Raw genomic sequence first — 288,358 nt, 5'->3', positions numbered from 1 at the left:
TTAAGATATATGTAATTAGGTTTAGTAAAATTAGGTCAAGAAATCTCTGCTTTCTGTGTCAGCCAATTCTATGCTAGAGTCAAACACTAACCCTGCCTCAGGTGAACTCAGAGATGAAGTAATTTTCCTAACTTGGTGACAGTGAAGATGGGGTGAAGGTGGCAACGCATGGAGAAGGATGTTGTGCATGGATGCCAGGGACCATCTTAGCTCAGGATGCTGGGAGAAGACAGTGGTAGAGCAAAATGAAAAGTGCAATAGAGGGGGGAAGGAATCAGGACAGCTGGAGAATGTTTAACCTCATGCAATCTGAAATTTTCTCTTGTACATGTGTTAATACGTTTGATATGGTCATTCAGCAGCTGGCAGGAAGTTAAAGGTCTCAGGTTGTCAGTGGATACTTCATCACTTAGCAGCGATAAAGGGAATTTATGTAAGTGATTGCTTTGTGAACACAGCAGTGGTCCACAATAATAGTCTGCTTCTTAACCCCACAGCTCAGTAAAGATGTTAAATGTGGATAATGAATTTATGATAGAAATCTTGGAACAGAGTGGGAACGGCAAGCCCTTCTTAATGCCCAGACCTGCTAGGGCCTCCTTCTCAGCCCTTGAAAGTGAAGAAATAGTGTTTCCTGGGCTGGTCTTCTGAACCTGATCTCTGGGTTTTGACTTTTGAAAATGAAACCCCCTTTTCCCAACTCCCAGTCATTCCCCACCCCCTTCTTACTTTCTACGCCCGCACAACATGTCTCCGTCGCACGCTTGCTCTTTCCCTGCCCCACGCTTCTTGCTGAGGGTTTGACTCAACTTGATTATCATAGCAAACCGCCTCAGCCCAGGCTTGGTCCGCTGACCTGCGTCATCTGGGTCAGTCTTGAAAACACTCACAATACCACTTGCTTTCAGAAAGGAGCTGCTGATGACGGTCGTTCGTGGTGACTACATGCCCCAGCGTGTGTATTCAGCACCACAGAAAGGCACGAAGAGGGTGTCTACCCCACACACTGGAGATTCGCGTCTCTGGTCACAGAGGACCTCTAGGCTGATAAAATCACTTTCTGTCAAGTTCAAGTAGCACTTGGAACAAGCAAACTGCATCCAAGGAATATGAATTTGTAGCGAGATTGTCAGTTGCCATCTCACTGTGAGAAACACGACTGACAAGAAGACTGAAGGCTCATGTCAACTGGTTGGCAAGCTGCATTTCCCACTAGAAAAATGATCAGAAAACATGACCAATGATTTGTTTGGTATATAGAGCCCAAATTTAAGAGAACTGGATGGCTTGTAAGGGATATTCTGTGAGTGTAAGACAAAACCTAGTGACTTTCCTTTGCTTCTAGAACTCATCTTTCTAGTAATCTGGATGAATCCAAATGCCCAAACTAGCAGTTCTTATCTCCAAAGACAATGAAGACCAGATCCTAAAATGGCTGCTTTCCAAGCCTAGTGACTTTCTCTTTGAGCCTGGTGATCTTTGGTATTGAAATTATGTTTCTCTGAGCATTTGTCTACTGGCATATCTACAATAAAGTAATTGGGGATTTAGACATATCGATTTTGCTTTGGAAATCAGACAATCTATACAAGGTAGATAATCCTGCAATGCCTGAAAGGTACACAGTGCTCAGTAAATATGAAAAATCCGATGATAAATAAATGAGTACAAATAATTCAAAATTAAAAACCTTTGAAGAACTTTATGAAAAATGGACTTAAAAGTGGCTATTCTGTTTCCAATTCTTTTGAAAAGAGTGTAGTTTTATAGAACTAGTAATGAATAACAGTGTATAAATCATTTATTGAAATGCTTCACATGCAAGGGACCAATCATCAAGGTAGGAGAATATTGCATTGTTCACTTGGAATCTAATTTGCAAGACTTTCTATTCAGTAGTAACATGGTAGGAATAAAAATCTGCCAAATCAAATTGAGCACTTACTCAAAGCTTCTCTTTTTTCTAGGTATAAAGGGAAAACGAGCCCTTGGAAAGAAGAAAAATAAGGAAGAGTATGTGGGATGTTTTGCTGTGTGTGCTTTACATGTTCAAATATAAGTCTATCTTTTCGGTAAGGACCAAATGTCTTTTTCAGACATAACCCTTGGCCAGTTTTGTTAATGTACACTCTACATGAAGCCATGATCACAGACCCTTTTAGAATGAAACGATCTTTTATACATAAGTTACCATGCTTTGTACCACATGATGGTGTTACCATGAGCAAAGCTGTCCTTTGGCCAAGGACAGGGCTTTGAGGCAAAGGCAGTCACTTATAGTCTGGCCAGCAGCTTTAGGAGTTGGCTGGAGCCATAACAATGCATAATAAGGATGTTCCCTGGGCACCCAGTGCATACTGCAGTCAGATGCTCTCTCTCAGGGAGTTCAACTCCAAGATAGGCAAAGCTCGTGGCAAAGAAGAGGACCTGAAGCGCAGAAATAAGGCAGGAAATAAAAGCCGGAGACCACAAGGGTACAGAGGCAGTTTTCAGTGGTAGCAGCAGGTGAGAGTAGTAGGGGCCAAGTGCTGAGTCACCAAAATGGTGGAACACTAGAGTAGAGGACCAATGGTGTGTCCTGTTGATGGAATGTGAAAATAAAAGCCAATCAAATAACAGCAAGCGAAGGCTCTTTATTCTGAGCTTGCTATAGCAAGGGAGTCTGCCACTGTTACTTGTATTTTGACAGAGACTCAAAGGCAAGCAGAGGAGTGGGGAAACTTTAGAGTAGAAGAAAGAGAAGGCTTCTGCTGTGCCCTGAGACCGTTGACAGGGGAAGCTACTGGTGGGCTAACTGGAAGGAAGATATCCTGTGTGATTGGTTAGGGATGCCTATTTGGCTTTCTCCGGCCCTAAGTTGGAAGCAGGGATAAAAATTAGGGCAGCCATCGGTTATTAATCAAGCCCTGGACATTTTGGGCTGATTATTGCAGAAGTTATTATTTAGCTTCCTGGGTTGCCATCAGAAATAGCAATCCGGCTTCCTGCAAGTGAGACGTGGCAGGTTGTTCGTTGCAGACAAGGGGTTGGCTTCCGGGGCAGGTTGCTGCAGGTTGCCGGTCAAAGGTCTATTTTTACATATGGTCTAGCCATTATCCATTTGTATGTTCAGTCCCTAAGGAGTCTAGCTGTTGTGTCTGAGCTGGTAGTCCAGTTCGCCATAGGGCCTGCCTCTGCGGTTGGTGAAATTGTTTCCTATATTTTCTGCTTTAAAACTATTTCTGGGAGCACCTGGGTGGCTCAGTTGGTTAAGCACCCCACTCTTGATTTTGGCTTGGGTCACGATCTTGGGGTCGTGAGATCGAGCCCCCAGTTGGGCTCCACGCTCCGTGCGGAGTCTGCTTGAGATGCTTTCCCTCCCTTTCTCCCTCTGCTCCTCCCCACTGCTCGAGCACTCTTTTACTCTCAAATAAATAGATACAATCTTTAAAAGACAAAAAAACCCTGGGATTTCTGTTTTTAAAACTAGGATTGTCTGAGGTTTAACACAAAACTCCCATATCCTGGGAAAGCCTTCAGGCAAACGAGGATGGTAGGTGGCCCTACCAATTAATATCCTTATAATAGTCCTAATTAACTGAGTTAACAAGCAAAGCATTGACGGTTTCTAACATCTCATCCTCTTCAGTGCTCTCTATCCCTTGAAATATAAAACAGCCTAACTAACGCAAGGCAGAATGACATCCTCATTTTTAACCAGCAGAGTAGTGAAAACTACATTTCTCTCAGATCATTTGCACATGAGTGCAATACAATGCTGCCCTGGGAATTAGGAGGCCTGCCTTTACTGCCAGCCAGCTCTGGGACCTAGCATAAATCTCAGAAGAACATCCTGCTCACTTTCTGGAAACAGTGAGCAGACTTGGTTTCAACAACTCGTTCTCTATAGTGTTGGGAAAGTTACTTTATTTTGGAGCCCAAATTTTCTCATTTGTAAAATAAAGATAATTTTGCTTTAAGGATCATTGTAAAGAGCAAATGAAATAACATATGTAAAACAGTTATCTCATTGCCTGGTCTGTAATATGCTTCAATAAATCTATACACTTGGCAAATATATTTTTCTTGCTAATACCTCCTCTCATGGCCTGAGCTGTGCCCCCCTCAACCAATTCAGTGTTGAAGTCCTGACCACCCCACCCCCATACCTCAGAATAAGATTGTATTTGAAGATAGGGCCTTTGAAGAGGTGGTTCAAGTTAAAATGAGGGAATAAGGGTGGGGCCTCATGCAGTTAGACTGGTGTCCTTGTAAGAAGTGGAGATTAGGACACATGCAAGTACAGAGGCAAGATGAAGCGAAAGCACAGGAGGAAGGCAGCCATCTACAAACCAAGGAAGGTGGCCTCAGAAGAAGCGAACCCTGCCGACACCTTGATCCCGGACTTCTAGCCTACAGAATCACGGTCAAACATCTGTTGTTTAAGCCCCCTGGTCTGTGGTACTTTGTTATGGCAGTCCTAGCCAGCTACTCTATCTCTAAAGAGGACATCCTAGTTTATTTTATTTTATTTTATTTTAAAGATTTCATTTATTTATTTGACAGAGAGAGACACAGCGAGAGAGGGAACCCAAGCAGGGGGAGTGGGAGAGGGAGAAGCAGGCTTCCCGCCGAGCAGGGAGCCCGATGCGGGGCTCGATCCCAGGACCCTGGGACCATGACCTGAGCCAAAGAAGGCAGACGCTTAACGACCGAGCCACCCAGGCGCCCCCATCCTAGTTTAAATAAACAACTTGAGATAGAATAGCAACATACTACAGTCTGCTAGCTGGTTGATTATTGCTTGATTTCCTCTATACCTGAGTCTCAGACATAGCCAGAAAATATGCAAAATGTTTCCATCCAAGAGGTCTCCACAGCAAACAAATATTTGAATGTCTCAGAATGAGTGGGTTTCTAAAGAGGTTGACTGAAATCACAGTACCTCTGAGTTATATAAAACTTAAAATTACCTGTTGAAAAGTAGATTTCTATTTTTCCTAAATACCTGATTCTTAATCTCAACAAATAAGACAACAAGGGTTTCGGAGAGCTGTGTACATACTCCACAACAAAACGGACTGCTCTCAGAGCCAGATGAGCAGGAAGAGGACTCTGAGAAGAAATGGCTGTTGTCAGGAAGGGTTCCCTTTTTCACCCTCAGTTCCGGGATTACATCCTGGCCTCTGGGTACTATTGTGAATCTTCGGGTGCTTCAGAGCTCTAGCGAATTAACGGCCACACGGTGGGGACCTCCCCCCGGGAAACGGCTGCAGAGTGCCAGGGGAGGCCCTTGTCTTCACTCTGCCATGACTGTGATAGCTTAGCTTTGGATGAAAATACCCAGTAAGGGAGGGCAGGAGATTTCAGTGATTGTGGTGAAAAGGTCAAGGCTGCCACTTCAAGGCATTAGACTGTGAGGTCCTTTTTTCTCTTAATTGTTTGATAACCGGCACAGGTTACCTGCAGATGCCTGATTGGCTCCGAGAGAGACTAAAGTTGCCCCATTTCCTACATTCCCAGGGGAGAGTGGGAGCCACGCTCACTGAAGAACCAACTATCAGCGTGATTTGGGTATAAATTTTCTCCAAAAAGACAGGAACAGTGCAAGGGAAAAAAAATAAATAATAACATGGGCAATCTTGGCATGCTGAGTGGCAACCACAACTAACACAAAGTAATGCTACAGCAAATACGCTGTAAAAGAGTAAGCATATTCCCTCCAGAAAGCAACATGATCATTTCCGATGCTCTCATGTGAAGCACACAAAAGAGCGTTGGGGAAAACAACAACCACAACAACAAAAACCACACACCCGCACAGCCTGAGATATCCAAGCTAACAGAGGTTTAAAGGGAGTATCTAACAAGGAAGAAAATATCTAGGGTACTCAGAGTGCGAAGAACCTCATCAATGTCATCATTTTAAGCCCCAATTCAGTCAGTCATCTGCAAGCGTACCACACGCTTGGACTGAATACAGTTTGGATATTTGGGTTTCCTGTAACATCAACCTCCGCGTGACGTCTGAGCTCAGTTGTCTTCTGCCCCCCTGAAGGCAGCCGGGGTGGGGGGGTTGGAGGGGGAAGGACAGAGTGGAGGTTGTAGGGGCATGAATTGCTTCTTAGGCTGTCAGAGAAGCAGCTGTTCCCTCCTAACAGGGACTGAATTTCCATCTGAAGATTTTTGTCACAGTGCTTTTTACCACTTTCCAACTTTCCAAATTTGAATTCTATAAACATCTGTATGCATTTTGCATCACTCTAGAAAATAGCTACAACTCTGATTTAATTTTTAAGTCTCTTTTCAAATATTTTGAGATCATTTAGACGGTGCTATGATCTGAGAATCCTTAGTTTAGAGGAACCAAATGGCAGTTTCCAGACAAAAATTTTAAAGTTGTGTGAAGTTTACCAGTGACTCTGAACTCCCACCTTTCCTTTCTATCAAATGAAAAGGATGGTCAGGAGAAAAGAGACATTATCTCTTCCGTCTTTGCAAAGTTTGATCCGTCTACAAAATCCCATTTCCAAGGACTGTGACTGTGAGCTGCTTAATGACCAGAAGTCAAACAGGTTTCATAACTTTTCTGCAAAGGTATGATTTCTTTCTTTCTTTTTTTTTTTTTTAAGATTTTATTTATTTATTTGACAGAGAGAGAGAGACACAGCGAGAAAGGGAACACAAGCAGGGGGAGTGGGAGAGGGAGAAGCAGGTTTCCCACAGAGCAGGGAGCCCGATGCGGGGCTCGATCCCAGGACCCCGGGACAATGACCTGAGCCGAAGGCAGATGCTTAATGACTGAGCCACCAAGGCGCCCCTGATTTCAATTCAACTTCAAGCTTTTACCTTCCTAAATGATGACTTCTTTCATGCCTGCTTAATTTTTTTCTTGCCTTGTGCCACTGTAATTAATATAAATCAAATGCAAAAGGATAGGATTTTCAACCACATCCTTCTACTTGATAAAGTCCTGCTCTCCACCAAGGTCCAACTCAGATCCTTCTGACAACCTTGAAGAATCTTCTCCAGATAAATGGATCCCATCCTGCCCTTCCTAAGTATCCTAGAGCGTCATGTATGCCCGTCTAGAATAGCACTCACTGCATCAGAAATGTCTCTCAACACTGGATTATACACTCTTCGAGGAGAGAAGCAATACATGATTCTTCTCAGTATTCTCAGGGCCTGTGTTCTCCCTCATATAATCCCTGGAATACAGTCAGTGCTCCATTAATCCTTGTTGAATCCACGTAAGGCTCTACTGAAATCAAAGACATCATCGGCTACCTCTGTTTTATGAAAACTCACCCATGATCAGGGTGCTAAAAAATAAAGACCACCCCACAACAATGTTTATACATGATGTTCCATCTTTGGGATGGTTTTCTATATAGTTACCAAAACAGTCTCAGGTCTGTAACATGATGTTTATTAGGGCCATTGACCTTGGAATTCATTAAAAAAACTATTGCAGAAGGAACGGATGTCAAGATCCCTGCAACTCTGAGAGCTGCAACGGTTATAAAGATGGCTCGAGCATGTGAAGGACCTTCTGAGTTCTATCTTTTTCTCTATTTCATCAAGAAGTTTAAGAATCGAAAAAAGCAAATCAGTCTTTGCTTGGTACACTTATCTCTGCGACCATGAAATTTTCTCGAGGGTGTTTGCCTAGTCACCATATATGAGGGGCTCCTGAAAGGGGCTTAGCATTTTAAGATGTGACCATGCTTTATCTTAATGTTTTAGGGCCTCATTTAACAAATACATATAATTTACTATTTGCCAGGCACAGTGTTAGACGCTGGGATTGTAGCCATCACTACTGGTTCCTACTCCAAATCCAGGTCCTGCCCCGCCTCCACTTCCTTATTAATTTCGGTCATGGTAACAATGTGCCTGGCTAACAATCTCCAGCTTCCTGGACTGTCAGAACTGGGTGTGGCAAAGCCACACATTGCAGACAGTGAGATCTAAACTGATGGTTTCCAGGAAATCAACCTTATAAATTTAAGTTATTTTGGGGGACGGTTCTCTGTTACTTGCCGCTGAATAAATTTCTGACACTACAGCAAGGCAAACCCAAGTACTGTTGAAGTGTGACACTTCTCTGCTACAGGAATGATAGGGCTTAAAGGTTGACATTTCACATCCTGAGCCTTTTACTTCTAGACTAATCTGAAATCTCAGTGGGTGGATGAAGGAGAAGAACTGAGGAAATACACCTTCCCCTGTTTTAGGGAAGGAAGTGGATTTGGGGCCCATAGTATTACCATTAGGCCTGAGATACAGTGTGGCTGTGGCTGTCAGGCAGCATCATGCTAAGGAAACCAGTTGGGGTTTGTGTTCTATGGACAGGTAAAGAAGTAAAGTCATCAGTGAAGGATCAGTTCCCACAGCGATATGAAACTCTCCTGGGCAACAATCTAGCCCTTCCAGGGGAGGGAACATGATCATTGTAGGAGGACTCCGAGGCATTTTCTAGTCTTCTAAATCCAGATTTCCTTACCGACACTGCCACTTTACGCCCTTGAAGAGAAAGCAGTCCAGGACAAGAATTTCCTTATTAGCAAACAAATTATGTCTAGAAGCCTAAACAACCAGCCGAGGACTAAGTATCTGGTTTGGGGAGAGGGGGCGATGCTAAATGAATTGAAATAGAGCTATATTATTGCATTTCCTGCCTCTCTTTTGAGGTCACCTTGGTCCTTAGGTCATCTTTTGTAATAATCATTCACTCACCTCCGACTGGAAAAGCAAAGTCACTCCCACTGGCCGCGGATAAATATAGTAAGATCCTTGCAATGCAATGCCTCCGAGGAGCCTGCATCCTCTATCGGGAGCGACCTCATCTCAATAACAAAGAGATAGTGAGGGACCTCCGGCGGGCCTGCTGGGTGTTCTGGGACTCAGACAGCTGCTTCCGGATGTGTCATTCCCACCTTTCACAGCCTTTCGGCGGAAATATTTACTGGCTCACTCACAGAATAGAAAAATCTTTCCAATTAAGGCCCAAGATGGGAGCTGGCAGAGTTCCTGGAGAAACCCACCTCGAATGGCAGCCTGAGTCCAAGCGGAGGGCCGGAGGGGTCCAGGCGTGTCAGACGCCTTTGGTCACAGACATGGGGCCGGTTGCCTAGGATGGGGTCCTTCTCATTTTTTCTTTATTATCTCATTGCTGCTGTTGACGTTTTTAATTTTTCCAAGTTGTCATCACACATACATCCCCCCTCCCGCAGCTGTGTGTGTGTGTGTGTGTGCGCGCGCGAGTGTGCGTGTAACACCCATATGTTCGTAGAGAAGGGCAAGTGGATGAGAAGAAAAAGCCTCCTGCTCCCTGAGGACCGATGTATGTGCACTTACTAAGACATTTGTAAATAACTATACTGACAGTACTCTCGGAGGAGCTGAAATATACCAAACATAGAAAAGAAGTGAATGGACTAAAATAAAAAGTGAGTCTTAGTCAAGGGCCTTGCTGCTTGGTTTAAAGAGCAGTTTTTTCCTCCCTCTATCACCTGCCTACCAGGTCCTGGCCAGCTTGTCTTGCCAAGGCCAGTGACTCAGCAGAGTGTGGCTCTAGCAGCTACTGAATGACACCCTGGGAGCAGTTACTGTGGGTCTCTCTACTCAGGAGCAGCATAGCGACCAATGAGGCATTGTATCTTTGTTCCTGCAGTTTTCACCTCCAAACGAATGCCTACCACTGTGAGCATTTTCTGCCCGTCTCTACATTGCCTCAGTGCTATGAAGTAATGCAGTGAGGGGGCCACGAGGGAGGCTTCCCGCAGTCTTCAGCCTCAAGCCTGCGATTTTCTTACCTGACTTGGCATTTAGAACAGCCGGATGGCTCTAACCCTTGCTGAATGTTGCTTGGAGCTGTGCAGCGGGGGCATCTTGCTTTGTGACATGATTAAGTGGAAAGCATACGCTTTCTCTTTCGTTGACTTTCTCTGTGCCCAGACCTGAAATCAATCCGATCAGTAAATTCCTGATGCAGCAAATGATAAACCTCAAGGCTTACTACTGTTACTGGGAAAAGGCCAAACTCAGCAACCTGTGCTACAGCCGGGGGAGTTTTGCCTTTACCTGGAGACCATGCCTTTCCCTCCCTGTTGAAAAGCATGAAATTGCCATTAGATGGAGCTCAATGAAAGAAAAAAATAGAGGATGGGCTTTTTGTGGGTTAGAAAGAGGTTTTGTTTTCCCCGGGAAATCTACTGGAACTGTTAAAGGAGCAAGTTTCATTCTGGTATGTGATTTTACAGAGTAAAACTCCAGATAAACTCAGCAGACATCTCTCTGACGTTAATGGTCCCAGTGAAAATCCATCTGCCTGAAGGTCAGAGAGGAAACTGACAAGTGGGAAACAACGTGGACCCAGGAAATGACATCGAAATCACCACCAACAATCTAGTTTATATCATGTGGGAGGTTAGAGTACCAGCAAACTCACATCTCCTGACAATTTGTAAAATGAGCTCTAATCTATTTGTTCCCATCTCTCCGCTCCTCAGTCATCCGGGCCACCAGGAGACTTTTGGGCTTCATACATGGAGCAAACTAAAGTCAAAGAGATGTACGGTCTGGGAAGAGAAAGACAACTTAGTGTGTAGAGTCAGAAGGAAGTTTCCAGTCTGGCTTCTTGTGGTGGTGTGCATGATGATGGAGCCAAATTCCACAGCCCGGCAAGATTGTTCTCCCTTGCTTTATGGGTGGGGTCAACTCAGAATGTGCATGATCTTGTGTAATAGGGAAAACCTATGTCACGGGAAAACATAACCCTTCTGAGTCTCACAGAAGAAAAAGAAAAAGACCTGTAGCTTTTTATTAACAGCCAGTTAGTAATATTACTTAACTGAATCATAATCATGGATATTCCACTGAGCGACGTCGGAAATTTGTGAAGGATGTTTTATTTCAGAACTTCTGCATGCTGAGGTCCCGTGCCATCATAGAACTCAAAACAGCAAGAGTAAGAAAATAAAAATAAATCATTTCACCGAGTTTCTTTATACCCACATGAAACCGTAGTGTGAGATTTGTATGCTATAAGCGGTGAAGAAAATATGGATTTAAAAAGGGAATTTGGTTCTATGAACTGATCTGTACCAGTCAATTCTGGAAAGAAGTCATTTTCCTTCTGTTTTCTGATTGTACCCCTACAATTCTTCCATCAATGCAGAGACTGTCCATTTGTCCTTTCCTTTCCACCCCATATACATCACTTGACATGTCAGAAGAGGTGTACTTCTAAAACATTTGTTTGTAAATCAAAATGTTTTAATTTTTTTTAAACTGGTGATTGCCAGGGGGCAGGTAGGTGGGGACATGGGTAAAATAGATAAAGGGGATTAAGAAGTACAAACTCCCAGTTATAGGATAAATAAGTCACAGAGATGAAAAGTGTAGCATAGGCAATATAGTCAATAACATTGTAATAATGTTGTGTGGTGACAGGGGGTGACTACATTTATCATGGTGAGCAGGGAGTAATGTATAGAATGGTTGAATCACTATGCTGTACACCTGAAGCTAATATACTATTGTATGTTAATTACACTTCAATTAAAAATATGTTTTAATCACACTGGGAGAGGCTTTATTACACTATTAGGAATAATTTCACAGATAAAACATCTTTTAGAGAGTGAAAAATTAAACTGTAGTAGATCTTTTACATAAATAGGAGTTCATATATTAAGTGTGCATAGTACAAAATACTCCACACAAAGTAGTAGATTGTGGTACCCTTTCACATATATGGTAGGAGCTATCAGTTTGGTCAGTTAAGCGCATACCTGCCAAAAAGGTGTCCCGGAGATCCTCAAAGATTCCAAAGCTCTGAGCTCCTTCACTAGACCTCAAATGATGTTCTCCCACGCTTTCACTTACGTCCTGATTTTTACCCTGAACACAACTATCCACCTGGTCTTAAGTCTACTCACACCCAAAAACAAAGGTAGCAATAAGGAACAATAGCCCTGTCACTGAGTCTTCAGGAAGATATTTTCTCCCAAAGAATAAGGGAAGAAATGTCAAGGATAGGAAGAGAAGGCCGAAGAAGAGGAAGAGGGCAACAGAGCTTAACTCAATAGTGCTGAACCACAAGTCTGCGGTTAGGTGTTAATTTCATCAGTGAATACTGGGGTGGAATATTAATTTGGATTTCTATTCTTGCATTTACCCCCTTTAACAAAGAAACAAAAAAAAAGTAGATTCCCCAGGACTCACAGACTGACTGGGGAGTGAGAAAAGAAAAGGGTCTAGGAGGATGTGGGGTTCCTGACTTGGACCACCAGGAGATATTGGTAGTTTTCACCGAGGTTAGGGTGGATCCCTCTGCAACACGTCCATCTGTATTTGGTAAAAGACAGTGTTGTAAAGAATTGTGGTACTATCGTTTTATAGAACGTTACAGTTCTCAAAGGTTTTTCGAAAACACTATCTCTTTTGCTATAACAGCCCAATAAAATATGTAGGTGAGTTATCAATAGCCTTGTTTTAGAGATAAATCTGAGGCCCCAAATGCTTAAATGATTGTCCAAAGATCACAGGGAAAAGAAATGACAAGGTGGGGCTTGAACTTTGGTCTTCTGTTTCTGAATCTTTAGAGCGCTGAGTTTAGTATTTATTGATGCTTTGTACCTTTATGAATGTTAGTTAAGTTCCTGTTTCGAAATTGGTGTATAGAGTCTCCAAAAAATTGAATAATGGTATATGTTTAGTCCCTGATTTTCTCGATCTTAGCACTATTGACCTTTTGAACCAGGGGTTGTCCTGTGCATTGAAGGGTTTCTATAGCAATCCTGCCCTCTACCCATTAAATGCCAATAACACATTCCAAGTTGGGACAAGTAAATATGCTTTCAGTCATTGCCAAATATTCCCTGAAGGGCAAATCGCTCTTGATTGAAAATCACTGATTTAGCATGTTGCAATCCTGGACACATAAGAGAAGCCCAGTAAATCCCTGGTGATCGAAAGCTAATATGCGTTCTAGCATGTTTTTAATAGAAACTGGTCAGACAATGAAGTTAAATTGGAGTATAAAGTCAAGGACTTGGCCTTTTTAACATTTTGGAATGGTGCCTACCAAACCGGGGAGGGTTGTGACAGTGACTGTCCTTGTGCCGGTTAGCAGAATCAGCACAATTCTATAGGGATCAATTTAGGAAGAGAAAAGGGACATGGTTTCTTTCAAAAGCGGGCATGTGCACAGTGTCGGTCTCCCTCCGCACTGCAGCAGCGGGTCTGGAGTAGAGAGCACGCTCATATGTATTTCCCTTGCTTAGAAATCCCAGCCGCCGGGGCTAGAGCTCACAGAAGGGCGGTGAGTGGAAGGAGCCCGCGACTTGAGCACCTGGGGAGTGGAGTCTATTTCTATCTCTGCTACTAACCGAGTAGTAAGACCTTTGGCAGGTCACTGCACTTCTCTGGACTCGGCGTCCTCATTCATAAAATGAGGAGGTTGGAATATATTATCTCCTAGGTACCTTCCAACTTGAACATTTATTTATGATTCCGTGATCCGGGTTCCCAGTGCCCTGGGTGAAAACCTGGAGATTGCATGTGTTACTGAATTCAAACTTTTCACATTCTTTCAAAGAGAATAAAGTGCCTACACTCTTTTTTAAAACAACGTTTCCAGTGCGGGCTGAGGCAACACCCCCTGATCAAATACATTAATATTTCTGTAGTAAAATGTATGGCTGTTCGCACTCAGTGACATACATAAAGGTGATGAACAGCAAAGCATCAGTTCTGGTTCGATTTTTTTTGTCACAATAGCAAACAAACAGAAACCCTTCTTGGTTCTCAGACCACTTTAGACTTCAGAATTGTGGATATGCAATCCTCAGTGTGTACTTAATTTTGATTATTGATAATTCATTAATAGATCTTGTTATAAGGAAGTAAAGTCTCCTAAATAAGCCTAGGGTATACTCTTTAAAAACATTTTGGGATATAAGGCTTTTTTTTTTTTTAAAGATTTTATTTATTTTGAGAGAGAGCGAATGAGAGAGAGAAAGCACGAGAGGGAAGAGGGTCAGAGGGAGAGGGAAGAGGGTCAGAGGGAGAAGCAGACTCCCTGCTGAGCAGGGAGCCCGATGTGGGACCCGATCCCGGGACTCCAGGATCATGACCCGAGCCGAAGGCAGTCGCTTAACCAACTGAGCCACCCAGGTGCCCGGGATATAAGGCTTTTATTTATAAAAAGTAAGAGACCTTTTCTCAATATTTATTCTCTTGGTTTCCAATTTCAAAGCTAATGCAATAGGCAATGCCTCAGGCCTTGATTTTTATTCTACTGTTTTGTTATCATGCCAAAAAATGATTATCCCAGGTAATACATGTGATGGGAAAAATATGAACGAAAATGAAAATTAAATGAAGTCCTTCTGTATCTTAGTGTAAAAGCATATAATTTCATGACAATGATAATAACCAAATGAAAACTTACCAAAGTATGTGTAAAAAAACACCAAAAATTTAACAAATACAATACTACTATTTATTTTCTGTTACATTAATTAGGGCCCTGTTAACAGGCAGTATGATAAAAATGAAAAAGGAAGACATTTCAGTAAATGCTGTTTCTGGGGCGAGGCTCCCGGAAAGCTCTGCTACCTCCTAGCTGGCACAAACTTTAAGTTCTATGGTTGGACGTGAGGCTGACTCTCCTGCAGGTGTCCGTTTTCCAAATTGCTATTAATAGTGCTGCCACGCATGGCACTTTCCTTCACTCACTCAACACTTTCTGCCACACATTAGTATTACTCCTCAACAGAAAAACACCACTGAGCTAAAAATGTTCAAAAGTCTTTCCCCAAACAGAAAACGCATGTTCCCTCTACTGCTAGACAAACTCAGGCAGGTAGAGAGCCTCCAGTTCAGGTCATGCAATCTTTCAGTCAGAAGCTAAAAGCAGAATATAATTGCTTTGCCCTTTCCAGGAGCAGCAAAGTAGAAAGCTGAGACTTTTTACCTATTGCAAGCCAGAAAGACATGGAGAGAGCGGGTGGAGGGTTGGGGGAAGGACAGAGGGAGGAGGGAAAAGAAGGAGCGAAGAGTGTGTGAAATGGCGTCGATTATGGAAATTTGCCCTGAAATAGCCAGCTGTTCACTTGTCTATTTTGTCTCATTCACTATTCTAACGAAGAGGATGATGACAAATGTCAGTCACAGCGCTAGGTGTTGGGAGTACAAGGGCGAGCGAGACATTCGAAACTTAGGGCATAGTGATACGAACAGACAATAAACAAGCAGGAAAATAAATTATTTTCCGATAATGATAAATGCTACAAAGGAAAGCAACCACCTGCTCAAAGGGATTGTGGGGAAAAGCCTTTCTGGGATGTGGGAGTTAGACTCAAAACCCGAAGGAGGACAGTACGTCAAACACGGGACACACTGCCGCTGCCAGAGCCCGCGATAGGAAGGGGCTGGGGTATTGCAGAAGAGAAAGGAGGCAGGCCATGACCAGGGCTGCGGAGCCTGAGCAGTCACCGTGAGGAGGCTGTACTTCTGTGCAAGGACAATGAGAGGACCCTGAAGGGCATAGCAAAGGAGAGATGATGGGTTTTATATTTGAAAATGAGCATGCCTGCTGCCTTGTGGAGAATGGATTGGGAAGGGCGTGAGAGAGGGTGAGAGCGCTCCTTAGACGGCTGATTTGGATGAGGGGACTGCAAGAACTTACGAATGCTCAGACACACCAACCCTGGGGCTCGTTAAGGGGAGGAGGGGCTATTACCTTTACCGCCAGCTTCCCGGAAGCCTGTGCTGTTTATAAGCTTTACATGCAACTTCTGTACGATTAAAAAAATATGTTTAATTCCTGGTGTGGATAATTTTTTTTATATTCCAAATATAGACAAGACTGCCACAAAAGCCATATTGCTAAAAACCTAAGCATTCACCCTGACATCAGATGAACAATCCCTCTTTAGCTTTTCCATGTCCTGTAGGATATTGAAGACTGAGATTATATTTCCTCTCAACCTTTATCTTCCTAGGCTGAAAAACATCTGTCTCAAGGAAGCTGCCCCTTTGTTAGTATATCTATTTTACATCCTCCTACCACTCTTTTTTCTACATTGACCAGTGGATTTTCTTGGGATGTAGAACTAGCACTCTACCCAAAAAGCCAAACATGGATACTATGTTTTATTTAGTTTCCTTTAGAGCAAAATTTTACCTTGTTCCTTTTTTCTTAAGATTTTATTTATTCATTTCAGAGAGAGAGTTTGAGCGACCATGAGCTGGGGGTGGGGGAGGGGGCGGCACACAGCAGGAGAAGCAGACTCCCTGCTGAGCCCAAGGCAGGCCTCATGTGGGTGTCCACATGGGCCTTGATCCCAGGACTCTGGGATCATGACCTGAGCTGAAGTCAGATGCATAACTGACTGAACCACCTAGGTCCTCCTTACCTTTTTTTTCCCTTCTCATCTGTATTATGCTTAAATGGGTCAGCGGTTTGTTTCAGCTAGGAACCATGGGAAATGAGGGAGACACTTGTTGTTTTGTGTGTGTGTGCGCACACGCATATGCACATGCTGGCCTTAATTACCATATTTTCACACTTTTAGTCAGGTTTTCATATGTATTTTCAACTTTTGTCATCCTGTTAAGACTTGGCTTTCCTGGTTGGCTGAGTGGTCTCACTGGTGAAATAAGGAATTTAAATAGTTACATATTGCTGTGTTACAAATTTTCAAACCTAGAAACTTATAATAAGAAATGTGTATTATCTCACAGCTTCTATAGAGTAGGAATTCAGGGGAAGCTTGACTGGTTCTTCCTCAAGGTCTCTTATGAAGTTGCAACCAAGATGTTTGCCAGATCTTCAGTCATCTGAACGCTTGAATGGAGAAAAGATCTTCCAAAATGGCTCACTCTCATGTTGAAAACTGAAGCTGGCTCTTGGCAGGAGGCCTCAGCTCCTTCCTAGGGATGCTTGAGTGTCCTCATTACATGGCAGCTGGCTTCTCTCAGAGCTAAGAACCCAAGAGACAATGAAGCAGAAACCATGTATCTTTTATGACCTGTCCTCCGAAGTCATGATCCATCCTTTCTGCAACATCCTATTGGTTACACAGCTCAGCTCTACTCAGTGTATACACAGACATGAATGCCGGGACGTGAGAATCATTGGGGGCCATCTTGGAAGCTGCCTACTGCAGGATGTAAACTAGAGTAGGGAGGGACAGATTGGGAAGAAGTAGACACACACTATTGCAGGATCAACTGTTTTCCCTTGAGGAAGTCCCACTGGCCAGATGCAGTATCTGGAAGTCATAGCAACAAACACCGCCGTTGGAATGTAGGGGGCCAAGCAAAGTGTTACAAGGGTGTGGATCAGGCACCAGACCATGATATTGATTCCTGTCAGGGCAAGAGGTATTCTGATTCAGGTAGGCACTTGGCTAGCAACTGGACAAACATTTATTATTCACAGTAATTCATTAATTATTATATTATAATAAGAAATAATATTACTGTTATTCATTATTCAACAACTGTGCACTGTGCACAAGAATACAGTGGGAAGATGGACTCCCTGTCATCATGAAGCTTAGAATCTAGAAGGGACTATGTGTAAATAAAAAGGTAATGTCACTATCATGTGATGAGCTCTGTGATGGGAGAGGTACAGGATGGTGGAGATTTCACAGGAGGAGCAGGCGGATCAAGAACTGAGATAAAGGAGGGAGTGACATTGGAACCAAAGCTTAAAAAGGAGTTAGCAGCTGAAAGACAGGAAGACAGAGAGCATTCTAGACCAAGAGAATAGCTCATGGAACAAGAATAACCCTGTAGCAAGAAAGAATAATTCCCTCTGTAGCAACTAAAAGTGTTTGTGGATCTAAACATGCAACCCTGAAGATAGCAGGAAGTGGGAATGAAGTGGTAACCCAGTGGCAGGATTTCAGCTGGGGTGAAGGGGTAGGACTACAACCCTGGAACGGAGCGGGGGCTCAAAGGGAGGCAAGCAAACCCCAGTCCTGGCAACACAGGGATTCTGGGGAGTTCCCCAGATAGGAAATTCGACGCTGGGACAGACATCTGGTGGGAGGATTTGCCAATTCAGGTGATATCTAAAGTGGGAGGTCTCTTGTGATGATTCATATCAAAAGCAGTCACCTTCACGCAAGTGCTGGGACAGGGAGGTGTGGGGGTGTACCAGGGAGGAGAGCTGAGATGCAACACAGCACATGAACTCAAGGGGGGGCCAGCAGATGCACAGAGGAGTCCTCAGATAAGAATGTCAAAAGAATACTGTGGACGTGGGGGTAGGGGGTGAATAAGGTTTAGGAACTAAACCCACAAACTCTGGACACAAGTCCCTTCATGCAAAGCCCTGAGCTTCTAGCCAGGAGCAGAGTCGTTCCTTAGAAAGCCACCCCAGACCAGACCCCATGTATAAAGGGAACACATCTGCTAGAAATTAATGTTTCAAGAACAAAGCAGAAAAGTAGATAGCCCTGGAGTCTAAAGACAGAGCTGTCCTGGGTAGTCAGACTGGATGCTGTTGCCTCAATTAAATCTGAAATCTTCAGGTTTGGATTTGGAGAGTACATGGGCTGAGCTTTCAAAAAGGACTCATCGGTGGGCCTGATAATGGGAGAAAATAGGCAACAGTAGAAGCAATGACATGGCTTTGACCCCTGAGTTGCTACAGGGAAGACAAGCATGATGGCAACCTCTGTAATCATGGGCCATTTCCTCTGGAGGACTATAAGGCAGGTCATACTGTTCCCTATTTTTATGAATGAGGAAGCTGGAACCCCAAAAGTTTACATGGCTAAAAAGAAAATCAGGACTCAAACCCAGGTCTTCAAATGTAGTCTAGTTTTTTGTTTTTGTTTTTGTTTTTGTTTTAGCTTTGTTTTGTTTTAACCTACTATACTGTCTTCTTACCCAATAAAAGGAGAGGCTATTAAAAATGACATTCTAGGTGGACATTGGAGTAGGCCTCAGAGAAAGAGACAGAGAGAAGGAAAGCAACACATTAATTTTATGCACATAAGGAATGCTAGTGACATCCAAGTTTAAATGTTTGGGTATCCACTTTGGGGGATATTTGTGTGACACAATTGAGACATATACATAAAAAACCTACACATATAAAATGATTTGGAGCCATACAGGTATATAGAAGTAAACCTCATGACAGTTGTTGAAGTTAACGAAGTAATGTGATATAAATGGGGTATTCTGATGGCTGTAAGGAGACACTGATGAAGGATATTTTCATATCTACTTTTGAGAACATGGAGGATACATACTCAGTGCTATTTACTGAGCACCTACTCTGTACTAGGATTTTTAAAGAGCTTATCTCATATAGCTCTAAAAGCAACCCTGAGAAGTATGCATTGACTTGAGCATTAACAGAAGAGAAACTGAGAATCAGTGTAGTTTGTCCAGTGGCACAGGGCTTGAAAGTGATGGGGAGAGTCGCTATTTGAACCCGGGTCTAACTCCAGCCCATATAGTCTTGCTCCTACACCAGCTGCTACAAGTCAATGGAACCAAAAGAATTCTCGGTTCTTTCTCTCCTAATCCCTTAATGCCGAGTTTCCTAAAATCTATTCTTGTTAGCTGACGTTTCTCCCAAATCTGCCTCTCCTCATATGTTTTCTCTCTGTGACTCCCTTGGCAATCATCCCAATCAGCTGGGCTTGACGCCTTTTTTCCATTCATCCTACCCATCCAATCTGTTAGCAAGTCCTGGCAATTCTAATTCTATCTTCATTTTCACACCATTCCCCTATCTCGGCCTAACAGGAACCACCTACTGCAATGCCTCATGACTTGTAGCTTACTAGGTTGAAATAACCTCTAAAATGGCCCCCAATGAATCCCACCCACTGATATTTACACCCTTGAGTAATCCCCTCCCCTTGCATGTCAACTGGGTTTGACAACTTGCTTTGAATGAACAGAATAAGGCACGATGAATAGAATACGGCACATGTGATGGGATACCACTCCTGAGGTTAGGTTACAAAGAGACTCTGGTTTCCATCTTGCTTGCCCTTTCTTTTTCTCCCTTCCCTTCCCTCCCTTCCCTTCCCTCTCTGCTTTCTGGTTTAGAACAAAGAAATGTATTGCCTCACCGTTCCAGAGGTCAGAAGTCCAAAATCAAGGTATCATCAGGGCCATGGTCTCTCTGAGGCACTAGGGAAGTCTCTGTTGTACATTCTTCTCTTACAGCTTGTAGATGCATTACTACGATCCTGAGTTCATCTTCACATAGCCATCTTCGCATCTTCTATGCATATCTCTGCTTTCTCTTTCTTGCTCTCTCACTTGCTGACTCTGATGGAAGCTGGCTGCCATGTAATGAACTACCCAATGGAAAGGCTCCCTTGGCAAAGAATTGAGGGAGGTCTCTGGCCAATGACCTTGGAGGAACTGGGGTTCCCAGTCTAGTAGCCAGTGAAGAGCTGAATCCTGCAATGACTATGCCCAGATTTCTGATCCACAGAAACTAAGATAATGAATGCTTGTTGTTTTAAGTGGTAAACTTGGGGATAATTTATTTTGCAGCGATAGGTAACCAATATACTTTTAAAGGGTATTCCCAAATCTAGGAATAACATTGTTAATTTTGGGGCTGCCAAATTAAACTTCTAGTAATATAATTCTGATTATGTCATTCCCCTGTTAAAAACCTTCAATGACTCCTCCTCTGCCTTTAGAAAATATCTAAGCTTTTCAGCTTAGCAATGAGATGTGTTATCACCAAGTTCCAGCATAACAGTTAATAATTAACTAAGGATTATTTCATAGTTGAAGGCAATAATGTATAATTCATATACCAACTGAATCCCCTCTGTCCTTTAAAGCCTAAATAAGAGGCTCCAACCACCACTACACATTCTGCGGAAAACCCAACACCCTTCCCAAAATTTCTATCAATTCTTTGTGAGTTTATGTTCTCACAAACACCTTTGGCTTCAATTTTCTCCTGCTGAATTAATCAGTGTATGGCTTCTCTCTGCATCCTACACATTACTTACTGTTCCACATCATGTCAACCCAGATATGGAACTCAGTCGTGTTCCTTGACACACACACAACCACACACATAAACAAGATTGTTGTGGGGCACCTAGGTGGCTCCTTTGGTTAAGCGTCTGACTCTTGATTTCAGCTCTAGCTATGCTCTCATCAGTCAGGAGATTGAGCCCCCTTCAGGTTCCACACTCAGCGGGGAGTCTGCTTGATGATTCTCTCCCTCTGCACCTCCCCATACTCATGCTCGCTCACTCTCTCTAAAATAAATAAATTAAAAAAAAAAAGACGTGTGAAGCAGATTTTGCTAAATTTCGAAGATTTGCCTCACATCTCAAATAACTTGAAGTGAATATTAGACATTGCTATTAAAGTATTTTTAGAAGTTAGAAAATTAAAACATAAATTAATGTTAGTTTGTATTTGCATAAACACTGGAAAGATACCCTAGAAACTAAAAAAGAAACTACCTGGGACTGGGAGAGGGTGGAATGGGGTAGATGGGGACAAAAGTCAGACTAGGACATTTCACTGAATATATTTTGTTTTATAAAACATATAAATGTTTTTTCCAGAAGACCAAAAATTTTTTAAAGATTTTATTTATTTATTTGAGAGAGAGAGAGAGAGCATGAGCAGGGGGAGTGGTAGAGGGAGAAGCAGACTCCCTGATGAGCAGGGAGCCCGATGCGGGGCTCCATCCCGGGACTCTGGGATCATGACCTGAGCCGAAGGCAGATGCTTAACTGACTGAGCCACCCAGATGCCCCCAGAAGGCTAAAATTTTAAAAATTTAATTTAACTTACGAAATCATTTAAACCCCCTCCATTGGGAATTTCTCAGTGACCACATCATCCTACTGGATTCTGAATCCCCCTCTCATTTCTCCTCTTTAAACATTCCTCCGAGGGCTGAATTCTTTCCTGCTCCAGTTTGGATTTTTCTCACTCCCAATTCATTTTGTCCCCACTCTCAAACTCAGCTCTTTTCAGGGCTACTTTTGTACATTAAAAACTCACAAAAGTGTTGATATACACAAAGTACAAAGGGAGACCTAAGAGGGGTTCTTTCCAATGTACCTTCCCATCCAGGATGCAGAACAAAATGGGGGTAATGGGGAGGACTTGTCAGTGGGGCTGTGTTATCACAAAGAAGTTGGAAGGGTGAAAACCAAATAGGTGAGGTGAAAGGATAGAAAAGGCAAATTGTGTTTATTAAACAACTTCGCTTGGGACCAAGTGGACCACACTCTTTAGCTTCTCTAGTCATCTTCGTTGGGTGTGTGTGTCCCAGATAAGCTAATAAAACAAAATGCCTCTAATGACATACATTGTTGAGGTGACTTCCAATTCTGTAGTGTAACTTTAAAGCATCATATTTTTAAAATTGTTTTTAAAGATTTTATTTATTTATTTGAGAGAGAGAGAGAGAGAGAGAGTGAGACAGAGCATGAGAGAAGAGAGGGTCAGAGGGAGAAGCAGACTCCCCGCTGAGCAGGGAGCCTGATGCGGGACACGATCCTGGGGCTCCAGGATCATGACCTGAGCTGAAGGCAGTCACTTAACCAACTGAGCCACCCAGACACCCTAAGGCATCATTTTTTTTTTTAATTGAGCAAAAATTTGAACTGGCATTTCACACAAGAGGATATACAAATGGCTAATAAACATATGAAAAGGTGCTCAATTTCGTGAGTCATTGGGGAGCGGCAAACCAAATACATACACTCTTATCAGAAAGGCTAAAATGTAACAGACAATCCAAAGTGTTGGCAAGATTATAGAGAACTGCTGATGGGAGTGTAAATTGGTACAACCACCTTGGAAAACTGGCAAGATCTACTAAAGGTCAACTTCTGCACCATATGAATATCCTCTGACTCAGCCATTTCACTCTTAGGTATATTCCAAACAGATATGTGTACATACATCATGGTGATGATATTTTAAAATTTTATCTTATGTTAAATTTAACTATATTTTTCAATACAGTCTGAGACATTTAAAACTCACAATTCTGCTACTTATTTTATTCTGCTCCTTAGCTATTTATGTGACATTGGGCAGGTCACTTCACCTCTATTGGCCTCATTCTCCTCAGATATTGAATGAGGAAGTTGTTAATGAACAATCCCAGATTGAAGGTCCTTGTAATGTTGATATTCTATGTATCCATGATTTGGCTTCTATACCCTCCTGACTGCATCTCCTGCACATCCCCCACCCTCCTTCACACATCCCATCTGTTAATCAAAAACGACAGTTAGCAGTTCCCAGAACAACTCTGCCCATTCTCCCCCACCTGCCTGCCTTTGCCTTTATCTCAGCAGGTCCATACCTACTTGGAATACCTCATCCTTCAGCAAACTCTTCTTGATTTCACTCTATCAAATATCATCTGCCTTTCCCCTGAAATATGATACTACTTAATTTATGCATCTCTTGTGTCAACGTCATTCTCTACCTTGAATTTTAGTTACTTGTTTATATTTTATCTCTTATTTCAGACTCTGAGATCCTTTGAAAGAAAGATACTTGCACTGTTTTGCCCATCATAGATGTTTATCAAGAATGTGGTCACCAAGATGGTGACATAGGTTGTTCCTGCCTTTGTTCTCCAACACAAGAAGAACAACTAACAACTATTCAAGAATAAGACACTACTGAGAGAAAGCCTAGAAACCTAGGCTGAAGCATTCCCTGCACCACAGAGACCAAGACAGACTGTATTAGAAAGGTAAGAGATGTGTCTACACATTGACTGCATTGCCTCTACCCTAGGCCAGTGCAGCACCACACAGAGTGATCCCCCTGAATTTCTGGTTCCTCCAGTGGGAAAAGAGAACCCAGTGGGGACAACCAGCCCCACTCCAGCATTGTGGGTCACTTTGCAGGAGCCCTATTCTGATCTCACACCACAGGGATTACAGGAGAATCTGCAGGGCTCAACAACTGAGAATCTGACTGTGGTGAAGAAGGGGAAAAGGACTTGCAACAACCATCATATGGGTCTTGGCAGACTGAGTTCATACCTGCAGTGCCCGAGTAGTAATCCCAATCAGTGTTTTTGTCCATCTACAGAACCAAATCTGGGGGTCACTCCCACCTGGAACTTGATAGGGTACAGATCTGCCTGATTGGGATCCTCAAATGAGGAGTTTTGCCAGCCCTAGAGCCTGGTGTCCCCACGCACTGACAAGGAGCTGAATCACAGTCCCACCCACTGTGGAGAGTGTCTTCCAGCCCCATATGACCAGAAAGACTGTTGAAAACTCCTGGCAGCTGTGTGGCACAGTCCTGCTCCAGCTGAGAGGTGGTGGGCAAAGTTGAGAGCAAAGTCAGTACCAGGGGTGGAGTGTTCTATGGTATGCACAGGCAGGGGGATTAATTCATATCCAAAGGTGAAGGTAGTTCCTGGCCCCTCCCAACTGGAGAACCTGCTTGAGAAATTGAGAATACCCAGAGTGTGCTCTCCTCCCTCGGGCAAAGGAGATGAGACATAGCTCCAACCTCTGTGGAGAGTGTCTTCCGCCCCCTTCCCCCACCCCCCAATCAGAAGGGTTGGAGACAACTCCTGGAAGCAGTGCAGCCCAGCAGCACTGGAACTAAGAGGTGGGTAAGCAAAGCTGATACATTGCAGAGCAAAGTCAGGACCCTCTTCAGTCAGCACTTGGAATGTGGGTTGGCTTGAATTAAGACAACAACAATGAACATTACCAGCTTTACTTCTCCTGCTGCACCTGGACAGAAAATCTAATTCATATCCCCATTCATCACTGAATACAGCCTTCAGCCTATCCAATCAAGGAATCTAACCATAGCACACAGGAAGCTGTATAGCCCATTCAACAGCCCTGTGTACAGTGGTGATTGAACAGAGAGCACAGCCCATGGCTTCCCCATCTGTAGAGCAAAGCTAGTGATCTCAACTGACAAGGGAATTCAGGACACACTCTGGCCTGATTTAGGCCCCCAAACAATGAGCTGTACAGTTCCTGAACTCTGTCTAGCTGCCCTCCCAAGACAAGAAAGCTAATTTATAGCCCATCTATAACTGAATATAGTGCCCAACCATCTAAGTCTGACCAGAGAATCCAGGCAACTGCTGAGTCCATCCTACAGACTCACATGGGCAGGTAATCAAGCCAGCAGTCCTATCCAGCTCTTCTCAGCCAGTGGCACATCCCCCATCCCCATCCTCAGAGCTCAAATTGTTGTCTTACCCCAAAATAGGCCATAATAGCAGCTCCCACAAACCCAAGGACATTACCAGCAGATACACGCAGAAACCCAAACTGTGCTGACTGAGGAAGAACTTTCTCTGCCAAAGTAAAGTCTGGAAGAGAGGCCCAGTTACCCCAAAACACTGATACCAATATAAAGAATCAAGGATCACAAAAAATCAGGTAAATATGACACCACCAAGGGAGACTTATAAAGCTCCAATAACTCACCCTAAAAAATGAAGATCTATAAACTGTCAGATACAGAACTCAGAATAACCCTCTTAAGGAATTTTTGTGAACTACAAGAAAACACAGACAACTAAACAAAATTAGGAAAACAATGCATGAACAAAATGAGAAGTTTGACAAGGAAATAGCAACCATCAAAAACAAACAAACAAAACCACAGAAATCCTGGGGTTGAATAATTCAACAACTGAACTAAAGAATTCAATAGAGAATTTCAAAAGTAGAATCAGTGACCTGGAGTATAGGACATTGGAAATTATCCAGAGGAGCAAAAAGAAAAAGAAATTTTTAAAGAGTAAAGAAAGCCTATGGGAATTTTAGGACAAAATTAAAAGAAACAATATTTGCACTATGGGAATTTCAGAAGGAGAAGAGAAATAAAAAGGAACAGAAAATATATTTAAAGCAGTAATGGCTGAAACCTTCCTCAGCTTGGCGGGGGGGAGAAATGAACACCCAGATTCATTATACACATTATAATTAAATTGTCAAGAGTCGAAGACAAAGAGTTTCAAGAGCAGCAAGAGAATAGAGAGAAGTTACATGCAAGGGAATCCCCATAGCTACAATTTTTTCAACAGACATTTTCCAGGGCAGGAGAGAAAGGGATGACATATTTAAAATATTGAAAGAAAATAACTGTCAACCAAGAAGTCTATACTTGGCAAAGTTGAGGGATAAAAATTTTCCCAAACGAACATAAGCTGAGGGAGTTCATTACTGCCAAAGCTGCCTTGCAAGAAGTCCTAAAGGAAGTTCTCTGAATGGAAGTAATAGAATGCTAATTAACACCATAAAAACATAAAGAGGTAGTGTAAATATTATTGGTAATGGTAAATATACAGTCATGTTAGCTTCAGCAACATAGCATAGTGGTGCATAATTCACTTACAACTCTAGTTTAAAAGTTAAAAAAAATGAATGTAGTATCAATCCATAACTACAACAATCTCTTATTAGTAACAATATAAAAAACATGTGAATTATGACAGCAATCATCTAAAATGTGAGGGGAAGAAGTAATAATGTAGTTTACTAATTCTATTGAAGTTAATTGCAATCAGGTTAAAATAAGGTGTTATAAGTTTAAGGTATTTTATTTAAGACTCATGGTGACCACAGAGGAAAATTCTGTAGTAATTACACAAAAGAACACGATAAAGAAGTCAAAGCACACTTCTACCAGAAGACATCAAAACACACAAGAAAAGACAGCAGGATAAGAAACGGAACAATGGATCTACAAAACAACCAGAAAACAATTAAAATGGCAATAGTAAGTCCTTGCCTATGATAATTACTTTAAACATAAAAGGATTATATTCTCCAATTAAAAGACATAGAATGGCTGAGTGGATTTAAAAAAACAAGATGCAATATGCTTCTTATAAGATACTCACTTTAGCCTTAATAACACATATAGACTGAGAGTGAAGGGATGGAAAAAGGCACTTCAAGCAAATGGCAACCCCCAAAAAGCTATACTTATTTCAGACAAAGTAGACTTTAAACTGAAAATGGTAAAAGGAAACAAAGAAAATCATTATGTAATGATAAAGGGATCAAGAGGATATAATTATAAATATTTATGCACCCACCCATTGGAACACCTACATACATAAAACAATAACTAACAGAACTAAAAGGAGAAATAAATAGCAATACAATAATAGCTGAGGATTTTTCTACTTAACTTTCAACGATGGGTAGATTATCCAGAGAGAGAATCAATAAGGAAATGGCAAATTTAAACAGCACTATAGACCAAATGGATCTAACAGACCTATATAGAATAGTCTATCCAACAACTGCAGAATACACATTCTTCCCTAATGCACATGAAACATTTTCTAGGATAGACCATATGTTAGGCTACAAAAACAAGTCAGCAAATTCAAGAAGATGGAAATCATACCAAGTATCTTCTCTGACCACAATGGCGTAAAATTAGAAATCAATAACAAGAGGAAAACTGGAAAATTCATGAACACGTGGAAATTAAACAACAGTCTTCTGAACAACCAATGGAGCAAAGAAGAAGAATTCAAGGGGAAATAAAAACGTTTCTTGAGATAAGTGAAAATGGAAACAAAACATATCAGAATTTGTGGTATGCAACAAAAGCAGGTTTAAGTGGGAAGTTCATAGCAATAAACACCTACATTAAGAAGCAAGAAGGATCCCAAATAAAGATCATAACTCTATACCTTAAGAAACTAGAAAAACAAAACAAACTAAGCCCGAAGTTAGAAGAAATAATAAAAATTAAAGCAGAAGTAAATGAAATACAGAACAGAAAAACAAAACAAAACAAAAAAACAGAAAAGATTAACCAAATGATGAGCTGTTTCTTTGAAAATATAAAGAAAAAAATTGACAACCTTTAGTTAGACTAACCAAGGGAAAAAGAGAAAGAACCCAAATAAACAAAACAAATGAAAAAAGAAACATTACATCTGATGACACAGAAATTCAAAGGACCATAAGAGGCTGTAGTGAACAACTATTTGTGAGCAAACTAAACAACTTAGAAGAAGTTGAAAAATTCTTAGAAACACACAACTTACCAAAACCGAATCAGGAAAAAGTAGAAAATTTGAGTAGCCCATTTACCAGTTGGGAGATCGAATCAGTAATCAAAAAGTCTCCCAATGAAGAAAAGCTCAGGACCAGACAGCTTCTTGGGGAATTTTAGCAAATACTTAAAGAAGAATTAACACCAATTCTCAAATGCTTACAATAAATCAAAGAGGAGGAAGCACTCCCAAATTCATTTAACAAAACCAGTATTATTCTGATATCAAAATCAGAAAAGGACATTACTAGAAAATAAAACTATAGGACAATATCCCTGATGAATATAGTTGCAAAAATTCTCAATACAATACCAGCAAACTGAATTCAATAGCACATTTAAAGGATTATATACCATGATCAAGTGAGATTTATCCCTGGGATGCAAGAATGGTTCAACATATGCAAATCAATTATGGTAATACATCACATTAATAAATTGAAAGAAAAGAATCATATAATCATATCAATAAATGCAGAAAAAGCATTTGACAAAATTCAACATCCATTCATGATAAAAATTCTTAACAAATTAGGTATGGAAAAATGTATCTCCACATAATAAAGGCCATATTTGATAAGCCCATGGTTAACATCATACTCAATGGTGAAGCATTGAAAGCTTTTCCTCTAAGATCAGGGCCCAGACAAGGGTGCTGACTCTCACCACTCCTATTCAACAGAGTACTAGAAGTTCTAGCTAGAGCAATCAGGTAAGATAGAGAAATAAAAGAAATCGGAATTGGAAAGGAAGAAGTAAAATTGTCTCTATTTGCAGATGACATGATTTTATAGAGAGAAAATCTTAGAGACTCCACCAGAAAACTGTTAGATCTAATCAATAAATTCAGTGAGGTTGCAGGATACAAAATTAACATACAAAAATCAGCAGTGTTTCTATACACTAACAACAAATTTTCTGAAAAAGAAATAAAGAAGTTAATCCCATTTACAGTATCATTAAAAACAATAAAATACTTAGGAATAAATTTAACTAAGGACGTGAAAGTTCTCTACTCTGAAAACTACAAGACATTGATGAAATAAATTGAAGAAGACACAAATAAAGGGAGAAGTATCCTGTGTTCATGGATTGAAAGGCTCAATATTGTTAAAACATCAACACTACCAAAGCTCTCTGTAGATTCAGGGTAATTTCTAGTAAGATTTCAATGGCATTTTTTACAGAAGTAGACAAACAATTCTAAAATGTATATAGAACCACAAAAGACCCTGAATAGACAAAGCAATCCTGAGAAGGAAGACCAAAGCAGGGGCGCCTGGGTGGCTCAGTCGGTTAAGTGTCTGCCTTCAGCTCAGGATATTATCTCAGGGTCCTGGGATCAAGCCACACGTCAGGCTCCCCGTTCAGGGGGGAGTCTGCTTCTCCCTCTGCCCCTCCCCACTGCTTGTGCTCTCTCTCTCTCAAATAAATAAATAAAATTTAAAAAAAGAGGAAGACCAAAGGAGGAGGCTTCACACTTCTGATGTCAAACTATAATATAAAGCCACAGTCATCAAAACAGTATGGTACTGGCATAAAAACAGACAAGTAACCCACTGGAACAGAACTGAGAGCCAGAAAGAAACCCAAACATATATGGTCAACTAATATTTGACAAGGGAGCCAAGAATACTTGATGGAGAAAAGACAGTCTTTTCAATAAATGGTGCAGAGATAATTGCATGTCCCCACGTAAATGAATGAAACTGGACCCATATCTTACACCACTCCCAAGAACTAAATGAAACTGGATTAAAGATTTAAATGTAAGACCCCAAACCATGAAACTCCTAGAAGAAAACATAGGAATAAAACTCCTTGACATGGGTCTTGGTAATGATTTTTTGGCTATGACACCTAAAACACAAGCAATTAAAATTAAAAATAAACACGTGGGACTATAGCAAGTTAAAAAGCTTCTACATAGCAAATGAAGCCATTAACAAAATGAAAAGACAACCTACAGAGTGGGGAAAAAATATTTGCAAGCTATATATCTGGTAAGGGGTTAATATCCCAAATGTATAAAGAACTCATACAATTCAAGAGCAAAAAAAAAAAAAAAAAAAAGTAACCCAATTTAAAAATGGGCTGGGGTGCCTGGGTGACTCAGTCAGTTAAGCATCTGACTCTTGATTTCAGCAGAGGTCATGATCTCAGGGTCATGAGATCAAGCCCTACATCGGGCTTCATGCTGGGCATGGAGCCTACTTAATATTCTCTCTCTCTCCCTCTGCCCTTCCCCCCACCTCTCAAAAAATAAATAAATAAATTAATTAATTAAAATGGGCAAAGGCCCTGAATAGACATTTCTCTAAAGAAGATAGGCCAACAAGTATATGAAAAGATGCTCAACATCAGTAGTCATTAGGGAAATACAAATTAAAACCATAAAGAGGTATCACCTCATACCTATTAGAATAGCTATCATGAAAGAGATAAGAAAGAACAAATGCTGGCGTGGATGTGGAGTAAAGGGAACCCTTGTGCACTGATGGTAGGACTGTAAATTGGTGCAGCCAGTATCGAAACAGCATGAAGTTTCCTAAAAAAATTAAAAACGGAACTACCATATGATCCAGCAATTCCACTTCTGGGAATATATCCAAAGAAAATGAGAAAACTAACTTGAAAAGCTATCTGCACCCCCCGTGTTCATAGCAGCACTATTTACAAGAGCCAAGACGTGGAAAGAAACTAATTGTCCATCAGTGGATTAATGGATGAAGAAGTTGCGGTTTATTTATGCAGTGGAATATTACTCAGCCATAAAAAAACAAGGAAATCCTACCACTTGCAACAACCTTGAAGGCAACATGCTTAAGGGAAATAAATCAGACAGAGAAAAAACAAATACTGTATGATCTCACTTACATATGGAATAAAAAAAAAAACTTGTAGAAAAAGAGATTAGACTTGTGGTTGATCACGGGAGGTGGGGAGTGGGGAGTGGAGAAGGTAGTCAAAAGGTACAAACTTCCAGTGGTAAGATGAGTAAGTGCTAGGGATGCAATGTACCATGTGATGACTGTAGCTAACTCTGCTGCAGGATACATAGGAAGGTTGTTGAGAGAGTAAATCCTATGAGTTCTCATCACAAAGAGAATTGTGTTTCCTTTTTTCTTTCTTTTCTTTTTATTGTATCTATATGAAAGATGGGTGTTAGCTGAATCTACAGTGGTAATCATTTCACAGTATCTGTAAATCAAACTATTGGGGCGCTTGGGTGGCTCAGTCGTTGGGCGTCTGCCTTCAGCTCGGGTCATGGTCCCAGGGTCCTGGGATCAAGCCCCACATCGGGCTCCTTGCTCCGTGGGAGGCCTACTTCTCCCTCTCCCACTCCCCTGCTTGTGTTCCCTCTCTTGCTGTGTCTCTCTCTGTCAAATAAATAAAATTAAAAAAAAAAATCAAACTATCATGCTGTACGCCTTAAACTTATAGTGAAGTGTGTCAATTATTTCTCAAAAAAACTGGAAAGAAAAAGAACTTGTTGAAGTGATTCATTCATTCAAGAATGTTAATACTATCAAGCCACTCCTTCTGCAAAAGAAATCGAATATAGAAATTTCTTTAAAACATCTGAATTAAATGACCAAGATACCATCGTCATTTTATAGCTCAGAATCTTTCCACATTAGGGTTTGTCCTAAGACAACCAAAGCAATTGAATCTGGTAATTACTGTACCATGGGGCTCTAATCTAGAGAGAATGACCATGAACAGCTGAGAAAATGTGTGTTAGTTTCTGAGACTGAACTGAACTCCTTTCCTAAGTAGGGCAGCAGGAATAAGGCAGAAGAGCTGACTCTATTTGTCTCATGTTGGTCTTCTTTCCCTCTCCGGCCTCCTGGGTGTAACAGATGGAGAAGAAAGGCTTTGCACAGTTATATCTAAGCCAGGAGAACCATCCCCAGGGAGGGCTCGGTTAACCTTCATTAGTTGCTAACTATCTTTTGCAGGTTGTTTCTAAATTAAGTTCTGTAGATTAGTGGCTTTCAGTCTTTGCATGCACGAAGCAGACTGTTCTTGCTCCTGTGAGTAATCCCTAAGGAAGTCATAGCCATGATGATCCATGCGGGGGTGAAAACTAAACTCAAGACCGGAGGAGTTTTTAGGGTAATAGGGTTTTTGTTTTTTTTTAATGTCATTTTCAGATAGGAAGGTAACATAATGATGTAGAATGCTAGCTAATTAAAATGCAGTTATCTTTCAAACAAGAGCCTTTACAAAATGATTTACAAAGAAAAGACAGGTGTGTCTGTTGCGTCTGACATTTGGCTATCAGCCACAAAGACCATGGGGGTAAACGGAGAACCTCCTCCCCTGCTTCTCTCAGATTTCACTCTATCTGGAAGTGTAAATATCAGACCTGTTGTTCCAGGTGGAGTTTCTTTACCTCACAGCAGAATTTTATCTTGCTGTGAATTGTAGCTACATTGTCAGGATGAAGAAGGATATGTAGTTGGACATGTTCTTGCTGAATTTGTTAAAAGACACCTTAATTTCGAGTTCAACCTTATTGGAAATCTCTCTGGAAATATGTATTCAAAGTTTTAAAATTTGCCTGTCCTTTAACCAAGAAAGTGCGCTTCTGGAAATTTAATCTAAAGAAACATTAAAGGATTTGTTCCAGATATGTACCTCTAAGAATATTTATATGAGAACTATTTATGTGTAATGAGAAATCAGAAATAACCTAAATGCCCAACAATAGAGGGCTTGGTTAAATCAACTTTGGCCCAGTCATATCTTTTTTTTTTAGATTTTATTTATTTATTTGAGAGAGAGAGAGAGAGTGCGCTTATGCACTGGGGGTGGGGGGAGGAGCAGATGGAGAAGCAGAATCCCCGTTGAGCAAGGACCCTGAGATCAAGACCTGAGCAGAAGGCAGATGCTTAACCGATGGAGCCACCCAGGCGCCCGTGGCCCAGTCATATCTTTGAGTACTAGTCAACTCTTTAGAGTGATGTTATAGAAAAATTATGTGTTGATATAAAAAAGATATTCAGTATATATTCTTACTTTTAAAAATATATCTTATGCCTATTTAAAAAAAACAACTAAACAGCTAAAATCTGTGGAATATTTACTATGCACTGACATTCATATACATCTTCATATTTAATCCTAAAGCAGTTCTATGAAGTAGATATTACTATTACTATTACCTTCACTTTACAAATGATGAATATTCTCAAGGTCAGAGGAGTAGTAAATGGCAGAACCATGAGAAAGAGGGAGATGTAGAGAGAAAGAGATCAGAGAGATTGGGAGGTATTAGTTAGTCAACTACATCATAAAGGATCTGCTGCAAGATGTTAAAAGCCGTTATCTATGATTTTATGGGATTGTGAGTATCGTTTCCTTCTTTTTGTGCACAGGTTGTTTTTTTCTATAATGAGACTGAGTTGGTTTCATCATTAGAATTGCTTACTCTCTCAAACATCTTTTTTTCTCCTTGATCCTTTTCAAAATGGCCTCATATACGTGGGAGAGAGCCCTGGCTCATGTGACCTCTTGCTTACGGGGCTGGTGGGGAAGGCATGGGTTCATGCAGAGTCCTTTAGATCTTGACAAGCTCTGTTGCAGAGCGGCTGATCTCAGCTGCTCCTTGTACTGATGAATACAGATAAACACCTCCACCAGTAATGACCACATGGTCTTTGGTTATTGGGCTCCCCACTCTCAGAGGCCTCCTTTTCCCAACACCAGGCTCGACAGACCAGTGATGCTCTAAGAAACACTGTGCTCCTCTCAGTCAGCACCTGGGCACATTTGTACCCCATGGATACTCTGTGTATACTGAGGCATTACCTCTTTTTCTTATTGTGTTAAGAATGATAACATGAGATTTATCCTCTTAGCAAATTTTTAAAGGTACAATACAGTGTTGTTAACTATAAACACCTCTATACAGCAGATCTCTAGAACTTACTCACCTTGCATAATTGTAACTTTATACCCCTCGAACAACAACTCCCCATTCCCCCTCTCCCTAAGCCCTGACAACAGTCACTTTACTTTGTGCTTCTATGAGTTTGACCATTTTAGATAAAAGGTACAATCTTTTTTTTAAATAATTTTTGTTGTTATGTTAATCACCATACATTACATCATTAGTTTTTGATGTAGTGTTCCATGATTCATTGTTTGTGCATAACACCCAGTGCTCCATGCAGAATGTGCCCTCTTTAATACCCATCACCAGACTAACCCATCCCCCCACCCCCCTCCCCTCTAGAACCCTCAGTTTGTTTTTCAGAGTCCATCGTCTCTAATGGTCCGTCTAAAAGGTACAATCTCTTAAGCTCACTCTTGCTAGTACCTGTCTACCATCTCTTTGAATCTTACTGGAAGTGGTCACAAGTCTGGCTTCTCTTAGCACCTTCTACCCTTTCTCCAGCATGCTCAGGCAAGTAGGGTTCCTCTGGGTGGTTCCTCGCCTGTCACCATCTGCATCTCCCTGCTTCTCTCATAGCCCATCCCCAGTAGAAGAAGGAAATCTTTCCTCTCCTCTTATTTCTGCCAGAGCAGGACCTTCCTTAAATAGATTTTATGAATAGGTTCACCAGGCCTGATATTTGATATGCTAAAGGTGAGGACAGAGGAATTTTATAATTTTCTCTCTCCAAAATGACTACCTTTCAGAATTGTTATTGAAAATTATGTTTTAGATGCCAAAAGAGGAATATTAACTCTTTATTTCTCTTGATATTCCTGCAGCAACAATTTGAAAACTTCCCTAACAAGTCAGTTAGAGGTATCAAATGAACTTCTTCAGAAGATATAGGGGAAGTCAGTTCAAGAAAATTCAAAGACATGGGGTGCCTGGATGGCTCAGTAGGTTAAGGGTTCAACTCTTGGTTGCCTCAGGTCCTGATCTCAGGGTCATGGGGTGGAGACACACGTTAGACTCTGTGCTCCGTGCAGAGTCTGCTGGAGATTCTCTCCCTCTGCCCCTCCTCTTGCACTCACACTCTCTCTCTCTCTCTAAAATGTCTGCAATAGCCAAACTGCGGAAAGAGCAGAAATGCCCTTCAACAGACAAATGGATAAAGATGTGGTCCATATAAACAATGGAATATTACTCAGCCATCAGAAAGGATGAATACCCAACTTTTGCACTGGCATGGATGGGACTGGAGGAGATGATGCTAAGTGAAAGAAGTCAAGCAGAAAAAGTCAATTATCATATGGTTTCACTGATTTGTGGAACGTAAGGAATAGCACGGAGGACATCAGGAGAAGGAAGGGAAGAATGAAGGGGGGGGAATCAGAGGGAGAGATGAACCATGAAGGACTGTGGACTCTGAGAAACAAACTGAGGGTTTTAGAGGGGAGGGGGGTGGGGGGATGGGTTAGCCCGGTGATGGGTATGAAGGAGGGCACGTACTGCATGGAGCACTGGGTGTTATACACAAACAATGAATCATGGATCACTACATCAAAAACTAATGATGTACTGTATGGTGACTAACATAACATAATAAAATAAAATAAAATTTAAAAAAGTTCAAAGACATAATAATATTTATATTTCCCTAGTACATTGTTATAGAAAAGATTGAAATTTGGCATAGCCATTATACAATTAGAGAACAGGACAAATTATCTGGGCTTTCAGAAATATGAAAAACATCTCAATTAGTGAAGGTTTGAGAAAAATGATCAGATGCTTTGTTTTTCTATGAAGCTCTGGAAAATATATTCTGAGAACATTTTCTGAGAATGCTAAGTAGTGGTGTGCTGTGAATGAGAGTTGGAATTGAAAAGCAAATTTGGAAATAGCCATACAAAAGTACTAAGTGAAATATGTAGGATACTTTGAAAGAAAAGTCAAGAAAGCCAGCTCAGGAGTAAGAGGAACTAAAAGAGATGACAGTGGAGAACAAACCACACGCAACCACTTGCAGCAAAAGGTGTCAAGCAGATGGAGCTTGATCTTTGAGGTCAAACAGAATGCAAATGAAATGGAACTTTGCTAGTTACTGACTATATGACAACCAGAAGTGACCAAACCTTTCTCTCACCAACCATTTATTCATTTAAAAGATGGAGATGATAAAACGTAGCACAGTGACTTATACAGACAATAAAAATCAGATAATGAGTAAATGAGAGTAAATGATGTATGTAAATTCCTCAAAGTACTTGTGGGGCATATAATAGATGTTCAGTAAACAGTGGCTAAACACATGTCATCATCACTGTGCTCATCATCATCATCATCATCATCACTACCACTATCTTTAGAAAAAGCACAGTACATATGAAACTCCAAGTGAAGGCAAAGGAAAAATGGGGATATATATATAAGAGTTCTTTATGGATATGGAACCAGATGTGGTAGTAAATTCAGACTCTCTCCAACGGAGCTTAGAAAGGTCATCTTGCTTCCTCTGCTGAGACACACAACTCTGAAACAAGAGGGGAAGAAGAGGAAGAAGCGGAGAAAAACAACATGCACTATATTTAGATTTTACACTGATCACGATAAGAGCCATGAAATCCTCTACACATCCCCCACACGTGGAGCTTCCATATCCAGAGCATGAAGTCCTCTCTGAGCACAGGATATGTTGCAACCTGGATGTTCTCCTGGAGTTTCTGCACCAGGGCCTCTTTCTCCCTTCCTGGCCTTCATTTTCCTGTCTTCCTATGCAAAAGAGCTCTAACTATTGAAAAACCTCTACTAATTGCTATGCCTGGTGCTGTGCTAGGGACATAGCTCTTGACATTTATGGGAGCGAGATGGCTTAATGCTTGGGATCAGTATTTCAAGAAAAGGGAAAGAAGCCACAGTGAGGCTTTATCTGTGAGAGCCCCCATCAGGCACAGTATCTAGAAGACGTGTTCAATATTTGCCCCCTGGTTAAGCCTGCTAGTTTTTGTTGTTTCACTACAGTTCTTCAAATCTGTGGAGCTGTCATTTGCTTCTAGCCACAGGGTGAGAGGCCGTAGCCCTCAAAATGAACATGCTGATGAATTACTGCCTTCTTCCTTGGGCTCTCTTCTCTAGGAGCCCCGCATAACTATGTGACCAATTAGATGTGTCTGCTGGTTTGTTGCCTACTTCTCCACCAGACAGGGGGGCTTTATTTGGGAGCATTCTATCCTGGCATGAATAAGTTTGCTTACCTCTGCCAACAGCCCAATATATATGTCTGTTCCCACACTGCATATAGTTCCACAGCTGAGTTGCTATAATTATGATTGAGAGTTATTTTTGATCTAAACTAATATTACTATTTGCCTACAATATTCTCGGTATGTTTTTTTAAGGAGAGGGCGACTGAAATACCTCATCTTCATCAAGGCAAACCTGTATGTAAAGAGGAGATTCAGGAAGAAGCAATTTGCGCATTCGGAGACCTTGGAAATGAAGGTTTGCATTATTTATACTATAAAAATGCTTTTCTCCCACCACAGAACTCCAGAAGTCCTTTACTCAAATCATTTAGTGGGATATAAGTATTGTGGCTGAAAGTATTGGCCTTTGGTGTATTCTAGCTTCCAATTCTCAAAGCTACCAGTTCATTTAATTAATGCTTCATGCCTCAAATCACATTTATTAGCATATGAAAACACTAGTCAGGCTCAAATCCCCAAAGTCAGTTTAATTTATTAGTGATCAGTATTTGCTAAGAACTTGCTAGTTTTGTTCCATTCCATTCAGATGAACAAACGGAATGTGTCATCCGGGCAGAGAGGAGACAAAGATGCCCTCAAAGACCTGAAGGTCTCCTGGGGAAGACTGGAGCGCGAACAGATCATTTCAACCCAGTGCCTAAATGCTCTCGCTGGCCTTTGCAAAGGTTGCTTTGGGAACACAGAGAGGGAACCTTTTACAGGTTGGCAGTTTGGAGAATCTGGAAGAAATGTCTACCAGAACTAGGATGTGAGAGTTGTGTATGAATTGGTCAGGCCCGTGAGGAAGATGGGCATGTGCTTTCCAGCAAAGGAATTTACCCTTACGTGTGAAGTGTGAGTGAGGAAATGACAGTAGGTCGGAGTTTTAGGAGAATCGTAACACATTACTATCGTCAACCATTTTGTGCCACAAAATGGTGGTTTCATGTGGTTCCACCTAATCAGTGGAGGTCAGTTACAGACAACGTTGGATTAATTCCAGATTGAACAACATGTGCTTTCTCTTACATAGGGTAGAAACTAATGAAGAATTTTAACTAGGTGAGTTTCTAACTCAGATCTGTACTTTAGACAGACCGTTGTCACAGGTGAAGAGGGTGGCCAAAACCAGTTGGCTCCCCATCTCGTTTCTCCCTCTCATTTTCTCTCATTGGATGATAGCCCAGATGAGAGCTAGTGGAGGTCTGAACTAAGACCCAGGTACTAAAGCGGTTGGAACAGATAATCACAAGATAAAATCTGTCAGACAGGTTACTGATTTTTCAGTGGAGAAGAAGAGAGAGACGAAAGTGTCAGGTTTCTGGTTTGTGTCACCAGAGGGAATTTGGAGCCATTAATTAAAATGAAAAAAGAGAAAAGGAGCTGGTTTGGGGTGAAAACAGTGAGTTATATCTTGAATGTGTTGATTATGAGGTGCCTGTGGAACATTCCGACAGAGATAATTATCCAGAAGGAAAGTGAATATAGGAGTCTAATCCAGGGAGGACTCTGAACTGGAACGGGAAATCTGGGGACCATCAGATCGTCAGGGGGCGGGGGGTGGGGTGGGGTGGGCAGGCGGTCCAAAACATGAGCGTGGTTGACACTATTGGGAAGCACAATTTTCAAGGGAACTTCACAGAGCTGATGTTTTCTTTACATGCTTTTCAACTGAAGATGCTTTAAAAAATAATCTTATTTGTAAATATGAAAAAGAGTTGCTCTGGTTGAAATGGACATGAGAGCCACAGAACCCACTTGCTCAGGCTCCTTAATCCTTCTTCTTCCCTTAAGGCAGCCCCCAAAATCCCCGAGGAACACTTGGGAAGTAAGTGATCTGGAAAAACTAAGACCCAGGGGCCACATCTGGCCCACTGCCTGTTTTTGTAAATAAAGTTATATTGGCACATAGCTATACACATTCTTTTTCTTATTGTCTTTCCGCGTTCATGCTATAGGAGCAGAGTTGAGCTGTGGGCTGTGTGGACCACAGAGCCTAAAATATTTGCTATCTGGCCCTTTATAGAAAAAAAGTTTGCTCACCCCTGGTCTAGACTAAACCCTTGATTTCACGAATGAGAAAGCTGAGGTCCAGAGAATTTAAAAAACATCTGAAAAGCTGCTCAGGCTAGAACCCTTCTTGAGATCCAGTTCCCACTGTCCTTCTGGAAAAAAAAAAAAAAGCATAATTGGCGATACTTTGGCTAAGAATGAACTGGATGCATTGCCCACCCACAATAATTCTCATAAGAACAGCAAACTAAAAATTTTCACTGACCTGCCTTTCACTTTGGAGCAAAATACAGTTTTTAGTATTTTGTTGTTGCTGTTATCTTAGAAATAAACTCCCTTTATCTATATTACTAATTATCCTATGACTAATGATTCTTGCCTAATTCAATGAACTCAATTCTTCCCTAATTTAACATTTTATGTGAAAATGTGAAGTCTCTTTCCTTTTTTTTTTTTTTTAAGGTTTTATTTATGTATTTGTCAGAGAGAGCGCGAGGGAGCACACACACACACACAAGCAGGGGGAGCTGCAGAGGCAGAGGGAGAAGCAGGCTCCCCGCTGAGCAAGAAGCGTCATGCGGGGCTCGATCCCAGGATGCTGGGATCATGACCTGAGCGGAAGGCAGATTCTTCACCGACTGAGCCACCAGGCATCCCAGTATCCGCTTTCCTTCGCTAACTAACCCGGACTGAAGCATTAGTTCTCCAAGGTGGAGTCAGTATGGGGTGGTTCGCAGAGGTGTAACAGGGGCCGCTCCAAGTCACGTGGCACACAACCTCATTACACACCACCGGCTCCCGTGTGTGGCTCCTCCCTCTTCCCTAACTCGCTCCTTTCACCCATCGCTCCTGTCTGCACACACCGCATTGGAACGAGGGCCAGAAACAGGCTAGGGCTGAAGCGGGCCACAGCTGCACAGGTGGAGAGGTGGACGTGATGAGCGAGGGGCCCGGGGAAAGCACAGGGACCAGCCGTTCAGGCAGGTGCAGGCGCGGTAGTCCTGCCTCTGGGTCCTCCCGGTCGCTGCAGTCCACCTCCCCCATTTGGGCCTAGAGAAGAAACACAAGAACGGAGGCACACATTGCAGAGTTCTAAATGTAGTTCAAACAGCACCAACTGGGAAGAGAAAAATTTCCCACGGCTCACCAGCAGGATTTTAATGTAGTCAGAGGTCTGGCGATGAAGAGACGTGAATTTGGTCTCGGTTCATCTGCGGATGACAAGGCAATATTGCACAGACTCCATTTTCTTCAATCTGTATCCTGTTTTCTAGAGGAATAAAATGAATATAGAGACATGAATAACAAACTCTTATTTGTCCTGTTTCTTTTAAGAATGGCAAGGGAGAAGTGATCAGCCACTACTGAAAAGGAAGAGGTTATTTTTATAGATAAATAGGAGCTTCAGTGTTTAAAAATATCAGAATAAAATTCCCATTGTGTTTAGATAAGATTTCTGGATGAGAAGTATGAAGGAGGAGCATAGAATAAAGAAGGTCTTCATAAGAGAATGAGACAGTTAACTCTTTTTCTTATAAGCTTACCAACCCCCTTAACATACTTCTCTCTGGTTTTGTAAATCATCAGTTCCATTTCATACGGTTAACCATGTTATTTCAAGTATAATGAAGAAAAACATATAAAGGGCTAAATTCGTATCTCAAGAGTGAATATTTTCCTATTATGCATTTGTTTATCAAATATTTATATAGCTGCTTACTTTTGCCAAGAGCTATTGTAAGAGCTTCATCAATATTAACTCTTTCTTGAATAATTACAGAATACATCAGGGAAAGAATTGAACACAGAAAAAAAAAGGAAAATAATATTAGAGGCAAGATTCGGAAGAAAAATGCAAACAATATGTTGACAACTGGTATTTCATTTTACTCTATCTTGCTTCTGCAGGACAGCTCCTGTACTGAACATTTTGTTGCTTCACTTAGAGTATTTCTGTGAGAAAAAGAATCCCATGCCTAACGGCTCAACTGACAAGGGTGTCTCATCTCCCCCAAGGGACACTCACATCGATGATCAATTTTCCTCATTGCTGTGATTTAAAAGAAGAAAACTGCTTACATTTATATAATGCTTTTGAGGTTATTCTAGGTACACCATTTTACATATTTGTATTTAAATATGAAGATTGTAATACCAAAAAATTTATTTAACTACAATATCTGTACACTTCCAGTTACCAAGGACTTTCCATGAATAGCTGACAGCCATTTTCTATAACTGCAGTATCCTCCAGTTTTCACTATTTTCCTTTCAACTTTTAGAATCTTCTCTTTGAAGAATGTGTCCTATCCTTCCCATTGCCTCTTCTGGATCTTTACGTGTCTCTGGCTCACCCATTTCCGCTGGATCAATAACCTCATCGACACAAATGTGATTTTGGGTATTTCCTTTCCTCCTACAGTTCGCCAACTTTTATTCAAAGAATTCAGAGATCCCGTAGAATTGTCTTTCCTCTGGCCTCCGGCATCGTTGGTCAGAAGTTTGCTCTCGGCCCTGAGTGCGTCACAGCCTATGGCCAGCAGGGGGCTATGTGAGTTTGCCTCGTGTTACGGCTGTCTGAGCCCATCTATTCTCTGAGCTCATGCTGCATCCTCAAGTCCCCTACTTTCTAAAGATCTTCTTTATTCCTTTATATTATATAAAACAGGTGTGTCGATTTCCTTTCATCCATTCATCTGACAAATACTGTGTGTGTTGAACTTCTAGTATGCGCCAGGCACAGGTGTGTTACCTCCACACGTCCACTGATGAACAAAACAGACATCATCCCAGTTCTTATGGAGCAAAAGGGAAGTAAACAAATATTATTTCGATTGTGCTAAATGCCAAGAAGCAAATAAACAAGGATCACTGAGGAGAACAACAGAGCTAGGACCTGTTTAGAGTGGTCAAGAAAGGCTTCATTAGTGAAAGGTCATTATAGCTGTGATCCTAAAGACTTTTTTATGATACATTTCCCCGGTTTTCTCTTTTGAAACGTTTACCCTTGTCTTCCAGCTATCTCCTAGCATCCTTTTTCAGAGGTTCTTTTCTCTGTTAGCAAAACTAGACTAACACACACTTCCTGCACCTTTTTTGAGAACTGGGAAAACTTGCTTTCCTTGTTGTCATCTCTTGCCTAATAATAAATACAAGAGCTCTATACCCTGGTGGCTTATATGTGAGAACATATACTTTAATATTCCTTACTACAAGGTCAGAATGAGATCCCTTCCATAGACTGCTATCCTGGTGGCCCAGCCAAACTGGGCCATTGGGAGAGAGACTTGGCATCAGGGACCACAGGACTAATTTTACTGTTTTTTGAGGACTTTCTGATCCAGGCTTTTCCCTCCCCAAGATATTTTTTTTTCACATTTTAATTTTTATTTCTGTATTTCTTCCGTTGCCTTCATCCCCTGTGAATGACAAATCAAGATTCTCTAAACCATCCTCCACTCTTACATCTTTAGCAGATTGAAGCATCTTTATTTCCAGAACTCCTAGCTTTGGGTAGTCAGTAGAGCACAACAGGTAAACACATAGCAATGCAGGAGACACACTGCACTTGAATACCCACCTTACCGCTTTCCAGTAGTGAGACCTTGAGCAAGTGATGGAACTTCGAGATTTCACTTTCCTCACGTGCAGTGTAAGGACAATATATCTATATTAACTTTCTATTTCCAGTAACAAATTACTACAAACTTAATGGCTTAAAACAACACACACTATTGTCCATAGTTTCTATGGGTCAGGAGTCTAGGCACAGCTTAGCCAGGTCCTTTGCTCAGGGTCTCACCAGGCTGCAGTCAAGGTATCAGTTACACTGTGTTTTCATCTGGAGGCTTGCCTGGAGAAGAATCTGCTTCCAAGCTCCCTTAGTTTGTTGGAAGAATTAATTTTCTTGCAGCAGCAGGACTGAGGACCCCAGCTTCTTTCTGGCTGTTGACTGGGGGCTGCCCTCAGGTGCAAGAGGTCATCTGAAGTTCCTTGACACATGGCTTCTCCAATGTGGCCACTTATTTCTTTAAGCCAGAAAGGAGACTTTCTAGCTCCAGTCTGCCAAATGGGAATCTTAAATAATGTAACATAGTCACATGGCTTTTGTCACATACTGTAACCTAGTCAGGGGATTGATGAGTGTCATACCATCACTTGTGCCGTATTCTATGGTTAGAACTCTGTCTACCACAATTTCCTCCAAAGGGCTACTTAAGTAGGTATATTATATTAAATGGCAGTTGTAAAGCCCTTAACACAGTACCTGGCAGGTCCTAAACACTCATCAATTAGCTATTGTTCCTCTGCTTCTTTGTTGTTCTTTTTAAAATCTACTGCCAGAAGGATATCAGCTTTTTAAGTTATAACTGAGCACTGGCGACATCTTCGCATCACCATTTTACCGTCACAAGCTTTTCTTTTAAATATCTTTTCCGAGGCCCTGATCTCTCCTCTCTTTGCTGGTCACTGGATTAGCTTCACCACCAGCTGAGCATGAGGATAAATGAAGGTCATATTATCAGCATCTTCTCCAGCAAATCATGCCATGATGATCTTAAGGAGAGAATTACATTTGTCTGATCAACTTTTTTTCTGTAGTTCTGAATCCAATAAATATTTTCCCACACCCCTCCTTTGGCACATTTATTATTTCTCTGCTGCTTTCTCGTACCTCTACGCCATCAGTGACATGCCCTGTGCTGTCTTGGCAGCTTTGCAGCATGTTTACTTCCAAACCTCTCAGAACAGTGTTTAAAATATTAATAGCTTCCAACGTCTAATTTCCTTTTGCTTAAGTAAAATTGACTGCCCTGTCCTTGTATCACTGAGCATGTCCGTACCCAAGGTTCTTGGCATCCCACGGTATCCTATGCCCTGTGTAAAAGGGACCTAAAAAGCTCATTGCCCAAAAGACAAATAAAATCTAGGGCTGAAAGAGATGTTGTAGTTACCGTTTGGATCTGTCAGAAGCTGGTATTAAAAATGGTACAGTACCAAAAAGGAAGGTCCGGACTCAAGGAGAGATAAAAAGAGAGAGAGAGAGAGAGAGAGAGACCCTAAGGAGGGACCATATTGTCTACATAGTAGCCAGACTGAGATCAGAGATGGAAACCTACAGTCTGGTGCTCATGCTAAAGTCAAGTGGACAGAGACCCAAAAGGGAATTGAAGCAAAACAAGGAAGCACTCCACTGTGCTTAAACATTGGTGCACATCGACCCAGGGGTAGAAGAGGTGGCTGGTTAGGCAGATGGGCCAGAAGGACAGTGAACTGGAAGGAGGAAGTGTCATACCTTATGAGATGATTTTTAGCCTCAGCTGTATCCAGTCACTTTTAAATTTATTAGCAATTGATTCTGGCAAGTGTGGTTCTGAAGTCTAGGGTTACCCCAGTGGGCCCTGTTTCCTGGCCTGTGGGTACCATTTACAGTGTTTTCCTATGTGGACCATGACTGAGTCAGGCCATCTTCGGGTGTCAACTATTAGGACACTGGAGGCTTCATTTTTGACTGGTAATTCAACTCCAACCTACATCATTTCCCTTCTCTCTTTACTTTTCCTGCTTCCAAAGTAGTCCCTTAAAGAACTCCACTCTCAAAAATCCAGCTGTGCAAAACACTATGTACACACATAAACATGAATGAACTCATGTTAATACATACTGGCGGTTATCCCTGGAGAGTACGTGTAGTGGTTTTCCATGGTTGTTGTAAGAAATTACCACCCACACAGTGACTTAAAGCAACACCAACCTGGCATGTCACCGTTCTGTAACTCAGAAGTCCAAAATGAGTCTCATGGGGCTAAAATCAAGATGTCAGAAGGGCTGTGTTCCTTTCTGGAGGCTTCAGAGGAGGATCCATTTCCTTGCCCTTCCCAGCTTCTAGAGACTGCCTGTGGCCCTTGGCTTCCAGCACCTTCCTCCATCTTCATGTGAGGCCAGGTTCTGGTCCTCCTGCTGCCATCTCTGGTTTTGTCTTTGGACTTCCTCTTCTACTTTTAAGGAACTTTGTGATTACCTGGGGCCTACCAGAATAGAAGACAAGAATTTTCCTACCTCAAGGCCAGTTGATTAACAAACACAATTCCATCTGCACCTTCAATTTTTCTTTGCCATGTAACCTAACATTGTGCCAGGTTCTGGGACTGGGATGCAGACAGCTGTGGGGGCCATTATTCTGCCTACCACAGTGGGATTATGGGTGATTTTGTTGTTGTTATCATTTATTTCACCTTATGTGTATTTTAAAATTTCTATATAATAAACATGGATTACTTATATACATTTTTAAAAATCAATTCACAAAACGATATAACTTTCTTATCCAAAATTTTCCCATCACTGTCCCTCCCCTAACATTACCATCACCACTACCACTATCTATTTTAAAGGGCAAAATACGTCACTGAAATTTTCCATAGGAGACTACTCTTTCTTAGTTGCTTCTTTTAACAGCTCTATTATGTTTCCATCTTTGGATGTTTTGACTTACTATTTAAATTTTACTTTTTTTTTTTTTTTTACTTCTGCAGTTGGAAATGGGGAAAATATTTGTCTTTAGAACTTTCTCCATCAGAGTCACCATCGACTCTTTCACTTGAGAGAATTTTGACATATTTATAACATATACTCCCAGTCTCTGTCTGATATTTAGAAAAAAAAAATCCATTGATCTTGCCTCTTATAATAAAAGCTTACATTTATGTAGTACTTATAATGTTCCAGGCACTGTTCTGAGCACTTTACATATATTAAGCTAACTCATTTACTCTACATAGCCGTTTAATGAGATAGCTGGTATCCTTTTAACCATTTTAAAGACAGGAATAAGGCACAGAGGAAGGAAGAAACTGAGACTCGGTAGAGTTAGTTAACTTGCCTGAGGCCACACAGCTAATAAGAGATGGAGCTGAAATTCAAACTCCAGAATCCAGAATCCATCCTCTGGTATATTGTTATATTGCCACTCATGTTTTTCTATCTTCTTGTTCCAACATTTTTTCTTAGTTTGCCATAATTTTTTTCATCTCTTATTCCTTTTGCCCAAATTACCATTTTTTTTTTTTTTGAGAATCTAATTTCTTCTATTAACATAGCAGGATCAGAAAAGGAAGTACAGCATCTCTCATGATCTCTATCCTTCTAGGCACATAAGTGCCAGGAATTCTATGGGTGATTACTCTTTTTTGGAATATTCCTGACTATTCACTGCTGTATTCTTCAATCCTCTATTCATACAAGTTGATTCTAAGTATTTGGTTTCCTTTTACTTTTTTTATTATTTCTGATCATGTTTGAATGCTTTCTGCAACATAGTTAGATCCTGTTCTATCATAATCAAAACAAATATTATACTCCAAAATCAAATTCTCTGTTACATTTGTTTTAGAAAAGAAGAGAAACTGATGTATATCGATTGACTCTTAAGCCAGGAAAGAGGAGATGCTTTTTCAAAGTTTATTTAACCTTCACAATAGAGCTGTGAGGCATGTGGTACCACCCCTATTTTACAACTAAGAAATGAAATCTCAGAGAATAATTGTATCTACAATTTACTGATGGCTTGCTTTGATCCACCATCTGTTTTCATGCAGGATCTTATTCAATCTTCAGAACCATACGAGGTGGTATTTCTTATCCCCAGGAAACTGAGGCTTGAAGGGGTTAAATAAATTCCCCCCAAATCATCTAGTAAACATGGTTTATCTGACTTTAAGGACTATTGTCTTTTCTCATTACCACATGCGGATCTTGGCTCCAGCTTCTGTTGGAGAATCTGTTATTCTTATGTTTTTCAATCTTACTCTTTAGGAATTTCTATAAATTGAGGTAAATTCACATGCCTACAGAACCCAAACAGGTGATAAGAGGGAGCAAGACAAACCGTGTATCAGGGACGCAATGACGTGAGCTAAGTGGAAGTGGCAACTGATCCTAGAACCTAATACCTCCAGGGCAAGCACATGGATAGAACTGATTGTGAGGCTGCATCCATGCACAAAATAAAGGCTGGGAAGGCCCACAACCAATAGTGACTGAGACCAGCTGGGTGAGGGCTCAGGGGCTTAGAGCCCTAGGGTAACATTTTCATTTGGGAATGTCATCCCATGTTCCAAACCTTCAGATTTTTCAAGACAAGACAGAAAGTTATACTTTTAAATTGTAGTTCCTAATTTTTCAATGATGGCAATTAATCTGGCTCTTTGTTCTTGGGCCTTCAGTTCTTGGGCCTCTGTTCTGAGTACTCACTTGTGTCCTCTCGTTCACTTCACTTTCCTCCCTTTTTCATAAAGTCATGGAATTTCTTTTCCTTATGGCCTATGTCACTTTTTAAAGAAGTATTTCATTTCTAACTTTTTTTTATTGAAACGTGGTTGACATACAATCTTATATTAGTTTCAGGCGTACACCATAGTGGTCTGACATTTATACATACATTATGTAATGATCACCATAAGTCTAGTTACCATCTGTCACTGTACTAACTTATTACAATATTATTGACTATATTCCTTATGCTATGCTGTATCCCCATGACTTCTTTATTTCATCACTGGAAGTTTGTACCTCTTAATTCCCTTTACCTATTTGACCCAACCCTCTACCCCCTGTCCTCCGGTGTTCATGGGTCAGTTTCTGTTTTGTTTTGTTTGTTTATTTGGGTTTTTTTATTTTTTAAATTCCACACATAAGTGAAATCATACTGTATTTGTCTCTTTCTTTCTTATTTATTTCACTTAATGATAGCCTTTAGGTCTATCCATGTTGTTGCAAATGGCAAGATTTTTTTTTTGTTTTTGGTTGAGTACTTCTCCACTGTGTGTATACATTTATACATAATATCCTCTTTATTCATTCATCTATCAATGGAAACTTAGGTTGTTTCCATATCTTGGCTATTGTAAATACTGCAAATAGTAAATAAATAGTGTAAATAGTGTATATAGTAAATATGATAAATAGGGGTGCATTTATCTTCATGAATGAATGTTTTTATTTTCTTCAGATAAATACTCATAATTGGAATTGTGGATCATATGGTGTTTCTATTTTTAATTTTTTTGAGGAAACCACACTGTTCTTCACGGTGGCTGCACCAACTTACATTCCCACCAACAGTGCACAAGAGTTTCCTTTTTTCCACATCCTCACCAACACTTTTTATTTCTTATCTTTTTGATACTAGCCATTCTGACTGGGGTGTACAGTCAGAGCTCGTTGTGGGTTTGATTCTCATTCCCTTGATGATTACTGATGTTGATCATCTTTCCATGTGTCTGTCAGCCATCCATGTGTCTTCTTCGGAAAAATGTCTGTTCGGGTCCTCTCCCCATTTTGTAGTGGGATGTTTGCTTTTTGGTGTTGAGTTGCATGCATTCTTTATATATTTTGGATATTAATCCCTTATCAGATATATCCCTCGAAAATGTCTTCCATTCAGTAGGTTGCCTTCTAGTTTTATTGATGGTTTCCTGTGCTGTGCAAAAGCTTTTTAGCTTGATGTAGTCCCAGTTGTTTATTTTTACTTTTGTTGCCCTTGCCTGAGGAGACAGATCCAAAAACATTACTAAGATGTCCAAGAGTTCATTGCCTATGTCCTTGTAGGAGTTTAATAGTTTTGGGTCTTACATATCAGTCTTTAATCCATTTTGAGTTGGTTTTTGGATACAGTATAAGAAATGGTTTAGTTTCATTCTTTTGCATGTAGCTCTTCAGGTTTCCCAGCACCATTATTGACGAGACTGTCTTTTCCCCATTGTATATTCTTGCCCTTTCTGTTGTAGGTTAATTGACCATATAAGCATGAGTTTATTTCTAGGCTCTCTATCCCATTCCATTGATCTATGTGTCTGTTTTTGTGCCAGTACATGGTGTCTTATACTATATCTTGAAATCTGTGAGTATGATACCTCCAGTTTTGTTCTTCTTTTTCAGGATGGTTTTGGCTGTTCAAGGTCTTTTGTGGTTCTATAAAAAATTTAAGATTATTTGTTCTAGTTTTATTTTTTTAAATGCCATCGGGTTACACTGAACCTGTAGATTGCTTTTGGTATTGTGGACATTTTAACAATATTAATTCTCCTAATCCATCACCATGGCATATCGTGCCATTTATGTGTGTCTTCTTCAATTTCTTTCATCAGTGTCTCATAATTTTCAGAGTACGGGTCTTTCATCTCATTGGTTAGATTGATTCGTAGGTATTGTATTCTTTTTGATGCAATTGCAAATGAAATTATTTTTTCTTAATTTCTTTTTCTGATAGTTTGTTATTAGTGTAAAAAACCCAACAGATTTTTGTATACTAATTTTGTATCCTATAACTTTACTGAATTTATTAGTTCTAATAATTTTTTGGGAGATTTTTTGGGATTTTCTCTATATAGTTCATGTCATCTGCAAATAGTGACAGTTTTAATTCTTTCTTACCGATTCGGATGCCTTTTATTTCTTTTTCTGGTCTCATTGGTGTGGCTAGAACTTCCAGTACTATGGCAAATAAAAGTGGTGAAAGTGGACATACTTGTCTTGTTCCTGATCTTAGAGGGAAAGCTTTCTGCTTTTCACCATTGAGTATAATGTTAGCTGTGAGTCTGTCATATATGGCCTTTATCATATTGAAGTGTGTTTCCTCTATACTCACTTTGTTAAGAGTTTTTTATCATAAATGGATGCTGAATTTTGTCAGGTGCTCTTTCTGCACCTCTTGAGATGATCACAAAATCATTTCTATTTTTTTAATACTACCTTTATTAACAGGTAATATGACCTTTATTATACAAGGTAGAAGACAGTCATCTACAAGCCAAGAGAGGCTTCAAACAAATTCTTTCCTCATGGCCCTCAGAAGAAACCGAACCTGCTGTCATTTTAATTTCAGACTTCTAGCTTCCAGAACTGTGAGAAAATCAGTTTCTGCTGTGTAGGCCCCTCAGGGTGTGGTACTTTGTTATGGCAGCTCAAGCAGACTATTCTATCCGCCTTCATTCTATGTTCAACACAGCAGCCAGAGTGACCCTGTTAAAACCTAAGTCAAATCACACCTCTTCTCTGTGAAAAAAACCCAAAGACAAAGTCCTTCCACCACCCTGCAATGATCTTTTCTCCCCTGCTCCCTTCCCAACACTCTCTCCCACAAAACTCCCCTCACTCCTGCTCTGGCCACTGCAGCCTGTTTGCTGGTCCTCAACCGCCAGGCACTGTCTCTGCCTCAGGGTCTTCTGACAAATGTTCTTCCTAGGATTCTTCCCAGCACTGGCTCTCTCTCTCCTCACTTCCTTCCAGGCTTTCCCTCAAGTAGAATCTCTTCAGTGAGACGTTTCCTGGCCGTTTAATCTGAAATTGCAGCCCACCTCCCCCCGCACCCCCCCCCCCCCGCCTACACAAACACTCCACTATCCCCTCGTTTGAAATCTTATTCTCCTTAGTCCCTATTACTATCTAACATAGGGTATATTTTATTTATCTTTAATATTGTCTACCACCCTACTTAAATGCAAATTCCATGGAGAGAAAGGATTTTTGACTGTTTTATTTACTCCTTTATCTACTGTGCCTGACACATACTTGATGGTCAATAAGTAGTTCTTGAATGAATAAAGGAATTAGTGAATGAAGAAATTCTTTATACCAGTTAGAAGTCTTCCTTCTTCCTAAATGAAAAGCCTTGGTGATATTATGAACTTCATGCTTCCCTTTTACAACACACTGTAATGCAAAACTTTGATGGCTTTACTGGTGCTATTAACTTACCACACTACATTTAGCCATGGCATAATATCATTTAAAATCCCTAATCAGTTTTGAAAGAGAATGAGAAGTCTTTTTTCATAACTGCCAATGACTCTTTTCATCATCCTTTTTCCCTGATAAAGTAAATCTAATAAATCTAAAATAAATCTAATTTCTTTGCTGTTCCAAAGTTCCTCTCACACCCACTCACAAGATTTCTTCTCTATTATTCCATACATCTATTCCTACTTCATAGAATTTGAAATGCTACAATCATATCCCTTCATTTTCTATCTATGGAATTAATAATCAGAATTCTCAGTGCCTTTTTGCAGCAAATGTACAATGTCTGCTTTTCTAATAAAGCTATGGATTCCTGCTTTCCACATGAAAAAGAGATTCTGAGCAATATTAAAACCATTACAGCCTTCATAAGATGCTAAAGATAAACAGTAATAGATTTCTTAATTTTCAGAGATTGAACTGTATTCTAAACCTGACAAAAGAGAGAGTTATAAACCCTGTATTTTTCAAAATATGGCCTGGAAAAGTCTTGGAGTGATTTTAAGCATCCAATGGGGCAAACTGTAGCTTCTAACCTCTTCTGTCCCCAGGAAGCCCCTGAGCTAATCCTGTCCTTCTTTTGAACAGGACTGCTGCTTTCCTGCCCACCTTGTGAGTCACAAGATCAGAGACCATGCCTTCCTTAAAGTCCCTTCCATCAAGATTCTATGAATGTTGCTCATGCTGGGTCAGGAACTGACCACAAAACACTTAAGCCGTCATTGGTGCAAGATTCCTTGTTGGAATATTTTTGGAGTTCAAGGAGATGTATTTTCAAGCAGCAATTCAGTCTGCTTTTTAGTTTCTAAAGGATTTCTAGGAATCCAGGTTTTCAAGAGACTGCCCTAACAGTTGAAGCTTCCATTACATTTTGTTCTTCAACTTGATTTCAATGGCTTCCAAAAAGTATTTGCCAAGTGAGGCCGTGGTGGGAGGCAAAAGAGATGCATAATGTCAGCCCTAAAAATGCTTGCCTTCTGGTAGAGAAGATCAAATTAACATCTTTAAAACAGAGAGAAGTCAAAAAATGCAAATTGGGTGGTACTGATCAGAAGTGCAGGAGTGGTTCAGAGAAAGGAGAGCAGAGTGGTCTGCAGGAATCAGGAAAAGCCTCAGGAAAGAGGCAGTGTATCAGACTGAAATTTAGGGGAGAATAGGATTAGGGTTGAGGGAGGAGGAAGGGGGGCAGTGTAGTCAAAAGAAATATCATAAGCTGAAGCATGGACATCTTTCCTGAGGAATTCTAGGTGGAGGATAAAAATCTTCAGCCTCCAGCCTCTTCCTCCCTTCCTCCAAAATGCATGATTGCCTGGCCCTCATGGGGTTTTAAAAGCACCCCAAAACCAAAGCCCATGTGCATCAGGTGAGAAAGCGTGTAGAAGTCTGTTCCTAGAATAAGAAGTGAGTATAGTCTCTTGGTTTCTCCACTACATTTTGAAGAATATAAATGAGCAAATGTCAGATTCAAATAGATCCCTCAAGAAGGATAATTTTAGTTGACTGTTTGGGACTGGAAGCCTGTCTGGGCACGTACAAGCACACAGATATCAGTTACCTTTGGTTACTGAGGAGGAGCAGGTGTCTAAACAAAGCTGCTGCTAGCCAAACTGATTTAAAATGATACTGTGCTCCTCCACAGCCCCGGGGATTAGTGAGCATGCAGCAGGCCCAAGATCACCTTCTTTTACGGATGGCTTTTGAGGACACCTGTACTTAATTAACTGTCACAGTCAATGCCTACATCTGAAGCTGTCATTTTGTCCTGAAAGGATCACAAAGTTATAATAGCATAACACTGTTGAGCTTAGAACATGGAGAGAGTGACTTCAGGTTGTTGGCCCCAGGCTCAGTGACTTCTGGAATGTTCCTGAGTCTCTCTGAGATCCAGTTTAACTCTAAGTAAGTTAGGCAAAGATGCAACTTATTATTATTCTTTCTTATTTCTGCGCTATTACTTTTTCTATTTGCCAGAACACGTTTCCTGAACACTGACTCCATGCAAGGCTCTCTGCCAAATGTTTGAGCAAAGAAGGAAAACACAGAGATGAATGAGGCAATTTATGTCCTCAAACAGTGTGAAATCTCCTTTGGTAGCTCAGTGCGGTAGAGTAAGGCTGAAATCATAAGAAGGGTACAGACTATGCCAAGGGGAGGCAGGGCAGGGAGCGATTAATTTGGAGGGAAAGTTTATGCCATGACTCCTCAGAGGTATTTTTTGACTTGTGTTTTGCAGAATAGACAATACATACCCTAATTGGGAAAAGAAACATTGCATGATAACGGGAGTGTAAACAAAGACACAAAATATGAAAATGCATGATGTAGTTGGAAAATGATCAGGAGCCCAGTGTGGATGGAGGGGATATAATGAAAAATATGTTTTGTTTTATTTTATTTTTATTTTTGTTTTATTTTATTTTATTAATTTATTTATTGGGAGGGAGACAGAGAGAGCATAAGGAGGCATTGGGCAGAGGCAGAGGGAAAGAGAGAGAATCTTAAGCGGGTTCCATGCCCAGCGTGGAGCCTGATGCAGGGCTTGATCTCATGACCCTGAAATCATGACCTGAGACAAAATCAGGAGTCAGACTCTCAATTGACTGAGGCACCAGACACCCTGAAAAATATGTTTTAAAAGGTAGGTTGAAGCCAGATTATGGAGAAGTTGAGTGCCAGGCTAAGAAGATAAAATTTTTTTTCTATATACAATAATACAGAGTTACTGAAAGTTTTGAGCAGAAGGATATAGCATGACCATATATAAGTATTAGTATGTGAAGGGTGGCAGACTATGCCCCTCCAAAATATACTATTTTGGCATAAGGACTATTTTGAGTGGAAAGCAATTGAGAAGAAGCAGATATAAGAATAGCTCCTTACGTCCCCCTGTTTGCCTAAAAGCTGGACATAAATTTGCAAAGGTGTCCCCCTTCCTTCTCTACCAGAAAGGACAGAACTTAAACACTGGAGACAACTCTAGTCTTTACCTGCCCAAAGAAATCTACAAAGAGGAATCTACATAACAAAACTTGCTGAAACTAGCCCTTAGGTACTATTACTTTCCCCATATATTTACCTTCCCACAATTTGCCACTCCTAGAGCCTCAAAGTCCTTTTCCTCTGTCCTGTCTTCTCTAAAAAATTGTTTTTTGTTAAGCTTTATAAGCCCAAGTTCTAACCACCCTTTTGAGTTACTCACCACTGGATGCTCCCATGTGTGTGCACAATGCATTTGTTATTAAAATTCTGTTTGTTTTTCTCTTATTGATCTGTCTTTGTCAGTCCAATTTACGGGGCCCCAGCCAACAAAGTTAAGATGGGTAGAAAGAAAATAATTTTTCCCTTCCCTACCTGTGCTACGAGGGACACGATAGATGGATGCAAGATAAAAAAGGCCAGTGAGGACCAGCAATCACCATATTTCTAGAATGAGATGACAGAGGCCCGAGAGAGAGAGAAAGTGTGTGAGAATGGCCACAAGGGGCAGATTCAGGATGCAGGCCAAGGTACAGGGAAGAATAGAGGTTGGCTCCAAATTTAGCTTCAGTTGGTATTTGCATGTCATCTTCTACCACACTTTCTATGAACATCCATCTCATGGGCTAGGACTTGGACCTATTTCTATCACAAAGAAACTTCAATTTACAGACCTTCTAGATCTTCCCAGACCACAATTAGCTACGAATGGACTAAGACTGGCAAAGGATCTGATTTCAAATCCGGTAGCTGGACGGTAGAGATACTTTCAAATGAGAAAGAGGAAACAGCAAGAACCAATTTGTGAAGAAAGAGATGATGTTCAGCTGCCTGGTGTAGAGATGGCCCTGCAGTAATTAAGAATGTTCATAGCATTTGACAGAGATGACGACTGCTGTTTCAGATATTTGTGAACATTTAGGGTAATCTTTTCTTTGTTTTTCTTCATTTGTTTCTTTGGAAATTAACCTTTGAGGAAACATAAGTTTCAGTTCTAATGAATCTCCCACATTGAAGACAAGATAGAAAATACTCTCAGAGACTGAATCTCTTCTAGAAAACTTCATCAGCGTCAAGATAAACATTATGGGAAATCTTGAAACAGAGCTATGAAGGTCACAACCTTGTCTTTTAAGGGGGAGACCAGGCCTTTGACATGATAGCGCAGGATGAAGATCATTTATTTTACTTTCACCTATTAAAGCCCTTATTTACATAAGCTATTGCTTTTGGCCTATTACAACAGCTTACGCTTTCCTGAATCCAACCCCAGAACATCCTCTTTTCCAAAGATTCTGAGGAGAGGGAACTTCACTTGAGATCTTGGATGCTCCAAAGAGGCAGCTCCCCAAGAGCACACCTCTGCCCTGGGCAGCCTGCATGCCTTGCCTCAGGAACAGAAGGGACAGCCAGCATTTTCTCCAAAAAGCTTATTCAGGAGCCTGGAAGTGAAACAGTTCAATGGAAAATGTGTTGCAGAGCTTCCAATTCCTCTGAAAGGAAACCTAATGCCCTCATGTACCTCCAGAGTAACTATTAAAGTCTTTATTTGTTGAAAACTTTAAAGAGATTCTGAAAATTAAGAATTAATACATTTAAGTGCTCTTGATCTCTTCTTGAACATCTCGATCATCTTGAACAATTTAGGTTATAACACTTGCTTTTACTGCCTCTAAAACACTTGTGAAACATAATTTTTCTTAAAGATTTTATCTACTTATTTCAGAGAGAGAGAGGGCACAAGTGGGAGGGGCAGAGAGAGAAGGAGAGAAAGTCCCAAGCAGATTCTGCACTGAGCATGAATCCTGACGCAGGGCTCAACGCAGGGCACAATCTCAGGACCCTGATGTCATGACCTGAGCCTAAACCAAGAGTTGTATGCTTAATTGACTGTGCCACCCAGGTGCCCTTGAAACATAATTTTGAATTCATTCTTGAATGACAAAAATAATAATATAAAGCAAATTTGGTTCTGCAGATGTGGGAATTTTGATGGGTTCATTCATAGTTATACTTGAACAGTGTGTTGACCCAAATTAACATTTTATGATACTTGTTACCGGCCAAAAAGTATTCACAGCCTAGGATTCTTGAGCAATCGTGAGTGAATTCTTGAACAAATTGGTTCTTGCTGTTTCCTCTTTCTCATTTGAAAGTATCTCTACCGTCCAGCTACTGGATTTGAAATCAGATCCTTTGCCAGTCTTAGTCCATTCATAGCTAATTGTGGTCTGGGAAGATCTAGAAGGTCTGTAAATTGAAGTTTCTTTGTGAATAGAAATAGGTCCAAGTCCTAGTCCATGAGATGGATGTGTGTATTTGAGGTTTGCCTCTACTTACAGAAGAAAACTTGCATAAATTTGCCATTAGGGAGACAATTCTATTTCTTACCCAAAAATAGAACTTGAGTCCTGTGCTATACCATCATCTTACAGTTTGTGGAAGAAGAAAACATCATCTGGAGGGGGAAATATGCATAAGAAATTCACTATGACTCTCTTCAATTTGGAGGCGGTTTCCACAAAGCTGATATGTTTGTGTGCATGTGTGCGCCTGTTTCTCTCACAAAATAAATGAACAAATATATAACAAAGAAGATAGAAGATGTTCTAACAAGACTGAGTTTTATCCCTGTGTTTGGTCCTCAAACCAAATATTTTCCAGATAAAAACTTTCCTAGCTAGGGGAAACAAACAATCGCATTCTCTGTAAAAATGCCTTCCGGCCACTAACGAGAATGATGTTAGGTAATTATAGCTGGCTGTGATGCAAATTCTCATGATGCAGGCTCAATATGGCACTAGGAATGGAAAGTCCAGACTCTTTCTCAGAACCATCGACTCCATCTCCAGTTAAATCCTCTCTGCCGCAGGCCTCCTTCTGGCTCATTCTCTACCCATGGCCTCTCATGCTAAACCTTTGTCTACATCTGACAGCTCCACCAGGCCCTACGCTCAGTGGAAAAATACCATCTGCACATGTTATTTCCCATCCTCCGCAGCTGGAAGACACTGATGACGTATAGTCCTCCAGTCCTCCAGGCCTCCAGAGTTGTTTTCAGGAATGAACGATTTTTCACGGCAGGTGTCCACGAATCACTCCATCCTGTAGATGGTCGGCTGAGTCTCCAGGATTGAATGACTCGCTCTCTGAAAATCCCTATAGAGCAACGATGGAGCCAGGTTCATAAGGTAGGGAGGGCCTCCACTCCACATGCAAACTCAGGAAATGAAAACGTGGCCTCAGGCTCAATTGCCGGGGAGAACTCTTAGGAGGACTAAGTATAGTCACCCCAACTGGAAGACAGCCAGTGCTCAGGGTGCCAGCTCCAGGGGTTGGCACAAGACCACTCTGGGAGCCTTAATTGCCATAGGTGGATGGCATAGTTCTTTTAAATCTCTCCTAAAAATAAATCTTTCATGAATCTAACTCCAAGTGTTGACTGTATTATCATTTTTATTTTTATTTAAGATTTTATTTATTTATTTGAGAGAGAGAAAGCTAGAGATCGAGCAGGAGTGGAGGGGGAGGGGCAGAGGGAGAAGCAGGCTCCCCACTGAGCAGGGAGCCCCGACATGGGGCTCGATCCCAGGACTCTGGGGTCATGACCTGAGCCGAAGGCAGACGCTTAACAGACTGAGTCACCCAAGCGCCCCTATCATTTTTAAATCAAGGATCAAAAGAGGTAGTGGTAAGGAGAAAGAAGAGGTGTTCATTCTTGAGAAATCAGAGGTACCCTCCATGAGTTGCTCAGGAGTGATTTTTGAAAGTTGATTTTTCTTTCTTCTTTAAAAAAAAAATTTCTCACAGACGCCTATTTAATTTCTCCTTTACAGTATTCTTTTTGTTTTGTGAAAGCCTAAGAAGTGTATCTGTCAAAGTGTGACTCCTCGCTGCCCAGGTGCGGGGATAAGGCTCCTGTTCTGTCCGCCTCACCTTCAGAGTTGTCGGAACGCCGCCCTGAGGTGCTAGGCCCACGGTGGGTGAGGTGAACCCAACACATGGGCCAGCAAGGTCCCTTCTTCACCCTCCCGGGAACCCCAACATCCCTGGGGGCAGGGGGGTGGTAGAACAGACTGGGTATAAGCGAGGGTTCTGGAGTCAGATAGAACCTAGGAGTTGAGCCAAGGTTTCACTTCTTACTGCCATGTCCATGCGCAGACCCCAGGTATTATTATTTCTACCTCAGAAATAATAATATCACGCCCTCAAACAGAGGCTATGAGGAAAGATGATGGGATGGCACAGAGTAGTCCTCAAAGGACCCGTACCCGTGACATCATCAGTGCACCTTTAGGGGATCTTGCTTAGCATGGAAATAATAATCTTGAACAATTTAGGGAATCATAGTTGCTTTTACTACATCTAAAACACTTCTGTAGGGGCGCCTGGCTGACTCGATTGGTAGAGCATGTGACTCTTGATCTCGGGGCTGTAAGTTTGAGTCCCACATCGGGTGTAGAGATTACTTAAAAATAAAACCTTCAAAAAAATGAATAAATAAAACACTTTTGTAAAACATGTTTTGGTTTTGGGTATAGAGTACGGGGGACAGGATTAGTTAGCAAGTGACAGCAGTTCCATGGGATAACTCACGGAGAAAAGCTTATTGTATCACTGCCAGAAATACAGAGGGAAAACTCTTCTTAAATGGCATTTCAAATGTCTCCTGCTTTTTTTTCCTTGACTCTCAATTTAAAGTCGTATGAATTTGCTTCCTTGCTAGAAGTTAAGGTGGCATTCCACTAATGGGAGCCCAGCTATGCCAACATGGCTGCTTGTTTATGCATTTGCCATTAGGGGGTCTTCCATATTTTCCCATGCGTTTTTCCCCTTCCTCAAAAGCAGGGGCCACATGGGCACCCCTCTCATTGCTTGCTCCCGCAGTCCTGTAACTAGCTAGTGTTCAGTGAACTCTTGGTCAATCAACTGTCGGATGCATGTGGAGCCATTTACTGCCGGGAGGTTTCTCCAAAGACACAACCTACAAGCTGAGTTCCCCAGCTCATCAAAGCCACACTCTCCATCCAAATTTCTGTATTTAACTATAATCCTCAATAAAAAAGCAGGTGTTTAGGTTGTTTTGAGTTTGTGTGGGGTTTTTTTGTTTTTGTTTTTTAGGTTTTGTTTTGTTTTGTTTTGTTTTTCGCCACTATTTAGCTTCTTTTCTGTTGAACTGCTTTGTTTCGATCCAAATCTACTCCTTTGTGTTTTTTTCCTACAAACTTTTTTTTTTTTTTCCAAAAAAAGGTTTTTCTCTGAGACTTTTAGCTTCTCTGAGGCTGGGCGGGTGGACTTATGTGGCTTGAATTTTGTTTATGTGCTTTGAAAATTCTAATTATAACTCTTTGGGTAGTTGCTGTGCAAAGTGCTGTATAAAAGCAGAGCTGGATGGTGGACTGACAGGCTGGCAGGGATTAAACGTGCGTGTCACTCTGGGGCTGGGTGCAGCTGCTGCCGCTAATGCCACAACACATAAGCCCGGGACAAAGGTTTGCTGCAACGCATTGTTGTATTTTCCTGGGCTTTTAGAAGGGGGCCTGGTTAAAGGAGGGGAATGTAGCACTGTTAAATATGGTGACGCTGACTGCCTCCCTAAGCTGACTTAGGGGCACCAAGGGGTCCTCCCAAAACGGTGCAGGCCTTTCGTTCTCTAGCTGAAAGGTCAAGTGTGGAATCTAAAAATCCCTGCTAAAGTCATAGCATGCCACTTCCTAAGAGAGGGTCACTGGCTGGTCAGCGAGGGGCAATGAGGAGACAACATGGGGTCAATCCCCTTAGAAGGAGAGGCTTTGGAGTTGGGAGCTTGTTTATGTTTTGTTCCCGGGCTTGTGCAATGAGGATAAGATAAATTTGCTTGTTAAGGACATCCACTGAGGAGTCTCAGGATAGCTGCTCCATCCTCCTCGCTTTACCGTACAGCTTACAGTCCAGCGCGAACACCAAGGCTTGTGCACTAAGAACTGTCTCCCCACCCCCGAGTGTCTAATTTCTGTCATTATTTGCAAATGCTAGGCCCAGGGGAAGGTCAGTGGAAACATCAGGTTGCTGACACCTTAGCTTCTCAAAGTGCAGCCCATGGGCCTGCAGCAGCAACATCACCTACTAACATCTTACTTGTTGTACATGAAGACTCCAGCCCCCACCCCAGACCTCCCGGATCAGAATCGGTGTTTTAACAAGGTCCCCAGATGATGTATGTGCACATTCAAGTTTAAGAAGCACTGGCTCAGATCTTCATGTAGGTTTATTCAATTTTGGTTTGCACATTAGAAAGACAATGGGTCATTTCTGGATGTTGAAAGAGGGTATGAGGTCACAAGAAGCAGCACCCCATGCTGTTCCCTGAAGGATTCACTTGCGTGTCTCGTGTCTCGGGGGCCCTCCTCCTGTCAGGACTCAGCACGGGTACTTTACTAGTTTGTCCCTGTGCTTCCTGGATCTATATGCTCCACCTGCCCGTGACTAGGTCTCCACCATCCCCCTTCTGGAGCCCGTCTAGGGGATGCCGGAAGGGGGATGGAGCCGCGCTGCTTCCCCTCTGCCCAGCTGCCGCAGACAGTCTCCAACCACCCACAGAAAAAGAGGGTATATTCCAGACCTCCGAGGCCCAGAGCAGCCCCACTCTGGTCTACTGTTTGTTAGCTGGAGCTCTGGGCTATCTGCTTCCTGGGCTCTGATAGTCACCTCTCTTTCAAGTAAGAACATTTCCTTTCAAGTGGCCACCTCTTTTCTGCAGAGGGGGCCAGGAAGTGACAAGGTTGGGAGAAGAAAGGGGCCCCATGCAAGATGGCGGGAAGTGGTGGCCAGAGGGCAAAGTTGGTCCCCAGAGGATGCTCTGTGGAGATGGGTATGAAGAAATTCAGCAGAGTCTGCTATTCCATGTGAAGTTTATTTCTGTGCTAATAATAAGAGCCTCCCTCCATTTCTCAGGCAAGGCTTTTAGCAAAGTCTGCTGTCTCCCTCTCCTTGGCAGGAGAGCTGAGGTTCGGGGACCATGTCTGGCCTGCGGTCAGGTGGTGTGGTGAGAGGAGATATTCCCTCACCCCAGAAGGCACACCAGCTGCCTAAGTGACCTAGATTTCAGGGAAAGCAAGAAGTTGAGACCTGTAACTATGAAAGTGTAAGCCACCCAGATTCATAGAAATCTTGGGGGGAAACACTGTATTTGCCACAGAATATGGAATGGGGGAGGCTGGACCAATTACTTTTTTTTAATTAAATGAATGAGTGCCCCTAAAAGGGACTTGGATCACCTAGGAAATAGTTACACTACTGAACAGTTACACTTCCTGCCAGGACACAAAGGTTCTGGAGCGGAAGAGAGATTAGATTGAATTGAGATCAGGAAAAGCCACCGCGGCCTGCCTGCATCTAGCCCTGGGGACCATCACTGTCACTCTCTGAAATCCCGCTTCTACCCTTTTCTCTCTGCCCCTTATCTGTCAGACACGTGTCTGTCTGAACCCGAAGTTCTAGTTCCCTCCCTGGGACCCCAGGATCCCAGAATCATCAGTGATATTGAGTAACCCATAACCCCTAAGTAGATTTTGTCTGCAGAACACACTTGGAGGATCTCCACAGGAACCACCACGTCCTGACACCTGCCTCGCTGAGTCTCAGCTAAGCTGTAGAGACACAGGGACAAGAGAGCTTGAGTTTACTTAGCTGCCACCTTGCAAGCATGGAAAGATCCCTGCCTTTCCTGTTTCTGGAAGATCTCCTCGCTCTACCTACCCAGCCCATTGCCTGCCAGCACACAGCAGATGCTTCAAAGGAATGACTGAGCCTTCTTTGGTGCGGGAGTGTTGACTGGTGCAAACAGATACAGCTGGTTAGGTCATGAGATGCTTGGTTTTCTTCGTTCGGGCTTACTGCACTCATTTACCTAGAAGCCTGAAAAATCTATCACCATACCACTCATGGTCTGCAGGCTCTTCCACCATCTCCAGTGGTCCTCAACCTTTGGAGACCATGAGAATCAACTGGGGTGACTGTCAAAGATGCAAATTCCTGTGCCCTGAGCCCAGTTGGGATGTGGAGGTTGGTGGTCCGTGGAACCACTGGGAGAAGCCCTGCTCCTGTGCTTGGCCTTTGGTTTTCCAGGGTGCTAACTCCAAGCTCCCCCTTCCAGAGTCATTAATTTCTGCTCCTTCATGGACTTCGGATGCTTAAACTCCCCTCAGGGCTGGGCTCATCCTTTTTGCTTCTGGAATATTCCTGCTTTAAGAGCTACCTATTTCCCCAGCGTAGTCGGGTTCCTCTTTTTCAGTTTCTCTGACCCCTTCTCAATGTTTCCCCCTAAAACCCCTCTCCTAGTTCCTTATAATTCTGTCCTTCCTTCTGCTTCCTCTCTCCACTTAACCTTCTGGAAATAATTCACCTTGGTAATAGTCCCTTTTATACAGACCACAGAACAGAACTAAACACATTTACATTTTAAATAAAACTTCTCTTTACTCTCATTAACATATTTGGAATGCCAAAGACTCCATCTTTATATGATTCCAGACCTATGGGTGTGGAAGGAATAGTGACAAACTTAACCCACCTCAAAAGTGTTGCTGTGGCCAAATGACATTCCCTGTAAACAGGGGGCCCGCTCTCCGGCCGCTTTCACCGTGAGACCGTGAGACCAAGCACCCAAAGAGGGAGGTCGCACTTCCCAGTCACCATTACAATGAAAGGATGCTACTTTAGCAGTTTAATAGTACCTAGGTTCCTTATTTTAAATGAAAAATAAAATGCTTTGAAGATTTAGATTTACTAAATGAATGGAAAAAGTGCTTAAAATATGTTATAATTGCAGGAACAAAGAAATCATTTTTTAGGTTTAAAATTGAAGTTTTAGATTCAAATCACTTTTTATTCATTCAGATCCTTTTGGTAAGGTCTCAAAGCTTTAAAGGAGAGGACAGCTAGCCGAATTAAGAATTGAACTGTTTAAAACTTGATGCGACAGATAAGGAATTACATCTAAATCATTTAAAAGTTTGGTTTTTAATGTATCTTCTATAAATGTGGTGTTGAGTAATACTCCGCTTTTTTAATCAAGAGCTAAACTTCTGTAGATAGGAGGAAAAAAAAGCAATGGAGCTAATCTCCACTCCAGATAAAACAGTCAGAGCGCCCAAACCAGTGCGGTATGACTGCCACCTAGTGGCAGAATATCCTCATCACAGAAGCCCTGCCTCGTGGAAGCAGAGGAGAGGGCTACCTCAGGTGCCCGGACTGCAAGGCTAATTTACAAATGAAAACCACCAGGTGACTACAGTAAAGTTTTATTTTCCATCATGTCAACACTTAGAGCTTTTAGGGCTACTTTAAGAAATATACATGTGTTGATACAGTTTCAAAGAAAGTTACATAGGGACATGTAAATCATGGTCTTGGCTCTCAGAAGTTTATCTTATTTCACTCAGGCTCCAAATAGACAAGTAACATATATCTGAGGTTCAAATTTCCTCTCAATTTCATTCTAGCCCAGAAAACACTCAGTGATTTAAAAATTTAAAAAGCAGCAAGGTTTGCCGATTTTTGTAGCATTGGAATCAGTAAGGAAAAGACGGTGGGCTAAGTCAGATTCACTCAGCTCCACCGTGGACCCGCTGTGGGACCTTAGGCAAGTATTTTATTACTTGTCAACCCATTTGCCCAACCTTTTAAGCAGAGGAGTTCAAATAGATTCTCTCTAAGATGCTCTCCGTGAAAAGTTCCAAGACTTCTCCTCTTACTTAATTTCCACCCTACGGTGGACCAAAACATTTTGAAACTTCAGCTTAACTGCTCCATTCGCCCTGCACCAGCTCCCACCCCACCCCCTCCACACACATTATTGTGGGTGATTTCAAGGCTGACCCATTTTCATAAACTGACTCTATCCCTTCCGGGAAATGGAGTGTCACAGAAATATCTCAGCGGGCCAGTTGGTCAAATCATCTTTGCTCTTTGTCTTTTGAACCTATGGTCTTTCCAAATGAAGTTGACCAAGAAGACAAAAAGGCTTTGAATAAAGCCCACATGATTCAAAAGTGTGTAACCTGACATAGTTTCATTTTGTTGAGTTAGCAGCTACTTTTGCAAACTTAAAATCAAACGCTGGTGTGTTCGAGGTTTCATTTCAGTCCGTGCTTTCAGTATTCAGAAATCAGTGCCAAGACGATTAAGCATGACCTTTCCATACAGATGGTGCCTCCCTTCGCCGGCGCAAACAGCACCTGTCACACCAACCCTCAAATGCAGATGTTTGCATATTTGTAAGACATAGTGTCTTAAAATGGTAAAATGAGTGCTGGAGTCAAGCCTTTGCGGAAGGGAGCTTCATATCACGTAATCTGTTCCAATGACTTGATAAGAAAGCCACGCTGCAGTTCTAGGAAATTAGGAGACAAGTAAAACGAAGCACTCCTCTTAAACCACACGCCTGTGTTCTCTTAAAATTATTGGAATCACATACAAACCCTGCTTCATCTGAAGGCATGCTGATTCACTGTGGTAAGAGGTGTTTTGTGAAATGTAGGTGATCCCCAGCTTCAACACAAAGTAGAACACATACTCAGCATGTGTGGGATAGCTTCCACAGCGCTGCGTCTTTTCCCCAAAGTCCTAATATCTCACAGTTAAAAGGGATCTTAAAAGCTATTTCCTCCAAATATAAGAATCCTTCACTAGTAGCTACAAAGGCAGGGGAAAGGAAGGTCTGGGAGCGATCTAACCCCGAGGATAGCCACGAAGATTGAGAAACAAGAATAAACCCGTCGAGAAGTCCATGTGTTTTTATTTATCACCAGCAACCAGCAATTCCAAACAATGTCAATGCTAAGATACTCATCCAGGCAGGGGCAGACCACCTTCATTCGCCCACCCTGCCCCCGCCCTGTTGACTCCCAGGCTTTCTATACTCTCTGGCCTCTGACTTAATATTACATAACTAAGAGTATACTCCTTTCTGTTTGTTTAAATAAATTTTCTACTTTATATCTCCTAATTATCAAAATGATATTTTATAACTTAGAAGATATAAAAACAACATAAACAAGCATTTAAAAATTTGTCCATAATCCCACTATCCAGAGAGGCTTCCAACCTATGAAAGGCATATTTCCTGCACGTCCTCTTCTATCAATTTTTCTTCACATGTTTGAGGTCATGTGTATATCTATACTAAAGAAACTTGATAAATCACATTTTTAAAGGCTGCATAATAATCCAACTCTATTGGGCTGTGCTAAACATTTTTTAACTATTCTGTTAATGTTATACATTTAAGCTGTTCCTAGCCTGTCACTCTTACAAGATAACGTAATGAAGAAGATGACTTCAATATTATTGTATTTGTCTCTAAGTATTTCGGTTAAAATTCCTAGAAATGGAATTACTGGATCAAAGATTAAGCACTTCTTACAAAAACCGTAGCAATTATACTGCTAAATGGCTAGTTTGCATATGTACAGCAGTGCATAAAAATGATGATCACACTAGACCTCACTGACATTGAGCATTATCAGGCCATTAGGTACAAGGGAGAGAGGGTGGTTTGTTTATTTTCATTTTTGCTAATTTCATAAGCAAAACAAGTATCTTTTACTAATACAATTTATACTTCTTTGATTACCAGTGGGATTTTGCATTTTCTCATTTATGAATTTCTCTTCAAGTCCTTTTCTCATATAGATAGCCCCCCTTTGGAATTTATTTTTTTACTTAAAAAAATGCATAAAGAAGCACAGTTTTTTATCCGTTTGCCTGCCTGGGTAACTCTCATATTGAAATGCTTTTTCTGCTGCCGTGTAACCTTGACCCCAACGACCAGGTCCCGCCTCCTGGGGACACACACATACTAAGAAGCCATCCTCTCTTTCCCGTGGCCCTTGCAGATAACCATCACAGTCCCCTCTGTGCTTTTCTTCCCTGACTGATCAACTCTTCCATCATCCTATTCGGTCACATTTTAGTTTGTTGGAGTCCACTAGAGCGGTGGACAGAGAAGGATACAAAAATCAAGCTATGGTCTCACCAGGATGATGGGGCAGGACTTGGACCTCCACTGGCCTTGGCGCTGTTTTTTGTTAATACTGCCTAAAGTCCTTAACCCTTTATTTCTCTCTCTCTGTCTGCTGCACTATCTCATGGATGTTTCACAACAAGTAAGAAATTTATCAAAACTCCCATTTTTCAAATGACTTTTCTCAAGCCAGGTCTCTTTATTCTGTGCTCAAAGGATTGATTTGAAGGCTCTAAAAGCAGATCTTTACATTCATGGGAGGTGTGGCAGACACTAGTAGCAATGCAAAAAAAAAAAAAATCCGTTCTTCTCTTATTTTGGCACACTGTTTTTTGTTTTGTTTTGTTTTGTTTTGTTTTGTTTTTAATAGATTTTCTAGGCTCTGTTGCAGTTGGGTAGAGCCACAGGGTAAGTTGTGTTCAGTGGAATTGGGGAGGTTATATGGATCTCTTATTGGTTCAGCCCATCCAAACCTCCCTCAACTGCTCCTCCATGCTGACTGGCTTTATGAAACAGAGCAACTTTGAAATCCATGTGTTAAGGACAGCATGACCACTGATGGCCTGGTTTGTAAATGACTATGAGGTAGAGGCTGTCCCCACTGACTTGAATACACTCACCGGACAATTACATGAATAAGAATTAAATTTCTTATGTGTTGAAGTATTAAATGTTGAGTCTACCTGAAGCAGTGATTTAGCATACCCTAATTAATGCAGGAGAAAGTGAGGTACAGTGGAAAGAGTCTACAATGAAAATATTATGTGGCAGGTCCATTCCTGACCTCTGCTCTCCTTATATCACAGGGGGCTGGAAACCCACCAACTACATTTTGTTGATTCCCTTGCCAACTGTCTTCCAGAAAGAATCTGTTAGTTGGGAGACTAGAGAAAGGAAGAAACTTTTTTTTTTGTTGTTGGTTTTTTGTTGTTGTTGTTGTTGTTGTTGTTTTGTTTTTGTTTTTTCCTTTCTGCTTTAGGCAGTACATCCAGCACCAGTGGAACATCTACAAGCTCGAGAAGTATTAGTGCCTGTTTTCAGCTGCATCAACAAAGGTGTGTCCTCCTCGGGCCCCAGACCAGCAGGGGCAGTGTCTGCCTCAGTTCATCAGCAATGCGGACTTGGGTGCCTGGATCAGAGGAGGTCACAGCTTCACGATCTCCCTCTTACTGCTCTTGCTCTTCTGACATCTTCGTAGCCAATTCCCTGTGTTATAGTCCTCCCTGGATGAAGTATCTAGATTGGTTTCTTTTTTCTAACCTGGACACTGACTGACAATACACACAAGTTCTATTCCTGGAGCTGCTAATTACTAACATATCCCTTATCATTTCTGAGCCCCAATTTTCTCACCTATTAAAAAATAACAAGAGAGGCACCTGGGTGGCTTGGTCAGTTAAACAGCTGACCCTTGATCTCAGCTCAGGTCTTGATCTCAGGGTCATGAGTTCAAGCCCTGTCTTGGGGACCATGCTGGGTGGGGAAACTACTCAAAAAAAAAAAAAATAACGAGAATAATGAAAACGTTCTGCCCAATTAACATAATATTCATGATATCCAAAGGAAAGCGGCATGAAACTCATTGTAATTTATACCTGCATTACTTTTTTTTTATGGAACCTGGTTAAGTTTCCTCTTGTTGGTCACATCTCCCTCTTTCTAGAATTTTAGGACCCTCTTGAATATTTCTAAATCTTGATCCAGTTAAATATATTAATTATTTCCTCCTCTGAAAAAAGCTAATATAACCCACTGCCAACAGGGAGAACTGTTCTTCTATAACCACTGAGGGCAAAGCTTCAGTTCTTTCCCACCACCTGTTGGCAAATGTCACCAGTGAACCAATGAGCCTGGCTTGCTATAACTATGCCGAACTGATTGAATGCCAAAGATGGGCTTGGGTGCAGGATACATGGTAGACACAAAGGAAGACGGACCTCAGTATCCCAGGTGAACGTTCCTTGACTTTACTTACATACACTTAGGCCCCTCTTAGAAGAAGCAGGACCTCAGCCCATTATCCCTCATGTCCTCCCCAATTATTTCTGGGAGTTCCCCAAAACATCACCTCACATGGGCTGAAGACCACGTCCCCTCTTGTTCTTTGCTCTAACCTTTGTGCCAAGAGTCCTATGTCCTTCTTGTCCTCCATGAGGCCGTTCTCTGCAGGGTACAGAGCTCCACCCCACTCCCCCAGCTCTGTGGACACAGTTCAGGTAAAGTGGACAGAAGCAGGAAAGGGCTGCCTTTTGATCCCACTACGGTTCGCTCCTCAGGTAGGTGACTTTCTATAGCTGCCTTTAGTGGATTTATGATATCATAGTTTTTATGATGTTCTTGGGGTGAGAAAAAAATTGTGCTTGAGGTAAACTGGCCCTTTTGATGTTTGGGGGCTAGGCAATACTTTGGGGTGAAGTGTTATGTGCACTTTAGGATGTTCGGTAGCATGACACACCACATGCCGGTAGGTGCCTCACATTGTGAAACCAAGGATGTCTCCAGACACTACCAAATGTCCCCTGGAGGACAAAATTGCTCCCAAATGAGAACTACTGTCTTAGGGTCTATGGAGTATATACTGTATTAGGATTCCCCAGAGAGGGGTGCTTGGTTGGCTCAGTCGGTGGAGCGTGCAACTCTTGATCTCAGGGTTGTGAGTTTGAGCCCCACGTTGGGTGTAGAGATTACTTAAAGATAATAAAATCTTAAAAGAAAAAAAGAATTCCCCAGAGAAACAGAACCAAAAGGACATGTATGTAGAGAAATGAGATTTGTTATAAGGAATTGGCTCACGTGATTATGGAGGCTGACAAGTACAAAATCTGCAGGGTGGGCTGGTGGGCTAGAGACCCAGGAGACTTGATGTTCTTTTGAGGCCAAAGGCTGTCTGCTGTAGAATCGAAGACGGATGTTGCAGATGAAGTCCGAAGGCATTCTGCTGGAGAATTCTCTTGCTCAGGGGAGGCTGGTCTTTTTGTTCTATTCGGGCTTCAGCCGATTAGAGGAGCCCCCCCCCATTATGAAAAGCAATTTGCTTTACTCAGAATCCATTAATTTAGATGTAAATCTCATTCAGAAACACCCTCACTAAAACACCCAGAATAACGTTTGACCAAATAGCTGGGCACCCTGTGGCCCAGTCAAGTTGTTACATAAAATTAGCCATTATAGATACATAGCTATCAAGGTCACTTCTTCCTGAAGCTCACAGTCGAGGCAGTGACCCAAATGATAAACAAGTGTTTCAGTTGTCTAGCACTGGGTAACAGACCATTCCAAACTGTGTGGCACAGAAGAGCAACCATTTTATTATGTGCATGTGTTTTTCTAGATCCAAAATTCACACAGGGCACAGAGGGGATGGCTTGTCTCTGCTGTGCAGAGTCGGAGACCTCAGTTGATAACACTCAAACTACTAGGAGTTATTTAAATGGTTGGAGGCTGGAATCATCTGGAGGCTTCTTCAATCGTGCGTCTGGAACCTGAGCTTCGATGACTTGAGCTGGGCTCATCTGGAACTGTCACCCAGAGCATACACATGAAACCTTCCATATGACTTGGGCTTCTCTTGACATCACAGCTGGCTTCCAAAAGGGAACACCCTGGATGGAATGTCTGGAGAGTGAGTGTTCCAAGACATCAGGCAGAAGCGGCAAGGCTTCTTGCAACCTAGCCCTGAAAGTCATGCAGTGTCACCTCCACCATGTTCTATTGGTCACAGGTGATCACCAAGGACAGGCCAAACTCAAAGGAGGGGAATTAGGTACCACCTCTTGATGGGGGAGTGACAAGGTCACATTGCAGAAGACCATTTTGGGTGAGAGATAAAGATAGATATAGAACATATGGAATATATAACTTTATATATTATATAATTTATTTGCTGCAACAAGTAAGCAAAAATCCTATATCATTAATTCAAGTAGAGCTAAACAGTAGTGGTACCGAAAATATTTAGATTGCAAATGGATGCAAGGAATCTTTTGGGGTGATGCACACATTCTAAAACTGAATTGTGATGATGGGTGCACGGTTCTGTAAATTCATTAAAAATCATTGAATGTATACTTACAGGAATCGGACACCTGTTATATATACCGTTGGCATGCCACAAGCATTGAATAATCAGAATAGCCACGGGTGCTGACCCTAGTGCTAGAACAGAGTTCTAGAGATCCCCTTCATGTACAGGGTAGTGGAAAGGTCTCAGGTGTCTAGGAACAGGGGTGACCAAGATAACTGGGGGACACTCAGGGTTGCAGGGCAGTGACTATTTACAAACTTGGATGGAAGTATTGTAGCATTTTAACAACCAACATTGAGTGCTTTGAGAAGCATAAGGCAGAGTAAAGGAACTGGAAGGAAAGGCCAGGGACGGAGGAGAAGCACTTTAAGATGGTAGCAAGGGAAGCTCCTTCTGAGAAGGTGACCTTTGAACAAAACACCTGAGTGAAGTGAAAGAGGAAACCCCATGAGATCTAGAGGGAGAGAAAACGGGGAAAAAGGAAAAGCGATTAAAAGGCCCTGAGGCAAAAATGAGCCAAGTTCAAGGAGGAGCAAGGAGGACAGCAAAGCTAGGTTGAAAAGAGTGAGGAGACTGCCAAATGTCTATGTCCTGTAATCTAGGAGATACCCTATCCCTGCTTCAATAACATAGCAGCTGAAGATACTCGTACAAATAGAGATAAAGTCCACAGCACCCATGAACTTGATCCTTGGCACGCCCTTCCTCTGACCTGAGAGAGCCTGGGACTTAGCTGTACTATGGATTACAGTGGATGTGGGCACACGTATGGCCCTCATGATAGAAGTTCTGAAAGAATGGAGCTTTCCTGGGTGACGTACGACAGTGTGAGTCCTAGGGAGCCTCAGTGCAGGACAAGGATTTCCCACCGCTGCAGGGAACTCTTGATTCTCCACCTTCCCTGATGGGTTTTGGGAAGTGCGCTGCTATACTACTTCTGCAGAACTTTCAAACACTGGTAGATGATATGAGGGAATTAAACCACATCACCGGCTTAGCAAAAGGAACCAACATTTCACATTAGATAAAGAAGGCAGAGAACGGAATTCAAGATTGACTATTGAAAATGAAAAGTGGGAAAGCAACAGAGAAAAGGGGAAATAAGAAAGAGGGAAGCGGAAGGGTCGGGAAGGCTGGAGTAAATTTTACACCGTGAGTTGGTGAGTTATAGCCATATCCAGACAGCCTATTCAACAAAGAAGCTAGGACTGCTTAGAGGGGTGAGAAGAAAATAAAATAGGGTCTCAATTAATTCAAGATGACACAATTGCCTCAGCCTTTGATACTGGATTAAATGATCACATAATTGTGACAGAGAACACAGAGGTGGTAGCTTCAAGCAAAACTAAACTGGCATATTTTTAAAAGAAATATGGCAGCTCTGAACCTGCCACAGAATTAAAAGGAGAGATGGAAGTCTTCCTGTTGGAGAGCTGGCCTCCAGCTGAAAAACATGGTCAGTTCTTTCTTTTCTTTCTCTGTTGTCTCTGTGCTCTAATTAAATATGAAATGGTGATTTTTTTTTTTTTAATGAGACGGAAGAGCAGACAGTGGGAAACAGAGTAAGGCTCTCTCAACCCCAAGCTATGGTTAACTCAGTGAGCCCATTCTTCTAATAAAGAGATTCAAAACTAGATACAATAGGTCTCCCCAGATTCTCTTCATGAGACAATTGATGGTCTGGATGTGATAGTCATTCCAATAAAGGCCCAAGATTTCTTGACAAATAAAAATTTTTCCAGTGAAGCATAAGATGTTCCAGAATTGTTAAAACAGCTTGATTGTTTGTATCCATTTCTACGTTCAAAACCCGTATGGAAAGAATTCAGTGCTAGGAACCAGTACCAAATTTGTTTGGAAGCAAAAGTTGCAGTTTCTTTAATAATATATATGTATATGTGTATGTGTGTGTGTGTGTGCACGTGCGTATATATATAATATCCAAACAATCTAATGTAAAATATATTACCAAATATTTTTATGAATACTCAGCATTTTGTTGAAACTGTCTTTTAATGCTGCAGCAACTGGTACCACTCCAATACTGAATGTGTAGTTAGTGGAGCAAGGAGGGCAGTAGGGAAGGGAGGGAACCAGGGGAAATGGGGTAAATGACAGAAAGAATGACCTCAGAGGAGAGGGAGAGCAAAATGTGGGAGGGAGACCTCACAGACGGGAAAGCAAAATGAGAAAAGGAGAAGGGCAGGAAGACTGAAAATGGGAAGAGGGTGATTTTAGTAAGTTTTGCATCTTTCCCAAAAAAAAGGGGGGAGGAGAGGTTAAGTAAAAGAAAAACCAGAATTTGCTAAAATGGGAACAAAATAGATACTGAAACACTGAACAAAACGCTCTAGAAGGAGAACAGGAAATCTCCGCCCAGCTGCTCCTATCTCTGCCGCGGGTACACTCAGCCCCCCCTCCCAGGCCGGGGCTGGCATCTGTTTGCAAGTGGACCCTGTGCTCCTCTCCTACAAGCTGTAGCAGAAAGAGTTTTAAATGTTCCTGTACAATCAGTTACTGGCTTGTTATCAGGGCTCAGTCTCCCCCAGGCTGTCTGTAGACAGCAGGAATTTCTCACCGGCAATCAGAGTAACGCAGGGTCTCACAAGCCCCTGACCAACAGAGATGCTAGGGAAGAACCTTAAGGAAAGGTGAAACGGTGCCCGCAACAGGTGCTCTCCTTTAGGAACAGCTCCGTGGCCTCTGTATCCCACAAGGCGGTCTCCTCAGACCTTAAAGGGCACGGGAGTCACCTTGGCGGTCTTGTCTGAATTCGGGTGTCGGTCAGACGGGCTGGGACAGAAACTGTGCATTGTAACAAGCCCCTGGTCATGCCAGTGCTGCTGGTGTTCAGTCCCAGAGCACACCCCCGTGACCCCTGAGTGAGTCAGGATGTGTGTGTGTGTGTGTGTGTGTGTGTGTGTGTGTGTGTGAGAGAGAGAGAGAGAGAGAGAGAGAGAGAGAGAGAGAGAGAAGGGAAAGAATCCAGAAGCACATTTTCTCCTGCAGGTACACAGAGAGAAAAGGCGGGCAGCCGCACAGGTTCTTAGTCCATTTATTGCTGCCCTTTACTGGACTCCCCAGCATTCAGAGTGACCGCAGATTCCCGTGAGCACTCGCAGGCGGGTGGGCTTCTCCCCCGAGCCGGCCCCGAAGCAAAGCCCGCGGTGAGTCCGCAGGGAAGGACACCGAGCTCAAGGACTCTGGGCACCAAGGCTGGCCTCTCCGACTTTTCCTGCCTTCTCACCCAATCCTACCCCCTCGGAGAAAACAGTAACTGTCTCTGAATCATGCCGATCTGAACGCCACAGGCGTAGTGGAAAGCTTGGGTAATCGAGGCAGAAATATTGAGAGGGTGCGAAAAACCAGACTTCGGTATCAGGCTAGGGGTTTGACTGATTTCTCCACCCACCGTAAAGATGATCCTGATACAGAAGCTTCCTCGGAGCCCCTTGCGTTTGTGTGGGAGACAGAAGGTGGGGGTGCTCGTACCCTCTGCTCCAAGTTGAATTAGCCCCTCAGAGGAACTCTGGATGGCCTCGTGGGAAGAGTGTGAATGGATAGTCCAGTCCTGGCTGGTGCGACCTCATCTTTATTTCCTTTGACAGAAACTGCGCGTGGCATGAGGCAGTGTGGGTGTCCTCAGAGGTAGCTACCTAAGTTTGCATACTTCCTGGCTGACAGAGCACTCCAGCCCGTGCCTTGGGGCCAGGGTGGTGAGGGGCAGTGGGAGGAGTAACCAAGTTTCACTTCCTTGCTGCTTGGAGACTCACAGCCACAGCGGGTTTCTCTCTCAGAGGAGAAGAGAGTGAGGAGCAGGAGGGCCCATCTCTCTCTCTCTCTCTCTCTCTCTCTCACGCGCGCGCTCTCTCTCTCTCGCTGCCTCTTCCCGTCGTAGCACCTGGCAGGGGCTCAGCGGTCGTGAGGCGCGCGAATGGGCAGAGCAGAATCCCTAGAAGGGAAGATGAGCGCCCAGGATCCTTCAGATCTGTGGAGCAGATCAGATGGAGAAGCTGAGCTGCTCCAGGACTTGGGGTAAGAAAGCAGGTCTTCTTTTCACAGTACTGCTCTGGTGAGCGTTGACTCCCAACTGCCACCCAAATGCTCGCTTTGGTTGATTTTCTTTAGCACCCTGCCATCTCGGGCTTCGCTGCCTTCCACTTCACTCATCTGTGAAGGCATCCTCCTGCTTGGGGCCAATTGCATTTTAAAAGCATACGGTGTTTTCCCAGGTGTGAAAACATGTTAAGTGGAGAAAAGGGGATGAAAATCAAATGTTGGGCATTCTTTGGGACTAGGGACAGAATCGAGGTGTGTGAGTTGGTGTTGCTTGTTTTCCTGGATATGAATCTGGTTGATGAATAAAAGCGCTGTTCAAACACTTGAGGCTCTAAGCTATTGACAGTAAGAGGGCTGTCTTGCCAGTAAGATAAGCAGAAAGCCTAGCCGGCTGCACGGGAGAGGGACTTTCTCAAAACGAAAGAATGAGGAAGTGTCTGCACTGTCCCATCTGGGTTTCTCTCTCCTGACACCGCATTTGCGAGCTCTTGTTTGTATACACATCGGTAGGCACCACTTGGAGCCTTTTAAATACTAACGAGGCTGGAGGAGGATAACGTTTCTGCCTCAAGCAGGTTTTAAGTTTAGGTAGGTGGAGTCATCATAGTCCTGTCTTTAGGAAGGGACCAGATGAGACAACCCATCGGGGTATTTAATAAAAGAAGCAAGTATTACACAAGACAGGTGTAGGGGGTTTCCTAGAGAAACTGGACCTTTACCCTGAAGCACCAGAAATATCCTAACGAGGCTGGTTTTGACACCTGTGCTTCACAAGTGACAAGACCAGCGCCTCTTCATAAACAGGACTATCTCCACAGCAACCCACTGACCTTGAAACTGTGATCTCCATCTTACAAAGGAAGAAAATGGCACCAAAGGGGTTGAAAAACTTGCCTATGTCACACAACAAATGGCAAAGCTGGGATTTCAACCTGCAAAAGCCTATGTTCTTTGCCAGAGAAAAACTAAAACGGGGATGAAATCTCTGCATTAAGATGGCAGAGATTGTAGCTTTTGGTGTCATATTACTGTAAAAGTTCTCAATAAAGTCCTGTCTTCAGATTTTAAAATGGAGGTCTCAGAATTGAACTCCACTTTCACAAGGTAAACCAGAAATAACAGCTAGAATTTTCTATAAAGTCAACTCCCCTTACTGGGAATTCAGAGTTCTAGGATACCACCGTTCTTCTAGGTTGAATCTCCAAAGAGAGAGGGTAAAATGTCCCTGAGCATCCAAATGGGTGTCACGGAGTCCAGGCTAGACCCTTGGGCTCTCACTTATAGCCTTATTAAATTATTAAGGTATAATTCTTTACATGCTTCATTATCAATATTCCCAGCCCATGATCAGCAGGAAGCCCCAAAGGAGAAGAGAAACAAAGGAGGTATTCAATTCTGGTTCTTTAATTAAACCATCCTGAGCCCACAGGTAACGTTGTCACCTCCTTGGATGACAAGGATGAGCTAGATGATGTCTCTTCTCTCCACCATATGCCCGTAACAGGAAGCGACTATGGGTAAAACCCGCAAGGAAAACAGAATTGTGCCTTCCCTCCGTGGTCAAAGAATGGACGTCCGGTACAACCTAGAAACACCCAAAACAGGTGCATTTATGTCCAGACTTCTGTATTTCAGAAGGCTGGGAAATTTACTATACATTTGGGGATGGTTTCCATAATAACAGACAAGCTACAATGATCTGGAAAAATTGCTCTATGGTGCAGGTTCTCAACCTTAGCTGTGCACTAGTGTCACACAAGAGTTTTTAAAAATTCCTGTCCAGGCCACATGCCAGACAAATGACATTAGTATCTTGGGAGTGAGCGTTTTCTTGTTACACTCCCCAAATGATTCTGGGGAGAGACCAAGGTTGGGAGTCACTGCATAGAATATAAATCCATCAGAAGTGCTGAAAAAAATGTGGCTTTATTTTTCTTTTATTGGGTATGTCCCTGAATCTTAAAGCCATTAATAAATGTTGACATTTTGTTTGTTGGTTTGGAAGCAGTTTACTTAACAATTTTATTGAGGTGTACTTTACAGATAAAACTCACTCATTTCAAGTGTACAAATCCACAATTTCTAGTGACTTTAAAGAGTGGTTCAAACGTCACCGTAAATCAATTTTAGAACATTTTCATCCCCCCGATAAGAGCTTTCAGTTCAGCATAGTTGTTTTAAGTATACTCAATGGGGTGCTGAGAAACCACTTGGACGAGTGGTGATTTCTAGAGTCTGCTTATTTCCTTGGTATAAATACTGATACCATGGGCAATTTCAAGCTGCGGGGGAAGGTTTAACAACCTACCTGTAAAATTCCTGAAAATTTAGTAATGGACTTGAGCAAGTATTACTTGCCCCATCGGGACATTGCTGACATACCTTTTGCAAGTGATAATATCTGAGAATACTTGAAAATGACTGGTTGCCCCTGGCAGAATTCTGAACATAAATGAAACTTTTTCTTTGAAAATTTGTCACTGGTTAGGTGCGATCTGTACCAAATCTTCAGCTTAATTCAGTTTTTAAAAAGCGCCATAAAAACAAAATGATTTCATGTAATTGATAAATAGTAGGTGGCTGGTTTTAATGACTTAATTTTAAAATTATTTTAAATATATTACTTGAGTTGTTAGGTAGATTCTGATGTTTGTATTTTGGGTGGATATAAACAGATAATGTGGTGGTTAGAGAGATATCATACATCCTTGTTCTTTGGTCTCTATTTTTATTCTGGCTTGGGAATATGTAAGGTTTTGAAAATTAAACCCTGAGCTGTAGCAAATTAATTCATCACTTGCCTTTCTAGGACACACATGGCTTACTCAGAGCATCAGTTTATTCTTTTCTAAAGTACCTAAATCAAACAACTCAGATGCATTTCTGAGTCTCATTTATAAACCCTCAATCTAAAAACACTTATTTTCTGGGGTGCCTGGGTGGCTCAGTAGGTTAAACGTCTGGCTTTGGCTCAGGTAATGATCCCACCTTGGGCTCCCTGCTCAGCAGGGAGTCTGCTTCTCTCTCCCCCGGTGGGGCGGGGGGGGATGCACGAGCACTCTCTCTCTCTCTCTCAAATAAATAAATAAAATCTTTTTTAAAAATTAAAAAAATAAAAACATTTATTTTCTTTAATCCTAAATGTATTAATGTGTCCAAAGCAAAGGAGAAATAAAACCATCTGTGATTGTTGCTCAGCTTCACCAAACCTTTGGTGGGATGGGACTGGGGGAGGAGGTGGACGGTGGGGAAGAACGCGGGGGCAAAGGGTGCGGAGACTGGTCAGTGATAAGGAAGAGGTGGGCTGGGAACAGTCAGGTTGTTTGTTGCTTTCAAAATGAAGCAATGGGGAAATGAAACAAGTAGTGAATGCTAGACAGGTCCCCTAAATAAAAAAAAATAGTTCTAAAACTGCTAGTTAGTTGATAATTTAAAGTTCCAGCTGTTCTTTGATTATAACAAAGGTTCCTACAAGACAGTGTAATAACTAACTAACTAACTAACTAACTAACTAACTATAGTCTCTAATTTCTCTATCCTGTACATATAAGAGAAGGTTAGAATAGATCAGCGGTCAGCAAGTTTTTTTTTGTAAAATACCAGATAATAAATTTTCCAGCTTTGCAGGCTTTATGATTTCGGCCACAAGTACTCACATCTGCCACTGACATGCAAAAACAGCCATAGATAACACAGAAATAAATGACCATGACAGTGGGTTCAGACAAAATGTTATTTGTGGACACTGAAATTTGAATTTCATATTATTTTCATGAGTCACAAAATATTCTATTTTTTTCCATAGCCATTTAAAAATGTAAAACCATTCTTGTTTCTTAGTCTATACAGAAACTTGTACCCTGGCAGGAAATACAAAGACTTGTACCCTGGCAGGAGTTGGCCCTAAAGGTGGTGGTTTGCTGACTCAGGGAACAGATGATCATAACCAAAATGAGTCCTCATTATGAAGCAGGCAGACATTTTGCATACACTAGCTCCGGTCTTCAGGAGGTACTGGCATTCCAACTTCATATACAAGGAGACTCACTAGCAGAAATATCAGGTTGCCTGTAGTCCCAGGGTATCTGTTGTGATAATTCACTATTTACTGACCACATACTATGTGCTAGCACCATGCCATTTACGCCCATTATGTCACTAAGCTTTCCCAGTACTTTCAGTGTGGTATGATTACACCCATTTCATAGAGACAGAGAGTGAGCTCAGAGAGGTTCGGTGAACCGTGCAGCTCACTCATAGTGGTGCAGCTGAGGGACACGCCTGCGAGCCTACCCCAAAGCTGATGCTCTTACACTGATCGGAGAAGCTATATGCTCTAATAATGGCAACTAGTAATTATTGGATGTCACTATGTGCCAGGCACTATTTTAAGCCCTTTGCATGTATCATTTATTAAATTCACACGTCACTGAGATAGATACTATTACTGAATCATCTCCATTTATAAATGAGAAAAGTGGGCGCCTGGGTGGCTCAGTCGGTTAAGTGTCTGCCTTCGGCTCAGGTCATGATCCCAGGGTCCTGGGATGGAGCCCCACATCAGACTTCTTGATAAGCGGGGAGCCTGCTTTTCCCTCTCCCTCTGCCTGCCGCTCCCCCTGCTGTGCTCTCTCTCTCTGGGGCCCACATGCCTATCCACTAATGCAACTTGCTAGTTCTCATCACACTTGTCTCTTATTATATTAGCATTATTTGTTAGTACTAGTATGAACTTAGAGACAAAAAGAAAGTTTTGTGATTACTACAACCAAGAAATGTTATCATAAAGACATTATTCTTTCATGTTCTTCACATAATATGCATGCTCATGCACACAAAGCCAGGCCAATACCCTAATTAAGCAAAACTTTATTGAATTTTTTGTAGATTCCATTTTTCAGAGCTAGACAAACAGAATAGGCTAAGAAAAGTGTAGTAAGGTCAAAGTTTTGCTTTTGTTTTGTTTGTTTGTAGAGAGAAAGAGTGAGTGGGTGGGGAGGGGCAGAGGGAGAGGGGGAGGGAGAATCCTAAGCAGGCTCCACGCCCAGCACAGAGCCTGATGGGGGCTCCATCTCACAACCGTGAGATCACGAACCGAGCCGAAATCAAGAGTCGGAGGCTCAAAAAACTGAGCCACCCAGGTGCCCCTAAAGTCAACGTTTTAAAGGCATCTGTTTACAGAGCTGTGATACCAAGTAGAGCGATAAAGCTTGTTCGTCTTCTTTTTTTTTTTAATTCATTTGAGACACAGAGATACAGAGAGAGAGAGCATGAGCAGAGAGAGAGGCAGAGGGAGAGGGAGAAGCAGGCTCCCTGCTGAGCCAGGAGCCCGATGTGGGGTTCGATCCCAGGACCCTTCGATCATGACCTGAGCCGAGGCAGACGCTTAACCATCTGAGCCGCCCAGGCGCCCCAAGCTTGTTCCTCTTCTTTGCACAACTCCATAATCTTGGATTCTAAAAATGGAAGGTGATTCTCCTGTGGCTGTGTGAGAGTATGTAACTGGTGTGAAGTTCAGTCTCTCCTTGACTCAAATGAATTTCCTCTTCGGTTGTTGTGTTTTCTGTTCCTCTGTGGGTGATGGTGACTTCCTTCTACTTACATGTGGAAATCTGTCCACAAATGTTCTCCACATAGAATGGGGTCACTTTGTTTCATTCATTCATTCTTCCATCCATTCACAGATCCAGCTGTTGAATGATGACAAGGCAGTGTGGGGACACTGAAATGAAGAAGAAATGGCTGTCCCCTCAAAGAGTTTATGGCACAGAGGACAGAGAATGCACACACACACGTGTAGTTAGAATGCAGGGTGGAGGGGCTGAGGGCCATGAGTATGTCTAGACAAAGCACACAGCATAGGGCAGCAAAGAAGGAGATCACTGGTTGTGGACAATATGGCTTTGGAACTGATAGGTTTTTGTCAGTTGATGTCAGAAAAGATGACATTTGCTAAAGAGAAAATGGCATGAGTAAAGGGAAAGTGGCAAAACACAGGAGTATTCAGAAAATCTAAGAAGCCCATATGACTCAGAGCCTCTCATCCCAGGGACCCAGTGGTTGGTTCTGGGCTCTACCTCTCAGAGTCTCCACTGACAGCCTCATTGTCTGAGAAACGTCCACCTGCCTTTCCTCTTCTAGTTTCTAGTGTCATAGCCATAGGCTTAGCCTTTAAAAAAAAAAAAAAAAAGCCTGCATTAATTTCTTGTTTCTTCCAACTCCTATAGAGGATAAATTCCTATTCAGAGCCCACAGGCTCTGACTCCTTCTCCTTGAAAGGGACCTGTCTAATAGCAGCACAACCCACCTGGTGGACTCTTTAACCGTGTTGCTCCCTCACCTCCAGAGTCTCTGTAGTCATATGTTCTCCCTGCCCACCTGCCCACTAGAGCCTGCCCCCATTTTCTGTTTTCAGACCTTTTTGTTTAAAAATATTGATAACTTTAGGGGTGCCTGGGTGGCTCAGTTGGTTAAGCATTGGACTTTTGATTTCGGCTCAGGTCATGATCTCAGGGTCGTGGGATCAAGCCCCACGTCAGGCTCTGCACTCAGCGAGGAGTCTGCTTTTCCCTTTTCCTCTGCCTTCCACCCATCTACCACCGTGCTCTCACGCTCTCAAATAAATAAAATCTTTTAAAAAAATTTATAACTTAAAAAATTTATAACTTTAAAAACATAAGAGCAACAAGTTAATTTGTTTTGACAGAAATATGGTTAAGTAAGGGAATGTCACTTTTTTGAGACACATGCTAAACTACTTAAAGTGTCATGATATCTATAATTAACTTTTAAAATGTTCCTGCAAAAATATATAAAGAATATATGGCAAAAGTTTGAAAATTATTCTACCTAAAATATGGGTATTATTTAAATATGTGTATTACTTTTTCTATTATTTATGCTATTTTTCTACTTTCTGAAGTTATTCACAGTAAACAGTTAAAAATAATAATCATATGTATTAATTATTGAAAATTTGGGAAATAAAAGCACCCAAAAAGTCAGCCATGTACAACCACCCAGAATGACATATTGTTCAACTTGTCTCCAGTCTTTTATTTATTTATTTATTTTTAAAGATTTTATTTATGTATTTGAGAAGAGAGAGAGCATGAGAGGGGTGAGGGTCAGAGGGAGAAGCAGACTCCCTGCTGAGCAGGGAGCCCAATGCCGGACTCAATCCTGGGACCCCAGGATCATGACCTGAGCCAAAGGCAGTCGCTTAACCAACTGAGCCACCCAGGCACCCGTCTCCAGTCTTTTAAAAATATTTTTCTGTAAATACACACACACACACACGCACGCACGCACGCACGCACGCGCGCGCGCACTCAGATTGAATTGTGGCCATACCATGTATATACTTTTTCTCTTACTTTCTGGTAGGATTTTCTCTTACTTTCTCTTACTTTCTGGTAGGATTTTTCCTTCATATACTTTTTAGTCTGTGTCAAAGCATGTTCTGGATCTTTTTTCCCAGGTCAGCCTGTTTCCATCTATTAAAGTTTAGATATGTAGGTTGGTACAAATTCCAGAAGGCTTTACATGGATTAAGAGTTTGGGCCTTGGTCAAACTCCATTTGACAATATGGACTTATTGAATGCTTATAGGAATGGGGAATTACATGGTCATCATGTTTTGTTTTTAGATTAATCTGGTGGATTAATCTGGTAGTTGACCATGATAGGTAGCAACGGGACCAGAGCCAAAAAAGCTAATTGGTCAGGGACTTTACAGCCTGTGAATAAGAAACTAGAGTGATGACCTGGGAGTAGCAAGAAAGGAACAGAGGTGGAAACCAGTCATTCCACTTTGCGAAGCACAGTTAGTGATTCACATCCAAATAAGGAGTTCTGCTTTTGTATGGTTTTTCAAAATAACGTCAGAGGAATTTTGGAAACCTTAATGTCACAAGGGTCTTTTAATTCATCCTTTGTTTACTTTACCACTATCCATTTCTAGAGTTGTCTGGGGTTCATCGTTTTGCTTGTAGGGTTCTGACTCACCACCAGTAGAGTCTATGTTTTGGGTTTGATTCTCCAAATAATAGAACCATTTTGCAAATGTCAACCCTAAAGCACGAAGAGGTTTGTCCACTTGCTCTAAGTTGAGTATAGTAAACTCCTTTTCATGGCGAGCTCCTTGGGGCAGGAATGTAGCTTCTTCATCTTTGTCTGCTCTACCCCAGCCCATCACTTGGCAAAGAGCAGCTGTCTGAAGGTTTGAAGTGCCCCAAGTTGAGTCAAAGGCAAGACCAGAATTTAAGGTCCTTGACTTCAGCCCTCTACCACACCAACCCTGATGACATATTTGCATTTATTATCCTCAGACTCACTCTGCCCCCTTATGCCCAAAAGTTTTTACTGGTGGGATAAATCAACACTGGTGAGAGGCCTCATCTGAACCACACAACCCAGAGGAGATAACTAATAAAAGGATCTATCTGTATTTTTTTCATCCTCCAAAGTTTGGGGCTCTTTCCCCTAGCTGTAGCTTGCTGAAAGTGGCCCTCTCTGTCTCCTGTAGCCGCCCGAAATGGCAGCTGGCCAGCAGCGACTACAGCCCAAGGAAAATGACCCAGGAGCAGCATTTTATGCAGTACAGACGACAAGAGTAATGAGAACAAGTGCAGAGTCAAGCTTGATTCCACTCGGGAATAAGCCCTCCTGAGAAAATCTCCGGTGTGGGTCTCTGCCCAGCCATTCCAGGCCTCTGCAAGTTCTTGTCCTGAAACTGAAATAGTTTTACCAGTGTGTCTCTGAGCTTTGGCTCCTGGTCCAAATCCAACAGTCGCTAAGCCCCAACCCCTGGGGAACCAATAACACTCTTGTAGTCTTGAGACCATTCCTGCCCCATGGTGGCTGACCTGAGGACCAGACTGAAGGATCTGTGCTGGAATGATATGCAAGTTGCCCCCCTTCCCCCCCTCACAGTCCATGGCATGGCCCCTCTGGTCTCTGCAAGTCCTTGTCTGCCTGTCCTGGTGTGTCGACCCACCTACGAGTCAGGCTCTGCAGGTATCTATGTGTCTGCGTCCTTTTCTCTTTGGTTTCTCTGCCTCAGTCTCCTCCATACCCTGGGTCCCTCTGTTTCGTGTGCCCTAAGCCACTGCCCTGTGTGCTTCTGCTATCTGGGTGAGCCACTGTGCCTTTCTAACTGGCTCTGAGTTTTGCAGCTCTGTCTTTTGTCTCTCTGTCCACAGTCCTTCCCTTTTGTGTCTCTGACTCTTTGTGCCCATCTGTGTCTCTGAAGATCTGAGTCTCTGCCTCTGTCTCTGTGTGTCTTCCATCTCAGAATTGCTTGCCTCATTCCTCGGACTCCTTCGAGAACAGGTTTGCCCTGATCTCCAACTCCCACAGAATTCTCTGCGGTTCCTTTCCGCACTGTTTTCCTTTAGCTGAGCCTTGACTCCCACCCCCCCCCAAAAAAAACCAACAAACCTTGGGGCCCACCCTCAGTTCCTCATTTGACCGGCTAGCCAGAACCCTGCCTCTGTCATCACTCAGATATGTGTCTTAATGCCTGGGGCAGCTGGCCTCACCATTTAGCTCTGCTGTTACCACATGTAAATGTGGGCATTCAGAATGGCAATATGAAAAGCCACAGACCAGCGGGTTCCATGACAGAAACCTCCTTATTGGAAGGACTGTGATGAGCTGATCTTCTGCCTAACCTCAGCAACACATTTAATGGCTTTCTTAGGCCTCATTTGAATGTTCAAAAACTTTGCAAGGCCTGTTTGGTTCTCCCGCTTGGACAGGGTCCATTGCTGGTCAATTTTTCCATTGATTATGGAAAAATAAGCTCACATCTGTGAATAGGGGACTTCATGTATTTATGTGGACCACACTGTCTTAGCTTAGATATTGTCGTGACTTTAGTATAATATAAATTGCAGTACTGATAGCTCTTGAGCTGACAAGGTTTTTCCTTACCCTAAACCCATGATTTCTGATGGCATAGAGGGCCAAGAGCTTTATTTTTCACAAAAAGTCATAGTATTTAGCACCAACCATAGGACCAAATGAATGTGAAGGAAATCAGCCTCCGAGCAAGCCTGCAGAATGACTCAAGTGCTAAGGACAGATTAACCCAAGTTAAGATTGCTTGGAGTAGGCCTGCCTTATCATTTCATCTTATGTTCTATCACCATTGTGTTCAGAAGGATTCTGAGGCCAAGTATATAGCCTTGGCAAGAAAGAAAACAGATCAATTAGTGATATTATCCATGGCCTTTAAAAAGGGGAATGGAGTCATCTGTTATGCATTTGCTGTCTTTGGTCTAGAGGGTAGAAAGGGTGTGTCCATGTCATTCAAAAGTGAGAATAATTTTTTTTTTAGATTTTATTTATTTATTTGAGAGAGAGAGAATGAGAGATAGAGAGCACGAGAGGGAAGAGGGTCAGAGTGAGAAGCAGACTCCCTGCTGAGCAGGGAGCCCGATGTAGGACTCGATCCCGGGACTCCAGGATCATGGCCTGAGCCGAAGGCAGTCGCTTAACCAACTGAGCCACCCAGGCTCCCCAAAAGTGAGAATAATTTTGAAAATGAAGAAAAAAGAGAAAATTCTCTAAAGAGGGTTTGTATTAGCTATTAACTCCAAGGACTTTCAGCTACTGTCACACAATCAGGAGTCTCTGTTCTTGCTTTATATTGAAATCTGTGTTCTCTTTATAACCCTGATGGGACCAAATGTAGGTTCTGTGTCACTTCTCTTTGCCAGGAAGGGGAAGAATAAGTCATTAAATACATGAATAATCTGTAGATGTGGATTACTAAGAAATTTTTCACCAAGAAATATATAGTCTAAATGGGTGTGTGGCTCATGTTTTAACCTGCAAGATCACTTCCTGTGTCCACTTGTTCTTCCAGTGTTATTTTGCATTACTCCTCAGTTTAAAGCCTCTGTTTCAACTAGGCATTCTGTTCCCTATATATGCCATGCATGTGTTAACCACAGTGCCTTTGCTTATGCCATTTCTCCCATTGAAATTACCTTTTCTCTCACTACTTAATGAAACCTATATTTATTCCTGAAGCTCCAATTCATGATCTTCCTCCTCCACGAAGCTTTCCCTGACATGCCAGCCCCCTGGAAACTCCCCCTCCTACACCATTTACTGTCCATATTACTAACATTGCAGCTATTGGGGAAATTTCTGACCATGTTAGCCTACAAATCCTTCTCTTTTCCTCCCCATTGGTACTTTAAAGCCACTTAGTACTTTCTTTACCCTCAGTGTACTCTTCTTTAGATGAGACACACTGTGAACTCAAACCATCAAAGTTACTGAAACAAATTAAAGTTTTTAGGACCAACAGTCCTTGACCTCTGTGCTTCTGAAACTCTAAACTGCATTAGCAATTGTCTGGGACTCTTGATAAATACAAATTACAGTTCAACAGGTGTAGGGGGCCTGAGAATGTACATTTCTAACAAGATTGCCAGGCACTGAGTTGCATTGTTTTTCAAACACCAGGTGCATCTCATTAGTGTCCATAAAGTCAGTTTAGTGGGTCACAATCAATGTTTGTCAAAAATAAGTGGAGAAAAGAAAATAGTAAATAGTAAGTATCCTGTGGAAGAGTAGTGTTATTGTTTCCTATAATATTCTGGAGTGTGTGTGTGTGTGTGTGTGTGTGTGTGTGTGTGTGTAGAGAGAGAAATAAAAATGCATTTTATACTGATTTAAAAAGTTTGAAAGCCTCTCCTTTAAAGGATAGAGCAAAATGAAATATCAATTTATATCAATGGATTAAGTTAAGGCAATAAAACCCAATGGGATAAAAACTATGAAGACTCCAATATGCCGGAGCAATTTCCCGGAAGGTTCTAGCACAAAGGGGCACTGCACTGGAATGGGAGAAGGGGCTGACTTGAGGACCATCCTGCTGGAGCTAGCTGGTCTGCCTTTCTCTGTGGTTGAGCTCGCTTCCTGTACCTAACTGAGAGGCAACGATGAAAATTCTTTAGTGGGTGGGTGTTTCCTAATTTGTTACTATATAATGGAAGGGATAATACCACTGTTTCCTTCAAGGTCAACTGCTGGTTTTGGTAATCTCATAAACCCAGTGCAAATATTCTTTTGAAGCTTGATGAGTCTTTGCTCTGTTACCTGCATTAGCCTTGAGACTTATTTATAGCAATGTGTGGGCCTTGGGGAAAAAGAAGAATATAACATTGCTTGAATGTATGTTATAAATAGTAGTTTCTTGCTCTTTTTCACTTCTTCAGAAAAAATGAGACCAAAAGAATTTTTTTTAATTTTTTGTTTCAGGAAGATGAACCTTATTCCAAAGTATTCCCATACCTAGCACAATACCTAGCATATCTTATCTAGCATAAGATATAAGATTTGCTATTTATAATATGTTTTATATTTAGCAAATTTTGTATCTTGTTCTCTTCTGCAAAAGTTAAAGAATCATAAAAATAGTTTGTAAAAGGGCGCCTGGGTGGCTCGGTCAGTTAAGTGTCTGCCTTCAGCTGGGGTCATGATCCTGAGATCCTGGGATCAAGCCCTCAAGGGGGTTCCCTAGTCAGCAGGGAGTCTGCTTCTCCCTTTCCCTCTGCCCCTCCCCCTGCTTGTGCTCTCTCTGTCTCTGTCTCTCTTAAATGAATAAATAAAATCTAAAAAAAAAAGTTTGTAAAAGAAGACAGTGTTCCAATATATGAAAACAACAGGGTTTTGTTACGGTAGCATTGTTATTAGTCACCTTGACTGCTGAGAAAACTAAAGTTGCTATTTGTGTGGGGTCACATAGTTCACAAGTAGGAAGTTGGAGCAAAAGAGGAGCTAAGGAAATGACCAGAGACAAAGGCATGGTCTCTTCTCAACAGAACTCTCACTGACGCTCCAAGCTACATAGACGTTTGTGATAAACATTCGCTGCTTATTCGCATTTCTTTTCAGTTGGCATTTCCCTGTTGTAAAAAGGCTTCTTACTGCACTTAATTCTAAAAGCATCAGCTTCCTAATGCAGGGGAAGATGTGACAGGACAGCAGAGGAAAATGACTGACTTGGGAGTTTTAATCAACAAACAGTAGGTGCAGTGTGAATCCCCAGCATGATGCAATTGTCAAGAAACTAATGCAATCTTGGGTCGCTTTACTGTGTACCTAGCAGCTAGAATAAGGGGGATCCTTTGAGGCTTAGTTTTCCACATCAGCTCTTACCTTTAAGAGAGGTTTTAAAAATTTGGAGGCTATTCAGAGAAGATAAAGTCTCTGGGTGATAAAGGGACCGAAAGCCTGTCATAAAAAGAGAAGTTGAAGTTGATGGAAAGAGAAAAATACAATCTAACTGCTTTAACTGTTTGTTTAAATATCGTGTATAGAACACCAAGAAGTAGCTCTGGGACCATCTGTGGAAAGCTAGACAGCAAGAAACAGCAATTCAACGTAGGCAAGAGTTTTCTGGCCATCATGAACTATGGCAGTATGGAAAGAGTTTGCCTATAAAGTAGTGAGGGCCCATCATTATCAATATGTAGCAAAGATTGGATATGAGTCTTGTTAGGGTTGAGGCTTTATTCACCCACTGCACAAAAGAATTTTTAAAAAGAATTATAAACTAACCTGATTGGGGGGTGATTATACGTGGATTTTATTTACTAAGCTAAACATTTTTGTAAAGATCTATTTATTTATTTGAGAGAGAAAGAGAGAATGCATGTGAATGCGGGAGCAGGAGGAGGCGCAGAGGGAGAGGGAGAGAGAGAGAATCTTAAGCAGACTCCCTGCTGAGCACGTAGCCCAACATGGGGCTCGATCTCATGACCCTGAGATCATGACCTGAGCTGAAAACAAGAGGCGGACGTTTAACCAACTGAGCCACCCAGGCACCCCTAAGCTAAACATTTTTAATTGTTTAGTTTTTTAGAGCTTAGAAGCATATATGATTTTTTATAGTCACCAGAAATAAGTTTACTGTGAAGCCAATGAGGCTTCAGCTTCAGGGCTCCTCCCTGGTACAGACCCTAGCCATATAGTTAATAAATGTCATCCATTCAGAGAATTTAAGATTACTTCCTATGCATGAAAATGTAAAATGCCCTGGAATCTTAGAGCTCATATTTGAGAGAAATTTGATAGAGGTCCCAGAATTTGCCAACAATTTAAAAAACTTCATTACCGATAAGCCTATGCTGTCAACAATTTTTAAAAATAGTCTAGATGAAAGACTGAATTATTGTTCTAGTATCTCTCTAGAAAACTATATTACAAAATTTTTGTCATATGAAGAAATAGTCAAAGATAATCGGACCAAAAATACAGAGGAAAAAAGTATAAGAGTATGTGACACAGTTAATGAAAATAAGTTATTTTTCTGGGTTTTGTGATGTTTGTGATATTTGTCACAATGTGTAATTTTTTTGTGATTTCTCATTCTAAATAATTATTTTTTTGTAATTTTAAATCAATTTTCTTAAAGAGAATTCCAAATTTTACAAGCTTCAAGCTCTCGAAAATCTGACTCTCCCCCCTAATAATCAGAATAACAAAAAAAAATTGTTTTAAACAGTTCCAATGATAGGAACTTAGTTGGAACACAGTTCCATGCAGTCAGGACTCTACATAATGAGCAGTCAGATGTGCATATTAAGCCATAAAAATCCCTGTAGCCGTCAGCCAAGGACCTGTCAATATCCAGTGCCCTTTGTAACACGGCCAACCTCGCAGCTTCATCTCACCATGGCTCCTTGCGGGCACTCACCCCGAGTAACTCACACCACCAAGCAGTGCTCTGATGCTAGACACACTTAACCATTCCCTTGTTCCGAGGTCTGCACTCCTGTTATTCCCGTCCCTGAACAACTGTCACTCCAAATCTCACCAGGCTTTAAATGGAGAAGTTTCTCTCTCTCTCCGTGCCCTTCTTCCTCCCTCACCCTCTCCCCAAGTGCTAGGTCAGTTCCAGTGTTCAATAAACACCAGTGGAATGAATGAAAGGATAAAACAAATCATTAACAGGGCTATCTCTGGAGGTTGGATTAAAGAAGAAATTAACTGTTTTCTTTTTTTTCAAATTTTAGATTCCCAGTTGGTAGATGAATCTATTTTATTAGTGTTTTTTATATAAGATCAAGCCAAATTAGGAAAATCTGATGGAGCTACAGTCTCCTTTAACAACACCCTTCATCTTGGTTCCTTCCAGGATTTGAGTTTGGTGTGTATTTTTTTCAGACTTCTGTTTTATGCTTTTACATATCTTTATATATAAATGTGTATGTGTTGTATTGTTTGGGTGGAGGGGAAAGATTTTTTTTTTTTTTTTTTTTAAAGAACAAAGTACGTTTATTTGCATTTGGGTCTCTGAAGAGTTCTGTCTCTGCTGCCTGACCTCCTCCTGCCGCGGCTCCTGGACCTAGAGGAGCTCTGGCTCCCACTGCCCCAGCCCCGGCTGCGGGCCCTTTTCCTTGCTCTACTTCGTGAACTGTGCCTCTCGGGACTCTTTGCCATGTGTTTGTGAGACTTCTGGCCCCGGCGCCTGTTTCTCCTTTTCCTCTCTGCTTCCCCGTCCCTCTTGTAGGAGTGCGATGCGCTAGGGCTCCGTCTCCTCCTGGGCCTCCCATAGTACTCCTCGTGGTGGCCCGTCATGTCTCTCCTCTCCGGGCCCTTACCGAAGGAGGGGCCAGTCCGATCAGGAGACAGGTAGATGTCTCTGTTGGCTTCCCAAAACTCATTGTTGGGATTTCGGAACACAGGCAGGAAGTTGCAGTGTTTTCCTCGTGGGCACTGTTGTATTTCAAACAAACCACAAATTGCCATTTTCCATCGGGTCACTGGGCAGAATTCGCACTAGAGCTGCCGTCCTGCGTACCATCGTCCGTTAAACAGGGAAAGGGCTGCTTGACATTCTTCTTCCGATTGATACTGAACATACACATTGCCCCTCAGATGAGGTTCCAAGTTGCAGCTGACCTTGAACTGGATCACTTTCCCCACGTTCTTGAACTCGGGAAGCACGTCGTCATAGAAGTCCAGGAACTGCTGGTAGGTTTCCTCTTCACTGTACGCTAGGCTGGCATCCGGGTCATAGTCATCCCTTCTGCACTGCGCCATTCCAAACGTTGTGAACATGCTTTTAATAAGGAGTGTGGGGCTCGAGGTTGGGAAATTGTGTTTACGTGAACACCTATCTCCAAATCTGCACGCTCCTGTTTTACTGTAGAATGGACAATTGGCTCGATCTTTCTCCATTATCCTTAAGTCCATGGGTGGCTCTGGGTTTTGCCATGTGGCACCATTTTCCAACTCATTTCCAGCCTGCTCCAGCATCTTCTGCACAGCTTCCTCTCTTCTCCTGTAGTTTCTGTTCCTCCTCTTCTCTCTCCTTTCTCTGCTGCTCTTCCCATTCTTCCTTTAATTTTCTCTCTTGTTCTTCCTGCCGTTTTCTAGCTGCCTCTTCCTTTTCCCTCTTTCTTCTGAATTCTTCTTGTGCCGTCTGTTCCCGAAGTAACCACGCCTCATGTAATTTTTGCCTGTCTCCAACAGCTAGCTTCTCTTCTTCTAGGTGTTGTTCTTCAATAAAAGCATCCTCCTCCTCCTTCTGTGAGAGTCCTGATTCCCTCAGTCGAGCCAGTTCCTGCCGTCGTTTCTTTCGTTTCGCCTTCTTCAGGGCGGCCCTGTACTTTTTGTGGCTCGGTTTCTCCGGAAACATCATCTTCTCAGGCGCCGCCATCTTGCCAGGGCCGCCACGCCCCTGGAGGGGGAAGATTTTTAAAAAAGAAGTGGTGTCAAACCTGCCACTAGTTCCTCTAACTTAATAACATGTTTGGGATCTGTCAACCTTGGTGTGTGTGGTACACAGACATCTTCAGTGGGGGTGCACTTGCCTTCTGATAAGGACAATTTTCAGGTCGTCAGGACTGCATTGTTCTTTGTTGGAAGTTAAGCATTCCGGACACCCTCCCACCCTCTGCCACCATTCCCCCCCCCACCCGCCCACCCCCCCACCCGCCCACCCCCCCACCCCCCCACCCCCCCACCCCCCCCACCCCGCACCCCCCCACTCCCCCACCCCCCCCACTCCCCCACCCCCCCCACTGCCCCCCCACCCCGCACAAATGCTGGTAGCACTTGACCCCTTGCCCTCATTCCTTGCCCTCATCAACAAAATGCTCTCAATGCCTTTTCACCTTCAGTTAACTTCTTACATAATCTTTTTCTATGAGCTCTCCACTTTGTTGATGGTAGATATTTAGGATGGCTCCAAATATTTCTCACCAACAACTCTGCAGTAAACACCTTTGTTCCTATTTCCTTCAGCTTACTTTTGAGTGTTTCACCAGGCAGACTCTAGAACAGGAATCGCTGGTCACATGCACCTGTTCAGCCCACATGTGCTAGATTACCCTCCAACCTTCTACCCTTACCAATAGTGGATGGTAATACCCATGGCCCTGTATTCTTCAATACTTAATACTGTCTAATTCTTCAAGGTTAGCCACTCTGGCAAGTAAAGAAAATATCACATTGTTGTCTTAATTTGCATTTCTGATTAGTATTGAAACTATTTATAATTCGTATTTCCTCTTTTATGAAAGACTTTGACTTTCTCTTCTGTATGTATACATATTTTAATTTTTACTACATATGATTTCAGAAAAAATAATACACAATTTACCAAATAACTTATGTGTCCTTCAGGGCCTACTCAGATATTGGCTCATTCAAACAACAGTCTTGATCTTTCTTCCTGGAACCATTCTCTTGGACGTAGTTTACAAAGTACTTGTCTTACCCTCCCGACTAGATTAATGGAGACTAGACTGGGGCTTTTCCATTTTTATTCCCTTTGACCTGCCTAGTATATGCCTTGTGTAATGTCTGGCACAGATTTGAAGCTTAATAAATAAAGATTGGAATGATAAAAAGTAGAGAAGGTTGATTATGAGAAAACTATCAACTTTATTCTATTTTCAGCCTTTAGCTCTTTGTGGACGTGGTCTTGAATGATCCTTACCAAAAGTGGATATAGTCCTATAAAGGACATGTAATGTTATTTGGATCTAGAGTCACTTTCCCGGAAGATATGTTCATCAAAATTTCTAGGAAAGGAATACTTAGCTCAACCAAAAGAGGAAGGTCAGATGTTTGTGGAAGAGAACTTTGGGGAATGAGGATCCCATTGCCCCAGAGACATCATGAAATATAAGAGGCTGCCTGGCAGTCTCTGTCTTAGATTGGTCCAGGCCCAGGATCAGAAGAATTCTGTACATGTTTTCAACACAGACTTCAGGTCTCCCTGAAAAAAATCCAAAAAAATGTCCAAACCCTTTATGTTTTAGAATTTCGTTAATCAAGTTTTATCACTTCAGATAAGTGATCTATTGTCTCAAACTGAATCTTATGCCAAAGTGTTCATCTAAAAATTAATTATTGGCATAATGTATTTAAGGACTTGTGACCTTGTGGAGATTTCACTTATCAAAAAGAATTAGAATTTTGGTTGTAACCGAACCTGAAGTTTTTTGTAGCTTCCCTTTTTTTTTTAAAAGATTTTATTTCTTTGACAGACACAGTGAGAGAGGGAACACAAGCAGGGGGAGTGGGAGAGGGAGAAGCAGGCTTCCCGCCGAGCAGGGATCCCGACCCGTGGCTGGATCCCAGGACCCTGGGATCATGACCTGAGCCAAAGGCAGACGCTTAATGACTGAACCACCCAGGCACCCCTGTAGCTTCATTTTTACTTCCTCCAATTGTCCTTTTTTTTATTGGGCATAACTGACATACAACATTGTATTAGTTTCAGGTTCCAATTGTCCTTTGAAAGCATTTTGTAATGAGAAGATTTGAACTTGTCTGACTCAGTTCAATGAAGGGGGTTGCTTGGCACGTAAACAACTTATTCGGTGTTCTTATAAAAATGTTTCTCCTTGCCATTGCTTCCAGCCAGCAAATACATTTCTAATACAGAATGGGGGCATCTGTGCCTCACAGAGGAACTGTGCTAAAGAAACACATATTGGGAAATGCAGTTTTAGAAAACAGATAGCTTGGAGACCTATGTAGAAACTTCCTTCCACAGATGGTCTTACGTGTATTGTTTATTATTAGGCTAAAGTTTCATGTCAGAGGGATGTCCCAGTAGACGCCAGGGTGGTTCATGAGAGCAGGAGCCCTCACCCTCAGAGTAGGGCTCTTCCTTGACGTTCTTTTTTTTTTTTTTAAGATTTTATTTATTTATTTGAGAGAGAGAGAGCGAGTGAGCACAAGTGGGGGGTTGCAGAGGGAGAGGGAGAAGCGGGCTCCCTGCTCAGAGGGAGAAGCGAGCTCCCGATTCGGGGCTCGATCCCAGGACCCTGAGATCATGACCTGAGCCGAAGGCAGATGCTTAACAACTGAGCCACCCAGGTGCCCCTCTTCCTTGAAGTTCTCATACACTATCCATACCTCTTCATTGGCTCTTTGATCACTGGCATAGTGTAGTTGCCTGTGTCCCCTTCTTCTCCGCTGCCCTGAGCTGGGGGTCCCTTGCAGCAGTAACTGTCCCCAGGACCTAGCTTCCTGTTATCCCAAATAAATTCAAGGTAATAAAAAATTGTATCTGTGCCACAAGAAAATCACACCACTGAGGGTGTATCACAAGTTATGGCTTTGTGGGTCTCAGTGGTTTTACGTAACAACTGCCATGTCCTGAGTTCTTCTGTTTGCCAGGCCTGTTTTGGCCATTTCATGTGTGTTAATGTGTGCAGTACTTACAACCGGCCTATGGGATATGGCTAGTGTGAATCCTGTTTTGGAAGTGAGAAAGCTGAGGCTCTGCCTGGTTATGTAACTTGCCCAAGGTTGTGCAGCTGGTAGAGGTGTCTGTCACCTGGATAGGACTCAGGCAAGCCAACTCCAGGGGCTGCAATCCCAACCCAGCACACTGGACCGCCTCTGGCGAGTCCTTAAAAAGACGTGAAAGATCTGTAATTAGGGGAAAGGAGCTAGGTGCAGATCAGTGTGCCTAGAATGCTCTTATTTCCACAGAATTAGGAGGTGGTAGGACGTACTAGAATGCCTTTAGATGCATAGATGTCTCTGAGGAGGAAACATGGGAAAATGGTTGACTTTGGTATCCTCTGGGGAAGAAAACAGGGGGACTGGGGATTCAGGGTGAGAACAAGGCTTTATCTTTACTGAGTCTTCTTTTTGAACTACTTGGGTTTTTTTTTGTTTCTTCTACCCTGGATCCGTGTTACTTTTTCTAAAACAAACTTTTTTCTAAACCTATAGATCAGTTTGAATCTTCTTGGGACTTCTCTGGCTCCTCAGATATTTGTCAGTTTGAAACACTATCTGATGGGGTTTACATGTCAGTATAAAACATCTGAATTCCTTGTGTTCAACTTCATCTCACTCATGACCGTGGCCTCCAGTGTAGTAGCTCAGTGGTTTTCCAACACTGCAAAGAGGGTGTGAGAAAGAGATCAAAAGAAAGAGAGAAAATTGGCCAAACCTTATTCTTACAGTTATTTTTGACTTGGACTTTGAAAAAAAAAATTGTTTACACAGTAACCTCGTATGTCTGTTTGCTAGGGCTGCCATGACAAAGTGCCACAAAATGGGCGGTTTCAACAGCAGAAAGGTATTGTCTCAAAGTTCTGGAGGATTGAAGCCAGAAAGCCAAGTATCAGTTCCTTCCAAGGGTTGTAATGGAGGGATCTGTTCCAGCCCTTTCTTCTTGACTTGGAGATGGCCGTCTTCATGTTCCTAGGGCATTTTCCCTGTTGGCAAGTCCGTCTCCAGATATGCCCTTTTTATAAGAAGACTGGATTAGGGCCCACCCTAAATGACCTCATTATGACTTGCTGAAAGCAACCCTATCTCCAAATAAGGTCTCATGCTGAGGTACTGGAAAAATTCAACATACGGATTTTCAGGACACAATTCAACCCATAACCCTCCTGTTCGCCAATTCTCGCTACTCTCCTCTCAGCGTGGCCCAGAGAGTTCCTTGTCCTGATGTTTGGGCTGAGAGTTTGGTTTCTGGGCTACCTATGGTGGAGAATATTGCTGAGGTCATCTTGGAGAGGAAAACCAAGTGAAGGAATAGTCACCTGCGGTGAGTCCCGAGTGAAAGTGTGGTTCTCTCCTTCCTAGGTGGTATCACGGCAACCTCACACGCCATGCAGCCGAAGCTCTTCTCCTCTCAAACGGATGTGACGGCAGCTACCTTCTGAGGGACAGCAATGAAAGGATTGGGCTGTATTCTCTCTCTGTGAGGTAGGTTGCTTACGAACTCTATGAATTCAGCATCGTCCCATCTCTTCCTTACCTGGCCATTGACTTTATCATCACACTCACATTGCCAGATAACAACATTCTTACATTGCCAGAAAAAGGTTCTCTTGACTCCTGGTATACCTGCAGCTCTAAGGATTCCAAGCTCTGAATGGCAGACTGTAAGAAACATTCTTCCTCCTTCTCTCAGCAGGGAAGAAAATGTGAGAGCTGAAGGACACTTTATGAATTGTTTAATGTCTCGCTTGCCTGGTGGAGAAACTGAAACCCAAAGTGCTAAAGTGTCTTTGTACCCCATAAGTCCGAGATAGAAACAGCGCCGGAATCCAAATCCCTGAAAACTGGCCCAGTGCCCTTTTAATATTCCTCGCTTCCCCTGGAAAATCAGAATGATCTGTGACTGTGCAGCGTTCATAATCGCAAACTCAAGCAAGCAGTAGGGCAGATTTTAAGTTTTTTTCCCTATAAATGGCCTGACCTTTCTCCAAGTTCCACTTCCTCTGAATGTTAATGAAATTAATCCAGTCCCTGTGCAACCCAAACCTGTGATGGCCCAATCCTCCAGGATCTTTCTCCTCCCCTGCTTCCTCCTGGCTGGCCTCCCGATCAGGAAAGCTGACCTCGCCAGGTGATAACCAGGGGGAGGCGTTGGTTCTCAGTCAGCATCTGTCACCTTGGCTTCTGCGGGCATGTGGCAAGTCTTTCTGGGTTTATGGGACGTTGCCCTCTGCTTAGACTAGGGATGTGAGGACCCCATGAAATTGCCCTCAGGCACCCACTCGTTAACCTCATTAACCTCCAACCATTACCGTTTTGCTGTTGTTCTGGTGGCGCCTCCATATTCCCCTGAAAAGAGTCCCCTGGTGTTGCACCCGTCACGCTGATCCTGCATAAGGAGTTTTTTTCCTATTCTTTTCTGCCCCACCTGGTCTAGGCCTGGTCACTAACTCAGTAGCAACATCTACACTCCTTTCTCTCTGCATCCTCTTTTTCATCCAGTTTAGAGACCGTTTTTGTTCTGTTTTGTTTTTTTACTTCTCCTCTCCGTCAGAGAGGGGGAGAAACTGGCTTCAAAACATTTCCCTACATAATTGATGGCAGGAGTCTATGAGCTCAAAACCCAAGAATTTATTGTTTTTAATCTTCTCTTTGTGCTTCTGGACTTCCGTATTTTCTATGCCACTTAACAAATTCCCCCAAACTTGGTGGCTTTAAACAACTACATTGATTATCTCACAGTTTCTGTGTGTCAGAAGCCCAGGTGGGCTCTCCAGTTTTTCTGCTCAGGCTCCTACCAGGCCGAAACTGAGGTGCTGGCTGAGGCTGGGGTTCAGTGGGGACTCTGAGTCCTCTTCCCTCATTCTCTTTTTTGCTTCACTCCTTTTCATTCATTTCCCGGCTGTAGGACTGAGCTCCCTGTTTTCCATCTAGCTATTGGCCAGGGACCAGGGTCAGCTTCTGGAATCCGCCCACAGCCCCCTGCCAAGTGGCCTCCACAGGCCGTCCACAGCGTAGACGTTAGCTTCCTTCTAGACCAGCGAGAACGTGTCTCTCTGATCTCCTCTCCTGTCAGCCAGAAAGAACTCTTTGCTTGTACCAAGACTCTCACGTGATTAAGTCGGGCCCACCCGGACAATCTCCCTATTGTCAGGTCGGCTAATGTGGAGCCTGAGTTATCTGCAAAATCCCTTCATAGCAGCATCTACACTAGCATTTTATTGAATAAATGGGAAAAGGTGGATGTAGTCTAGGGACTGAGAATCGGGGTCATGATAGATGGCTGCCTGCCACACCTTCACTCCTGGGAGCAGAAGTGTAGAGGCCGACACTAAGGGCAGTGGGAGAAATCAGTGGGAGGGTGATGGGGGAAATAAGAGGGTCACTGAGAAAACACACACACGTGGTAGCACACATTCATTAACATTTTTTATGTTACTCTGCTACGTTTTGCTTAAGATTTTTCTAAATAACATTTAGGGAAAAGTATTAATCAGACATGAAATTCTGCTTGGGTAGAAGCAGGAATGGTGCTTTCCCTGATAGATAGCAAAGGTGAAAATCTCATCAGGTGGTTAGGCTGCAAATCCTTTAATGCATAGATCTCCCCCAAATCACAAACAAACCCATGGAAGTATTGGATCAAAGAATGTTAACTTTTCACCTGTAGATGTCTCATCTGAACAATTAGATCAGAAGCTTCTTACAATTAGGTGGCATATATATATCACATCTGTACAAAATTGCAAAATATAACTCACTAATTTCCAAGACAAGCACTTGGAAATGCTGTTAGAAAAAAAAAAATGTCCACCAGCAGAGGTGACAGGAACCATAGCCTGGATCAAAAGAATGGCTGATTTTACTCATTCGTTGGTTCACTTCCTTAACAGTAAGTATTAGAGAGCCCCCGCTCTATGCTGACTAAGTTGATGAGTGTGGTAGAAGATTCAGACTTTGCCCTGAGGAAGTAGAGCCTCACAGGGGCCCTGGGACGCTGCACAGGTAGCTCTCTACCAGGTAGAGTGCAGTAACCCACGGGAAAGAAAGCAAGATCTGTGCTTGGATGGCTGAGGAGAGCAAAGCAGGTAACTCAAGATGGAAGTATCATTCAGTGATGGTCAGAGTAGGTGGTATTTGAACTGACGCTTGATTGGAAACAAAAGGGATGATGTTGCAGGTGAAGGGAACTGTAAGAGCTGAGGGACAACGGTAGAAACTTCTAGAATTGTAGGTCCACTTGAATTAGAGCAGCAGTTCTCAGGGTCCCCAGACCAGCAGCATCACCTGAGAACATGTTAAGGGTGCAAATTCCCGGGCCCCATACTTTGGAAGTACTGAATCAGGAATTCAGGGGGTAGGGCCTAGAAATCTGGGTTTTAGCAAGCCCTCCAGGTGATTCTGATTTCTGATGTGTGCTCAAGTTGGAGCAGGCCATTCATAGAGAAGAGAGGACGAGTGGGAGTCCAATAATATATATCTATGTATGTATATGTATATAAGTAATATATATAATTTATATATGACTGTATGTACTTATAATTTATAATTTATTTAATGCTCTGCCTCATTCCAAAAGTGAGGTGGAAAATGACATTGTAGGAAATTGAGTATTTTATTCAGTAGGCAGTGGAACCGGCATGGCAAGAAAAGGGCGGGTCTCACACAACTAATTAAGTGACAGAAGCAGAATTCATACTGGCTCCCAAACAAGTAAGATTGAGAGAGAGAAGAGCCACAAAGAAGTTGGGGAGGGTGCGACCTGCCATTTCTATCGTCCCTATTCTCTGCGGGTCTTAAACACGTGTCCTTGAAGGGGGTTACCCTTCAAGGACCCTCTTGGTAAGTCAGAGAGTGCACAGGGAGAATTGTCTCTGGTCTTCCATTACAGTGAAAAGTTGAGAAGAGCTCTGCCAAAAAAAAAAAAAAAAAAAAAACCCACCAAAAAACTAGGGCTTTAAAAATGCCAGTGGTTTCAATAATGGTGTCGTAATTCTCAGTTTTTAGAAGGGTTTAATGGGGATGCTAGTATATATATCCCCTTCTTCAAAAAAAGATATTCATTTGTTAAATAACCTTAAGTATTTCTTTTTCCCTTTCAGAGCCAAAGACTCTGTCAAACACTTTCATGTTGAATATACCGGATATTCATTTAAATTTGGCTTTAATGAATTCTCATCTTTGAAGGATTTTGTCAAGCATTTTGCAAATCAGCCTTTGATTGGAAGTGAGACAGGTAAGCAATGAACAGATAGATACTTCACCTAGGAGACATTGTTTCAGGTTGGAGGAGGGACAGGGAGGATTTCATTAAGTAGCTGTCACTTCTGTGGAATTATGTGCTTATGATACATAATGATATATGTTTAGAAACAATTTTTTCCAATTATCGTGCCATATGCTACATTAATAAATTATATATATGGATATATGTATACAGATACATATATCCATATATATATATGGATATAGGCCGAATAATATTCCATTTATGTATACAGCGAAAAGGAAACCTACCGAAGGGGAGGAAATATTTGCAAACCATTTATCTGATAAGGGGTTGATATCCAAAATACATAGGGCATTCCCTATAATATCCATAGATATGAATACTGATATATATATATCAGTATTATCATTAGGAGAAAACAGTGTGCTTTGTACAAAGTAGATAGTTTTCTTAGAATGTGTTATTTAATGGACTGATTGAAAGTACCAATTTTTTAAAAATAGTCTACTCATTTTATAACAATAATCAACAAAGAAAGAAGAAAGGTTAGAACAACTTTTTGATTCCTCATAATTTCAGGTATGGGCAGTTTGCATATTGGGGAAACCCATAACATAATTTTGAGCATTTTAAAAATAAAATTCTTATTTAAATTTCCACAAAGATCACTGAATATTGCAAATATTGACTAGAAATTGCTCTCTTGAGCGAGGCCTTTATTTTACCATAAGATTCTGTTTCTGTTGTCATGTTTTTTGTAAGTTTTTACACTGGACTTAAAGACAGAGGGAAAATTTTGAATTTCCCTGTTTGAGTGGTTAAAGTCAAACTAGAATATTCAAGTTCAAAAAAACCCCCAAAAAACACACTAGCTTGGTATTTGAATTATCTAACTTGATTTTCTGTACCAGTTCAATAAAGTAAGCAGATCAGCCCTATATTTGTGGTACAGAATCACAATTTTATGTGACCTAAGTGATGATAACTCTCAGTTAATCAAAAGTTGGGCAATTCCAGAACTTGTGGCAGAAGAGGAACTCGACTTAGCAGCACCACTGCTTTACCGTGAATTTGTACATACTTGTTTTCTTGGTAAACATGGTCAGTGGGCTCTTTGTTAACTTCACTGTGGGGAGAGATGCCACCACTGGTTTTTCCTTCTCTGCTGTCTCTGTGGCCTGGATAGACCCTGATATGAATCATACAGTATCAAGTGTAGATGAAAAGCACAGTGGAAACCACAAAATAGTTGCCTTGCTTTATACTGACTGCACAAGGCCTATAATAGAAGACTGCAGACTACAAAATTGAAGCTCTAATTTTTTTTTTTTCTGTTGGAAATTCTTCCAGTCGGCTGTGAAAGTAACTTCACCATTTAACCAGCAGTGGTTCTCATAAACACATGGCAGGTGGGAATGTATTATTTAATTTCCATCGCTCCTTTGGCATTGGCAAGCTTTTCAGTTTCTCAAATCCCTTCACTGCAGACTTACTTCCTACTTGTTTCCAACCCTACACTCAATTTTACTCACTTCTCAGTCACTAGAAATTGAGAAGAGATTTTTGAAGCTAAAGACTTCGTTTTATCTGCTTCTATTGGTGTCCTTCTCCACATCCCCCAGGTCCTGAGACGGTGCATGACACTTTGGGTGAATGAACGGATGAGTGGCTGGATAACTCTGAGAGGGAACTCTGTGTAGCCTCAAAGCCATGATAAATGTTATCTTGCAGCCTGCTTTCTTCCTCCAAGCAATGTCAGCTTCCTCCTTTTAAACTCTCCTCCTAGACTCTGCTTTTGTTTTTAACCCCTTGGATCATTCTCTGTGTTTCTTCCTGAAGTTTCTCCAAGTTAGGGAAAAGGTGCACAATCTGTCTATCAAAACGTTTCAAAAAATTTTAAGACCAAAGTGAATGTCGTGGTTTCTGGTTGAACCTTTCTGGCACAGGTCCACTCTCCAAGCAAGAGGATCACCTAAGACTTTGCCAAAGTAAAGGCTCCTTGACGTTGAATTCAGGACAATGAAATTTCCTGTAAATACGTTCAGTTTCCCTGTAAATACATTAATCTAACTAAAGAAGATTTACCATTAATCCATTAGGGATTGTAAAAAAAAAAAAAAAGTATAATCTTGACTCCTATGGTAGTTTTATCCAAAGCTAAACTTTGCTGTATCATTAACATTAACCATAACTATTTTATGTATTGCACTAAAACTCAGGAAACTAAGATTTTTATCCTCTCTGCTGCATCTTCTCTGTTCCATCATTATCCAACAGGGAATTTGCCATTATTTGAACCCCTGCCACAGGTTCCTGATGCTTATGGGTATGTACTTGGCTTACTAACTTCCAGCCCTTGAGTTAGATTCCACTGCCTCTGAAATAGTCCTTTTTTTAAACACCAAGACAGTTATCTGTCCCAGCCAGATGAAGGCAAAGCCACTGAGGCTGGGGACAAGGGGAAAAACCCATGACAAGTGAGTGTTCTAGTTTTGCCCCTCTGGGAGTAATAGGCCTTAGGAAACAAGATAAGGTGCTGAAGTCATGATGACTCTTAAGCCCAGCAGATTTTCAGAAGCCACAGTCAGCACTGTGACCTGTGAATAACAGTGAATGGAAACCAGGATGCCACCTTCTAAAAATAGGTCTCTTCTTACTCATGTAAGTATTGGCTCCTGGTGTTGACCCCCCAGTGATCAGGAAACCTCCAGGCTGATGATTTCTTGTTCACCATCAGATGAAGTGCAAATTCCTAAAGTTTTCATTCGATTAAAGATTACCATGGGAAGTATTTGCCTGCATGATGGATGAGGCCTGCCAGGGTTCTCATCTCCAGATCCTAGGAATGGAAAGGACTCGAACTGGGTATGTCAGCCCACTCCTTTTCGCCCAGACCCCCATCAGGCCAGCATCCCCCTGAAGTGCCTGGGGAGTGAGTTTTTTTTAAGAGAGATTTCCCCACACTTACCCACTGGCCGGGACGGCCTTACCTTCTAGGGCAACGAGGTAGGGGGGGTGAGGGGGACGGGAACCTCCAAATAACCAATAGCCTTTCACTTCTCCTTACAGTTATACATAATATAGAGGGAAACCCAAGTTTCCCTTAGGCTCTAGGTCCTAAGAAAATCTTTGTATTCAGGAGACGTAAAAGTGTTAACCTCAAGGGAAGAATACTATTTTAAGATATCTTTTTTCCTATTCTATTCCTATTCTCTACTCTTTAAACTCTCAGGATTTCTGTTTCCTAATCAGGAGAGTGAAGATTTCCTAAGCAAGATCTAAGCCTCCTGACAGCCTCAATATTCTATTATTATAATTTCCCTTGCTATAATCTGCATTTAACCTTTCCAATCTCCATGAAAGTTTTTGTTCCCTCTAATTTCTCTCTATTGACACCCATAAACACTCTTAAGATATTTCTGACTGTCAAATTCCAATCATTCCCCAAGTATATCATAGAAACTTCTAACATGTTCTCTTCCTTTACTTTCCTCAGTGGCTTTTATCTTCTAACATATTGCATAATTCACTTTTTAAAAAAATCTTTGCAAAAAATAAATAAATAAAAAAATCTTTGCTCTAGTATGTAAATCCTATGAAAAGAGGGATTTTTGTCAGTTTCATACCCTGATCCTACATCCCAGTTCGTAAAAGAATAAATGCTACTAATTATCCACAACATGTCATCACGTCATGTTGGTTTCCCATTCATCCTATTGCCCAAGGCTGCATTGCAATGCACATAGCGACACTGCAACCAATGAACTTCTGGCAATTAATTTTTGCCTCCAAAGTTTATACAGAGCATTGTTTGAAATGATGCTAGGTGTTGTATGTATGTTCAGTAATGATTAAGTTCAGAATTTGACTTTCACTTGTAATCATAGGCTGCTATGTAAAACTTCCTTCATATGGGTACAGGCTTCTAAATTCAACTCAAATAGACTTGGAAATTTGAGACTTTTTTATTAGCATGGATATGTTTGGTTTTACTGAACATTTTTACTGAATCCTCTTGTAATTAGCTAAGTTTCATATATATAATCTTGAAAATTTAGACAGCATTTATTTTAATTTAATTTAATTTTATTTATTTGAGAGAGAGAGCACGCACGCACAAAGGAGCAGGGGAGGGAGGGGGGGAAAGGGAGAGGGAGAAACAGACTCCTCGCTGAGTGTGGAGTGCACAGCCCGATGTGGGACTCTATCCCAGAACCCTGAGGTTCTGAGCCCAAGTCAGACACTTAATGGCCTGAGCCACCCAGGCGGCCCTAGACAGCATTTATCTTTATCCTTAAATGTCCAAATATTATTAGAACAAAACTTACCTTTCCTATTACCTTTTGTTTCTATTAGAATACTTCTATATATGTAACAGTTATATACAATGTGTTATAGGAATTACTGCGCTGTGACTTTAATCACCTACCCAGCATGAAAACGAACCATACAAGTCGAGTGCTATCTTTGTGCTTACTCTTTATAATAATTGGTTCTCAGTTTTGAAGATCCTATCTGGTTCTCTCTTAAATGTCAAATTTCCACTTCTCTTTTTGTCTTGATGTGGGAATTCCCAACCTCTTGATAACTGCTATAGTTATTATTATTTTATTTTGTAACACCAGCCTTTTTACCCAGGTGGCATTTAAGAATAATTAAGTTGAAATTAATTATAGTTTGAGACTTGTGTGACATTTCTGAAAATAATTGATGACAACTCAGAATTCTGCCAAACCACAACCAAGAATCACTTCTTTAGTTTATGTTTGCCAAAAAAGGAAATTTTCTTGCTCTGTAGTGAGGCGTGATCGAAAAGGAAAAAGCAGACAGGGAAGGGAAGCGACATCCGTGGAGTGCTCACTGCGTTCTTAGCGTTCTATCAGATGTTTTCACATATATCAAATTCTTGAATCTTCTGAACCACCCGCCATCATGTGAAAGTGGTCCCATTTTCAGAGGAGGCAATCAGAACTTAGACATTCTGAGTTATTTGGCCAAGGAGGCCCAGCTGGCAAGCATCAGAGCTGCCAGTGGGATCCAGGCCAACCTTGCTCTGAAGCGTAGGGGCTTTCCATTCACCCTACGTCTCCTGGTCTACCCGTGACACGGCAGCACGTGGTCGCCGCGGCACAGTGTGACCTCGAGTGGGTTTGGATGGGAAGATCCCGGCCACTGTGACCTAGGAGAATGTTCGTAGGACATGGTGGGGCTCTCCCCCAGGCTCTTCTTTAAGGTCTGTAACGATATTTTTGGTATGTGATGTAAAGCTGTCGTCCCAAAGAATGTGAATCAGTTTGAGCGTCTGTCTTTGTATTTACTGCTGTTCTTATTTTATTTACATGAATGGCCTTTTGAGAAATTACAGTGGAGGAAATCTTAGAAAAAGGTCAACTAGAAAACATACGTAGGCCCATCTTATTTATGTCCCTCCAGAAAGGATACAAAACAGCCTCTGTAAATACAGTCAGGTAAAATAAAATGTAAAGTTTGAATGGGAAGGTGGAAGAAAGGGAAACTGAGGAAACAAAGATACAGTGACCCCAGGAGGAAAGTACTTCAAATGGATAGTATACTTTTACAGGAAACAGGCCACACCTCTGGTTACTAAGCGTCCTGGTATTTCTTGCTCCTGCCTTGGGCCTGGGTGTTCATCTAGATTTATAGGCTATTAGAATGGGAAGGGAGCCCACAGACCATCTCATTTTTCCTCTACAAATGAAGAAACTGAGGCCTGGTGAGAAATGTTGAGGTGAAAACTCACATCTCCATTCCTCAAGCTGCCTCCTAAAGAACCCATTTCTTTGAATTTTGATTCCTATATATGCTCTCTTGCCCACAACGGAGTATATTTCACAGGCCATAGAGAGTTTCCATGGTGTGGCCACTGTGGCTGAGAATAATATGGTATAATGAGTAAACACACAAACTCCCTGTTCAACACCAGTGTCGGCCACTCCCCAGCTGGATGTCCTTGGGCAAATTATGTAACCTCTCTGAGACTCAGTTTCATCATCTTATAAAGTAGAGCTGATGATCTAATAGTTCATGTCTTAATAGGTCATGACTTGCTGGTGAAGATTGAATGAGATTAGGTATGTAAGACTATAAAAATAATTTTTAGCATGGCATAAATAATTATTATTATTGTCTTTTAATGAAGCATTTTTTATGGTAATTCACTCCATCATATTATATGCAAGAGCTGTACCTTCTTTGATAGATCATGAAGAGTTAGTGAGAGACAACTGAATGTGTGTTTATCAAATGTTTATGTCATCTCCAAATTTTAAGCCAGTTCCACAGTGGATTCAGATGAAAGGTCAGATCAAATGACCACTCCAAAAAGAGTGACCTGACTTGACTTGGGTATTTTAACAGAATCTTCTGACCTGGGTGACTGACCTGCTTCTCATTCCTCTGTGTTGCTCTCCCTGGGAGACTGGAAATGGAAACTTAAAAGCCCCTGTATATGTAAATGAATATCGTTTCACCAGCACCATTTTTTGATGGGTTCAAGTTCCTTTGTGGAGCAGGTTGCAAAGAAGAAAGGAGAAAGATCTTGAATATTCCTGTCATTCCCTCTAGAAAGCCACTTCCCACTGGCAGGAGGTGACCAAGGAAACTGCCATGGACATGCCAATTGCCAAGCTTGTTTTCTGAACCCGAGGGCAATAACAAAACATGGGTGGATGTGGTCTTATTTTAATTTAATTCAACAAATATGTATTGAGTGCCAACTATGAGCTGCACACTATTAGTACTGACAATAGAGTGATGAATCAGTTATCATCCTCACCCTCAAACACCTTACCATCTGACTGAGAAACCTGATGGGTAAGCAGGTGCTTTAGTGCATAAAAGTTTCCCTTTTAAGAGCTACGTGTGCTCTTGAATTACTCCCTATTGCAGATATCACCCCAGTGCCTGAGGTTTGAGGCTGTTCTTACTGTGTTGCTGAGATCCTGCAGGGATACAAGCCAGGGAGTGCTTCCATGCAATGTCACAATGTCGCATACAGAGTGGGTGTCCTGTAAGTTAACAGTGCAGCCAAAGCAAACTGAAAAGCCTGCCTTGGTCCTGCTCTGATCACCTCAAAAAGGTACCTCCATGGAGCGCTTCTGAAACCAGGTTTCATGTCAAAGGCAGGAAACAACAATCTCCTTCATGTAGCTCAGAAACTGAAGTGAAACTTGCAGCCAGGTTTCCTCTCTCCTCCCTCTACCAGCCCCTGCCTCCTGTGACTTTGTATCTGAAGTTTCCCACCAAATCCTAGAGTTAATCTGGCCTGAGTATCACTCACCCCGAGTTCCTCCCGGACAGAGCCAAGGCCCTACCTTGGACCTTAGGTGGAAATATGAGTCTGTGGTGGCTACATTTTCTAAGTTTCTTCTGATTGCAAATGACAGAAACTAACCTTGGCTAGTTGAATTTAAAAAACCAAACACAAAAAAACAGGAGGAGAGTAGTACAGGGAGAGAAGTGGAATTTTTTTTTTTTTTTTTTTGGTAAGGATATTAGTATTCTGTCCCAGAAAATAAAAGCAGAATGAACACCAAGAGACAATAAAGAATCAGCCTCATGATCATGGCAACTTTGAAGTTTTCAGCGAACTGAAAAGCTTGGTCCTGCTCTGATCACCTCAAAAATGTACCTCCACAGAGAGTTTCTGAGATGACGTTTTATGTCAAAGGCAGGAAAAAACAGTCTCCTTCATGTAGCTCAGAAACTGAAGTTAGTGGGTCTTCTCTCCAGAGAAGTAACTAAGTAGATCCCCGGAGAAGTGAGTCCCGTGAGTGCACCCGGGTGAGGTGTTTGTGGGGGACACCCAGGGTCTGTGGGGATCTACCCCGGTGTACAAGGATGGGGCAGTCTCTATAGAAGGGGAAATCATTGTAAGCCCAGCAGACATGCCAAGAAGTGCATGTATCGTTTTCTTGTGCAAAACCGTCAGGTAAGAAGACCGGTCTTTAGGAGGCGGGACTATCGGTGGAAGCTATCATTTTATAAGTAGACTGCCATTTTCTTGGTTCCACCATTCAGTCTAGCCTCATTCATGGTCTTACTAGTTAAAATCGATCGATACTCTGTTCTGCTTTCCTGTTGACTCATTATCATTTCCCTCAGTTTAGCTTTTTGTTGGTTAAACTTTAGAAGAGGTTTTCGAAATAGAATATGGTTCCTCCCAGTGGAGATTCGGACAGCTGTACTTGACGTTGTGGTCCTGTGCTTGTCCCAGGGCAGGGTGATTGTGGCCCTGGGAGGCTGCCTCCTCCCAAGCTCTTCTCTGACCTAACCCTGAATTACGGTGGCATTCATTTATCCACTCACTGATCAAGTTATGTCAGCATCTCTGTTGGGAGGTGAGGATAGAAAGATAAACTTGGCACCATACCTGCTCTGAAGGGACTCTCAGGGGTGGGAAATGCACCTGTTGAAAAGGCAATGGCTTTATAATACCAAGCAGGTCTAGCACTGTGGCTCAGGTAGCACCCCTGCCCAGAGATCCTTATACTGAACACAACTGGCCCCCAAGGCTATGCTTATCTCCCAGGCACTGATATGGGGTAGTCAAGAAAATGCCTCCCCCCTCAAAAAGATGCCCATCTCTCTCCCTGCACCTGTGAATATGTATGTTACATGGCAAGAGGGAATTCAGTTTGTAGATGGAATTAAGACTACTAGACAGCTGACTTTGGATGGGGAGGTGAGCCTGGGTTTTCCAGGTGGGCCCACTGTAATCATGAGGGTCCTTATAAGTGAAAGACGGGGGTAGTAGGGGGAGACCCAGAGACATGGCAGTGTGGCAGGCCTCACACGCACTATTGCTGGCTTTGAAGTTGAAGAAATGGGGCCACCAGGGAAGGAATGGTGGCAGCCTCTAGAAGCTAGAAAAGACAGGGAGTGGATTCTCCCCTAGAGCCTTTCCAGAAGGAAAGCAGCACTGCCAATACCTTGATTTTAGGTTAGCGAGACCCATTTCAGACTTCTGACTTCCAGAAGTGTGAGGTAATAAATTTGAGTTGTTTTTTTAAGTCCCTACAGTGGTGATGATTTGTTACAGAAGCAGTGGGAAGCCACTACAGGTAGTTTGCTCTGTTACGTGCAAAACCAGGATCGACTAGGTACATCTTTCCAAAGCATCATTTAAAAAATTATTTTCAGGGCGCCTGGGTGGCTCAGTTGGTTAAGCGACTGCCTTCGGCTCAGGTCATGATCCTGGAGTCCCGGGATCGAGTCCCGAATCGGGCTCCCTGCTCAGCGGGGAGTCTGCTTCTCCCTCCGACCCTCCCCCCTCTCATGTGCTCTCTCTCTCTCATTTTCTCTCAAATAAATACATAAAATCTTTAAAAAAAATTATTTTCATGTTAAACATATGGAAAAGGATGAAAATTTTTGCATCATCTTTGAAGAGAAAGCATGAGAGTTCACATTTTTTCTAACTTGGAAACTGCTTTGAGCCCTGGGCTCCAGGCCCCTCTCCTCCACTGTCAGTTGGAAGTGTTTAGGAGGCGCCCATGTGTCCTTAAGAGCTGCCGTCCGTGGCTACGAGACTCTGCCATTTTCATTCTTGGCAGAATGTCACACACAGGTCTTTTTTAACTCGACATTTAAAAATGCATGTTCCAGAGATGCAATCATTGGGTTTTTATTTAAGAATTTAAAAATATTCTATATCAACGCATAATAACATCTCACATTTTCATAATCCTTTCACAAACACTTTTTATCCGGTGCTTCGAACAGCCTTGTGAAGAAAGGGTAATTATTCTCAGGTGTCCGAGGAGGAAACAGAAGCTAGAATGACTGTCCAGGGTCAACAGGTACTGAGTGGCAGTGGTGGCTCTTTCTGTGAGGCCATGGTGACCGCCGGGCACATCATGGCGGGGGCGGGGAGATCTCTGGGGCGGGGGCACCATGGAGCCAGACCCACGTGCACGAGCATCTGGCACGTTGTGATGGTGTCCCACAGCCCCTGAACCCGTACAACGGCTGCTCTTGATTTAGGCGTCTCTGCTTTCATTATGACTCTAACACTGTAAACCTGTCGCTGGCCCCTTGTCCTGATATGACTGGAACTGTTCTCATGAAAGCATCACATTGACAAGAGAGCGCTGACAATGGCAAGTGCGGGACCTAGGCTTCAGATACCTGTGAAAGCCATTTTTTCATTGCGATCCCAATGCTACGGGTGTGAACTGGATGCAGAAGAAGGAGGCCGGAGTCTCCAAGATCAGAGACCCTCTCCTGGCTTTTCTCAGTGCTCCTTTTCAAGTGACAGTGGGGCGTCCCGTGGGCCTGCTATCAGGGGCCACTGTTTGGTTTTCGCAGTCAGTACTTCGTGCATACTTGAGCACCGAGCACCGTAGAATCGTTTGGCTTTGTTTGTAGGTGTATTATTATTATCATGTGCTTTTTAACTACAGAGGTCATCGCTCTCTGTCCTCACTGTCCCTCTTACTCCACTTCAAGGTCTATACTTTTTTTTTTAGTTTTTTTATTTATTTGAGAGAGAGAGAGACAGAGCATGAGCAGGGGGGGAGAGGCAGAGGGAGAAGCAGACTCCCCGCTGAGCAGGGAGCCCCATGTGGGACTCTGTCCCAGGATACTGAGATCATGACCTGTACTGAAGGCAGACACTTAACTGACTGAGCCACCCAGGCGCCCAGGGTCCACACTTTCTATAATCTTTTGAAGTATCCTTTCAAAGAAACCTTCCTGACCACCCCTATGAAATATCACCCTCTCCCCAACGTCACCCTCATCACCTGCTATGCCTTTATCTTGCTCTGTTAAGGTTTCCATAACACTGCTCTCACCTGACATATTATATTTCTTTTCATTTTTTTTTTCCTGGCTCCCCTCCCAGAGGAGTAGGTGCTATACCTTCTTTGTTTGCTGTTGTCTTCCCACTGCCTGGACAGGTGTCTGGCACATAGTAGAGCCCCATAAGTATTTGTTGAATGTACTACTAAATTCTTTACATCTCCCCGAATGTCTGGTACAATATCGGGCCTGCTTTTACAAGACCCCAGTGAAATAAAAAGCAAAAGACCATAGCAAGGGGGAAGAAACACTTAACTTACTCTTTTTGTAAAGTATCTAGTCCTGAGCAGCTGGGCAACTGGGGGAAAGGAAGGGTGTAGAGGGGGGAAGGTCAGAAGTGTTGAGTGAGAAGTGCCCTCAGCCTTGGAGGGACGTGCCCAAGCCCCCAAAGACTGGCCCCTTTTGGAACCCTTTTTCTGCCTGATCTTCTACTCCAGATGGAAGTGAAAGCAATCACTCATAAGCCAGTTCAGGTCACATTCACTTGAGCAAAGCAAATTTTCATGTAGCTTATTTTGTTAATTAGGTGGTAGGAGACAGTAGGGATAATGCAACGAGTCGGCTGTTTCTGAGACCCACTGATTTGTTACAAGTTTGTTCTGAAACCAGTGAGAAGTAAGGACTATGGACTAAATCCTCTCATACCTCAGTGCATTTGTTGGGTTTTACTTTCATGGCTTTTATAAAGCCTACCTGGAAAACTTCCAGTTACAGCTTAAGGTCTGGATCCATGTGGCCTCCTCCTTGAAAGCTTTTCCGAAGTATTCCATAGAGGGGTCTCCGGGTGGCCCCGGGTACCCCCAGCATGCGTCGCCCGTATCTCTGACCCTGGTCTCCTCACCCTGTTCATTTAAATGGCGACCCATTAAGTGATATCCATTGCTAGTTCTGTCTGAGCCCTAGGAGGACAGAAATCAGCTCACCATGCTTTATATCTCCAGCGTCCATCTTAAGTGCCTGGCACATAGCTGGAACTCGAGAAACGTCGAGAAAATGAACAAGTGAAAAGATGGGAACATAAGAGGCTAAAATCTAGCCACAGTTCTCTGGTCGTCAGCACGTGGGCCTTCTTTCAGGGGCTGTTCTCTGATGATGTTCTTTTGTCTTCACTCAGGCACTCTGATTGTCCTGAAACATCCCTACCCAAGAAAAGTGGAAGAACCTTCCATTTACGAGTCTGTCCGGGTTCACACAGCAATGCAGACGGGCAGAACGGAAAGTGACCTCGTGCCCACCGCACCTTCTGTAAGTGGCTGACCCGTAGGTCATTGCCTACCATGCAAGGAAGAGTTAGATACTTTTACAAGTACTTCTGTTCATGCGAAAATTCTACCTTGGGATATAAAACCTGTAAAGGAACATCCAGTGTGAAGCCCATGACTCAGTTCCTCTGATCCAGGGTAAATCATCAAAAACTAGGGCGCCGTAGAAATAGGATTCTAAATACTTCGAAAATGGCGCTTACATTCCTGTCCTTCCTTAGGATGGGCGAGAGTGTTGATGTTCACATAGTTGGCTACACTGTTATTCTTCCACGAGTTTCTTGTATTAAGAAAAAAAAATTTTTTTAACATTTCAATTGTCTGTGGAGGAAAAATATTCCCCACTTTGACTGTAAAACCTCAGGATGTTATTTTTTCCTATTCTTTCTCTCCTTCACTGAAGGAAGGGAACAGACAGAAAACATTTGCACTGCTTTGCAGCGCGGACCATTGTTCAGTTTCAGTGCAGCCCCAGTACTCATTGCTCCTCAAGAGCCCATTTCTGTTTGTTCTGTGAGCTGTGACCTGCAAACATTCCTCCCGACACCGCTTCCCCCACCCCTGCACTGTGCTCACGGCTCTCCTGTTCTTTCTCTCTTCCTTGTTTGCCAAATACTCCTGGTGCAAGACACCAGGACTCGTGCGCATAATAAAGACAACACACAAACGCAGTACAAAGAACTAATTCTAGACAGCAGCTATTACACTAGGAAAAAAATCATCCCTTGAAGATATTCAGCTACAAGTGACGTTTATAAATGTGTGGCCTTCCTGTCTCTGCAGGACAGTTTCTACCCTGCCACCACAGAGACCTTTCTTAAAAAGATGGGTCACATGACCTCCCTGCTTAACCTTCGGCGGTGCCCGCTGTCCCCCTGGCCCATCTGGCCTGCTTGTCCCTTGGCCTCACCTGTGCTACTCCCACGCTCACCCCAACGTGCATTCTCCTGACCGTGCTCCTTCTCCCCTCCCCGCCTCTGACATGCTGCCAACGCTGCTGCGGTCCCCTCATCATCCTTCAAGACGGGCATCAGAGACCAGTGTCTCTCGGGAAGCCTTCCTGGGCCCCTCCTAACTTTCTTTAAAATGGCCCTCTTGGGGCACCTGGGTGGCTCGGTCATTAAGCATCTGCCTTCAGCTCAGGTCATGATCCCAGGGTCCTGGGATCGAGCCCCGCATCGGGCTCCCTGCTCGGCGGGAAGCCTGCTTCTCCCTCTCCCACTCCCCCTGCTTGTGTTCCCTCTCTTGCTCTCTCTCTCTCTCTCTCTGTCGAATAAATAAATAAAATCTTTAAATAAAATAAAATAAAATGGCCCTCTTTTGTGCTCCATGCACTTTCTGCTTGCCTTTATCCTGCAATCATGGGGCGGGGAGGGGGCGCGGGGGGGTTGCTAACTACCTGTACAGGTGTCTGCCCAACACCCCCCCTGGGGGGGGGCTGACACTTCTGGGGACACGAATCATAACTTGTCTTTGTGGCTTTGGAGTGTCGCCTGGTTCACGGCGCACGTTACATTTTTGTTTCTGTGCTCCATCGACTCAAAAATAAAAATCCTGGAAATGGTTGAAAGAGGTATTTTAGCTTTGTTAGAGCTAGGGGAGGAAGCATCAAACCCCAGAACTAGCAAAATTGTGGAAAGCAAGACCAGAAATAGTCCCGAGTCAAAACAGACCAAAGAACAAATCAAGACATACCTCCTAATCAATCTTTGATTTCCAGCCAACCCACCCCTCCCCGACTTTCCTCTTTACCCATGCTCACGCCACCAGTCACCCCAGCGTCTTCCTTCCTTTCTTTCTTTTTCTTCCTTCCTTTCTTTCTTTTTCTTTCTTTCTTTCTTCTTTCTTTCTTTCTTTCTTTCTTTCTTTCTTTCTTTCTTTCTTTCTTTCTTTCTTTCTTTCTTTCTTTCTTTCTTTCTTTCTTTCTTTCTCTTTCTTTCTTTCTTTCTTTCTTTCTTTCTTTCTTTCTTTCTTTCTTCTTTCTTTTTTTTTAAAGATTTTATTTATTTGACAGAGAGATAGCGAGAGAGGGAACAGAAGCAGGGGCTGTGGGAGAGGGAGAAGCAGGCCCCCTGCTGAGCAGGGAGCCCGATGCGGGGCTCGATCCCAGGACCCTGCGATCACGACCTGAGCCGAAGGCAGTCGCCTTAACCGACTGAGCCACCCAGGCGCCCCTCAACGTCTCTTTCATCTGTCCTTTCCATGTAACTTCACACTCTCCTCGGCTACACTCCCCCTAAAGATCCCCACCAGGGACAGTTGTACCATATACCTACTACGTGTGCTCTTTATCCACGGTAAAATGTAGGACCTGATCTGTAGAGCTGGTGTGAGCAGGAAGCTAGCATCCTTGGGTGGAAATAGGCCTCTTTAAGCCAAATTCTGCAAGCCTTACTGCCTGCCTTCTTTGTTCACTCCAAGGACAGGACGGATTCTCCTGCCCAAGTATCTCAATATGCCTGTACACAGAAGGTTCTGTATAATGGAGTTTTTAAAACAGTGGTGAGGGATTGGTGGGGCCTGGCTGCACCCACACTGTATTATGACAAATCCACGGAGTTTATTGTGCATTAATACAGACAGAAAACTATCAGCGTTTTCTAGTGTTGCAGGCAGAGAACAGTACAAGTGCCCTGAGGTGGGAACTAAACTGAGATGTTTTGAAGACTAGCAAGAAGATCATAATGATTGGGCATGAAGTGAGCGAGAGGCAGTGTGGTAGGAGATGAGATTCCTGAGGGAAGGAGGGGTCGATCATGGAAGGCGGTGGAGTTCTTAAAGTGCCTGCTGCCCAGCTGAGTGCTGGGAAATTTGCAGTGCTTTGGGGGTGCTCCTGGTGGCATTAGTGGGCGTCAGGAACTGTGAATAGCCTGACACTTTACCCTGCTTGTAGACTAACAAAGCTGCACGGCTTCATGGAACACTGCTGGTCGGCTGCCTTTTCCTCTGGAGGGAGACACGATCTCCATCTTCTAAGATTGTTTGCTCTACGAACATGCTTTAAAAATGGGTCTGAGAGGCGCCTGTGTGGCTCAGTCGGTTAAACGTCTGCCTTCAGCTCAGGTCATGATCTCAAGGTGCTGGGAGTTGGGCTCCCTGCTCAGCGGGGAGTCTGCTTCTCTCTTTCCCTCTGCCTCTGCCGCCCCACTTAACCCCCCCACCCCCGCTCATGCACACTCTCCCTCTCTTTCTCTCTCAAATAAATAAACAATCTTAAAAAATATATATATACGGGTCTGGAACAAAGGGCTGTTGGTGCCTTGCTCCTAAGATATACAGAAACATGAGAACCCCTGGAGAATTATTTCCCAGCAATGGGCAGGGGCCATGGAGGCTAAATATGCTGCCACACATGGGGAAGAATTCTCCTGTCCAAAATGTCAGCTGTGTCTCCTTTAAACAACATGAAAGGCCTTGTAGGACAAGGTAAAGGACTGATTTTTGTTCTAAGTGTCCAGGAGAAATTATGAAGAGTTTTGAGCAACATAATTTAAGTCTTAAAATTTTTTTTAAAGATTTTGTTTATTTGAGAGATAGAATGAGATAGAGAGAGCACATGAGAGGGGGGAGGGTCAGAGGGAGAAGCAGGCTCCCTGCCGAGCAGGGAGCCCGATGTGGGACTCGATCCCGGGACTCCAGGATCATGACCTGAGCCGAAGGCAGTCGCCCGACCGACTGAGCCACCCAGGCGCCCAAGTCTTAAAATTTTTAAAAAGCCCATTATCCCCACTAAGTGGAAAACGGAATGTGGCCAAAGTTGGAGCAAGGAGCCCGGTGAGGGGGCTGTTGCAGCGGTCCAGTGAGAGATGGTGGTAGTTGAAACTGGGGAGTGGGGATCAGAACTGGTGAACTTCAGGGTGTGTTGTGCGGTAGAAGAGATGAGACTTACAACAGATTGCATGTGGGACGTGTAAGAGAGTCACACAGTGGTCCTCCTGACGTTTACCAAGATGGCCAAGGTGGCAGGAGGGGTGGGTTTGGGGGATGGGAATGAGCAGTTCTGTTCTGGACCTGGGAAACGTGAAATACCAATTTGTTGTGTTGGTGGAGATTCAGTGAGATAATCTATTTCACAAGCCTGAGGTAGAATAGGTCCCAATCTAAAATGTCAGTTTCCTTAGCTTCCCTGTTGTGAGATTTCTGTTCCCTTTGCTTCTGCAACATTTTTCTTTGTTCTGTTATCTTACCAATGTAACATCGTTCTAGAACGAAATGTCCTACAAGGAGTTGTTTCCTTTTTTTTAAGATTTTATTTGTTTGACAGACAGAGATAGCGAAAGACGAAACACAAGCAGGGGGAGTAGGAGAGGGAGAAGCAGGCTTCCCGCTGAGCAGGGAGCCCGATGTGGGCTGATCCCAGGACCCTGGGATCACGACCTGAGCCGAAGGCAGACACTTAACAACTGAGCCACCCAGGTGCCCCAGAATTCAGTTTCTTTGGGAATGTATGAGGTTCTAAATTTCTTCATCTTAGGGTTCTTGTTTTATGCATTATTTCTATTTGCCCAGTTCCCCACCATTCCTTACATTTTATAGGCACTAGCTACGTGTGTGATGTTGTTACCCTTGAACTAATGCTATGTGAGTTAAGAAATGACTCATTGTCACTTCAAATCCCTTTTAGATAAATCAAGTGTAAATAAATCTACGTTCCTGAAAGTCTTTTCCACAGAACAGAGGTCGCAAGAGATGGTCTCTGAAAAAGGGAGCAGGGTGGGGGGGAACCTGGAAAAAGGGAGCAGGGTGGGGGGGAACCTGGAATGGGGGAGGATCACGTGATAAAATAAATATTGGAAATGCTATTTCTCATGTTCCTTCTTAAAATTCACAAGGCATACTGGCATAATACATTCTCTGGGAAGTAAAGAAATCCCTCTACTTCATCCAGTGTTTCCCAAATGTATTGACCCAACGTCAATGTGTGTGTGTGTATGCGTGTGCTGTGCACGCACACATGTGCACATATTTGTACGTAATACCCCTGCAACGGTTTCATCAGCTGGGTTTCACACAACACACGCTGCCCAACACTGACTTTTACAAGTGATGGGATGTGGCTTATTGCTTGCAAATTGCTAACTCAGGTTAGAAGAGAGTCTTTCAGTTGTTGCCTCTTGCTACAGAATTCCCCCCAACGACCCAGTCTGAAAGCAGTCTCCCACAACGTAGGAAGGATTTTCAAGTGCCTAGGTGAAGAATGTAAGGCGATTATTTAAAGATCAAAGGCAAATCAGTGTTTCATTTTAAAATAGGACAGAAATAGAAAGACAAAAATCGTGTTGCGATAGTTCTGGGCTTCACTTGGTGCTTTTCTTTTTCAGCTGGGCACCAAAGAAGGTTACCTCACCAAACAGGGGGGCCTGGTCAAGGTAAGAAAGCATGTTTCTGCTAGCCCCGGCCACAGAGACATCTCATGTAGACTCAATTCTTGCTTTGACATTTTTTAAAAGCATTATTTGCCTACTCATTTTGACCCACTATAATATCTTTCTGTTTCAAGAGTTGATCTTTACGACTAATATTAGTCAAAATTCTGGAAAATCTCTTGACTTTTCTTTGGCAAAGTCAAATGTGTGTGAGAGTAGCCTCCCGTTAAGACCTCCCAAAACATACAGTCCTTTTAATGGAACAAGCTGGATGAAAAGTAGCAAGTTAACTCTAGAATATTTCTTTTCTTTTTTTTTAAACAAAGAAGAAGTCAAAATTGCATAAAATGTTTACTAAAAGGAGGCCAAAACATCACTGGCATTAATGTAACTTATCAAGTCCCAAAGAAAACACAATTTAAAACTTTACTAGTCTGGGGTATCCGACTGTCCCTCCATGGACGTAATTGTACTTTTCAAGTTATGCTGCTTCATTTTAATATTCAAGAAGGCCTTCATGGAATGTGTCCACTCCTCCCTATTTTAAGAGTCAGGGGTCTTAACCTGTCTCATGGGTACCGGCCCACTTGAATTCAACCTAAATATTTGGTTATTTTGTGTCCCTACTAGACAGGATGCTCCCTAAGGATAAGAAGTATTTATACTCATAGCATATTTATTTTCGAGTTCTCTGTTACTTCTTTTAACTGGGCACATTGCTGCCCAAGATAAGAGGGGGGTTCTGTTAGTACGTAAGAGGGAGAAGGTGGGCAACAGTGCCCGCCACCAATACCATGGCATTCTTAGGCAAGTCTTAGAAAATCCTGTGGTTTGAGGTTCCTAAACTTCAATTTGCGTATTTGTGAAATGAGAATATTTGGCATTGTGTAAACATTGGCTATCATACCCATAAACCTCAAGGATGGTACCTAGCCCATAGTAGGTGCTCACAAAATGGTATCTATTCTTATTAGAGAGTTAATAAGACAGACACCTAGTGGTTTGTTATAAATCAACTTGGATATTTATGATAGACTATTTACTCTTATTTGTTTAAACATGTCAATATCTCTGCCTTCATTATGAACTTCATGCATGGAATCATTTTAGTTTTTGTAGATATTTTGAAGCTTTTCTTCAGCAATGACTTACCGCAACAATATTTTATTGTACCTAATCTTTTAGATAGTTTTCAAATGAAAGGAAATTGTCCAGTTCAAACATTACCTTCCTCGATCCAAAACCTACACGTTTTAATTATTTTTTTTCTCAGACCTGGAAAACAAGATGGTTCACGTTGCACAGGAATGAACTGAAATACTTCAAAGACCAGATGGTAAGAAACATGATAATACATTTTCCCTTTAAACATCAGCTCTAACTGAACATAATAAAAGATCAGCTCTCTAGATGGAAGGAACATCTGCCTTTGAAATCTCTGAAATTTTCCTTATGAGCACCTGAAACACCAATAAATGATTGGAAATGTGAATTCTTGATTCCTGAAAGGGGCAGAGTTTTTTTTCTTTTTAAGTAAGCTTTACACCCAACATGGGGCTCAAACTCATGACCCCAACATCAAGAGCTGCATGATCTGCCTACTGAGCCAGCCAGGAGCCTTGAGCAGAGTGTTTTTGCAAGGATGAGATGTGTGTCCCAGAAACTGGCTAAACTAGCTCCCCAGGGCACATCATCTCCTTGTTTAGGGCAATGGGATTGTTCTCTCGTCATGATGTATGAGCTCTCTCTGCAGCAGTTTCTCCCTTTATTAAAAATATGTCCATGGGAAGCCTGGGTGGCTCAGTCAGTTAACTGTCTGTCTTCAGCTCAGGTCATGATCCCAGGGTCCTGGGATCGAGCCCCACATCAGGCTCCCTGCTCGGCGGGAAGCCTGCTTCTCCCTCTCCCACTCCCCCTGCTTGTGTTCTCTCTCTCACTGTCTCTCTCTCTCTCTGTCAAATAAATAAATAAAATCTTTTAAAAAAATTTTTTAAAAATATGTCCATTTGTGGGGTGCCTGGGTGGCTCAGTCAGTTAAGCATCCCACTGTTGATCTCAGCTCAGGTCTTGATCTCAGGGTTGTGAGTTCAAGCCCCGCATTGGGCTCCACGCTGGGGATGGAGCCTACTTAAAAAAATAAATAAATAAAAATAAAAAAAATAAAACAAACAAAAAACCGTGTCCATTTCCCGTGCCCATTTCATTAAGCCAATTTGAAATTATTTTATTTCTTCTCACTTTCCCTATACCAAATTTCCGAGAAAGTCGAAGTTTAAAAACACGAAAGAAAAATTGACTCCTTTCCATGTTTAAAATACCTCTACTAAATTTAAATTGATTAAGACAATCTTCCTAACATCCAGTCTCATGAATAGCCAATCCCCAAACCGGGGGTTATGACTTCCCTGAGTAAGCTTCTCTATGATCAGTACCTTTAGTGAAAGTAAAATTGACAGGTGCATGCAGTGGAAGATTTTTAGGAGACTAAGTGATTAACAAATTTGTGCGTTTTTTTGTGATGACATAGGTTGCCTTTTTTTTTTTTTTAAAGTCACCAGAACCAATTCGGATCCTAGATTTGACAGAATGTTCGGCTGTGCAATTTGATTATTCACAGGAAAGAGTAAATTGTTTTTGGTAAGTTGTTTTGTAAAGAAAATGATTTTAAAAGTCTTCTTGCCAATTATTTTAGCTGGGGAATTAAGAAAAAAAAACAAAAACAAAAAAGACCTGTATGTCTTAATGTGTACGAGTGTCTTGATCTGAGGGGCATGGATTTAACTAACACACAGGGCACGTAGTCAGCAGTGCTTCCAGCTGAGTGTGACGTAATACCTCATTTAAAGTGACTTCAGCTGGGGGGCGCCTGGGGTGCTCAGTTGGTAAGCGTCTGCCTTCGGCTCAGGTCATGATCCTGGGGTCCTGGGATCGAGTCCCGCATCGGACTCCCTGCTCAGCGGGGAGTCTGCTTCTCCCTCTCCCACTCCCCCTGCCCCCCTGCTCATGCTCTCTCTCAAATAAATAATAAAATCCTTAAAAATAAATAAAGTGACTTAAACAAATAGGCAGGTCCAGTGGCTACAATTGTTTATGTTGTACACTGCGTAAGTATATACATAATAGGATTCCATTCATGTCTTATTCCTTTGAAGTTTTTTACTCAATTTTAATTTTGACTCCAACAATGGGTGATTTGTATTATTATGACAGTTTCTGGCAGATGGCACAAAAAAGTGTTTTTGTTCTAACCTCATGAGTATATCATGGCAATTTTCTAACTAGGAGAAGTAGTGTCTTGAAAAAGGAGTGTCTTATTTCCCACAAAGTTTTATTTTAATGTTTTTCAAACATAACAAATGTTGAAAGACTTAAATACCCGTATACCTTTCAGCTATATGCATCATTAATATTTGCCATATCTGCTTTATCTCTATTCACTTTTCTCCTGAACCCATTGAAAGTAAGTTGGAGATATTGCGGCACTTTACCCCTATATACCTGAGTACGCACTTCCTAAGAATAAAAATGTCACCATTACATCGCCCCCAAAGTTAACATTAATTAACATTAACAGCAACCAATAATGGAAATCTTTTTAAAATTCACTTAAATGTACCATACGAGCCAGCAGGGGGAGGTTATTTCCTATGTAACAAAATATCAAGAGGCAGGTAGCTAGCTTGGCAAGACCAGCACTGGCATCTCTACAATCCTCTTGGCCTTTAGCAGTTCACTTGCTACTTTAGTGTCCAAGAGCTACTCCAGCGTTAGGCCTCCGATTTTCATGTCAGTCATAAAGAAGGTTGTAGGGGTGGTATCAGCCATGTCTGTCCCTTTTTATCAGGAAGGCAGACATCTTCTCAGAAATCTTCTATCAGATTTCCCCTCCTATTTCATTGGCCAAGGCTGGGTTCCATGGCCATCGCTAGCAGCAGGGGAAGCTAGAAAACTAGTTAAGATCATGATTGGCTCCGACTAATTATCATTTATTGCCTGGGGTTCTGTTAGCAAGGAGAAAGGAAACATTATCTGCATTAATAGGCAATTAACAATGTCTCTCACAGGGAGTACCAAACAATGACAATTCCAGAAAGCAGTTTTGTACAGTGTGAGCACGGTAACACCACCCCCGCCCCACTGTCCCCTCACTGCCCAATAGGACCTCACATCAAGGTTTACCTTCTATACACAGGGACTTACGTCTTGTCTATTCAACAGTCATTACTGATATGAACATGATATGCTGCTTTGGCTCTAGGGATATAGAAACCCTTCTGAATTTCAGGTCAAGGCTTTTTTTTTTTTTTTCTTCATGAGAGGGGGGGAGAAAGGATTTATAGTGTTTTGCATGTCAACTGTAAGGACAGGAAGTATGGGCACGATGTGCTGACCTCATTAGTCAAAAGATTTGACTATATAGCCAGAGATACAGTCCATGAAGAGTTGTTCATGCCAGTAGGAAAGTTTGTCTTCTTCCAGCAGAGAGTAATTCATGACAGAGCAGGCAAAATGAATAGTTGAGGAGATTTATCTTATTTTTCCTGTCCCAAATAGTTAAAACTGCCTACATCCACAGAGGGTAACTTGTTTCTCATCGAATCAAGCCGACACAAATGAGTTTCTTCAGCAAATTCTTATCTGTCTTGCTTATTCTTTGACTCATGGCACAGGTTCTGAGTCATTTAACACATCAGCTGAATAAACACCCAAGTGTTGTATTCAGTCTAAGACAGAAGCGATAAAGGGATCTGGGGGGTGTCCTGGACATGGGTTTTTTTCTTTTTTGAATTCTCATTAGAAAATACAAATCTGGCTGGTGATAATATGAATCTCCAGCTTCCTCAACATTTCTGCTGTTTGCTGGCAGGAATCGCTCTGTATCTGACAAGTCTTCAAGTTGCTCTTCGTTGAGTCTTTTTTTCCTGTTGAATATTCTAATTACTGTTCAACTAATATATTCAACCAACCACCTGGACTATCTTAAGTTTTTCTTTTGTCTTCTCAGCTTAGTGTTTCCATTCAGGACGTTTTATCTCTGTGCAAAGACAGGAGTAGAAGCTGATGAGTGGATCAAGATATTACGCTGGAAACTGGTGAGTTGTACCAAGTCCTCTGGATGCCCAGTACTCAAAAATAACATGTTGACAAATTCAAACATATTTCTGTTGAAAGTGTCGGACTATTCCCAAGAGTCAATGGGATGTCCACTGACAGGCTTATGGAATAGTCTGCTCATTCTTGTGAGACACAGAAGGCACGCAGACGGGGGTAAAAGAGAAAGGACAGAGCTACACTGGGATCTCAGCGCCAGAACCTTAGCCTCGGGCCCTCAAGTACATTAGTCTTCGTTGAGTGTGCAGCCTGGTCCGTCCAGTCTTGCCTGGAGGAGGACGCGTGGGATCAGAAGTTCAGACAGAGGAAAGTTAACATATTTCTATAGTAGAAAATCCTTTTAAATAGAGGAGGAAGCTTGCCAGAGGAACTTAACTTAGCTTGTAGTGTGTTACTTTGTGAAGATCAAGGACAAAATGTAGTTTATTTGATCTGCTTCCTATATACCTCCTGGGGGTGGAGGGGGGAGAGAAGTGCTTATAAAAATTTACCAGTCTCATACATTTTTTTTGTGTATGTGTTTGCAACTTAGTGAGTTGTTAATCAAGAACTTGTCCTTAAAGCCTTCTAAAATTTTCCATAAATACCATCTTGAAACCCTTGATGTTTTTGAACGTAAACAATTTTTCCTAATTTGTTTTTATGTAATTAGCTGATATGTAGAAACTTGTTGAGTATTCTTTTTCCAGATGCTGGGGCTTTTGCTTTTCGTTATCTTTTCAGTTTGAAAAGACCACTCATTCTGAGATAGCCCCAATGTATTTGATATTCAGTGGGGAAATACTTTGCCACGTGAAACATTTGCTCAGATATGAGTCAACTTTTTATTCTTCGTATTTTGTAATTATGCAAGTAACACATCATTATTAGAGGAAAAGTTAAGGCAAAACTATATCAAATTCACACACTTGCAGACTTCTCCCTGTGCAAATAAATATTCAAAAACAAAAAATTTATCACTCTTTAGTGTTCTTTACCTGTGCACTCCACTGACGATGTATCATAAACATTTTTCCCTATCAATAAATTTAGATTCCCAATTTGCACGTTTTAGCAACGACTTCACAGTATTTATCCTGAGAAAAATACAGAAAACCATACTGAAAATTGTCACATGTTGATTAATTCATAGTTGCACGGTGTCCTCAGTAACAGCAGGTCTTATTTAATATCTGTTAAGTTCATTATCTTAAAATTGCTCAATAATCAATAGGCATGTGCGTTTGCTTTATTACAGTCTCAAATAAGAAAGCAGCTTGATCAAAGGGAAGGCACAATCCGGTCTCGGTCATTCATCTTTAAGTAGACCTTTCCTGACCCAGCACGCCCTGACCCAGGAGCAGGGTGGCATGGTCTCTGACGCTGTGACCCAGAGGAAAGCTAAGGATTTTTCTTTCAAAACAAATCAAAAGCAGATGTGGATTTGGACCTTTCAGAACCCACCACATTTGCAGTCTCACAGGTCACTGCCTGCCTTTCAAGATATTGTCGTCTCCTGGAGAAGACCAAAGCGTCACCGATCTGATGGAAACCAATGAGACCACCAGCCCAGGCATGCTCACTCTTAGAGCGCGCCAGAGAAGATCGAGGGTTTTTGTTTTCCCTCACTGTGGTCCCCAAGCTGGTTGACATTACCTGCCTGGAGTCCCATTCTGCATCCTGGTCAGCCCATCTGATAATCGGGGTCTTGCTGTCCACTGGGAAGGGGACAGCTGCGTCCTCTGACTGCTTCTACAGAAAGCGTATGGAAATTGCAAACACCAAAGACTGGGGGTGGGGGTGCATTGTTTTTGCTTTTTTTTTTTTTCTTTATACAGAAAACAAAACAATTTCCAAAACTAAAATGGGAAATGTTCACGGTTACCTATTTTCTCTTCGTTAAAGGCTCAGAAATGTAGTGGATCCTGCCTTCCCTTCTAATAATAAGCCTGTGAGAACTAAATGTCCTGTAGGACATGTAGGATGATAAAGATAAAGGAAGGTAAAACCTAAAAAACATCTCTTAATCATTTTGGGGGGAAAGGTTTTAAAGAGTAAAAAAACATAAAGTGAGAAAAGGGAATAAAATAGTAGATAACTTGGAGTTTAATAATAATAATTGGGATGTTATTATTATCACTATAACAATAATAGAGCACTTGGAAGCACCAAGTTGTCTGCATCCAACATTTCTGCACACGGAGAGACTTTTCAAGCAGAGAAGAATGTGCTATGCCAATCTCGCCCCCAGGGTGAGCTGCCCCTGTTGGCCCAGGGGAAGTAAGATTCCCCTTGCGCTGTGATCGCTGAGCACCCTGAGCCCTTCTTCAGGAGCAACTTCTGTTGCCGGTTGAAGGAGCAACACTAAATCCACGTGAAATATATGATGATGTGTTACACCGCATCTTCAAGCTAGAATAAGGGGGTTGAAATCGGGAAACAAGATGCTGGCATCCAGAGCTCATAGATTCTAACCCCTTCCTTGCCTTATCTTTATGAATATTGCTTTTTTAGGTAGACGTTTGAAGGGAGATAAAAGTGGAGACCCCAAAATAAAAAAAGAGTATGGTGCAAAGCTCTGATATAACACTGCTTTTGCAGTCCAAGAGCATACCTTGATAAATAAGTTTCTTCTGTTATTTAAACATCCAGGACTCATTAGTTATATTACATTTTTGTGTATTTCAACAAGGTTTTTAATGTATTTTGTTATGTGTGTATCATGAGATAAACCAAACGTCAAGTTAAAATGTATTCTGTCAGGTTCACCAAGTAAGGAGTTGAAAATGAATCCTCACTGAGATGTGCAGTTTAGGTTTTGTTTTCTTAGAACCAAGAGTTTTTCTTTGTGTAGGTAATACCATTCTTACCTTTTGTAAAATATGTCATGTTTATTTATATTCTTTGGTTAAGTTTATTAAAAAGAGCATTTTGCTGTGCCTGTAATATTTTGCTATTAAAATATATTTTTAATATCTGTAATTTAAAAAGAAATACACCGGATTAATGTCATCAATGGCCATGAAGAACCCACTTCCGTTAGAGATAGTGCCGGTCCTGAGGGAGTTCTTAATTAAATAAGGAAAAGAGGGACGCCTGGGTGGCTCAGTCGGTTAAGCGTCTGCCTTCGGCTCAGGTCATGATCCCAGGGTTCTGGGATCAAGTCCCACATCGGGCTCCTTGCTGAGCAAGGAGCCTGCTTCTCCCTCTGCCTACCTCTGTCTCTCTCTCTCTGATAAATAAATAAAATCTTAAAAAAAAAAATAAATAAATAAGGAAAAGATAATACCTACATGATAACGTATAGAAGTACGACAAATTCTGCATGCGAGGCACACAAAGCTCTATGATGGGAGAGTACACCTCAGCAGGGACAGAGTCATTTTTGGAGGGGTTCTGACATGAAGAGGTCAAGCTAACCTATAATACAACGTAACATATACTACGTAAGTCACTGGAACTGCCTCTGCCTATGGAGATAGGCCAGAAGCAATACCATACTTCTGGAAGGGTCTCAGAGCTTAGCGTCACCATCAAGGACTTGAAGGATGAAGGGCTGGTGACTTGCACCGCATCCTCACGCAGCCCACCTATTTGGCCTGTGTAGAAAACAGATGGATCTTAGAGAACTGACTGTGGCTTATCAATCAGGGGGTGACTACACTGCAGCTACGGTTCTAGGCGTGATTCTGTTGCCTGAGGAGGTTAACACAGCCCGTGGTCCCCACATGCAGCTATTGCTCTGGCAAATGTTTTTCGCTGTTAGTAAAGACTACCAGAAGCAGCTGGCTTTATCTGGCAAGGCCAGCGATCCACCTTTCGCTCTCCTTCCTCGGAGGTTAATCCTACTTCAGTTTGGCCCTATGCCATAATTTCGTCCACACTGACCTTGATCGCATTTCTCGTAAGACGTTGCATGGTCCACTGCGTTGATGACATTACGCGGATCAGGCCTAAGGAGCAAGAAGTAGCAACTGTTCTAGACTTAGTGGTGAGACGTTTGTTTGAGGGTGGGAAATTCAGCAAAAACTCGGGAGCTTTCCACCTCACTGAAATTCTAGAGCTCCGGTGGTATGGGACAGCTCGAGAGCGCTTTCCTGAGGTGAAGGCTAACTGGTTGCATCTGGCCCCTTTCACAACCAAAGAAGAGGCACAATACCTAAAGGGCCTCTTTGGATTTTGGAGGCAATAGATTTCTCATATTGCTCATGGAATTTGTTGGTTTTACCATGTTCCCCATCGTCCTGAAACAGCAGGCCCGATAGAATGGCGGAACGGACTTTTGAAGACTCAGTTACAGCACTCCCTGGACGCGGCAGTACCTAGCTGGGCTGGGGCGGTGTCCCCAGGTTCTTAGGCTGTGCTAGCCTAGAGGTTCTTGTTCCAAAGGGAGGAATGCTCCCACCAGGAGACACAACAGTGACCTACTCAACGGGACATTAAGACTGCTACCAGCTACTTTGGGCTCCTGTCTCTGATACAACAGATAAGGAAGGGAATGGCTGTACTGGCCCGGGTGACTGATCCTGATTACCAGGGGGAAACTGGGCTGCGACTGCACCATGGAGGGGAGAGTATGTTCACAACACAGCACAACCTCTAGGGGATCTCAGTGCCACCGAGTCCTGTGACTAAAGTCAATGGAAAACTACAATTCAATTCAGGCAGGACAACCAATGGCTTGGATTCTTCAGGAATAAAGGTTTGGGTCACCCCACAGGCAGAGCCGTGACCAGCTGAGGTGCTCGCTGAGGGCAGAGGGAGTATGGAATGAGTAATGGAAGGCAGTTATAAACATCAGCTACAACTACATACTCAGTTGAGAAACAAGGCCTGTGATTATTACACTTCTTCCTTGTTTTGTGTGTACATAACAAATATGTATTATAAATACACACATATCAAGCAATTTTTTTCTTCCCTCTTGTAACCTATCATCTAACATTAAGATGTTTTAAACGTGCTTAACCTTACATCACAGCATTTAAAATTAGTAATATACGAAGAAGAAAAGTGAACATCCCCCAAGAACTCTGCATCCTCCTCTGGGGAGAGTGAACACGTTCTCTGCATGTGGGTTAGTTGTTTGATGTTTGATTGACAGAAATACAACTTGGTTACTGACTTTATTTGGAGGCTAAGTGTGCTTTAGGAACATGTATATGACGCCAAGCTGACAAGGGTAGACTGTGAAGGTTAGTTCTAGGTGTCAACTTAGCAAGGCTGCAGTCCCCCATTATTCAAGAGACCATGAATCTATATGTTGCTGTGTGTTCTGTAGGTGTGCTTAACGTCCATCTACAATCCATTGAATCTAAGTAAGAGATTATCCTCCGTAATATGAGCAGGCCTCATCCAATCAGTTGAAAGGCCGGCCTTAAGAGCAAAACTGAAGTTTCCACGAGAAATCAGGTCTTCTGCCTGAAGACTGCAGTTCAGCTCCTGCCTGAGGTTGCCCAGCCTTCTGGCCCAGCCTCCTGGCCGGGGTTAACCCTGGCCTTCACAATCACATAACCCAGTGAAATACACTTCATACACATCTATCCTCCTGCTTCTGATATGATTTCCCTCTCCAAATACATCACCATATTATTTTGTTTGCTGGAATATTTTATGAATTTTTTTTAAAGATTTTATTTGAGAGAGAGAATGAGAGAGAGAGAGAGAGAGAGCACATGCAAGGGGGGAGGGTCAGAGGGAGAAGCAGACTCCCTGCTGAGCAGGGAGCCTGATGTGGGACTCGATCCCGGGACTCCAGGATCATGACCTGAGCTGAAGGCAGTCGCTTAACCAACTGAGCCACCCCGACACCCCTATTTTATGACTTTTGAAGTGAAAAATTCAAAAACCACCAATGCAGTTTACAGTGAAAAGGCTCATTTCTGGGATCCCTGTGCCCCAGGTACCTAGCTCCACTCCTTGGAAGCTACCAGTGTTACCAGGTCCTGCTCTACTATAAACAATCAAACATGAATGTACACGTATATTTTTTCATATATGAACTGCAGCACACCATGCAATTTCACACCATGCTTTTCTCATCGAACATCATGTCTTGGATTTCTATGTCAGTAACTAAAGCACTTCTCCATTCTTTTCTCATTGGGCAAATGTAGTAATTTCTTTAACCAGTCCTTTATGATTAGGGTGACTAAGTAATCTCTTATCTAAAGTGGGACACTTGAGAGTTGAAAGGAGCATTCATAGGGGCGCCTGCGTGGCTCAGTCAGCTGAGTGACCCACTCTCGGTTTTGGCTCAGGTCAGGGTCGTGGAGCCCACTGCGGGCTTGGCACAGAGTCTGTTTGGGATTCTTTCCCCTCCTACTCCTTCCCCCTCTAGTCCTCCCCCTCTAAAATAAATAAAAATCTTAAAAAAAAAAGAGCATTAATAATTACACAAAAAATAGCAGGTATAACCTGGTACTGTTAGGAAGCACAGAACATAGGGCTCACCCTGTCTATGATGGGATATTTAGGTTGTTTCCAGTCCTTTGATATCACCAAGTTGCAATGAATACAGACCTACAAATATATAATTTTGCACATGTCCATTTGTATCAGTAGAAATTTCTAAAGTGGAATTGCTGGGTGTGATAACTAATTTTTTTATCAACATGACTGGCCACAGGGTGCCCAAATAAACATTATTTCGTGTCTGTGAGGATGTTCCCCTATCATTCGACCTGTGGACTAAGTGGACTGCCCTCTGCAGTGGGGGTGGGCATCATCCAATCTACTGAAAGCCCAAATAAAACAAAAGCTGGGGCAAGAAGGAATCTGCCGCTTTTGTTTGCGTCGCGTTAGGACATCTTATCTCAACTGCCCTCAGTGGGATTCACGCCATTGGCTCCCCTGGTTCTCCGGCTTGCAGATGGCAGCCCATGGCAGTTCTCGGCTTCCAGGAATTATGAGAGCCAATTCCTCACAATAAGGCTTTTATATTTGTGTAACATTTATATTTATACATAATAAAAAATGTGTATCCTACTGGTTCTGTTTCCCTGGGGAATCCTAATACACTAGGCCAAAGTTATGTGCATTTGGAAGTTTCAGAGATTGCCAAACAGTCCTATATAAAGGGTATATAACAATATGCACTTCTACCAGCAAGGCTAAAAAATGCCTGTCCTACTCACTGAATAATCCTTTTCCCACTGACTTATGTCCTCCTCAAATTGTTTTAAGTCCTCATGTATGTACTGAAGTCTGTTTCTGGGTTAGTCTGTTCCACTGATCTGTCTAATTGTATACCTAATCAAGTTTATACTACCTTTTAAAAGTAGTTCATCGGGACGCCTGGGTGACTTAGTCATTAAGCGTCTGCCTTCGGCTCGGGTCATGATCCCAGGGTCCTGGGATTGAGCCCCACATCGGGCTCCCTGCTCCGCGGGAAGCCTGCTTCTCCCTCCCCCACTCCCCCTGCTTCTGTTCCCTCTCTCGCTGTGTCTCTGACAAATAATCTTTAAAAAAAAGTAATAGTTCATCTAGTTTTACATTAGCTGTGCAAACATTTCTTAGTGATCTTCCTCTACTTACTTTTCCAGATAAACTGTTGAGCAATTTATCTATCTCCTTCAAACAGAAATTTCAATAGTAGCAGTATTCACCACGCAAAGGTAGTGTTCACCACGCCAAGGTTAAACGTATCTCCATTTACGAGTTTCCTTTCCTGGGATTTTTTTAGGCATACAATTATTTTTACCTGAAATTAAAGTTCTACATTTCACATTAGCAAAAATCTCCTGGACACTATTCAGTAAGAATCCAGACAATGGGAATTCTAGATTTGATTTGATTTTGGGGGTAATTCTAGGTTGTTACCGGGCGCAGCTTGTGCGTTATTAGGTTTTACGAACTATTTCTAGCTCCCTGTGGGTCAACCATGCCCTCTTGCCTCTATGTCCACATAAAGGCTGTTGCTCTTGCCCAATTTCAATGCTCCCCCTTTCTGGGTTTCTACAGCTTCATAGCTGTAGAGCTGTTATCACAGCACTTCCTATACCTGTTTTTATTTACCGAGCTCTAAGTTCTTTAAAGGACAGTACTACAATTTAGTTTCATATTTGTATAGAAAGAGGAAGCAGGGAGAGGGGAAGAGGAGGGAGGGAGGGAAGGAGAAGCCAACAAGCGGGCACCTGTGCTGGCTGACTCCTCACTGCACAGATCCAGGGACAGCATTCACACGCTGCACATGAAAGGCTCCCCAGGAGCACAGAAATAGGATGTGAGCTGTCCTCCTTAGAGTTCTGCAATGTGGCAGCTCTCGTACATGGCACACACCAGCTGTTCAGTGCACGCGCACTGACCTCCACCAGTGACAAACTGATTGTCAAACAACCTAGGAGGAAACCAACAACTCTGAATGATGGACTGCCTTCCTAAATATAAAGGGCACATTCTAGAACCGAGATACTTCTTTTGTAGAGATTAAATGAGGCTCATGGATAAGGTTTGCATTCCTACTGACGCTAGGTAAAACAGTCTCCAAACTGGTATCTATAAGCAACACTCACTGCTTATTCATGTAGTTGAAAGAGTGACTTCACTTAATTATATTCTTTAAACTTTTGAAAGAAGCCGGAAAAGAAACCTATTTAGTGCTCAAACTATACTTTAAAAAATACTATTTTATTTATACTCATGTATGGAAAAAAAATGGCTGTACTACCATGTTTACATACATACCAATATTGGAAGCAGAACCCAATCAAGAATCACATCTAAATTTTATAAAGAACACACAAATATTAAAAGACTGATTGGTTATAGAAAGCAGAGTGGAGAAAAAAAACCATTAGCTATCATTTCAATTTCATTAAAGAGCAGCACCCTCTGAGAATAATCAAGTCAATTAGTAATATCATCTGTATTGCAAAATAATATATACATAGAAAAGTTAGTGATTGTACTGATTTTATTACTTTTACTAAGCCATTTTATCTTCCTCACACTCAATGCAAAGAAATAAAATATAAAGAAAAATATGTCCTCATTATTATTCACAATAAAAAGGGTCTGCTTAATTCTGCAGGCCTGGGCATACTATATAATAGGGAGCACTTAATGGCTCAAGTGGATCAAAGTACCATTTTGGTTCTGACCCACTGAATAGTATCTCATGCATATTTGTGACTGGACTAACTCCATGGGAGCTGTGATGTACCGAACCATCTCTGTGGTATCCCCAGATCTCACTACATCAAGAAAAGACCCTATACAAGAAAAGATAACAATCAATCTGTCCATAAATTATATCTATGGGCTCCTTCTTTAGTGTCAGGTGGGAAAAAGGGCCCTTTCTTGAGTACATGGATACAAGGACTGTTGTGGTCTAAAGATTGCTGGACTGATATTTTGTCTGTTATAATGGAAATAAAGTGTACATCAAAACCACTGTCAGATTAAGAAACTTCCACAACTTGTCTCAATTCTTCAAATAATGGAGCAAGTTCCTTTTCCAGGCTGACAATGAGTCCTAAAACAGAGATTAAGAAAATTAGAACATCAGAAAAATGTTCCTGAAAAAGTCTTTGACTTAGATCTCCTCCTGTCAAAATTTAGTTTCTAAAAAGCAAACAAGATCTTTATTCCCCCAAAATAAAGCAAAATACTGTAATTCTAACTAATCAAAAGCTCTTTTCATTATGAAGTTTATTTTCATCATCTATTATTAAAGTGAAAAATATTTATATGTATTAGAAGATAAGAAATGAATTATATGCACCGTAATTTTGTTAGTTTTGAAAGGAAAACTTTAATTTATACTTTATTGTTTCAAAATCTGTACTGAGGGCGCCTGGGTGGCTCAGTTGGTGAAGTGACTGCCTTCGGCTCAGGTCATGATCCTGGGGTCCTGTGACCGAGCCCCACATCGGGCTCCCTGCTCAGCAGAGAGTCTGCTTCTCCCTCTCCCTCTGCCTGCCACTTCCCCTGCTTGTACCGTCAAATAAATAAATCTTACACTTGATCTTAGCCAAAAGGCCGAGAAGCGATCAAATAAATAAATCTTAAAAAAAAAAACCACCAAAAAACCAAAAACAAAATCTGTACTGATTCAGAAATGATATAAGATTTTTACTTAAAAAGGTACATTTTTCCCGAATAAATTTTAATGGACTTTATCAAAATAGAGGTAGACCGCCTGCTTCAACCTTGAGCAAAGAAATATTATAAACTTATTTTATAAATTTGGTGAAGCTAAAGTATAAATGGGTATTTCAAGTGAAAAAATTAATTTTAAAGATGAATGGTAGGAGTATAAAACATACACTTCCATGTTTAAAATTCAGTGCTGATGTACTGCATGGGTGTTATACACAAACAATGAATCATGGAACACTACATCAAAAACTAATGATGTACTGTATGGTGACAAACAAAACAAAACAAAATAAAATAAAAAAGAAATAAAAAAAATAAATAAAATAAAATAAAATTCAGTGCTGAATCTGGGAGACAAAGTAGTCTAGAAATGAGCATATCTAGCTTCTCCTTAGTTTACCAGAGTGAAAAGCTTATATATCTTATATAATATATAGTAAGATATAATCTTATACATCTTAGTTTGTTTTATGCTCAAAGATCTTCCTCTATTTCACAGTATATTAAAAGCATCTGGGATCCTCAAAAAAAATGTTCTAGATACTAAAATATAATTCCGTACATTATCAAAATTTATAACAACTGATGATTTAGTACATGATGGTGATTTATCACAATTGAGGTTTAATATACTTTAAATATCAACACCACTACTATCCTATATAATTTACAAAGTGTTTTCACATAGAGCATTTTACAGCTTTAAAACATTAACGGAAGAAACCTTCTACATCATTAAATCTAAACCCCTCATTTTAAAGATGAGGAATCTAAAGACAGGTTTCAGTGACATAGCTGGAAAATGACTTGCTCAAACAACTTGGAAATAAAAAAAACAGAAAAAGAATGCATAACAGTTCTAAACGGCAGCCAAATCTAAAGAAGACAAGACTTAAAAAAAAAAAAAAAAATCCCACTTTATCCAAAAGGGAGTATGCAAATTACAGAATACAGTCATTGATTCAAACATAAATATCCAGTGAAGTCTACTGGATAAAACGGGATCTTACAATCTGCTACAGAAAGTACAGCATCCTGGCATTTGTTCTCAAATTCTTCAACCCTCAGGAAGAACACATCTAAGTTCATCCTAAGTCCCGCTCTTAGAATTTTCAATCACATTAATCTTGCCCACTATCACTGAAGATTTTACAAACTCTAATAGATGGGTCTACATAGAATTGAACTCATCCTGGGTGCTTGGGTGGCTCAGTCGTTAAGCGTCTGCCTTCAGCTCAGGTCATGATCCTGGGGTCCTGGGATCGGGCTCCCTGCTCCACAGGGAGTCTGCTTCTCCCTCTCCCTCTGTCTGCTGCTCCCCCTGCTTGTACTTGCTCTCTGCCTCTCTCTCTCTCTCTGTGTGTCAAATAAATAAATAAAATCTTTTAAAAAATTAAAAAAAAAAGAATTGAACTTATCCATTGACCGTTTTATGTGCTTGGTTATCTTCTCTACTCTTTTTGTGTTTTCTTTTTTTAAAGATTTTATTTATTTGACAGAGAGAGAGATAGTGAGAGAGGGAACACAAGCAGGGGGAGTGGGAGAGGGAGAAGCAGGCTTCCTGCTGAGCAGGGAGCCTGATGCAGGACTCGATCCCAGGACCCCGGGATCATGACCTGAGCCGAAGGCAGACGCTCAACAACTGAGCCACCCAGGTGCCCCCTCTTTTTGTGTTTTCTTAAGCTGTTTTAATGTGAACAAGATGTAGCATTCAAGGGTGAAGATAATTTAAATTTTCCTTTCTATCTTAAAGGATCACTTACCCATAAAATGTCTCATTTGAACTAGAAAATAAGCCCATGAGACAGAAAGAGCAGATATTGGCTCCACTATACAGCTAGGGAAAATGGAATCCACATACGTTACTCTTCTGGAGACCAGGGAATAGATGGTGGAGCTGGGCCACGAAGTCAGGTTTTCTGACTCTAAATCTACTACTCCTAGCATATTAGACTGTATGGTGTTAGAAGAAATTAAAAGATGTATCTAAGATAGTTAAAACACACCTGTATTGGCATTGCTGCTGGCTATGAAACTCACCACCAAAGGTAAACGATTGAATTGAACCACCTAAAAAGAAAGTAAGATTTAAATAATATGTATTCAAATGAAATACCTCGATCTTTCCAAAACTTTTATTTAAATGGCCAATGTGTAAGATACTACCTACCATCATGTAATATGAAAGAGCTAAAAATAAGTATTTCCGTACAAGAGACTTACTGAGTATCTCTTAAGAGACATTATCATTACTCAGCCTGCAGAGCTGAAGGCAGGGCTATGTTATCTTCACCTCTTTAGCTCCCAAAGCCCAGTGGTGTGTCAATTATTACATGGCAGGGGCTCCAGAAACACTTGTTAATTAAATTAAATGGCTGAAGTCAGTATGTCTCATTCAAGTAGTTATACCTTCATGATTTTCCTGCTTCCTGTGTACCACTATTAATTTAAATTTAAGTTAACTTCAAATCAACTACCGTTTAAAAGAACTTAGCTTCAAACTAATCCTTATCGATGAAATTAAAGGTCAAAAGGTTGGTTATCTTTTGCCCAATACACATGAAAATATGAACTTTTAAAATAAAAACATCCCTTGTGTGACATCAGCAGTACAGGAATCAAACTCTGGGAAACACTGCTCTAAAGCAGAAGCTAGTAATTTATTCTAAACAAGAAAATGCAGCTAGAGATCGAGAGGTATGCAGCAATGAAATTCTTTCATAATAACTCACTCATGATATATATCTTCCAAACCAAATGAAGGAATTAGCAGCAATAACAAATTTCAATAACTTATCATTTAACCATCAAGGGAAATTTTTATCTGTCACAACAAAAAAAGTGTGTTATTTGAGAAATCACATTTGTTAAGCTAAGGGCACCATCTACTGGAGGTAATAGTCACTATTACCTGACTTCCCTTTTTAGGATAATGTATTTTATTAATAAATCTTTTAATTACTTTTCCACATCAATTAATTCCTGGTATAAAATGTGAAGACAATTACTACAATTCAACACAACCAATTTGAAGGCTAAGATTTTAAAATGCCATCCACACTTCAAAACTAAAATTGAGAATAACAACATAAGCTATTTTATATAGAAGACATATTAATAGGTGAAAGCAGCAAACCATTCAACAATTATGAACCTACCTGGTAGGTGTTATAGTAACAGATGATACTTTTATTTTTTGAAAGTCCAAGTTTGCTCCCTTGGTCTGTTGCAAGGGCAAAAGTAGATAAGAAACCAGGTCTCAAAGCATGTTCTGGGGCATTATCATTGGCCACTGGAAATACAAATGACTTAAATAAAAATCATGCAGTGGATATGATAGAACCTTAACTGCACTTTTTTTTCTAACATAAATCAGTAAAAATTTTGAGCACAAGGGTTATTATACTTCACAATACTGAAAATCGTATCACTAATTGGGTCCTGTCAATTTAGATGAGAAAAACTGCTCAATCAGAAACTGAGTGATCATAACTAAGGGAAGAAATACTGATTCTCACAACTTTTTTTAATGAATACTAAACATTTATATTTTCTTAATATCTGCTTTAAAACAAATTAATCAGTATGTTTAATAAACTGAATATTCTCGTTAACTGAGAGCCATGCTAGAATAAAATCATGAAAAAAACTTCCAGAAAACATTTGCGCTCATAAAACTTATAGCAGTATCACTTATAGATGTTAATAATTTTGCAGCTGACTGTTTTAAGTCTCTTTCACTCATTAAAAGGCCTGAATGGAGTTAGTTGTACCAACAGCTTTAACACAGAGATCCTAAGAAAGAACATTAGAGCTGGAGATTATTTTAATTTTGTTCAAAGCCCTCATTACAGAACTGAGTAAATGCAAAAAGGCAAGCGACTTACTTGCCCATGGCCACCTATGTTTTATGGTGGGTGAGAATGCACACTGAACCACACAGATAATGGGTTCTATTATTATCTTGTCACTGACTCATGTGCAACTTCGCACTAACAATGTACTCTTTGCACTTGACCATCTTTGTTTACAAAATGAAAGAATTAAATTAGGTCATTTCTAAACTTCCTTTCAATTCTAAGGTCTAAAATTATCTGACATGTATGATAACCTCAGGTGGAAAATAAACTGTAAACAAAATGTAAAGAAAATCATTTAATCTTTCTTTGGTAAAGCTATTACAGCATCCCTATAGAACTAATCCACGTGATGATACCTCAAGACACAAGCAGTAAAAATGGTCTTAATACACACTGACTCAGTGACATCATATATACTTAAAAAAAGACAAAAACTGAGGGGCACCTGGGTGGTTCAGTCGGCTAAGTGACCAACTCTTGATTTTGGCTCATGTCATGACCTCAGGGCCCTGAGATAGAGCCCCACACACTGGGATTGGGCTCTGGCTTGAGCCAGAGTCGGCTTGTCCCTCTCCCTCCCCCTGCTGGCCTGCACTCTCTCTCTCTCAAATAAATAACTAAATTCTTAAAAAAAAAAAAAAAAAACTGAAAACCGGGCAATTTTTTTTTCTTTTTTTAGGTTAACAAGCTCTTCTTTAGGTAAAGTCTTGTTAGAGTCTGGTTAACTAAAGTAATTGTGAAGTTAAAAGTTTAAAAAATATCTTATTTCCAGTAAAGAAGGAGAAAATCAATAAAGATTCAACAAAACAATCAATATATGTTAATTCAAATGTATGGAAGTTTATCCCCAAACCACTAGCAGTACTGATTGAAAAATAAGACAACGGGGGAAGTCTGTGTGTATAATATATGTAGCTGCATACAGGCCCAGTCTCAGCACTGACATTTACTAATGTCTTTCATGAAACACTGGGCTTGTGATAAATCAGTCACACAATCCATTTAACATGTCGTAAGTTATACGCTCCAACCCAGTCTTCAACATACAAAAGCAAACGTCTCCTCCCAAACTAAGACCGTCTCCTGGATTTATTAAAATAGCTTTTATATGCTTGCCTTCTGCACTACTCAGACCTAAGTAACGTTTTTAGTCAAAAGCAAACATGACACTGGCATACAGGCACTCAGTTTTACCTTTAATAACTGGGACTCCATCTCTATCTGACACAACAATAGCATGGAGCCCTTCAACACTAGAAAGAAAAAAAGTTAAAATATTACGAAACATTTCATTTTCTCAAAATATGCACCTCAAAGTCATTCTGGGGATTTTCATATATATATTTCTGAAAAACTATGTCAACTCAGTTACTGACCCCATAATTTCCTAGATGTCTGCAAAACTTCCAGAAATTGAATAAACGTGTGTATTACTGACATGCTTATAATCTTTACAAATTTATACAATTTACTGATAAAGATCTAAAACACAGACAATTCTCCATTATAGTTGCTAATTGTTTTTCCATTATTTATGAAAGTATGACAGGTTAACAGCAGAAGCTATAGTGACAATGGTATCAAGTGCCATCAAGATATCTGTGGGTTATGAGAGCCTACAAAAGGGGGGTTGATTTAGACAAGTGGGTCAGGGAAGGCTAGTGACAGCTAAGCTGAGATGTTATGGCACTGGTCAAGAGAAGAGGGGCAGAAAGATTGTTGTTCTAGGATGAAGGAACACAACGGAAAGAATGAAGGTCATGTAGCAATCTTTTCAGCTATGCCTACATAAGAAGCAGTAAGGGGAATGGTCAAGACTATAACCATCTAGTCCAGTCTAGGCTCTCCTACATTTACTATTTACGCTACCCTGGGCCAGTTATGAAACCTCTGTTAGCCTCCGTTAACGATATGAAAATGGGAATAATTGTACTTATGTAACTATTGTAAAATGTAATAAGATAATGCATGTAAAGTCGAGGCTGGTACGTAGTTAAAATACAAAAATATTAATTATTACTAATTAGCATCAGAGTGTCATCTGCGCACACTGACAATTTATTAGTGCAGTTTAAGTATTAACTCATTAGAGAATTCCTAGAGCACAGAACTAAAGTGCCAAAAATTAGAATGGGAAAACATTCTCAAATTTTCAGCCCCATAATCTCGTAATATCCAAGATTGCTACTCAGAAGTATGTTCAACGTTCCTACTATAACCCAGATTATCCATTCCTTATTGTGTTAACCTTAACGTTTTAGGTTAGAAATGAGGAACAGTCATATTAAGATACTGAGATTAAATTTTAAAATCCCAGTGGCAAAAACTTTTAAGTCAGAGAAGTGTTACTAAATTTTGAGAAAATGTTATAAACATTACCATTTATGAACCTCACATTAAAAGTAAGAATGATGAAATAACCTGTATAAACACTTACTGGTATTATTTTCTATTATCATTCAATCCTGGAATTATCTATAAATTAAAATGTGCTCTGTAAGGTTAATGTATAAAACAAATTCTTCTTAGTTAAAAACTAGGTTATCTAAAAGTATATCCTACTGATACCTGCACAAACTACTTTGTACAGTTATCAACAGCAACATCACCTGAAATAGGAAAACACTAGAAACCTGTCTATCAAGAAGAACGAGTCCAATAAATTATGACACACATACACAATGGAATACTCTGCAGCCATTAAAAAAAAAGAAACAGCTCTTTGTATGTCCTGGGAAGGACTGATCTCAAAAGTATATTGTGAAGTGAAAACACAAGAGTTTTGAATAATGTGTACAGGAAGCAAAACTTATACAATAACAAGTGTAGGCACATGTATGTATATGTTGTGATGGACTGAATGTTTGTGTCATCCCCAAAATTCCTATGTTGAAACCCTAATCCCAATATGATGGTATTAGGAGGCGAGGCCTTTGGCAGGTCATTAGGATATGGGGGTGGAGCCCTCAGATATCAGAATAGTGCCCTTACTTGAGGCTAGAGAGCCCTCCTTCTACCATATGAAGATACGGGAAGTCCGCATCTGCAACTCAGAAAGGGGCCTCGACCAGAAGTGAACCATGCTGGCACCCTGATCTTGGAGTTCCAGCCTCCAGAACTGTGAGAAATAAATTTTGGTTATTTATAGGAAATCCAATCTATGGTATTTTGTTTTAACAACCTCAACTAAGACCTATGTGTCTACGTGTAAATATGTGTGTTTATATACATGCTTGTTTGCAGGTGTGTAAAGTATCTTTGAAGGTACTGGGTGCCTCTGAGAGGGGAACTGTGCGGCTGGGGGGCAGGGATAGGAAAGTTCTCACTATGTCCTTCAGTTAATTTCTGAATCTTGAACTTTATGAATGTACTGCCTACTCAAAAGATAATCAAATTAAAAAGCAGGTAAAGAGTTCTACAAAAAAATGTTTAGAAATATCTGTGTCTCCACAGTTTCTTTTCTCTTATTTCCAAGATAGTTAACTTAAATGCCAACTAATGCACCAAAAGAGGAGGCAGAAATAAAGACTTTCTTTTTAATGGATTTTAAATTCACAGAGATAAATGCCCAACAAAGTAGAAAAATTACTCACATACTTAAAATACCCACTTAAAGAAATTAGGTCACAAATATAAAAGGTGTTTCCAATTCTACACAGAGTGAACAAAAAATAACATGAATACATTTTACTAACAACCGAAAATAAGCATGATGCGTTAATAGGTACGCTGCACGTCTAGAAGGAAGTTAATGTTATGAAATACTCTGCAGACATCAAAACCTTAAGCTTAATAAAACAAACACTTTTATTCCAAAAAAGCAAATGTTGCATTTGTAATCAGACATCACACTTCATTCTATACATATAATAATGAAACATTTGGTTATTTCAGCACAGAAAAAGTTGTGATTATTAAAGCCTAAGCCTGCTTTGGGTCACAACTAGACTTAAATACAAATTCAAGAACTTTATTTAGCAGGGAATTTACAAATGAACAAAAACATGTTCCATTCATTGGCTGGGTGTTGAGAGGCACGGCTCCAACAACTGAGAGCACAAACCCACAGATCTGAAGCCAGGCTGCCCTCGTCCAAGGCCCTTCGTTTTACAGACATCTAGCAACAAATCAAAATGCTCATTTTACTACTTTTCTTTGTAAGTGTTCAATATCATTTCTTCATTCCTTTAGCTTTTGGGATACAATATCCTACTTTCAAGAAAAAGTCATGAAGGAGTATGAATCAAACTGGCCTTGGTCATTATGGGGGAAAAAACCAAACTAGAACAAAACACATGGCTCTAAGCCCTTTCTTCCACCATAGAAAGATTGTCATCACACTTTTACAAATACCCTTTTTACAAATATCAACTATGCTTCTGCTCCTCCACTCTGTTGCTAGTGTGGTATTTCCCCCCAATCCTACTGGTCAATTTTACCATCCTTTCAATATGCTAACCCTCCAAAAAGGCAGATACAGAGAAACACAGAGAACCTTCACTTTGTACAGTTCCAATACGGACGCATTTTAGTTCTCACAGTTGAATTAAATAACACCACTCCTCCTGACAGCATGGCTCAAATTTCAGGAAGTATGGTATATTAAGTGAGTAACTGCATACAGTACAAACCTCACCAACTCTTCACACAAATCACCATGTGAGTAACTTTGCAAATGACAGATCGCACTGTGTCAGGAACCAACCACATCACTTCTTTCAAAGCATGTTGGTGACTGGTCACCGAGCATCTGTTCCTCAGGGTATGCAGGGACGGTAAAGTACACAGTGTTATCTCCTAGTCTTCCAATGATAAATAAAGCATATGACATTAAAAAGAAAAACAGAACTGAAATAGGGAACTGGCTAATCAAGATGAAATAGAGCAAAGGAAGGGAAGGTGACAATGCTGGAAGTGAAATTCAAACAGAAAGTAAACACTCAGAGAAGAAATAACTGGCCGAAAGCATGTGGACACTTTCACTCTTGCGCATAAGACGTGCAGCCAGAGGAAGTTTGTACAAGTGCACTCACTGACAGAAATTAGGCAAGCGGTTGGGATGAAGAGGATGAAGATATCCCACAGGAAGTGATGTGGGCAAAAAACCTCCCACATCGACAGTACAAAGGACAAAATGGTGGAAGCTGATCCAAACTTAGGAGTGTGCCAATTTGAAGGCACAGGAAAGATGCCTGCTCCTTAGCTTAAGGTTATACCTTTGGTATTATTTTACCATGTCTGCAAACAAGTAGGCACTGTTCCAACTACACTCGAGAAGTTTTCTACAAAGATATAAACACTAGTACTATTTCCACTGTTTCTAAATTGCAGTGTATTAAACAAATATTGCTTTTAGCATCTGTTTCCATTCCCTCAAATAGAACCAACAAAAGAGGTTTTAAGGTTTTGACAAAAATTTTCTAAAGATCACAAAACAACTGTCATTTTTCCCAGGGATTACTAAAATTGCTTTGGATGGTTTCAGCGTGTACAGTCATTTTCACGGCCCTGCACTACTGTGCAAAGCTAGGACTGCCTGCTCGTCATTAGGATGAGAACAGAATCAGTGTTCTAGTTTGCACTAGAAGGAAGAGAGTAAAAATGAATTTAAGTATTACATTAACATGAAACCAAAGGTAACAATTACTTAATGCTTCAATATCTTCTTCCTGAATTATAGACAAATATACATATATCAAACCAAGGAGATAATATCATTAATTTCTACTGGTTTGTGGTCAGGGTAAAGGCACAAGTCAATAGGCAAACCACATCAAACAATTCAGGCAAAAATCCAAACAAGGGAATTTTTTTTCTTTTTCTTCTTTTTACCTACCTACAGAAATAAACTGACATACAAAACCTTTTTAAATTCACACATTTGGATAATAAAAAAGAAGTAAAAAAAAGGATCTCACCATACATTCTGCTACATTACACCTCAAAGGTTATTCAATTATGCTGGAATGTGGAAATGGATGTCTCCAGTTGTATTCCTCTCTCGCCTGTCCTTAACTCTAAGGTATTAACTTTACACTAAACTAAATGTGAATTTTAATACAACTAAAGTGACAAAGTCCTTTGAACCACAAAAATATCTAAAAGGAAGTTTGCTGTCCTTCCACAGAGCCTAATTGATAATGAAGCATCAAATGGACTGGGTGCAGGCAAAAGAAGCCTTGCGATTTTTCCAAGTATGGATTGCTGTCTCCATATAGCATTTTTGGGTTATGCAGACTCAGAAATTAGGTCTGAAAAGTAATACTAAGGGAAAGGCAAGTTCTAGGGTTTTTCCCCTTAAAATTGTTCTAACTTCAGGGCCTGGGTGGCTCAGATGGTTAAGCGTCTGCCTTCGGCTCAGGTCATGATCCCAGGGTCCTGGGATCGAGTCCCGCATCAGGCTCCCTGCTCAGTGGGGAGCCTGCTTCTCCCTCTGTCTCTCTCTCTCTGTCTCTCATGAATAAATAAATAAAATCTTTAAAAAAAATTGCTCTAACTTCTTCAAAGTATAATCCAGTAAAAACTGCTATGTTAGTATATTTGAAAAAACTCTAAATAAAGTGCCAAGAAATACGGGTTCTAACCCTCTGGCATTCACGAGCTGTTTAACCTCAGACAACAAGTCATATACAACTTCTCTAGGCCTGATATTATTTATCTGCAAATTCAAAGGACATTGCTTGTCCTGCCTAGCGTTATTTGAAAATGCTAAATAACAATATACACATACTATTAGTCTAAAATAAACAGAAACAAAATGCTACATAAAATCAACGTATATAATGCAGAACTTATTTAATAATAAATTAGCAATTTTTTACCTTGGTAATTTCTTATACAGGAATCGCTTTAGGTCCTGAAAGAGAATATAAAAAAATCATATTATAACAATATGCCTTGTACTGGTTATCTAGATAGTCCTATCCACATTTCAGGTACTTTAAATCATCACTCATAATCTTTCTTGCTTGTGTTCTTTTTCTTTTTGATACTAGTTGTGTGACTTGGAACAAGTTATTTAACCTTTTTCTCTAAGCCCCAGTTTCATTATTTGTTGAGAAGGGATAACCACAGAACCTATGTCATAAGACTATTGTTAAAATTTATTGAGATGTACGTAAACGGATTAGCATATCTGGACAAATACATAGCAAATACATATTAGCTGTAAAATTAGATCATATTTTTCATACTATTTTACATCCTGTTGCTATTGTCCTATTCACTTGAGGGTATATTATAAACATCTTTCCTTGTCTACAGATAAACTTTCTCACATCACTTTAACAATGCTGGGTAAATTAACTTCTCTGAAACTCCATTTCTTTTCATAACTAAAGATAAATGACAACCTGTATCAAGTGTTAAGCATGGAACATAATTAGTACTGAAGAAATAAAAGACTATTTTATTTCCTCTCATTACACTCTCTCACCTAGGGAATTTCATTGACAATCCAGGTATCAATTATGAGGCCTACATAGGTACAGGAGGAATCTGTTGTTTTGAACCTCTAATCCCTACTATTCTCCACCCCTGGATGTTCATTTTATTTCACGTTAGGACCACCATCTTACCTCTGCTCTTATCTTGAACACATACATTAAAACTCAACTCATCATGTTTCATGTGAAATCCAGATTTCCTCAATCTCTTGTCTCCTCTAATGGCACTACCAATCCCATTATTCAGGTCTGAAACACAGAGTAACATTTAACCCTAACCTCACCTTTATCACTTCTAAATGATTTGTGAAGTCAAATGTTTTTAAAATGATCTCCTCCTCTCCTTTTCTTTTTCTTAAAGATTTTATTTATTTGACAGAGAGAGAGAGAGAGCAACAATCAAGGGGGGAGCGGCAGGCAGAGGGAGAGGGGGAAGCAGCTGAGCAAGCAGCCTGATGCGGGGCTCGATCCCAGGACCCTCGGATCATGACCTGAGCTGAAGGCAGATGTTTAACAGACTGAGTCACCCAGGTGCCCCTCTTCCTTTCCTTTTCAACTGACATTACAATTTAGCTTCACTTTAATAATTATTGATGACTCGTGCTGGCCTCCCAACTGGTAATCTGGTCTCCCACTTCTATCCCATACAGTTCTACACAATGCCAATAACCATATTATTCTCCTTCTCTATCTGGGTTTGAGGTGCTTCCCAGATGATTCCCTGTGCAGTCGGGGTTGTGAACCAATGTCTGCATGGCTCTCCACTGTTTAATAAATTCTCTACAAATTCTTTTAACATTTGAGCTTCTCTACAATATGGTCTACACCTCATTTTACAGTCCTGCTTCCTACCACTCCCTCATACATAACTCAGCCCCAGCAAGAGTGGACTACTCACAGCTCCTCCACACACATCTTTCCCTTTTCCATCTCTCAAACTTTGCTTACACTACTCATTTTAATAGTAATTCTCTATCAATCTTACTTTGAGAAAAACTGCCACTCCTTATTTAGAGCTACTCTCAACCACCAAATACTCCAAATAAGCGTTCCTGATAAACACAAACCAGATGTGACCCCTCTCTCTTTTGAATTTTCACTGAGTTATATATATACACTTATGATCACCTGCCTATTATACTTTAAAAAAAATTTTTTAAACCCTTATGGAGGGATGCCTGAGTGGCTGAGTCGGTTAAGTGTCTGCCCTCTGCCTGCCGCTCCCCTGTTCGTGTGCTCGCACACACGCGCTCACTCTCTCTGACAAATAAATAAATAAAATCTTAAACAAAACAAAACAAAACACCTTATGGAGAGGAATATACCTTAATCATCTTTATTTCACCCACAGCCCTTATTACAACAACTTTCGCAAGGTGATGCTCAATGGATATATAGCGATTTGACTGTGCCTGGAGAAGAAGTTCTCAAGAACATAATGGCAGACACTCATAAATGGAGTGATAAAAGCATACAAAGTTCCTAAACCTAAAAAGAAAAATCACGTTCATATTAATGTTGAATGATCATTCAGCCTAGTGGTTAAGAGCATAAACTCTGGAGTCAGACTGCCTGGGTTGGTATGTTGACTCTACAACTTACCAGCTGTGTAACCTGAGGCAATTGACATGATCTTTCTAGGCCTTAGCCTCCTCAGCTAGAACACAAGGACAATAACAGTGCCTACTTCATAAAAGCTGTAAGAATTAAATGTTCAATGTTTAGAAGAATGCCCAGCATGTAGGTAAAAGAACAACAGGATGTAAAATATAGACACATAAACAGTAGTAGTATCAATTCCTGTTTCTAGTAACTAGTACAATTAAGTTTCCTAAACTTACAATTTGGGTTTTATTGCTGTGCTAAAGAGGTATCAGTCAGAAATCATCTCAATTTGCTCCAATGAATCTAGAGACATCATGACCACTTGCTGGAAAAAAGTAGATTCACAGCAGCAAAACATTTAGAAATTCAAATGGTATTCCGAGCCTCTCTCATGCCCGCCGGACTGGGGAGTGGGAAGAATACAATTTTCTCAACCTCAGACACCTTAGCGTCCTCCACCCCCACTGTGGGCAGAGTGTACCCCGCCAATCTCTTCGTACTAGTCACTCACTCCAGAGCCTACCGAAACTATATGGAGGTGGGCGGGCTAAAAGGGAATCCAATTTCTCCTTGGGAAGCTTTACCTCTCCCGGCCCAGTAGGCCTCCACCAAACTCCCCACCCTCCCCTTCCTCTTGTGTGGGTGTTAACTCACATCCGCCATGACGAACCCCTTTCTCCCGCAGGATCAATCTCCACTCCTGGAAGAGAAACTCCGGGTGATTCTCCCCTCAAGACTTCTTCCCACCTCCAACCTAACAAGCGGGGTCAGCTCTCATCAAGGCCAGGCAAGAATCCGCGGCTCTAGGGCTCGCACCGGGGAAGCCGAAGTGAGGCGGGAGTGCCCAAATACCCAGACGGTAGCTGGGACGCCCTACCTCAGCCCACTCCACCCTGCACCCGCGAAGACCTAGGCCCAAAGGAGAGGGTAAGGGGAGTCCTCTCCCTCCCTTGCGTCTCACCGCCCGCGCCACCTGCGGCCCCGGGCTGAATACCGAGCAAAGCGGCTCGAGTTACCTTGCTTTCTGGGCTGCGGTGTTCCCTCAGCTATAGATCCAGGGACAGCCTGACAGACAGCCTCCTTGGAAAGCCGTCGTCACATGATTTGTGACCTCTTCCGTGTTCCAGGAAGCACTTTCTGCGCCTTCGGGGCCCGATGATAGGAGATTTCCGGGGAGGCGCGGAGGCCTTTTTGCGTCGGGCGCGCACCGCCCCGCCCCTCGCGGGCTGCTCCCTGCGCCTGCGCAGACGTAGGGCCGTGGGGACACAGCCCGGTGAAAAGAGAAAGGTTTCTTGGATGTCGTCCGGCGTTAAAAGACCCGCCGGAAATGTAGGCAAGGAGACGTTGTTGTGTGGGGAGGGTGCATAAATTTCATTAGTTTTTCAAGGCCTGTTATCTTAAGACCTTTTCTTGGAGATGAAAAAGTTTGAAGGGGTGTTGTTTAGGAGCTGAACTGCAAGCAGGATTGCCTGTGCCCAGAAGTCCCAGATTCATGGGACGCCTGGCTGGCTGAGTCAGTGGAGCTTATGACCTGATCTCGGGGTGGTGAGTTCCAACCCCACTGGGTGAAGAGATTACTTAAAAATAAAATCTTAAAAAAAAAAAAAAAAGGCCCAGGTTCATAGTTTTCTGACCCCGATGACCCCCACTGCCTTGGCTTTTGCAAGGGTGCCACCCACGTGCTCTTACTCGAGGTCTTGTCTAGATTGAATAGAGGAGCCATGGGCTTTCTGGAGTTTTCACAGTTAGTTGCGCAACTCAACATACACAGATACCGGACAACCTTCTTTCGTTGGCTCATGATTTAGAAGGCTATGCCTTCTAATTTGCAACCATATTATTTTTTGTTTGGTGTCTTGCTCGTTTGCACGTGTAACAAAAACCTACAGTAGGTGCTAAGAAAACGAAGACTGTGGGAACTTGTTAACGACTCATCTTCAACTCCCAATCCTTAAAAGTAGGAGAGCAAAAGGAATTAACTCTAGTTCAAGACATGGTGAAGAGTTGGATACTAATTTGTTATCCTTGAGAAGACGAAATGGTAAACTACAGCTCTCCCAACTGTTAGAAATGATCTCCTGATTATTACAAGTGAAGTTGATGGTTCCATAGCAACTCACATCATTGAAGTTCGCTTCCTTTTCCTTATTTAAATCCTTTGATTTCTTAGCTTCTGGGATACTGCATTACTTACTTTAGGTCCCCACCCATTCTAGTTTCCTAATTCTTTAGATCATGGCATTTAAAGCTTGTCTTTGGTTTCGTTTTTCTCTTTCCACATTTTCCTGAGAACGTGAGGCCTAAGTCTGCACCTTTCCTCAGAGTTCTAGGTTCACATTTTCGGCTGCTTGTCGGTTGTTGGGTACGTCTACATACATGTCTTGAAGTCAGCTCTGACTCAAAAGCTCCAAAAACTCCAGTAAACCTTTTTCCTAATGTGTCTGTTGTTTCCATGATTTTACTAGTCATGTGTCATGTTTGCTATCTTTTGTTCCTCGTGTCCACTTTTCTAACCTAGCAATGATTTTTTTCATCTATATATTTTTTTCAATTCTTCATTCAAACCATTATTTAGCAAGATGATATCAATAGCCACTTACTAATGGCCGGATAAACCTTCCCAAAACAATGCACATTACTGATGCTCAAAAAAATCTTTAGTGATGTACCATTGCAGACTGATAAAGTTGAGTCTTTAATCTGGCACAAACATATTCTATTTTACTTCTGAACACATTCTAATGTGAATCCTATACTCCACCCAAGTTGATAACTTCACCCTTCCATCACTGGTTATTTCTCCACACTGGTTCTGGAGGGTCCTTTAAACTGAAGTGCTTATTTCTCTTGTAGCGGAGGAAAAACATACTTCTACCCTTCTACCCCCTTAGGTTCTATGGCTGGGTCCAAGAATTAATTGACAGATTATCCGGTGAAAAACCATACACATTTATTTAATATTTTTATGTGTATATGGGAGTATTCAGAAGGAAATAAGGTCCAAAGAAGTCATTAGGCCAAAAAGTTACATGTCTTTTATACAAAGAACAACAAATTGTGGGGATGTGACAAGAAAAGGGGCTTGGGTAAGGGACAGTAAATTGTGGGACAGTGATTATGAAACATATGGGTGAAACCAATGGAAGATAGGATTATTTTAGTAGGCTTGTTTGTACGGGTCCATTTTGGCGTCAGTCTCGCCTCTGGTGATAAGAATGTTCTCTTCCTGGTAGAGGGAGGGTACCTTTCTCACAGGAAATTTTATGACCTGCTTTTTGGTAAAAGGGGAGGTCAAAGAGTCCTTCCTGCATCTGTTTTCTTAGTGCCTTCACCTCAAAATAATCAATATGCCTAAGTGGTGGGGGGCGCCTGGGTGGCTCCATCGGTTAAGCGTCTGCCTTCTGCTCAGGTCATGATCTCAGGGTCCTGGGATTGAGCTCCGCATCGGGCTCCCTGCTCAGTGGGGGGTCTGCTTCTCCTTCTCCACTTTCATTTTAACACGTTCCATCCTAAAAACTATCCATAAATGATAGTTGACCTGGAAAATACTGATTTTCATTCTTCTTGAGTGGCAAAAAAAGGAGAGCATAGCTTTCCAAGCTCTCCAAATACCACTATGGCCTCAAGGTGAAAAAACTAGGAAGATTTCTAGTTTCCAAGTGTGATGGTTTCTGAATTAAGGCAGTCAGTGGGAGACTGATCTGTCTGAATTTACTCACTGCCGCTGGTATAGGACTAGGGGAAATATTTACTGGCCTAAAAGATTATCAGCATTAGGTACCAGTTCTTCAAAGTGGAATGTACCAGATGATCCCTGAGGTTCAGGAAGAAACTAGTAGAAATTGTAGACATATACACACAAAGTTTTTATCTCACCCATTCAAATTTTCTAGTACACAGCATACCAGAGAAATAGTATGCTAGTATATATAATACATGAAACAGTTAAAACATGTACATGTTATTAAAGTTCTAACTTTATTGGTTGTATCAAAAGCCTTTGTTTCTGCTATTTTTAGCTTAAGTTTCTCTTAGCTTTTGTATATGCCAGAGATGTCTCAATTTTTTTATTCTTTTCCATAAAAATCTACCAATCATCTCAGTTTAGGTTGGCTCCACTATTTCTGTGAAAATTCTAATTGGTATTCAAACTCATGGGGAGGAGAGTCTTGCTGATTTTCCAACATACAAATATGAAAATTTTATCACTTAGATTGGCCAAGTTGGAAAATGTCTTGCTAATACTGATTCTGGCTATGGTTTGGGATTTGGCCCATTGAGAATACAATTATAAGGTCATATGCAATAACTTTTATACTACCACTCATTGTCATCACACCCTGGATTTAGGCAGTGACCTGAGAAATGACTAATTCCTCTGATGTCTGGCTTGCATACTATAGATAATCAATGAGTCACTCACATGTCAACAACTTAAACTCCCCTACCTTCTTTCCTGCCTGACAGAACCCCAACTTTGGATGAGTTCAATGAGTTGTATTCCACTGCCTATACCTAGGCTGATGGGTTAGGCTGGAGAAAACACATACAACTAAACAGATTGTAAACTCTGTCACCAATCTGGGACTTGTAAAAATCCTACTTTTTCACTCATCAGCTGACTCAGTGATAAAAAAAAAATTCCTTCAAACTCTCTTCTAAGCCTGTTTCTTTTTCTTTTCCCCTCCCCCACTTTACACAGATAAACTGCCTATTCATTAAGCCAATGAAAGCCATGACATCTTACCACCAACACTACAAATCTACCTGCCTTTGCAGCACCCATCCTCCATGCATTCCTTTCTGAAAGAATGCTGGTGGTCGGTTAGCTAAAGTAATTCTTCCATCTGTCCAATGACATAATATCCTCCTGGACATATCAGGCACTTACTGCTATTATCCCTCTTTTTCTCTGTCTTTACTCTTTCACTTTCTACCTGCCCCTTTACATCAGAATGAAAAACAACAGAATAAAACAGATCTCTCATGCAATAAACACGATCTCATGTAATTAATAATTGAAAAAACAAAAGCCTTCTTTAGAAACCACATCCTCTTTCAGCTAACATCCTTCTCTACTCCCTTTCACAACCAAATTTTTGGAAAGTTTTTAATTGCTGCCTCTGTTTATCCCAAATCCAATCAATCAAATAATTCTCTTGACTCTACTTCCTGAATATCTCTCAAAATCATTCATTTATCTGTATTCCTACTCTAGTCCAAGCCATGATCATCTCTCCTTTGCCAATAACTTCCTATCCTTCCTATATTCATGTTTGCCCTCCAGTCTTCTCTGCACAATAACTAAAATGATACTTCAAAAACTCAAGTCTCATTATGTAACTCCCTCCTCAAAAATCTCAAAGGTTTTCTACTGGCTTAGGATAAAGTCCAATTATCATCATCATAATTTATATATGGTCTTATGGAACTTGGTCCCTATCTTATTTTAGTTCTCTAACTTACCCTGCCTTTCCTATGCTATAATCATATGAGTTTGTTCTCATGCAAGTTTGTTTTCACTTCCACAAAGTTGCTATGGCTTTATCAACTTAGCACACTCTGCCTGAAATATATCTCTAGCATTCACCTCAGTCCTACTTATCTTGTCTTTTGAGTTTCAACTTAAGCTCACTTTCTCGGAGAAACTTTCCCTGATCCTCCCACAGTAGGTTACGTCTTCTAGATGTGCTCTCATTGAACCTTGTAATTTTCTTTGTAGCATTCACCACAATTATAATTCGTTATTTACTTTACATTTATTTTCCTGGCTAGATGTAAACTCCATAACGATTTCTGTCTTGTTCAGTGATTAATTCCCAGCACTGAGCTCACTGCCTGGGATAAAGCAGGCATTCATACATTTGTTGAATGGTTGAATGAATGGAAGAAAGTGCATATTAAGAATATAAAACATGATAAAAACACATCCTTTAGGGCCGCCTGGGTGGCTCAGTCATTGAGTGTCTGCCTTTGGCTCAGGTCGTGATCCCAGGGTCCTGCATCAGGCTCCCTGCTCAGCGGGGAGCCTGCTTCTCCCTCTCCCACTCCCCCTGCTTGTGTTCCCTCTTTCTGTGTCTCTCTCTGTCAAATTAAATGTTTAAATAAAAAAAAACACCCTTTACAGTGAGAACAGACCTTCTTTTTATTCATATATTGAGATAAATTGCAGAGACTGAAAGACAAAAATTCATCACAAATCATTCAGCAGAACATTCATTAAAAATCAAATGCATTTTCTTTAACAGAATTCTCACACAGAAAATTTTATTTTATAAGTCTGATATCATATTAAGTATTTTACAAATCAGACATTTTTAAATCTAATTGTATAATCTTGAATGCAGTATAGACAAATAAAGTAAGATCTCCTTTACCAGTTTCACTTCATTTAACTTATACAAGGCTTCCATTAAAATTCCATCACACCTTGAAAATTACCTGCAGCTTTTAAAAAACACGTGATTTAAACCTTAAATGGAAGAAAGTCTTATGTAGCCATCCGAAAAATGAAAACAAAACAAAAATAGGTAAGAAGCATTTCTTAATATAATTACAAAGTATCATTTATGTGTGAGTTTCTTTCTTCTCATTGGTATAGTCAGCCAACTCAAAAACAGTTCATTTTGAAACTGATGCTTAAAATACTCCAGTGTCACCGGAAAACTTCTATTACTTTAGTGATACTCTTAAATGGCAAAGTAGAATCAGACTGGAATGTCCCGACTCCTGTGCCAAAATGAGTAAGAGTTGCTCAAATTCATGCCGGGTGTCATCGCTGTGCAGTTACGACATAGCTCGGCAACCAGTCACCCCAACAGTTCATAAGAACTTACTCAACTAGACACTTTTGAGAAACACTTCTTACCCCTACATAGTTCCACTGCTAGAGACAGAAAGATACAATAATATTTGAAGTGTGGGCCTTCTAATAGGAATCTGTTTTAAAATTTGAAAAGGATCCAAGGAAAAAATTCACACCAATGAAATTCTGTGGAATGATTTTTCAAAGTTAGAATTAAGAACATCCACTGCTAATGGAAGCCCTGCTCTGTGCAAACATAGTGTGGCATATATTAAACAAACACACATTTGAGGTATTAGCTGGAAAAATATATATATGTACACCTATACATGGACACATCCACAGAATATTCACAAGTCCATTGGCCCCAAAACCAGCAGATAAATTAAATGAGAACGAATCACATACCAAGAGGAAAAAGTTACACACAGGGAACTTACAAAAAATGTGGTTATATAATCCTTAATATAAGGAGTATGTTTTGAATTAATGTTTTGAGGGAAAATGTTTCCATTTATATGAAAGTGTTTATTTAACAGTAATGGAAACCAAAAAGGAAGTCTGAATTCTAGGACTGTGTTGCCTGTCAGATTATTAAGGGGATGTGCAAGAATTCCTTGAAGATCCTCATTCTACTCACTTTTTCTTTGTAATTACAAATTAGAATTTTAAAAGATTTAAAAAGTTTTGTGAGTTATTGTTATACTACTCTTTCCTTTTTCATTATTTATAGAGAATTTTATGGATTTTAACTAGGCAATAGTCCAATGTGGCCAATGGACACGGTTTTTTACCTACTTAGTAAAGATTAAAATTCAGATTTATTGTTCATTTTCAGAAGTTTTCCTGTTCAGATAAGAAAAAGGATTATGAATGCCCTTTCGGGTCTGCTTCACTCAGGATGAAGACAGATGGTAATAGGAACCTAAGCTTCATGTGGGGAAGCTGAATAAATGCACAAATTCTCCTTTTGAACCATATGGTCCTTCAACATAACACTTACTTAACTGGAAAGATGGCTCATTTGGTTCTCAGGTCAACATCAAAAAATATTTCACTGCCTTAACACAGGTCGGAGATTTGTTTTTTTTAAGGAAATACATGGGAATACATTATTAATAATGTCACAGTTATTAAATAACAGCTGCATTTAAAACTATTACAGATCAACAAAGAAAAATTGAAGAGGGTAATCATTTCTCTCACTATACACTATTTTACATACTAGCGGAACTGAAGATTTAACAGGAAGAAAACTAAAGCATAAAAGTGCAATCACAGTTAAGGGCTGGAACTCCACATTCCTGTTCCTGTGAACACCTGAGCTGACACAAAAGCAGAGTCGCTTAATGCACTGGCATATTTATGCCTTAAGGATTTACTCTTCTCTACCAAATCTCTGTAAATTATAAAAAAAAAAAAACTGTAGTGATTATGAAACAAATTCTTATTTAAGCATTCAAATGCAATCTGTTCCCAAAATATATTGTTTTTATTTATTAGATGGATTAAAACTTGAATTTTCTCATTGAGAATGAAATTCTCAGATTTGGTCAAAATAAATTCTGAAGCTTATAAGCGACTAGCACCAGTCTACTTCGGAACTAAGCAATCAAAAAAGGAGGAGAAAAGGTACTATTTACTTTCCCCCAAATCCTCACAAGGACAACATTTATATGTATGTGTAAAAAGAGATAAAAATGTAAAGCATTAATAAATATAGTTGCTGCCAAACTTCTAAAATACCAGTTAGAAAAGCTAGTAAAGCAGTATTCAAAGATTCAACTTTCAGGCAATTAAAATGAACAGTACAAGTTATCAAATGAAATTGCAAAGCTCGTGTAGTAAAAATAAGATGGCAAAATGTTGGGATTTTTATTGTAAGAGTAGCAAACATGAAAATCTTACATCTCAAGACAGTTCAAATCTTCTTACTTTGTAGAACTAACCCAAAATTCTAAGACACTTGATTGGGCCTTTACACCAAAATATAGATGACATTAAGGACTTAGTCTTTTCTTGCATACTTTATATGTGGCTTAAATTATCAGGCACTCGATCAGTTATTTCTCACAGTTGTCTGAAAATTTTATTTTATCGAACACATTTCCCCCGAACATTTTACAAAATGTGATGGAATGCAGCAATGCAACTGAAATATAATACTGTCCAAAAGCCATATACTTCATAAAATATAACTTCACTTAACTTGATAACTTCATCTATCCCCATAAAGCCAAGATTAAGGGAAAAAGAATCACTCAACAAGAGTTCAATTCACATTAGCGTCAATCACAATAGCGTAAATTTCTCATTAAAACTGGAAAAATAAATGGACAAAATTTTTTCATTTAAAGTTTTGTAAGTTTTCGGATGTATATGAACTTTCAAAATTAATTAGAATGCTATGACCTTATTTTCTAAAAATTCATTCTGCAGGCTCAAGAAGATATTTAAATTTGTATTTTCTTTTAAGCACTGCTATTTTGTTTTATTTAAAAGTTGCATTTCTAAAAGAAAACTGGTGAAGATGTCCAGTTTTCCTAGGGCAGTATGTTGTTTAGTTTAACTCACTAATTCATTCGGATATTTCTACTGATTCATCTGGAAAAGGGGATACAAGAGAACATTTTAAAAAGATTGGTCATTTTAGCAGTTTTTTTCAACAGATGCTATAATAATCAACCACAGTCAGAAAAAAAAATCCTTAAACAAAAGAACACTGCCACTAGAACTAGCATGCTCTCACACACACACAAAACTACCAAAGATGCATTCGTGTTCCATTAACTGAGTATGAAGCAAAATCATTAAAATATTACAACTGTTAAACAGAGAACACTAGAAATCAAATAGTTCTCATACTCAATATACAGGCACCAGAAACTTCAATTTCCAGCTTATTTTTCTAATTTATATTATGGATTGAATTACAGAGAGCTTATTCCTATAAGATAATTGAATTACTCAATGGTGAATAGTTTTTAGCTCAGAATTTTGTAAGGATAACTTGCCATAAATCACTATTCTACCTGCTGCTCACTGTTGCATGTGGCCAAACAGATCATGCTCTGATCATGTAAGTGTGCTGTAATCTACTTATATGTTTAAGAGTTGGCAATCAGGTTAAAAGGCACAAAGCTTCATTTTTGTAGTATTTTTCTCTTATTACTCATTTGTAGAAGAACCCATTTACTTTGGATCCTGCTCAAATGATCATTAAGAAGAGACTAAAATTTCCATGGGGGGCGAAACAGTTGGGTCCTCTTCTTCATAAATGTTAGCAGCCTTCAAAGACAGAAATATAAACATGTGGGGGCCTTTGAATTACTGGAATTGCAAATGACATAACTGCAATTTACTGTTGAAGACCCTTTTGGTTTAATATCTACATAGCCATTTCCTCGTATTTTCTTTAAAATCTATCAGTATAGCATTTCATTTCTATGCATGGCTTAGCAATTCATAAAACTAAATAGCAAACTGATACTCTACACCAGTTCATTTATCTCAATATATATTCTGGAATATAATGGCAATATTAAAAATATCAATTCCCTCTAAGCTGATAATGCTACAAGATTTACACAGTTAAACAGCTTTTTGTTTTTTCTTTTCTTTTTGAAAAAGTTTCATTGCTTAAACTCCACATTCGACATCTGACAAGAGAAACGTAATTTTGTCACAGAACATGTATTCTATCAGTTTAAACTAAAGTGTCTCATGGAGTTAAATGCTAAAAGAATTTAAATAAAAATGCAGTAACCCATATGTACACAAAGTGATCATTCCATAAATATTTACATGACCAAAGGAAACATGGAGAATCACTAAAACTGGAAACTGCTACAGGTGTGATAATCCTTTCTCAAGACATTTTTAGTTAGGAATAATATAAGCTTTTAAAGTGAAAATAATTGCCAGAAGCATAAGTAAAATATTAATTTTAGTTTTCAGTTCCCTACTATTTAAAGGAGCCAGTTAGGTCATAAACAGTCCAAGATTTCAGGGACCAACTATTCAGTTTAGTTTTTAACATCCAATCTTTTTCTTTAGCTCTCATGATGAAACTAAACTTACTTACAGAAAAAATAAAGAGTACACTAAAAGGTATAAATACAATCCTTGTTCATCCTCCTTTATAAATACTGGTCAGCCGCTCCAATTCTTTACAGTTGTCCATGCTCAAGGCGTCTGCCTTTCTTCGGAGCCGATCATCACGGTATACTTTTGCTGCATACTGCATATCTGTTTCTGTTAACAAACAAAAATATTTTGCTAAGTAGATAATAATTTAGGTCACCTACTTATTTAAGCTGAAATGATATTCAATAGAAGCCCTTCAATATTATTTCTATTAACTGACTTTTTTTAAAAAGAAAGAAATCCAAGTCTTACTCCTAAAAGCCTCTGGAAGCCTAGCATGTAAAGCAAACACAGAGCTATTCTGGGAAACAAATTAAAATAAAATCCTATCCCTTTCCCTCACTCCTGTCCCCAATGGTTTAAAAACTACTGCTCTAAAGCATCATCTTGTTCTTTCATACTAAAGATAAATTACATGCTATTCAATCCTGCTAGTGGTTGTTTTATCTGTGACCTCTTGTTAAGGTTTCAGATTAATTAATTATGCCAAGACTGGAGTAGAAAAATTTGAAATCTTGTCCTGAGTTTGCTTAAATTAAAAAAGAAAATCTTACTGAAGGAACACAAAAGGGAAGAAAGCTTGCTATAGAATCACAGTAGTGTTATTTAGCAAATAAGTACTTCTGAGACTTCCTTCAGTTTGTGGGTAGCATTACTAAAGAAAAATAAATGGACTATGAATCTTTAGGTAACTGTTCCTTGTTATCTTCCTGTTACTCTCAGTCATTTCACTGTTTATTAACACTTCCAAAGGGTGGGGGCACTTAGAAAAGATGTTACTGGAAAAGATGTTTTCTGGAAAACAATGGCCAAAGTAAAGGATATCCAGTCAGGACCACATTCAAAACATACTCACAGCAAAAGTATACCCTCTTTTTAAAGATCTTCAGAAATAACCTTTTATTCAGTCAATCTAGCTAGAATTTAACAACTCAATCAAAACTGCTCCATCCCCTTTATTTACAAATGAGGCACTTGTAAAATCCTTTTAGATATGTCTTCCCAGTGCTCGCTTCAGCAGCACATATACCAGATATGTCTTCCCAGATGAGGTAGATAAACCCAAGTTCACAGAGCTTGTCAATGACAATCTAGATTCTAAGCCAAACTTCCAACTCTTAGCCTAATATTCTTTCCATTACTTCAAATTACTGCTTCTAGTTTATAAAAACCTATTGTATCAATCTAGACATTAGAGTGCTAGAAATGACTGCAAAACAGAAAAATCCTGGTTAAAAAAAAAAAACCTTTTTGATGGCATTATTTTATAAAACAAGAGGAGTTATCCTAATCAACAAGTAAAGCATTCAATCAGTGGATTAATTAATGTTATACTGAGCTCTTCTCACTTCCATCTTCATTTAAAACCCCAAACCTCTAGAGGCGCCTGGGTGGCTCAGCTGGTTAAGTGTCTGACTTCGGCTCCTGTCATGATCCCAGGGTCCTGGGACGGGGGCCTGGGAGGAGCCCTGTGCTCAGCGGGGAGTCAGCTTGTCCCTCAGCCCCTCCCCCCACTCGTGTTCCATCTCTCTTGCTCTCAAATAAATAAATAAAATCTTAAAAAAAAATTTCCAAACCTACACAAAGTTAGGAGTACTACAATGAACACTAAAAGGTTTTACACCTTGATTGATCAATTCTTCACATTTTGTCAAATTTGCTTTAGCTGTTTCTAGAACAAAAGCTGTTATTGTTGTGGTGGTGATTATTATTTTGCAAAACCTTTTGAGAATAAGGTGCAGACATCATGACCTTTCATTCCTAATTACTTTAGCATATTTCTCATAAGAACAAGGGCATTGTCTTACATAACCACAATACAATTTTCAAATTCAGAAATTTAACAATACTATAATCCTATTATCTAATATATAGTTCATATTCACATTTTGCCAGTGGCCCCAGTGATGTCCTTTATAGCCATTTCCTCCCCTCCCCATCTAGGATCCAATTCAGGATCATACATTGTACTTAGTTGTCACTTCTTTTTAGTCTTTAAGAGTTTTGTCTTGTTCCACTGACATTGTTGAACATGAGCACATTGTTTTATAAATAATGACTTACTAAATTCAGATTTAGTTAAGACTTCTGATAGTAACTTTAAAAGACACACATAAAACTGTCTAAATATAGCTGTTGACAACTTGGTATAGTAAACAGAACACAGACTAAAAGTCTGTGAAATATTAACACCAATCTTCCCAAATGATTAAAAGATTAAAGTATACCAAGCAAAAACACTTGGCTTATAGTATGGATAGAAAAAAAAATAATTATAGTAAGTAATAATATTGAACACGTACTGATGCAAGATATTATGCTAAGTGTTAGCATGTATTATCTGTTATGGTCCACATTTTAATGATGACATAAGTGAGATCTGGAGAGGTTAACTAACTTGGCCTAGGTAACATGTTGATCGAGCCAGGGTCTTATCTTGCAAGGCAGCCTCAGAGCCTGCACTTGAGCAGTAACATACTATCTTCCCTAAATATGAATATCTTTTCCTTCCTTCTTTCTATTTATACAATCTCCCAATAATTTAAGGTAATAGAATTTAAGTATGCATAATCCAAAACTCACCCCTATTTGGCTGAAGATTAGAATTTGTATTTGAAAGGTGATATATCTAATGTGTTAGTCATTCTTTTAACACAAAATATGCAGGTCTTTCATACGTTCATTCTTATAAATTCATTAATCCTTCACCCAATTATTCATATATCCATCAAAAGTTTACCATATGCCTATGATAGGCCAAGGATCGTGTAAGGCACTAGACATCAAAAAGTGAAATGAAATGAAATAAGTAAAATTTGATATTCACTGCCCTTAAGACCTTCTGCTAACGCGGGTTCTCAGCCTCAGCAATGTCGGCATTTGGGGCCAGACAAATCTTGTTGTGGGGGCTCTCCTTTGCATTGTGGGATGTTTAGCAGCACCCTGGCCTCAATCCCTTTACCTTCCACATTACCAGACGTAATGTGAAGCAGAGGCAAATCATTCCCAGTTGAAAACCACTAGTCTAATGTAACCTTCTCCACACTGAGAACAGACTGATTTCACAGACTCAGAGACTGAGACACCAAGGAGGTTGTATCTCTTCTAACTGCCACCATATAGAATACAGATGAGGAAACCGAGGCCAGAGATAAGAACTTTCTTGGAACTATATAAAAATTATGTTTTATCGGATTTTCCCTAGTGGATGAGAGATGATGATAACAGCTACCATTTTCGGGGCATTTTACTACCTGTGAAACACTTTATTGTCTGATTTAGTTTTCACAACAAACTGGCAAAGTTGGGTATTATTGAGAAGACTGTGGAGCACAGTGCCTGGATTCTGGAGACAAATGGACTGTTTGAATCATGGACTACCTCTATGGCCCTGGGCAAGTTACTAAATTCTCTTTGCCTCAGTTTCCTTGTATATAAAATGGGTATAACTTCACAGTGTCGTTGTGGAGATTAAATGAGTTAATATATGTAAAGTGCTTGGGACAGTGACTGAAATAAGAGGTATTATATAAATGACAGTGATCTCCTCCTCCCACTCCTCATCATCATCCATTTTACACTTGAGGGAGTAAACGCAAACAGGTTACAATATTTGGCCCTAATCACTCAGCTAAAAATTTCAGAGCTAGGATTCAACATTAGTTTAATTCCAAAGTCTACACTATATTGTCTACATTATTATTTTAACAGTCAGAAAAACAATAACCATAACAACACTAGCTTCACATGCAGCATCCCCGTAGATTCTTATGGTCAAGCTTTTATAGGTGGAACTGCTTCTTAAGTTACAGAAGTTGAGGCTGGAAAAGACTAAACAAATTCACTAAGTGTTCCCAGTTATGTACAGAATAAAGGAAAATGGAATGTCAACAGAACTCATTATACATTAAGTGTTAAATGTTTAAGCTAAATTAATGAAGAGTTTCAAACTTCACTCTGAAACAGGATGCATATTAAAACTGGTGACATAGCTAATGGGCCAGAATTTTTTTTTCTTAGTGGTACATAAAATAATGATGCATGTTACATTTGACAACATCTTAAATAAAATGGAATTTGGTATTATTCACTCATTCAACCAAATATTTATCGATAACACCACTACAAATACCATTGACTAAATGCTTGCTATGTGCTGAATACTGTCTTAAGGCCACATAAAACATAGTGTCTTAAGTATTGAGCTCCAATTATGTGCCAGGAAATTCTAGAACATTTCTTGAATAGAGAAATCTACAATAATCAATTCTGAAGACTCTGAAGACTTTGAATAAGTTTTTAAATGTTAAACATTTCATAAACTTACTTTGCTGTCTTTCTTTCCAGCAATTATTTCGAATATTAGTCACATAATCTTCCTCCACACTCTTTTCTACTTTTTGTAATAACATTCCTTTATATTCATTTTTAAAGTCCTTGTTGACATAGTAAACGACACCCAAGTTTTCTGTTTGCATTTTAATAGTTTGCCCTGATCCACTGTAAAAGAAATGCTTGATCATTATTTTTGAATTAAAATTGTACAGTTTGATCCTGCTACTACAAACCAAGCTAACAAAAACAATTAAAAATAATTAAAGAGTTAATATTGATAATCATGTATTTACATTATTTCAAATTGCCTAAAACCACCATCCATGTCATAAAAAGTAATCATATTTTAATATAGTGTGTTCTTATAAGTTCTTTCAATTTTTATTTAATAAAAATCTTATTTAGAAATAAAAAGTTATTTCTTATTTTTAGACCGATCTGTTTTTAATACTGTAAAATCACTGGCAATATGATTTTACCAAGTTTTCTTTATGTTCACTATATTCACTAAAGTTTTCTAGAATGCGTATTGTGTTAAATTTCCTTTTTGTCCTGATCTCTTATGGTTAAATGTATTGTGGAAAAATACTTCCTATAACAAAAAACTAATTGCTTTTCTTTAACCAATATTTTACAAAGAAAAGAATGAAGTCATATACCCCTCAATCATATAAATCTATATAACATCAATTACAATTCTACTTTTGTCTCTGAAGTATTTTTGTCTTTTAAACTATTTTTTGCCTTTGATTTCAACATATTACCTATCACATTAAGTTGCTATCAGGTTCAAAAATAGTACTTCTGTCTTTATCCACAATGGCACAGAAATGTAACTAACAAGATAATACAAACTTATCACTTGAGTAACTATCTTTTAAATTAGAAATTTAAAAATCTGACACACTTACAGAAGATTACTTAAAAGTTGGAGAGAGCACCTGGCCCTTTAAAGGAAGCTAGATAGGAAGCAACAGGTTTTGTAAACTTTACTTGGCTACTTACGATCTGGGGTATAGGGAATAAGGAGGATTAGAGACCATCAACTGGCTTAATAATGACACGAGGATCAATACAATAATGGGCATCAGCTGGATAAACACAGAAAAACCTCCCTACAAAAAATCATCAAAAAACAATAAATTGTAATATAAGTGTAGTTGTTAATAATCCAACAGTTGTCATATATTTTTAGAGACAGAAAGGACATTTGAGATCATCTGGTTCAGTGCTTTCAAATCTGATCATACCAGCTTCCTGGAGTGATTCTTAAAATTACCACTTTCCAGGTGCTTTATGCAGAGATCCCGATTTGGAAAACACTGATACAAACTGATCTCATGTTACAAATGAGGAACTTCTCTGTCTCTCTCGCAAAACTATCTTTCCCTTGACTTTGAGGACGATACGCGGGAGCAGATGAGTGGCAGAGGTGGGACCCAGGCCTTTCATTTTTTGGTCCAGTGTTCTTTCCATTTACCTTCTTTCTACTCCATGTCATTTAAGTGCTATGTGCAATTGGGTACAACTGCATTAGAACAAGGAAAGTAACTTCCAACTTAAGTTCTTCAGTATTAGTTCTAAATGTTTTAGGACCAACAATGAGAACTTCAAAGCATGCATACTGCAGGGGTATCTTCATCAGAATCACAGAACACCAAACCCAGAGGTATCATTTTGCCCACCACCCTCCACCTTGACTTCTATCCCTGCTCCCTTAGTAACCCTAAAAACTGTCTAGTCTCTATTGACTACATCTAGTATGAGAAAACTCCTTATTTCCTTTTAAAACAACTTGCCCTATTTTCAGACACCTCTAATTGCTTTTCCTGAGCTGAAATTTGCCATTTTGAGATTTCTAATGATATCATAAACATACATCTCCTCTTTCTTCTTCTCTTTCATGTCCACTATGTCGATGCTGATGTTGATGGCTATAACCAGCTCGTCCATTTGAAAATGAATGTACACTACCTAAAAAATTAAAAGCAAGGTTAAATTAAGGAGAGTAACTGTGATCAGAAAAACCATATTTTCTTTTACATTTTTTTAAAGATTTTATTTATTTATTTGAGAGTGAGCAAGAGAGAGAACACAAGCAGGGGAAGGGGCAGAGGGAGAAGCAAGACTCCCCGCTGAGCAGGGAGCTCAGTGCAGCTCAATCCCAGGACCCTGGGATCATGACCTGAGCCAAAGGCAGAAGCTTAACCAACTGAGCCACCCAGGTACCCCTTCTTTTACATTTTTATTAATTTGTTTAAACTACTAAAATAATGCATGTTTTGTGAGTTAGAGTAGTGAATGCTTATTGCCCTTTCCTCCTGTGAGTAAAGGGTGGATGGAAACAGAAATCATTCTTCCCAGACTTTGCTTCCTTTAAAGTAGAAGTTCTCATATGTAGAATTTAAGAAACAAAATAGAGGAACAGATGGGAAAGAACAAAAGGGAAGTAAGTAAGTAAGTAAGTAAGTAAATAAATAAATAAATAAAATCTTTAAAAAAATAAAAATTAAAAAAATTAAAAAGTAGAAGTTCTTTCTTTACGAAAACTTGAATAAGAGTTCCTACCTGATATGGCATCCATAAAGGACTTTAGTTGTGGTTGGTTGTTTTTACAAATCTTGGGTCATCACTCTGAAACTCTGCTTTCCTCATTTATCAATGAATCACCAATACCTCTAGAAATCAAGACTGTGCTCTAACTCATTTAAAAAAAATGAGTATAAAATACTCGTATAATATACTATGGTAGAGATGGACAATTTATACAAACATTCTGCTGCTGATAGACTTTTAGGTTGTTTTCAAATAAGGTGAGCAATTAGAAATATTGACACAAAGTAAATTATGTTACAATAAGCAAAAGAACTGTAACTCAAAATTCACTACTACCTGAAAGATTTCTGATTGTTCCTAGCATATTTTCCGTCAAAACTACTAGTTTCAATAATTTTTCTGTGAGAAGTAATTATATATCTTAATATGTCAAAATATATGCTATATTTTCAGTCATTAATTTGTATTTACACATTCTCTTTCCTTCAAGGATGCTTTACAAAATGTCCTATCAATGACCATAATCTTTCTCAATAATACTCTGATAGAGCCATTAGACCAAAGTATATTGCCACATTCATAAAGATTCTCCTAATTTTGAATCGAATGTTTAACTTAGCATTTAAATAAACGTTGTAAACATGACTGGAGCGATAATTTTAACTATCTATAGGAGCTATTCTTAAAGAAAATTAATTTTCACAGAACTCATAGTAAATATAAGTAGAGTTCAATACAACTTATGCTGGTACTATAAAACCAGTTCATTTAGTAGTACCTCCACAGTATTTTACTTTGATAGCCTAGTCAACTAATTATTTCTGTCTCAATATAATTTTAAAAACCTTTACTTTATATATAACCTATGAATCAGACATTTTAATATTTCAATGGAAAGTACCTCCATATGCATCCAAATTAGCAATTACAATGTTATGAATGAAGTACCTACCTAGCTCTTCAGAGAACCAATGTCAAATTATCATCTAGGGTATGGGATACCTCCTGTGATTGTAATAGCACTTAACTAAAACATTGCTACTGGATTTCCTCCTTATACATCCTTTCTTCAGCTTTATATAAAATAGAGAATATCTGTACTCATTTCTTTTTTAAAAAAATTAAAACATGTTCTAGAAAAAAGGCAAACTTACAGTAAAGGTCATAAGTCTAACACTTTTTTCGATCTTCATGAAAAATCATCAGAGGATCATAATACTATAAGAAATGTAGTGGAGGGGGCACCTGGGTGGCTCAGTTGGTTAGGCGACTGCCTTCAGCTCAGGTCATGATCCCAGAGTCCCGGGATCGAGTCCTGCATCGGGCTCCCTGCTCGGCAGGGAGTCTGCTTCTCCCTCTGACCCTCCCCCCTCTCATGTGCTCTCTCTCTCTCTCTCTCTCTCTCTCATTCTCTCTCAAATAAATAAATAAAATCTTTAAAAAAAAAAAAAAGAAATGTAGTGGAGAAGGTAGATAAATCTCTAAATAGCCTAACTGGAGGTGAGAATCTCTAGCTTCATAAAATATAATATTTACGACTAACATTAAAATACCTGAGGGAAATCCACCACCAAAGAATATATTAAATAAGTCTTCGGGAGTTATATCAGCTTCACAACCTCGATGGAAATTAAATCTACCATTGTTTTGGTGATTACATGCTTGTTCTTCATTGCCTGTGAGGTCATATTGTTTTCGTTTTTCTGGATTGCTTAAAACAGCATAAGCATTTCCAATCTCTGAAAAGGTAAAGAGTAAAAGTTGGTAAGCAAAGTTTTTATATTATAAAAAGACTTCCCCATATAAAAGCTACTGTCCTATTAACAACAACAAAAAAAAGCCCAAAAAAACAAAATAAAACAAAACAAATCCTACTTCAGGCTAATCAAGAAAATAGTAAAACAGTAACAATTTCTCTTAAAGGTTTATACATTAATGGCACCTGGGTGACTCAGTTGGTTAAGCGTCAGACTCTTGATTTCGGCTCAGGTCATGATCTTAGGGTCATGAGATCGAGCCTGTGGAGGGCTCCGTGCTGGGTGTGGAGCCTGCTTAAGATTCTCTCTCTCCCTCTCCCTCTGCCCCTTTCCCCTTAAAAAAGGTTTATACATTAAATTTATACATTGCTTGCAATTATACATATTATCTCCTGATACAAATTTTTATATGAGACTGCTAAGTCTCCCTACTATCTTGAACATAAAGGAATGTTCATCTTGCTTTCTTACTATTGTGTTCCATCCTTTAATATCCTGCTTCTTTTGAATATCCTAATCTAGTCATTCATTAGTGCTACTCAAACCAATAATAATAGCAGTAGCTACCAACTGCCAGGCTCTGAACCCAGTATGTTATTACATTATTTATTATTATTACTACTTTACAGATGAGCCTCCTGAGGTTCAAAAAGGTTAGGATACTTGTTCAAGGTCAAAAATTTTTTAGCATAGTAAGTATACTCTATTCAACAGACATTGTAAAACTGTTTTTGTACACTCCAGCCCAGAGTGAGCTATTTTTCATTTTATTCATTAACAATTTATTCCTCTTAAAACTGTAAACTCCATGAGGGTAGGGAGGGTGTCTATGTCTTCACTGAAATATCTCCATGGTCCAGTATAAAGTCTGAATTTGCTTGTGAATGGATCCAGATAGTCTCTAATATTCCTATCTCACTTTGTTAGTTTTGTGATATTTACTTATAAAGAATTCTATTTCCCATCTCATACTCCTGTGTCCAAAAGAGGCAGTGCTACATTGGTTACCAAAATGTCTTCTTGAGGCAATTAACAAAAGTTGTAATGTTTTGATCTAAAAGTAGGAATTACCCTATTCTCATTCTGACACTTCTAATAATCATTTCATTTCATAAATATAGCTTACTTCTTAAAGTAGTTTGTAAGCCTTTTGTAATATGGGATATTTTAAAAATACTTTTTGGATCCCATGTGGTAGCTGCCATAGGTACTATACAAGCAAACAGATGCTCATTAGGTAGTTGTTTTTGGATGATTACGTATCACGCTGAAATTAATTATACCCATATACTCGAACTTTTCTTCTGATGGAGATTCTAAAACCTGGGATTCAGAGATAGCTTTCAGATGGTCTGTGAACCCCAAGGTATGAAAAATTAGTTGGATGATCCATTTATCTGAGGAGATGGTCCAAAACTTTCTTTAGATTCTCAAACAGATCTATGATTCAGAAATATAGCAATCATTTGTAATGTTGCTCTAACCGGAAAGTATGATCAGAGATCCAAACAATGTACTTACAAACAACACCAAGGTATTAACCAATACCTAAAAAAGAAGCGTATCTATCAATATCTGCCAGAGTTGTAATTCCAATAATATCAGTTTTAGGATTTACCTCTATATACTAAATAGAGTATTCCAGGTAATTTCACAATGCTGTTACTTTTTAAACTATTGATATATTGGTTTAAGGTTTTATTTTAAGGCTTTGCTATTTAAAAAGATAACTTCCAAACATTAAGGTATTTTAGAAGATCTCTGTGAAATATTGTTATAATCCATAATTGTATATGCAAGACAATTTATTTTATCTACTGTGACTAGAGTAATTTTCTATTTATTTACTTTGTGCTACACCCATAATCAAAATTTTTTTTCAGTTCCTTATTACCTAAAAAATTAAATCCAAAATTCATTTTGGTATTCAAAAGCTTTACAAAATACATTTCTACCTCAGTCTCACTTATTTCACCAAAAGTACCTTCCACCATATTCTTTTTTCTTTAATTAAACTTTTATTTTGAGGTAACTTTAAATGTACATGAAGTTGTAATAAATAATACAGAGAGATCCTCTGTACCTGTTACCTAATTTCTCCAACGGCAATTTCTTGTAAAATTAAAGTACTCTCACAAATAGGATATTGACATTGATATAATCAGGATATGGGACATTTCCATTGCAATCCTCTGTTGCTCTTATATAACTACACCCACTTCCTTCCCTTTCCTCCCCTCTTTAACCCCTGACAACCACTAATCTAATCTCTATTTCTATATTTTTGGCATTTCAAGAATATTATATAAATAAAATAATAAAATATATAAATGGAATGAAGCTATTTGGGATTGGGTTTTTTCAATCAGCATAATTCTTTGGTGATCAATCCAGATTGTTATGTAAACCAGAACAGTAGTCCCTGCCTTCACCCCCAATTCATGGTTTCAGTTACCCTCAATCAACCATGGTCTGGAAGCAGATGATCCTCCTTCTGACCTATCATCCATAGGTCAATAGTAGCCTAAAGCTATGTCACAGTGCCTACATCATTCACCTCACTTCATCTCATCAGGTAGGCATTTTATCATCTCACATCATCACAAGGGTGAATGAAGTACAAGATATTTTGAGAGACAGACCTTTTACATAACTTTTATTATATATATTGTTGTAATTGTCATATTTTATTATTATTGTTAATATCTTACTGTGTCTAATTTAAAAATTACCCTTTATCATAGGTATGTACGTATAGGCAAAAAACACGGTATATATAGGGTGCAGTACTATCTGTGGTTTCAGGAATCCACTGCGGGTTTTGGAACATTTCCTCTGCAAATAAGGGGGGGGCACTACTGTAGTTCATTCCTTTTTATTGCTGAGTAGTATTCCATGGTATGGATTTTACCACTGTTTGTTTCACCATTCACCCAATGAACATCTGGGTTGTTTCTAGCTTTTGGTATTATGAATAAAACTGCTATTTACATTCATGTGCAGGTGTATAAACATCAACTTTTACCTCTAAGATAAATATTCAGGAATGTAATTGCTAAGTTGTATGGTAGCTGAATATTTAGTTTTTTGAGAAACTGCTAAACTGTTTTACAGAGTGACTGTGTCATTTTACATCTCATCAACAATGTATGAGTGATCCAGTTTCTCTGCATCCATACAGGCTATTTGGTGTTGTTGCTATTTTTTATCTTAGCTATTTAATAGGTATGTAGTGATAGCTCATTGGGTTTTACTTTACATTATATCTAATGGTTAATGAATGATGTTAAAAATCTTTTCATGGCTTATTTTCCATTTGTATGTCATCTTCAGTGGAATGTCTTTTACTCATTTTCTAACTGAATTGTCTGTTTTTTAAATTTTCAGTTTGGGGAGTTCTTTATATATTCCAGATACTAGTCCTTTTCAGATATGTGTTTGGCAAATATTCTCTCCCACTCTGTTACTTGTCTTTTCATCCTCTTCATAAGGTCTATGCAGAGCAAACCAAAAAAATTTTGATGAAATCGAACTTATCAACTTTCCTTTTATGAATTGTGCTTTTAGTGTTAAGTATAAGAAATTATTGTCTAGCTCAAGATCCTAAAGATTTCCTCCTAAAGATTTGTTCCCATGATTTTTGCTAAGAGTTAAAAAGTGTTTTATATGTCATGATTCATTTCAAGTTCATTCTTGTAAAAAGCATAAGATTTAGGTCAAGGTTAACTTTTTTCACCTATGAATATCTTAACTGTTCTAAAACCATTTGCTGAAAAGTCTATCCTTCCTCTATTAAATTGCTTTTGCACCTATGTCAAAAATCAGTTGGGTATATTTGTATGGGTCCATATCTGGGTTCCCTATTCTGTTTCATCAATCTATTTGTCTATCCCTCTGCCAATACTATATGTTTTGATAACCGTAGCTATAAAGTCAGTCCTGAAATCAGGTAAACTGATGACTCCTACTCCATTCTTTTAATAAATTGTTTTTATTTATTCAGGTTCTTTATCTTTCCTTCTGAGTTCTAGAATAAACTTGCTTTTATCTACAAAAAAGTCTTCCTAGGATTTTGACAGGAATTATATTAAATATGAAGATCAATTTGAGGACACTTGACACGTGAGGACACTCATCTTTACTATGCTGTCCAATCCATGAACATGATATATTGTTCCATTTATTTAGATCTTCTCTGATTTCTTTCACTAGTATTCTACAGCATTCAGCATAAAAATCCTGTACAAGGGCTGTTACATTTACAACTAAGTATTTCTTGTGTGTATATGTGTGATTATAAATGGTAATGCTTTTTTAGTTTGTGTCTATATATTCACTGCTAGTATACAGAAATGTCCTAAATATTTCTAAATATAAAAATTAATGTTTGTACACTTACCTTGTATCCTAAAATATTACAGAATATATTTATTGATTCCAAAAATTTAGGGGGGGAAGATGCATTCCTTGGGATTTTATACATTATTATATCATTTGTAAGCAGGGATAGTTTTATCTCTTCCTTTCTGTGTCTTTTCCTTTTTTCATCTTAATGCACTGATTGGAATTGCCAACACTATACTGAATAAATGTGATGAAAGGAAACATTCTTACTTTGTTCTCAATCTTAGGGGGATAGCGTTTAGTCTCTTACCATTAAGTATAGTATTTTCTATAGTTGCTCTTTTATCAATTTGAGGCAATGCCTTTCTATTCCTATTTATCCGTCAGGTTTTTTTTTTTTTTCCTGCTAGTTTTATCATGAATGAATGGTGACATTTTTCAAATGCTTTTACTGCATTGATGGATACAATCATGAGATTTTTCTTCTTTAGCCTATTAATATAGTGGATCACACTGACTGATATTCAAATAGTGAACCAGCTTTGCAACCTTGGAATAAACTCTACTTGATATATATATATTACTGAATTCTAATTATCCTGTTAAGAAAATCTGGGTTTATTTCATGAAAGACTGGTCTATGGTTTTCTTTTTTTGTAGTGTCTTTGACTGGTTTTGATAGCAGGGTAACAGTTATTTTATAATATCGATTGGGGAATATTTCCTTTTATTTTCAAGAAGAGACTGTAGGAGTAGTTTTAATTTTTCTTTAAAAGTTTAGTAGGATTTTCTAGCAAAGACATCTGAGCCTGGAGACTTCTTTTTTGGGGAGTTTCTTGATTACTAATTTAATTTACTTAACAGTTATAGGGCTGTAAACTCTTGCTTTGAGTCTATTTTGCTCTTCTTTTTCTAGGCTTATAAGGTAGACGCCTAGATGACTGACTTAAGCCCATTCCTCTTTTCTAATATATGCATTTAGTGTTATATGATTCCTCTCAACATTGCTTTTGCTGCTCCCCTCAAATTTTGATATGTTGCATTTTTATTCAGATTAGTATATTATTTTAAACATTTCTTGAGACTTCTTTGACCCATAAATTTCTTAGAAGTGTGTTGTCCAGTTTCCAAGTGATAAGACATATTCCAATTATCTTTCTGTCATTAAGTTTACTTTGATTTCATTGTGGTCAGAAAACACACTTTGCATGACTTCAGTCTTTTAACTTGGTGGAGATTTACTTTATGACCCAAGATATGATCTATCTCAGTGTATGTTCTGTGAGTACTTGAAAATAATTTATAGTCTCCTGTTATTGGATAGAGTGTTCTATAAACGTTGATTAGATCTTGTTGGGTGATGTTTAATTCTTCCATATTCTTGCTGATTTTCTGTCAAGCTCTTCTATCAGTTGTTGACAGAGAGGTGTTGAAGTTTCTAACTATAATTATGAATTTGTCTATTTCTTCTTCAGTTCTATCAGTTTTTGATTTATATATTTTGCATGTTTTTTGATGTGAACACATGTATATTGTTACGTCTTCTTGAAGGATTGACCCTTTCATCATAATATAATTCCTTCTCTGGTAACATTTTTAGTGTACGTCTACCTTATGTAATATTAATATAGCCACTCTTGCTTTCTTTTAATTAATGTTTTCATGATACATCTTTTTCCATCTCTTTACCTTCAGCCTGTCTATACTGTTATAAATGAAGTGAGTTTCTTATAGATAACACACAGTCATGTTTTTTTAATTACTCTGCCAATCTGTCTTTTAATCAGCATATTTAGATCATTTACATTTAATGTAGTTACTGATAAATTAGGGTTTATGTCTGCCATTTTATTTTTTGTTTTCTGTTTTTTCCTGACTTCCTGTGAGTTACTTAAACATATTTTTTAGGATTCCATTTTGATTTATCTAGTGTTTTCTGGTGTATTTGTACAACTTTTTAGTGGTTGCTCTAGGTATTATATTATACATACACAACTTATCACAGCCTACAGCTGTCATCATTTTACTAGTCCAGTGTACTGTGAAACCCTTACTTTTTTACTTTCTTTTATCCTTCATTTATAACATAATTGTCTTATATATTTTCTTGGCATGCATTTAGAACCATTATCAGACAATGTTAAAATTTTTGCTTCAAATATCAAACGACTTAGAAATTCAAGAGGAGAAGCAAAGTATACTGCATTTACCCATATTTTTGCTTACCACATTCTTTCTTCCTTTTTCATATTTCAAGATTTCTTCTTTTACTGTTTTATTTTGGTTAGAAAACTTTCTTTAGCTATTCTTTTAGGGTATGTGTGCAAATAACAAATTCTCTTTTTTCCTTCATCTGAAAATGTCCTGATTTCCCCTTCATTCCCAAAGGATGTTTTTGCTGGGTATACAATTCTGGGCAAAAGTTCTTTCCTTTCAAAAGGTATTTGAAAAATGGGCCACTGTCTCCTGGCCTGCATGGTCTCTAATGTGAAATTCACTGTCATTTGAATTGTTTTTCCCTGGTAGGTAAGGTGTCATTTCTCTTTTGCTTCTTTAAAAATTTTCTTTTTGTCTTTAGTTTTCAGAAGTTTGACTATGATGTGTCTTGGTGTGGATTTTTTTGGGTTTATCTATTTGGGGTTCACTCAACTTCTTGAATTATGTAAGCTTATTTCTTTTACCAAGTACAGGAAGTATCCAATCTTTATTTACTTATTTTTGCATACTTTTCCAGCTATACTCTCTTCTTCCTCTCCTTTTAAGACCTTAATGATATAAACACTAAATCTTATCATAGTCCCACTTGCCCCTGGAGCTGTTCAGATTAGATAATGTCTATTTTTCTATTTTCCAGTTCACTGATTCTTTCCTCTGTCATTTTCCTGTTTATTCCATTCATTGCTAGATTTTATTTTGGTTTTTGTATTTTTAAGTTGTAAAATTTCCATCTGATTCTTTATACCTTTTATTTGCTCAGATTTTCTATTTCATTACTGAGACTCTTCTTTTTCTTTTTCTTTTTTTTAAGATTTTTATTTATTTGTCAGAGAGAGAGAGAGCGAAAGAGCACAAGCAGGGGAAGTGGCAGGCAGAGGGAGAAGCAGACTCCCCACTGAACAGGGAGCCCTATGTGGGACTCAATCCCAGGACCCTGGGATCATGACCTGAGCCAAAAGGAGCTGCCTAACCAACTGAGCCACCCAGGTGTCCCCTGAGACTCTTATTTTTCAAAATTTACTTAAAGCATATTTGTAATTCATCATTGAAGCATTTTTATGATGGATGCTTTAATATCTTTGTTAGACACTTCTAACTTCTCTGTGATCTCCATGTAGACATCTATGACTTTTTATATTTAGTTTGAGGTTTTCCTCATTCTCAGTATGCAAGTGATTTTCTACTGAAATGCGGTCATTTGAGCTATTACCTTATGAGACTCTGGACCTAGCTAAAACTCCTGTTTTTTAATTGTCCTCCTCTGACATTATTCTGGTACAGGAAGAGGAAATACCACCTTGTTACTTCCAGATGGGAATAAAAGTTCAGGTTTCCCCCTTGGCCTCTGATGACATCTGAAAAGAGGAGCTCCTCATTACTGCTGAGCAGGGATGAGATTCCTAGTCTCCCATCAAGTCTCCAATGACATCTCTGTGGCTGGAAAGAGTAGGTAGGGGTGCTGCATTACTGCCCCCCAGGAAGCTTCACTGACACCACAAGGATATGGCTTTGTTTACCTCTAAATAGTGGTAAAAGTCCTAATTCTCCACTAGGCCACTTATGACACTTCCCCAGTGGGGGGGGGGGGGGAAGGGACACCTTATTACTGTCAAGCAGAAGCACCCACTCCCTACTTGATCATCTCTGTTACAGCCCCAGTAAAGAAGGTAGGCATGTCAAAGCATCTTATTGCAGCCCAGAGAGGGTGACAGGTTATGTTCTTTATTCAGCCTTTGCTGATGTGGGGGTGGGTGGGATGGGACCACAGTTTTTTTCTTTGATATTTGGCTATATTGGATGGTTATTGCTTAAAAATTTTCTGTCTTACTAGGTTGCCCCCTTCCTGGGTGTTTAGCTAGAGAAAGTAGGCTTTTCTTGGGGATTGTTTATCTGTGCTTATTGGTATTTCTGGGCTGTCTGCTTCTCCAGCACCTAGTCTAAGATATAAAAAGCAAAATGAAAACCCAAGCAACTTACTGCCATGTAGTTCTTTGGGTCCCAAGGTCCCTAGCTCATCTACCTTCTTCTTTCCACCTTTCAAAGTTTTTTTTAATGTTTGTTTTGTTTTATACATAATATTCAATTATATTTTATGCAAGGAATAAGGAAAAGTACATCTATTCCATCTTCTTGAAAGTGGAAGTCCTCATTGATTCTTAGATCACTTGTCTCATTCTCATACCCAAATTTTTGCCATTTTCTCTTTTCTCTAATCATACTCATGTCCAGAAAACTCTTAATTCTCACCTATTATATGAAGGCTTCTCTAATTACTCTGATTATAATCTACTTTATCCTCCTGACTTTTCTTCCAACGTCTTTATTCAATGTTTTGGTATTTAATTATATTCAGTCTTCTGGGAGATCTTGGGTAAACTAGTTAATCTCTCTGAGCCTCAATTTTCTTACTGGGGAAAGGCAGATGACACTAGTCCCCTGACTACGTCATAAGATTTTAATAAGCATTAAATGAAAAAATAGGAATGAAAAACTATAAAATGCTTATCAAATGTTAGGAATTACTATTATTCCAAATATTCTGTGTGATACTTTCTCTCCTTACTGAATTACAAATTCTTTGAGTAAGAGGATATCTCATATGCTCTTGTTGTATTTCTCTATAAAAACTAGCCCAGATGTTAAGAATATTGAACTACCAGACCTAACACAGGTAATAGCATCTGATCCATTTTTATCAAGTAAACACGTAAACAGCTAAACCACGCCCCTTATTACTCTCATGTGTATGTCAATAGGCACACGTACTCTTCAAATGGTCTCTGAAATACTTTGAAGTATTTGTCTTTGAAGATAAAGGAAACCAGGTATATTTTGAAGACATCCATGTCAGACAGAAGGAAAGGGATCCATTTCATTCAAATATTTTTTAAAAGTATGTTCATATATACTGTGCAAGTCACTCTCTAGATGTAAATAAAATATTCCCTGCTTTGAGAAACCTGAGTTACAACCTTAACTTTAAAGAACAAGCAGCCACATGAACTTAAGAGTTCATTTAGTCTATCTTCCTTGATAGCAACCTCTTAATTTTTAAATCTTTACAAAACACATAAATGAAAAGACACCTGGCTGGCTCAGCAATTTTTTTTTTTTTTTTCACATGACTCTTGATTGTGAGTTCAAGCTCCACTTTGGGCACTGAGCTTACTTAAAGAACAAAACAAAACAAACACACACACAAATGAAAATATCTCTTCTATGTAATTTAATTCCTTAAACCAATTACCTTCTCTTTTTCTATTCTTGGAGGAAATAAAAAGCAAATGGTTTCCATCTTCTGTAAAAAGTGTTTTGGTAGTTACAGAGCAATCAATCTATACTTAATTTTCATACAAAAGAAAAAAAAACTATAGTATTTGCTTAAAATAAACAGCTTGGTATCCCAAAAACAGATGTTAGGATCAATTGGTTAAAAATAAAATGATTCAAAAGATAAAAGACTCTGTGAGCTGAATAAATGAAACCTGCCATTTCTGAATGATGACACTAACTGTAATATTTTCTAATTAACTACGTTTGCTCACCAAGCATCTGTGGATTACAATCTAGTTTTCTATGTAGTTTCCACTCAATGAAAAATGGGCTCATCAACCAACTCCCTATTCTGATCCTCTTTGGGATTAATAAATTGGCATTCTGATTTATAGATAACCTCCTGTGTATTGAATAATGTGAGCCTCTTCTCTAGAGATGAACTACCTCCCAGCATGTTGATAAATATTAAGTTTCTAGTGTGCAAAGTAGAGCATTACACTCTGAAATGTACCACATCAAAGTGTAATCACCTTTGTAAAGCCCCGTCTGAATATCTAGCTGGCGTGACATTTATCTGCTCACCTCTTCAAAATACATAGGATGTAAAAATATTGGGAAGTCCACTTACTGTTATTCCAAGACTAATAATGCTAAATGACTTCAATACAGAAGTCAGAGAAAGCAGTTTAACATTTTTAACATTAATGGAGAATTAATACCAAAATCACTTAGCAAATCACAAATATGCAAAAACTCACTGCCGAAATGTTTTTCACTATTTAAAAACACCAACAATTTTAAATTAAATGATTTTAATTCATAATGTAAAAAAAATTTTTTTTAACTTTTGGGGGAATGTGCTAAAATTAGTGTTTTTGAGTAAAGAAACATTTTCTGTACTTTCACCATGCCACTTTTAACTTAAGGAAACAAATAGAGAAGGCTCTCACTATCACAGTGATATTTTACTTTCACCAGCACCACTTGGCAGTTGCTTTAATTGAAACATATTAATAATTGCCTGAATATATTTTAGTTGGCAACTTCCTTCAAGATATAAAACTGTTTTGGAAACAATTTAAACATTATTTTGTGAAAGACCAATGAAATCATATACCTTTAAGAGCATTTTATTTTATTTTTTTTTAGAGAAAAAGAGTGTGTGAGGTGGGGGGAGGGGCAGAGGAAGAGGGAGGCAGAGAGAGAATCTTAAGCCGTTTCACATCCAATGCAGAGCCAGATGCGGGGCTACATCTGAGGACCCTGGATCATGAGCTGAGCTGAAGTCAAAAGTCAGATGCCTAACTGATTGAGCCACCCAGATGCCCCAGGAGCATTTTAAAAATGAGTATCTCCTTCCTGTTATTCCAAGACCCCAACATTTCACTGCAAACATTGTATGTTGGCTCTGTAAGTGCCAAATTCAAAAGAAGGAACAATCACAAATATAAGCATTTTCCTATGAATTAGAAATTAACTATTATGAATAAATTGTATGTAATAAAATACAAAATTATAAAAAATCAACTCTCTGACATGTATTTACTAAATTGGCAAAAAACAAAACAAAACAAAACCCAACCCTGAAATAATATTAAGAAAGAAAATGAAGAAAAATAAATAGGAGGCAAAAGGAAAAAAACGAATTCTTTTTTTTTTTTTTTAAAGTAAGCTCTACACCCAATGTGGGGCTCAAACTCATGACCCTGAGATCAAGAGCTGCATGCTCCACTGACTAAGCCAGCCAGGCGCCCAAAGAAACTAATTCTTAAAAAGAAAAAAAGTCACATTAGTTAGAACCACATATAAGAAAATGCAAAAGTTGGCCAGTTAACAGAAATATAAGAACACAAGCAGAAAATTCCAAGCAATTTCCCAATTCTAGACAGTCTCTATTACCCTAAAAACTTGCAAAAGCTATATTTTGTTTTAGTTTAGAAGCTCATGTATAATCACCACACTACTAGTGTGTGGTAAACTAGAAAGTACACATGATTATCTAGAAAAGTTACTTAGGACTTTGCCAAAACTGGCATTTTGCTTTTGTGAAGCCACAGTGCATTTGTTTGGCTCTTGGCATAATTAATAGTAAAATTTTAAAGGATTTTGAGGACCTTACTTATGCTGGCTTCTAAATGTACCAGTCTAAAGGCAGAATTTAATATTCTAAAACATTGTAAAGTGGATTCTAAAAAGAGCTTAGTACAATTGCTTTAAAAGGTTTACTTTACTTTTAAAAGCATCTGTTGCTCCAGGTGCATGGTTTTTGTCTGGATGAAACTTCAAAGCAAGCTTTCTATAAGCTTTTTTCAAATCTTCATCACCAGCATCTTTGGTAACTCCAAGTACTTCATAGTAATTTTTACATTTGTTTATGCTGTAAACAAAAGAGTGTGTTATAATGTAAATTTCAAGGAAGAACTTCATGTAATAATATCTCTCATTTTTTATTTATTAGAAGAGTAGAAAGAACTGTGGATTGTTTTCTCAGTGTCAAATGATAGCTTATCCCATTAAAGGTTATTGCTTCATTCTCTTTTTTGACCACAGACCATTTTTTAACCTCTTTCCAGTCTAAGGAGAGTTGACCATGAGAATGTCCTTGGTGCTTTTTATCACAACTAGAGAAGTAAAGCAAAGCCCATAACAATCATGGATGAAGGACAGAGCACACACTGAAACTAAAATGAGAGGACAAGAACAATTGTACAGTACTCTTAAGTGCACAGAGAAATTCCAGAACTCTTCACAAGTATGTTATAGTATGTCGTAGCTAAAGATTAATTAATACGCATTGCATTCCAAGATTTTTGTTGTCACATAACGTAGACCTACCAAATATCAAAGCAACAGTTTAGTGCATGTAAAACAATTACAAGTAACCTATGGTTTAAATGCCAAGGCAAGTTAACTCAGCTCTGCTATACTAACGAGAACTTGTCTGTCAGTCTAAGAAAAAGAAAATCTCATAATAATAAATATCACAGGACTCAAAAATGCTTGTTACACCCAATTTTCATTATGATTAGCATGCTTCTAAAGATTACTTATATAGCTAATTAAAGATGTTAACGGATTTAGGCCCAGAGTCTTTGAAGTATATTAAGAAAAAAAAAATACTTGAATGGAGCAGAGAAAATTAATACTTCTAAATGCTAATATTCTCCTAAAACCTAATTACTTTTCCTTCACTAAAATACAGTAACATTTTAAACATTTTCTGTAGAGTACTTTACGACCTTAGATGTATTCCATGGGTGAGTGGCTTAAGGTAGTAACAGGAGAAAAGATCTAAGGCATAATTGTTCACCGGCAGCTGAAGAATTGCAGTGACTCAAAGTTCTCAAAGGAAAAAGGCAAGACTGATCTTATTTTACTACTGAAACTATAAGCCATGATAGTGCTTGGTATAGGATAGGTTCTCAGTAAATATTTCTGGAATAAATGAGCCTTAGCTCTCTTTTTATAATGAAAACATTCAACATTTGTTAAATGAACAAAGTTAAAAAAAAAGACAGGTTTAAGATTATAGAAATTTTTTTATAATCACATATCAACAAAAATCTGTTATGCAGTCTTCTTTATGGTAATAATTAAAAATGGGGGGCGCCTGGGTGGCTCAGTCGTTGGGCGTCTGCCTTCGGCTCAGGTAATGATCCCAGGGTCCTGGGATCGAGCCCCGCATCAGGCTCCCTGCTCCATGGGAAGCCTGCTTTTCCCTCTCCCACTCCCACTGCTGTGTTCCCTCTCTCGCTGTCTCTCTCTCTCTGTCAAATAAATAAATAAAATCTTTAAAAAAATAATAATTAAAATTGGATTTTCCTACTTTAGATACTTAATAAATATTAACAGTCAACAGTCAATTATTTCATAAACATGATATTTCCTTTATTTAATCAACAATATTTATGGAGCACCAATTATGTCATAGACAGTACTCTGGGCACTTGACATATATTAGTGAATAAAACAGAATGATTCCTGCCTTTGTAGAGACCCACTCTCCCAGATATATTTAGAAACTGTGTGATAGAGAAAAAGGGAAAGGGGACATTTATAGAACACCTACTGTGTGTCAGGCAAGGTCCACAATCACATATCCATGTTCCAATATCCATAAAGCTCTGAAAAATGAAAGTTATTCTATAATTTGACTGCAAAAACCTGACTTGAACTCTTTTAGAGGCAAAATTTGACCTGAATGGGTGTGAAGCTGCTAGAGTTTTCATTTATCCCATTTAAGTGTGAATATTTCTCCATGTTGCTGCGGAAATGTTACTATTAAGTAATGGGCTGCTCGCCAGATGTTAAGTGTTACTATGTTATGTATAATATATGCCCCTTATTACCTTTCTAAAATATGAACAGTTCTGAATTCCAAACTACATCTAGTCTACAAAGATTTCACAACAGAGAGTTGCAGAATCTTATTATGTTGGTTATTTTATACAAATTGTCTCATTTACTCCTCATCTAACCAATGAGAAAATTGAGGCTGGAAATGGTTAAGTCCTATAACCAAGTAATAGATGGGAACTGAAATTTATTTCTTCAACAAAAATTTACAGATCATCTACTTTCTGCTAGACAGTTTCAGATGGTATGGTGAATAAAACAGTCAAAAAAAAAAAACCCTGTTCACACTAAATTTACAATTGGGAGAGGGATGAGCAATGGACAAATTATACAAGTAAAATAAAAAGTACATCATACGGTGGTAAATATTTAGAGAAAACTAAAATGACAAAGGAGACAAGAGAATGGACAGGGAGGCCAGCTTTCTAAATAGGATAATTAGGAAAGGTCTCACAAGTAAGGATTCAAACCTCAGTCTGTCTGACTTGAAAATCCTGTTATCTCAGAATCAGAACAAGGAAAAGGAGTCCTTCAGATACCAGAGTAACCCAGCTCTTCCTTTCTGTTGCTTTTCCAGTGTTTAAATGGACTCTTCTCTTGTAGGTATTTTCAAATGTTGGTTTTGGTGCCCAAAACATGCCTTCTCTGCCTCCTTTCTTGCTTAGTTAGTTTCTACAATTTCTTCAGACCTCAACTTAGCTTTTCCTTTTCTCAAGAACTCAAATTCCTCAAGACTAGGTTTGGCGTTCCTCTTATATCCCCCGCAAAGCCCCCTGGACGTCAGCCCTCTCCTAGCAACTACCACAGTGTACTGCAGCTACCTTGTCTGACTACTCTTCTAGACTACAGGCCACTTGAAGGCAAGGATTATGTCTTGTTCACCATATCTGTTGAATGGGTGGATGATGAATGGACAGATGGATGACTAAGTCCAATGTAAGGGCAGAAATGGTTAGGATCTAAAAGTCAAAGGTGGTAAGTGCTATAATAAAAATGTAGTTGGCACCAAAAGTCAATTTGGAATAGAGGAGAACAGACTGTAGGACAAGGAATAGAGCTATGAGTATGATAGATAGTATCTGAATGCAGAAAACAAAAGGAAGTGATAAAACACTAAACAATCCTAAAGTCATTATTACTTGGTTTGTATGCATAAGATGATTAATTATATACCAGATTAACCCTCCAAAATTGTCAAGATTTCCTGAGCATAAAAGGCTAGGCAATAGAAAAAGGCAGCCCAAGAGAGGACTGTTGGATACTGTAGGGAAATTAGAGGTTGGAATTCACAATCCTCTAGAAATGGGTCATAAAGCTAAGAATTGTCACAAAGACGGGGAAGCCAGCAGAGAGGTATAAAGTTGACATCACCAATGTACCAGCTGAAGACCACTATGTATCTCAAGTAATGCTCCAGATATACTCATTTACCTAATTTTTCACACCTGAATCAAAAATTACCATTCATATATTTATTTTAATTCATATTTTTATTCATCATTCCTTCACCAATTAAATGCATTTGTCATAGTTTCTACAGTTCACTCCCTACTGAAAGATTCAAACCTTCTTCTCCATCTTCACCAAAGAATTTTTTTAAAAGAGATAAAAAAGAAAATGAATTAAAAAGAGGTAACCTATTACCTACCCCAGAAGGAAATATCGTACAACCAGTCCAGAAAGACTGACTTCAAGCTCAACAATGGAGAAATACATCTAGTTCAGTCCCTATGTCTTCCTTTACGTGAATGAAAGCATAGTGGATAGGACAGGAAGGTCCTTTTTCAATTCTTTTTTGCATGTTTTTTTTTTAATTTTTATTTTTTAAAGATTTTTATTTATTGAGAGAGAGAATATGGTAGAGAGAGAGCACGAGCGGGAAGGAGGTCAGAGGGAGAAGCAGACTCCCCGCTGAGCAGGGAGCCCGATGCGGGACTCAATCCTGGGACTCCAGGATCATGACCTGAGCCAAAGGCAGTTGCTTAACCAACTGAGCCACCCAGGCACTCCTGTTTTGTTTTGTTTTTTTTTTTTAAAGATTTTATTTATTTATTTGTCAGAGAGAGAGAAAGAGAACACAAACAGGGAGAGGGGCAGAGGCAGAGGGAGAAACAGACTCCCTGCCAAGCAAGGAGCTCGATGCAGCACTTGATCCCAAGACCCTGGGATCATGACCTTGGCCGAAAGCAGACGCTTAACTGGCTGAGCCACCCAGGCGTCCCATCTTTTTTGCACGTTATAGCTGATTATTTAAATAGAATCCAAATTTAACTGGTGTTTAGGGAAATATTTATTCCTGAGACAAAGGATTATTTATTTTGTAAGTTTAGTAAAATGATTTCATTTCAAGAACTACAGCTTAAATCAAATCCTAATCAAATCCCCATAATTCAAATGACTTATACTAACTGATAAATATAATGATGACCCAGTTAATGCTTTACAATGATCTTGTAAGTTTTTAAAATAAAAGATGGGCTTTTTTTTTCAATGAGAAATTAAAAACTTCAAATTAGATCCAGGACACTTCTCAATAATTTTTCAATATATTTCAATTCAAAAATAGTGTTTAGTTACACAGAATATTACAATATAACTTTACAAAGTTATACTTTTTCTTCAGTCTTATTGTAAGCTAGCTCTTACTTATGCAATGGATGCAGTATTATTGCATGGCTTCTCCCATTGAGCCAAATTGTCACTGAGCAACTTGTTTACATAATCCTGCTAACACAAGATAACATGGTTTTCTTCAAAAAAATCCCCTGTGTACAGGTAAAACAAAAAGCAAAAACATACAGCATCTAAGTGTTTGCTGGTGATCTGTTACCTCACTAAAGCAACACTAACGAAGGCTAATATAATGAGTAAATGTTACATAATTCAGCTAAGCAACTCATATAAGTTATCCACTTAAGTACTCTGAATAACTTAGGGATTCTATTAAAGAACATTCCAATCACATTTAGTCCTCAGAGGAAAAAAAACTGAATTTAATAAAAAAGGGATAAGAAAATTATTGACCAGAGAAACAATTTCTAATACAGCTGTACTACTAAGCTAATACTTATACCCAATAAGAATTCATGGTCTGAAACTTGGCTGGGTCCTCAAAGCTAACCAGCAATCCTTCCATTCCCTTTGCCTTTCCACTCTGTAAATTTTCCATACTTTTACAACTCTCCTCAAGTTTCCAATCTCATCTCTTTTCTTCTAACTCTCAGAGGATAACCTCCTCTCCAATTTCCCAGAGAATATAGAAGCCAACAGACAGAAACTCCCTCAATCTCCTGTTTCCATCTTTCCAAATCTGGCCATACACAAAGTGTATCTGTACCCACCATCATCTTTCATTCTTCCATTCTCAAGATACCCTGCCTAAATACTCCAAGAGATAGTAAAACAAAGCACTGCTCTTCGTTCCTTATTTCTACCATACCTTGAGCTACTCCTCTTTTCCTTTTAAGGGGAGGACAGAGGAAACAAAGAAAAAAAATTTTTTTAAAAATAGCACCAGATTTAGGGCATACCTATTCTCCAAAACTTTCAACTCTATTCTTTGGTGATATTTCCAAAATACATAAGTAGTTCTATAGTCTTTTCTTTAATCACAAAATGCTTCTAAACAGAAATCACATATAATGCAATTAACTTTATTTAGGTCTTTCATTAAGAACACATTCTCCCAATAGAAAGTCAATTCTACAAGAAAATACAATTTGTTTTCAAATAGATGTGGTTTCCTGGAACACATTTCACTACACCATTTAATTAAAGCTTTTTCTTGAAGAAATTCAAAAGGAAGTCTCTCATTTATTCATTCACCTATCTCACATAGTCAGCCAACTCTCAATCACACAATACTAGTTATAAAAGTAGTTAGCAAAGTTATATCCCAAAAGTGCTTCACTACCATTCATGCTAATCAAATAGCCTTTAGCATGGCTTCACCATGATTAGGTAGTCTTTTTTTTCTTTTCTTCCACCAACACCAACATCTGTGGCCACCCTCAGATAAAATATTACAATCAAGCTTAGCATCTAAATATGTAGGGAAAAAAGAAAAATGTAAATCAATTGATATTTTATTTAAAATGACTTCAATTCTAGGGGGCGCCTGGGTGGCTCAGTCATTAAGCATCTGCCTTCGGCTCAGGTCATGATCCTGGGGTCCTGGCATTGAGCCCCGCATCAGGCTCCCTGCTCTGCGGGAAGCCTGCTTCTCCCTCTTCCACTCCCCCTGCTTGTGTTCCTGCTCTTGCTGTGTCTCTCTCTGTCAAATAAATAAATAAAATCTTTAAAAAAATAAAAAAATAAACTGACTTCAATTCTAAATTATGGTAAGAAAAAAAGAATGAACTAAAAAGCAATGGAGAAAAAAGGATGAGGAAAAAAAGGAAATAAGATCAGAAGAAAAGTAGATAAGAAAACATTAAGAGAAAGACAATCTAGTTTTATCTGCTCTTCACTTGAGCTAGTTCACTGTAATATAATTCATTCTCCATGTGAATTATCTGATTAATCACTGTTTAGAGTCCTTCAACCTTGCTAGAGAGCAACATCAGTAAAATATCAATAAAGTTTCCCTAAGCTGTAGCAGAAAACAAAACAGCATTTTCTGTAGTGTTTCATACTCAAAGGTTCATTTTATTTCCAGAAAAGCTTTTCTTAATTATAAAATCAGTTACATCAGAGACCCAAAATCTAGTTCACAATTTTCCAACTCTACCTAATTCTTTTACTTAAAGTAGAAGTATAACATGAGGTAAAACTAAAAACACAGAGGCAGAATAATTAGAGTATGAAAAATATTAAAAGAAGAGGACATTATTATATGTTTGCATATATATATATATAAAGATGTCTTTAAAGAAATAGAAAAAAATTGTGCTACATTAATACAAGTGAATTTGAACATGTTGCTGCTATTGCCCTCAATTTTCCTCTCATATGAAATTCTCCTACTTTCCTGTATACAAAGACAAAACAATTCTTTCTCCTCTATTATCCTCTCCTAATACAGTTATCTAAATATTACACTGCGTCAAAAAATTGAAATAATATTCCCCAAGAAAAAATATCTGGAAGCAACTTTTGCCTTATAGTTACTTTAAAAGATGGAACCTTCCATAGAGTTGGTACTTTACAGACTGATCTGATAAATAACATAAAGCATAAGACACCCAGAGTTCAACTCTTCTGGGTTTGTTCTTCCACTGAATTATAGTTCACACATTTTTTTAGGTGTTATAACATTAAAAAATGACGTTAGTATCAATTCTAGTTGAGATATGTCATATTTATCCCTACCTGAGAACTCCATCTACTTGGTCTTTGGTGTAGCCCTTTCCACTTTCACCGCTACCAGATGTGCTGTCCTTTGTACAATTAGGCTTGTTTTGATCACCACAACCTGATGGTTTTCGGCAATGAGGGCTATTTCCAGCAGTGCTTCCATTTTTCATAATTATCTCCAACAGTGCTGTAGAAAGATACAGAAAGCATACTATACCATGTTACATCATGTATATACACATGATCTTGAGAAGAAAGTTATAAAGCTGAAAAATTAAGAATCATGTACTCTAAAAGTCTTCACCATATGGCTTTTTAAAATAAAATATATTCCCTTATATGCCTGTTTAAGACCACATCACTTAGAATATTAAGAAGTTAAATCTAATAACTCAAAAATACTATCATTTAATTCCTATGACACACTTTCATTTGTCATATCATGGTGAAACTACAGAATACCAAAGAAAAAGAGAGAGTCATTAAAAAAGCCAATGAGATTATCTACAAAGAAACAGAAATTAGACTTTCTATTTCTCAACAACAACAATGGCAGCTAAAAGGCATGGAAATAATACCTTCAAAATGGTCAGAAAGAATAACTGTCAACTTGAATTCTGCACTTATTTTCTAAAAATGCTCAAGATTAAAAACATTTCAAAGAAACAAAAATGGATAAAATTTACCACTAAGATTTCACTAAAGGATACTGTAATATATAGGTTTTGGGCAGAAGGAAAATGCTTCCAGATAGGTGAAAATGTAAAAGGGAATGGTGAGCAAATTCTGTGGTAAATGTATGAGTAAATCTAAACATTGAGTCTATAAAACAGTAATACAGTTATGTCTAGGATTTGCTTTAAAATACTGGAGGAACATAAAAGAAAGGGTAGATAAAATATATATAAAATAAGATTGGCCATATATATTCATAAGGGTTAAAGATGAGAGGGCAATAGGAATTAATTACACTATTCTTTCTTTTGTGTATGCTTGAAACTTTCCATTAAGTTAAAACTAAACATAAGGGGGGACTGGGTGGCTGGGTCAGTTAAGCATCTGCCTTCAGCTCAGGTCATGATCTCAGGGTCCCTGATCAGCGGAGAGTCTGCTTCTCCCTCTCCCTCTATCTCTCTCCCTCTACTTGCACATGCTCGCTCTCTCTCTCTCTCACAAATAAATAAATAAAATCTTTTAATAAATGTTTAAGAAAAACTAAACATAGAAAAAGGAACTAAAAGGAAGAAACAGAGAAATTCGCCATGGTGGGAGAAAATTTTAACACATTTCAATATAACACAATGCAATGTCATTTATTAACTAACATTGGGTAGATGAAAAAAATCACCAGGATACAAATGATATAAATGTCTAATTTATCAAGCTTGATCTAAGAGATATAACATTATGTCCAACAACTGGTGAATATTCATCCTTTCAGGCACACAAGGAATGAAAACACTGACTACATTATAGCTAAACCATAATATTATTCTCTTTGAATTTCTAAGAAGTAGTCATATATTCTACAAATGAGCACAATGCATTTAAATAAGAAACCAGTTTAAAAACTTAAGTAGAAAGATCACAAATGGGTTAGGAAAAAAAACTGAGACAACTCGTATACCAAAGAAATAATCATAATAGAAATGAAAAAGTAGAACTGAAGAAAAATGAATGTACTACATATCAGAAAATGTGGGTCAACAAATGGTGCTGGGACAAGTGAATATCCACATGCAAAAAAATGAATTTGGACCCCTTTGTTAGACCATATACAAAAATTAGCTTAAAACAGATCATACACCTAAATGTGTGTGTGAAGAAAATACAGAAGTAAAGAAAAATTTCTTCCTAGAAGAAAAGATAGGAATACATCTTTGTGACCTTGAGTCAGGCAAAACATTTTTAGATAAAAGTACAGGTGACAAAGAAAAATAGAGAAACTAGACTTCATCAAAATTAAAAACTTTGGGGGCGCCTGGGTGGCTCAGTTGGTTAAGCGACTGCCTTCAGCTCAGGTCATGATCCCGGGGTCCTGGGATCGAGCCTTCCATCAGGCTCCCTGCCCGGCTGGAAGCCTGCCTCTCCCTCTCCCACTCCCCCTGCTTGTGTTCCCTCTCACACTGTCTCTCTCTCTGTCAATTAAATAAATAAAATCTTTAAAAAAAATTAAAAACTTTGTCCCTTCAAGGAATATTATTATATTATTAGTAAAGTAAGAAGACAATCCACAGAAAGGGAGAACATATTTAGGAAATCATACATCTGAAAAAGACATATACCCAAGAGAAATAAAAACACACATCTACACAAAAACTGGTTCAGAAATGTTCACAATAGCATTGTTCATAATAGAAAAACATTGGAAACACTCCAAATGTTCATCAGTTGATGAATGGATAAAATGTGGTATGTCCATACAATGGAATATTATTCAACAATAAAAAGAAATGAAGTACTATGGAAACAATCAACAAAACTAAAAGGCAAAAAACTAAAACTATGGAATGGGAGAAGGTAATTGCAAATGACATATCTGATAAAGGGTTAGTATCCAAAATCTATAAAGAACTTATCAAACTCAACACCCAAAAGACCGATAATCCAGTTAAGAAATGGGCAGAAGACATGAATAGACATTTATCCAAAGAAGTCTTCTAAAGACGACATTTTTTCCAAAGAAGATACACAAATGGCTAACAGACATATGAAAAGACGCTCAACATCACTCGTCATCAGGGAAATACAATCAAAACCATGATGGTTACACCTGTCAGAAAGCTAAAATTAACAACACAAGAAACAACAGGTGTTGGTGAGGATTCAGAAAAAGGGGAACCCTCCTGCACTCTTGACAGGAATGCAAACTGGTGCAGCCATTCTGGAAAACAGTACGGAGCTTCCTCAAAAAGTTAAAAATAGAACTACTCTACGATCCAGCAATTGCACTATTAGGTGTTTACCCAAAGGATACAAAAATACAGATTCAAAGGGGTACATGCACCCCGATGTTTACAGCAGCATTATTAACAATAGCCAAAGTATGGAAAGAGCCCAAATGTCCATCGACTGATGAAGGATAAAGAAGATGTGGTCGGTCTGTCTATCTATCTATCTATCTATCTATCTATCTATCTATCTATCTATCTCTCTAATCTATAATGGAATATTACTCAGCCATCAAAAAGAATAAAATCTTACCATTTGCAACAACATGGTAAAACATGGAGCTAGAGTGTATTATGCTAAGTGAAAGCAGTCAGAGAAAGACAAACACCATATGATTTCACTTATATGTAGAATTTAAGAAACAAAACAAGAGAACAGATGGGAGGGGGAGGAAAAAAAAGAGAGAGGGAAACGAACCATAAGAGACTCTTAATGATAGAGAACAAACTGAGGGTTGATGGAGGCAGGTGGGTGGGGGATGGGCTAGATGGGTAATGGGTATTAAGGAGGCCACTTGTTATGATGAGCACTGGGTGTTATATGTAAGTGATGAACCACTGAACTCCATTCTTAAAACCAATATTGCACTGTATATTAACTAACTAGAATTTAAGTAAAGGTTTGGGGAAGAGGGGGCACCTGGGTGGCTCAGTCAGTTAAGCATCTGCTTTCAGCTCTTGTCATGACTCCAGGGTCCTGGGATCCAGCCTCACAATGGGCTCCCTGCTGAGCAGGGCGTCTGCTTCTCCCTCTGCCCCTCCCCCCACTTGTGCATGCACAGGCGTGCTCTCTCTCTCTCTCTCTGAAATAAATAAATAAAATCTTTTTTTAAAAATTTGGGGAAAAAATGAAGCTGATATATGCTACAAAACAGATGAATTTGAAAACATGCTTAGTTAAAAAAAGTCAGAAATATTGTATGATTCTATTTATATGAAATGTATAAAATAGGCAAATGTACACAGAATAAAGTATATTAGTCACTGCCAAGGGCTAGTGGGGAGGAAAGGGTGGAATTGGGGACAAATGAGGATTAACTGCTAATGAGTATAGGGTTTCTTTCTAAGATTAAGAAAGTGTTCTAAAATTGTTTGCTGCAATGGTTGCACAACTGTGAATGTACTAAAACCCACTGAATGGTATACTTTAAAAGAATGAATTATACATATGCGAATTATATCTCAGTAAGGCTATTATATGTATTTTTTAAAGATCCTAGCAGTGTTGGCAAATTTGTAAACATATAGTTGTTTATTATTTATATCATATATGCAGTTATACATGTATATAAGTGTATATATGTATGTATGTATATAAGTATATAAGTGTGTGTATACACACACACTTCTTTCTACCATCTTTTCCCTAGCTAATGCATTCAAGAGGTCACCAAAGACATAAGAAATTTTTTTTATAATATCTAGTTGTAGATGATGCAGAAAGGCTCTTAGCAACCTATTAGTTATTAACAAGTATAATATATGTTATATAGTTAATTTTCAACTATATTTAGTTTGTATTTAATGCAACATAATGTTAACTTTGAGAGCAGAAGCCAGCATGGTCTAGAGGTTAGTGGTTCACAAAAATTCTCAAAAATTTTGTAAGAATTCTGGGAAGAAGGATGTGACAGCAGCTAAAATTTTAAATCTCTGCCAATTCCCTTATAAAATCTGAGCAATTAGATAGCAAAATCAAAACCTCATGCACAAAATCCCAAAGGACCAGAAGATGGGGATGAACCACCAATAAAGCTACAAGATTTATGTGGGTTTTACCATCTGTGTGGGAAGAAGTAGAGCACAGTAACAGGGCATTTGCCAGTCCACAGAACAAAAGAACTCCAAAATAACCAACAGGGACTTTCTGTATTACAACACATCAGGCAAAACTGAGAAAAGTATGTAAAAAAGAATGAGTTCTGCTCCTATTGTAGCATGTGAGTGACAGGGTCCACAATAAACTCCTAAGGGCATAGAAACTCCAGCACTAAAATGCTCAAAACTAATCAGTCAAAACTCCCATCCAGAGCAAAAGCCACACCAAGAACCTGCTAGGAACAGGACCCATACTGAAGAGGACAGGGGCAGTAAAAGAAATAAGAAACTCCAGATGAAGTGAGGAAGGAGAAAAGAGAGAGAGCTTATAAAGCAAGGTGATAGATTTTCAAACATTACCCAAAAACTGGAGCAGGATCTCTGTGTATTTAGAAAGGCTAATTAACTTCACATAAAAATGAGTATAAAAAATTAGTAAAAGAAAATGGTAGAACTGATATCTGATACAAAGTTATTGTGAGAAAAAAAGTGAATAGGAATAAAATAAATCTCTGAAGACAATGAAAACATACCACAAAGACTTGCCAACAGAACAGGTAAATGCTATAAACCACTACTTCAAAACAAGCTGAAAAGATTTTAAAAAGTTATACACAATACAAAAGTACACCATAAATTAGAATTAGAACAACCCCCGGAATTATTCATTCAGAGCTTAGGTGATAAAACTCAGGAAACAACAAGAAATAAAAGAAAAAAACCAATTCAAAAAAAAAGACTAAACTAGAAGAAATAAGGAATTAATAAACTACAGATAACTTTGTGTAAGCAAAAGAGAATATTAAAAAGAGGAAAAAAATTTAAATTAAAAAATGAAAAAGACAAAAAATTAGAAAAAAATGGCAAATACTGAAAATAGTTAAAGAACATCCAACATACATATAATAGGAGTCCTAAAAAGGAAAAATAAAGCAAGGGAATAAAACAATAATTGGGGAAAACTTCTCCGATAAAAACATCTAAAGTCATATAATGAAAGGGCAAATCACATACCTAAGAATATTGACCCAAAATAACCAACACCAAAATATATTCTAGTAAAATTAACCAAGCATCTAGGCAAAAAGATAAAACAACTTATAAATGAAAGAAAATTAGATTGTCATCAAATTTTATCAGTAGTATTTGCAGAAAACAATGGAATAACATATTTAGATATCCAAAGAAAGAAAATTTCAGTCAAGTATTTTGTATGCACCAACTAACTTCAAGCACTAAGTCCCCAGATGAACGTTTTTCAACATTCCAGAACTTAAGAGCATAGTTCCCACAAGCCCTTCCTAAAAATCTACTAGAGAACAAGCTTCAGGAATACAAAATAATTATAAATACATTGATATAAGGACTGATGGTGAGAACTAAATGTATAGTGACCTACAGAGATAAGACTAAATGACGATTAAAAGAAAGCACATATAGTATATAATAATAATAATATGCTCCGACACTGTAGACAGATTCAAATATTTTTTAAATGGTGGGCTTCTTCTGGCTTGTCTTTTACTTGAAAAAACAAATTATTGGTCTTCTCTTCCCTTTCCTTTTCTACCTTTGGCAGCTGACACTTGGATGAAGGAAGCTTACTGGAACCAAGAGGGCAGCAATAGCCAAAAACAGGCCTCAGAATGGCATTACAAATATGGAAACAGAGAATGAACTCTGTTGGACAGAAAGGGAGGTTTGTATTGCTCAGATATCAAAATTAATAAAGATTAAATTACTATAAATGTGCATATGTCCATATACAAACACATATAACACACAGATATACATACACATACATATACATACATACATTCACACATAATTTCTTAGCTCTGTCGACTGAGAGGACCCAAAGACAATGACAACCCTGTAGCAAGAAGCATATCTAGTATGTCTATCTTAGGTTCCAAGTACCATTGTCCACTGAAAAGAGTAAGAGCTCCTTGGAGAAACAGCTGATTCCCAGGACAATAAAATAAAAAGGGAACCTGAAAATTGTTTTGTGCCAGAAAGTAAGGAAGCTCAAAGAGTGATGGAGACATGTCAAAAAGTTAAAGTGAAAAAGACACAGGAGTCAGTCTGAAGGGACTCCTGACTAAATCTGAGGCAATCTGAGCATCAAAATTAAAAATGATAGCAATGGGGGTGCCTGGGTGGCTCAGTTGGTTGAGTGTCTTACTCTTGGTATTGGCTCAGGTCACGATCTCATGGGTCATGAGATTGAGCCCCACATCATCCCCATGCTCAGTGGGGAGTCTACTTGAGATTCTCTCCCTCTCCCTCTCCCCCTCCCCCCACTCGCCCACATGCTCACTCTCTCTCAAATAAATAAGTCTTTCAAAAACATGATAGTAATGGATTAAATAGGAATCCATGAATCCAAACTAATAAATAAAGTTGAATGCCAACTAATAAATTGTGGAAGGAATGACAGAATTAGAAAACCACCACTGACAACCATTAGAAATTTGTTCAGGAAAGAATCATCGATGGATGCTAAAAGGAGTTGGGAAGTTTGTTGGGGAACAGGACATTTACACGGTTTCAAGTATCTTCCCAAAAAATATTTATTAATTACAAAGGGGAAACAAAGTCATTTAGAACGGAGAAACCTGACAATCAGCAACTCAAACAAGTGATGAAAATTAGCATCAATCAATAAAGACCAGATCACTCCTGATATGTTATACTAAGAAAACAACATCACTTCTTTGTGTTCCTGCCAAAAATTCATATGAGGAAATGTCAAACCCAAATTGAGGGAAATTCTATAAAATAACTGGCCTGCACTCATCAAAAATGCCAAGGTCAAGAGAGAAAAAAGAAAAGATAATCTGGACAATAAAACATGTCAAATAAATGCAACATGTGTCTTTTTTGTTATCAAAGACATAACTGGGAAGATGGGTAGAATCTGAAAGAGGTACATGCATTAATTTCATTAATTTAATGGTTGTACTGTGGTTATATAAGAGTGTCCCTGTCTTAGAAAATATACACTGAATTATTGAGGGGTAACGGGACATCATGTCTACAACTTACTCTTAACTGGTTCAGGAAAAAATATAGTAAGAACAAATTGTGAATGTATGCATGTATGCATGGGACGGGGAGACAGCAGGGAAGGACAGACGAAGGGCATGATAAAGCAAATGTAGTAAAATTTTATCAAATAGAAGCCTGAGTGAAATACACAAGGGAAATCTATACTATTCTTGTGACTTTTCTAGAAATTTTAAATTATTTCAAAATGTTAAAAAACTTGAAATGGGGAGGGAAAATGGGGAGAGTATATGCTAAAAATTTTAACTTTTCAATAACTGTATTAGGGGAGTAGTATTGGTAATACTACTCTGAAACTATTATGTAAGTATATGATGTGGCAGAAAGCAAAAAAATAATTATGACATATTCTGTCATTTACCATGGCCTTGAGAACCAGCATACTACTGTGGAAGGAAGGAAATAGAAATATAAGCTAGAAAAAAAAAAAGAAATATAAACTAGAGCAATTTAACACCCCAAAGTGCTTAATTTGAATAAGTGAAAGTATAAACTCATAAGCTGTTTTAGCTTTAGGAAAAAAAAAGTTATTTCCTAGTCTGTACACTGAAAAAGCCCAGAAATAATGAACAATCTAGTAGCTACCGCATCCTTAGTGCCAGATTGTGATGTTGAAACACCATTTTCCACTAACAGAAACTTACTGGAGATATGATTGGTTCCAGATCTATCACAGAAAATGTACAAGAGGAGCCTGAAACATTCTGTTACACCAAACAGCAAGCCAACTATTAAAGACTATTGGGAATCTGTCTGTACTCAGGAGCTAAATGCGAAGGGGCTCCCTACTGGTCAAAGACCTAAAAAATAATACAGTTGATCCTGAACAACCCAGCAGTTAGGGGCACCAATCCACATGCAGTTAAAAATACCCACATAACTTTTGGCTCACTAAAAGCCTAACTACTAATAGCCTACTATTGACTGGAAGGAAGCCTTACCAATGATATAAATACTTGATTAACACCTATGTTGTATATGTATTACATACTGTATTCTTACAATAAAATAAGCTAGAGAAAAAAATGTTACTAAGAAAATTATAAGGAAAATACATTTATAGTACTGTATTGTAATTAGAAAAAAAAAAATCTGATTAGTGGATCCACACAGTTCAAACCCATGTTATTCAAGGGTCAACTATACTAATTAACTGCTTTTGGGGAAAAAAAGGGAACCAACTCCTTTTCTTGAAAACTGATAAAAGCAATCAAGCACTTGTCTTTCCTGTATGAACTGTACCACTATGTAACCCCAAGACAGGAAAGGGGAAATACCTCTTTATAGAAGTAGTTCAGCTAATAAATGAAGAATTTTTAAAAACTTGTGGAGCCAGATATGAAAATGATTTTATGTGTTTAGCATTTATAGGTGGACACCAAGTCCCTATGCATGCTAGTTAGAAGTTATCTGTACATTCCCTTTCATTCTTTATTTATTTTTTTTTTATAAAAGATTTTATTTATTTATTTGAGAGAGCGAGAATGAGAGAGAGAGAGAGCACATGAGAGGGGGGAGGGTCAAAGGGAGAAGCAGACTCCCTGCTGAGCAGGGAGCCCCATGTGGGACTCGATCCCGGGACTCCAGGATCATGACCTGAGCCGAAAGCAGTCGCTTAACCAACTGAGCCACCCAGGCGCCTCCCTTTCATTCTTAGCACAAAAATTATCTTCCAGTGTTTTTCTGGACATCTTCCAGGTTAATAACTAGACACTGAATATTGCTGAAGCAGGACCATACTGTTGTTTTATATTTTCAACATCTTTATGATACTGAAAATTCTACAATTTCATGCATAGGGGCTTCTGCTTAACAATGGCTACGTGTGTACATGCACTCACACCAAACACTCTTTGGCTCCAAAGAGTGAAAATTTGGATGAGTTCCATTACCTCTGGGTCTCAATATCCAGGTTTGCCATCTTAAAAATGGACTCAGCAAGCCTGTGTGTATTAATTTCTAGAACCAATGCCTGAGAAGGTAATATGATTCAGTTCAAATACCGCCAGAATTTAGAACACATTGGATTTTTCACATGAGATCTCATTAGCAATAATGTGCAGTATTACAAACACTAGCTGGGCGAATATAGTACTTACAAATCAAATACAGTACTTATAAACTTATAAAACAGACTACGTTTACTTTTGGTTTTCAAAATTATACAATATCATTTTATGCCTTCACTTTCCACATGTATTGCTTTACTTTTGGGGTTGTGACAGACTCTGCACTTAAGAATACTCCGTATTTAGGACTGGTGAAAAAGTAAATACAGTATTAAAAATGTTTATGTGAATCATCCAAAAGTGAAGAACCAAGATCTGTTTTTATTTCATAAGTTTCTACTATACACCTGTTATATAGAATGTCCACTATAAGCTAAATCTAAAATAAGGATAAATAATTTGAAAAACAAATGGATGTTTTCCTCCTCTTCACAAACCAGAAACAGCTTTTATTTGTGTGATTATAAAAGTAGTATTTCTCAGCTCATTAAAAAAGGCGTAACAAAGTAAAAATCACTTATAAATCCCACACAAGAAAATCACTCAACCATTTTGGTATATTTGACTCTAGTTACTCTAGTTAGCTGTCGAGTTTTTTATGTATGCTTAAACAAAATTAGAATAATCTATATATGATGATAGCTTTACCTTTATTTAGTTCATAAGACATCATGTATTTCATTTTTTATCAATAAATATCAGTCCACATCATTTATTTATGTATTTATGTATTTATTTATTTATTTATTTATATCTTATTCAGGACTACTGCAGTAGGGGAGTAATCAGGCTTAACTCCGAATTCAGCAAAGACAGCTGGGGATTTATGGCCAATGAGCAGGGTGAGGGGATCAGCAGATGGAAAATTATGGAGGCACATTATCATTTTTAATAGATGCATAGTATCTGAATGCAATGTAATTTATTTAATCAATTCCCACTGATGAACATTTACACTCTTTCCAAATTTTGCTAGTGACAATTTTTATATATACATTTTTGAATACTTACCTGATTATTTAAAAGCTTCATTTGTGAATAGCATGTTAAGCTCTAAGATTTTCATTTAATTGTTTAGCAAATCATCTTTATTGAAGGGAATAAAGTTATATAAAAAGGTATCGTTCCAGAAAATACAGGCTTATATATGCCAAAGCAAATACTGTCAGGTACCAGGGGAGTAAAAAGGATAATAAGATTAAAATGGTTCCTGATGGCAAAAGACTTTTTAATCTAGGAGAGGGACAGCTATATACACAGACAGCATAGCACAAGGAATGAATGCAGCAAAATAGGGACAACCACATGTTAACTAAGCACGGAATGAGCAGTTGAATCTAAGTGGAAAGCAATCCTAACTTATAGCAATTGTTTTCTGCTCAAACAAGTAACTAAAAATGACAGAAAAGAGACAAATATTATACTGTTGACGCCAAGGCAGTATCCAAATACTTTTGGCTTAGTAATAATACATGACATTCTTACAGCACTTAATAAAATATATTTATAATAATCCTGTGAAAATTACAGATGAGATAACTAAGTTTCAAGAAAGGAAAGGAGAATTACAGGAATTGAGCCATTATTATGTCCAGCACATACATCATATTTCATTCCTGTAGAATGTAAGCTCTAAGAGGACAAGGACTTATTATTCACTTCCTCCGTAGCCACAAGGAAGTGTGGATTCAGTAAATGTGTGTTAAATAAATGTATCCCCATTTTAGAGATGAGAAAATTGAGGGCCCAAAAAATAGTTACATATGTAAGGTCACACAACTATAAAATTAAGGTTCAAAACTAAATTCAGTATTCCTCCTTTAACTATAAAACACTTTGGCTATTAGCTGAAACTTGGAGATCATTTTATAACCCTTAATTCAATGTTATGGAATATTTGTTCTGAATGTATAATTTGTACTTGTCACTAAAATTTAATTAAGTCAGAAATAGAAAATGGAATTGCCTTAAAAGGAACAGTGTAGCTAATACTCCAGATGTGTAATGACAGTTTGAAAAGCTTTATTTTACTATTTTAAGCGAGGCAAAAGAGGGACAGAACTTTGAATTTTTTATTAGATTTAAATTTTAAATAACGTAGTAAAAAAAAGGAAAATTCTATACATATATCTTTCACATGAGGGAAAAAATAGGGGACTATTTTAATTGTTATTGTGCAGATAGATGCTGCAAATTACACATGAGTTATCCATTCATTAAAGCAGACACAGGATGGCCTTTTTTGAAGTTGTAGGCCACATTTTAGTTCAAGTTACTAAGAAATTCTTGAAAACAATCAAAATGCTTTTCTTCGAAAAAAACCAATCTATACTAATCGCCCCCCAATCAGTATGAATCACTGACAGTTAATACTAAGTAAATAGCAATGTAAAGCATTAAAACAGTGAGATTGTATCCCTCTGTTAAAGTCCAAAACATATCAATAATTCAATAAATATACAGTTTAAGAAACTAAAAAGTAACTTACTTTTCTGCCTGCTGACATTATTTTTCCAGAATATGTAGTAGCTAGTCACACATACCAATCCTTTTGAACATAAACCAAACTCATAGTATGAAAATACTTGAATATTTGCAAAATTCAATTCACTTAGAAGTCCACTGAAATAAATGATCCATAAAATAATATCCTCAACTAAAAACACAGAAAGCAACAATGTCCTAGATCCATTTGAAGATCAAGCTTTTCCTCAAGGAAAACTCTTGCCAACTTTTTTAAGTGTTTTATCAATCAAACTGCTCACCTGGCAAAAATCAAATGTGAAGAGGATAAAAATTCTGGAGTTTAGTTAGAATTTAAGCTCACATTTTCCCATTCACTGTCTAAGAATAATGAAAGTCAATATGCAATGTTTTCTTTTGCCTATGTTAGTATGAAAACACATCCAGAGGAACCTTCAGTCAAAACCCCGAGGCGTAGGAATTTATTAGTAATCTAGAATAGGAGAAATTCAGGGATACAATTTTAAAATTTCATTTTAACCACTAGCTTCGATTTCTTCCTACACTAATTATTTTCTCAGGACTTACACAAACGTCCTAGACCTTCTCCTTCCTCCCTCCTACCATTAAACACCTTCTGAGAGGGGCGCCTGGGTGGCTCAGTCGGTCGGGGGACTGCCTCCGGCTCAGGTCATGATCCCGGAGTCCCGGGATCGAGTCCCGCATCGGGCTCCCTGCTCGGCGGGGAGTCTGCTTCTCCCTCTGACCCTCCCCCCTCTCATGTGCTCTCTCTCTCTCTCTCTCTCTCTCAAATAAATAAATAAAATCTTTAAAAAAAAATAAAAATAAAATAAACACCTTCTGAGAACATTCTATGTAAAACGCACTCTGCCAAGTATTTGAGCATAACTTTATTTCAGCAAAGCTCACCTCAATCCTGGGATGAAATCTTAATTTCACAACTAAAGAACACTTAGAGATGCTAAGTAACTTGTCCCTGGTTACAAAACTGTCAGAGGCAAAGTATGTATGCATCTGAACTAAGATTTTCTGACCACACCACAACTGTAAACTATCACTTTCCTTGGTAATCACAGACTGCCTTTACAAAACATTGTACTATTAATTTTCATTGTTATTTTTCTTAATGTTCTCTAGGTTCATGTCTTTAAGAGCAACAACTGTGTTGTGCTTTTATATCTTACAGTATCCTTTAGCAGACTGATTCAAATTGCTTATATGATAGGGGTACCTGGCTGGTTCAGTCCGTAGAGCACGTGACTCTTGATCTCAGGATTGTGAGTTCAAGCTATGTTGGGCACAGAGTTTAGTTAAGAAAAAAACAAACACTGAAAGAATATAAAGTTTCTCAATGAAGCATTAAACAAACAACAAAAACAACAAATTGTTTATATAAGAATGACAAGCTACAAGTTTAAAGCTTCTCAGAGCTTCACACTTGTTAAATAGAAGTGATACCAAAAAACCAAGTGCTTACTGTTAAATGCATTCCATGTATTCATTCCTTTAATCCTCACAAGAGCCCCATGAAATCAGCACATTACTGTCCCATTTTGCAGATCAAAGAGCAAAGGCTAGAGAGGTTTATGCTACTTGCCCAAGATTAAGATTACAGCCAGTAGGTGGAGAAGATAGGCTTCAAAAGCCAAGGTATTCTGTTTTGAGTGGTTACTTGCTTAATATTAAAACTGTCCCTCTAGTACTAGATAATGGTTAAAATGAAATCATGTATTCATACAGTATGCAAATTTTAACTCTGGGCAATGATTTCTTGAATATGACAACAAAAGCACAGGCTTTTATTAAAAGTAAAAACAGACAAATGAGACTACATGAAGCTTAACAACTTCTGTACATCAAAGGACACAACCAGCAGAATGAAAGACTCCTTACAGAATAGGCGAAAAAATGTGTAAATCATATGATAAGGGGTTTATATCTAAAATATATAAAGAACTTCTACAACTCAACCACAAAACAAATAATCCAATTAAAAAATGGGCAAGGGTGCCTGGGTGGCTCAGTCCGTTAAGCATCCAACTCTTGATTTCAGCTCAGGTCATGATCTAAGGGTCATGGGATAGAGCCCCACTCAGGCTCTGTGTTCAGCATGGAGTCTGCTGGAGTGTCTACCTCTCCCTCTCTCCCTCTGCCCTTCCCCCCACTTGCACGCACACGCCCCCCCATAAGTAAATAAAATCTTAAAAAAAAAAAACTACTTTCTGTCAATCACCTGAGTTCTACTCTCAACTCAGCACCTTAATAAGTTATTTTAAAAAAATGGGCAAAGGACTTGAATAGACATTTCTCCAAGGTGATATAAATAAGTCAACAAGCATATAAAAATATGCTCAACATCACTTTTCATTAAAGAAATTGCGAATCAAAACCACAATGGGATATCACCTCATACTTTTCAAAATGGCTACTATCAAAAACAAACAAGTTTTGATGAGGATGTGGAAAAACTGTAACTCTTGCACACTGTTGGGAATGTAAAATGGTACAACTGCTTTGGAAAACAGTATAGTAGTTCCTCAAAAAATTAAAAATAGAACTGCCAATATGATCCAGCAATCCCATTTCTTGGTATGTATCTGAAAGAACTGAAAGCAGGAGAAACTTGCAATGTTATACTTGTACACCCACGTTCATAGCAGCATTATTCACAATAGTCAAGATATAAAAACAACCTAAATGTCTACTGGCAGACGAATGAATAATGAAAATGTGGGGGGAAGGGTGTAAAATGAAATATTATATAGCCTTAAAAAAGAAAATCATATCACATGCTACAACATGCACTTAAAGGAATTATGCTAAGTGAAATAAGCCAGTCAAAAAGACAAATACTGTATAATTTCACTTACATAAGGTATCTAAAGTAGTACAGTTTTAGAAAAATAAAGAATGGTGTTGCCAAGGGCTGGCAGGCAGGGATAATGGGTAGTTGTTTTGTTGGTACAGAATTTCAGTTCCATAAGATGAAAAATTCCAGAGATCTATTACACAACAGTATGAAAATGGTTAATACTACTGACCCATATGCTTAAAAATGATTAAGTAAATTTTGTCACATATTTGTGCCACATTTTAAAAAATATTAACTCCTTTCTTTTCTTTCACTTCCTTTTCCTGTCCTCTCTGGTAAAGTATTCAACAGCAGTGTAATGAAAATGATAGATAAAGCAAAGAATACAACAATATAAAAAAATTGAGAAAATAAAATAAAACAGCCTCACGTTCTTATTAACTTATCATTAATTTTCCTAACCTAGAAACACCTTGAACCTCCAGTGAAACAGTATTCAATTGGCAAGACAATAGAGCATAGTGGTTGAAGGCTTTTTGGAGCTGAAAAGCTCAAGTGCTATTCTGATTTTGCTACTAATTACTCTGTGACCTTCGGTAAAATATTTTCATTCATTCACTCATTCATTCATTCATTCATTTATTCATTCATTCATCAAAAAATGTTTACACATGGGTAAACCCGGTTAAACGAATTCCATCTCTACATAGGACTGTTCTGAGGAGTAAATGAAATAATTCATATAAAACACTAGGCACAAGGCCTGGCACTTTAAGTGTTCAGTAAATGTTGGCTATTATTATTAGTTTAAAGCCTCCAGAGCAGGACCTGAACAGAGTGAATTCAACTTGTCAGTCTAGAACACCATTCCTTAGTGATTTGCCTAATTAATCGATAATTATGGTGTTATCAAATCAGATACTATTTAGGAAATCATTGCTGACTCTATCATTCTTGCCAAATTTGTGCTCTTCTCTTCTAAAAAAAGCTCTCTACCAGGGAAAAGCAATGTCATCTCAGGTATTTGAAATGTTTGCTTTGGGAATAGTGTTCTACCCCAAAGGTGGTGGAATGGAGACCTGTATATGAGCCACTTGAGTTCCCTATTCCTCTCACTTCATTAGGGGCCTAGGCCTTATTTGAGGGTGAAGATGCGGTGGGAGGGGGCCACACAACCAAACAGCCATATATATAAAGCCCCACTCAGGTAAGACGGGGCCAGAGAAATCTCCTGGCAGAATGACAGCTAAACCTTTACAGAAAGGACCGGAGAACCGGCAACACTCGTCTGTCAGCTGAGAGGCGGCATCTCGAAGGCAAGCCAGTGCAGAGGGAATCTCGGGCAGCCCACCCCAGGCCCGGCCCGGGACAGTCGGGGCCGGGGCGGGGGTGTGTCGGGATGCTCCTCCCGGAGCCCTGCGGCGGGATCTGGCAGGCCGGGGGTCCCGCCGGTTCCCGGAGGAGCGATGGTGGGGGCAGGGGCGGGCTACGCGGCGGTCTGGGGACCCGGCAGGTAGGGAAGGAAGGGACAGTGAGGGCCTCACCGCGGGCCGAGGGCAGCGGGTAGAGCTTCTCCGCCTTCTGCAGGAAGCGCTGGGCCTTCTCACGGTTGCCGGCGTTGAGGGCCTCCCGGGCGATCTCGACACATTTCTCCGCCTCATCCCGGTTCCCCTCCATGGCTTGCGCTTTCTTCCGTTTCCTCCGGTAGCGCAGCTACGGGGGGACGGACGCCGCGGCCGCGGCGGAGGCGAGCCGGCCCGGGGTGGGGGCGTGCGGTGGCGAGCGGGGAGGAGAGCAGGGGACCGTGGCGGCGGCGGCGGCCCGGGCGGACAGGCGGGCTCACAGCTCCGCCTCCTCACGGCGGCCTCCCCGCCCCCCGCGGGCCCCTACGGCGCGAGCCGCATCCCTCCGGACCCCAGGACCGAGCTCTCGGGCCTGGGAGTCGCGGCCGACTCGGCTGTCCGTGCGCGGCGCCGACACGCTCGGAGCCGACCAACGTGGGGGGGGGGGGCGAGTAGGCGGGCGATACCAGCCCGGCTGCCCGCCGGGGTATTCCGTCGAGGTAGGGACCCCGCCTCCTGCCTTAGCAGCGCCGTGCCCCCTGACCTCCCAGCGCGGCCAGCGCAGCCAGCGCAGCCGGGAGCCCGCCCTCCGGGCGGCCGGGGCGACAGATGGGGCCTGGGGACGCTCGTTTCCAGGAGAAATCCCAGGGATCGAAGGGCCCGCCTCTAGGCCCTCAGCCTTGGGAGATTTCGGTCAGGTGAGCACCGCGCTGTCAGTCCCTATGAAGCGCTTCCGGCACAGGTGTTCAGAAGCACATTAGACCGTCGTTTGACCCTACCCACGGTAGTTTTATTTCAGCTACACACCATTTTCCTGATCCACATTCCATTAAATTGTCTCTCGGTACATCCAGAAGGTATGAACACTTTATTTGCAGTTTGCAAATTATTCTGGTGAAAAGCCCTAGTCCTAATCCTTTGTGACCAAAACAAGGCAGGAGCCACCTTTTCCTAATGTATTAGCATTGCAGAAACGACTACTTGTTGGATTTTCTCCCTTCTCCCATTTTCATGGCACTTCCTCGTGAAATGCTGAACCATGTCATGTTGGGTCTCCTTGATGGGGGGGAAGGGACCACTTACTGCTTGGTTAAGGACATCCAAATTTTAAAAAATTAGGACAGGAACTTCCCGCAAAGCAAGTATCAAAATGGTCCACTCAACCCAACCAGAATATACTCGTTTTTTTCACAAGGTTCAAGCAAGCTATTGTTAGCATGCAAATATATAACTCAGGACTTGCTAAGAAATACTCTTCTGGAAAATAGGAATAGCATGCAGCTGCGCCCCCCCCCCCGCAAATGTTAACTACTGAAAAATTTAATTCAAGTAGACTTCAAAACACTGTAGCACATGAAAAAAACATGATCTCCAAAGTCTAAACTGAAAGTTCCCTCTGTGGAGGTAGCTATAATGCCCTCTCCCTCCCCAAATCCACCACAGCAATAGCCCACCAGTGTGATGCCATCACACAGAATAGGCACAGCCAACAAATTGAGATGGGTCAGCTTAGCCTAAGAAACAGCAACTTGCCCCATTGCAGCTCCTGCCAACGTTTTTTAAATACCTCATTACATAATATTAAAAAAAAAATTACACTTGGGTCAGCTGACTTTATTGACCAAGTTCAATTTCAAGAGAAATATGCTTATGTTACTGGTGTATGAGATACCTACTCAAAAGAAAGGAATTCCCATTACAATCAAGCAAATTTAAAACACAACTAAGTTTGGGATATGACCTTTATTGAGCTTATCCACTGGAGTGGAAATAATGTCTGTACAAAACCAAATGTTTGTTACTATAACTTCTGCATCACAATTAAAATCCAAACAGTTTTTTAAAAACAGTCAACTCAATCAAAACCCACTACTTCAGAATCAATAGCTTCTTTGAAGCCACAGTAACACTTAAATATGGTTAAGACTCGAATGCAGAAATTTGGTTGGTTGGAAAGCTAATTAAACTTCCAACTTGCTCAAATAGAATTACAAAAAGGCAAAATTGTGTTTTTCACAGAGATACAGTCCACTGGAATCACCAACACTGGACAGCTGTTAAGAGTATTTAGAGTCCTGAGATAATAAGGAATCCAGGCATCCTTTAAACAGTCTTCTGTTGTCCTTTCTTCCCAATCAGAGATTTGTGGATGTGTGGAATGACACCTAGGAGAGGAAGAGGGATTAATTCTACTTTTCAATATACGTATTTTAGAAATCACACAACACTTAAAACCAAGACAGTTTAATGTTCAACTTGGAAAATGTCTTTAAATGCAAAGTATGTAAAAATTCATTAAATTATATACATAAACCAAATTTCATAATGCAACCAGTGAAGATCAGTGAAAATAGGTCTTCTGCACTAAAAATTAATAACGAGAACTACACAATTTTTTCTACAAAGGAATAAAATTTTAGTATTTACATACCACCACCAGCAATTGTAGCCTTGATGAGAGAGTCCAATTCTTCATCTCCACGAATAGCAAGTTGCAAGTGACGAGGGGTAATACGCTTTACCTTCAAGTCTTTTGATGCATTTCCTGCCAATTCAAGTACCTACAAGGCAGATTCTAATCAATCTCCTTCCAACTTTCCTTAAAGCCAAAGCCCAGAGAGTAGAATCAAATCTTCATGCAGGTAAATCTACCAAATGACGTCTTCCCCTACTACCTGAACGGCAACACATGCAAAACGGGGCACGCAATTTTATTTCCAAGAGCAGCAAACTCAACCAAGCTCAGAAAGATTCCTTAATGAACACCAGCCCCCTCTAGCGTTCTCAGAAGCTTCTAGCCGCGTTTAGGGCCTGGGAGTTTTTCTTGCATCACTTTCCTCCTTCCCTCTCGCTGCCTCCCCCCGCCAACCCCCCCAAACCTTTTCCATATTATAGGCGTACACCCATTTACCTCTGCGGTGAGGTACTCCAGGATGGCTGCGCTGTACACAGCGGCAGTCGCGCCCACACGTCCATGACTGGTCGTCCTAGATTTCAGGTGTCGATGAATACGGCCCACCGGGAACTTAATTTTAAGCACACAAACATAAATGCACAAAGATGTTAGAGTCAAAGACGGTAATATTACACGCGCGCCAAACCAAGGGGGCATGGACGCTGGTGCAGCAACGCGCCCCAGCATCGACACACGTGATCACCCCCCCTTCGATATTTATCGTATCGGCAAACCAAGTCGCGACACCGCATCACCCACGCAAAGACGAAACGCCCATCCAGAGCGATGATAAACAAGAAAAAAGGTGGAAAGAAAAACGCCACAATTCCCAGACTGCACGAACCACCACTGACCTGCAAGCCGGCTCTCTGTGAGCGGGAAACCGCCTTTGTCTTGGCCTTTCCGGAGTCCTTCCCAGCCTTACCGCCAGCCTGCGGCGCGCACACGCCCGCGAGCGAAGGAGGAACGGGGAATATAGGATTACCAGGGCGGTGTGCCCCTCCCCCACCGCGGCGCGGCCCAGGCGCGAGCGCGGCCCCGTGCCCAGCCGGGGTCTCTGGCCAGCCGCGCGCCGCAAGGGCGACCCCGCCCGCCGGCCCCCCGGTGCGCGCCCGCCGCGGCCGCGCGCCTCCGTCCGCCCGCCGGCCCCCAGCGGCGCTGCGCGCGCCACCCAACCGTCGCCGCCCGCCGCGAGATCGGAGGCTGCTCCGCTCGCCGCCGACAAAACACCTCCCCCCGCGCTTCCAAATCCTGTCTCCGCGCGTTCCCAACCGTCGCCACTTCACCCCCATCTCCCGTGTGTAACGGGTTTTTCTCCCATCGGCAAAAACCCGCGAAGTCTTCGAGCGCCTCCGCGAAGTTTACCATTTCGAATTCTGCTGAAGCTCAAACAAGCAAGGCAGAGAAAGGACTAGTCAGACAGCCAGCGAGATCCCACCGCCTACTCCTCCGTCGCACCGCGATTCAAACTGCGCTGTCTCCCGCCTTCCCCGCTCCCTTTATACTGCTGAATGTTCCCTCATCCGGGAACTCGGATTGCTCATCCCACCAATGGCTGCCACCCGCCCTCGGGATGCGTCCTTGAGGCCTCAGCCAATGAACAAGCGAAGAATAGGGTGGAGGGGCGGGCACTCCTCAGCTCGAGCCGCTATTGGGGAGTGGGGAAGGAGGTGGGGGGAGGGCCGAGGGATGGGAACTGAGGAGAAGAAGGGCACGGCGGCGGGAGGGAAGAAATAGAGCGAGTTACGCTGCCGGAGCGAGGAGACCCGCCGGCTGTGGTCACGTGCTTGGGAGGAGGAGCTGAGAGTCTGGCTCAGGGGAGGGGCACGCGGTGGCGCCCCCGGTCTCCCAGCCTGATCCCGGAGGCTTCGTGTTGTGGCCTCCGGATCTAACTCGTCCCCCTTCTCCCCGACCCCACCGCGCTAGCACCCCGACCAGAGCGCTTCGAAAGCCGAGACCCGCTGGCCCACAGCCTTTTTTCCGGGACCCGGGACACCCTCTTCCCCGCCCCCCTCCATCCCCAGCGTCTCTTCTGGTCTGACAGGTGGCGCGTACGCGTCGATTGAGACTAGCCCCCACTCCTCCGTGAACCACACACTGGCTTAACGGAGATTTCGTGTTTCTTCCCCATAGGCAAATCCCCAGCCTTCGACTGATCGCGACCCGCTGCTCCCACGTCATCTTTAGCTGTATCTCCCAAATTTTCTTTCCTCACCACTTTTGTAAGCCACCAGAGAGATAGTTCCACGGGAACAAACGGTGGAGCAAAGTCACCTCGCTGGTCACAAAAGACCTTTTGGTCTACGCACGGAGAGCTTGGGGTGAGGCCGTATTCTTGAATCAAATCATAAACCGTATTTTTCTGGAGACTACATATCAATGGGTTGTACTTATAGCCTGGCATCTATAAAGTTGATTTAGTGAAACCTGAAAACCATTATGTGTCAACTTTCTATACGAAACATTTTGCTACATGACAAATGTTCGATAAATGTCAGTGGGGTAACTCCTAACATGATTCACAGTTACAGATGGTCCATGTAATCAATTGCAAATGGTGGGCTTAGAAAACAGTCCTGTACACAGAGTACTATCATAATGCCAGCTACTTAGTCTTCCAACTAGTAGATTAATAACACCTGTGTGCATCTCCAGATGCTTGTGGTGATGTAAATCTTTCATAATTATAGTTATTACACTTTAACAGTATTTCCGACATGAAGTAATTTTGAAATATGTATTAAGTACTTTAGATTGGGTTTCAGTTTGAAAGATGTTATCAAATTAGAGGACTTCTCGGGACGCCTGGGTGGCTCAGTTGGTTAAGCGTCTGCCTTCGGCTCAGGTCATGATCCTGGGATCGAGTCCCGCATCCGGCTCCTTGCTCAGCAGGGAGCCTGCTTCTCCCTCTGCTTGTGCTCTATCTCTCTCTCTGACAAATGGATAAAGAAAAAATCTTTAGAAAAAATAGAGGACTTCTCTTTCTGGGAGATAAGTTCTAGAGAAGAGATCCCCAATAATTTTGATACTAAGGTTTATTATTTCCTCCTGTTGGAACTGAGGAATTGTTCATGATGTCATCAATAGAAGAATTAATCAGTTCCCCCACCGAATTGATATAATGACAGTAAAAAGCTGTGAAGCCTGAGGTATTAGTTAACCTAGGCTCCACTGGGCCTTTCTGATAAACAACTCACAAGCCAACATTAATACTTTTTCCAGTTTAGAGACTATGTTCTCTTTGTTACGAGGCCCAACTAAAGGAGTTCACTGTTGCCTCGCTGAATAGAGTTTAATAGAATGAGCTCAGGAACAGGTAGAAATAGATTCTGCTCTTCCTTCTTGCTGTCATCATAGTCACTAACCTTTTGGAACTTCCAGTTCTTCTATGAAAAGGGTATAGTACCACCTACTTTCTTTTCTTTTTTTATTTTTAAATATTTTATTTATTTATTTGACAGAGAGATGGCGAGAGCAGAAACACAAGCAGGGGGAGCAGGAGAAGGAGAAGCAGGCTTCCCCGTTGAGCAGGGAGCCCGATGTGGGGCAGGATCCAAGGACCCTGGGATCATGACCTGAGCTGAGCTGAAGGCAGCTGCTTAAGGACTGAGCCACCCAGGTGCCCCAGTACCACCTATTTTCACGTGGTTGTTGAAAGATTAAAGGAGAGGGTATTCGATGTACCCTTTAGCATGTGTTTGTCACACAGTAAGCATTCAATCATAACTATGATTATCTTCTACCCTGGACCTTGGGGAAGGGTGAAAGAAAGTATCTTTGATTCCTAAGTATTTTTTCCTGTCTAGTACATTGTCTTCCTTTGACATGAAAGTGGCAAGCCTGAAACCTGCCCAAGTATGCACAACCAAGGCATCCATCCTCCAAACTAAAATCCTAAATTGGTTTAATACATTCCGTGGTTTTCCTCTTCCTCATCCTCCCCAAATTCATCATATAAAGATGATTACATTAAGAGAAACCTATGTGTTTGTTTACAGTGGTGATGAAACCAAGGCTATAGTTTTAAATACCCAGTTGCCCAGTTATATACTTCCCATGACCACAGATTTCATGCACTTAGTTCATAAATACAGGGTGTAGGTTACAAAGAAGATCAGCTGAGTCTACTCTACCCCAGTCCACGGCCATTTCAGGAAAAACAATTCAAAGGTCATGGGGCCCAATATATCTTTTAATACTGTACTAAATTTATTTTTTCTATACCTAACAATCCTCAGAATGTTTGGAAACTTGCTTTTTTAAAATAAAAAATTGAAGGTCTTTTTTTTTCTCATATCCTTCCATTACCTATTGTTGGTCTTTAAGATTTACTGAGGGAGGGAGTCTATGTGTTGATATGTTTTCCCAAATAAGATTTCACCTATATTAGTAGTTTATAACTTATCCCACCAGCTAAACTGTAAATACTGTGTGCATCATAATGCATGATGCATAATCCCTCCCTAACAAAGGAATAGAAGTGATATATGCCAGGTTGGTGCTGCCAGCCTGTTAGGTAAACTAGAACACAGTCATTAAGTTGTACTACGTGCCAGGCAACATGCCAAGCAATCGCAGTTGGGAGACAGGATATGTAGAGCTTAGGTTCTTCTCTCGGTCTAGCTGAAAGGATTAGACAAGGAGGAAAATTTAAACAATGCTCTAATCATTAAGACCCCATTAGTAAGGCTGTTAAAAAATAAGTTACTGATTGGCTGCCAAATCAACAGTTTCTCTAAAGGACAGAGACAACCATGGGCTGGAGTGTTTTGAAGAGTTTATGTTTAAATGGACACAGGGAGAGTTTAACTAGACTGGCAGGCTGGTGTAAGGAAGCAGCAGCTAGAAGGTAGGTGTGGAAGAGATTCCTGGTCATATCCCTTTATCTATTTTCCCACCTTCTTGAGGAATAGCACTTTCAATTTTTAGTGGGATACTTCCTCATCAGAATATAAATACATCTGGCCAGAAAAATAAGTTTTCACAAAAGGGTGTAAGCAGCAGTAGGCACAACATCCAGGATATTTCCTTAAAAAAGACAAGCCCTTTTCTTCTTCTTGCAGACTAGAATGAAAACAGAGTTGGAAAACCATTTTGGACCATGAAATGAACATGGGAATATAGGTCACACATGAAGGAATAATGAAATAGAACAAGCAAGTGATACTATGGAGTATCAAATCTGCCCTGGATCTCTCTGAACTTTTACATCTATTTTGTTTGAGTCACTTTTATTTTGGATTGTCTGTCACTTGCAGCTGAATCTGATCTTAACCATTACAGTAAGTCAACATCCTAAATCTTGGAAAAAGATGGCTGACTTTACCCCGAGGAACTGAGAAAACAATTAATACTTCTGAGAAGGGAAAATACAGTGTTCATTGATTTTAGGATACTAATCTAGCATGGGGTATATGGCAAATCATAAAAGGGAAAATTTTTGTTAGAAGCCTGGCAAAGATGATGTATGTCACTTAGGGATAAAGCCTAAAACCAGTCTAACACTGTAACCAAGAGAAGGATGTAAAACATCTTGAAAGAAGAATCAATAAGATTTAGTAACTGACTGGGTATGACATTTAGAAAGGCATGGGCGGTGGACACAAATAAATGAAAGGGCATAAAAGAAGATACCTAGGTTTTTAGATTGGTGGTCTGGGATATAAAGTAGCATCTAAAGAAATGGGGAGGGTTGCCTGGCTGGCTCAGTCGCTGGAGCCTGCAACCCTTGGTCTTATGGCCATGGATTTGAGTCCCGCCATTGGGTGTGGAGCCTACTTAAAATAAAAAATTTAAAAAATAAAATAAAAAAAATAAAGAAATGGGGAAGCCAAGAGGGTGGATGTGAATGGACAGAGAAGAGAAGAACTAAGTTAGGAAAGTTATGAAATATTTAAGTTGACATTAGAGGAATTCAGGTGGAATTTTCAAGTAGGTACATTGGAGCTTGTGAAAAGAAAAGGGCAGGAGCTTGTGAAAAGAAAATGTTTCAAAGATATATCCCACAGAGCATACCTAACAAAAAATTTAGATAGTGATGTCAGAATCGTTAAAAGATAAACTGAGGCATATTAAAAAGTGTAAGAGTTTATTGGATCAAAATTTGATTGGAATTGGGCAATGCCAAACCAGAAATACTTAGGGGCCCTCCACTGACAGGAGCTGGGGAAAAAGACTTACATAGAGAAGGTGTGGAAGCAAAGAAAGGAAGTTATTTGATTGGCTATAGCTTAAAACTTAGTTGACTATTTGTTATTAGTTGTGTTGTTTCTATTTCATAACTTGGAAGCATTTACAGGCTTAGATTTTGTAGGCTGAGGTGACATTAGAGCCACATCACTGTAATGGCCTCCTTGTTTATTTAATTGAATACCCCAGATGACAACATCAAGGAAAACCGTGAACACAATTGAGAGCTAAAGAGCAGCCAAAGGAAAAGACCCAAAGAAGTGAAGTGTGTGTGGTGTCTCACTGGGCATAATGATTCCATACTAAACTAGAAAATTCCCCATAGTTACAATATCTAACAAGATGATGTTCAAAACATTTCCACAAGTGTATTGCTAGCTCTGGGAAATGAACATTAATCAGTTATTGATCCTTACTATTCTGTTTACCAAAGATGATGATGTTCCCAGAGATTCTGAGAATAAATCTGGTTTTATCTAAATTCTTGGTTGTTACATAAATTTCTTACGCCCAGTGTTACAAGGCATGGGTAACTAAGACAAGCCCATTGGCTAACTTCTCTAAGTGTGAAATTCCACATAGTTATCTTAGTATGAGAGGGAATCCAAATGCCATCTTCATTCTGAGGAGGAAAGGGAAACACTACAAAAGAAAAAAAAAAAAAAAAAGACAAGAGTCTAAAGCCATGGAATTTATACTTCATACCCCTCCACAAACTCAACTCCAGGGCAAAAACCATATGAAAGGGGTGGCCATCACATCCATTGTTAAAACTTTGTAGAGATAAGTGTGACCCCACAGTCCGCTCAGTTGGACGGAAATAGTTCAAGAGAAACATCTAAAGGCTTTTCCAGACCCTTAGATTTTCCCAGCTTTGTTTTGTGTGGTGGGTGGGGGGTGGGGGAGCAGTTGAAACTGTTTATTAGCACAGAACAACCCAGGGAAAGCTAACATACAGCTAACTATCTGAGAATCATCTTGTTAGCTATTGTAATTGCTTAAAGGAGATTTCTGAATGAAAATCCTCTCAGGAGAGAATTTAATTAGTGCCTTTGGCCATAGATACCTGTGACTGTCTCTGTCTTAAACAAAATACATAAACTCTCTAACTAAACAACAGTGTTTAAGACATCAGTGTTATTCTTTCTGGATGAATACTGTTTTCATTGTCTTCTAGTGTCCTGATGTTTCATGAAATAGTCATTTATGTCTTCAATAAGCCTTCTCTACTGCTCAGAATCTCAGCAGGAAACAGTCTGAGACAATCTCTTCCTCCATTAATAGATTAATCCAACAATTCTAGGCAAGAGCTGTCCAGGTCATTTATCATATTTCACCACAGGATATGGAAATTTACATGCTGGCTCTTTGTTTAGATTTTTATTTCCTGTTTTAAAATTAAAACAGTGTACTCATCTTAAAACTCAAAAATGAAACAAGTCACTTTTTCTGCAAAATAAGCTGACAATTCAGGAATTTTACAAAATATGTAAGGAAAGGGAAAAGTCTGACAAATCAGCGTTATTATATATATATTATAATGTAGAAGTACTTGTGTCACATCACTGTTTTTGTAATGTAGTAAAACTTTTAATCTGCAGAAAGGGTTTTTTCCAATTAATGAATATTATGAATTACAGAGCAGTTGAAGATAAACACAATATATTGAAGATAAATATTTATATGATATAGATAAATATAAATATATAACAAATTTATAATATTTTCACATATGAATATATATAACACTCCAAGTGGCTGCTAAACATATTGCCTAGGAAAAATATCAGTAGATTTGCTTTAAAAAAATTTCTGTAATAACATTAATTATTTGTGAATGTATCAAAGCTCAAGAACTTCTAAAATATGTATTTGAAAATTTCTGTATATTATATTCTCTGTTAAGTTGGTTTATGAACATTCTTTATGGATAAGTCAAACTATAATTCAATTTCCAATGACCTATCAAAAATTTCAGATGAACAGCATCTGAAATATTGAGGCTCTACTCTGGGTTGGTTGCCTGTGGTAGTCTGATTGGCCTGAAAGACTGGCGGGCATGACTTGAAACCGCTTCTACAAAGCAACACATTTTTATTTAGACTGCATATTTTGGAGGTGGCCAAATCTTTCCATGTCACCTCTAGGTACCAAAATTTTACCTCGAATAATAGCTTATGTAAAAATATAGACATTTGTAAGATTGTACCTCTCATAAGCTCCCTCGTTCCATTTCTGCACACACTTCATAAGGCTGTCTTGAAAGGACACAGTGCCTTTTCACTGACGTGATCTTTATATGGGTTTTAGATTGGTATATAGACATTTGAGTAAATACACTGAAGAATATGAAGTAGGTAATCAGAGCCCAGAATGGCAGAGACTGGCTTATTGTTTTCCAAACCCATTTCTTCTTCCTGAGCATTCCACTAGAACTCCTGCTCCCTTGCCAGGAGGGTTGGCCATGTGATGGATTCTTGTCAAGGGGTGGAAGTGGAATGTGTCATTTCTACATCAAGTCTTCTAAAATGTGAGTGTGCCTTCTCCACTCTCTTTTTCTGTATTTGAGGGCTGTACACAAGGCAGGAAACTCCAAAGAAAGAGAGGATTTTAGATTCTCAAGATTGATCATACAAAAGACCACCTGCCAACTTGAAACACCAGACCAACACTTTTATTGTGTTGTCACCACAATTTTGTTTGTTTCTTACAACAGTTAGCCTTCTTTATACGCCTAGCTTACAGCTACAAAACAATCAATTGTAAAGAAACGTGTTTTTCAGAGACCTATACCTCTGTGGCCCATTGTTATTAGAACACTCCTCTCATTTGCTAAAACTATACAATAGAAAGAGTTTTGGCAAACATTCCCTACTAAAGAATTCTTGTTTCCATTATTCCCTACTTTTAAAAAAGACTGTGCATTGAAAAATACAAAATAACTTATGCACAGGTTATTTATTGTGGCAGTGTTTGTAATAGCAAAAGACTGGAAATAACCCAGATTATCATTAACAGAGAACAAATCAATAAACTGATACATCGACATAATGAAGTAAGATGGAGCTGTAAAAAGGAATAAAGAAAGGAACGCCTGGATGGCTCAGTCAGTTAAGCGTCTGCCTTCAGCTCAGGTCATGATCCCAGGGTCCTGGAATCGAGTCCCACATCGGGCTCCTTGCTCGGTGGGGAGTTGCTTCTCCCTCTGCCTGCCACTCCTCCTGCTTGTACTCTCACACTCTATCTCTCTCTCTGACAAATAAATAAGTAAAATCTTAAAAAAAAAAAGGAATAAAGAAAATCTTTACACACTGAAATATAATGATCTTCCAAATAAAGGAAAGAAATAAAGTGCAGAATATGGTATCTAGTATGTTATGTTTTGTGGAAAAGTTTGCATATTTGCTCATATGTGCAAAAAAGAAACAATAGTGAAGAGACTGAAAATTAATAAAAATTATTATAGTGAGAAGGAGGGAAGAAAAAACAGGGATGGAAGCAAAACTTGTTTCACAATTTTTACCTTGGGGTGTTATAAATATTTTTATATAATTAAAAAACTCTAATAAGCAATCTGTAAATATTGAAACAAACTGAATTAAATAAACCTAACTGGATATTAAGTTGATGCCATATTCTTTTTTTTTTTTTTTTAAAGATTTTCTTTATTTATGAGGGAGCAAGAAAGAGAGAGGAGGATCAGAGAGAGAAGGACTCCAGGCTGAGTGTGGAGCCCGATGAGGGGCTCAATCCCAGGACCCTGAGATCATGACTTGAGCTGAAACCAAGAGTTGGCTCTTCAAGAAAAAGACTTAGAAGCAATGACAAGCCAATAGCAGTAAATGTCCCTAGTGGCAAGATCCTGGTTTCTAAATACCATTTTCCACTTAAAGGAATCTTTGGAGAAATGGCTGACTCCATACCTAGGGCAGAAAATGTACATGATGAACTTATGACATTATATTGTCCCAGAAAGTAAGGACACCATCAAAGACTAGAGATCCCTGCAAAAATAACACTGAAAAAGTTAGAAAAATCTCCCACCGGCCAAAATGGGGTAATTTGAACATCAAAAGAATAATGACCATAAGTTTAAGTCAAACACATTAAATTTAGAAAAAGAAATGAGTTCAAATTAAAGAGAAAAAAAGAGTGAGGAGAGAGAATAGATAGAGGAGAAGGTGAAAGAGAAAGGAAGGGTAGGAGGAAAGGAGAGAGAAAGAGAAAAGAAAATTCACTGGATGCCACTGGAAGTGTCTACAGCACCAACTCATTAATTTGATAATTGAAGGTGAAAAAGAGAACATTTATCTTGTTGCTATTCTATGAATTACATTTCAGTTTATACTGAACTAGTTGATGAGGACAAAATTCTTTTTTTTAAAGATTTTTATTTATTTATTTGAGAAAGAGAGCAAGTAAGAGCACAAGCAGGGCGAGGAGCAGAGGGAGAAGCAGACTCCCCACTGAGCAGGGAGCCCGATGCGGGACTCCATCCCAGGACCCAGGTGCCCCTGGGGACAAAATTCTTCTAAACAGAAGAATTCAAGCTGATAAACACAGAAGAAATAATAGAATTAGAAATAAAATCTCATTTGCAACCTTCGCATCAATTCTTCAAAGGTCATCAATCTACGGTAAAACCACCTTGTATATTCCACTGAAGATTGAGAGTCATACTATTTCTAAGTTTATGTGGAATATTCTTTTAAAAGAATACTTTATAGTTGGGGCTGTGTAATTCACTTCATATCTATTCAAGTGCTTAGGCTATTGGAAATCAAAGAAGAACAATAGACAGGCAATGCAAGGGAGCGTTAGCCAAATGTAGGATGTGGGAAATTGACCTGGTTTTCTTGGTAAGAAAATAGTATTGATCAGAGAGGAAGGAGAAGAGAGAGGTTGAGAGAGAGACAAGACAGCTGCTTTAGACTAACAGATTTTAAATTCTTTAAAAAGAATTTTTAGGGTCACCTGGGTGGCACAGTTGGTTAAGCATCTTCTTTCAGCACAGGTCATGATCCCAGGGTCCTGGGATCAAGTCCCACGTCAGGCTCCCTGCTCAGTGGGGAGCCTGCTTCTCCCTCTACCTGCCGCTCCCCCTCCTTCTGCTCTTTCACCCCCTGACAAATAAATAAATAAAATCTTTAAAAAAAAAAGAATGTTCAAATTCTTTTAAAAAGAATTAAGAGACAGAATAAACCAATAAAATGTGTTGAACCTTGTTTGGGAGCTGATGTCTTTTAATTTTTTTCCTAAAGTGTTTAGCTAATGGAAATTTGAATATGAACTTATCATTAATATTCAGGAATTACTGTTAATGTTATTAGATAAAATAATAGCATTTGGTTATGTAAGAAAATGCCCCCTATGTTATTATTTTAAAAGATGCACACAAATACTGAGGAGACAGACGAAATGATTTCTGGAATTTATTTTCAAATGTTCCAAACAAAAAATGATTTTTAAAGTGTAGGAGAGAGAAACAATGCAGCAAAGTATTGATGATTGTTAAAACTGAGTCTGTTTTGAAAATTTCAGGAGAAGTTCAAAAAGTTTCTTTAAAAGGTGATGAAACTGCTACAAATGGTATCTTTGTGTGGAAGAGGAAAAAAATAGTAAGCCTTGCTTTGCAGTCATGCCGTTTGCTCCTTGCTTCAGGCCCTAACTATGTTTTGCATCATAGCTTTGCCCTTTAAAGTTTTTTTTAATAAAGGGCAACCCCAATATGTGATTTGAACAAACCAGGCTGGCTTCTCAGCCACTCTGGTTTTACCATGTAAAGGATATTTTCTTGTTTGAGGTTGCACTTAGCCAAATTTAACAGATAAGCTCATCTATATGAAGGTTTTTGTTGTTAATTTTGTTTTGCTCTAGCTATGCTAAAATAACAGAGGGAACTTGTACAAGAGGTCACAGGGTACCAATATAGGCCACATAAAGGAAGGAGCAATAAAGCAGTAGTGGGGGGGAAAAAAAGGAAAATTGAATTCAGACAACGTGGACTTGACCCTGATACTTCCTGGCTAAAAGACATTTTGTTAAATCACCCTCTGAGTATTGGCACTTCTCTTGGGCAAAATGAGAATGGTAACAGGGCTGTTGTAAAGATTTCTTGAGCTATGTGAGGTACTTTTTCAACTCTAGAGCATCATACAAGATAAAACATTACTAGCACAGAGAATGGATCCAGCAATATTTCACATGACCATGTCACTTTACAAAAGTGAAACATTATATGGATTTTTAGAAAATTTTTTAAAAGATTTATTATTTATTTATTTTTAAAAGATTTTATTTATTTATTTGACAGAGAGAGACACAGCGAGAGAAGGAACACAAGCAGGGGGAGTGGGAGAGGGAGAAGCAGGCCTCCTGCTGAGCAGGGAGCCCAATGCAGGGCTCCATACCAGGACCATGACCCGAGCCGAAGGCAGTCGCTTAACCGACTGAGCCACCCAGGTGCCCCTTATTATTTATTTTAGAGAGAGAGAGCTATAGAACACAGAACGGGCAGAGGGAGAGGGAGAGAGAATCTCAAGCAGACTCCACACTTAGCATGGAGCCCAACTCCGGGCTGAATCTCACCCACCCTGAGATCATGACCTAAGCCAAAACCAAAAGTCAGAGACTTAACTGACTATTCCATGGAGGTACCCCAAAACATTATATCGATTTTTAAAAATAAATCAAATAAACAAACTGAAAATTTCCATTAAAAATACCAGGATAAAGGGGCGCCTGGGTGGCTCAGATGGTTGGGCGTCTGCCTTCGGCTCGGGTCATCATCCCAGGATCCTGGGATCGAGTCCCGCTTCTCCCTCTTCCTCTGCCTCTGTCTCTCTGTCTCTCTGTCTCTCTCTCTGACTCTCATGAATAAATAAAATAAAATAAAAAAACAGATGTGAATAAAGAAAAAAAATACCAGGGTAAAGAAATTAATTTCACAATGCAGATCATTACCTCAGTTTTACTGTTTCAGGCCTTATCTTTGATCAAATTTCTTGTGTGTGTTTTATTTCAGCACCTAATACAGTTGTAACTCTTAAAAAACTTATAGGTAAATTTAGTACCATACAGAGGAACAACAGGAGGCATTAAGTGTGACTTAGATTGTTTTCAGTAATTTATAATTTCAATTTGCAGTCAATACTCAGTGTTGCTAACCCTAGAATGCAGCTTTTCTCTAAACTGTTTAAGGCACGTAAACAACCTGCATTAATGAAAAGTTGTTCTTTCGATATAATTTGGGTCCTGAAAAGAGAACTGAAGAAAACGTGCTTTCCCCCTACCCTCTCTTCAGAAAAAGAGGCCACATGAAAGAACAGGCGTATCTCTTTAAGTAATTAATGGCTTAAGGGCAACAAATAAGAAAAGTGATCTTTTTCCTAATACACAGCAATAAGAAACACATTTCATTGGACTCTAGGGTTCCTCTCAGTAGAGGGATTAGGTCAGCCTAACAAACACAGAGTTCCACATTGGCTTTTTACTTTGTGCCTGCTAAGCCTCATTTCATTATAGTGATGTTAGACCTTCTTTGGTTAAGCTGTTACTCCATTTCTTCCGGTGAAATGATAGAGAAAACACATATTCCTGTGGCTACTGTTAGCACTTCCAGTACCTTTAACAACTCGCTCTTCCACATTCCCTCACCCTCACTTTTCCCTTTTCTTAACTGTCTTTCAACCCAGATCAACCGCTTTCCATTAAAATAGTTATTTACCTATTTTTGAAAAAGCTAAACTTTACATGTTTCAACATTTGAAAGGTAAAAAAAAATAAGTTATGTAGTGAAAATTCTCTCTCCCACTCCTGTCCCTCAATTACCCAGAAATATGTTTTCTCCAAATTTCCTTGATTGCCTGCTTTTATTCACATTGCTTCCTCTATCTGAAATGTCTTTCAAACATCTTTCAATTTTTGTTCTTCACTTCTTCAAAATGTAGTTCAATACTCTCCTTTAATGAGCTTTCCCTGAACCATCACCTCTAAAATTGATCCCTTATTTTCCTGATTCTGCACAATTGAATATGGTTTTTACCTTAATTCTTTTTTTATTCATTTTTAAAATTATGTTGTTTTACCTTAATTCTTAAAAATATGCTTAAAAAATAAAAAATGCTTAAAATTGCTAATGTTCCTAAATTATTTTCATATTTCCTGAACAGATTTCTCTTTCTCTTTCTTTCTCTCCTCTCCTCTCCTCTCCTCTCCTCTCCTCTCCTCCCCTCCCCTCTCCTCCCCGCCCCGCCTCGCCTCTCCTCTCCTCTCCTTCTCTTTTTTCTTTTCTTTCAGAATGAGCGGTGGGGAGGGGCCAGAGGGAGAGAGAAAAAGCAAACTCCCTGCTGAGCAGGAAGCCCGATTCGGGACTCCATTACAGGACCTGGAGATCATGACCTGAGCCAAAGGCAGCTGCTTAACCGACTGAGCCACACAGGTGCCCCAGATTTGAGATTTCTGAACGGCTTACAGATTGATAGTTTCCTTAAAAGCAAGAAATGACTCCTATTTCTTTTGTTTTCTATATAGCAGGTAGTCTGGACTCATGCAAATAATTGATGCTGAATACCCTCTCTATCCTCAAAAACCTTATCAGGTAATTCTTAAAATTTGCTGCTATGAGAATCACCTGGGGAAGTTTGGAAACTCATAATGTCCTGGCTTCACCCTAACCAATTAAATCAGAATCTCTGGGGGTGGGATCTAAGCATAAGCCCTATTTAAAACTCACCAGATGACTCCAACTTGCAGCTAAATTTAAGAATCAGTAACCTAACCCACCTCCATGCCCTCGATCTCGGACTATGACCTCGTTTCATAAAAACATGACTTTGCTACCAACGTCAAACGTGCCCCCTTTCCTGCATTCATCCCCATTTCTGCTTCCCTTCTCTTGGGTACAGAGTTCCTCTTCCTCCCACAGGCTTCCTTCCAACAGCCATATTTTCTTTGCTCTCCTTCACTGAAAACCTTCTCATAAGGCTTTGCTATGCAGATGGTTGTCTTTTTTTTTTTTTTTTTACCTCCAAGTCACTCTTCAACTTACTTATATCTGGCTTTCTTTCCCATCAGACGTGCAAAAATGGTCTTGTTGGTGTTACTTGTCATGTTGCCAAATCCAAGGGTCAGTTTTCTGCCTTCTCATTTCTTAGCAGCAGGATCCCTTTGTTGGAAATCCTGTCTTTTCTTGATTTCCAGGACACCACATGGTTGCTCTCCTCTCCTTCTACTGTCTCTTGTCTACATGACTTCAGGATGGCGGTTTCCCACTGCTTGATCCTAAGCCCTCTTTGTCGTCATACACCTCCATGTACCACTTGTGTTTAGAGATGATTTCAGATAGTAAATGGTTGAAATGTTTTTTTTTTACCTTAACAGATAAGTATTTCTTTTTAGTGTTATTAGAAAAGACTACAACCTACAAATCAAACTCACTTTAACACTATAAACTGAAAGAGGATGAGTTTAAATAGCAAATCGTATGGCAAACTTCATAAAACATTCTTTACACATCTCTTTTCTTTTTTTTCCCCCTGAGTGTCTTCTCCAGATTACAGATGCCCTTGCTCTCTCCAAAATCCTCCATCCGCTGCTAGGTCTCCTTTTTCCTATATAGCCTTTTCCCTAAGCATACACTCCAGCTTCTGGTCTCCATTTTCCCCCTCCCCACTGGTTTTCAGCAGAAACACATCCTGCTGATGAGCTTCTGTATACTGGGGATCAAACCTGCTAGTTTTATGAGAAGTTAGGGTTCGCCTAAAAGGGAAGTCTTCAAAATAGAGAATATGTACATTGAAGGAAGCCATGGGAAATTTGTTTGATATGGAAGAGATATTCTGGGAAGAAAGAGATTATTGAATAGAGTCTGTCTCACATATGTTTTTACTACCTAAGTAGTAATTCACATTTAGGAATGTTGGTACACTTTAGGAACAGGGGAGTCTCAAAAGCACCTGCATCAGGATCAAAGCTGTCATATTTGTCACCAATTCATTTATTTAATGGGATGAAGCATTGTCAATATGTAACTCTAATTATTAAAGCTGCATCTCTAAGATTTTAATTGAGTAGTGCTGATATAATAAATCTATTTTCTAATAGTTTTGTTAAAGTCTTTTAAACTTGTAATACAGGTCTGACATGATATATTTAATAATTCTAGTATCTATAGGTTATATTTATCAGATTGTAATAAAGCTCCAACAAATACACGGTTTCTTTATTCATTTATATAATGACTTTTTAATACATCAGCCCTAGCATTTGTGGAAGTTCATATACTACATCCCTGAATATTTACATGTCAAAAATTAAGCCAGCATTGTTAAATAAAATATGTTTTATCTGCCTACATGACACAATTACTTTTATAGTGACAAAAATTTTTAAATGTGAAGAGTTATGTTATTTTTATGTAACTCCAAGTTAGAAAATGTAAAGGTTGACTGATTTTAATTATGGTCGTCATGTGTGACCTTCTGTTGATGGCCCAGGGATGTTTGGAGAGTATAAAGTAAAGGTAAATGGAATTAATAAATTATATATTTATTCTGTAAGAATTGTTTTTCTTGCTTTCATTTTAGAAAAATCACTAGGTTATGATATTCTCATTTACTAGGTGTTGACATTATGCTAAATTAGACATCTTTGATTCATTAAAACTTTTCAATGGTTTTTAGAATTAATTTTAACTGGGCAAAGCTTCACTCAGCTGAGGTAAAAACATCTGGATTTTTAATACAATTCTTAAAGCAATAAGATTTGGTAATGAATTATGAATTCTACATATCATCTTCAATCATTATAACGGGTTCATGTGTGGTTAATTATTGTTACCCTGTAAGATTTTACAAAATATTTAAGATTTCATTGCTGTCATCTATATTGCAATTTATACGGTCTCTTAAAGCAATATCTAAATCTGTATAGTGATATGAAGAATTGCTAGCATACTTGACTGATGCTATATTCAATTGTAATATGAATTATATAGCGTTGAAAAGAGTTCTTCAGCTGCCATATGCAATTGAGAGTATCATGCTAGTTTATGAGTATTTCTGGAACCACAACTGGGACACACACACAAAAGCAAAAGGAGCGGACACTAAGCATTCCCAGGAAACAATATTTTGTTATTCAAGAAACTATTATTGCATCGCGGCCTGGTTTCAGAATTGCTTTGTAGATATGCGATGTTGTCTATAAGTAGCCCTATTTCTGAACAAAAAAGTATATTTCTATGGCATAAGAAACAAAGCCAAACCTTTAGTTTAAGTTGTATGGTAGGGGAGAAATGAGGATGTTCCAAAATATCACAGATATTTGAGACAGTGAATTAAAAATACATATCTATTCACCAATAAGGTTTTAAGTTGCCATAAATTATTGATATTCATTTGTAATTAAGTGACATATTTTGGAACTTTAAATATGTATAATGGTGCCAAATTTCTATGACTCAATCATATATTCAACAGCTGTTTTCAATACAAGTGAAATTCATAAATATTAGGCAAAATATTGACTTAATGAAGAGTGGTTGTGGAATATTAAGAAATAATTAATATCCAGGAATTAGTATATGTGGACAATTATGTGGCAAAATCTGAATATAAGCAGGATGTATTTTTTTTTAATTTTTTAAGTTTTATTTTGTTGTGGTAAGAACTCAACATAAGATCTACCCTCTTTACTGGCTTTAAGAGTATAATACAATAAGCACAATGTTGTACACCAGATCTCTAGACCTTAATTCATCTTGTTTATCGGAAACTTTATACCTGTTGATTTCCAACTCTTCATTTTCTCTTGGCCTCTTCCCCTGATCATCACTGCTCTTCTGCTTCTATGAGGTTGACTATTTTAGATACTTCGTGTAAGTGGAATTGTGCAGTATTTGTCTGGTGACTGCCTTGTTTCACTTTCCATAATGATCCCCAGGTTCATCCCTGTTGTTGCAAATGGTAAGATTACCTTCTTTTTTAAGGCTACTTGAGTAATATTCTATTGTATGTATATACCACATTTTCTTTATGCATTTATTCATCCATGTGCAAGATATGAATGATTTTAAATGAACCACAAGTTAATATGTGAGATATTTTATTACACAGTTGTGAGATCTATTTTATTGCTTTATTGATATGTATTCATGTTTACTTTTGGAGTTTCTTTTTAAATTAGAAGTTGGGATGAGGGAATTAATTGAGTTTTAAGGATCCTTAACCCCTTACCTTATTGAACATAGTTAGACCTAAACTTAATGGAACAAAATGCCTTTGGGGATTTTGATGACCAAAGAACCATCAATATATAGAGTAAAAATAGAACCTGTCTCTGAACAACCAACTACATTCAGTAACTTAATGAATATTTATCGAATACCCAACATAACAGTCACTGTTCTAGACACTGGCTTGCAACAGTGAACAAAAACAGAGTCCTGCCTTCAGAGAACTCACATCTAATAATGGGATGGAGCGGGGGTGCAGACACAGGTGGAGAACAAACAAATAAGTTATATCAATGTTTAAGGAATATGTACAGTGAAGAAAAATCGGAATAGGGGCATAAGGTGTGCTGGTTGGAGGTTGCAGTTTTAAAAAGGATTGTTGGGGAAGGCCTCCCTGAGAAGATGACATTTAGGTCATTAAAGAGGCATGAAAATACACACACACACACACACACACACACACACACACATTTAAAAAATATAAACTCAAACTTACAGAAAAGTTAAAAGTACAATACAAAGAATTCTTTTTTTCCCTAAACCATTGGACAGTAAGTAGCTGACCTGATATCCATTACCTCCAAATACTTTGGGGCATATTCTTTAAGAACAAGGACATTTTCCTGCATAACCACAATATAACCATCAAAATCAAGAAATCACCATTCTTACATCACTACCATCAAATCCACATCAAGTACATAGACCCCATTCAAGCTTCTCCATTTGTCCCAATTATGTCCTTTATTGTAAAAGGATCCAGTTCAGAATCATGGATTGCATTGAGTTGCCTTATCTTTTTCATCTTGGGTCTAGAATAAGCCATCAAACTTTTTTGAAATTTCATGACTCTGACAGTTTTTAATATTACAGATCACTTACTTTGTAAAATGCCTCTCAGTTTGAATTTGTCTGATCTTTCCTCGTGAGTGCATTCAGATTTTGCATCTGGGGTAGGAATATCATAGAAATCATGCTCTTTTCTTCTCATTGCATTCTATCTAGTGGCTCATGACTTTAATTTGTCCCATTATTGATGCTATTAACTTGAATAACTTAAGGTATAATCTGCCATGTTTCTCCTCTGTGAAGTTATTCCTTTTCTTTTTGTAATTAATACATGTTTTGTGGAGAGGTACTTCAAAATGGATTCTCATCCTATTTCTCATTAAACTTTTTATTTATTCATTTATTTGTCTGGCTGTATCTATCTATCTATCTAATCATTGATTGAATCCATGATTTCCTATTTAATCAGTGCATTATAATTTTTACTACCATTATTTACTACTGTTCTCAATGGTCCCAGATTTGGCTGGTAGGAGCCTTTTCAAGCTGATGCTGGTGTGTTTTCGACATGCCTCTATCATTCTGGAACATTCTCTTGTTTTGGGACACAAGATACCCAGCCTCATTTTTTAAAAAATTTTTAATTTGAGTCTAGTTAACACACAATGTTGCATTAGTTTCAGGGGTGCAACATAGTGGTTAAACTTCTCAATATGTTATGCTGTGCTCACCATAAGTGTAGGTACCAGCTGTCACCGTACAATGCTATTACATTATTACTAACTATATTCCTTATGCTATGCCCTTTATTCCCATGACTTATTCCATAACTGGAACCCATGCTCATCTTGTGCTTTGTTGATCCTTTCTCTGAAATCAGTCATTTCTTCAAGGAGCCTTTGTTCCTTTTAGTGGAGACTAATGGATAAGCCGTGATCTAGGTGTTTGATGAGCTCAATGCCATTGGGGACACAGATGAAGATGGGGGTGGTTACTGCTCCAAGGCCTTATTAGTGGTAAGAGGTAAGGAATATATGTATGTGTACACACATATGCATGCACACACATAGATACATTTACAACTGCTCTAATTTCACATCCATCTATAAGTACTGAAAATGATGAGTTTAATCAATACCTTTGATTAATCTCTAATACCTATCAAACAACAATACCTAATCAAACAACACAGATTTCATTTTAGTTTTCTCCCTTCTTTTTTTTCAGTGAGTTAAGCATATGTTTATTCCCATATGCTTCTACCCATAAGTTTACAAACCTAAATGAATGAAGATGCTACTTGAAAGACACATTATACACAGGGTAGGTTCAATAAGTTAATAGTTTTCTCCCTTTTTATGTCTATTTGATCTACCTGCTGCAACCCCTCCCCACTGTAGAAGCTTCCCTATCCCACCTGCATGCTTAGGCCTTGATTTCCCAAACTGGGCTATTCATATGCACGTTCCTCACTCAGGTTCTTATATACCATTCCAGGTCACCCTACTTGCATACATGATCTACCCCCTCCCCCAGCCCTTGTGCTCTAACACTCTGCACTGGGCCTTTCCTTTCATGATGCCCTCTTTGTTCTGCTTGACACCTCAAGCTGGGCTTTCTCCCATGTGGACTCTCTTAATCTACTCCATCTCTGAATCCCCATTCCAAGATGTCCCCGTGAATGGACACCCTCCTCAGGCTCTGAGGCATGCATGAGGCAGTATGGGCTGCCTCCCCAGGTTGATGTCCTCCTCACTCTGCTCAGGCTCTTATTCTCCACCGCACACATGTCCTCTGTGTAACACCTTTCTTACCCTGCTTAGGCTCTAATATCCTCCCTCCATCCCACCCCATTTGAAAGCCCTCCTTATCCAGCCTTCTTTCTGACATCTGATGCCATGTTGCTCTCACTCAAGCATGTCATGCTCACTCTTTTGGGCTCTAAGTCCCCACACCAGGGTCCCATCCCTGTATGGAGGCCTTCCTTACTCCACTTGGGAGCTAACTTCTCCTTCCAGGTCCTTTTTGCTGAATGGGTACCCTCCTCAGCCTTCTCACACTCTGATACCATGAATTGGACAATCTCCTTCCCAATGTGGATGCCCTTCTTATTCCTTGTGGGCTCTGATACCTCATGCAATCCAGCCCATTTGTGTGGATTTCTGCCTCGATCTGTTCACCTAATGTCTTTAAGACTGAGTTGTTCAGAAAGACAAAGGGGAATAGAAGGAAAAGAGCCGGTAAAGAGAAGAGGATGGAGAAAAGAAGTTTGAGTAATCATTTTTTAATAAACAAAAAATAATACATGTACATTATGGCTCCATGCTGTCTTAGTTCATTTGCTACAACAAAATACCACAGACTAGATGGTTCATAAAAAAACCAAACATTTATTTCTCCCAGTTCTGGGGGCTGGAAGTCTGAGATCAGGGTACCTACATCATCAGGCCCTGTTGAGGGCTATGGACTGCCAATTTCTCACTGTGTTCTCCTCACATGGTAGAAAGGAATGAAGGATCTCTCTGGAGCCTCTTTTAAAAGGACACTGATCCCACTCACCAGGGCTCTGCCTTCATGACCCATAGCCTCCCATGACCCATCTCCCAAAGTCTCCACTTCCTAATAGCATTTATCTTAGGGATTAGGATTTCAACATATGAATTTGGGAGGAACACAAACATTCAAAACATAGCACATGCCAATCTGGAATTAGCTTTCAATTTGAACCAGACTTCAACTTTTGTTTTTAAGTCCCTGAGGAAAATAGTTGCTATAAACCTCAATCTTCTGCTCTAAAAAGGAGGATTGAAGTTACCCTAAGGCCACAGGACTAACATTTTCATGTAAAATTAAGTTAGTGATTTAGGAAGCCTTAGACCACATGTCTAATGAAATAGGGGTATGAGGGAGGATGAGGTAAACCTGAATCACTGAAAAGTCATGTTTACTAACAAGTAAAGAATATGAGACAACAGTGTAGAAGCAGTCCACTAACAAATATTTATGGAGTTTCTACTAAGACATAGAGAATCACAATTGATCAATCTTTTTGTATTTCAACAGTCTCGTAGGATTTCCTTATGTAATAACACAGCAATTAATGTTAATAAAGCTGAATGAATCATCTATAAAAGGCAAAGTGAAGGTCCATTTACTTTGTTTTTAAAGGCAGAAAAGTACATTATGACATTTCAAATTAGGACACATTAGGACATTTCAAAAAATGGCTGACAATTAAATTTTAGTTATCTGGAAAATTTACATGTGGAAAAACTCCATTTCACTTATCATTGGAAAGTAAAGTGCTACTGTTTGTGTCACAGACAATCCAAACTCAAGGTCCTACACTGTCATTGCCTCCAGCCAGCTGTTAGACTTTGGAGTAGTCACTGTAGATCTTAGGACCTTCCGTTCCCTCATCTGTGACACAAGGGAGCTGGTCTAAATTTACTCAAAGACAATGGTCAACTCTAACATTCTATATCTTAAGGCAGATTAAGATAGGGTGCTTTTATCTCCTAAAAAGAACCTCAAGTTTATACAAGGCATTAAAGAATAAAGTATTTTGTGTTGGGAATTGCCCAATGGAGCAAAAGTGACTGATTAGAAATGAAATATTCATTCGCTAAACACCCACACAAGTCTAAGAATAAGGTGTGGTTTTTCTCTCAACTGGTAGAAAATTTGAATAATGGAGTATGAAGTCCATAAGTAACTAATTTACCATTTGAGATTTACATTAGAAATCAGCTGCTGGAATTTCCCGGAAGGTAATTTCCCACTATAGCTTATTTTTCTCAATGTGTGGACCATTAGAAGGCACCCTAGCTGATGAATCAGACCCATAACATAATATTTCACTTGTATAGTGCTCCCACTATAAGTACAGGCATCCCCCACTTTTTGAAAGTTTGCTTTACCCCATTTTGCTTTTGACACAAGACCTATATTTGTCCCTGTTTTCACTAACCAAAAGATAATTGAAGAGGATTTTCTCTCTCTCTCTCTTTTTTAAAGATTTTATTTGAGAGAGAGAGAGTGTGTGAGCACAGAGGGAGAGGGAGAAGCAGACTCCCCACTGGACAAAGAATTCCACAAGTGGCTCGATCCCAGGACTCTGAGATCAGGACCTGAGCTGAAGGCAGACGCTTAACCGACTGAGCCACCCAGGTGCCCCCTGCGGATTTTCTCTTTTAAGAAAAAAGGCAAAACACAAAAACAGCATTCAGTGTTTGTTTTGCAGGGTTGTTTTGCTGCCATTATAGAGGAGTGAGAGTGAGCCCCCTGAGCAGTGAGAGGGGTCTGGCCAAGCTCCTTCTCTGGGAAGTACACTCAGTATCTCAGCAGTAAGCACCCCTAACTTTGAGCTATGTCTGTGAGCATCTGTGCTTTATCTCAATTTTACTTGTGCATCTGTTGGCAAGACATGTCCAAAGGTTCAGAAAAGCCTAAGAAAGGTTATTTTTGGGGTCTGGGGATACTCAAAAAATTTTCCATATAAATTAATGGTAATTGCTTCTTCACTTTACACCATTTTGGCCTATGAAAGTTTTCATAGGAATGCTCTACTTTCAGAAAGCAGGGGAAACCTGTACTTCTGACCACAATTTCCCCCTTGTTTTCTTTCTTTTTTTAAATTAATTAATTAATTTTGGGGGGGAGGGGCAGAGGGAGAGGAAGAGAAAGTCCCTGGCAGTCTCCACGCTGAGCATGGAGCCCCATGCAGGGCTCCGTCTCACCACTCACAAGATCACCACCTGAATGGAAACCAAGTCTAACACCCAACCAACTGTTTCACCCAAGCGCCCCTCCCCCTTGTTTTCTTAGAGTTCATTTCCTCAGTCTGGTTGCTCAAGGACACAGCTTTGAGGTCTTTGGGTGTATTTTCCCCTGATTTAGATCAATAGTATTTCCTCACTTGGGATGTTGAATTTAAGAATATCAAAGCTGATTTAGATATAAGTGGACATTGAAAAAGAAAGACTACACCAGGAGATCTCAAGAGATAGCACTAGAAAGTGACCACATTCCTGCTCCAATTATTGGGGTACAAATAAGGTGAAAAGGTTAAGAAGAGAGGAGAAAGGAAATGAGCCTGGAAAAACTAAGATACATACATTATCTTAATTTACTTTCCCAGCTACTGTGAGGTAGTGTCATATCATTACTACCAACTGCAACTTGTAAATTAAAAGAATACTACTCAGAAGGATAAGTGACTTATTTTCCAAAGATCACATGGCTAGTTATTTTTGAACCTCACTCTTGACTTGACTCTTGACTTACCACATTCATGCAGACACCCTCCAGCTTTGCTGCTACACCGTCCTGCCCGTCCTGGCTCTGCATTGGCCCCATGACCTTGGAAAACACAATCTCTCTGAGTCTCAGGTTCCAGGTCTGTAAAGTGAACTTACAACACCGCCTTCCCTTATTTAATAGGGTTGCTTTAATACTATAGAACTAAATATCCTCCTTATTATGTTGTATAGTTTATAAAGGGGGCACTGATGTCTGATTTTATACAGTTAATTCTTACGAAGGGCTGTACACATCAAATGAGAATGTAGGTGAAAGCAGCGGTACAGTCATGATCACGTGCTTCTTCTTCCATCAGCTACTTCCCATCTCTGAAGCTGTTGACGCTTTTGAGATTTTGGTTATGATTTAAAGGTTGTCCAGTGAGACATTTCAAAGTGATGCCATAGCCTTTGCTAATGCTTAAGATGAAATAAAGGCATAAGTGAGAATTTTATAGCCTGTAATGTCCAAATTCTTCAGACATTCAGGGCCATTGATACTCTGTTCACCATGACTTAATAACATTCATGTAATCAGCCTTCAACTTCGCTGTCCCCAGGCCTAAATGAATTCTTCCTCTGCGTCTGCCTGTTTGGGGGTTCTCCTAATGGTTAGTTCTATGCCTGTGTCTTGCCCCACATTTGGTTTCTCATGCCTAGAATACACTTTATATATTGTCTATCCTCCCGGGTATAGTCTACATATGTGGGTTTTGTTCTCCAATTGCTATTGGTTCTTATTGTCTACAGCAGGGTCGGCAAATTATGACCCACAATCTGTTTTTGTAAATGAAGTTGTTTTGGAACTCAGCCTATGACAGGCTACAAAGGCAGAGCTGAGTAGTTATAACAGAGACCATATGGCACATAAAGCCTTAAATATTTACTTTCTATCTGTACTACCTATTTACTATCTAGCTAGTACTAAAGGGTACTATCTGGCTCTTTATAGAAAAGGTTTACCAACCCTTGGTCCATAGCAAATTTCGCTTAACCATTGAAGAACCTGGATCTGGCACGATGGGAACAGCCCTTTTCCCCCCCGAAATTATTTATTATTTATAGTAAGTTTTAAGGGCATCAAAATTACAATAGTATGCTGAGTGCATATTTTATTGTTATATCAGTAAAGCACAATTTAGAAATTCCATTATAAAATGAAAGTAATAAATATATTTTAGTGTTACGGCAATAGTAGAGCACCAAAGCCAAAGACTATTACAGACATACTCTGAGATATAATGACAACAGGTGGCTAAGGTAATAGGGGAAAGGTAGGTAGCAAAAGATAATCCTTAGCAGGAAGCTTAGGCTGGGAGGGACACATCAAAGATAACTTCTGGACAAAGAAAGCTAAGGATCTTGGCAACAGCCTAGTGTCTGTCCATTGTTACTGCAAAGCCAGCCACAAAGTCATGGGTGGAGAATAGATGGCTGGCTGGCAGAGTCTGTAGAAAATGCAGGAGTCATTTGCGGTGACTGTGAATGTTAAGAGGAGCAGTTTGTGATTAATTGTTAACAAAGCACTGTATTGTGTGGAGAGCACCTGTGTACGCCTTTCAGTGGCACCCACTGGGAAGCTCCGCTCTCTGCGCTGTTCTAGGTAATGTTCCTCCGCTGGTCATATTTTCCTAACTATACCAATCTATTTAAGACTACGAACAATGCTGCATACTTCTACCATCCACAATTGTTATTAAGTACAGTGTTGCCTTAGTGTGTGTGAAAGCTAACCCTAACACTTGATCCTGCCTTTCTAAATAGCTCTCTTCTCTTCAGAAGTCAGAAGGATAGATTATTTCTCAGGAACCAAATATAGCCCATGTCTATTAGATAGAGAGAAATTCTTCAAAGGTTACTAAATAACAATTTGCCAAAGTGAAATCTCTTCATAAGTTCTGGTAAATAGCTTTTATTTTCTCATCCATAAATATATATTAAAATATGGGCACCTGGTGGCTAAGTTGGTTAAGCGTCTGCCTTCGGCTCAGGTCGCGATCCCAGGACCCTGGGAGCGTGTCCCACATCGGGTTCCCTGTTCAGCACGGAATCTGTTTCTTGCTCTGCCCCTCTTCCCAGTCGTTCTCTCAATCTCTCTCAAATAAAGAAATAAAACCTTTTAAAATGTATATATTGAAATGTAACCCTCCATAATTATAAAGATGTTAAATGAATTAAGCATTTATTCTTATTGAGAATTTGATTTTAGTTATGGAAAAAGATACTCCTTTCCTTTTTGCTTGCTAACCAGATTGTTCTACTTCTTATCTTAGTAATAAGTTATTTCAAATTCAATGGATTTTTTTAAATAGACTTATTTTTTTTAAAGAATTCTAGGTTCATAGTAAAATTGAGAGGAAGGCACAGAGATTTCCCATATACCCCTCTGCCCACACATACGCACAGCCTCCCCCATTATCAAAATCCCCCACCATAACGTCACATTTTTTACAACCGATGAACCTACACTGACACATCATTGTCACCCAAAGACCATAGTTTACATTAGGGTTCATTCTGGATATTATGCATATTATGGATATGGACAGGTGTATAATGTATCCACAAATATAGTATCATACAGGGTAGTTTCACTGCTCTAAAAACCCTCTGTACTCCACCTTTTCATCCCTCCCTCCCTTCCACTCATATTGCATGTAGCCCTTTCAGATTGGCTTCTTTCACTTAGTAATGTACATCTGAGTTTCCTCCATGTCTTTTTATGGCTTGATAGCTCATTTCTTTTTAGTACTGAATAATATACTATTGTCTGAATATACCACAGTTTATTTAACCATTCGCCTACTGAAGGACATCTTAGTTGCTTCCAAGTTTAGGCAATTATGAATAAAGCTGCTATGAACCTCTGTGTGCAGACTTTTGCATGTATATAAGATTTCAAGCTTTGGGTAAATATCAAGAAGTGCAATTGCTGAATCACATGGTGAGTTTGTTTAGTTTTCTAAGAAAATGACAACGGTCTTCCGAAATGGCTGTTCTAGTTTGCATTCCTACCAGGGATGAATGATAGTTCCTGTTTCTCCACATCCTTGTCAGCATTTAGATATTTGCCAGGGTTTTAGATTTTTGGCCATTTTAATACATGTGTAATGGTATCTCATAGTTTGTTTGTTTTAATACTATTTATTTATTTATTTAGTTAGTTATTTTTTAAGTAAACTCTACCCCCAATGTGGGGCTTGAACTCATGACCCTGAGATCAAGATGCAAGCTCTATGGACTGAGCCAGCCAAGTGCCCCTCATTGTTGTTTTAATTTATATTTCCCTGATGACATATGATGTGGAACATCTTTTCCTATGCTTATTTGTGTTCTGTATATCTTCTTTGGTGAGTTGTCTGTTAAGATCTTTGCCCTGTTTTTAATTGGCTGTTTGTTTTCTTATTGTTGAGTTTTAAGAATTCTTTGTATATTTTGGGTAACAGGCCTTTATCAAATTATTAAAAATAGGTCTTTTGCAAATAATTTCTCCCAGTCTGTGGCTTGTCTTTTCATTCTCTTGACAGTTTATTTCACAAAGCAGAAAAAGTTAATTTTAGTGAAGTCCACCTTATCAATTTATTCTTTAATGGGTTAGGTCTTTAGTGTCGTGTCTAAGATGTCTACTTTTTTTCTGTCTTTTGTAGTTTGAGTATTTTAAATGATTCCATTTTCTCTCCTTAGCATAGAAGTTGTACTTCTTTTCTAAACTTTTTAGAACTTTTTTAACGGTTATCCTCAAGTTTGCAGCATACATTTACAACTAATCCAAGTTCACTTTTGAATAACACTATACTACTTATAATAGAAAATAGTCCTAATTCCTCCCTCCCATCTCTTGTATCATTACTGTCATTCATTTCACTTATATAGACATGTAAGTTTACATAATTAAATATTTTGTTATTATTATTTTGGACAAACTGTTATCTGTTAGGTCATGTAAGAATAAGAAAAATAAAGGCTTTTATTTTATCTTCTCTTATTCCTTCTCTGATGCTTTTCCTTTCTTACTATAGATAAGAGTTTCTGACTTGTATCATTTTTTTCTCCCTAAATAATTTCTTTCTTTAAAAAGATTTTATTTATTTATTTGACAGAGAGAGAGAGAGAGAGCACAAGCAGGGGGAGTGGCAGGCAGAGGCAGAAGGAGAAGCAGGCTTTTTGCTGAGTAGGGAGCCCATTGTGGGGCTCAATCCCAGGACCCTGGGATCATGACCTGAGCTGAAGACAGATGCTTAACTGACTGAGCCACCCAGGAGCCTCTCTAAATAATTTTATTTAACATTTCTTGCAAAGTAGGTTTATTGGCAGCAAGTTCCCTCAATTTTTGTTTGTGTGTGAGAGTCTTTATTTCTTCTTCACTTTGAAAAATAATTTTGCAGGGTATAAAATTTTAAGTTGGTGGAATTTTTTTCTCTGTACTTCAAATAATTCATTCCACTCTCTTCTTGCTTGCCTGATTTCTGAGGAGAAGTCAGATGTAATTCCTATCTTTGCTCCTCTATAAGTAGGTGGTTTTTATTTTTTCTGACTTCTTTTAGGATTTTCTCTTTATCTTTCATTTTCTGTAGTTTGAAGATGATATGCCTAAATGCCATTTTTTGGGAGAACATTTATTCTGTTTGGTGTTCTCTGAGATTCCTGGATCTGTGGTTTGGTATAGGACATTAATTTAGGAAAATTCTCAGTCCTTGCTGTTTCAAACATTTCTTCTGTTCCTTTCTCTTTTTCTCCTCCTTCTGGTATTCCTATTACATATATGTTACACATTTTGTAGTTGTTTCATAGTTCTTGGATATTCTGTTCTTTTATTTTCTAGTCTTTTTTCTTTTTGCTTTTCAGTTTTGGAGTTTTCTTTCTTTTTTTTTTTAGGATTTATTTATTTATTTCAGTGTGAGAGAGAAAGAGAGAGAGAGTGCACAGAGGGGAGGCACAGAGGGGAGGGAGGAAGAAACCCAAGCGGACTCCACACTGAGCATGGAGTCCGATGCAGGGCTTAATCTCATGACACTGAGATCAGACCTGAGTGGAAACCAAGAGTCAGATGCTTAACTGACTGCACCACCCAGGTGCCCCATCAGTTTTGGAGTTTTCTATTGAGATATCTGCAAGCTCAGATATTTTTTCAGCCTTGTCCTGTCTACTAATATGCCCATTTGAAGCATTCTTCATTTCTATTTGTGTTTCTGCTTTCTAGTATTTCTTTTTAGTTCTTTCTTTGAATACCCATTTATTTGCTTACATTGCCTGTTTTTGCATGCTGTCCACTTTATTCATTAGCATACTTAGTATATTAATCATAGTTGTTTTTAACTCCCCGTCTGATAATTCCAACATTTTTGCCATATCTTTATCTTGTTCTGATGTTTGCTCTGTCTCTTCAAATTGTGTTTTCGCCAGTTAGTATGCCTTGTAATTTTTCCTTTATTACTGAACATAATGTACTGGGTAAAAGAAAATGCCATAAATAGGACTTTAATAATATGGCAGCAAAGTGTTGGGATAAGGGAAGTGTTGTATTGTCCTATGACTGAATCTTAGTCTTTTCAGTGAGCCTGTGTCTGTACTGTAAACTTTACAAGTGATTTTCAGGTTTTTTAAATCCCTTTTTAGGTAGGGCAGGATGAATAGAGTGGGCTGGAGTTTGGTACTTCCCTTCCCTCAGTTTAGTTAAGCTCTGATAAAACCCTGACAGGTAAGCCTCTGGTTAAATAGTTTCTCCTGAAGGCAGATTACGTTAAGAAGAACAAAGTGCTCTGGTGTATTTCAAAATGGTTTCTTTCCTCCTCCTCCTATTAGAAACTCAAGGGGATTTTTCTCTCATAGTCACTGTCAGAACCAGATCAAGTTCCTGGAGGGAAAACTTACAAAAGTGTATGGGGGGGGGCTGTCCCTATGACTGGGTCCCCCTGGAGTTTTTAACTCTCAGAATTGTCCCCACTGAGCCTCCAGCAATTAGTCAATTCTGGTTCAGATTCTCCTACTCCAGCACTGGTCCCCACAAAAGTTTCTGCTCTGGTAAATTGGGATTCTCTATATTTGTCTGTCTGTCTCTCCAGTTCTGAGGACAGAGGTTTGCCCTGTGATCTCATTTGTTTTTTGATAGATCTAAGAAGAGATGTTGATTTTTTCAGTTTGTTCAGCTTTGTACTTGTCATTAGGACATAGTGATGACTTCTAAGTTTCTTACATGCTGAACTGGCAACCTGAGTCCAAATGATTTTTTTTTTAAAGAAAATATTCTTTAAAAATCTAAGTTGCAGTGAATCTTAAAGATGTCAGCGTACAGTTGGAGTATAACTTCTAATTAGGTAATACTGAAGTAAATAATCGATGTTTTTTAACTTTAAAAATTGTGGTAGAGTATATATAACATAAAATTTACTATTTTAGACCATTTTTTGGTGTATAGTTCAGTGGCATTAAGTATATTCACGTTGCTGTGCAACCATCACTACCATCCATCTCTGGAACTTTCCTCATCTCCTAAACTGAAATGCTATGCTTGTTAAACAATAACTCTCCATTCCTCCCCGCCACCAGCTCCTCCCAACCACTGTTCTACTTTCTCTATGAATTTGAATACCCCAGGACCTCATATAAGTAGAATCATACAATACTTGTCCTTTGGTGTTTGGCTTATTTCGCTTAGCATAATGTCTTCAAGGTTCATTCATGTCGTAATATGTGTCAGAATTCCACTCGTTTTTAAGGTTGAATAATATTTCATTATATGTATATTCCATTTTGTTTATCCATTCATCTGTTAATAGCTATTTCTACCTTTTGGTTGTTTTGAATAATGCTGCTATGAATATTGGACTACAGAACCTGTGCAAGTCTGATTTTTTTCTTAGAGAGAGCCCTTTTACTAAATGAATACTTATAAGGTGACTAATATGTGCTAGGCATTGTGCTAGGTGCTAGGTACACCCTAGTCATCTTAGAGCCCATCATTATGCCTCTTTATTTTTTGGACATGTAGGTCCCGTATTCTTGGAACCCAGGTAATTAAAAAACTAATTAACACTTGGTGATGACATTGCTATCCAGCAGTCCAAATGTATAGTGCCAATATTAATGTATTTGGGGATGAAAGGTAAAATATACAGGAAATATTTTCTCATAAAATATTGAAAAGAATCACAATACTACAGAGATTTTGTTTAACGTGTTAAGTGAGTATGCACTTTTTTTAAAAGCAGAGCTTTCTTTTTTACTTATATAAAATATGTTTCATTTCTTTCAATAAATATACTCCCATTTGAAAATTCTCTGGGGAATGGAAAAACAAGCACATCTAGCTTGAAATGGAGTGGTTGGTTCTTTTTCAGTTTTACACTAAGCAGTGATTAAAAAAAAAAAAGTCTCCAGGGTAACCATCTTGATCATTACAGTTTGCATTGAAAGGAAAAACTAAGTATTGCTTGAGCATTACCCTCATTTGCCAGGATCTTTGACAAGTCGTTTTGTCTCTCTGCACTTGTTTCCTGGGGATAGTAATACTTATTTTGCAGAGGCGTTTCAAAGATGAAATGAGAGGATTCATGTAAAAGCATTTTGTGAACTCAAGCACTATACCAATATAAGGAGTTTAAAAAGTTGCTATTTGCAAACATGTCCATATATTAACATTTTAATGGCTACAAAGAAGTGCCAAAATGTCCCCACATTCTGCTGTTTGTTAAAGAATGTAACCTAAGTTGTGAAACCTTTTCCCTAATGGAATTCAAGAAAGCCACTTGGAATTGAAGAAAAAAAAAATGGGTTCTACAATTTTTTCTTTTTCTGAATTGGGCCATGTGCTAAAAGGACTCAACCAAGTATCCAAGCATACAACTATCCAAGAATTCTAGCAGCCTTGACTACACACAATTGCCTGAACAAAAAGAAAATACTCCTCCATATTGTATCTTTCTCATACTGAAAATGGAAGAAACAACAGTGCAAAAGGATCATTTATGCGGAGGAAAGCAATTAATGGGTAGATCCAAAACACACATTGGACTTGGAGTTAGGAGACACTGATTATTATCCGAATCCTGCTACGTTCAGGTTGTGGGACTTTTGGCTGGTCCCATCTTTCCTAGGCTTCAGTTTCTTTATATGTAATAATTAGAGAGTTGGGTGGATTCTGTATAATATCTAAGGTCCCTTTCAGCTTGAAATGCCAGGTTCAGTGTGCCTCTGGGGCTTCATGCACGGCACCACTTGGCTGTCTCCTGCGGCAGTCCTCTTCAGCCTTGCTTTGCTTGCTGCATCTGGAAGATATTTCTTCCAAAGTCCTGCAGACAGCCAGGACTACCGCAGGTGTGTGACCGTGGTCTGTGGATTCAAGACCCTTCCTCCCTGCTCTAACCTGTATCCTTTTCTTTTCCCTGGATACGCAGAGCCTTCTTTGTCTTTGTTCTTCTAGTTTAGACAAGTCCATTTCTGCTTTGTCAAATCCTCCCAGCCTATGGTGACATCTAGGGATAATGTAAGACAGCATTTCCCCCCACTTGCCAGTAAGTTTGGCTCTGATTGCCACAGCAGCATTTGGAGAGCTTCCTGGTTTAATGTAACAGCTTCGTAGTATTCCATTGTTTGGATGTATCAGAATCAACCTAAGTTATTCTCTATTGCAGTCGCAGTTAATATCTCTTTACTCTTGTGGTTTTGTTTATGTCTGTATCCACCTGCAGGGACAATTCCTAGAGATGGAATTATTGGGTTCAAAGGCAGATATATGTGTGATCTTGATGGATATTTCTGAATTTCCCTCCAAAAAAGTGCTTGTCCCAACTTATATTCCCACAAGCAATATGAAAGTGCCTGTTCTCAACACTTATCCCAACACAGTGTATGATCAAACTTTCTGGGCTTTCCAATTTGACAGGCAAAAGACAGTATCTCACTGTTGTTTTAAATTGCATTCTTTTATTGGGAGTGAGGTTGAGCATCTTTTCATGTGTTTAAGGGCTATTTGTCCTTTCCATTTTTTTAGTTATCTGTTAATATCATTTGTTAATGCTGCTATCTAGGTATCTTAAAGATAAATTTGACATAGGCTTTTAAAATTATGTAAAATAAGGGTCAGGTAATGCTCAAAAGTCAGGACAGAAGGTTTTAAATCTTAAAATAATTAAAAAGAAAAATTCGGAGGAATTCTTTCTTTTCTTAAAAGTTTATTCATTTATTTAAGTAATCTCCACAGCCACTGTTGGGCTCAAACTCAAGACCCTGAGGTCAACAGTAGAGTCTCAGGCTTCTCTGACTGAGCCAGCCAGGCACCCCTGGAGAAATTCTTAATCATCATGTTTCCTTTTGCATTTCATTCTCTTTCTTCTCTTTCCTATTTACCTTTGTCTCTTCTCCCTCAACTATTCATAAAAACCTTAAATATACATTTAGTATTTCCATTTAGTGAATAAAGTTTTGTGATCCCTTTCTCTATTGTGTAAAAACAAAAAATAGAGAATTCTATATTCATTAAAAGATAAAAGTGCACATGTTTTTATGCCTTTTATATTCTTTATGTCTTCTTCGTTGGAAGCAACAGAAACTATGGATGTTTTAAACAGACATGGGGTAGCTCCAGCAGGCAGGTAACCAGGTTACTCATCCGTGAGTAGTGGGTAGAGTGGTGTTGCAGAGTCCTGAGTCCATCAGGGTTGTTGGGCGCTGTGCTCAATGGCTCAATCACTACTGCTAATGGATGCCAGGGGTTGCTGTTGCAACTGGATGTGGCTGCCATTGGCTTCTCCCCGTGGGTTCAGAGCAATCCCTGCTTCTTTGGACCCAACACATTTGATGTGGTTTGTCTAGGCTATGTCTGGTCTGTGGCCTGGGTGAAGTGTTCAGGCTCTACCTGCAGGAATGCTATGGAAACCAGTCTCAGGCATTTCCATCTTCAGCAGTGGGAGGCAGGCTCTGCATCATAAGATGGGGGAGGTTCCATCATTAGAAGGCTGTTTAGATTCTGGATGTTCAAAAAGATTGACAATTGTCATCAGTAGTTCTCAACTGATCTTCTCCTTGTCTAGGCAGTTATCCTTAAAAGACTGCCACTTGAGAATCAAGATTAATTGTCTATTTCTTCTCTTAGCCTGAAATGTTGAGGTTCAAGGAGGAAAATAATTGGTCCTCCTTTCACATAGCCTGATCAGAGTTTGGCTGGGATGGGAAATAGGAGAATGCAGTTGGAGAAAAAGCTCCTAAAACCAAAATGGAATTACCAATTTTTAACCCTTTAATCTGATTGTTTAATTATGTGTTCTCTTTCCATCTGCTTACTTTTTCTGAAAAATGAGTTCACACTAACATGTTCTGGATAAAAATAACTTATTGTTTTTGTATTTTCTAGAATTACAACAGTTAAGTTAGGGCTAGCCACAGAGATACACATGGCCTACAAAAAAAAAAATTTTTTTTTTAATCCCTTTTCCCTAGGCTAATTGTGTTATTGTGTAACAAAGTACCACAGACTGGAGGGCTTAAACAACAGAAATCTCATGTCCCACAGTTCAGGAGACTCTAAGTCCAGGATCACAGGCCCAGCAGGGTTGGTTCCTTACAAGGTCAGCGAGGGAAGGGTCTGTTTCAGGCTTCCCTCCTTGACTTGTGGATGGCTGTCTTCTCTGTGTGTTTACAAATTGTCTTCCCTCTATACATGTTTCTGTGTCCAAATTTATCATTTTTATAAGGATACGGGTCGTGTTGGATGAGAGCCCATCCGAATGATCTCATTTTAACTTGCTTACCTCTACTTCCAAATAAGGTCATGTTCTGAGGTACTACAGATTAGGGCTTCAACATATGAATTTTGAGGGGGATGTAATCAACATGAATCTAATGTTGCTAATGTTAATAAAATTTATGTTTGGGAGAGAGGATAAGAGACCGTAAAAGACTCTAGTAGCTGTAGTACTTTCTAATTTGGGGGGAAGGTAGTGCTGAGGGTCAGGAGTCTGAGATAATGGCATGTCCAAATCTGGAGAGGCTCCAGAAGACCTTTCAGTACACAATCTCTGTTTATAATATTTTAAAATAATACTTTGCAGATGTGATCTAGGCAATTAAATCTAAGTAGAATTTGGTATCTACATGTCCTATACGCAGCCCTAAAAGCCATTTATTTTAAAAGATTTTATTTATATGACAGAGAGAGATAGAGATAGCGAGAAAGAGCGCACAAGCAGGGGGAGCTGCAGGCAGAGGGAGAGGAAGAAGCAGGCTCCCCGCGGAGCAAGGAGCCCGATGCGGGGGTTTGATCCCAGGACCCCGAGATCACGACCTGAGCTGAAGGCAGACGCTTAACTGACTGAGCCACCCAGGCGCCCCGCCATTTATTTTCAATTTAAAAAAGCGTAACTTTGGGGTGCCTGGCTGGCTCAGTCTGTAGAGCATTCGACTCTTGATCTCGGGGTCGTACGTTCAAGCTCCACAATGGGTGTAGCGTTACTCTAAAAAAAATTCTAATTCTACTCCAATTCTAAGGTGCTACACTTATTTCTCTTCTCTAGTTCTGAGGTGTTAAACTTATTTTGGAAACAATCTGACAATTAATGTTGCAACAGAACTTAGTCCTACTAATTTCACTGAATTTTTCTTTGATTACAGAAAATCACATGAGAAATCTCAAAACTTGGGACGCCTGGATGGCTCAGTAGGTTAAGCGGCTGCCTTCGGTTCAGGAAGTGATTCCAGGTCCTGGGATCGAGTCCCGCATCGGGCGCCTTGCACTGAGGGGAGCCTGCTTCTCCCTCTGCCTGCAGCTCCCCCTGCTTGTGCTCTCTCTCTCTCTCAAATAAAAAAATTAAATCTTAAAAAAAAAAGAAATCTCAAAACTCATGAGTTTTCACATGGATTTTTCCAATCAATTGAAACCACATTTTTTGAGCACCTATATATAAAACAGAATGTAGTAAAAAAAAATGTGATAGAGTCAGAAAATTGTGATGAAACTTCTCTAATCCATCTGTCTTATCTACCTCACAGGACTCAAAAACAATAAACGATATAAAGCCCTACAAGTCCAAGCTACTTTTATAACAAACTATGAACAAAGAGTCTTACTTTGCTTTTAGGTTACTGAAACATATGGCAAATTCTTTATTGGTCTCAAGCACCTTAGAATTAAAATGGAGAGGATTGATGAGATGTTACAAGCAATTAATAGCATAAGCAAATACTGCCAACTTTTATTGAATAGCCCTATTAAAATTACAGCCTTAAGATTTAAAAAATAGGCTTGAGTCTAAGACAGTTGACTCTCCCTTCTGAGTCTCCTTTGCACTGAGTTTAAGCCTATTTAGGTTCCTACACATTCCGTCTTGCATTTGGACAAATTACATTTTGGCAAATTTCCTAACTTTGGCAAATCATACATATTTCCGACCGTACTCTGCAGGAAGCTTACAGGCAGAATGTATTCTATTCGCTTTCAGTTCCTTGGGGCTTCCTCCTTTGCACCTTGCTGAGTAAGGGGTCACTATAAACATTGTAATCTTTGAAACTTTTGAATGTGAATGAGCAAAGCATCCACATGATGGCAGCATGTTAAAAGAATAAAGATTGTCCACTTGAGGCCATCCTTTTCATCTTTAAAAATCTGTATGAACAAAGAGGAAAACTTCAACCGTACCAACTTAGTGAACCCCTTATACTCATTGATTCTTACAGAGGCAGGAGCTGAGCGTAAGAGATGGTTTCCAGATCTCAAAATCAATAAGGAGCAAGAAAACAGAGAGCTCTGAGTACTGAGATTTTAAGCTAGAACCAGACAGTCAGGATGTGACTCATCCTTCGAGCTGAATGGTTTTTGGTTACAAGCAAGGGAATTGTTTGGCAAATTGTACAAAGAAAAATGTAATTTATGGATAGCGCCTAATTTTCATGTCTGTAGCTATACAGATGTTTTTGGTTGCTCTGCTGATTAAATCTTTAAAAGTCATATACATGTATGTGTTACGTATTTTTAAATGGATTACCAAAACATTGCAATGATGAATTTGAACAACCTCTTTGCCTTGTCATCTGTGACTAAGGATTTTTATTTCCTTAGGAAACCCATTAGCCCACATTTGTTGGAAACCCCCCTCTGCGTGATAATCGCCTAGGTAAGAGAGAGTGCAAGGGTACTCCTGCGCTGCAAGTCTAGGTGTAATTGACTAGGGCCAGCCTGTAGACAATGGCATGGTCTTTCTTATTTAAACTCTTGGTGCTGTTTTGTTTTGCATTGACATTGTCTTCAGCCAGGCTTTCTTTGGTGATGGCAAACAAGACCCTAGATCATGTTTAGCCGGAGGTTTAGCTACTTCAAAAAGACAGTTCTTTTTCCCGAAAGTTTCAGCCAAAGTTCTGGAGCTGGCTCCCATTGGCTGGGTTCGGGTCACTTACAAATTCCTGAGCCAATCCAAGCGGCTAGGAGGAGTGGAGTGTTGTGATTTAGGAGGCCAGGCACGGCAGATGGCTGAATGCATATCCAACCACTTTCCTCCCCACTAACAACACGAGAAAAGAGAAACAGGTATTAAATTGTTTGCTTAACTGCTGCTTATCATGCCCAACGTAGAGCTCATATCACAGTTGAAACTCATATCCATATTTCCCAAATGACAGTGCTTTTACCTATGTACAACAGTATGGAGTGCTTATGAGTATTTGTGAGTAAAAAATATTTTGATATTATATGATCTAATATGCAATAATCAAACTATGTTTGGCCATAAGAAAAATCACCTAGCCAAAACTTTCTCAAACTGTAGTCTGCCCATGTCATAATTTCCTGGGGTGTTTGCCATAAATACAAATTCCAGAGCTTCATCCTTTCCAAATTCCTGAATCAAAATCTCAAGAGATGGGGTCCTAAGAAGTAGTATTTTTGAACAAGAGGCTTACATGATTTTTATGCACTGTGATTTTAACAATTTCTGGCTTGACATATTTAACTGTATGCAGCCCTAGAGATTGCATATTTGTAGAAAAGAAATCAGAGGAGCTCCTGGGTTAACTCAGTCCGTTAAGAGTCTGCCTTCAGCTCAGGCCCTGATGCCAGGGTGCTGGGATCAAGTCCCCGGGTCTGTGTCTGGGCTCCCTGCTCAGCAGGGAACCTGCTTCTCCCTCTCTCTACTATTCCCTGCTTGTGCTCTCTGGCTCTCTCTATCTCTCTGTCAAATAAATAAAGTCTTTTAAAAAAAGAAAAGAAAAGAAATCAGATATCCACAAGATTCCTTTCAGTTTTTTCTTCAGGCTTGTCTCCTACTTTGGTCAACATTTTTTTTGTTGTTGTTGTTCTTTTCTCTCCCCTCAAAGTTGAAATCCTCATAAGTTAGAAAGGCTGAGAATTAAACTAACATTATGTCTAATTTATAGCAATCCAAATTAATCACCGATAAGGCTATTAGTCTTCATGGCAAATCCCTTAAAATAAAAATATAGGATTAGAAAGGACCTTAGCTGAACTAACTTCTCTTATACTCAGATAAGGAAACTGATTTCCAGAAAAGTAAAGTGGCTTGCTTAGCTAGGCAATTAATATGGATGGCCCTTTTGAAACCACTCATTTTTAAATGACTATTTCATTTGGGGAAATGGTCATAAAAGTCAGTTAGCTTTTAGAGTGAAAACCCAGCTTTAGTTACATTTACATTTTTGCACTCTAAAGCATAAAATTCAATTTCAGAATGCTGAGCCATATTTTATGGTATGTCTTTATTAATGGTTATTAGACATTTGCTATCCCTCTACATGTATTCCTTATTCCCTGCAATGCTAAGAGTAAGTGCTAGCATGCCCATTTTTTAAATGAAGAATTTGGGACACGCATAGATTAGGTAACTCACCCTAGATCGGTAGTTCTCAAACTTCTATGTGCAAACGAGTGACCTGGGAATCTGGTTAGTATGCACATCCTGATTCAGTAGGTCTGTGGTGGGACTTGAGATTTTGCATCGTTAAGCCAACAATGTTGGCTTGCTGATCATACACTGAGTGACAAGGTCTTAGATCATGAAATAGTACATGGTAGTCAGGCAGTGTCTTAACCCTGGCTATCTGACACTCAAGCAGAGTATGTGTTGACCTTTCTCTTTATTACGTTATAATATATATTCTACAGATAGAGGAGTGAGGCCACTTCTTGCTGAATGTTCATTTGTGATGTAACTTTATCCTTGAGGAATATCCAGGGAAATGAAGCCTATCGGGACCATCCTCACCCCAGAGGCTATTTCTTCTACACCTGCCTGTTTTGGGGTGGCTGCTACATAATCATGAAAGTAAACATCTGATACACCTAAAATTGTTTTGTATCCATATAACCATTCTCTTTCTCACTTTCAGTGCAGTTTCAATAAATTACATGAGCTAGTTACGCTTTATTACAAAATAGGCTTTGTGTTAGATGATTTTGCCCCACTGTCGGCTAACGTAAGTGTTCTGAACGTGTTCGAGGCAGGCTAGGCTAAGCTAGGGTGCTCTGTAGGTTCGGTGTATTAAATGCACTTCCGACTTACAGTATTATCAACTTACAATGGGTTTATTGGACATAGCCCCATTATAAGTTGAGGAAGATCTGTATTGTCAAATGGCAAAACTAAAACCCCTTAGTAATGAGTTTGATGCCCTTTATTCAAGGGAAACAATACATGGACTTGGAGAATACTTACAAGCAGAGGAACACTGTTCCAGAGGCATTTGGGGGAAGAGCCAGTTTTACACAGCATTAGAAGCCACAAGGCAGAGAGGTGCCTGACTGGCTCAGACGGTTAAGTGTCTGACCCTTGATTTCAGCTCAGGTTATAATCTCAGGGTCCTGAGATCCAGGTCTGAGTCGGGCTCCATGCTGAGCATGAAGCCTGCTTGGGATTCTCTCTCTTCCTCTGTCCCTCCTAATCCCCCCCTTCTCTGAAAAAAAAAAAAAAAAAAAAAAAAAAACGAACGAAAGAAAGAAAGAGAGAAAGAAAAGGCAGCAAGGCAGAAACAGGGCATGATTGGCTAGGAGGTTGGGATTTCCTTGTAAGGCTAGCAGATCCTGTTTTCTAGGGTTAAATAAGCTAGCTAAAGTTAAGTTGTGGATTGTGATTGGTGTATGCTAGGTTTCCCTGACAGTAAGGTGTTTCCCCTAAGTGCAGGCTGACTTAGGTTTGGATTTGTGATGTGGGCCAAGCCACTGGGGTGGCCTCTCTTTTGTGGGTTCTGATGTATGAATTAACTTTATCAATAGAATCTGTGTATTTTATTTGCTTCTAGCCTGATTTCTAGCTCACCATTCTTTTCTTCCCATTTTCCTTCATTTTCATAGTTCATTTTCTTCTGATTCATCTTTTTGTCCTATACTTTCTTTTTGTCCAAGAAACCCTTCTTTTTTATTATACTCTAATTTTAACAGTTACTAAAAATAAAGAAGATTCAAATTTGCCACCTTTATATTGTATTCCTTTGGTAAAAATAGCCTGGAGTCAAGGATTTCCTCTGTACCGCTTTGTTTTTCTTCAGGTGAGGTAGTTTGACCTGGTCTGTGCAAAAGGAGGGACAGGGGAAATAAATCTGGACGTTCAGCATAAAAAGGGCTAATGACAAAGCTATTTTTAGGGAAAGGGGCTTTTTGTCTTTTCCTATGTTATTCTTTATGTCTGTTTGATATCTCTGTTCTCCCGTTCTTATCTTTAAAAGACAGCTGCTTTACCACAGGCATAAATCAGAAAAGGAAAAGCAGCTACCCAGTGGAGCCCAGGCTTGGAGGGAGGATGAAAGGGGACAGAAGTTGAGAGAGAGGAAGGGAAGAATAAAGGACCCCTGGAGAGTCCGCACCAGGCCAAGCACAATAAACGAAGTCCTCTACCCTTCCGGTGAGCACAGACAGAACAGAGAAGCCAAGTTGAGAAGAAAAAGATGAAGCCCTTGATGCCTCAGAGGCGGAAAAGAAGATCTCAGGGGAGCGACACGCATGCCTTGGAAGCGAATCTGCTCCGGAAATACAAGCATGCTCTGCGTTCATGGAATAAATGGGAGGTAGGTGCTCAATGGAACTGGAAAGAGGCTGCAATGCGATTGTCAGTCATAGTTGTGTAAAATAGGAACCACACTGCGTTTTCCCACAATGCTCCAGAGTTCAGAGTTTATAGATGAAGTATTTCAGTTTTCTTGGAAAATATATTGAAGGTCAATTCGCTCAGAACTATACACATCAAAAAATTCTCAAAAATTTACATGGACACCCAAATCTGGACTTCCTCAATTAATGTGAATTTATTTAAAAACGAACAAGTGGTAAAAGAAAAAAAAAAAACCTCATTAAAATTTAGCGAGAATAATTATTTGACACCAGAGAGCTAGCTTTACATTTTTCTTTTTCTTTTTCTTTTTTAGCCGGCTGCTAGGAATTATATAAACATACCTTAATTTATACGAACCTAGCTGGAAAATTGGAGAACTAATATCAATTTCAGTCAAGGTTTCTATCCTTTGAAAATCAGCTTAGTACTAAATATTTGGGGCTTTTAAAAAATAGAAATTCTGTATGAGAAGACTAAAAATCTGCTACCAGATTGGTTTGCTCACTCACATTTTAACATGCTCTTACCCTAAATTCTTGGAGAGTGGATTATTCAAATATAGGTAAAGCTGATGGGCGCTACAGAGGTGGTGGAAGGGGGAATGGCAAATCAGCAGACGAAAAAATATAAATTAATTCTTCTTTGAGACATCTATGATAGCCAGAAACACAACTTAGGCCCTTTAAGGATGCCAGTCTTAATTTACGTTCCTCCTTCCATCTGCATTTAAATATACCATTCCATCTCTCAGTATTTCTTTTCTCTCAGTTGATGGCTAATGGCCATGGCACACCTGACAGCCCCCAAAGACAGGAAGCTAGAAGCACTTTCAGGGAGCATAACAATTCAGCTCCCAGCTATAAACACACACACACACACACACACACACACACACACACACACACACACACACGTGCGCACGCGCGCACGCATGCAAGCACACAAGCAAACACCAGAGACCAAAGGAAGTTAGGAAGGAGTCGTGTTGTACTCGTAAGAAAAAAAACTATGGATATTAATGTAGAGCTCAGTTTTACAGAATATTCTTGAACAGAAACTATTGTAATTACTGTGCTAACAAGCAACGCTGATACCTTAGGGACAGAAATCATATGCAGATTACAAGACTGTAGATACACCCTCACATATATCGTTTTTAAAAATTAAGTTTTTAAAAATGGTAATGTATGTATATGGTACAGAATTCAAGAATTATGTATAAGGAGAAAGCATCCTAATCTCCTGTCACTAGTTCCCTATGGGTCCCTCCTAACTTCCACCCACCAATCGTGCTCCTTAGAGGCAACTGCTAATGACAGTACCTGTGTATTCTTCCAGAGATGTAAGGTGGAAGATTTTAAACTCTCTCTTCTGTCCCTTAGTTGAAACTTAAGAGGTTCAGTTTCCGTTGACTTAAAACAACAAAATGGAACTCTAGTCTTGGACGCTGACCTGAAAACAAGTACCGTTTATCAGTCCTGATAACTGAGAACTTGCTCGATATACCAAGAATGGTCTTGATCCTGCTTTAGGAGCGAGATGTTTCCTCCAGCAACAAGATAAATAGCCAACTCCCTTCATGGGCCCTGTTTCATTCGTTCATTGCCGCATAATTACAGCCAAGTCCAAATGAAAGCATAAGATGAATGTGATGGACTTGTATAGGTTGAATGATACGGGTGGCCTTGCGCTGTGAAAGGAAACACATTGCTCTTTGTTTTTCTGTTGTTATATCCAAGGTTTCCTATGTACTTTGGGTGAATTATCACCAGCCACATGAAAATACACTGATTAAAAAAAGACAGGGAGAAGCTGCATGTCTCCCTCTTGTGCGGAGTGCTGATAAATTTATATGGCTGTTTTGTCTGCATAAAATGTCAATTATTAATAATTCAGCAATAGATCTTTCGAGTTCTAAGCACTTTAAAATCGATAATGTCTCCCAAAATATCCATAATTGGCAACCATTTAAGACTTACCAGGCAGGTACAGCAGAAAGTCCTTATCAACAGACTGCAAATACCCACTTTGGTTCTTAGAATGCCAAAGTTTTCTTTTGTTTTTGCATTTATAGTAGAGTTAACTAAATGCTGGCGCTGTGTTCATTCTCAGTGCTATAAATGTGAGATTAAATTGGAGCCATTGTGACAAGGAATAATGAAATCACTGTTTTTATTCCCTGTTCACACCTAAATTGGTTCACAAAGCAGCCCCAGAGGTGCCCCGCCCCACCGGGGTGAGGAAGGAACTCTGCAGCCAGCAGGACTGTTGAGTTTTGGCAGAACAGTTATCCATTGACAGGGTTCAAGATGGGCATGCCACGTCTCCAGAAGCATTCTAATAGTATAGCTACCTATGAATTACTACGCCTTCAGCAGGAAGTCACAAGGGTGTATGCCTGCTCAATATTTCTCTTCCTAGCTCACCCGTCTAAAAGATGCTATTTGTCATTATTTATAAATTACCTTTGGATGTCTGATGATAAAGCCATCATATTTTTTCTCCTTTCTAAACTAAATTTTAATTTTTAAAGCTGTACACAGACATCGTTTAAAAAGTCCAGTTTTTCATAAGGCTTGTAATTTAAAATTGATGCTCTTCTCCCCTTTCCTTCTCCTGATTGTTGCTTCTCAGAGAAAACCACTTTCAAGTTTTAGACCTTTCTCCTGGTGTTCACTGTCATATTTCCAAATAACATTCATGTAATGCTATTTTGTTCAATTTATGTACTATTGATCAATTCCCTATTTCTAACTCCTGCTCTCCAGCCCCTCAAACACAGTTATCCTCTTTTCTTTCTAGTATAACTACAGCTTCATTTTTGCTGAAATCACTATTCGGTTTTCATTATTATGACCATTTAAATAGTAGTCTAATGTAGGGGAGGAAAAGGTTTTCCTTGGCCTTCCTAGAGTCCCTGGTTGTGTCTGAAAAATTAAACTAATGAAGAGAGGTGCCTGGGTGGCTCAGTCGGATAAGTGTCCGACTCCTGGTTTCGGCTCAGGTCATGATCACGGGGTGCTGGGATTGAGCCCTGTGTGGTGAGATCAAGCCCTGAGTTGGCTCCTCCCTGAGATTCTCTTCCTCTCCCTCTGCCCCTCCCCCCCACGCGCTCTTTCTCTCTCTCTCTCAAATAAATAAATAAAATCTTTAATAAAAAATAAACTAATGAAGACAGGAGAAAAACATACAAATGTACTTAATATAAGTTTTACATGACACACGAGTCTTCATAAGGAAATGAAGACCTTTGGAGAAATATTCAATCTGAGTGTTTCTATGTGGGGTTTGGTGAAGAGTGGAACATCACAGAGAAACAGAACAACACATATGAGCTAAATGTAGCAACCTGTGAAAAACTCAGCAAGACCTCTTCATTTAGATATAGGTCTCAGAGATAAGGAGGTAGGTATAGTGAGGGCACCTCTCAAATGGAGGTCTTATGATAGGCTTCAGGGAAAAGGGCAGAGGAAGGTCAGAGAAATCTTCCTGCATCTGCTGTTTCCTCAAACTCAGCTTAAAATATTCAATATGCTAAGGTGCTATGTTTTAGGGTATCCTGTTTTCAACCCCATCATTATCAGGATTATAATTACTTTCTTCTTTTTTTTTTAAGATTTTTTACTTATTTATTTGAGAGAGAGAGAAAGAGAGACAGAGAAAGAGTGAACCCAAGCAGGCAAAGGGGCAGAGGGAGAGGGAGAAGCAGACTCACTGCCGAGCAGGGAGCCCGATGTGGGGCTCGATCCCAGGACCCTGGGATCATGACCTGAGCCGAAGGCAGCCGCTTAACCGATGGAGCCACGCAGGTGCCCCTATAATTGCTTTCTTCTATGACTTTGTTTTCGAGATAGTTATAATTCCTTTTTTTCTCCATGTAACGCAACCATATCTAATTCATCCTGTGTTGCTTCACAAGGTATTGACTTTCTCTTAATATATTCCAGCACTTTGGGTAATCTCTCAGTTTCCCCATTTTCTTGAAGACACATGTTCCACTCTGCTGCTCCAATCTGGGCTCCTTGTCCTCTCCACCTGCTTCCCAGCTGCATCCCTGGGATTTCTCATCACATCCTCTTGGAAATTCCCTTCGTCTTCCCCTTGTACCAGATCCTTCTTCTCGGATCCCGAGGCTCCCTTCTTCTTGGTTCACTACCCTGTTCTGCTGGAGCGCTCCAACCTGGAGACCTTTGCATATCCGAAGATGAAAGTGTTCTAAGTCTATCCTACTTATTTTATAGTTAGACTAGGTGTAGAATTCTAGATTGAAATACTTTATTCTTCAGATCTGAAGATTGTCCTACTATGATCCAGGTACTAATACAGCTTTGATACTGAGATACCTGGTATATTCTGATTCAGGCTTCTTGGTATGTGACTTCTTTTTCCTTCTCTTTTCATTCCCCCACTCCCCCTGGAAGCTTTTAGAATCTTATTTTCTATAGCTAATGTTCTGAAATTTCTCAGTGACATGTGTTTGTATGGTTCTCCCACCTTCCCCCTCATTATTCTGGACACCTTCTTTCGTCATGGTGTGACCTTTTAGTCTGAGAACTGTTTTTCAGTTCTGGGAGATTTTCTTGAATCTCCCTTTCATGTTCTCTGATTTCTTCATGGACTTCTTATTATTCGGAAGACAGATTTCCTGGAAAGATGCTTTAATTCTCTTTTATCTTTTTGTTTTCTTTTGCCAATTCTCCCTCCCTCTCTCTCTCTCTCTCTCTCTCTCTCATTGGTTTCCTGCCAATTTAGTGAGGTTTCAGGAGAGAGCACACGTAAACATTTGTTTATTTCTCCATATTCAACCACAGTCTGACAATTATGAAGAGCCAAAGTTTTGTAGGAAACAAACTGCTCCCTAAGAACTAGTTGCTAACCAGATCATAGAAGGCCAGTGACTAAATAGGCCACTGTAGTGGGATTATCTTTTTTTAAATTCAAACATGAAATTATCTCACATGAAAATTTCCATGAGGCTGCCTGGCTAAACGCTTATTAAATAGTCTAGAAAGGCATCCACAAAGTTTAGGATAGGGAAATGATTTCAATTCCCAAGGGAGAGAAAGAAAAACAAAATCAATCCCTTGTGTGAAATCTCTACTTTGTCCCTAAGATTAAATAGGCCTCAAATATCAGTGGCACTCTCTTGGCCATAAAATACCCAACAAACAGAATACAGACATACTCTTTTTACTCCTGACCTGACTTCAAAAAATGCTACAGTTATTAGAATTCACTTTTTAATTCATTGATAAGAGAAGAAAAATCAATTCTCATTCAAGTTTGGACTTAATTTTTTTTAACCTTCTGTCCATGTAACTATGATTCAAGGGCCATTCAAGAATTAATGCTCCTATAACTAATGATTGTAGCTCTCTTTTAGCTAACAGTAGTTTGCAACATTCCTAGTATGTTCGCTCAAGTTTTTCCTCCGCACCCTCCCTCCCTGTGCCCCCATGTTAACCAGGACCAGTATTTTCTACCACAGGGGTGCACACATGGATTACAGGCACCGGGGTGTGGGGGGAGCCTTCTTCCAATGTGAAGACCAAGTCTGTCCTTGAGGAAGTTTTTGCAGAATACCTCTGATTACTACTGGCTAAGCACTCTCACAAAGAATAAACAAGCAGGGCATTTTAGGAGACACTGTGGCAGCCACAGAGAGAATGAGACACCGACTTAATTGGAGAAGCCATAGGTCCTCTTTATCTTGTAATTTAATTCAAGATTGTCTTTTCCCTCCCAATGTACCTGCTTGCTGATCGGTCATTTATTAGCACTGAAGACATGAAAAAAGAGTAGACTGTGAATAAAGGGTTAACACCAGGCTTGGGCTGGTGGAAGAGAAGTGACCTTTTCCTCTGTCTTCTCACGGTAAGATTTCCTTGGCCACTACAGAGGGAAGATAAACTGTGGAATGTTGTGTCTAATTTGCTTTATTTACCCTTGCTCTGTGCAAACTGCACGTGGGTGGGGAGTCCTGGGGTTGGTATGCAGGCCTCAGGCCAACACGACTGGAACAGTTTAAAAGATAGTGGGGGAATTCGAGGGCGGCTTCACTGCAGCCGGTGACCACACGCATACTCTGTGGCCGCCCCACCAGCTGTGGGTGACGGGTGGCTTCTGGGCCTCCCGGTGACATGCGGAGATGGCACTTACTGTAGCTCCTGTCCCGTTTCCCTCTACAAAGCTTGGCCAACATAGTGTTAGAGCCTGTTTGTGGCTCGTGAGTCTGATTGTCAGTGTGGACCAGTAACGACCATTGCAGCACCTCCAAGGCAAATTCAAAACTGTTATCTCAGGTGATTTTTTTTTTTTTTTTTTTAGTAATTTCAGCTATTTCGATGTTATAATTTACCAATATATTTTTTAAAGATTTTATTCACTTATTTGACAGAGAGAGAGGGGGGCAGAGTACAAGCAGAGGGAGTAGCAGAGGGAGAGGGAGAAGCAGACTCCCCACTGAGCAGGGAGCCCAATGTGGGGTTCTATCCCAGGACTCCAGGATCACAACCTGAGCCAAAGGCAGATGCTTAACCACCCGAACCACCCAGGCGCCCCTGTGTTATGTTTTTATATTTCTCAATAAATACTTGAAGGTCCTAAACTGTTTCTTCTTTTTTTTCTAAATTTTATTTATTTATTTGAGAGAGCAAGCGAGAGAGAGCACGGGCAGGGGGGAGACGCAGAGGGAGAGGGAGAAGCAGACTCCCCGCTGAGCAGGGAGCCGGATGATGCAGATGATGTGGGGCTTAATCCCAGGACCCTGGGATCATGATCTGAGCCAAAGGCAGATGCTTAACTGAGCCACCCAGGTGCCCCTAAACTGGTTCTTCTTCTTTTTTTTTAAAGTTATTTTTTGAGATATAACTTTTTTTTAAGATTTTATTTATTTATTCATGGGAAACAGAGAGGGAGAGAGAGAGAGAGAGTAAACTGGTTCTTCGTAAGAATTGAAGCTAAGAACGAAGAAAGATAACCAGTAAATTCTGTAAATTGAGTCCAAGTTGTACTCCACTCAGACTCATTCATTCAAATATTAAATGAGCCACAGTGTATGAGGCAGTGAGCCAGGCAATGAACATACACAAAACATACACAATGATAAAGAATCATACGTGAAACATCATTTCCTTTGTGGAACTTGTAAAATGTGGGGGTGTTTTCTTTAATTGCTGTGTGGACAGCATTCATTCATTGAAATTAACATGCTTATGAACACATAATGGAAAAATGCTCCTCGCAATAGGAAAGTGAACGTGGCCCATCAGTAGAGCAAAGCTGTCTTCAAAAGACAGAGATGTGGGAAATTGTTTCACAGTTGGGTGCAGCTGCTTTCCTACTGCAATGGGGTGGGTACACGGTGCTAAGGAAGAAAAGGAGGGTCACGGAACACAGTGGCTCATCTACAGATGGCTTGGGGGGCTCAAGGCTGGGCCTGGAGATGAGCTGAAGACTGCTGAATAATTCCTGGTGAGATGGTGGTAGCCAAGTCAAGTCTGTGACAGCAGGGAGGAGAAAGGGGACAGCATGAGAGAGACATCAGGAGTCTGATCAGGCAGGACTAGGAACTGACTGAATGTAGGAGAAGTGACGAAGGGGTCACTTGTGAGTGAGAAGATAGGGAATTTAATTTCAGACAATCTGAACCGTGTTAACTGTTCTCTAGGCCAAAAAATGTTGGTCACCTCAGTGGCAGAACCTTTGGAAGGAATCCACCAGGGCAGAATGAGATACCATCCTCTCGCCCTTGGAACTTTATACATTTTACATCTTTATTAAGGTGCTTATCATGCTGTTTTGCAATTTGTTTATATCTCTGCACCACAACTTTGAAATGCTTGAGAGCAAGGTCTGGGTCGAATATTTATCTTTGTGGCCACAGAGTTCAGCACAAATTATGCCCTCAAACTTACAGAATTGCCCATAGTCAGTGACTGAAATATTGATTCCAGTCATGTCACCACTTAAGGATCCATTTAGAACTAGTTTCCTTCTTAATGAATTTTGTGTTTTAAAAGATTTCTACCAGACAAACTGCAACTGTAAAATAATCTCTGGCTTCTGATCACTGTTGTTATAAACACCATACAGGTTGAGAAAATTCCAACCAAGAGAAAAGCAATTTGATGTTTCAGCCTAGCGATGCTATTGAAGTTAAATATTATCTTCACTCAAATATGAAATACTGAAATCGCTTGAGACTTCTTTCTTTTATCCTTAACATCTATTTTTAAGATTTATCCCTGTTGATATAACCAACTGAAGCCCATCCTTGCTTAGAAACATTCATTAGAATGTTGCACCCTTAACACAGGCTTGGTGGTTACCTCTAGGAAGAGAGCAGGCAAGAGCTGAGAGTGGATGTGTTACTATTTTTACAATGTTGTATTTCTTAAAAAATACCTGGAGCAAATATGGCAAAATATAAACCAACCAAATATGGCTGGTGGGTGCGTGGGTGATCTAATTTCTTTTTCGTATGTTTGAAAATTGCATGCTTTAAAAAATGCAATGGCCCTTTTAAGCAACCCATACAAAAAATTGTTGATATATTTACTCATGAAAAAAAGTACTGTGAACTTGTCTTTTAAGATCCCAGATTGGATCCCAGATTGCCTTTAACTTTAAAAAACATTACTTTAAAAACATTAGAATATATATAGAAATAGAATTCAATTAATGATAATTGAGGAAGACAGATTACAAGAGATATGAAGCTTTCAAAAACTGAAATTTTGATATTTAAAATTAAAGTGTCATTAAGTCTATGTAATTGAAATTACCACCTTTATTCAGGTGGCTCAAATGTTTAGTCTAGACATCTGTGAAATTCCCAACACCCATATCCAACAGCCTGCTTTACAGCACTTCTTTGAGCCAAATATGGCCCAAACAAAAGTTATGAACCCCTGCACCCTCCCTCCTCAGCACTTCCAAACCTGGTCCTCTGGTTCCAGGGACTGGAGTCCTGCAAATCAGACACCCACGAAATTCTTTGGTCACTAAGCCTTATAACATTACTATCCACTTCATTCCATGGTTTCTTTACAGGAATCTTTTTAAGATCGTATCCACTAGATTATTTCAGTTAAACTAACATTTTGCCCATAAATACACTTAACCTGACATACACAAACTGAAGCACAGCTGATGTGTACAAGTCATGAACAGACACCATAGAATAGTCATCTATATCTATCATCTATCTAATCTATCATCTATCTAATCTATCATCTATCTATCTATCTATCTATCTATCTATCTATCTATCTATCTATCTATCTATCTATCTACAGTAGCCAGAGCATCATCAGGCATGTATGTATATATATATATACTCAAATATCCTGTTGGGATCTTCCCTTAACTTTTCATCTTTCCTTCTCTTCCCAACTCTTTCCATCTTTTTTTCTCTGCCCTCCCACTCCTTCCCAACATGGAGATGTCAGTGAATCTAGGTCCAAGCAAGACTAGTGTTGTAAGGAGGTTCTTCTTTGCAGATTCTTTGTATGTTGTCAGTTCCTTCTCAGATAGTAAGAAATGTGTTTTTTCTCATCTTCAATATATTTCCTTGTATGCTTAACAGTTTACTTGTTTTCTCACTGTAATAAATTTTCCAACCACTCGTTAGCCTCCTCTGCATGCAAACTCCTTACCACACTAGTCTGATAATTCACAGAGCTCCTACCAATTTTTGAATACAATATGATCTATCCTTACTGGATCTCAAATCAGCACAACTCATTGGCAACTAACAGTGCTGCCGAAAGTAAGAAAACCAAAGCCACTTGCCCATAGCAACTTTCAGTGAATTTCTCTCTCTCTCTTTTTTTAAGATTTACTTATTTATTTTAGGGAGGTAGAGGGAGAGGGAGAGGGAGAATCCCAAGCAGACTCTCCACTGAGTGTAGAGCCAACAAAGGGCTTGATCTCAGACCCTGAGCTCATGACCAGAGCCAAAATCAAGAGTGGGACGCTTAACCCAGGCACCCTGAATTTCATTTTATTGATCATGATATTTCTTTTTTTTTTAAGATTTATTTATTTCAGAGAGAGAGTGTGTGCACACAAGTGGGGAGAGGGAGTGAGGGAGAGGGAGAGAGAGAATGCTCGGACTCCCCACTGAGCGCAGAGCCTGCCTGGGGCTCCGATCCCAGGACCCTGAGACCATGACCTGAGCCGAAATCAAGAGCCAGCTGCTTAACGGCCTGAGCCACCCAGGCACCCCTTGATCATGATATTTCATGATCAGAGAATCAGAAAACGTGGTAGAAGGCACGGGTTGCAAATGCTCAGAAAAAGGAAGTAGGGATCCTTATGAGCCAGCAATGCTTACAAACAAAAACCTCATCGTCTTTTTAAAAACAGAAATAATAACTGTGATACAGATATTAATAGCTATGATGTAGATACGTTGCTTTTGAATTTTAGCAAACATGTCTCATGACGTTTGGAAGACAAAAATAGAAAAATTTAAGCAGAGTGTTAGAACATTTAAGTGAACTGCTGATGCTGATTTAACTATATGGAATTTTCAGTAAGTTCAGGGTATAATCAAGGCACAAAATGCAAAGCATGAAATATCTTTTTCTGCTACAGTCTTCCCCATCTCAGGAAATAGAACTACCATTCCCCCTACTGTTCCGACCAGGAGCCTTGAGGTTATCTTTGATTCTTCTCTCTCTCTTTTTAACAATTTTATTTTATTTATTTGACAGAGAGAGCGAGAGAGCACAAGCAGAGGGAGCTGCAGAGGGAGAGGGAGAAGCAGGTTCCCTGCTCCCTTGCCGAGCAGGGACCCTGATGCAGGGCTCGATCCCAGGACCCTGGGATCATGACCTGAGCCGAAGGCAGATGCTTAACCAACTGAGCCACCCAGGTGCCCCTGATTCTTCTCTTTATCTTACTCTTCATATCCAATTCATCAGCAAGTGCAGTCAGCCCTGTTGAGAACGAGGAAGGGTCTGAGATTTTCCCTGCGCAGAAGCTAACGAATCACATGCCAGGGTTTCACGGCTGCTGGCCGGAGACATGAGACTGCTGGATCAGAGACAAAGGGCAGTTTATTACAGCAATAGCAGTAGCCAGAGCATCAGCTTTTGTGCCAGTTCTCTGAGCTCCGATTCCCACAGGGTGATGCCCAGTGATACCTGCTAGTGCAGTGGGTTGAATTACAGCACGGGAACCCTGATGTTTGGGAATTCAAATATTTTATAATGGACAGTAAGCCTGTCTAGCCTTTGCTTTGAAGGGTATATGTATTTCCTAGGGCTACCGTAACAAAGTACCACAAACTGAGGGGCTGAAAACATCAGAAATTGATTCTCTCACGGTTTGGGAGACCAAAAATCCAAAATCAAGTTGTTGGCAGGTTTGGTTCTTTCTGGAAGCTCTGAGGGAGAATCTTCCACACCCCTGTGCCTGCTTCTTGTGGCTCTGGTAATCCTTGGGCTTCCTTGGTTTGCCTGTGCATCACTCTAATCTCTGCCTCCGTTGTTATATGGTATTCTTCTCTATGTGTCTCTGAGTGTTCACATGGCCTTGTTATAAGGACATCAGTCATTAGATTTAGGGCCCACCCTAACCCAGTATAATGTCATCTTAACTCATTATATCTGCAAAGACCCTATTTCCAAATAAGAAACAGGGTCACATTTTAAGGTCCTGGTAGAGAGAGAGAGAGAGAGAGAGAGAGAGAGGGAGGAAAGGACAGATATCACAGTCTTTTTATAATCTAATCAGAGAGGTGACATCTGGGGTTGGCTTCATGGTTGTGTGATTTATGCATTTGCACAGAGCTCCGTGTTTTATTTTTTTAAAGATTTTATTTTTATTTATTTATTTGACAGAGAGAGAGAGAGAGAGAGAGCACAAGCAGGGGGAGCATCAAGCAGAGGGAGAGGGAGAAGCAGGCTCCCCGCTGAGCAGGGAGCCCCATATGGGACTTGATTCCAGGAGTCTGGGATCATGACCTGAGCCGAAGGCAGACGCTTAACTGACTGGGTGAGACGCTTAACTGACTGAGCCACCCAGGTGCCCTGAGCCCTGTGCTTTAAAAAGCCCATTCCTTGTAATTCTTGAACAAGGCCTTTACAGGTTCAGTTTGTACTGGGCCCTACAGATGACTTCGCTGGTGATGTCCTCTCACTCTTGTAGTCTATTGGCTAGAACTGAGTCACAGATTCAGCCTACACTCAAGGGGAAGGGCTTATACAAGGTGTAAATACCAGTAGGCAGTGAACATTGTGAGTCATTTTAGAGGCTGTCTACCACATTCTGCCCACCGGCTCCAGTGATTTACCTCCTTCCTATGTGCAAGATATACTCGCTACCTCCCAAGGTCCCCAAATTCTCATCCAATTATAAGCATCACCTCAACATTTAGAATCTCAGCATCTAAATCAGGTCCAGAGGTGAATGAGGATCTCTGTGTACTTTTCCTTCAGTACAACCTTTTGACTATAACTCCTATCTGTGAGCTGTGAGGCTAAAGAGACAAGTTCTCTGACTCCATACACCCAACATACAATGGTGAGACAGGCAGAGGAAAACTGCCATAGACAGGTTAGTTCAAATTGGGCAAAAAGGAGAGTCACAAAGGAGTTCTCAATCCACAGCAATTCTGAAGTTCATCTGGGCAAAGATCGGAAGTTCCTTGGGGCTCAAGTTGTGGGAATAATTCTCCAGGCTTTTAGTTCCACCCTCTGAACTGTTGGTTCTGTGTCTTATCTATCCTTCCTTTCTTCATAAAAGGGAGCATGGTTTTTGCAGCTGAGTGCTTTCCTTAGCTTGCTTTCTGCAAGTAGAAATTTGGGGGGTCCAAAGATTTCTTTTCATGTTATACTATCTGACCTTTTGGGTTAAAGCTGGAAGTGTTTTGCTGATATAATTCTCTCAAATCTCCCTTGATTTCCTGTGAAACTCCTTGGATTTTACTCCATCAGGCAAAGCCACAACCACACGTCTCTTTGAGATAAACCCTTCTCTGCTTTTCTTTGCCTATCCTCTTCATCCATCCTTTTATTTATTTTCATTTTTTTAATTTAATTTTTTTAAAGTAATCTCTACAACCAACGTGGGTCTTGAACTCACGACCCTGAGATCAAGAGTCGGATGCTCTACTGACTGAGCCAGCTGGGTGGCCCCATCCTTTTAAAAATTGTAAACCTTACCTCACATTATTCTCTAGTCTCCTCTGTTCTTTATGGCCTTTATTACCGTTCAATATGTCATCCGTTTTACTTCTTTGTTTTAATTATTGTCTGTTCCTTCATTTTTCTACCCCAATTATAAGCTACAACAGGGCAGTGAATTTTGCTTGTTTTGTTCACTATTTTATCCACAGTGATTAGAACAGTGTCAGACATATTCAAAAACAAATACTGAGTAAACAAAATAATTTCAAAAAGGATTTGAAGAGTTTCAAAACAGACATTCATCTGCTGTGAAACCTTATAACATATAGAAATATGTGAAAGACCACCTGCTCATGAAACAAAATCAATAGAGATGACTTTGGATGTCCTGATAAGAGGATAAAAAATTAAAATAAAATACTTCCCCAACACACACCAAAAAAGACAAATAAAACACATCTCTAACAACAAAGAACACCAGTACCATCACACACACACACACACACACACACACACACACACAGCTTGACACGTAGACTTTGCCATTCATTGTTGTGAATAACCAATAATTCCCTAATGGGGGGAGAAATATGGCATCAAATTTGAAATTACATTATGGAAATAATTTAGAGTAATATATAACTTATAAGCAACATATATTTATAATGTAGGTATAAATAGTTATAATTTTGTCCATATTGGATTATGGTAAGGTTATCATTTTCTTCTCTCGTATCTTTAATATGACTATTAAAAATATTTAATGATCTTTGTTTTGTACTTATAATAATTCTGAATTAAAATCTGCAAAACCCCTCTGTTAATTCTGCACGTTTTCAATTCCTGATTGATTTATTTGGCTAAAAGACTTGAGTTAAAGTAGTCTATTTTCAAGTTCAGTTCTTAGTATAGGAATCAGTAATAGATTTTTACCTTTTATACCAGCAATTGAGAATGGGGTTTTTAGGTTAGAAGCTGCATTCTTACCTTCTCCTAGAAGTAGAATCACATCCAAAAGGGAAGATGTCAATTCCATTGCATTTTTTTTCAGAGTGTGAGCTGCTCCTTAGAAGCCAGCTGAGTATAACCAGGGGATGGATCGGAGGCCCCTGAGCTACCTGTGGAGCAGTTGGTGGTCTTGCTGCACTTCAAGGCTTCCCCAGGTTCCTGACAGCCCCTGACACCTGCATGAACTGACATCTCAGATGGTGTTTGCTATGGCTCTGGAAATAGTAATGGCTGTGCTGATTTGGTTATCAGACAATGTAAACTTTTTTGGGCATCAATCCATCGCTGAGGTACCAGCTTTTCATGATGGGAAAGGACCTTACTTAGGAGGGCTACTTGAAGAGAAGTGAGGAGCATGTTCAAGCCAGAGAAGGATGATGTCAAAGTTCCTGCCAATCCGCTGGTTCATTTAGGAAGTATCCTCAAACTGTCAGCTTAGGCTACTGGTATGGGCTGAATTTTATCACCCCTCCCCTCCAGATTCATATGTTGAAGTCCTAACCCCCAGTACCTCAGAATGTGGCCATACTTGATACAGGATCTTTACAGAGGTAATTTAGTTAAAATAAGGTCATTAAGGGTGGGCCTTAATCCAATATGACCAGTGTCCTTATAAGAGCAGGAGATTCGGACACAGAGATGTACAGAGGGAAGATGATGTGAAGATATATGAAGAAGACAGTCATCTATAGAAACCAACCCTGCTGACACCTTGATCTGGAATATTTGGCTCCAGGTTTCTTGGAAATAAATTTCTATTGTGTAAACCACCCAATCTGTCATACTTTTTTTTTATAAGATTTTATTTATTTATTTGAGAGACAGAATGAGAGAGAGAGAGCATGAGGGGGGGAGGGTCCGAGGGAGAAGCAGACTCCCCGCTCAGCAGGGACCCTGATGCGGGACTGGATCCTGGGACTCCAGGATCATGACCTGAGCCGAAGGCAGTTGCTTAACCATCTGAGCCACCCAGGCATCCCTCTGTCATACTTTGTTAATGGCAGCCCTAAAAAACTGTGAATTCTCATCTTCCTTTGTCTTCTGGATGCCACTGACTCACCTGGATCTTTTTAGGGAGGAAACTCAAAGTGTGGTCTGAAGGTCTTCTGTTTCTGTAGAAGCAGCTGATGATATCAGACAAATAAGCTAGGGCTGTGCCTTCTCTAGACTGAGGTAGAGCAGGGCAGGCAGCTCCCTCCCCATCTTAGCCCCCCATCATGTTTCTGCCCAAAGAATAAACACATTAATTATTTTTTTTCTTTGTCTTTTGCTTCTGCCTCTATTTTCCCCCCTTTTATAAACTGCCAAGATCCTACTGGTTGGCATCCAATCCTAGTTCATTACGCAATCTGGTTATCTTGCATCACCCAAGGAAAGTACTATCAGAATGACGAAAAATAAGTTAAAACTCTAGTGATAGCAAATATTTTTTCCCAGCAGAGACCTATTAAGGACACACCTCATCTTTAAATCATATGCATCTCATCCTGAAATGCCTTTTTTCAGAATACACTCATTGCTTCCACATCTGAACCATATCTGTAGTAGATTCCCTTTTCTTTCTTTTTCTTTTTGTGGATCCTGGTCACAATGGGAACCATGATCTCTTTGCTTTACATCTGGCTATATTCCCAGAGCTTCCATTTCCATGTGGCATATCTTTATGCTCACTTTGGGTATCCCAGTGCCCCGCTTATTGTTGGCCAGAGATACCCGAAAGGTAACTTCTTCGTTCCTCTGGTGCTCATTTTACTAGGGAGTGACAGGGTGTGGGGGGTGTGGGGTGGAATTTGCTGGTTGGAATTCTGTATCTGTATGTTTATAGAAGATTTTAGCATCAAGCAGTTAACAGAGTCCCCTTTTTTTCTATGATGTCTTTTGGTTTTATCCAGGAGCTGGTGTGGTGAAGGATGAAGAGATGGCAATGCATTGGTTTAGGTAAGAAAGATGGTATCTACCAAAAGCAAAACTACAGAGTTATTCCAGGAAGTGTTGAAATATAAAATCTTATGATTTTGGTGCCTTTTTCCTAGAATGAAAGTAAGATAAAGATATAAACTTTCTCAATATTAAAGTCTTGGTATGCTTTCTACTTTTTCCACTTGGTGGAGAGGCAGGAGTAGTGGTGGAGGTAATGTGGCTGATGTATTGAAAAACAGTCTACACCATGTAAGCAAACAATAGATTAGCTTTAAAAGAACTAAATTGGAGTGTACGTAACATTTTAGGTCAAGATTCAACACATCAGTAATTTTATTAACAGTGCTCTGTGTTAGCATTACCTTGTTTATTAAAATTTTGATCTCTTGACCATAAGAGACACATTAATTTGAAATTTTAAAGTAGAAGTACATATTACTTACTGATTAGTCCACTTTTTTGGCTTAAATTTTATTCAACTGGTTTGTATTCAGTGTTCTAAATTTTTCACAGGCAGCTTTTGCAATTCTGATTGTGTAGTATTGGCCTGATGAATCCTCACAAAACAGTATCCCACATTGTACGTTCAGTTTGAGAAAATAAGAAAAACTTTGGAAACATACACTGGAACACTCCACCTCACATGCTAGAGGTGTTAGAAACTCCATTTTATGTGGAGACTGTGATAGAAAATAAGGACAAGTTAGGTGAAAAGCCAGAGTCGCTTAACATAGAGAACTGGCTTTGAGTTCATACAGTCTCAATTTATTTGAAAGTGGCATTTTGTTACAGTATGGCATCCACTAGCCACAAAGAGCACATGAAATGTGGTTAGTCTGAATGGAGATGGAAAATACACACTGGATTTTCAAGATTTGATGTGGAGAAAGGAATATAAATTATATCATTAATAATTCTTTATATTAATTATATGTTGAATGATAATATGGTAGGGTTAAATGAAATATATTTTTTAAATTAATTTTACCTATTTCTTTTAAAACTTTTAATGTGGCTGCCAGGAAATTCAAAATTATGCATGGCTTGCATTATATTTCTGTTGGATATTTCTCAGAGTCACCTATGATCCTGAGAAATGTTCGATTATCTGAGAGAGAAGAGAACACATTTATGACTTTGCTATTACCCATGAACTGATGAGCTCATTCTTCTCAGATGTTGCCTTTCTTCTCTCTAAAATAGTGGTTGACAAACTTGGGACATATCAGAATCCCCTGGAGAGCTTTGAAACATGCTGATGCTTGGCTTCAGATTGACTTAAGTGAGCAGAGGAAAGCTCTCCTAAATGTGTAGCCAGGTCAAATCTCTACTCTAGAAGTCTACAGTGGTTATAAAGTAAGCACAAACCAGCAGAGGAAGCCATTTCAGGAACCCATTTCAAGACAAAGTTTAAAATGGGTATTCTGATAAAGTTTACCTACCAAAAGAAGAAATAACTTTGAGAATCAGGAAGGGAATGGCATGGCTCTAGAGGAGCTAAATGTGGTTGGTGACTGACTACACGAGGCTGAAGCCCCTGCTACTGGGAATGTAGGTTACGTACCTGCAGCGTTGGCATCACCTGGCAGGCACTTGTTATAAATGCAGCATCTGAGACTAACCCAGCCCTACTGAAGCAGAAACTTCATTTCATCAAGGTTCTAGGGTGACTAGTATGTGCATTAAACTTACTCTCAACAACATTTTGGAAGCCAGGTTCTTTCTTACATGGGGCCATACAATTAAAGGCCAGTTTGAAAAAACTTTTCATCTTTCAGTGCTGGCTTCTCCCCTGTCAGGAATGGAGTGGGAAAGCATTACGAAAATGAGATTTCCCCTTGTTGTGTAAAACAGAATTTATAGTTTATGACTTGCAAAATAATTTATGTCTAATAAGGAAAACACTGAAAAAAAAACAAATGTGTCCTATCACACAGTAAAGACTACTGTAAACATTTTGATGGGTGTTCTTCTAGACTTTTTTCAATTGATATATGTATGATATTCCTTAATTTACTTGAAGACTTCCCTGTTTTATGTTTAGTCCTTTTTCCTAGTTTCTTAGTATCAGAAACTGCTGTTGGAAAGGGCCTTTCATACATATCTTTTTGAACGTCTGATTTCCTTACCAAAAAAAAAAAAATCACTAAAAATAGAATTATCAGGTCAGACAAGGATCCTTTCTAAAGCTTTTGGTACATATTGTAAAACTATTCTTTTTTTTTGAGATTTTATTTATTTATTTGAGAGAAAGGATGAGAGAGCAAGTGAGCATGAATCGGGGAAGAGCAGAGGGAGAGGGAGAAGCAGACTCCCTGATGAGCAGGGAGCCCTTTGCCGGGCTCGATCCTGGCACTCCAGGATCATTACCTGAGCCAAAGGCAGACACGTAATCGACTGAGCCACCTAGGCACCCTGGAAAACTCTTCTGAGAGGTTGCCCAACTCCACTCTAGTATATGCTCATAGATTTATCAATATTGTTTTTAATCATTTGTTAATCTTTGCCAACATGAATAATAATGTAAGAGGTCTCATTTAAAATTTTTCATTTTTTGGGCTGCTTGTCCCTCTTCTTCCCCTTCTGTTCCTCTTCTCTCTCTCAAATAAATAAAATCTTAAAAAAATAAATAGAATTTTTCATTTTTATTGATTGTGAAGTTGAACATTTTTTTTAAAACATCTGTTGTAATTTTGATTTCCCTTCCTGCAAATTGCCTGTTCATGTTGTCTGCCCATTTTTCCTCTGGATTTTATTTTCTTACTCATTTTTCAAAATTTTCATGATTAAAAATAGCAAACTTTTTTACACTTCCTTTTATTTCTGACAACATTTTCCCCCTAATCATAATTAACTTGAAAAAAACTGTAAAGTAAGAAGGCAATAATTATATAATTCATATTGCCCATTATGATGGCCATCAGCCACACGTGGCCATTTAAATTTAAATGAATTAAAATTAAAAATTCAGGTCTTGGGGCGCCTGGGTGGCTCAGCTGGTTAAGTGTCCGACTCTTGATTCCGGTTCAGTTCATGATCTCAGAGGTGTGAGATCAAGCCCTGCACTGGGCTCTCTGCTGGGCATGGAGCCTGCTTAATTCTCTCCCTCCCTCTTCCCCTGCCCCTCCCCCTAAAAATAAATAAATAAATAAATATTCAGTTCTTCAGCTGCACTATGTACATTTCAAGCATTTCAAGTATTCAATAGCCACAGGTGGCTAGCAGCTACTGTATTGGACAGTGCAGATATAGAATATTTCTATCTTTGGAGAAAGTTCTATTGGAAAGTACTGGCATATTACATTTATATTATAGCAGTTGGAAATAGTGCTTAAGGATCAGCTTATATTTTACTGAATTCCTAACATTCCCAGATGGTTCTTTCCTGTATTTTGATTTCCTGAATATTTTGGAGAGAAGAGTATAATTATTTTGGTATTTGGAAAAGCTGATGAATGGGTTTGGAGCAAATAAGTGGCTTAAATATTCTTACATTAGTTTTTTAAAAAAAGTACTGTACATGTTTCAAATGAGAGACATTTTTTAATGAAAGAGACTTATTAGCATTTGTCTAGATCTATGATAAGCTGGTTCCCATACATATTTGTATTGGCACTGCCCTTGGTTTTATAAAGGAGATGCTTTTTCGAGGGACTGTTTCCTTGTTTTTTATTGCATACTCACTCCCCACCATCCTTCCAGCCCATATAACCAGTCCCCTTTCTTTTCCTTTCTTTTTCAGATAAGCCTCCAAGCAGGACCATCCCCGTGCTTCCTTTAACCTGGCAGTAGGAAAACTGAAAAACATGACTGGTTCCATGGAAGTAGGGTAATGAAATTAGCTGTCTTTCCCCTTCAAGCTGAGATGTCATTCCTTCTAAACCTGCCCCCGTATATTACCTGCAACTGACAGACAAAAGAAGCGTTTTATATATAGTTCACTTCCTACTCTTGCCTTTTTATGTACTTACATTGTTAGGAGTTATGATAAAAGTCACAAAGTCACAAATCCAAGATTTGTACATGTGCATAGATTCCACTGATTATATTCTTAAGTCATTTCATGAACCTGAAATGAAAGGCCAGGTTATTTCATGGTCCTTACAGTCTCCTGTACCCTGGATGTACCATCTTTATGGCCTTATGGCATTTTCTAATAAAAAGAATGAAATATATAAGAATATAAGGTAGATAGCTCTCTTTGGGCACAAATTCTTCTTGTGTCCATTGCACTAATCTTCTTCTGGTTACTCATAGTCATCAAGAGAAGTACAGCTATTTTCTCTGGAGAAGTTCTTAATGTTTTTGAATAGTTCATAGTCTGAGACATTTTTTTATGCAGCTATTTTGAGGCAGAGACATTTTGATAGGGTCCTAAAAATAAACCATTAAACTTTCAGCTTGTTCTTTTTTTCAAGTAATGTAACTGACATATAGTCCGTTATCAAGTAATGTGTACAACCCCCTCCTTCAAACCCCATCCCTTAATCTACTTCAGACTGATGGGTAGACAAGGTTCAGAAAGAAGGAGTCTCAGTGAGGCACTGATGGATAGAGTGAGTCTTGGGAATTGATATAACACTCAGGAATATTGGTTGCATGCATTACTTGGTAATGAAATTTTGAAACGATCTTTTTGAAGCAGCCAAGCCAAAATGGTATAGTCAATATGTTCTCTTATGACTGACGGTTGGCAGTTTCACAACTGATGGACAGGCATGTTGAACGGGGCCCCTCTCCAGTTACCACTTCCAAACCAAAATATAGAATTTGTTTGCAAGGAAGGGGTCTCAGACATTACCTAAGAGTCTTGGCTAGAAAACCCTTCTAAATAGGGAAAAAAATCCAGCTGGACTCTGATGTTGTAAGACTATTTCTTCGGGTGGTTTTGGTTTTATTACGAAGACACTTATGATGAAACACAGATGAAATGGCACGTGTTTCCCTCAATACCTTAGAATGAGTCCAGACAGGTGTTAACCTGGCCTTTAGCCTAAACATTGGACGTGCAAGTGCTCTCAGTTTACTTTTTCTTTACCTGACTAAATAACCACCTCTTCTAGGGATGTAGAGATACTCCTTAATGTTGCTGCAAGACAGGGGATCCAAGAAGCCCAAGAACTTCTGGAGAATGTTATTTGGACTAGAAACAAACTCTCGCCAACTCAGAGAATGAAGATTTTTTTACAAACCCTAGCGTGTGTGCTGCACGCTCTTCCTGGGTGGGGATGCCTCCCTCTCCCTCACTTCCTGTGGCCTTGCAATGCTTACTGGAACTTTCAGTGGAAGTGGCTTTTAGTTATAGTTTTAGATGCTGCTGCATCATCAATTTGCTGTTCAAAATCCTTTAAGCAAGGTGTTGGCTTGTGTTTTCCTGGGATCCAGGTTTGACCTCTTCTGGATGGAGGAGTATTTTATTTAGATTTCATTCCTGCTCACCTCAGCTTAGTTTCAAGTCAGCGAGCATTCTATGAAGTGGTAGGAGGGAAAGAAGGAAGAAACCTGTCAGCAGAGATTTGGCTGCTTGGATGTGTTAGTTGGCACCCGCAGATCACTGAAGGAGCGAAACTCGTCATTAGCTTAATCTCTGGCATGTGGTGCTCTGCTTAAAATAAACTTGTTTTCATGTCTCTACATTTCAATGATCTGCTCTATCAGGTTTCTATGGTATTTTATTGTATTACTTTTTGTATTACTTTGTATAAAAAGTCCTTTATGGGGAAAAAATAAAAAGGCTGTGAATATTGCCAACAAAAGAAAAAAGGATAAAGTATAAGAGCTCACATTTATTGAGCACCTACCATGTTGTAAGGTTTTTTTCCTAACGGCTTTTAAGTATTTTATCATTCACTAGTTATAAAATCCTTATGAGGTGGGTAGTATTATTGATGTGGGAAACAAAGGCAGAAAAAAATTATTAAATTTCCTTACTATCTACAGCCCATTGACAAGTCCTTGAAATAGGCAGAGTGACCTTCCTCTAGGGAATCAACTGCCTCGATGTTAATACTTTGCTAAGGGCAAAAAGCAATCTTAGCCCAACCTCCAGGGTCCTGTAAGTCTACTTTAACATATAAAAATTCCTTTAAACATCCTTTATCTCTAACCTGCCCCCCCAAGATACGTGTTGGCAATCACCCCCCAAGCACATGGCCCACCGATATACATCTGAAGGGTCTCATGGCTCAGGTTTTATGAGACGGTAATACATGACCCTTTCCCAACAATAGTTAGCCCCCTCGAGGTCCTAGAAAACTTGCTTCCAAAATTCTTTAGAGACTTACACTATCCCTAACCCCCTCCCAAATTGAAAGTATATAATGGGCCACTCCCATGACCCCAGTGCAGCCCTTCCTAACCCCGGGTCCTGTCCCCCCATGCTTTCATGAAACCACCTTTTTTGCACCAAAGATGTCTCAAGAATTCTTTCTTGGCCATTGGCTTCAAACCCTAACGTCTTTCCTACATCATCATCATTCCCATTTTACATATGTGGGAATAAAGGTGTAGAAGTCAAGTAATATGTGCCAGGTCAGAGAGTGAGCGGTAAGATAGGATTTTGAAATTCTTAACTAGTTCTACTAACATAACTCTCCCAAATCTCCTTCCTAACAATTTCAAAGATTCTCCAAGAGCAGCTACTTGGTTTATTACTAGGACATAGTGAGAACTTACCTTAGCCAATAACTCAGCCACATTTTCTAACGGTATTTTTTCTTTTTCTTTTTTTCTTCCTTCCCCCCCTTTTTTTTTTAGCATGAACCACATATTCCTAAACTTTTAAAGTGACACTTTTAACTTTAAATATAGTTACCTTTATTTATTGCTTTAGCTTATAGCACAGTTCTCTCCTGGGAATATAAATTCAGAAACATGTGAAAGAGTCAAACTAGAATTCAATAAAATGATTAAGCTTGTTTAAAATGTTTAAACAATGTTTAATGTTAAATGTTTAAACAATGTTTAATGTTTAAAATACTTGTTTCACTTTTAAGTTTGAGTATCAAGTTTATACTATAGGCACATGCAAGATGACTGAATCTTAGTCAATCTCCTTTTGAAACTGCTTAAAACCATAAAGCTGAACAAAAATCAAAACAGCTACACTAATGCTTTGGTGAAGCTCCATTTTAAAGTAACCTCTTTCCTCTCCTTCCCAAACCTCCTCTCCTCCTTCCTTGGCCTTTTGTTTCGGGACCCCTGTACCACAAGATGAAGGGCTGGTAGCACTTACACAATTCCTGTCAAAACAGGCTAGATCCGATTTCCTTATAACCCTCCCCTTTTTGGGGAGGGCCTGCAGTTTTTGAAGGCCATAACCTGCCACAGCCTCCTTTGCCTGGCAAAGCAATAAAACTATGTTCCTCTTTAGCCCAAACTCTGTCTTCGCATTGAATTTAGACTCTGAAGCATGGGGGTTGGTTTTATTAACGCTTTTTGTCCCAACTTGCTCAAACTCAAAAGGATGTAGATCAAATGGTCCAAGACTCTTTTTTGTTCCACTTCCATATTTCATGAAGCAGTTAAAACCCTTTCAATATAGAAAATCCAAAATCCATACACCAAATTCTTCACTTGAACCATTGCTAAGTATTTTTGGCCTCCCCAGAACCACTTTAGGTTTTCTTATATTTTCCCAGAGGACACAGTCTTTGCTTCAATCTTTATTGCTTGAGATAAAGCTCAGGAAATTTTATCCTAAGCCATTAATATCCATTTGCATAATACTAGGGCAATCATTTCGATCATCATGTAAATATGCGTTTTTTTTTTACTTTCACAATGATACCACTTTACTGCATTGCATTTTTAAGTCGTATTTCAAAGGCTTGTTTATAGTGATGACCCAAAGCCTGCCATTGTGAAGTTACCGTAGAAATAATCACTACATGGTGTTCAATGTCTTTATTTTATTTATTTATTTATTTTAAAACATTATTTTGTTTATTTTTTTTTTAAGACTTTATTTATTTGACAGAGAGAGACACAGTGAGAGAGGGATCACGAGCAAGGGGAGTGGGAGACGAAGAAGCAGTCTCCTGGCTGAGCAGGGAGCCCAATGCGGGACTCGATCCCAGGACTCTGGGATCATGACCTGAGCCGAAGGCAGACGCCTAACGACTGAGCCACCCAGTCGCCCCCAATGTCTTTATTTTAAAAAATTCCTTTAGTTGACATCTACAAATATCTCCAACCAACACTGATTTTAGGTATTTTAGGGTTTTAATATGTCTTCTGAAAGCTCTTCATTGCGGAAATAAAGTGGTAGAGTAATTCAAGTTATTGAAAAAGCATAACTGCAATTAGAAAGGCCAGATAAGGACACACTATAAAACCCCTCTGATTTTGACTTTCTTACTACTTGAGTGTTAAATAGGGCATGACCTGCCAATCCATTGAATGGTTGAAGCCAAACCCTTCATGCAAAACCAGTGTGAAAGATTGGGATTTCCCCGACTCCAGACTCCAAAGCTCTTCTATCTTTCCTTTCTGTATTTGGGGAAAGATGCAAGTGGGAAAAGCAAGAAATTAGAAAGAAATTGAAGGGAGGTGGGGGAGAGAGAAAGAGAGAGAGAGAGAGAGAGACAGAGAGAGACAGAGAACACAGATCTGTAAATATTTATTGGCTTTAGAGAGAGCCCAGATTTTGCTGCCCTCCGTCCTTCCCCTGTGCTCCTTGTAAGCCACACTGGTTGAGACTCTGCTCTCTTCTATATGCCCCCAGTTTCCTGTTTAGCTGTTTTGATACCTTTATCTTTCTCTTTGCAAGACAAATCTGCCTTGACGTCAATATGTAAAAAATATTTTGCATTCAAGTATAGATTTATGGTACACAGATCTTTCTTTTTAAAGATTTTATTTATTCATTTGAGACAGAGAGATACAGAAAGAGAGAGCATGAGCAGGGAAGAGGCAGAGGGAGAGGGAGAAGAAGACTCCCTGCTGAGCCCGGGGCTTGACGTGGGGCTCAATTCCAGGACCTGAGATCATGACCTGCACTGAAGGCAGACACTTAACCATCTGAGCCACCCAGGTGGCCCCGGGTACACAGATCTTAAGCCTACAACTCAATGAATTTTGTACATGTACCACCTGCATAGCCTCCACTCAGAGGATTTTGATTTCTAATATTCCTTCCTAGTCAATTCCTCTAAGTAACCGCTTTCCTGTTATCTATCACTTTGGGTTAGTTTTGCCTGCTTGTGAATGCTGTCATATCTGTGTGTAAATTTGGTTATAAAAATTATACTCCATAGTCTGCTGTATCTGTGTTCTTGCCCTCATGCTTGTTGTGAGATTTATCCTTGTTGCCAGCAGTTGAAATTAGTTTATTCTCTTTCCTGCCCAGTATTCCAATGCATGATTACACCACAATTTATGCTTTCTCCTTCTGATGGGCATTTAGGTTGTTTCCAGTTTCTGGCGATTACCAAAAGAATGCCTATGAACGGTCTTGTAAATGTCTTTTGATAGATATATGAGCTCATTTCTTTTGGATATATACCCAGGAATGGAGTTGTTGGGCTAGAGGATACACATGGGCTTAGCTTTAGTTTGTTCTGCCAAATATTTTTGCAAAGTGGTTGTTCCATTTTACATTCCCACCACCAATTTTTGAAAGTTCCAGTTTCTCTACATCCTTGCCAACCTTTGGATAGGTTAGTCTTTAAATATAAACTCTTCTGGTCATTGCAGAGAATTATCTTACTTATTTATCTTACTGTAGTTTCAGTTTGCATTTCTCTGATGAGTATTAATGGGGAGCACATCTGTTTGAAAGTGTGAAGGGCGTTGGGTCTTAAATGCAGCATGTATTGCATGCCACATTCTCAGAGGGATTTGGGATAGACTAATAGTGCAAAACTAAATAGTGAATAGGTGGTTTTCAACGGTCTGAACAGATGTAGGGTTTTGGTGGTAAGTTGTCACCCTAGGATTTCCTGGGATAATCGATATAAGCTTAGTCAGGAAACCAAAGAGCATTATAACTGGTAGTTCAAACAGAATAACTTTATTATAACCATGCTTTATTACCCAGACTCTTGTTGGGTACAATCTATACATACGGCTCTGGTAAGAAATATCAAATCAGTCCACATATATGTTATTTAGTAAGGTTCATCGAATCTTGATTCAAAAATGAAAATACTGTATTTTAAATTTTATTGGAAAGTGTTATTTAGCATATGACAGAAACCAAGTTGGGGCGCCTGGGTGGCTCAGTTGGTTAGGCGACTGCCTTCGGCTCAGGTCATGATCCCAGGGTCCTGGGATCGAGTCCCACATCAGGCGCCCTGCTTGGCGGGAAGCCTGCCTCTCCCTCTCCCACTCCCCCTGCCTGTATTTCCTCTCTCGCTGTCTTTCTCTGTCAATTAAATAAATAAATAAAATCTTAAAAAAAAAAAAAGAAACCAAGTTGAACTGTTGGCCAATGGCTTACGCCAAGTTACCCTAAGGCAGCACCAATATCTGAATGAACTTTTTGGATTCTTGGCCTAGGGTCCAACTTAGTCCTAGAAGGTATTGATGTAGCACGCATTTTTGTGTGTTTTTGCTAAAGAAAGCATAGTAAGTCCTTCTTTTGTTCTTCTACCTGAAGTTCACTCTCTTCTCTCAAGAAAGCTGGAGAGTACACTCGGATGTGTGCCAGTTGTGGAAATGATTGGCACTCATTTTGCAATCTCGAACAAATGGCGTAAATTTTTAGAGCCTACGTTCCCTCAGCTGTGCAATAACCACTCCCTCCCAAGTGTTGTTGTGAGGGCTGATGTTTAAAAAAGCACACAACACAATTCTTTGCCTGAAATGATCACCTTGAAGGTGAGCATATTAAAGTTGTCCGGCACATGAAAATGAAACAGAGCCATTTTTTGTCCGAAGAGGACTGACAATGAAGCAAATGGAGTTTAAGCTTCAGGGCCTCCTAGCAGGGAGTCAAAATAAGATATTCTGTCACAAATGTTGTCAAAATAAGATATTTTAACTGCGGTTGGCGAGGATCACTTACTCCTCTCATTTTGACTTGCTTTCAATCACATTTGCTCTTCCATCAACTGGCATTGGGGAGCTGCAGGCATTTCTGGGCTTCAGTTGTGGGAAAGTTGAGTTTGGGAATGTGTATAGTTTGGGTTTATGGGATCTATTTGACTCACACTTCTACACGTAGTTGAATTACTGCTAGCTGTCTTGGTGCCGGAGTAGCTTCCAGAAAAACCCCAACTTCCACTGTGATTTGCTTAGGTGCAAGGCCAGAGGTGTGGTCAAGCTGCTGGATGTGTGTACTGTACCCAAGATCAGAAGCATGTGGGTGGTGGAGGAGGAAATGATTTGATATGTACTCATCTAGATGCAACTGATAGAAAATTCCCCTTAACTCTAGAACTCACATGTTAAAGAAACTTGACAAAAGCCTTCCCAATATTGACCACAATCCTAAAAATGTATATGAATTTACCAGTAATGAGTTGTGAAGCTGAAAGAAGGTTTTCTACACTATCGGTAAATTTTGAACAAACCTGCTTACAGAAATATCAAAGTCCATTCTCTCTATGGAAATTACAAAATAATTGTCATACAAAAAGTGGCTCAAAGGGCATGAAGTTCAAAGAATAGTAAAAAAGACTAATAGACGTGTGTAAGTTAATAAAATTACGTTATTTTTCTGGATGTTTACAGTGTCTGTCAGTTTTTAATTTATTTGTTGTGATTTCTTTTCTTAGTCCCTGATACACTTGGACTCATTTTGGGATTCACAAGTTTGTATTTTTTTTTTTTTCCTTTAAGGAACCTTCAAACTGTATAAATGTCTGGGGCATGCTACTGAATCCACTCCTTTGTGATCATTTCTACCCAGTAGCCAACGAGCCAGCAGGACCTTGTTAGACACACCTCAGCTTGTGGCTTTCCTTGGCTGTAAATTCTGAAGCACCACGAAACTGAGAAACCTAAACTATGTAATAGTTCAGTGATGGGCTTTTTAAAAATTTCATTCTACAGATGAACGTGGAGGGTGGGGAGAGAGAGAGGCAAACCATAAAACAGACTCTTAATTATAAAGAACAAACTGAGGGTTGCTGGAGAGGAGGTGGGCAGGGGATGGGGGGATGGGTATTAAGGAGGGCACTTGTTGTGATGAGCACCGGGGAGGGCATGTAAGTGATGAATCACTGAATCCTACACCTGAAACTAATTATGTTAAGTAACTAAAATTTAAATAAAAACTTGGAAGGAAAAAAATTAAAATTTTATTCTGCTCTCACATTGCTTTATTTCCTTTTGGCAAGTTGAGGATTGGCTTTGAATTACTGAAGGAGAAAATGGGAATTCTTAGTCCCTTTCCTTCACAGTGTAAACACAGAGAAGACTTTGTAGATCCCTGGCCATGAGTAGTGAGATGACAGTGTCCATCAGATAAAGGGACCGTGCCCCAGGAGTAAATTGTGAGAGTACAACAGTATACCCACTTTATGGGTAAAGAAACTGAGGCATAAGGTCCAGGGGATTCATCAAGGACATGGTGATTGGGATTAAATCCAACGGAGTACTGGATTAATGAAACTCTGTAACTCGTTGCTACCTTGCTAAGTGATTCACTTCAAAAACATGAAGAAGAAAGATTTACCTTGAATGTGCATAGATATTGATATTTCCTCGGCAACAGGTTTGAAGTTAAAAGCAAAATAGTGATTGAACATATGCAATTTTGTTAGAAAATCATGGGCTCTGAGGGAGTAGTCTCCGAAGCTCCTTCCCATCCTTTGTTAATTGAAAAGAGAAGTTCTTTATGTTAGATGCTGCCATATGGCAGTTATTTTAGGAAAATCTGTTTTCTAAACAGATTTTGAAGATCTGAGGCCATTTCCCTTGAAAATCTGAGGCCATTTCCCTTTCCTTATGAATCCCCCTCTGCTTTGGCCTTTTTTACTTTCTCAAAGTAAATCAGAGCCATGTGTGCAATTAACATTTAACACCCACCTCCTTGAGATCGTCATCAGTACCTGTCCCTAGTTGAAGGGATTTGTTACAATTTTGTTGCAATTAAATACTGACGAGTGTGAACATAAGGTATATTATTAATAGAATACCCATTTTTTTCTCTTAAGTTCCTTGATTAGGCTAAATTATTCCAGTGCTACATTCCTTGTATAATTTTGCTCTTAAAAAGAGGTGCGAGGTACCTGGGTGGCTCAGTCGGTTAAGTGTCTGTCTCTTGATTTCAGCTCAGCTCATGATCTCACGGTTGTGAGATCGAGCTGTGCCCTGCATTGGGCTCTGAGCTCAGTGGGGTCAGCTTCAGAGTCTCTCTCTCTCTCCTTCTCCCTCTACCCATCCCCCACCCCCTGCTTCCCTTTCTTAAAAAAAAAAAAAAGAGGGCGCTGTTATTGAAATGCTTTGGTTTTAGACCATCCACTTCCTTTGAGGGATGCTATAAGATAGAACCCCTGGAAACTACAAATACAGTTCACTACACCTTTGCGAGTCACAGTGTGGTCTGGGCCAGCAACATGAGTATCTCGAGAGCGGGTTAAAAATGCAGACTCTCAAGATCGATCCCAGATCTATGGACTCAGAATCTGTATTTTAAGATCCCCAGGTGGTTTATATGCTCATTGAAGTGAAATGCACTGCTCTTCATTTCTTGGTCTATTTTCTTGGTGACTTGCAGGGAATATTTATTTCAGATATAACCCAGCAGTTAAATTCCTGGGTTTAAAGTAAGTAAAGAGTTTGCTTGATTGGAGATTGCCAGCTACCAGGTAGGTGCTTTTGGGAAATGCACTTAACTTCTCTCAAGCACAGTTTCTTCTCTGTAAAAGGGAGACTACAATAGCACCTATTGCATGAAGGTGAATTAAGTCCCATATTGTAGTTGCAAATGATAACCAATAAGTGTTAGCTAGTCTTCCTACTATCAGAAGTTAAATTTTAGTTTTTAATTGAATAGTTTGTCTTCTAGAATCACAACTGATGATTTGGGGAGGGCAGTTTAGAAAGTAGAGGAAATATAAAGCCAAATGTATAGCCCTTTCCAGGGGGTATTTGACTTTTTGACTGACCTTACTCCAGCTTCATCTTATTTTTCATGTTTTTTCCTTCATTCCAGTTTCCTCAGATTTTTACATTTCATTCTGTTCACGATGATATCTTCGTAAGCCACTTCAAAATCATTTCACATTGAGGTGTGACATAAAAATAGTCATCACAATGACAAATTTATTAGCCCACAACTTTGACTCCAAGTTACATTGACAGCCTGGTCTTATATTCTTGTTCTCTACAACTCACTATAGTTATATTGGTTAACCTCGTAACATTGTAAGGCAGGGGTGCTTACAACTATTGTTTAAGAAATGCTGTTGCCCTCCCGCAACCTTGTTTACCACCCGATCTCTAGTATGGTATCTTGCACGTAATGGGTGCACAGTATGTTTATTGAATGGATGACTATATACAAACTTCCAGCATACGTCACTTAACAGGTTTATATCACTTCATGTTTGCTCTTAAATTCAAACCCGGAATGGGCTTCCCTCATCTTTTGACTTGTCCAGTACGCAGGACTCAGGTCAAGTGCCACTCTCACCAGGAAGACTTCCTTGACCCTTCAGCCCAGACAAGGGGGGGCTCTCTCTTCTAAAAACTATGGAATTCACTGCTTGTCTTACTCAGCGGTGCTCGACATTCCTCCTTACCTTGGTAGCTCTCCTTGAACGAGAGCACAAGCTTTAGAATCAAGAAGTCATGGGTCCAATCTGATTTGGGCCACTTGCCAGCTGTGTGACTTTAGGAACATTAGTTTCTCTAGGGCTGTTCTCTCATCCATAAAATGGGAAAAACAGGGTGTCGTATTGCTACAATAGGTAACATGTGTGGATGATTAGCACATTTCCTGGAGATATGGTCATAATCGTGTCTTTTTTCACAAATTAAATTCAGTAACCTGCTCTTGTGGAACCAGCAGGAAATTATTACAGGGCTGTGAGTGAAGTCCTATTCCTGTAACTCTTGAGGAAATTTTTTGCCTCGGGCTCCCATGGTTGACACAAGCTACTGGGGTTTTGTCTATTGATGATTAGGGGTGAATGTAGCTGTGATTAAATATTGTCTAGGTTTCATGTCTGGGTTTCATGACTCGTCAGGGGTGGTGGAGGAGGAAGGTAAGAAATATTTCCTGTTACCCAGGGAACGAGGTACAATACAGTTTCAAACTCTCCTTTGAGTCCCTTTTGTTGTTTATTCAAAAAAAAAATCCCCTTCTTTTTATTCTGTAGATTTTTTTTTTTTTGCATTTCTTTTCCTAAGAATACATTATGGATATCAGAATTAATTGATTTCCAATACAGTGCTGTGGATATATATATATATATTTTTTTTTTTTCTTTTTTTTCCCCCAACCTCTTTGGGCTCTATGCAAGGTTCTGAAATGCAAAATGCGTGAGAGTCAAATAAACAAATCTTTGAGTGTCTGAATTCTGAAAAAGTGATTAATTAAGCCCATTCTCTTATTAGAGACTATACAAAGTTATCCCATGAGATACTTTTTCTATACACAAAATCCTTGGGGATACGGATACAGTCTACTATAAAATTGATCAGTGTAGTATCAGAAATTTTTCTGATGAATATATATTTAATAAGAGAAGAGTGCTTTGAACAACAAAAAGGCTGACACATCACATCAGTGCAGTATGCTCATTTTATATTTCCTATGGGTTTCTAACTATTCTAGTTCTTCTCCATATGGCAGCAGAGGAGACCTTTGAGAGCTAATCTGATCATCTTGCCTTCTGACTAAAGTTCAGCTGTCTCCCTGCGGCCTACAGTATTAAATCCAGTATGAAAAGTTTTGCCTATTCTGGCTTCCAATAGCCTGCCTGGTCTCAACTTCTGCCAGTGCCACGGGTGGAAAGTTCCAGCTGCAATGGGGTTCTTACCGTCACTGCCTACAGGTGGCGCCCTTTCACAGCTGAGCCTTTGCCCCGGCTCTCTCTTCTGCCTGCTCATCCATCTAGAACCTGGCCAAATGCCCTTTCCACTTGGAAGCCTCCCTGAACTCCCCCAAACAATTCTTCTTGCCTCTTGGGCCCCCTGACAATGTATAGATAACATTTACATCGCACTTAACTATGCTGGCTAATAATCTTTCCATTTACAAATCTCTGATTTACTTCTGAGCAATTTGCAGTGGGGCTGTTGCCCTTCGGGTCTCTGTGACCCACCCCATCCAACACAAGGTCTATCACACAGCAGATGCCCAATACAAGTTGGCCGAATAGACACATCCGTCTACACTGACATTTTTAAAGAAGACCATACATTTTGCTTCTCTCAGATTCAATTTAATTTTGTTGATCTTAAATTCATGGAATGAGTATTAATGCAAATTATCCTTCTATACCTATTTATAATTAATGCTTGTATCTTCAGTTATTTGCTGAAGTACGCATAAATCCACGTGGATAATTCTAATTAGACCTATTGGAAAACACAAGAGATGATTTTCCTTGTGTAGACCTGCTACTGGAAGGCACATGCCCGTTGCAGGATGCCTCAAGTTGCCTGTGAGCCCCTCCACCGTTAGCAGCATGTCAGGTGCAGCTGCAGTGCATATTCCCTGGCGGTCACTTAACTGATCTTTTTGGTTAGAATGGGACCAAGACTACCCACAGAACTCTGTAACCATGGTGATAAGATGCCCTATTTTAACTTTTCAACAGAAAAGATGAGATGCTCTAGTACTTCTGTGCCTGTGGTTCCCAGTGGAATTTGGGGGGAGCCATTCAAGCAGATAAGCAATAGAATCAGGCCCCTGAACAGATGATGTCTTTTTCCTTTATACTTTTTCCTTTATACTATACTTTTTCCTTTATACCTTCTAAATTAGGGGTGGTGACTGACAGCCCAGATAGTCCACGACCAGTCAAACGTGAGGTCTAGGGTCAGCCTGGGAGGCTTGTCACTCTTTTTTTTTTTTTTTTAAGATTTATTTATTTATTTATTTGAGAGAGAGAGAGAGAATGAGAGATAGAAAGCATGAGAGGGAAGAGGGTCAGAGGGAGAAGCAGACTCCCTGCTGAGCAGGAAGCCCGATGCGGGACTCGATCCCGGGACTCCAGGATCATGACCTGAGCCGAAGGCAGTCGCTTAACCAACTGAGCCACCCAGGCACCTGAGGCTTGTCACTCTTATAATATACCAAATGGGGAAAGGCTCCTCCAAGCCAAGGGCTTTACTTCTTAAATAAAATCAGAGTACTTACCAAAATCACAACTGTGTGCTTTTTTAAGTGTTATGAAATAAAACTATTATGGAGGATGGATTTGAGTCTTGCAGAAAATCAAATCTAGTCTCAGACACAGTTGAAATTGGGCACAGCGTACATTTGAGATTGGGGAAGGCATGGAGAAAGTACAGTGTCCAAAATATCTTCCCTTTTATTTAGTTTGAAAATCTAACTTGCCGGAGTTTTTCCCTTTAAAGATTTCCAAGCCATTGTAATATAAATATCTTTGGGAAGGGCATCAGAGCTGGGGAAAGGGGGAAATTTAGTGAAAGAAATTGGTTTGTAGCCCTGTTTGTTTGGACTGAAGAGTGCTTTGTATATTTCTTTAACCAACATTTAATCATGAGAAGACTTCACATAAAAACCGACATTCCTCCATTACCTTTAAACAACACAGGATATGGCAAAACTAAGTTCTCACAAGGCAGAAGCTATACAGCTGCTGTCCTATTTAAATGGACCAGGTTCTCTCAAAGTTGTCACAGTCTCCATCCCTCCCACGTGTATTGAGTAACACTTCTTTAGGTCTTCCTTGCTCATTTACTTACCCCCTTGGCTCCTGTAGGTAAAAAAACAAAACAAACCAAAGACAGCGTTAGCTTCAGTAATTGTGACAATTCGGAGGCTGATGATAGAGCATCATGCTTAGGTTTGCCTTCATCGCTAAGATACCTGTAAGAACATTGAGACTTTTCCATGCCTCTTCCCTTCTGTTGTTCATGCCTGCTGAGGGCTGGATGTTACCTCCCTCACCCCTCAAGTTTATGTATCGAAACCCTAACCTCCAATGTGATGATGGTATTTGGAGATGGGACGTTTGGGGTGTAATTAGGTTTAGATGAGGTCATGAGGGTGGGGCCCTCATGATGGGATTAGTGCCCATGGAAGAGACTAGCTCACTTTCTCCAGCCGTGTGAGGATACAGCAAGAAGGCGCCTGTTCTCTGTAAACCAGAAAGAGGGTCCTCACCAAGAACTCTACCATGCTGGCATCCTGCTCTCAGACTTCCAGCCTCTCTAACTGTGAGAAATAAATGTTTATTGTGTAAGCCATCACACCCAGGTATTCTTTTCCCACAGCCTGATTTATGCACTGCTTGGATTTGTCCCTTGGGATATTATCAGAAAACAAACAAATCAAAGAAAACAAAATGTGCGTTTTTAATGTATTTTTCTCAAGCATTTATTAAAAAACGCTGACTATTTATATCGTAGCCCAAATACTTACCTACCACAACATACATGCCTGTGCCAGAGACATCCCACTTTTACTTGAGGCTGACTTGAACTGATGTCTGCGTTTTCTCAAGTTGTTGAGTGTTACCTCAGTGGGGAACACATTTTAGTTGTACCTGAACAAGGCAGCAAAACTGAACTGACCAAAATTTGGTTGGTGTGGGAAAAAGCTGAACGATCTATTACCAAACCTCATTCTCTATAGGAGAGGCTCCCTTGCCAGGATGTGAGGCCACACTTCTGCCATGTGCTCCCAGGCAACTACCAATCACAGTGCAGATACCAGAGCCCGCTCAACATTTGGTGTGGGGACACCCCATTGGTTGGTTGAGACCTTCTAAGAACTGTGCTTGCCTCTGAGGCTCTTCCTGCCAGATCCCCTGATCCCTTGTTCCCTTGCTTTTGCCACTGTCAGACCTCTAGCAGAGGCCGGAGGCTCTCCCTGCCTTCTCTCCCTTATTTTCCTGCAGACATTTCCTCCAGTAAATCTCTTGCCCCTCTCATCTTGTTTTGGCATCTGCTTCTCAGAAGATCCAAATCAACACACTGTAAATGACTAATCATTATTGGCAGAGTCGAGAGGAATTATAGAGCAATATCACATGAGGATCTGAGGAGGACTGTGTGGGTGCCTTAAAAAGAGCACAAAAAATTTATAAACATTCTTATGTTTTTTGCATGGATATTATCTCTCTAGATAGTGTGAGGATCCGAATAAATTTTAAAACAAGATTCTGGGGGTGCCTGGGTAGCTCAGTAGGTTAAGTGTCTGACTCTTGATTCTGGCTCAGGTCATGATCTCAGGGTTGTGGGATCAAGCCCTGGTTTAGGCTCCACGCTTAGCGGGGAGTCTGCTTGAGATTCTCTCTCTCTCCCTCACCTTCTGCCCCACCCCCCCTCACGTGCATGCACACATACACTCTCCCTAAAATAAATACATAAGATAAAACAAGATTCTGGTTACTGTTCTTTGGAGGAGGTAGTGAAGATCAAATCTAGTAGAGGCCAGGCATCAACTCATTAAATAATAACAGTAGATAGTATAATACATAGAAAAGGTTTCAATGATGAATGGCCAACTGTTATGTTCAATAAATGTTTTGAGTTCAGGGATAGGAGGAAGAGACCATCTGGAACTTTAGAACTTTGGGGGAACATTTCTTCCTAAAACTGAATATCACAACTAGATAAGAGCTGGTTACTTTCCCTATGGGGAAGACTGAAAGAGAAGGGTTATATGAATATTAGGGCCAGTAGTCACCGAGCAATACCTTAGAGTTGTGTTTCTCCAGTGGGGTCTCCAGACCTCTGGGCAATCATAAGAATCTATAAGAAATGGAAAAATACTGTGTTTTCATTTTGATACTAATCTAACTGAGGGCTACTTCTCAATTTTTTTTGCTTCCTTTTATATTTGTGTTCATAATTATGTTGGCCCCCAATAGCACCACTTTAATCATCACAGGCTGAGAAAGAGTCGACAGAAGTAGACTTAATATGTAAATGAAGCATTCTTGTCAAGTGAAGGCCAAGTAGCATCATTTGTGCACTGCAGAAATAATTATTTTGCCAAACAGTAGTTTGAATAGAGAAGAGTGGTGACAAAATTGAATCATCACCTAGCACAGGATGATATATATATATATCACAAACTGAAACTAAGAGGTGTGACATGGCAACTTAGACTCAGGAAAACAATTTTAATTTCCATATTAAATTAATGTGGTAAATTTGAATTTATTGCTTTTTAGTGTTTAAAGTGGAATTTGTAAGTTTGACTTAGCCTTGTGATATAAAGCGTCTAAGCTTAAGGAGTCTATACTTAGTTTTATGAACAATATGATTCACATGTGAGTATACCCACATGTCCACACCCATAAAGGAAAACTATTTGCTCCCGCTCTCTACCCTCTCCTGCACTCCAGAGGAGGGTCTGCTTCTGAGCAGATAATTGGGAAAGAACACCAAGGCAGATGAAGCCCTGCTGGCTTGGAGAGGAGACCAAGTTTGGTATTAGTACCTACTTAACCCCTGAGCTGGGTGCTTTTGGGGAGTGAAGAAGCTCCTTAACCCTGCGAGGGGTCTTCATCAGGACCTGTGAGGTGAAAAGGGGAGGGGAAAGAGTCTTCGTAGGAGAAGCAAAGCGCACATAGTGAAGAGCAGAGAAAGAGGAAAAAGTTGGTAAGTTTGAAGGAGCGGAGAGGGAGTTGTGGAGATTGTGTTAAGAAAGAACATGTGGAGTAATTTGAGGCTAGAAAATTTGGAAGCCATACCCATCAGAGAAATGCTTCTGGGGGTTATAAATAAGAAACAAGACGAAACCAGAGAGGGAGACAAACCAACCATAAGAGACTCTTAATCTCAGGAAACAAACTGAGGGTTGCTGGAGTGGAGGGGGGTGGGAAGGATGGGGCGGGGGGCTGGGTGGTAGACATTGGGGAGGGTGTGAGCTATGGTGAGCGCTGTGAATTGTGCAAGACCGTTGACTCACAGACCTGTACCTCTGAAACAAATAATACATTATATGGTAATAAAAAAATTAATAAAAAGCAATCATTGATTGAAAAAGAGAAAGATTCTCTCAGTGTCCTTCCTGGAGTTACAGGTAAAGACTAGATCCCTTTTTCAGTACTGTTTGTGCTTAAGGACAGAGGGACTCCTCAGGGGTGGATCTTTTGATATTTGAGTCTTGTGAGCTGCTGAGATGCTGGTTCCTCCAATTATGGACCAGTTAGGTTAAAGCCATGGAAATCTCTCAAAGATACATTACATTTCAAGGGAGGTACTGAGAAAGGAAATACTCTCTCAGGTTAAAAAGGCTCCCAGGCCTCATCCAAAGTCTCAATTGCTATTATTTTCTGAAGTAGGGGAATTAGCATGTGATTTCTCTTGTGCCTTGCCGGGGGTGGGGGGAGTGGGGGGGTGGGGGGCTGACGCTTACTGGAAGGATAATCAGTCCTGAGTCGCTCAAGCTTCATAAATTCTTTAGGGTCACGATTCTCCCACTGCATTAGCTAAATAGAATTTCATGGTAGGGCTGATCTGCAAGAAGAAACCTATGGTGGAGAAGGCACCTAGCCGCCAGGTAAAGTGCAATTAGCTGAGCATATAAAGTATAATTAGTGTCCTGTGGTTTGTACATCCAGATAGCTCTTGCAGGTGCCCCCTTCCTCTCCATCTCTATCCCTTTCATCTTATCTCCACTGTTAAAATAGTTTTTAAGTGGATTCATGCTTCCAGGAGGCATGTTTTCCTACATTTGCTTTTACCGACTCATTGAGCCTATCTGTCTATTCCGTGCGGCTATTGGCCCAGCTCACTTGTTAGACCCCACAACGAGACCCCACAGTCTCTGTCCCTACCCTGGTGACAGCCCAGTGGGGACAGATTCGTTAAATGAGTCATCATTCAAATACTGAGTGTGATGGGCTTCTGGGATCTCATTACAGGGGAAGGGAAATTCTGGGGGTGCAGAGAAAAGCTCCCAGGGAAGCCCAGAGGGTCTTTAATCCGAGGCCAGAAGATTGGGGAGGAATTCACCAAGCGGAGGGCAAGGCCAGGGGCCGCAGGGCAAGAATGCTCCAACACAGAGAGGCTGAACGGTGCCCAGGAAAAAGGAAAGGACTAGCATTTAGGGGTCAGGTGGATTAGGTACGTTAACCTTCAAACTCAGATCTAGAAGGGCCCTGTAAAAAAAGTGAACATTTGCTGGCTAATTGAACATACTACTACTACCACGACTACTACTACTAACAAGTGAACATTTGGTTTTTCATTCTAAGGGCTGTTTGTTGGAAGGCACTTGACGTTTTAACCAAGAAGTGATAAGATCGGCGGCAGAGTGGACAATTCATTGCACATGGTAGCTAATCTTTTTTGAGTGCAAATCTGATTACGTCACTCCTGTTTTAAAACTTTTAGTGACTTCTTAATGCCATCAGAATGACATCTAAATTTTTAATAAAGCTTGCCAGGCTGCCTACCATTTTTCCAGGTTCATCTTTGATTCACTGCCCCTGAAGGGCCACAGAATATGCCACAGCAGAATGTGCCTCTTTGGCATGAGGAGATTATATATATATATACATAGCAGTCGTGTAGAATAATAAAGCCAGCATATCAACAGCTCGCAAGACTCAAATATCAAATATATATATATATATATATTTATTTATTTATTTATTTTTCCCCTAGAGAGCCTGCATGAGCATGGCGGGGAAGGGCAGAGAATATTACGCAGGCTCAACGCCCAAGGGGGGCAGCGCTAAGGGATGGGGGGTGTTTCAATCTCAGGACCCTGAGATTATGACCTCAACTGAGGTCAAGAGTCAGTGGGTTTACCAACTGAGCCACCCAGGTGGCATGGGGATAATTTTGAGCTAAAGGCACTCAAGGCCCCTCAACTGCCTAAGAGGACTTAGATAATCATTTTGATTGGAAATGGGATGAAGGCACAGGAAGAGCATCAAGAGTTGAGAGCTCAAGGGAAACTCAGATGGAAAGCTTGCCTTGTGCTTTTGAATTCCCTTTAAAAACTGAGTTACCCTATAATTTACTTGTAATAATACTGGTTCTAGCTTGACGATAGAGGTATAGGAGGCACAGAATCTTAAAGATGTCATAACTGAACTTGGGCATCATTTTACTTGAAACTACAGTCAAAGAGTATTTAAGATTTTTTGTTTGTTTCTATATCTAATTTTAAGAATGCCATACAGGTTATATTCAGGCACTGGAAGTTTTTGTGTATCTTAAAACACTTTTAAGGGCTTTTAAGGGTTAATAAAAATACATGGCTTATCCTTATCTCTTACCTTTTACTGCCATCCTGTGGCCATTTCATTTTCTAGCTTAAAAATCCATTTGCAAAAACCTTATTTTCTATCCTTATCACAGAGTATGTTTTCGGATTTTATCAGTTCTCAACAAACATAGATATACTTGAATACACATATTTAGTAGCATTTTGCTATATTGAGATGCTCCATCAGTAGTATATACTTCTCATGGAATTTTAATTCTGAGGGAGCTTCCATGCACTATTTCCAAGGAGCCTTCCCTCAGGTATCTTTCCTCTTCATCCCTCCTTCCGGACCTGGCTTTTCAATGGATGCTTAGACAACAGCAACTTATTGTAGTCTCAAAGACAGACTCCCCGGGTTGTCTCTCTCTATTTGAAATCCTCACAGATACTTTCTTTTGGAACCCCGGTTTGGATTTCCTTTCTTGGATCTCCCCTCTTCTGATCTTACAGACTTCTGAGTCCCAGAGCCCTTATTGGCGAGATGACAGGCATAAGCAGGATCAGGCATGGCGCCTACGATAGAATGTGCTCGTGTTCTTCTGGCTTGTGACCATCGGATTCTGCTTCTCTGTGAGAAGTGGGGTGCATGCAGGCTGAAGGGGGTGAAGGGCATCCGCTGTCCCAGGAGTTCTTTGTCAGGAGGTTGATTTGGCCTATATAACCAGGGGACTGATGGCAGGCACATTCCATGAGAGCAAATTTTGTTCATGCTGTCTACCCAAGGCCATGAAGACCTAGAGTCTAGCCCAGTAGAAGACAGTAATTCTGAGAAATCACAACGAAAATGGCTAATACACCACTGTGAATTGTGCAAGACTGTTGAATCACAGATCTGTACCTCTGTAACAAATAATGCAATATATGTTAAGAAAAAAAAAAAGAAGATAGCAGGAGGGGAAGAATGAAGGGGGGGAAATCGGAGGGGAAACCGAACCATGAGAGATGATGGACTCTGAAAAACAAACTGAGGGTTCTAGAGGGGAGGGGGGTGGGGGGATGGGTTAGCCTGGTGATGGGTATTAAAAAGGGCACGTTCTGCGTGGAGCACTGGGTGTTATGCACAAACAATGAATCATGGAACACTATATTAAAAACTGATGATGTAATGTATGGTGATTAACATTACAATAAAAAATTTAAAAAAAAGAAAATGGCTAATACACATTGAAGCTTTCATTTACATGCTGCCATGTATTATTCTAAATGACTTATATGCATTATCTCAGGCTTTAAACAATCTCGTGAGTAGAGACCATTAGCATTCTTATTTGACCAATTAGAAATCCCAAGTCTTAGAGCAGTGAATGTTCTTCTCTAAGGTAAGGCAGCTGGGAATTGGTGGGTTTGTGGAATGAAATACTGAGCGAATATTTGACACCCAGTGTGTGTGCTTCAGTGTGTGCCTCCTTCAAAATCTTTCCTTATAGTCCAAGATCCTGAATTTTCTTTATCCAGACCTTGAATTTTCCTGATGCATGCAAAGAACACATCTCTCCCAGCTTCTGAGGATGAGCTGTGGCCACCTGAGTGTGTCTGTCCTTGGTCACAGTCCCATTATGGCCTCTCTTGGGCCAGACTCACACCCTCATCACCCTGTGGCATCTGATTCTGAGGATTTGGCTCTGTCTCTTGTTTATTATTCTGCCCCTGATTTTTCAGTTTATGTCTGGTCTCTGGCACCTGACTTTGAGCCTTCTCTTCAGGGCCATGTCTTAGACTTGGTCTGGGAAAGGGTACTACTGTGCTTAAGAGTGGAGGCTCAGGAATCAGGCTGCTGGGATTTATTTTCTAGCTTTGCCACCCACCACCGTGTGACCTTGGGCAAGTCCAATGAACTCTCCAAAGCCTCGGTTTTCTTATCTGTAAAATGGGAATGATTAATGGGAATTGTGAGAGTACCGTTTGGTAATCCATGTGACGTACTTAGAGTGCCTGACAGATGGTAAACCTTTGCTCATTTATTCATTTATTTATTCAGCAAGTATTCATTGAGAGCCTCTTATGGGCCAGGTGCTGCTCTAATTCTGGGACTACAGCAGTGAACCAAACACACATAAATCCCTACCTTTTTGGGACTTAAGTCCTATTATGAGTTTGTGTAATAGCAGAAAACAAGTTAAATTAGGACATATATACATTACATTAAATAATGATAAATGATAAAAAGACAAAGCAAGAAAAAAGAGAAGGTGTTAGGGGTTGGTTTGTGACCTTAATTTGGGAATTTAAGGAGGCCTCATTCGGAAGATATTTGAGCAAAGACTGAACAAGGCAGAGCAACCAGCCAGGCAGTTTTGTCAGGACCAAGTGTACCAGGCTGAAGGAACAATCAGTGCAAAGGCCCTGAGGCAGGAGATCTGGTGGGTTAGTGAAAAAGTAAGGAGACTAGTGTAGCTGGAGTAACAGAATTTGCCAAGGAATTGCATATAGGGTGAGAGGTGTGTCACAAAAGATGCCATGTCCTTTGCCTAAGCAACAGTCTGGATGTAATCTGCACTTATCCGGGATGGGAACAGTGGAGGGAAGAGCAGGTGTGGGGCGAGGGTAGGTCGATGGGGGAGGGCGGGTGGTTGATGTGGGTAAGGTCAGGACCTCAGTTTTGGACAGTTGCCTTTGAGATGCCAGTTAAACACCCACGGTGAGATGCTGGGAAGGCCTTTGGATGTCAGGAGAAAGGTCGAGGCTGAGATGGAGTCAGCAGCCTGTCGCTGGTATTGAAAGTCATGAGACTGAATGAGATGGTCAGAGAAAGAGAGGAATGTTTAGATGCCAGGGAGATAAGTAAGCATTCTGAAAATGGTAGCTGCTGGCGTTATTATCATAACTGCCCCCCGTTTGTCCTTACCTGAGGTCCACCCGCACTCCAGCCCTCCGGGTCTCCACTAAGGTGACATTTGGAAAAATCCTGCCTTTTTGCGCTTTCAGTTTCTCTCCAGGACAGCATTGCAGTTGTAAACATTGCTTCGGACTCTGGCCACCCCCCAGGGACACAGTGCCTTTTCGTGACAGTGCCTCCCATCCTAGCTAAAATCAAGGTACCCTGCTGCTTTTAGTACCTGCCTGTCTACTGGGGAGAGTCCCGGCCATTGCCCGGCCTGGCTCGCCCGCCCTCCGTCTCCGGGAAGGGAGCAGGCGGCCATCTTGCCTTCAGGGTCTCCAGTCTATCTGATGGCTTCACCCTCTCTCTGGACAGGGGACGAGTCCCAGGGAGCTAACCCTGCTCTTCTCTTTGACCAATGACATTCTGTTTCTCCCTCACATTTAACTTCATATTAATTTTCCCTAAGGATTTGGATTCTCTGGTTTGAAATCACTTCTTATACGTTTTTATTTTTAGCTTTTTTTTAAACTATTTTTTATTGAAGTATAATTAACGTACAGTATTATATTAGCTTCAGGTATATGACATAATGATTCAACAATTCTATACATTGCTCTGCTCATCACGGTAAATGTACTCTTAATCTCTTTTATTTCACCCATCCTCCTACCCATTTTTAACTTTGAATGGCAACATTTATCACATTTTGCACGAATTAAATAATATTAATAAAATGGGTACTTTGTATCCACCCAACTTAAGAAAAAGAACATTCCAGTGCCTCCAAAGTCCCCTGTGCTCTTCCTTAATGCTGTCCTTTCTCCTCCCCACTTGCACAGTGTTGTGCAAGATAGTCCCTTGCTCATCTTTATAGTGATGTGGGCTAAGGGGTGTTTTATAGGAATTGCATCTTCTACCTTTCACTGAAGATCTGGAAGGGTCTATGCGAGAAATGGAGGAAAGCCAGTAGCCAGCCTCTTGGACACTGTGTGGATGGGCCAGGCAGCGTCTCCAGGAGAAGCTCAGAACCCAAGCCACCAAGCAGGGCTGCAAAGAGGCTGCTGCAGGAGACTGTGGAAAGTGACTGCCTCTGCCGGGGGCGGGGGGGGGGGGGGGGCTGTGAGTCCACTGCAACTGCCTGCCTGGGGTCAAAGGGCCAGCAATGGACAGAAGGGCTGTAGGCCGAGGAGAGGGGAGGGAGTGTAAGCAGGAACCTACCCAGCCCCTCCGTGTCTGCCCATCACCCCATTTGACTGTGCATGCCTCTCAAGAAAACGGGGTGCTGTTTCACTTCTAACTCCAGTATCTTGTTTAAGTTCCTCTTTGGGTCAGGTTTAATCTCCAGCCACGCAGGGAAAGAAACTCTGGGATTTGTAGTTCCTTATGAGTGAATTCTAAAACAATATGCTGTTGAGTTTTGGTTGCACTTTAAAGATTTATTTATTTATTTTTGTGAGAGAGAGAGAGAGAGTGAGCTGAGCATGACCGGGGCGGGGGGTGGGGGGCAGAGGGAGAAGCTGACTGGCCGCTGAGCCGGGAGCCTGATGTGGGGCTTGATCTTAGGACCCTGGGATCATGACCTGAGCCAAAGTAGGTCGCTCAACTGAGCCACCCAGGTGCTCTTGGCTGCACTTAATTGTAACAGGGATCATGCAGCTTACTTTTTCTATGACTGACTTTTGTCGTTTTCTTGGTGTTGTTAACCTCGTTTTTGAGATCCGTCCTGCTGATCCATTCTGTATATAGAAGTCCAAAGTATGAAGA

General features: G+C 40.0%; 4 protein-coding genes and 1 pseudogene across 5 annotated transcripts; 1 reads left to right on the top strand and 4 right to left on the bottom strand.

Annotated features, from left to right (window-relative positions):
- Nucleotides 1-73,525: 73,525 nt before the first annotated feature.
- On the top strand, nucleotides 73,526-124,516 carry DAPP1 (dual adaptor of phosphotyrosine and 3-phosphoinositides 1). Of its 2 annotated transcripts, none has more exons than XM_088021097.1 (9): nucleotides 73,526-73,652; nucleotides 95,160-95,282; nucleotides 98,900-99,033; nucleotides 110,966-111,096; nucleotides 116,435-116,482; nucleotides 117,753-117,815; nucleotides 119,031-119,116; nucleotides 121,485-121,572; nucleotides 122,829-124,516. In XM_088021097.1, the coding sequence occupies exons 1-9, from the start codon at nucleotides 73,561-73,563 to the stop codon at nucleotides 122,895-122,897; spliced, it is 834 nt and encodes a 277-aa protein (XP_087877223.1). In that variant the 5' UTR covers nucleotides 73,526-73,560; the 3' UTR covers nucleotides 122,898-124,516. The 2 variants fall into 2 exon arrangements, with proteins under 2 accessions (XP_087877223.1, XP_027949709.1); XM_028093908.2 differs by lacking the exon at nucleotides 73,526-73,652 and adding an exon at nucleotides 73,778-74,039.
- On the bottom strand, nucleotides 89,364-90,754 carry LOC114201318 (U2 small nuclear ribonucleoprotein auxiliary factor 35 kDa subunit-related protein 2 pseudogene; annotated as a pseudogene).
- Nucleotides 124,517-130,177: 5,661 nt separating the features above from the next.
- On the bottom strand, nucleotides 130,178-145,740 carry LAMTOR3 (late endosomal/lysosomal adaptor, MAPK and MTOR activator 3). Its single transcript, XM_028093913.2, has 7 exons — nucleotides 145,598-145,740; nucleotides 145,236-145,281; nucleotides 142,353-142,387; nucleotides 136,726-136,784; nucleotides 134,830-134,963; nucleotides 133,678-133,741; nucleotides 130,178-131,045 (listed from the first exon to the last, which is right to left on the bottom strand). Exons 2-7 carry the CDS (start codon nucleotides 145,242-145,244, stop codon nucleotides 130,972-130,974), a joined length of 375 nt encoding a protein of 124 aa, XP_027949714.1. The 5' UTR covers nucleotides 145,245-145,281; nucleotides 145,598-145,740; the 3' UTR covers nucleotides 130,178-130,971.
- Nucleotides 145,741-153,449: 7,709 nt separating this feature from the next.
- DNAJB14 (DnaJ heat shock protein family (Hsp40) member B14) lies at nucleotides 153,450-200,583 on the bottom strand. The gene is made up of 8 exons (XM_028093916.1): nucleotides 200,356-200,583; nucleotides 183,684-183,855; nucleotides 176,249-176,394; nucleotides 163,977-164,162; nucleotides 161,747-161,841; nucleotides 160,873-160,982; nucleotides 159,860-160,032; nucleotides 153,450-155,640 (listed from the first exon to the last, which is right to left on the bottom strand). The coding sequence occupies exons 1-8, from the start codon at nucleotides 200,486-200,488 to the stop codon at nucleotides 155,516-155,518; spliced, it is 1,140 nt and encodes a 379-aa protein (XP_027949717.1). The 5' UTR covers nucleotides 200,489-200,583; the 3' UTR covers nucleotides 153,450-155,515.
- A 1,514-nt stretch (nucleotides 200,584-202,097) lies between these two features.
- Nucleotides 202,098-204,381, bottom strand: H2AZ1 (H2A.Z variant histone 1). The gene is made up of 5 exons (XM_028093914.2): nucleotides 204,194-204,381; nucleotides 203,683-203,760; nucleotides 203,285-203,398; nucleotides 202,805-202,934; nucleotides 202,098-202,538 (listed from the first exon to the last, which is right to left on the bottom strand). Exons 1-5 carry the CDS (start codon nucleotides 204,194-204,196, stop codon nucleotides 202,477-202,479), a joined length of 387 nt encoding a protein of 128 aa, XP_027949715.1. The 5' UTR covers nucleotides 204,197-204,381; the 3' UTR covers nucleotides 202,098-202,476.
- Nucleotides 204,382-288,358: the final 83,977 nt, after the last annotated feature.

Source organism: Eumetopias jubatus, unplaced genomic scaffold (assembly GCF_037043125.1).
Source record: "Eumetopias jubatus isolate StellerSeaLion01/CBP00866 unplaced genomic scaffold, mEumJub1_p1.0 scaffold_2, whole genome shotgun sequence".
Lineage (NCBI taxonomy): Eukaryota > Metazoa > Chordata > Mammalia > Carnivora > Otariidae > Eumetopias > Eumetopias jubatus.
This window is presented reverse-complemented; position numbering and strand designations above follow the sequence as displayed.

Bases quoted from the DNA above. Each gene is read 5' to 3' on its own strand.
- DAPP1 (XM_028093908.2), top strand. From the start codon at position 73,939: ATGGGCAGAGCAGAATCCCTAGAAGGGAAGATGAGCGCCCAGGATCCT. The intron at 99,034-110,965 runs GTAAGCAATGAA...GTCTTCACTCAG, and splicing joins TTTGATTGGAAGTGAGACAG to GCACTCTGATTGTCCTGAAA. The intron at 117,816-119,030 runs GTAAGAAACATG...TTTTTTTTAAAG, and splicing joins AATACTTCAAAGACCAGATG to TCACCAGAACCAATTCGGAT.
- LAMTOR3 (XM_028093913.2), bottom strand. The intron at 133,742-134,829 runs GTAGGTTCATAA...CTTTCTTTTTAG, and splicing joins GTTACTATAACACCTACCAG to GTGGTTCAATTCAATCGTTT. The intron at 131,046-133,677 runs GTGTGTTTTAAC...TCTCTGTTTTAG, and splicing joins CAGCAGCAATGCCAATACAG to GACTCATTGTCAGCCTGGAA.
- DNAJB14 (XM_028093916.1), bottom strand. From the start codon at position 200,488: ATGGAGGGGAACCGGGATGAGGCGGAGAAATGTGTCGAGATCGCCCGG. The intron at 164,163-176,248 runs GTAAAGTAAACC...TTACCTTTTCAG, and splicing joins AGCAACAGATGCTTTTAAAA to AGATTGGAAATGCTTATGCT. The intron at 160,983-161,746 runs GTATGTTTATGA...GATTTTTTGTAG, and splicing joins GAGAAGAAGAAAGAGGAGAT to GGAGGTTTTTCTGTGTTTAT.
- H2AZ1 (XM_028093914.2), bottom strand. The intron at 202,935-203,284 runs GTAAATGGGTGT...TCTGCCTTGTAG, and splicing joins TGGAGTACCTCACCGCAGAG to GTACTTGAATTGGCAGGAAA. The intron at 202,539-202,804 runs GTATGTAAATAC...TTCCTCTCCTAG, and splicing joins GGCTACAATTGCTGGTGGTG to GTGTCATTCCACACATCCAC.